The sequence below is a fragment of the Drosophila pseudoobscura genome, chromosome X, assembly GCF_009870125.1.
Source record: "Drosophila pseudoobscura strain MV-25-SWS-2005 chromosome X, UCI_Dpse_MV25, whole genome shotgun sequence".
Classification (NCBI taxonomy): Eukaryota; Metazoa; Arthropoda; class Insecta; order Diptera; family Drosophilidae; genus Drosophila; species Drosophila pseudoobscura.
In genome coordinates this window covers 43052557-43288360 of record NC_046683.1, presented here as the reverse complement: position 1 = coordinate 43288360, position 235804 = coordinate 43052557, and the positions used below count along the sequence as shown (strand labels likewise).

The 235804-nt window shown below is 45.7% G+C and overlaps 38 protein-coding genes and 3 long non-coding RNA genes across 82 annotated transcripts; 20 read left to right on the top strand and 21 right to left on the bottom strand.

The window, feature by feature from the left end:
• Positions 1 to 7403: 7403 nt before the first annotated feature.
• Positions 7404 to 8949, bottom strand: LOC117184843 (uridine and thymidine phosphorylase-like). The gene is made up of 4 exons (XM_033383870.1): positions 8784 to 8949; positions 8527 to 8720; positions 7780 to 8460; positions 7404 to 7712 (listed from the first exon to the last, which is right to left on the bottom strand). The coding sequence occupies exons 1-4, from the start codon at positions 8851 to 8853 to the stop codon at positions 7557 to 7559; spliced, it is 1101 nt and encodes a 366-aa protein (XP_033239761.1). The 5' UTR covers positions 8854 to 8949; the 3' UTR covers positions 7404 to 7556.
• Positions 8950 to 15231: 6282 nt separating this feature from the next.
• Positions 15232 to 16171, top strand: Tom (Twin of m4). The gene has a single exon (XM_001353156.3). The coding sequence runs from the start codon at positions 15344 to 15346 to the stop codon at positions 15815 to 15817; it is 474 nt and encodes a 157-aa protein (XP_001353192.1). The 5' UTR covers positions 15232 to 15343; the 3' UTR covers positions 15818 to 16171.
• A 1657-nt stretch (positions 16172 to 17828) lies between these two features.
• Brd (Bearded) lies at positions 17829 to 18384 on the top strand. The gene has a single exon (XM_001353157.4). It carries the CDS (start codon positions 17900 to 17902, stop codon positions 18182 to 18184), a length of 285 nt encoding a protein of 94 aa, XP_001353193.3. The 5' UTR covers positions 17829 to 17899; the 3' UTR covers positions 18185 to 18384.
• A 1702-nt stretch (positions 18385 to 20086) lies between these two features.
• Positions 20087 to 20983, top strand: Ocho (ocho). The gene has a single exon (XM_001353155.3). The coding sequence runs from the start codon at positions 20175 to 20177 to the stop codon at positions 20628 to 20630; it is 456 nt and encodes a 151-aa protein (XP_001353191.1). The 5' UTR covers positions 20087 to 20174; the 3' UTR covers positions 20631 to 20983.
• A 2041-nt stretch (positions 20984 to 23024) lies between these two features.
• Positions 23025 to 25594, top strand: LOC4812941 (uncharacterized). 2 transcript variants are annotated; one of them, XM_001353154.4, is made up of 2 exons: positions 23025 to 23595; positions 23651 to 25594. In XM_001353154.4, exons 1-2 carry the CDS (start codon positions 23539 to 23541, stop codon positions 25499 to 25501), a joined length of 1908 nt encoding a protein of 635 aa, XP_001353190.4. In that variant the 5' UTR covers positions 23025 to 23538; the 3' UTR covers positions 25502 to 25594. The 2 variants fall into 2 exon arrangements, with proteins under 2 accessions (XP_001353190.4, XP_015042607.2); XM_015187121.2 differs by having other exon boundaries at positions 23026 to 23595; positions 23654 to 25594.
• Positions 25595 to 26719: 1125 nt separating this feature from the next.
• Positions 26720 to 28392, top strand: LOC4813785 (angio-associated migratory cell protein). Its single transcript, XM_001353153.4, has 3 exons — positions 26720 to 27754; positions 27821 to 28028; positions 28102 to 28392. The coding sequence occupies exons 1-3, from the start codon at positions 26893 to 26895 to the stop codon at positions 28313 to 28315; spliced, it is 1284 nt and encodes a 427-aa protein (XP_001353189.1). The 5' UTR covers positions 26720 to 26892; the 3' UTR covers positions 28316 to 28392.
• A 354-nt stretch (positions 28393 to 28746) lies between these two features.
• On the bottom strand, positions 28747 to 30704 carry LOC117185195 (uncharacterized). Its single transcript, XR_004470789.1, has 2 exons — positions 29059 to 30704; positions 28747 to 28993 (listed from the first exon to the last, which is right to left on the bottom strand). It is a non-coding gene; the product is annotated as an uncharacterized lncRNA (long non-coding RNA).
• mnd (L-type amino acid transporter minidiscs) lies at positions 28817 to 34973 on the top strand. 2 transcript variants are annotated; one of them, XM_033385548.1, is made up of 5 exons: positions 28817 to 28924; positions 30965 to 31815; positions 33121 to 33339; positions 33407 to 34002; positions 34085 to 34973. In XM_033385548.1, the coding sequence occupies exons 2-5, from the start codon at positions 31500 to 31502 to the stop codon at positions 34469 to 34471; spliced, it is 1518 nt and encodes a 505-aa protein (XP_033241439.1). In that variant the 5' UTR covers positions 28817 to 28924; positions 30965 to 31499; the 3' UTR covers positions 34472 to 34973. The 2 variants fall into 2 exon arrangements, with proteins under 2 accessions (XP_033241439.1, XP_002134757.1); XM_002134721.3 differs by lacking the exon at positions 28817 to 28924 and having other exon boundaries at positions 30832 to 31815.
• Positions 34974 to 35190: 217 nt separating this feature from the next.
• Zip71B (Zinc/iron regulated transporter-related protein 71B) lies at positions 35191 to 40925 on the top strand. The gene is made up of 4 exons (XM_001353152.4): positions 35191 to 35480; positions 37408 to 37699; positions 39298 to 39609; positions 39679 to 40925. Exons 1-4 carry the CDS (start codon positions 35340 to 35342, stop codon positions 40659 to 40661), a joined length of 1728 nt encoding a protein of 575 aa, XP_001353188.3. The 5' UTR covers positions 35191 to 35339; the 3' UTR covers positions 40662 to 40925.
• Positions 40926 to 40932: 7 nt separating this feature from the next.
• On the bottom strand, positions 40933 to 42446 carry mRpL39 (mitochondrial ribosomal protein L39). Its single transcript, XM_001353151.4, has 5 exons — positions 42311 to 42446; positions 41796 to 42120; positions 41639 to 41739; positions 41141 to 41583; positions 40933 to 41084 (listed from the first exon to the last, which is right to left on the bottom strand). The coding sequence occupies exons 1-5, from the start codon at positions 42384 to 42386 to the stop codon at positions 41025 to 41027; spliced, it is 1005 nt and encodes a 334-aa protein (XP_001353187.3). The 5' UTR covers positions 42387 to 42446; the 3' UTR covers positions 40933 to 41024.
• A 729-nt stretch (positions 42447 to 43175) lies between these two features.
• Positions 43176 to 44313, top strand: Prosbeta2 (Proteasome beta2 subunit). The gene is made up of 3 exons (XM_001353150.4): positions 43176 to 43349; positions 43408 to 43587; positions 43650 to 44313. Exons 1-3 carry the CDS (start codon positions 43288 to 43290, stop codon positions 44224 to 44226), a joined length of 819 nt encoding a protein of 272 aa, XP_001353186.1. The 5' UTR covers positions 43176 to 43287; the 3' UTR covers positions 44227 to 44313.
• On the bottom strand, positions 44304 to 57222 carry Reck (Reversion-inducing-cysteine-rich protein with kazal motifs). The gene is made up of 8 exons (XM_001353149.4): positions 57040 to 57222; positions 54827 to 55440; positions 51896 to 51951; positions 49283 to 49397; positions 48997 to 49202; positions 47180 to 47321; positions 45531 to 47105; positions 44304 to 45467 (listed from the first exon to the last, which is right to left on the bottom strand). Exons 2-8 carry the CDS (start codon positions 55167 to 55169, stop codon positions 44662 to 44664), a joined length of 3243 nt encoding a protein of 1080 aa, XP_001353185.3. The 5' UTR covers positions 55170 to 55440; positions 57040 to 57222; the 3' UTR covers positions 44304 to 44661.
• LOC117184557 (uncharacterized) lies at positions 55440 to 57043 on the top strand. Its single transcript, XR_004469969.1, has 3 exons — positions 55440 to 56227; positions 56303 to 56460; positions 56548 to 57043. It is a non-coding gene; the product is annotated as an uncharacterized lncRNA (long non-coding RNA).
• A 5734-nt stretch (positions 57223 to 62956) lies between the features above and the next one.
• On the bottom strand, positions 62957 to 106970 carry Sytbeta (Synaptotagmin beta). 4 transcript variants are annotated; one of them, XM_015187118.2, is made up of 8 exons: positions 106586 to 106970; positions 93966 to 94160; positions 66610 to 66858; positions 66045 to 66537; positions 65701 to 65981; positions 65486 to 65635; positions 65253 to 65393; positions 62957 to 65095 (listed from the first exon to the last, which is right to left on the bottom strand). In XM_015187118.2, exons 2-8 carry the CDS (start codon positions 94137 to 94139, stop codon positions 64949 to 64951), a joined length of 1635 nt encoding a protein of 544 aa, XP_015042604.1. In that variant the 5' UTR covers positions 94140 to 94160; positions 106586 to 106970; the 3' UTR covers positions 62957 to 64948. The 4 variants fall into 4 exon arrangements, with proteins under 4 accessions (XP_015042604.1, XP_015042602.1, XP_015042601.1 ...); XM_015187116.2 differs by lacking the exons at positions 93966 to 94160; positions 106586 to 106970 and adding exons at positions 66939 to 67375; positions 80504 to 80945; XM_015187115.2 differs by lacking the exons at positions 93966 to 94160; positions 106586 to 106970 and adding exons at positions 66939 to 67375; positions 80659 to 80944.
• On the bottom strand, positions 87578 to 89750 carry ind (intermediate neuroblasts defective). The gene has a single exon (XM_002134720.3). The coding sequence runs from the start codon at positions 89012 to 89014 to the stop codon at positions 87815 to 87817; it is 1200 nt and encodes a 399-aa protein (XP_002134756.3). The 5' UTR covers positions 89015 to 89750; the 3' UTR covers positions 87578 to 87814.
• LOC4813700 (uncharacterized) lies at positions 94275 to 95171 on the bottom strand. Its single transcript, XM_001353146.4, has one exon. It carries the CDS (start codon positions 95140 to 95142, stop codon positions 94744 to 94746), a length of 399 nt encoding a protein of 132 aa, XP_001353182.2. The 5' UTR covers positions 95143 to 95171; the 3' UTR covers positions 94275 to 94743.
• Positions 95193 to 96053, bottom strand: LOC6900359 (probable DNA-directed RNA polymerase subunit delta). Its single transcript, XM_002134718.3, has one exon. The coding sequence runs from the start codon at positions 95669 to 95671 to the stop codon at positions 95285 to 95287; it is 387 nt and encodes a 128-aa protein (XP_002134754.2). The 5' UTR covers positions 95672 to 96053; the 3' UTR covers positions 95193 to 95284.
• On the bottom strand, positions 97663 to 98124 carry LOC117185021 (prostatic spermine-binding protein). The gene has a single exon (XM_033384469.1). It carries the CDS (start codon positions 98060 to 98062, stop codon positions 97790 to 97792), a length of 273 nt encoding a protein of 90 aa, XP_033240360.1. The 5' UTR covers positions 98063 to 98124; the 3' UTR covers positions 97663 to 97789.
• Positions 98961 to 99802, top strand: EAChm (Enhancer of Acetyltransferase Chameau). The gene has a single exon (XM_001353145.4). It carries the CDS (start codon positions 99032 to 99034, stop codon positions 99650 to 99652), a length of 621 nt encoding a protein of 206 aa, XP_001353181.3. The 5' UTR covers positions 98961 to 99031; the 3' UTR covers positions 99653 to 99802.
• LOC4812960 (uncharacterized) lies at positions 103399 to 104929 on the bottom strand. The gene has a single exon (XM_033384468.1). The coding sequence runs from the start codon at positions 104074 to 104076 to the stop codon at positions 103435 to 103437; it is 642 nt and encodes a 213-aa protein (XP_033240359.1). The 5' UTR covers positions 104077 to 104929; the 3' UTR covers positions 103399 to 103434.
• Positions 106971 to 107482: 512 nt separating the features above from the next.
• Plp (Pericentrin-like protein) lies at positions 107483 to 136000 on the bottom strand. 15 transcript variants are annotated; one of them, XM_033384466.1, is made up of 14 exons: positions 135942 to 136000; positions 124383 to 126452; positions 123404 to 124321; positions 122302 to 122445; positions 121843 to 122073; positions 117138 to 117263; positions 115887 to 117065; positions 115528 to 115695; positions 114613 to 114636; positions 113734 to 114423; positions 111057 to 111779; positions 108850 to 111002; positions 108673 to 108783; positions 107483 to 108287 (listed from the first exon to the last, which is right to left on the bottom strand). In XM_033384466.1, exons 2-14 carry the CDS (start codon positions 125943 to 125945, stop codon positions 107984 to 107986), a joined length of 8334 nt encoding a protein of 2777 aa, XP_033240357.1. In that variant the 5' UTR covers positions 125946 to 126452; positions 135942 to 136000; the 3' UTR covers positions 107483 to 107983. The 15 variants fall into 15 exon arrangements, with proteins under 15 accessions (XP_033240357.1, XP_033240350.1, XP_033240351.1 ...); XM_033384459.1 differs by lacking the exon at positions 135942 to 136000 and adding an exon at positions 131342 to 131911; XM_033384460.1 differs by lacking the exon at positions 135942 to 136000 and adding an exon at positions 131342 to 131911 and having other exon boundaries at positions 122302 to 122442.
• On the bottom strand, positions 118029 to 120185 carry Or71a (Odorant receptor 71a). The gene is made up of 3 exons (XM_015187114.2): positions 118792 to 120185; positions 118472 to 118738; positions 118029 to 118402 (listed from the first exon to the last, which is right to left on the bottom strand). The coding sequence occupies exons 1-3, from the start codon at positions 119623 to 119625 to the stop codon at positions 118349 to 118351; spliced, it is 1155 nt and encodes a 384-aa protein (XP_015042600.2). The 5' UTR covers positions 119626 to 120185; the 3' UTR covers positions 118029 to 118348.
• On the bottom strand, positions 132937 to 136141 carry sstn (stepping stone). The gene is made up of 3 exons (XM_001353142.4): positions 136070 to 136141; positions 135942 to 136006; positions 132937 to 135249 (listed from the first exon to the last, which is right to left on the bottom strand). Exon 3 carries the CDS (start codon positions 135183 to 135185, stop codon positions 133305 to 133307), a length of 1881 nt encoding a protein of 626 aa, XP_001353178.4. The 5' UTR covers positions 135186 to 135249; positions 135942 to 136006; positions 136070 to 136141; the 3' UTR covers positions 132937 to 133304.
• A 667-nt stretch (positions 136142 to 136808) lies between these two features.
• On the top strand, positions 136809 to 139449 carry GlyRS (glycine--tRNA ligase). 2 transcript variants are annotated; one of them, XM_001353141.4, is made up of 2 exons: positions 136809 to 136959; positions 137044 to 139449. In XM_001353141.4, exon 2 carries the CDS (start codon positions 137263 to 137265, stop codon positions 139300 to 139302), a length of 2040 nt encoding a protein of 679 aa, XP_001353177.4. In that variant the 5' UTR covers positions 136809 to 136959; positions 137044 to 137262; the 3' UTR covers positions 139303 to 139449. The 2 variants fall into 2 exon arrangements, with proteins under 2 accessions (XP_001353177.4, XP_033237367.1); XM_033381476.1 differs by having other exon boundaries at positions 136857 to 136959; positions 137019 to 139449.
• Positions 139450 to 139661: 212 nt separating this feature from the next.
• Positions 139662 to 141324, top strand: LOC26532649 (uncharacterized). Its single transcript, XM_033381483.1, has 6 exons — positions 139662 to 140593; positions 140645 to 140701; positions 140762 to 140794; positions 140875 to 140907; positions 140979 to 141117; positions 141185 to 141324. The coding sequence occupies exons 1-5, from the start codon at positions 140308 to 140310 to the stop codon at positions 141083 to 141085; spliced, it is 516 nt and encodes a 171-aa protein (XP_033237374.1). The 5' UTR covers positions 139662 to 140307; the 3' UTR covers positions 141086 to 141117; positions 141185 to 141324.
• Positions 141325 to 142173: 849 nt separating this feature from the next.
• On the top strand, positions 142174 to 155527 carry Ctps (CTP synthase). 8 transcript variants are annotated; one of them, XM_015187100.2, is made up of 4 exons: positions 142174 to 142450; positions 152991 to 153161; positions 153233 to 153734; positions 153822 to 155527. In XM_015187100.2, exons 1-4 carry the CDS (start codon positions 142285 to 142287, stop codon positions 154915 to 154917), a joined length of 1935 nt encoding a protein of 644 aa, XP_015042586.1. In that variant the 5' UTR covers positions 142174 to 142284; the 3' UTR covers positions 154918 to 155527. The 8 variants fall into 8 exon arrangements, with proteins under 8 accessions (XP_015042586.1, XP_033237371.1, XP_033237372.1 ...); XM_033381480.1 differs by lacking the exons at positions 152991 to 153161; positions 153233 to 153734; positions 153822 to 155527 and adding exons at positions 150996 to 151288; positions 151371 to 151520; positions 151597 to 152874 and having other exon boundaries at positions 142317 to 142450; XM_033381481.1 differs by lacking the exons at positions 142174 to 142450; positions 152991 to 153161; positions 153233 to 153734; positions 153822 to 155527 and adding exons at positions 147875 to 148031; positions 151009 to 151288; positions 151371 to 151520; positions 151597 to 152874.
• LOC26534169 (uncharacterized) lies at positions 142225 to 143565 on the bottom strand. 2 transcript variants are annotated; one of them, XR_004469706.1, is made up of 2 exons: positions 142851 to 143565; positions 142225 to 142788 (listed from the first exon to the last, which is right to left on the bottom strand). It is a non-coding gene; the product is annotated as an uncharacterized lncRNA (long non-coding RNA). The 2 variants fall into 2 exon arrangements; XR_004469707.1 differs by having other exon boundaries at positions 142952 to 143563.
• A 1973-nt stretch (positions 155528 to 157500) lies between the features above and the next one.
• Positions 157501 to 160057, top strand: LOC4812833 (uncharacterized). The gene is made up of 7 exons (XM_001353139.4): positions 157501 to 158073; positions 158135 to 158289; positions 158357 to 158501; positions 158599 to 159006; positions 159072 to 159345; positions 159415 to 159521; positions 159590 to 160057. The coding sequence occupies exons 1-7, from the start codon at positions 157608 to 157610 to the stop codon at positions 159883 to 159885; spliced, it is 1851 nt and encodes a 616-aa protein (XP_001353175.4). The 5' UTR covers positions 157501 to 157607; the 3' UTR covers positions 159886 to 160057.
• A 92-nt stretch (positions 160058 to 160149) lies between these two features.
• Positions 160150 to 170163, top strand: Cep135 (Centrosomal protein 135kDa). 5 transcript variants are annotated; one of them, XM_033381949.1, is made up of 13 exons: positions 160150 to 160294; positions 161696 to 161894; positions 161957 to 162131; positions 162187 to 162345; positions 162404 to 163808; positions 163871 to 164081; positions 164161 to 164276; positions 168522 to 168647; positions 168801 to 168954; positions 169021 to 169145; positions 169195 to 169462; positions 169636 to 169821; positions 169892 to 170163. In XM_033381949.1, exons 2-13 carry the CDS (start codon positions 161718 to 161720, stop codon positions 170051 to 170053), a joined length of 3264 nt encoding a protein of 1087 aa, XP_033237840.1. In that variant the 5' UTR covers positions 160150 to 160294; positions 161696 to 161717; the 3' UTR covers positions 170054 to 170163. The 5 variants fall into 5 exon arrangements, with proteins under 5 accessions (XP_033237840.1, XP_033237841.1, XP_033237839.1 ...); XM_033381950.1 differs by lacking the exon at positions 160150 to 160294 and having other exon boundaries at positions 161582 to 161894; positions 169039 to 169145; XM_033381948.1 differs by lacking the exon at positions 160150 to 160294 and having other exon boundaries at positions 161582 to 161894.
• LOC4813678 (uncharacterized) lies at positions 164598 to 167902 on the bottom strand. Of its 3 annotated transcripts, none has more exons than XM_033381951.1 (5): positions 167654 to 167902; positions 167490 to 167556; positions 166206 to 166643; positions 165807 to 166144; positions 164598 to 165742 (listed from the first exon to the last, which is right to left on the bottom strand). In XM_033381951.1, the coding sequence occupies exons 3-5, from the start codon at positions 166634 to 166636 to the stop codon at positions 164976 to 164978; spliced, it is 1536 nt and encodes a 511-aa protein (XP_033237842.1). In that variant the 5' UTR covers positions 166637 to 166643; positions 167490 to 167556; positions 167654 to 167902; the 3' UTR covers positions 164598 to 164975. The 3 variants fall into 3 exon arrangements, with proteins under 3 accessions (XP_033237842.1, XP_015042585.2, XP_001353174.4); XM_015187099.2 differs by having other exon boundaries at positions 164598 to 164789; positions 165049 to 165742; positions 167490 to 167901; XM_001353138.4 differs by having other exon boundaries at positions 167490 to 167902.
• LOC6900354 (uncharacterized) lies at positions 170093 to 176582 on the bottom strand. Its single transcript, XM_002134713.3, has 3 exons — positions 176439 to 176582; positions 170453 to 176380; positions 170093 to 170393 (listed from the first exon to the last, which is right to left on the bottom strand). Exons 1-3 carry the CDS (start codon positions 176458 to 176460, stop codon positions 170182 to 170184), a joined length of 6162 nt encoding a protein of 2053 aa, XP_002134749.3. The 5' UTR covers positions 176461 to 176582; the 3' UTR covers positions 170093 to 170181.
• Positions 176583 to 176650: 68 nt separating this feature from the next.
• On the bottom strand, positions 176651 to 181191 carry LOC4812774 (uncharacterized protein DDB_G0284459). 5 transcript variants are annotated; one of them, XM_015187093.2, is made up of 6 exons: positions 180704 to 181191; positions 180336 to 180617; positions 179903 to 180262; positions 179469 to 179796; positions 178244 to 179204; positions 176651 to 178173 (listed from the first exon to the last, which is right to left on the bottom strand). In XM_015187093.2, exons 1-6 carry the CDS (start codon positions 180706 to 180708, stop codon positions 176903 to 176905), a joined length of 3207 nt encoding a protein of 1068 aa, XP_015042579.2. In that variant the 5' UTR covers positions 180709 to 181191; the 3' UTR covers positions 176651 to 176902. The 5 variants fall into 5 exon arrangements, with proteins under 5 accessions (XP_015042579.2, XP_015042582.2, XP_015042581.2 ...); XM_015187096.2 differs by having other exon boundaries at positions 180711 to 181191; XM_015187095.2 differs by having other exon boundaries at positions 180744 to 181191.
• A 3320-nt stretch (positions 181192 to 184511) lies between these two features.
• Pdi (protein disulfide isomerase) lies at positions 184512 to 188439 on the bottom strand. Its single transcript, XM_001353135.4, has 2 exons — positions 188187 to 188439; positions 184512 to 186373 (listed from the first exon to the last, which is right to left on the bottom strand). The coding sequence occupies exons 1-2, from the start codon at positions 188329 to 188331 to the stop codon at positions 185037 to 185039; spliced, it is 1482 nt and encodes a 493-aa protein (XP_001353171.1). The 5' UTR covers positions 188332 to 188439; the 3' UTR covers positions 184512 to 185036.
• A 570-nt stretch (positions 188440 to 189009) lies between these two features.
• On the top strand, positions 189010 to 190155 carry LOC6900352 (uncharacterized). Its single transcript, XM_002134712.3, has one exon. It carries the CDS (start codon positions 189076 to 189078, stop codon positions 189883 to 189885), a length of 810 nt encoding a protein of 269 aa, XP_002134748.3. The 5' UTR covers positions 189010 to 189075; the 3' UTR covers positions 189886 to 190155.
• Positions 190156 to 190262: 107 nt separating this feature from the next.
• On the bottom strand, positions 190263 to 191188 carry LOC4813326 (pyroglutamyl-peptidase 1). The gene is made up of 2 exons (XM_001353134.4): positions 190876 to 191188; positions 190263 to 190810 (listed from the first exon to the last, which is right to left on the bottom strand). The coding sequence occupies exons 1-2, from the start codon at positions 191086 to 191088 to the stop codon at positions 190352 to 190354; spliced, it is 672 nt and encodes a 223-aa protein (XP_001353170.3). The 5' UTR covers positions 191089 to 191188; the 3' UTR covers positions 190263 to 190351.
• Positions 191189 to 191574: 386 nt separating this feature from the next.
• Pex3 (peroxin 3) lies at positions 191575 to 193799 on the top strand. The gene is made up of 2 exons (XM_001353133.4): positions 191575 to 191972; positions 192115 to 193799. The coding sequence occupies exon 2, from the start codon at positions 192223 to 192225 to the stop codon at positions 193381 to 193383; it is 1161 nt and encodes a 386-aa protein (XP_001353169.2). The 5' UTR covers positions 191575 to 191972; positions 192115 to 192222; the 3' UTR covers positions 193384 to 193799.
• Positions 193800 to 194316: 517 nt separating this feature from the next.
• On the top strand, positions 194317 to 199812 carry FucTA (glycoprotein 3-alpha-L-fucosyltransferase A). Of its 4 annotated transcripts, none has more exons than XM_015187090.2 (5): positions 194317 to 194627; positions 197523 to 197720; positions 197795 to 198574; positions 198664 to 198847; positions 198919 to 199812. In XM_015187090.2, exons 2-5 carry the CDS (start codon positions 197635 to 197637, stop codon positions 199432 to 199434), a joined length of 1566 nt encoding a protein of 521 aa, XP_015042576.1. In that variant the 5' UTR covers positions 194317 to 194627; positions 197523 to 197634; the 3' UTR covers positions 199435 to 199812. The 4 variants fall into 4 exon arrangements, with proteins under 4 accessions (XP_015042576.1, XP_015042577.1, XP_015042578.1 ...); XM_015187091.2 differs by lacking the exon at positions 194317 to 194627 and adding an exon at positions 195826 to 196094; XM_015187092.2 differs by lacking the exon at positions 194317 to 194627 and adding an exon at positions 196594 to 197216.
• An 838-nt stretch (positions 199813 to 200650) lies between these two features.
• Positions 200651 to 205267, bottom strand: Msh6 (DNA mismatch repair protein Msh6). Its single transcript, XM_001353131.4, has 5 exons — positions 204119 to 205267; positions 203720 to 204049; positions 202048 to 203655; positions 201479 to 201964; positions 200651 to 201412 (listed from the first exon to the last, which is right to left on the bottom strand). The coding sequence occupies exons 1-5, from the start codon at positions 205118 to 205120 to the stop codon at positions 201269 to 201271; spliced, it is 3570 nt and encodes a 1189-aa protein (XP_001353167.2). The 5' UTR covers positions 205121 to 205267; the 3' UTR covers positions 200651 to 201268.
• Positions 205268 to 205778: 511 nt separating this feature from the next.
• On the top strand, positions 205779 to 207615 carry Prp31 (pre-mRNA processing factor 31). Its single transcript, XM_001353130.4, has 3 exons — positions 205779 to 205984; positions 206041 to 207111; positions 207169 to 207615. Exons 1-3 carry the CDS (start codon positions 205886 to 205888, stop codon positions 207502 to 207504), a joined length of 1506 nt encoding a protein of 501 aa, XP_001353166.2. The 5' UTR covers positions 205779 to 205885; the 3' UTR covers positions 207505 to 207615.
• On the bottom strand, positions 207520 to 210679 carry LOC4813045 (endoplasmic reticulum-Golgi intermediate compartment protein 3). Its single transcript, XM_001353128.4, has 5 exons — positions 210462 to 210679; positions 210033 to 210384; positions 209633 to 209970; positions 207831 to 208035; positions 207520 to 207763 (listed from the first exon to the last, which is right to left on the bottom strand). The coding sequence occupies exons 1-5, from the start codon at positions 210547 to 210549 to the stop codon at positions 207628 to 207630; spliced, it is 1119 nt and encodes a 372-aa protein (XP_001353164.1). The 5' UTR covers positions 210550 to 210679; the 3' UTR covers positions 207520 to 207627.
• LOC4813527 (reactive oxygen species modulator 1) lies at positions 208909 to 209607 on the top strand. Its single transcript, XM_001353129.4, has 2 exons — positions 208909 to 209252; positions 209356 to 209607. The coding sequence occupies exons 1-2, from the start codon at positions 209122 to 209124 to the stop codon at positions 209462 to 209464; spliced, it is 240 nt and encodes a 79-aa protein (XP_001353165.1). The 5' UTR covers positions 208909 to 209121; the 3' UTR covers positions 209465 to 209607.
• Positions 210680 to 235804: the final 25125 nt, after the last annotated feature.

The window sequence follows — 235804 nt, the reverse complement described above, 5'->3', positions numbered from 1 at the left end:
ATATCTGCCGATTTCTTCAACCATAAGTCTACAGTTATGCTGCAGAAGCAGAAGTAAATAAATTTTATAAGTGATCTGGTTTAAGTGTGAAATTCTATGACCATTTGCGAAAGTAAACCTTATTAACTGTACTATATATTCGCTGTACGCTGTATCTGTATTGTGGATGCATCCCGCCATTTGATCTGGGCAAAGGAGCGCCCAATAGAGATCCGTATTCCAGGATATGGCTATTGCGATTAATGTATATATTTAATGCCCTTTTTCAGTTAATCATAGATATTAATTCAACTAAAAATGCTGCATTTTTAAATATATCCCAAGAATTGTGCGAGGAACATTTAGACGCTGGCCAACGGACAGCCCACACATACAGATGCTGTGTTTGATGTTGATCACAAATACATATGTATACACATTTTATGGTTGAAAAATTCTATTCTCTTTACAAGTACATTACACACATCGTGACTTTGACAAAACGGACCCGCACTCAGACTCCGACCCATCAAGTGCATAAGAGGGGATCTAATGAGCTCTCTGTAAATAGAAGCGTCTTGAGTAAATAGAAGTTTTCTTTGCACTTGTACGGCAAATATTGACAAAGGACAAAGCAAACGCACTTGGAACGCTCCGTGGAACTAGACAAACAATAGAAACAGCAATATTTTATATTTTCGGGACGCAGGCAAACGATAGCAAGTGTCCGCTAAGTCGATAAGAACAATATTTGATATTTGTAGTTAGTTGTTCAAACATTTTCTTCATTTTTGGCGGCTTCGTCTCGGGACAATCATTTCAGCGACGGTAGACAAGGGGATATTTATTGAAAAAATACCTATTCATGAAATTTGAGACAGGGACAGAGACAGGGTTCCATTGTTGGCCTTATCAATCGCAATAGATCTTGGACTGCTGTGAAATGAGAGGAAAATATTTTGTAAACCAAGTACGAAAACAAAGTAAATCCAGCTAGTTGAGCTGCTCTCCTTATCTGCATCTCTGCTGGCACAAAGTGCCCAGCCATAATCCCAGATCCGAGTGCTGCACATCTAGATTGCACATGACAGATAGACACTTATCCCTAGCGTTCTCGGGGAACAAGGAGCCGAGCAGAACGAATGCCAGTGATTAAGATATTTTTGGTGCACTTCCACCAGAGATAGCCACGTCGATTAGTATCTGTATCTGCTGTCAAGTAGCCAGACGTTCATATCTCTGCCAAAACCCAGACAGCCTGCTAATTGAGTGTCTCAGATAGTAATTGTAACCAAAAATTGGTAAACCAGATTCCCCTATCACCAGATCATGTGTGAACTTTAGTTACACATACTCGTAGTAGATATTATCAATCAGCAGAGCGAGATTGGATTGTTGGCGAATTTCACTCTAATGGGCTAGTCACTTCCATGGTTCAACTATTTGTGTCTTGTTCTGAGGCGAGTTTAATGAACATCTGCGATAAGAGCATTCATTCCCATATGATTCTTATGGAACAATGAAGCCCAGAGAAAGCCAATGTCATGGCCATGTGAAGGTGGATTTGCTACTGGAGATAAATACTGATGGTTTTTGCTGGATAAATAAGTTGTACAACAAATCCTCAGCCAATTAGCAACCAAAAATTTGAATCACGCAATTATGTGTATATGATTTCGAAGAAATGAAATTGAAAACAATATCAGAAAGAGTATTGACGCATTTGATGGCAGTGCACCATGGCCAAAATGCCCGATTATTTGGCAATTTTAAAGCTAGAGTTTTCAGATTTTGTATTCCTTTTTAAAGTAACTTTTGCCTTTATGTTAGAATGGCTGCATATTTATGGATTTCATATGTATAAATTGGTTTCTTTCGAAGACTGGTGAAAACCGGCACAATTGAGTCAACTTTGCATTCAATCAATCGACTTTAATATTATTTTGAATTCAGTTTCTTCTTATCTAATCGTATCTATTACCTTATGCCAAACAAATTCGAGGAATTGGCCATAGTGCAGCGGATAATAAACGAAATCGTTGAATCTTTGGAATGGCTTCCTTGCGCAACCCTAATATGAAGGGTTTTAGCGACGATGCATCGTACAAAGCTTGTACAAAGGAGGGGAGGGAAATACTTCAAAAGTTAGATCATTGCTCAATTCAGATGAAGGGGTCATGGCAAAAACAATAAAATGTGCTAGCAGTGATCCCAAACTTCCAATTAAATTCAGTCCTGAGGAAGCTTTGGCGATTAATGTATGTATTTGCGCGATTTACCAAAAATGCATACAAGCTTGTGAAATGGAAAACTATATCTTACAACGCAAATCTTTTTCCAAGCTACGATTTATCGAGAAACGCAAAAGTAAAGTGCTCAAACCCGAAAGATTTGCATGCTCTTCTCTTTAAATCTGATCCTTTAAATTCAAAGTTATCAAAATCGTCTTCAAGGCTTTCCGAAGAAAATATATTGTTGGATAAAGAAGTTCAAGATTATTATTAGATGTCAACTTTGAAGAATATAGTTCAGATATTTGCATTTTAATAAATTTAAAGTTACATACATAAGTTACTGGTAAACTATATTTGGAATGGTATTTCAAAATCTTTAAATATTTGGAAGGATCGGAACTATTGTATATATTCGATATAGTTGACTGATTCTATTGAACTTTTGTACAGTCATCCCGTAATTAGCAATCATATTAAACCACAAATTTCATATAGATATCTTTTAAATTACGCTTGTTATTAATTGATGAGACCTAGGTTTTCTAATATAATCTGGAGACCAAGCAACAGGAAAAAGAAACGTAAGTCAACGGAAACAAAATATTTAATAGTTAGTTAATAGTTAATAATGGTTTTTGGATTACAATTTTAAAAGATGGAGCCCGCAATATGAAAAGTCTGCGACTTTTTCCATTCATAATATTTCCATCTTGTTTCATGGCCCAAAACGAAACTATTTAAGTCGGTGAAGTACACATATGTATATGCGAATTCCGATTAAATCACAAGAATTCAATTCCCTATGATACTAGATTAGATGGAATCGCCAGTAAGCAGATTGAAAGATACTCTCCTTGTTTGAACTCAATTGCTACTAGAGAAGGCAAGTATCTCGTACGGACATTGTGCACTTTGAGCCCATATAGACATCAACAATGCCGTGGAGGTGGAAGACGATACCAACAAAAGAGCTAATCACCGATGGCAAGAAGCCTCCAACTCCCACACATACATGTATGCATATGTATATGCGACTGTGTCAGTCTTTGTTTACCTACATGTCGCCTCCCGAACGCCTAGAGGCCAGAACGGAAGAATTAAGAAAAGAAGAAGTCGCTCCCTCACACACATACCCAAACCCGAACCCAAACCCAAATCCGACCCGACTACCGTGGCAAGCCAACATAGCGGTTGACCATGGAAACCCAACCCACATACACACATATGCACAATGGATGGGCCTCGCATGCATTCCAATTCCATTTCCAATTCTATTCCTAGTCCTATTGATCCGCTCTTTTGTCACTGACAGTTATAGATATATGTACGAGTAGGAGTAGGAGTACGAGTATGTATGGGTTGTTTGTGTTGAGCGAGTTTCAAAGAAACAGGAAGCATAATCCTACAATAACATTTTTACGCACTGAGCTCCTTTTAAGTAATCTTTACGTATGAAATTTGTTATCAATGGCACTCCATCTAAAGGGATTGTCCGTCGTCCGCATGTGGATGTGTTTTTTTAGGCAAAATTGAAATAACACAGCCGATATGCGAGTATTCAACAAATTCCCGATAATATCCCTAGATAAGGTCCTAGGGAAGGAGTAATTTACCAAGGATTAAGCATTGTTTAGGCATGCAAAATGGCTGCGATTATCTTCGGCATATATGTAGAATCCATAGATAAGTTTAGAGGAAATATGTTTTGAAAGAAAATAACTACAGCCATAGAGATCATGCGGGGGACCATATTTCATCCATCTGTTGAAGAAAGGATCGCAAAAAGATCACAGATCGTCTGCAATAGCCAAGATCCCAAGACTCAAAGTAGTCTCCACCCTCTCAACATTCTGCCAATACATCTTCCAACATAGCTATTAAACTATGCGTATCATTCCATTCCCCCAACATCCAACAGATTCTTATACCCGGTACTCAAAATGAGTATTGGGGTATATTAGATTTGTGGTGAAAATGGATGTGTCTAACGTCCAGAAGGAATCGTTTCCGACCCCATAAAGTATATATATTCTTGATCAGCATCAATAGCCGAGTCGATTGAGCCCTGTCTGTCTGTCTGTCTGTCTGCCCGTCTGTCCGTCCGTCCGTCTGTCCGTCCCTAGCAACGAAGTTTTATATCCGGACTTCTGTGATATGTCACTGCTACAAGTATATTTCAAAACTTTGCCCCGCCCACTTCCGCCCCCACAAAGGGCGAAAATCCGTGGCATCCACAAATTAAAAGATACGAGAAAACTAAAAAAACAGAATCGTAGAGGATGACTATATCTTCTAGAGTGCAAAATCTGAACCAGATCGTATAATTATTATAGCCAGAATCAAGAACACAATTTCATTCTTTCTCGCTCTGTCTCTCTCTAACACGCAGGTTTCATGGTCGGTTTTGCCAATTGCAAAATATGAGTTCAAGGATCTCAGAACCTATAAGAGCCAGAGCAACCAAATTTGGTATCCACACTCCTGTGATATCGGACCTTGACCGTTTTGTGTCAAAATTTCGACACACCCCCTTCCGCCCCACAAAGGACGAAAGTCTGGGGCATCCACAAATCTCGGAGACTATTAACGCTAGAGTAACCAAATTTGGTATCCGCACTCCTGTTAGATCTCACTATAAAACGTATATCTCAAAATGTCGTTTAATATTCGCGGCGTCTGCCGGAGGAGAGCCATACTGACTAAGTATCGGGTATAAAGTAGCGGAGTTGCGGTGTCCGCAGCAACTCACAACGTTCCCCCTCGTTGAACTATAAACGTAAATCATTCTCATATTATAGGGTCAAATAGCATCTTCGCCCACCTGTTGAATAAAAATGCACTCCTTAGTGACATTCGACAATTTAGGTCCTGTGAAAACGACGGAAAACGAAACTATTCACCATATACTTCTGTATATATATGTATATATACATACCTATAGATTATTCTGATTTTATTTGTCAATCCGTGATAAGACATCATTGTCCTATCAGATTCACCTTAGTACTTGCCCGTTGTTGTTTTGTGGATCTAGCTCTTATGATTCCATGAGACCTAAGCGTTCATCAGGACAGACAGACGCACAAACACACAGCCAGGGCTATATATTCATATGCTTTATGGGTTCAGAAAAGCTTCCTTTTGGCTTTATAGCTCATGGGTCGAATTGGACATGGAATGAATCCTTGGAATGAAAAAGACCTAGTAACTGGCAAGGAGAAATGGGACGACACATACAATATTGTGCAAAAACAGTGATGCCCAATAATTGTATTCTTGATGAAGAAACAAATATATTTAGTGGACCAACATAAAGCCTCCTAAATAAGATTGGAAACAGTGGAGAACGAAATCGATTTCTTCTTCCCCATTTTACTTACTTCGAAGAACCCAAATAATAATGTTAATAGAGAAATATAGGAACATACCAATTTATGGATTGCGCTTACTGCTCAATCATAGAGGAAATCGACCACCAAAAAAAAAAGAACAAGAGATGCAACAAATTGACACTTTGATGGGGATATAGATACATGCAGCTATAGATTCGAAAGACAAAACATTTAAAAAAGAACAACAGCCATCCAGGGCAGCATGGGTATACATGCAGTTAGACATATGTATATATATATATATGGATATGGTTAAAAGAAAAGTCATGCAAAATACAAACAATAGGGCCAAAGAATCCCCCTAAGGCGGTCGCATTGTTTGCCCCGCTTTTGAAAATATTTGTAAACACGTTTTTGGGAAATTGGCCGTGTTTGCCAGGACTGTTCATTGTTGGGCCGGAGGAAGGTTGGAGGAAGGTTTGGCCAACATCACAGTGCCCAGTGAGACGTCATGGAGTTTCACGTGTTGTCACCAGCCACCAACCGCCAGGCTTATTAATAGCCCCGACAACAGAGCTGAATGCTGACTGCCTGGATGCTCAGCCCCTGCAGTAGAAACTGTTGAAACGTGATCTGGGCTCGGATGGGACCCAGGCGGGGGTAAGGGTAATCCGCTGTCTCGACTCTGGGTAGGGCAGGGCAGGGCAGGACAGGGCTCTGTGTCTAGCGTCTGATCCCGGGACACCGACACCGACAGAGACACAGATACTGACACACAAAAGTGTGCCTTTTAACGAGCTCTAATTTGGTGCTGGACCATTTCGAATAGACAGCGAGAGGGAGCGAACGGCGAGCAGAAAAAAAGGTTTCTATTCTTCACAACTTATTTCCAAAGAATAACAAGAAATAATGATCGGTTGTCTACTCGACCGAATCCCAATCCAAATGCGAATCCAGGACTCAGCCACAGCCCAGAGCCATGTTTACACAATGCCAGTCAAACAAAGTTCTATTTGTTCCATTTTGCGTGTCTCCCCTCCCCTCCTCTCCTCTGCGACAGACAGATCCCTAACGTGATAATCTTTTAAATTGCTCAAATTTTTCCTGTGACTCGACCTATTGCTCTCTCTCTACTCTATTATTTCGTATTTCGCTTTTGGGAAATTGGAAAATGAGATCTTGTCGCTTATGTTATTTGGTATTTTGACAAAACAAAGAGCAAATTTGAAGCATTTTATGTCTGATGTGTGTTTTGTGTGCTACCTCGAGTTGTTGGCCAGAAATGCGCGGCTTGCCAGGCCACGGCCTTTGTCCTCGCATGTCTACTGTTCTGCAAGAGAAACGATTCTCCTTTGCTCGCATCTTAACAGAACGATTTCGTTCAGCGTAGCGTAATCTTTAGGCTGATTTCATGTTCATATGAGGTTTACAGGGGCTTTTGTTTGCTACAATAGCCATTTAGGTGGGTGCTCGACAAGGATTGATTCCATATTTCAATCCTAACGAGAAACAATAAAGACATTGGCCTCTGACATTGAAGCTTTTACCCTCTGCAACTATTGTGATCCGATTTGAATCCTTCTTATCTGAGCAATACCGTATGATATAGTCATCAAGAAAATACTTGTTCAAATGTATGCAAATTCACTCGGAACTGATGGGATTTATTTGGACGTGTGGAACGTCCATATATATCCAAACATATATATTCTTTATCGGCAACAATTCGGCGAGTCGATATAGCTACATATGTCCGTTTGTCCGTCCGTCCGTTTCGATGAGAGCCTTGACCCCAAAGACTAAAGGAACTAAATAAATAAAATGTTGTATCCAACCTGTGATATCATACCATGGCAAGTGAAGGTGTGAGAAAACCGTAAGGGAAGAAGCGTAGAAAATGCCCATATAGGTTTTGTTTTTATTTTGGCAGAGAACTCAGAACTTGGATGTGCCATAGATAGCCTCGGGAGTGCCAGAGAAAGTATGTAAATAAATAATCCTTCGCCGCAATTCAGATCTCCGATTCTCCTCCCACGCAGCGGGCAGGAACGTCATTCACTTTTTTGGCTTCGTTGACTTCGTCCAGGAGTACTTTGCGAATGTATCGCGACACGAGCTCCTGAGGCCGCTTCTCCCACACACTAAGGGATTTCGGACATGCACGTATCTAATGTGAATCATCAGAGAATTAATTTTGAATGGGAGGAGTGCTAGTTGATGTCAGATTCGCTTACCTGATCACCGTTCATACGATCGATGACGCTAACGCAGACGACGGCAGAGCGTATATTGGCCCTCTTTGTGAGAGCGGCAAAGGCGGTACTCTCCATATCGAAATTGACCACTCCGTTACCCTTCAGGCCGAGAAGATAGGCGGTCTTCGAGTGACTCGTGTAGTCGCAGAAGGCACCATCGAGTCGGGACTGGCCTTCATAGAAGTCGTCGGCGCAAATGGTCTTACCAACAACTGTCTCAAAGTCAACTTCGCAAGGATTCGCCAGTGATTGGAGCTCTTGGGCCAAACACTGGTCTAGTTTGCTGCAATGCTGCACGATTTTGCCCTGAACGATTACCTCATAACAGGGATTGAGTTTGCAGTCCAGTGCCTCCGAGCTGATGACCACGGTTCCGGGCTCTATTCCGATGCCGCCGCAGGTCCCAATTCTGATGAAGACGGGATTCTGACACTTTGCATAGTGCATCATCTTGAAGAGCTCATGGAGCAGTATGGAAATCGACGGACACCCCATGCCATGACTGACACACAGCACTGGGCCCACTTTGTAGAGCGCAAAGCGATGACCATCGGCCATATTCCTAAGAGTAGTTACCGGGCTCAGCTTCAGACGGAGGTCCTTCATAATCCTGTAAGCAAATCTCTCCATGCGTCCAGGCGTACCACCCATGCAAACAAACTACGGATTCAGAGCACTCCACCGAGATGACCACCGAAGGATCATTATTGTCATAATTCGACTTACCCGCACATCGCCAAAGACCTTGGGGAAGTTCGTCGTGGCCGTGTCCATGCCCAGATGATAGAGAAAGTCAGGCTTGAAGCAAGGCAGGCAGGGATTGAGACCCTTTAGAGTGCTCTGATTTGGCGGCTTTTTGCACCCCATCTTCATGTGCCTGACCAGCCGGCCAAGCTGCTTGCCCTGTGACCTCACCGATTCTGTGGGATCTAACTGTTCGCTTACACTGCTTATTGTGATTGTATTAGTAGTGCGGTACTTGCCCTTCAACTGGCAAACGTCGCGGGTCAAGTCGCATTGCATTGCGCCTGCAGTTTTGCACTTTGCGGCCATTTTTATTTTCAAATATAAAATTTATTGCTGTATTTCCACAAATGAATTTTGAATAAACCAAATCGAATTACGTACTTCAATACTATTACTGACTCGTCAGCAAAATACTAACTTGTTTTTGGTAACGTAAGGGAGAGACGTTGAGATGTAGCGTAAAAATGGAAACAAATAAAATCGCGATTATTCATAATATTACATATGTATATATGTACTGACTCTGTGCGGGTATAAAAGTAGTAGTGCTGCGGCTCTCAGCGTTCTTGCTCATTTTTTGAGTGTCGTTGAACTACTTTTTTATCAAAATATCGATGTCCAAGCCTGAGTCCATTATGACATAGATGGATCCCTCAAGATTGTATTTTATTATTACCATCGATAAGAAATCAAAAAGGAATAATTAAATAATTGCATTCAGCAACGGCATCTCTTCGTTATTCCCAAAGTCCCGAGTCACTTCCTATCGATCGCCCGGCTCATTAGTAAATTGTTAGACTAAGAGGCTTGTTCGGAAAGATGCTCGTAAGTATACATGCTCAACACATCAAATGATGTTTTAGGACTCACTAGAAAACACTTTTTCAGCGGAACACAGGGAGAAGTATAGAGAGGAGTTTTGGCTCCGCCCTTCTATCCCTTAGCCAGGATAGTCAGGATCCAAGGGCCACCAAAGTCAGAGGGAAAACAGTGTTAACAATTTACACCAAAAAGTCTCCCATCAATCTTTTAACAATATCGGTTGTAGATGATTGTTGGGTTGCACTCCCAAAACGCCCCAGAAAAAATGCCCAACATTTTACCCGTACCCGGGCACAATGTACCAGAACGCCCCTGAAAAGCAAGAGGACCGCAGAGAGAAGATTCGAAAATCCAAAATCAATAAAATGCATCGCCACAGGGGACACAAGTAGGTCGGGGAAGGTCAGGGAAAGGGGCAGTGGCAGGGCCAGCACAGAGAAGTAAAAAAGAAACAAGAAAATAAATTAAACAAAGGCGACCCTTGCACACGTGTTCACAAAGGAAATTGACCGCCAGAACGATCGATGGAAATTATGCCGAAAATGTTCCACAGAAAGTCGGTTAAAATTTGTATCTCTCTTTTTTTAACGATGCCTGGAAGATGGACCGCTGATTGGCCGCCATCGAGTGGCTTTCGAATGGTTACGATTTTTACAAATAGGTGTCTAGGATATTTCACAAATTGTCGAGACTCGATATGGAAATCCATTAGTCTCAATTGAGTATGGATCGTAAATAATTATCTTTAGGGCACAAGCACTTGAGACTCCACAAAGCGACTTTTAGGCGGCGCAGGGATCTAGTTTCAACGAGGACCCACTGGGGTCCTGACTCTGACTCTGGCTCCGGCTCCGGCCTTGAGTCCTCGTCCGGAACGCTGTTATATTTGACAACACGAATTTCATCTGGTATTTTGCGGCGTTGTGTTTCTGAGTCTGTGTGTGTTTAATTGTCAAGTGCAGTATCTGACACGACTCCTGAAATTTAATGCCTCGACATGCAAGACGATCTCGTGTTCGAAAATGCATTTCGTCCGACACTCCACTATCGCTGATGTCCCTCCCTTAAAGATCTGCTCCTTGCGAGTCGTTTCAAGTGCCGCATCGGGAGAGGAGGCGCAAGTGTTTACCATGCCACAATAATCTCTACTAATCAGCCATGAAAACTAGCCGAATGGGATATGTTATCCGTCTCTGTAAAACGATATTTCTGATGCTTGAATTGAGCTCAACCGAAACCAAACTAACCAAACAAATGTGTGCGAGTGCATTATCTTCCATTTGGTATCTGGGGGTTGGGGTTGGCTCTGGGGCTGGGGCTGGGTTTGAGTGGTTCGTACTCCTCCTGCTCCATCTGGTAAATGATAAATAACGATGGCTAAACTGTTGACTGAGGCAGGCCGAATTTTCGACAAGATTCTGCGCACTCCTTTGATTACCTCGTGCATGTATCCTTGTATCTCTAGAAGTAATTGAAGTGGCACGCCATTTAAAATTATCAACAACCCAAAATTGTCTGCTTAGGTGACAGTTCCGTCGATCAGGTTTATTGGAAGGTACAGGTAACACTTTGGTTTTGGCTGGGTACAGGTAGGAATCTGCAAGGCGTCTACAGTCGTTAGGAGGACAATGAACGACAGGACGCCGGCGCCAGGAAAATTATCCACTGTCTGGCTCTCTTTTTTTTTGTCATTTTCCCTGACATTCTTAGAACCAGCACAACCTGACCCGAATCTATATAAATTTATCATTGACCCATAGAGCGCGATTTTTCACACTTGACAGAAAGCAGAACAGCCACGGCACGACAAAAGTTGATGTCAACCATTTTTTGGAGTTGACTATCGGCAAAGGACTGTACAGCCAAATATTACAAATACACCCATACCAAATCCATCCTATGAATTCAGAGCACACGCTTTTAGCAAATAATAAAAAACCAAAAAAATCTTATACGAAATCACCTAAAAAAAGAAGGCTTATACCTATGTCTACCAAAGAATGTTTGTTATATGAAAGATATACCCTATTTGGTGGTTCTCTTGATAGAATTACCCTGGTGGATGATCTGGGTGTTATTTTAGACCCCAAGTTTAAGTTTTCCGAAAACATTTGTACCATGGTAAATAAGGCCATGGGAGTGCTTGGGTTTATAAAGAGGTGGTCAAAGGAATTTGACGACCCCTATATAACAAAGACTATACCTCGTTTGTTCGTCCCATCTTAGAATACGGCTCCTGTGTATGGTTCCCTCAGTACAAATTACACCAGGACCGTATAGAATCAGTACAGAAAAACTTTTTACTCTTTGCACTGCGGGGCCTTAACTGGGATGAAGGTGTGAGACTCCCATCTTACTCTAGGAGAGTTAACCGTAGAAAAACCGTAGAAACCGTAGAAAGATTTTTATGCACAGCTTGATCAGGGGTGACGTAGACAGCCCCGATCTGTTGAGCCGCATAAACTTCACGATTCCTATTAGACTTACTAGAAATTGTATATCGTTGTTCCTTCCACTTTGTAGATAGAATTATTCCTTGCGTGAACCGTTTAGGGTTTTATGCTCCGATTACAATTCCCTCTACCATATTATATCCACCGCTAATTCTCTTCCTCTTATTAAATCACTAATCCTTACATACCTTTCTAGTAATTAGTAATTGTGCAGTCATTGCATGTCAACGTCCAGAATATAATACATACATATATTTAATACATTTATACAAGTTAAAGTCGATATAAACAGGCAAAAGTTGGAAAGACCTAAATGGCTGTATCGACTATCTGAGATGTCGAGTTATCAGCTTGAAGGAAACATCGGGTCCTTCCTATCTCCCTTATGTTTCGCAACTCTATTCTTAAACATTTTTCATCCATAATTTTAATCATGCAGTTTTTCCATAATTTTCAAACAACAACAAAAATAATCATTAAACTAAAATTCTTTTTAAAATGGAGAAACCTAAGCTCAGATCATATACGATTTATACGATTTTCGAAACATTTACATTTCGGGTTTCATTTTCTTTGGTTTCTTTGGGTGCAATTTGAAACCAAACTCTTACCATTTGATGTATCCCTTTTCTAATTTATCTAAGCCAAAATATAACCTTTTCTGATGTCAGGAAAAAAAAATCGATGGTGGACAATGGCATCTATAATCCCCTCTTTCCGGAAGGTCACAATTACGCTGGATTGGAGTGGAATTGGACGTCCACAGTCACGACCATTGTGCATACCCTTACCCCGTCAGGATTGTATATTGTTGCATTTTTTGTTGAAAAGGGCCCATCGCGTTGCACACGTGCAAGGGTCAAACGCACACAGCATCGGCAGGTAAAAAGCAAGAGAAAGGAACACAATAAGAAACCCCAAACACATCAAAAATGGAAGATAAAAGAGGATTAAACGAGACGAACCCTAAACTGACCCAAAACTAATGCACCTCACCCTCACGGAGGCCACGCAAACGGTCGTCGACGTCGTCAACATCCATGAAAAAGCAATCATCATCATGGAGATCGTTGAGATGGTCTGATGATGTCTGCAGATAACGCAGTAGCAGCACTGAGCTCCTTGGCAAATAAGAGACCTAATTTCTATAGAATGGAGCAGTTGAACGGTTGAACATGTCGAGACATGTCGGGTTTTTGCCAGGACCAAGAACTGCTGCACGTGCACGAGCACCAAGACTGTGGGATCGGCATTGCTTTAGCCTTCTTTCTGGCTTCGATTCTTGTTTTCGAATTTTGAATTCTGTTTTCGAATTTTTTAATAAAATATACCAAATAACAAGACCAGAGTGTGGTCTGGATTAACCAAATGCATCTACATCAAAGGTCTCTACTGGCATTACTTCCAAAAAAAAAGGACAGTTAAGAGAATCTCCATTAATTGGATTCACAATCTATTTGCTCGATTTTTTATTTTAGTGGCAATGAGGTGAAAGGGATTGCATTGATAATTATTATTATACTATATTTTTTATTAAATAATTTTAAAAAATGTTGCAATATTTTTCTACAGTAAAATTGTATAACATAGTTAATTTTTCCAATTAATACAAAAACATATATAAATACACGCAAATTTAATAATTTAACTATAAATATCCAAATATATGTATTGTATTACCAATTACACTTCGTATTTCTCTTATCCATAGCCAGTGGCATTTTTAGTTAATATATTGTTTATCTGGTAATAAAACCAGCGACAGCCATACAAGTGTTTGCTCCAGATTAGCCTCCACTCCGCTGCACAATAACCGATATTGATATGCATATTATTTTCAGCCCCAATCAAAAAAATGCAAAATTTTTGGTAAGTCAATACGGGAACCCGTACAGAGAGATGCTTCGCCTTTTTAGAGGCAAATAGATTCAAAGAAGGCTCGATTAAAGACGCTCTCACTTAATGATCATCGGGATACCCAGATAGGGATTTGACCGTTACAGGAAACTACACATTTTTGGCCGTTACAAAAATAAGAAAGTAACCTTCAGGGGGTGGGGAGAGGAGGGTAGGAAAAGGGCAAAAAACAATTAGGAAGACGACTCATACGGAGTGCCGACGAAATTCCAGTAAACCAAAACCGAACGCACAGTGCGATCCCAAGATAGAAGATATCGCTCTACGTGCTTCTGCCGCGTCGTAAATTTTTCACGCATCAACAGAGCAGGTCCCTGAACCGGGAAAGAACAACAATGACAAACAAATACGATCGGAAGGAGCCGAAAAGGACCTGCTAAGATTTCCCGAAATGCGGCATTAATGCATATTGACTAACCTTGAGTGCGACCATCACCAATCCCATCCACTGCACTGCACTGCCAAGTACCCGAAACCGAAAAAAAAACGTTACTTTTCCAAACGGACCGAAGGACCGAAGGACAGAAGGACTGAAGGACCGACGGACAGAAAGGGAGATTTCTGGGCTGCCTCAATGAAATAAAAGACAAGTCCCTTGTCTGCTCGGGTATTTCCAGCAGAGAGATTGTATCTCGACTACGAAAACTATTGTTTGTCCATATCCTCCTCCTCTGTCTTTTGGGACAGTGTGTCGAATTTTAAAATCTCTCCCGGCTCACACACTTGGAATTTTTCGAACAAGTTCAGACTTGTCCGCTCTTGGAATTTTTCGTTTGGGATTTGATATTTCTTTTTATTCTGATCCTCAGCAGGTAGTGATCCGCTGAGCGAGGGAGAGCCAGGAATAGACAGAGAGAGAGAGAGAAAGTGAGATGAATGAAGCGAGAGAGTCAGATCAGGGAGACGACAACAAATCCTCATAATGATGGAAAAAAACTTCTCGAAACGCTGATACCCAGCAAAAATTGAATATGAAAGGTTATACTTTTTTATATAGAGCTACAGATTTCGAGATTTTTTATAAAATATCTATATAATCCTTATAGTCAGCCAGTCGTGATATTTGTCTATCAAATCCCTCCCACACTTTTTAATCCACACTGAAAGTCCTCTCCTTCGGTGTCCGATCTAGAGATATTTAAATTTATTTATTACTACTATTAAAATGCGAATCTCCCTAAATCCCAATAAAAACACCCGAGATTTACGTTCAACCGATGGCAAAAGGAATTGCAGGTCCCGCCACCCCGTATATGGCTTACAAGTACGATGCTGAAATTGCACAACTGCCGAATACACCCTCCCATCTCAAGGGTCATCCATCTCTAGTGAGAGCGACTCTCTCTTGCGTTGAGCAACCACCTGCCTGCAGGCGGTCATCCCATTGGCTGCACCACGGGATCGTGAAAGAGGCAGAGAGCCGAGGGAGAGTCGACGACGACGACCCAAGCCCCGACCCCCGACTGAGCGGAGGCCGAGAGCGGAGCGTATAAAAGGAGCGGCCCGAGACCTGGGTTGGCATAACAGTCCCGACCTCCCAGCCGAGTGCAACCAACTCAAGAAATTTTTTTTATTGTTTTTTAACAAATCTCCAACACAACACAATGTCTTTCATCACACGGGAATACAAGTTTGAGAGCAGCATGGTGCAGCAGAAATCAGATCAGCACACGATGGCCATGCGGAGTCTGAAGAAACTCGTCAAACCACTGCTGCGGCTAGTGAAGAAAAAGCAGCTACTGCGGAAGACTCTGGCCGAGATCCAGAACCAGAACGACATCAACGCCTCGCTGGAGGACATGCGCAAAGATCCCGCCGTCAGCTGCGACAACATGGCCAACGAGCAACTGGAGCAGCGCCTCTACAACGATCTGAAGCAGTGCCCCAGCAACGTGGCAATGATCGTGCAGCAGGGTCAGCAGCAGCACGTCGTCCCCGTCCAGCCCGAGCAGACCTTCATCCCGGTCCACTTTGCCCGCACCAGCAGCGGCACCTTCTTCTGGACCACTGCCGAGGGTGCCCGCCAGCACCAGGAGCAACAGTTGCGCCAGCAGTTCGATCGCTGGGTTCAGGCCTAGGAATCTCACTGGAATCCACTGGCAAAGGAGACCCTATCCAATTGGACGGCAGCTTTAAATGCAAGTGTCCCATTCCCGTCCATTGCACGGATGGGAAATGGCCCAGCTTCGCAGGATCGTAATCTCAGGGTGATATTAGGTATAGATTGGATTCTTTGGTTCCTCCCAAGGAAATGCAACTCTAATTGATATTCAATTATTATCACAATCAATTGTAACTATATAAATACTTGTGATGTCTTGTGTCTTATTAGAATTAGGGTTTAGTCTTAGGAAAATCATTGTCTTCCATGTTTGTTTGTTAGGGTCATAGTATAAGTACCTAGGCTAATAATCATTGTCTTCCATGTAAAACCTTTTTTTTTTTAGATATAAGAAAACATTTTTTTTTTATTATAAAATACACATATATACACGAAAAGAAAATTTTAAAAATTGTTTACTTATTTTAAATGGGCAACAAAAGTCTTGTTGGATGGGCAATAAGAGATTTCATTTACTAAATGATTGATTCATTGAAATAAATTGATTTCAAAATCGCATTCTGCTGGTAGCCGCATTTCCCCGCATTTCAGAGAACCAATCGCCTATTGGATACCGATTGGAATCAACAAAAATTACTGCAGTCAAACGGATGCTCTGATTGGACTTAAGTACATTTTTATTTATGGCTAACATGTACATATCCCTAACGTTTCTCTAGGAACAACTGCAATCACTTTAATGCTCAAAAAATATATGAAAATATTTTTAGGAGTGGGTACCCAGATTATTAATATAATAATCGTATTTATAGGGGATAAATACATTTACATATGTGTATTGACTATGATATTAATAGATCCTAGAAAACTGCATTTAATAAATATTTGTCACCAAATGTACCACTTTTTATTTTAATATCGCATTTCATTTTCTCGAGAATCCAATTAGTCTGGAAGCCCTTACTTTACGCACATAAATTCATATTTATTAAAGTTTCATTCCGGCGCTTGAGTTTCAAGGAAATTCGACCCTAACAACAGAACTTGAGACGAGACGAACATAACAATGCACACTGTACGTATTTATACAGAATTATTCTTATGGAATTGTTAAACAAGCCAAAACCATTCGAAGCCCTTCGCTGTCCACCCCCCAAGTAGATGGAAAAGGATCTTGATCTGGTACTCTACCCTACCCAACGTCATAGCAATCTACCCGACAGGAATTTGAATGATTTCCAAAAAAAAATTGTAGTTCCTCACACCAATTATTTCATCACGGACCGAAATCTGAATACATTTGTGTGGAAAAAGACCCAAGCTGAGGAGCAAGTGTGCAGTACAGTAAAGCCTCGAACATCAAAAGGAGAATCGGGAGATTTAGAAAGGTCTTTGAGGCGTCCGCCACAGCAAACGATGGTGAGTGCTCACTGTATTGAAAGAGGGACCCTACCTGTCCTGATCAGAAATGAAATGTTGACGTGTAAATATTGCTCGTTGCCGATGCCGTTGCCGACAACATGTGTTTAACGAGGGTCTGTCACTTTTATCCTCCACTGTCTGTCTATTAACAATTAATAGCCAAAAACTAATCAAGGCATAAATTCGAAACGAAACGAAACGAGCCGAGCCGAGCCCGAATCCCGGGCCCTCGTCCACCGCACACAAACCACTCAAATTACCAATTCGTGGGCTAGGACCCATGAAAAGGGATAACAAATTCCCTGTTGATGTTGTTGTCGATCTTTCTGTATGCTTGCCGCATCCACCAATAAATATTCGACTGAAATTATACTCTCCCACGAAGAAGCCAGCGAAGAGATTTATTTAGGACCAACAATTTGAGGCAATACTTTGCACACGTGCAAGGGTCTCGGTATCGGAGCTACCTGCTCTTGCGTGGAGGAATGCGTGACTCGGCACTCGGCACTCGGCCCTCGGACTCGGGAGAAACCGAGAAACACCTGCCCCAGGACGAGCCCTGATTGGTTGATGCTTAGGGGTTGGTTGCGCCAGGTCCTATAAATACGAAGAGATTTTGCAAATAGGACATCATTCCACTGGAAGCGTTCAACAGTCAGTATCAGAATCAGCTAACATGGCCTACGAAACTCTGCTGAACAGCACGTACAGTCCTGTATACGTGAAAAAAACCTACACCCCATCGAAGGCCGTGAAGAAAATCTTAAAAATGGCCTGCAAACTACTAAAGGCCTCGTCCACCACTTCCAAGGGGCACAGGGAGCTCAAAAACACCAGCCCGCCAGCCCACGAGGAGAATTCCTTGCAAATAGAATGCCTCGTACTTAGCGAAGAAGAATTACAGAACTCCCAAAACGAAGAGTTGGAGGCAGCGGCGACAGCTCAACTTTTGCAACTGTGATCGAAGGAAGGAGATCGTCCTGGACATCTAGAAAGAGCTTTAAGACTACACCGGAATGGGTCTCTAAACATCCGAGCAGCTTTAACGCCCCACTCAACAAGTGGAAATGACTAGAGTGCATCCAACTAAGCTTTAATCATTGTCTTCCATATATTTTTAAGTGACTGAATAAATACATACCTAATATGAATATTAACCGACTTGTCTGCATTTCTGATTCCAACTTTCCCTTTGTTATTTTAATTTCCTCCAAGGTTTTCCATGAATTCGAAAAAACCGTTCTTACCCCTTCCCTTACAAAATCCCTTCCCTGAATAACAAGACACAATAATAAACAACAAAAAAACAACAACAACAGCAAAATAAAGCCCAAAAGAACCTTAAGAAGAAACCTTCGGCTACCTTTACCTGTTTCCTTTGATCAAAACCTGTTGTCGATTCGAAAAACTCGAAAAACAAAAATGAGCTGAAACCGAACCGAGAAACCTGTTACCCCAAAGGCAGTTTTCTGATTTTTGTTTTCTCCTTTTCGCTCCTTCTTAGGATTGAGGCTTGGACAAAATAAATCTCAAATTGCATTGAAACAGGTAGAGACACCAGGGACCGACCCTAAGACGATAAACAAAAACAAAAGCAAAGAGAACCCAGACCAACAGCAATACCTTAAGAATAAAGGCGAAAGGCTACACGGCACAGCTCGAACAAATGGATTTTATGCTCCTAAAGTTTTACCCGTAATATTTAAATATCTTTCATTCAATATATGTATAGAGACACGCTGATCCTTTATTGAAGCCATACGAAATAAGAAATATAATAAATAGTGGAAGGAGTTCTTTATATCGGTTCAAGTAAAATAGTTATAGTAAGTATTTATAGGAGAATTGGGTACAAGTATTTCTATAACTACACTGAGAGAAAAATTCCCTAGAAAAAGATATATTTAACATTCAATTTTGATTAAATTACATAGAACTCACTTTGATTTAAATATACCTACAAATGATGTTTAATACGTCCCACTTTTATCATAAATATCATATACAATTTGTAGAAATTTTAAATATATTCATTATACACTTTAAATATTTTTAGATAAAATACTTTCATATTAAAGCCGAAATTTAAATGAAAGCACTACCACTTCAATATTTACACTCACCGAAACCCCGATGCAAATGGCATAAATATTTAAATGTATAAAATATACAGGTAGTTTTTCTCTGGGTGTATTCAAACGTTGGCATGCCAAAACAATCAATCGGATCTCAAATGAAACGCGTTGTATTTTGATAGAGTACATATGACTATGTTGAAATCTAGGGGTGACCAAGTGAACTATCGCATATCGTGACACGAAGACCAGATACTCAAAAACCCGTGAGGTGTTCATATCAGAGTAAAGAGACAAAAAACCACCAAAGTCCCAGGATCGTGCCTGTCAGAACCTTGGCCACTGCCATCACTAGTTCCATCACAAATACGAACAATAAGATGAAACAAAATTTTAATAAATTTTGCTCACAATGCAGTCGGTTTTCGGTATTCGGTCTTCGGTCTCCGGTTTTCGGTTACAGAACCAACATATTTCTGACGAAATGGCAAAACAAAAACCAAATCCAAAACAGTCATAGAGATCGGGATTGGAGAAAAGGCCTAAAACCTACGATTCCCACGCCAAGGATCCATTAAGGGATAATTGTCTTGGAAGGAGAGCCGAGCATAAGATTCCCACGCTTCAGCAGGAGCAGAGACAGGATCATTCAGGTCCTGCAGGTCCTGCAGGACATACCTGCTGCCACTGCTGAACGTGTGAAATTCTCGATCCTTGCACCTGCCCTCGTCTCAGTCTCTGTGATTGGCTGAGATGCTGCGCCTCTCTTTCGGGCAGAAAATGTATAAATAGCGCCTCCAGTCTTAGAGAGAGCATCACACAGCATCCGACCGTCTAATCGAGAACATCTCAACACGCACACACAAAAATCTTAGAATGTCGGCCATCACCAAGCAGAAGAACTTCAACAACAACAACATGTACAAGTCGAAAGTGTCGCCCTCGCGCCGTCTCAAGAACCTCCTGAAGCCGCTCCTGGGTCACGTCTTCAATCTGAAGAAGGAGCAGCCAAAGCGCAGCTCCTACATCGCCTCGGCCGAGAAAGAGGCCGAGTTCGATTGGCTCAACAACGACATGGACAACATGGCCAACGAGCATCTGGAGAGCCGCCTCATCGAGGAGATCCGCCAGTGCGCCAAGGAGGATGCCATCATCGTCTACAACGAGAACGGCTCTGGGGAACTGCAAACAATGGACCAGGAGGACTACTATGTTCCTGTCCACTTTGCCCGCACCAATGCCGGAACCTTCTTCTGGACCTCGGTGCAGCCCAAGGCCAGCGAGCCCTATGCCATCGAATGGAACTTCCTCGACCGGTGGGCCCAAGCGTGAAGGATCGGCAAGGACCTGGGATACTTGAGCATCTCTAAGCGGGGTTTTTCAACATTTATTTGGGACAACTCTTCAGCCAACTGGAGCCTGGACTTCAGCGGGATGGGCACATCAAAGTTTGGGCACTTCGACTTTGGTTCATCGATTATGGGATTACCCAAGGGACACCGCTTTTGGCCATTTTTACTGAAAATGCCGAAAAAGCGGTGGATAGCCACTATTTTTGGGGAGGTACATAGTAACAATTTTCTTCATTTTTGCTGTGCAAAAATGAGAATCAATTGTTGAGACGAGGGTTTGAGTGAACGTTTGCTTGTAAACAAATATAAAAAATAAACATGCTGGAACACACATATTTTATTTTGTTGTTATTTCAATGGAAGATCCAGCACATGGTTCTGCACCGAAGATGGGCAATCGTGTCTGCCTGCCGACCCTTATACGATACGAGTATCTGGGATATTCCAATACAACTCACATGCTGGATACATGTGGGAGATGTGTGTTTATCTGGCTAACATATTATATTTAGTACTCCGTATGGGTGGCCTTAACACCCTTACGTTATATTCGTATGTATTAGTGTTTAAAAAATTATATATTTCGCTTTACAATACGGCGTTGTAAGGATGTCTTGGCAGTTAAAAATATTCCAGATTTCGATTCAACTGGGATGTGGGTGGTTGTACGCAAAGTGCAATCCATGGATTGTTCGTGACTTCTTGTTCGATTTGTCCCCCATTTAAAAGTAGTTCCAGTATGTTCGTCCCCCTTAGAATACCTGTTTCTCTCTATGGACTTCTAAAATATACGATCTCTGTTCGGGGTCTCCTTTTAAAAGAAAATAAAGTAACAAATAATAAAATACAAGTGTTTTTTGTTTTTTCATTTTCCCCATGAAGAATTGATTTATTTCATCACAAGAAAAACTCATTTTTGTACAGACTAATTCTCTTATCTAGAATGGAAGACGTTTGCGATCATGTTGCCATCTACACCGTATCGGACGATATGTAAAACGTAAAGGTAACGTAACAGTCAATTATTTTTTACAAGCAATAACAACTACGTAAAAAATATAACATAACAAATGCATAAAAAATAGATGCATAATTGCAGCAATCACAGCGGCACGTTCCAGGAACGTGATCTAACAACAAATTATACAATATTGCACATGAACTTGTGGGGATTTGACCTTGAGGGACGCCAAACTGCATCTGCATCGTGAGTGAGTGTGTGTGTGTGTGGGTGAGCCCCTTCAAGGCCCCATTGCACTTTCCTCCAGCCCGGTCCTGTTGTCTCTCTGCACGCCGCTCTGCTCCTCTGCTCCTCTGCTCCACTGCTCCACTGATCCGGATGAGGGCGCGGCCGAGAGCCAAACGGTGTTAAAGCTTCTGTACCAACCAATGTAACGTGACTTAACGTAACGTAACGTGGCGTAAGGCGTCACGTAGTGGGATGCGCTTTGAGCGCGTTTAAAGCTGCAACCATCTCGGCTTTCCGCAATTTCTCTTTCTCCCCCCACCCCCGCACTCCCGCCACAGGGTATTGGCTGGTGGGTACTGGGTATTGGGTGGGCGAGAGCGACGAAGTAGAAGTAGATGCTGCGTTTAACGGTTTTCTTTCGACTGACGACGAAGGCAGCGATCGCCTTGATTTTATACAAGAAGTCGCAGCGGCCTGCGCTGACGTTGACGCCGCGCCGCGTAAATGGAGATAAGCAACATGCAACATGCACACACACACACACACACACACACTGTCTCTGGTTTGTTTGTGTGTTCGTTATCATGTGGATGTATAATGCATTTATGCCGGAACGCGAGAACGAGAAGGAGAAGATGGAGGGGAAGGGGAATGCGTCCCCGAGGCCCTTTTTTGTTATCTCAAGTCACTGGGCTACCCATTTTTATGTTTATCACCTTTTTCCCCCTCTCTCTCTCTGTCTCTGTAACTGCCTCTTCTTTTCTGTTTGCTTCAGGTCATTCGTATCTCTGCCTTGGCGGGTCAACAATGTTCAAAACTCTTCCCAATAGTGTTTATTTGTGTGTGAGATTTGTTTCCATTTAATCTTCTTCTACACGCACGTACTCGTACAGCAGCAACAACAGCAGCAGCAGCAGCAACAACAGCATCTCCAGGGTCCGCCGCACCTCGCACTCCCCCCCCACTCTTGCCCTAAGACTGTGACTCGTTTTTAACGATCTCGCGGACCCCAAAACAAGAAACGTCCCTCACAGCCGCACACAAGCGCATTCTCCATTCTTATATGCATTCGCCAAGCATTGATATTTCTATATACATACCTACATACATACATATGTACATTTGTATGTACCGCCATGTATGCATGTATATGCATGTGTATGTGTATGTAGAAGACCACTTTACGCCCCTTTGGAAATGAAGTTTAATGACCGTTCGCTCATGACCAAGTCAATCAGATGCGGGACTATTTACGAATAGGACAAAATCAGTGGAAACGATTCAGAAACAAATATCGATATACACTGCACCCTGCAGTTCATAGGCGATGGGATGGGGGAACAGTTAGCAATGATAAAGGTTCTTATCAATAAGCAAACCCCTACAATTACCCTCCGCAGCAGGTAAACACTATATACGAGTATCTCCCGATCGCTTCCCCTAATCATTTCCTTCCTTACGGCGAGGACATGCTCCATGCGTACGCTGCTCACGCGCAGGACACGCACGGAAGGAACCGTGAGAACCGAACCCGAAACCGAAACCGAAATCGAAACGAAGTAACAGTCCCTAGAAGAGGGTAACAATAGAGCAGGTTCCGCTGGCACCCACCCCAAGGTACCCCGGTATTTCAAATTGAATTATAAAAGGTTGAGTTGAGTTGAGTTGAGGGGCATCTCGAGCATCAATAGACCAGAGAATGAAAGCAATCAGGTGTAAATCAAAGAAACAGGCCCAGGCATGCAGTCACGTCATGGTAAATAGGCCCCAGAAGCAGAACGCAATGAGACTTACTAAGAAACCACCTCCAGCAGGTTCGAAAAGGCTATTTGGTGCTCCTCTTGGTTTTGGTAGCCAAAGAAACCAAAGTTTCGAGCAAAAAGGTCTCCAGTCTGGAGCCCAGAAGCTTGAACCAATCACAGAAATTTGAGTACTGCGTCAAGATTCTTATGTTGTGCCACCTCATCTGGGATTCGCCGCCCGACTACGAGGATTTTGACAACGTGAACGTGGATTCAATGAAGTATGCTCACGATAACAGTCACTTCAAGGATGATTACAAGAAGGCCAAATGCATACCTCCGGGCCTCAGTAAAAAAGATCTATTAGAGTTCTGGGTAGCTGTGGCCGAGTGGGAGATGGAGGTGAGGAACCTTTTCCTGGTCGAGAAATTCCTGCCCATCATCAAGGAGTCCGACAACGCCATTACGATCAATCTGTGGGGGTTGCTCCACCTCCGAAAGTCAGTAATGTGCTATCGAAAATTGGACCCCAAAGCGACACCGACACCGACTCCAACACCAACAAGACAACCCACGACACAACTGACGACGACATCCAATGAAATTTCATCAACATTGGCTTACCCTTCGACTTCCAGCTGCAATGGGAATACCGAAATCGGAATATGGATTAATCAGCAGATCAATGGAAGTCTAGCTCTGGATAAACTAATCAAGAAAATGTTGATAATTGTGGGTAAGATCGAGCGTCACATACATAGAAAATGCTGTCCCTACGAGCCCATCCGCGATCGGGTGGAAGTAGTCCACGATGGCATCGATTTCTTGCTGCAATTAAACGGTATAGAGCCCTACAAGAGAGCGCAGTCCACGGGGTATATCGGCTCCGACTTTGATAATCTAAAGACGAGATTGGAGTACCTGAGCCTTGCGCTAGCCAAGGGAGCAGCAAAGGTTAATCGTTCCGTAGGAAAGTGCTGCCCCGCCTGGTCTGACCAATATAATACTTTCCAAGTTGAGATGGAAGAAAATTTGGAAAAGCTTGAAGCAAATAGCTCCGATCTGACGGCACAATTGACAAACTTGATCGACAAGCAAGAGGCCTTGGAGATGGATAGGTCAGATCAAGTGAAGCTTTTGCAAAGTCTAGACGCTTTGCATGGCAGTCCAGCTTCTGAGAGCACAAAAAGGTGTTGTCCGAATCAGAAAAAAGATATGGAAAATATAGCAAAGATATTGAAAGACTTGAAATTAAGTGACGGCCTGCCAGAGTCAATCGAGACAGCTGACTCTCTTCAGGATAGACTGACTAAAGCGAACGCAAATCTAATAAGTGCGAAAGGCTTGCTGAACGATGAGGAGGCAAATATCCGAAAAATGGCTTCTTTGTGCGGAGAGTTTTGTCCAAGTCAGAAGAAAGGAAATATCGACGATCAATCGGCAAAAGTAAGCCAACTAGAAAAACAAATGAAGGAAATTAATGATAAAGCTCCAGAGATAATGGAACTTTTAAAGTCACCAAATTGGCCAGAACATCTGAAAGCTATAGAAACGGTAAAGCAAAAAGTCAAAGATTTTATGACCAAGCAGAGACAGGATGATGTGAACCAGCAATTGGCCATGGTTCCTGAAGAGCCATCGGAGTCATTAAAAAATATGACCCACAGCTTGGAAGCGCTGGAGGCAAAGCTGAGTGAACTCCGTCCCAAGAACCAGACCTACGAACAGCTCCTGTTAGACAGCATCGGAGGACTGGAGCAACGTCTGCGAGACCGTCTGAGTGGCCTAAACGCAATGATCACTAAGACCGAAGCGGATGCAGATAAATGTAACTCTAAATGCGACTGGGGGAATCTGCCGACCATGGAGGAACTCCAGGAAAGGGTCAAGGAAATGCAGGCATTGGTTGTTACAAAGTAGCATCGTTCGGAAAGACGTAGATAAGAAAGCCATACCAAAAAACTGTTTGTCTGTTGTCCTACTTTGAAATAAATCTATCTTTGCTAAATCCAATTATTAGTTGTTTCAGAAAAGAATAAGCCCTTTAACAAACAACATTTTAAATATCCCGCGTACTTTTCATGTTTTCCCGCACTGTTTCCCACGTAAGCAACGACGTAACGTTACTTGAACGTTACGGCTGTAGAGTATTTAAACAAGACGAGGTTAACTTTGCAGGATGCCAATTGCACATAACAACACTTTAACAACAAATGATGTTTTTATTAATAAAATATATTCGTAATAGTATAAATTCGTCAGTAGTAAAACAGCTAAATACACATATTTAAATAACCACATTTCTTGCAAATAATTTGAATATCGCGCTCTAAAAATAGCCAGATCTAGCTATAAAATTGCTGTTTTGGCAACGGAGGTTACGTAGTTGCCGGCCCAAGTTTGAGTTGAAGGTATATTTACGGAATATGGGTATATAATACTTTTTAAAACTGATTTTGTTTAATACCCTTCACGGAAATTTATGATTTATTTACGATAAATTATTTTAATTTATTTACGGTATATTTCTGAGAGTCGGTCTGATTTTCTTGCCACCATGTCTAGCTTATACACCTTGCAAGTGCTTATACTTTTCATGGTATTTTCTTATATTTTAATGTATATTTTAAGACGCTTTATTGAATTACCCTCCTGTCCAATACACCAATGTAGAAACCGTGTATAAATGCCATTTAGACCCATGTTCCAGGCCACTTCGAATACTAATTTGTGATCAGCATTGAATTTCTGATTTTCTGCCAATAAAATTGAGATTTTTTTCAAAAATATCGGAAAAAGGCATGTCAAAAAGTGGATAACGGAGGTTTTTCACACTACCGCTTCCATGGGGATTATATGAAAAAAAGGCACGAACGAACACATTTCCCCCTCAGGTGTCGCTCTTGGTAATTACATGCAAATGTAGTTAATATGCATAAAATGTGTAGTTGTCGTTTTGAAGAAATGCATTTTGTGGAAATTGTTGTCAACCGTTTTTGTTTAAGCCTTATTTTAAAAATAATTCAATAAAGATGAGAATTTAAAATAAGCCAGTCGTGTAGGAAATTGATTTAATAATCGGATAAAATTATGAGTTTGGAGCTGACGGTCTTAGCTAGCCAGTAATATTCCACCGAATATCAAAAACGAGGAATATGATGCAACTTGACTACAAATATTTCGCCAGTATATTTACGGTATATTTTGAAATTTGTGATGCATTTTCGGTATATATCTGAGGGTCGGACTGAGCACGTGTTGTTGACATTTGTTTAAAACAATTTTGATACAATTAACAATAAAAGCCGACTATGCGCGACAATACGCCACCGCATCGTCCGGACTTTGAAGACGACGACGATGAGATACTGGAGGAGATCGAGCTAGACGCGAATGCAGCGCCGTCTCTGGACGAGGACGATGACTTGGAGGAGGTGACGCTGGAGCAGCTGGAGGCACGTCTGGGACTTCACGACGAAGACGATGAATATGAAATGGATGAGGAGTCTATCCGGGACCGAGAGCGCATTGCGAACATAATAGACGAGGCGGTACTCACGTTCCGCAACCATACAGCACCGGTCTTCGCCTGCAGCCTGCATCCGCACTACAATTGGGCGGTGACGGGCAGCGAGGACGATTTAGCCTTTGTTTGGGACACGAGCAACAGCGAGGTGCTCTACAAGATCACCGAACACAAGGACACCATCACCGAGGCGCACTTCAGCCACGATGGCGCTTACCTGGTAACGGGAGATCTTGCCGGTGAGATCAATGTCTTCAAAGTGAGCGAGCAGCGCGAGGAGCGCCCCATTCTGACCAAGGTCTGGGAATACTCCATGTCCGACATGTCGTGGCTCTTCTGGCATCGCGGTGCCCATGTGCTCCTGGCGGGCAGCGACAGCGGCGAGGTGTACGTCTGGCGCATTCCCAGCGGAGATTGCAAAATCCTTGCCGGTCAGGGGGCGCGCTGCGAGTCCGGAGAACTGAGCGGCGACGGGAAGAAACTGCTAACGGCCTATATGAATGGCGCCGTCAAGCTCTGGGACCTGAAAACCTGCCAGGTGCTCATGGAGGTGAACGAGCAGCACCCGATGGGCTTCGGTGAGGTCACCCACGCAGTGGTGGCCTGTGAACTCGACTCTCCCTTCTACATCTGCGCCGAGGGCGGAGGTAAGAAACCAATTGGATAGCGATTATGCGACTAGGCTCTCTATTCTAACCGAATCACAATTTTAGGAAAAATGCTATTCTGCACCAACAGTGGACCCGTCAGTGTTGTGCAGTCGGAGCACGGCATCGAGTGCATTGCCTTTGCTCCCGCTTCTTCGGACTTGAAGCTCTTTGCCTGCGGCTCGCTGGACGGTCACATATCCATATGGGACTACTCAAAGTATTCGCTGCGCACTGTCTGCGAGAATCCAGTGCCCAACGATGGCGTCCTTAGGTGACTTTCATGCCCTGTCCGACAGCGACCGCTAGTTGCTTAATTTTGCTAATGTTTTACGTGACCTTTTCAGAATCAAATGGCTGAACGACAGCACTATCATGGCGGCCACATCGAACGGCAATCTGAATGCTTTCGATGCCCGCACGGGCAGCCTGAAGTTTACCCTCACCGGACACTTCTGTCACATCTACGAATTGGCCTACAAGCCTCTGGACAGCCTGCTGTTGACCGTATCCGAGGACACTACAGCCAAGATATTTAAGGTTCCGCCGCTAGGCGATTAATGCAGGTGCTAGAACTGATTACGTGCTGTTCGAGTATATGTACATAAATAGACAATACATATGAGTGTAAAGGATAAGCTCTGTCTTAATGTATTAAGGGAGCAATGGCCTAAGTGCTTCTCGTGGGGGGGTCGTATATTTCAGGCGTTATCCGTTAGAACGTTATCCGTCAGAACTAAGATAGTTAGAGGCGAATACTGCACTCTCTCTTCGAACTCTTGGGGCTGTCCTCGCTCTTAAGGTGCATGAGGGGGCATGGGGCATGCGTGCATTGATAGGGAGAGCTGTGCCATAGACACTGGCACTTACACTTCCTTATGCACATATGTATGTTTTTTGTTTTTGTCCGCTATCATTCACCTCACCCACACACACACAGTGCCCCCCACACAAAGTGAAACAATTGTCCGACAAAAACAACACATTTTTGGATTTACATATTTGTGTTTATTTTGTTGTTTTATTATTTTATTAAAGCTTTTCGGTAGTGCATGCCCCGCCGATGAAAATCAGATTCAGTCCGATTCGGGTTTTGAGTGCGTCTGGTTCTCTATGGTTCTCCATAGAGCGGGATACTCGCACAAGTAAATCTCTTGGGGCGCGCAAGCAGTACGTTTTTTTTAGATACAATATTCCGGTGTTGCGTTCCACGAGAGTTGTTTCTGATTTCTGAAGGATCTTTTTACAAAAAAAAAAAATAGATTAAATTTAACAATAAAATACATACATATGGGCATACATACATATATCCAAATTTATGTTACACTATAAATGTTGATCATGAAAACACATGACTCGTGGCATAATGAAAGCGACACAGAAAATATTAACGAAAATTGCATATGGAAGTGATCCATCATATTTCTCCTTCCTTCCACATGAGCATATATTCTGTGGACTTCGATGTGTGAGTGGCGCGCAAAACTTGAAAAAAAATAACGTAAAATAAACCCGACAACAATAAAAGTCACACGAAATCACAGTTAATCAACTGCAAACGGGGGCCCGAACCCACTCTACATAAATACACACACACACACAAACATACCTATGTATGTACATATATAAATGCGGTTACGGTTGCGGACGCGAACGCGGACGCGGACACTGGACAAAATCCCGCTCTGCGTGTGTGTGTGTGTGTGTCTCTTACAATTAGATTACCAGAGGAGCACAGATACTATGTATAGCCTGCAGAGGCGCTACACTTATTTTGTTTATTAGTTGTGTTCGTTTTTTATGACGGGAGAGCTCTGATCGAGGAGCTAGCTAATCCAGATATTCGTCGGGCTACTAATAGTACACAGCCCACAATTGAATTATCACAGTTTGAAATGTCAAATGCACGCGCCTGGCTCTGTTTGGTTTGGGTCCGTTCCTCTGTTTCCCTGTGCTCCTCTAATCCAACCTTATTCATGATAATCCGCTCAAGTGTTTAACAAAAGTCCCACAAATATGTGTACTATGTGCACATGCCCACACTCATACTATGTATTGCGTGTAAAAGACTTCCGAATCTGTTGGGCTAATCAGTGACAAGCGTTTTCGGGAAAATGAGCAACACAAGATGTTTAGCGAAGCCCCATACGGGGCGATCATAGTTAGGATAGATATCGCATTAATCAAAGACCTCACTCATAAGTGAAAGCCATAAATATGGTTAATAGTCGAAATTTGATTCCTCGACTAGCCACAAAGGCGCTTACTTCCTACTTCCCTTACGTTGCTTTTTATTGGAATAATAAGATCTGACTACTATAAGACTATCTTCCTGTAAATATGAATACTTAGAGATTCTTACCTTCTTCTTTGCGGTAATAAAGCAGAAATCTGGCAATTATAGTCGATCATTCCGACTGATTATTGATTGTTGGCCGAAGCAATTGGCAAGTTTTAAAAACCCTGTTTGTCCCATAAAAGCATTCAACAAATCAATCCCGTAAAACAGCAAACAATTTTCTGGCAGATTAGACGCCAAATGCCAAAATCAACATTCCATTTATATCATATTAAAGGTCGTTGACTAACAGACACTCAAAGAGTGAATCCCGTCGTCTGAAGAGACAGCGGAGCGAAGAAACTTCTCTTCGGCCGCCGCCGCACGTGCTGCGGCCTCAAGTATTTTTGGCTTTCCAAACTTTCCTTCTCTGGCCGGGTCTGAGGCGAGGTCTATTGAAATGGTAGCTGGTTCTTGCATCATGCGGCAGAGGAGAGTCGGTAGCATAGGCCTCTGCCAGGGCGATGCGGTGCCATACACCATCCATACACACAGAGATAGGATAGCCATAATATGGAGCGGCAGGTAAAGAGAGAGAGATAGTGAGAGAGCACCTGGAGAGAGCCACGCACCGCAGCAACGCAGCGCCGCAGCTGTCGACGTCGTGAAAAAGCGCCAAATGCAAAGCCATAGTTAGGCTTGCCGCGCTCTGAGCACAGCAAAGAGCGCGGCGCGGCAGAGCAGAGGACCGACAGCCAGACAGACCCAGACCCGCTTCATAAAGGGGGCTAAAAATGAATTCCAAACTTACTTTGAACAGAGCGCGTGCATGGAGCGGTCGACGTCTACCCGGCATGACATTATCGAAGTTTATTTACAAATAAATACATTGTTCATCGAGGCCTGCACGTTGTTTTTCGTTTGTTTTTTAGTTGATATCCATAGTGACAGAGGACAGAGGCCCTCGAAGATGACTCTTCAGCGAACTCTTCCCCTTTGAAAGACACCACGTGTGTTTCCGATAAGCCACATTTCCATACGCCGGACCGCATACACCATACACCAGACATATGTACATGTGCGAGAGTGGAGTGGAGTGTAGTGTGTGTGTGCGCGCGAGTACAAAATAAAACTGAAAAACTGAATAAAAGCATGTGGAAGAGCGCGAAATAAAAAGAACTGTATTCGAATCGACGGACGAGCTCCACGCTCCACGCTGGCACAGAGCACGCTGAAACCGTGCTGATACGCAAGATCCCACTGGAAAACGATAAAAGCAATGGTCTTACAAAAGCTAACATAAAAATAAAAATAATAATAAAACAAAAACAAAAACCAATAACCATCGCTGAGAGAAACAGGAACCCCTAGAGGGATTCAAGAACCCTACCTTACCCTTAACCCTACCAGCAACCCCTAACTCAAGTCTCTGTCTTGAGAGAACCCAAAACCAAAGTTGTGTGTAAAATGGCGCGTATTCAGGCGAGCGATTCTCTTATACCCCGACAAATCTTCGAGATGCCTCCCGCCGAGCAGCCGAGCCGCGACCGGGAGAACCAGTCCTCCGCGGACAGCGACAGCCAGGGCTCCGGGGTGAAGCTCAAGAAGCAGATCGGTCTGCTCGATGGGGTGGCCATCATCGTGGGTGTCATCGTGGGCTCCGGCATCTTCGTCAGCCCCAAAGGTGTGCTCAAGCTCTCCGGCTCAATTGGACAATCGCTTATCGTCTGGGTGCTATGTGGTGTTCTCAGCATGGTCGGCGCCCTGTGCTATGCGGAACTGGGTGAGTAATGGCCCCGACCCTCCATGTAAAGGCTTTCCTTTTTGTTGTAGTTGCTGTTGTTATTTTTGATAATACTCGTGTGCTTGTAAGCCCACGCCCGGTCATCGTTTCTGCGTTGCTGGCAGTTATTGGTTCTGGCTGATGACAGCACATTATGGGTCAGCATATGGAAAGTGGAGTAGTCTGTCGTAGACGAGAGGGGGATGGGATTGTTTACATAGCTGAAATGAGTGTAAGACAAACGTGGTAGCCACCTGGGTTGAGTGAGGGTGAGGGTGAGGGTGAGGTGAGGCACGCATAACAACTGGATCAAGAACGAGCATTCATTAAAACGCTGAGGTTAACTCAAATCGGCAAATGAGGTTGAGGCTAAACAGACCTGTAACCTGTAACCTGTTACTATTCGTACAATCGAATCTTTAATGTTACACTCTACACTGTACATCGCCCCTTTTTACCCACCCCTGGTTCCAAGACTTCCAAGAGAGTAAGGAATCATCTGTACTATGAAACGATCAACGAGAGAGGGAATACTCACAGTAATATAGGTACGGGAACCCGGAGCAATTTCGCGGGAGACTCATTTTAAAAATGGAAATTAGTTCAGCTTCATCAAGATGACCTCTTCAACGGACACATCAAATCAGTTCCCCGACAAGCTGTTCTGTTGAATGAATCCGGAGGGGGGACGAATCCGGTGGGGAGAAGCAGACAAGAATAAGAGCCAGACACAACATTGAATAAGCAGCAAATTAACGTGGGTCCGGTCCCTTCTTGGTACAGTGAACACTCGCTCGGAAGATTAGACCCTGGAATTCGAACAATTCCCAAAATAAGAGAGAAATACAGCTCATATTTACTTCATTTATTCCGCCGCTTCGATTAAGAACCAGTTTCGTAAATTTTTCGTTAGATCTGCCAGACACCAGACACCAGACTTACTCGTATTTGGAGGTCTTATAATATTGATTATCAATGAACCTTATCAATAGAAGGCTAGATACCTCTTTGAATATCTTCGGCCGGACCAGGCTCCAGTCGTTTCGTTTGGCCCCCACAAATTGGGACTCGCACGTGATTCAGCAATGATTCAATCCCAATGAAAGGCATTTTAATTAAGTGGAACTATGTGATTCTCGCTGGGTTTCCGAACGTTGAACCTCCACTGTTGAAATCAGTTGCTGATTATCTTTCGAACAACCCTCGCAGCCAGATAAGAAACGAGAGCTGGCTCTCTTATACTATCTCTGATATATATGTAGTTCTCTTCATGATTTTCATTTTATCTCTTCTCTCTCGTTTTAGGCACAATGATACCAAAATCCGGAGGAGATTATGCCTACATTGGCACAGCCTTTGGTCCACTGCCTGCTTTCCTTTATCTATGGGTCGCCCTGCTGATTCTGGTGCCCACGGGCAATGCGATCACGGCCCTGACCTTTGCCCAGTACCTTCTGAAGCCCTTCTGGCCCTCCTGCGAGGCGCCCGCCGAGGCCGTACAGCTGCTGGCGGCTGCCATGATATGTAAGTTTGTGCAGAGATAAGCGAAGCCGTCCATCGTGTACTAATGGTGATTGACACTTGCCCTTAGGTGTGCTCACCGTTATCAACTGCTACAATGTCAAGTGGGTGACACGTGTGACGGACATATTCACGGGCACCAAGGTGTTGGCCCTTCTAGTTATCGTCGGCGCCGGCGTCTGGTACTTGGCCGATGGCAACACAGAGCACTGGGACAAGCCGTTCAGCGGGGGCAATCTTTCCCCGGGATACATTGCCCTAGCGTTCTACAATGGCCTCTTCTCGTACTCCGGTTGGAATTACCTCAACTTTGTCACGGAGGAGCTGAAGGATCCCTACCGCAATCTCCCCAAGGCCATTTGCATCTCCATGCCGGTAGTGACGATCATCTACTTGGTCACGAACGTTGCTTACTTCTCGGTACTGTCCACCGACGAAATACTCTCATCGGACGCGGTGGCCGTCACCTTTGGGGACAAGATGCTGGACTACATGTCCTGGGTGATGCCCTTTGCCGTGGCCTGTTCGACTTTTGGCTCTCTCAATGGCGCCATCTTTGCATCGTCCAGGTTGTTCTTCGTGGGGGCCCGCAACGGACACCTACCGGCGGCCATTTCCCTCATCAATGTCAATTGTCTTACCCCGGTGCCATCGCTGATATTTCTGGTGAGTCTGAGTCCCACTTGATCCTTCCCCGATACACAAACCGTTTTTTAACTTTTCCTAACTTTTCCTCTCCTCTCCTAAGGGCGTTCTCACCCTCTTGCTGCTGTTCATCAAGGACACCTACGTGCTGATCAACTACGTCAGCTACGTGGAGGCCCTGTTCACGCTCATCTCGGTGTCGGGTCTGCTGTGGCTGCGCTACAAGCAGCCCAAGACGGAGCGACCCATACGGGTCAATCTGGCACTGCCGATCATCTATCTGATCGTTTGCCTCTTCCTGGTGATATCCTCGTGCTCGCAGTCGCCCTACGAAGTGGGCATTGGCACAATAATCATCCTGTCCGGCATTCCGGTCTACTATCTGACCATTCACCATCCGGTCAAGTGGCTGGCGGACACCTCGCAGTCCATCAACCTGTGGTGCTCCAAGTTCTTTATCTGTATGCCCAATCAGGAGAAGTTCGATTAGAGAAGCTGGATCAGAGAGGGAGAGAAAGATGAAGAAAGGTGCCTTCCGCGAATGCATCGAATCGATCGCGGGCCCAAGTCTCAAGCTATCGCTAAGTTAGGTTAGAAATTTGGAATTTTTTATGAATTATACGCACAACATTACAAAAGTGTTATTGTAAATAACTCAAAGGCATTCTGGCAGCAGAACTTTGCGCGAATTATTATTATTACTTATTGATTAATTTTCTTTAAATATTATCTGTCTATTCTCCCCCAACAACAACTAAAAAAAAAGAAAAAACAGTTCCTCGGAATCAGCAGCGAAAAAAGACACTACACACACAATACCAATATTATACCAATTTTTACATAGCATAGTACTCGTACATTTGCGCACGTATGTATGTATGTTTGTATTTAAGCGATAATTTAGTAACTATTAATTATAACCGAAGTAACTTTTGCAAAATGTAAAAACCGAATTTCTTCTGCATAAGAATTAAATACAAAATAAACACAAACGCCAGGGAAATTTGTGAAAGAACGCGCCGCGCAGGCAGTAACGGGTCTGCTGCTCGAGTCAGAAGAAAGCTTTCCGAAAAGCTTCGCCAAAACACAGCTAAGTGGCTGGCGCGTGCGCAGAGCCATGGGGAGAGAGATAAAGAGTAAGAGAGAGAGATGGAGATGAAGCGAGCGAGAAGCACGTTCCTTTCCGTCGTATAAAAGCGTTGCGTAGGCGATACCGTCATTTCAAAAAGACCGTTGAGCGGGATAGACAGTCGTCGAAACGGAACGCACGCGTGAGTCCCGTGAAATGTCGATCGGCCCCCAGTAGGGTTCAGCTCAACGTTCAATAAAGTTTACCACACAAGTGTTCAGTTATTGATATGGCCCCAAAGCCCCTGCTAATCGTTCGCCTCCTGTGCCTCGGGGCACTCCTGGGAACGGCGCACACCTCGCTGGAGTACAACCGCTACCTGGAGCAGATATTCCAAAAGTACGGCGATGGCGGGACAATCAACTTTGAGGTAACAACAACACCAATCCATCGAACTAGCCTTGTAAACGTAAAACCACAGACCAAGAGGGCGGGGGGAAATATGAGCCCAGGTAAACAGAGCTGGACACGGACTCTGCCGCTTTTGGCTCTTGGCTTTGGCTGATGTTATGGCAAAAAATTAGTAAGTTTTTGTGGACCGGTCGGTCATCATGCACCAATGAGCAGCTAAACCAAAAAACGGGCACACGGTGACACTGGGCAAGGAAGGGCAGGTGAGGGATGGGGTGGGGAGGGGAGGGGAAATAATAAATTAGAGTAAGTCAAATATTTGCGGGTTGTGAAAGTGAGAAACATTTATGTGTGTTGCTGTGCCGTGGCTCTGTCCGAAGACAGACGCTGGACGATTCTGTTCTTGCCAAACAAATCAACAAACAAAACACTCTCAACAGTTATAATCGCTTCTCTGCATGAGACCTGCAATCTTTATGGACGCACAACACTATCACAATTACGAGTCGCCTGCCTCTCTCTTATGGAACTCATGACAGAAACGTAGAGACTTTATTGCGGGCATTATCATAAATTTAATCAAAATCCAGACACAAACACACATTGTGATATACACTCCCGCCGAGACTTGAGCATCCAGCATGGACGTCGCACGTATGTACCCCTGCTCTTCCTCGTACGCCCACACTCTATCCAAAACAAGATTAAAAGATTATTCCGATAAGAGCTAGTCTCCTAATGAGCGATGATAGCCAAACAGCTGACGAAACCCGTCCGAAGACCTAAGCCAAGTCCCTGTCCCTAGCCCGATCCTATGGAAATTTCGCAATGCGTTGGCGTTATGCTTATGGACTCCATAGTTATAGAGGCAACAGGTCCCCGGCAATTGGCATTACTCATGCGTAGCGCTACGCAATACGTTTTGTCCATTTAAATGTCAGGTTACTAAAATGCTTCTACGCACTCGGCATACTAACAGAGACGGGGACCCCCCGCACTCCGCCCACTGCCCATTTGAGAGGAGAGAGGTGTAGAGGAGCGGGTATTCTATTATCATTCCAAAATCCCAATTTCAATTGCATATTATGCCAAGTACTTGGCACACAAACAATTTTGCTGAATGAAAGTAAAAATAAGCTAGACGATGGATTGTTTGAGAGGCACGAGTACGGGTACGGGTAAGGGTACGGGTACGGGCAGGGGTACAGGCACGGGTACGGGTACGGGTAGGGGAGCCTCGTAACTTCATGTGTTCCATAATAAACAACAGACAGGTTCATTTGTTTGGTTTTTTAGGCGCTTTTATTGTACCAGCGCGTGTTTGGCTATTTTTTTATACGATACGATACGATCCTCATCTTCGAAAAGGAATCTCTCTCTCTCTCTCTGTCTCTCTTCGTAGCTAACTGCTTATTAAGTGCCTGATAGAACCGACAGACAGGCTACAGGGCAGACGCCCCATTCCCGGCGACAGACAGCTGTCAAGGCAATTAGATACTATGAATATATATTCCCCTCACAGCCCAGGCCCACTTTCGCGACAGCAAAAATGCGGCAGCAAAACCAACAAAAGTAACAATAGACCTCTAATTAATTCCGATGTAAATATAATTGCTTGGCACGGTGACAACTAAATCAAGTAATTATCTGCGATAATACTCGTAAATTCGAACCAAAACTCATGGCAAAAGTATCCCCCTCCTCCGTATAGTGAGTGCACTTTGGGAGTTTCGTGAGAAATGAAAGATGATTCACTTAATTGCGATCTTGGGAAAGTAGACTAGGTTTCGATCTACATACGAGTATGCAAATATCTGTAAAGGGAAACTGTGGCATCATTGTGTGGATCATGAATTGACTAAGATGGATAAACAGCTGACATCTGCTGTTTGGCCTTGCTTAAATTGAATTCATTAATAAATTCTTGTTAAATATTATCCCTACAGGGTCTCGAGCATTTAATGTACAGCTTGAATCTGGGCCAGATCGAGTTCGACCCCTCGCACACCATCGCCGAGCACCGACCCCAGGGCTACTCGAATGAGACGAAGGCCAGCACAAACGGGACCTACTTTGACAAGCAGATCAGCACTAATGCCAGCACCGACGAGGATGTTCTGGATGTGCAGATATCACCAGATATCAGCAAGACCTCAAAGCACTCAGAGTCGGGGCCTGCGGTCCCAGAGTTCCTGGAAATACACGACCCCAAGCATCGGCATCCGCGGGAGAGCAGCGGTGAGTCCAGTCTTTATCTTTATGGATCTGGATTATCACACAACCCGCATGGGTTTTTAGCCCGAGTACTCGTGTTTGCACTCCATAGATACTCGTACGGGCAGATCAAGTAAAGACAGAAGAGCCATAAACAATAAACAGTAGGATGGAAGTTCTGACAATAATTCTAGAATACCCAAGAGCACACAATGATCAGACATAGTACATACATGCACACACGAGTATGTACACTTAAACGACAATAATGAGCAGTGGTATTACCTGAGAGACAGTTCTAATTAAGTCGTAGAGAAATTCTTAAGCCGCAATATAAATAGAATGAACGAGGCCCGACTCTACCCGTACATATCCATATATCAATTGGCCAGTTTCCAAATGCAAGTCAGGGCGGGGCGGGGCAGGGCCAGAGGCAGGGCCAGGGGCAGCGGCATCTATGTACTCGTAATAAATTCAATTATGCTGCTATCCATCTCATTTGGATGAGAGGAAGTTCCGTCTGTAAGTGCGACCTTGCCGCATAAATTATCTGAAAACGCACGTCTATCTCTCTCTCCCCTTTTGGGCAGTGAAATGCAATCGCGAGTCGCGAATCAACAGGTACACAAAAAATCCTTGTCACCAGGGCGATGATAGCACGATAAACGACCCCTTTATGGATGCGGAAGTCGAAAACAAATTGTCGCAAAAACACAATCATGCGCATCAACAAAGAGGAACTAGCCCAAGCCGTTGCTTTACGGCTGTTGATGTTTTCGTTACTGGAACGGAGATTCACCGTTAATTGAAATGTACACAATCATTAAAACGGTTCTCCCCATAAACAGTTAGCACTAAACAGTCGGGACAATTCATGTAGTGAAATGTTCCCACATGCGAATCGGGTGTCAATTGACTGTGTGATTGACTAAACAAAAGGAGCCGGCAGAGCCACGTCTGAGTGCACTTTCGACAGCTTATTTTTATAGCCGGTACCCACTCGAAGAGTTTGGGGATATACATACATACATAATTGTTTTGTGGTCGATGTGGATGCGTTTCATACCCCATAAAAAGTATATGTATAATATAAATATAAATAGCCCTTTCTGTCTGTCCGTCTAGATCTCAGATATATGGATCATTTTCAATCCGAAACAATATTAAAGCCCGAATAAACAAATCTATTTGCTGTGGCTACGAACCCCCAACCACGCGCCTACTCGCTTTCTCTCACTCTTACTCGTGCAGTGTGCGCCCTCTGGCAGAGGGAAGCGAGATAGCAACACAGCTGGTGTTTTTGTGACAAAGATGAGAGAGGGACAGATATAGGGAATAAATGGAAACATGAAATATTTTAAATTCGAATAAAATCGATCATCTCTCAGGAAAAGTTATAGAATAATTGAGAGAGATCGCGGTCTAAGCTGTTCATTCGTCCCTTCTGGGACAGCGATACCAACAGACAGAGAGAGAGAGAGAGAGAGAGGGAGAATGCGGCAGTCGGGTCTGATACCAATTCTAGCGTTTGCTTATAGCTACGGTTTACCGGCTAGTGTAAATACTTATTAGTGATATACAAATTTAACAAAACAATATTCCACTCTCTCTTTAATGTCCAGTGGAGGGCAGACCTTGGCCTGCTGCCGCCTGTTTGTCACCGAAGCTTTTGCTATCCCTCATTGTGGACCACAATGACCTGCACAATAACAGTATTTACCGCAAGCTGATCAAGAAGGACTCCACCGTTCCGACGGAGACCAAACACAACTCTGATGAGGAGTACAACAACTTCATCAACTCGGTACGGATCACCCCGAGAGCATTCATGAAGCTATGTCCAGCTCTGTTGGCCCAAATCGACGGCGGAGTGTGTGCGCAGCCAGCTCCACGACTGCACATTATGCAGGATAAGAACCAGAGGATTTGGGATGGTAGGTGAACTCTCGCCTGTCACATGGCTGTCCCTCAAGTGGATGGGCTAACCATTTCCCCACTTTCAGCTTGGATATATGCCAGCATTTGTATGTTTGTGCTCTCTGCATGCGGTCTGCTTGGCATCCTCCTAGTGCCTTTGATGAAATCAGCAGCTTATCAGGAGGTTCTCAAGTTTCTGGTCTCCATAGCCGTGGGCACACTGGCCGGAGATGCGCTGATGCACTTGCTGCCTCATGCTCTCTTCAAAGAGGAGAAGCACGAGCAGGCCCTAGGCGCAGATGCTGCATCCATCGATGGGGTACACAACCACAGCAGTGAGCCTGCCCTGCTGTGTGGCTGTTCCTTCCTTGCCGCTCTGTTCATGTACATTCTGGAGAACGTACTTCCACTGCTGAAGGGTGACAAGCAGAGCCACGGGCACAGCCATGGACATGGGCACAGTCATGGCCACTCGCATGGCCAGCAGTTGGAGAAGGCGGCCCCAGAGACACCACGTGAGCTTAATGTGATGCTGCAGGAAACGAAGCTGGACGCAAAGTCACCAGAGCGACCACTCACCCCTGTGGCGTTCATGGTCATCATTGGCGACGGGCTGCACAATCTCACCGATGGCATGGCCATTGGAGCCGCCTTTGCCAGTGATCCTGTAACTGGTCTGGCCACAGCATTCGCCGTCCTATGCCACGAGCTGCCGCACGAGTTGGGCGACTTTGCCCTCCTTCTGCAGACGGGCGTCTCCATGAGGCGAGCCATTTACATGAACCTGGTTAGCTCGGTTCTGAGCTTTGTTGGCATGGCTGTCGGTCTGTTCATTGCCGGCATTGGAGATGGGATGACGCAGTGGATCTATGCAGCCACCGCCGGATCCTTCCTGTACATTGCCTTTGCCGATCTGGTGCCCACAATGAGTGTGGCCCACAATCCAGAGATGGCGAAGGATCCAAAGGGTATTATGATCCAGATACTCGGCATATTCCTGGGCGGACTGATCATGTTGATCATTGCCCTGAACGAACACGACCTGGAGGGACTGTTCAAGAGCTTCTAGACATTCCAGAAGACTAGTTCACAATCTCAAGCTGGCCACTGAGGAAATGCATCTGTTAATTTTGTAGATAGTAGATACTTTAAGCATCTTTGAAATCTCCTCTTGAGTGGGAGTGATCCTCTTCCCCAAGCATACCTTTTATGTAGCTTTTTAAGCCAATTACCAAATGTAAATGACTGTCGTCAGAGCAAATAGCTTAAGGATATTTTAGGGTAGTTTTAAGACGGAAAGTAAATGGAAAACGATATCCACAGTGATGATAAAGGTTCTGTTGTTGTTGTTCCGTTTTTATAACGAATAAGGCGCTCTTTAATGATTTACCTGTTAAAACTTATTGAATAGCTTTATCTGTGAAAGAACTGTTTAAGATAACTGCATTTGTTGGTGCTCCTCAAAGGGTTCATGGGGCAAGCGAGCGGGGTTCTGCAAAGATCTAATGTGAGCAAGGGGACCGACGATTCTAGTTATTGAAATCTCACCAGCTTCTGTGATCGCTCCTCCAGAAAGCCATACGCAACGTGATTCAACTTAAAGCCACAAGGCAGGGCCACGCCTTGGATGCGATAGAAGGCTCCAGCTGGCCCTTCATCGGCCACCTTGTGGGCTGCCCCGACGGTGCACTTGCCCAGGAAGTGAGTGGAGGCCACCATGGGCCCACGTGAGATGTCAATGTGGTCCCCCAGGCGGTACAGAGTCACACGGCCATTACTCTGTTGCGCAATACTGGGCAATTGTTCGCTTTTGTATTTCGAATCCTTGAACATCTCCTGGGCGAGCTCTTGTTGAACGTCCAAGCGCTCGATGCGCAAATCCTGGGCCGCCAGTTTGATCATTTCGGCCGAGATGGCACGCATTTCCGACTTCGTTGGCTGCCAGTTTTGGGTCTCTAGCACAATATCGTGGACAAAGCTACCCGACTTGACTGTGATAGAGATTCGTTAGATGAAAGATCGTCAGAATATAGACATTGCATTTACTGTTTGGTCCCGGGAAGCTGTGCAATTGGAGTTTCGCTTCCGCCTTAAATACACGTGTCAAAGCAGCGCCCAACATGAAGCTGCATGTACGCCAGAAAGCTCTGCAACAAAGAAATCGGGATGAGCATCATTTAACTCAATTGCGTCATATGCTTACTTGTTGACCACATGCGGTTCGGAGATATTGAAGTTAAGCAGCTGCAAGGTGCAAGACTCCTGCAGCGGCCTGTGCATATCCCACGGAACACTGCCATCGATCAGGGCCAGAGCCGAGCGTCTGCAATGTCCCTCACTCAAGTGCTGGGCACAGTTGAATGGCGTGGAAATGTGATTGTTCATCACCAGAGTCACATCCTCGGGCAGACCCAAATATCGAACCTCAATCTTGTCAATTCGCCCAATGGCTTCCCGTTGCCGGCGCTGCTCCTGTGTAAACAGTTCATTCCGGGAGGCAATCGATGCTGAACCAGCGGAGAAGTTGGCTGCAAATAAATTTGTATTTTATTCACCAAAACTTCACGTCTAAATTAAATAACTCTGGCTTTTTCCGCAAGGTGTAGCATGTCACCACTGAGGCTAATACCGCCTAGTTCAACGTGAGCGCCCGACACATCTGGCATACACTGGTATTCCTTTTAATCAATAAAAGTGCCAATATTTCACCTTTCTTACCTTTTGTTCTATACTGTTGGAGCTGCCTTAGGGCACACCAGCTTATTTTATGTAATTTTGTGGCCGACATCGTCATTTTATCGTAATAGGGTGCACACCAGTGAGACCGCGGATTTATTGTTAAAATATACCGTCCGACCCTTAACAAAATAATAAAATATACCGTTTAATTTTAAAAATATACCATAAATATACTGACGAGTTCAAGCTCTATTATACATATTCCGCTTTTTTGATGTTCCGAGCAAAATATAACTAACTTTAACCACTTGCTTTTATTGGATCTTGTCTGAAAAAAGGTTTTAGTTAAATTTTTATATTCCGTTGAATAATTCTGACTAACTATAAGGGTTTTACTTTGCCCACATAATTTTAGGCCGTTGATGAATAATTTTTCTTTAAGATTGGCTAGTCCTTGCTTTTATTGTATTTTAGCGAAAACAAGGCTTAAATAAAATGGTTAAACAAAAAAAAACAGTCGCAATGTTGCTGGTATTTGAAGACATCGACTGGATAAGAGAGGTGCGCGCCAAATATAAATTTTTTGAATGTGAACGACAAGGATTTAAGTGTTGTCAACCGGGCCATTACCGATTCAATATCGCAATAGGGTGTCAAAAATATATATCGATTTATCGATAGGTACCAATCATATTCATGAATATGTCTAAAACATATAAATTTGAGAAAAGGTCCTAATTAATTACGTTTTATAGTCATATCTTCATGTAATATTTACGAAATAGGGTATACAAAGGTCTACACGCGCATCATGCCTGCATGTCTTGAATTCGTCAGTATATTTTTGGTATATTTTTAAAATGAGGCAGTATATTTTGGTATATTTCTCAGGGCTGGACGGTATATTTCATCGTCCGCGGTCACACTGCCGAGTACGATTTTTGTTTGTCATTCCGCTGAGCGAAAAAATAGGAAACCTTTTCTCAATAACGGTGATATAAAAATAAAAATACGCAATGGATTTGGATTTGGCACGCAACCTTCCACACGCTGGCTTCAACTTTGACAATTGCAAGCGGTGAGTTCAAGAACAATCCTCCGGCGTTTCTGCAATGACAAGTCTTCTTCTTGCACAGCAATGCTACACTTCTGAGTGGGGGCTTCAAGCCGCCGACCACAACTAAAACGGGCACCACCATTGTGGGCATCATTTACAAAGATGGTGTTGTCCTGGGAGCCGACACGCGCGCCACCGAGGGCCCCATTGTATCTGACAAGAACTGCGCCAAGATCCATTATCTGGCCAAGAATATATAGTAAGTGGATAGCTTGTGCTGAGTTTTACAAGCAAGTGCTTTAACAAACGACTGCATTTCAGCTGTTGTGGTGCCGGAACTGCAGCCGACACCGAAAGGACCACCGATATCATTTCGTCCCAGTTGGAGCTACACCGCCTCAGCACCGAGCGCGATGTGCGCGTAGTGGCCGCTAACACCATGCTCAAGCAAATGCTTTTCCGTTACCAGGGTCACATTAGCGCTGCCCTCGTTCTGGGCGGCGTGGACAAAACTGGACCCCACATCTATTGCATTCATCCTCATGGCAGCTCCGACAAGCTGCCCTATGCCACCATGGGGTCCGGCAGTCTAGCAGCCATGTCTGTATTCGAGAGCCGCTGGAAGCCCGACATGTCCGAGAATGAAGCCAAGCTTCTCGTACGCGATGCAATCGCTGCCGGTATTTTCAACGATTTGGGCTCGGGCTCGAACGTTGATTTGTGCGTGATACGCAAGGACAGCGTGGAATATCTGCGCAACTACGAGCTGGCCAATAAGAAAGGTGAACGTCAGTTGGACTACCGCTTTGATATTGGCGCCACACGCGTTCTCCACTCTACCATCTCAGATATGAACATCACTGAACGTATCGAGGTGGTGCCCATGGAGACGTCCTAGGGGAGTTATTAGTTATCCTTACTTTCTCATACATTTTCTATAACTGTGGAGTGGTACAATAAAAAGAGGAGCAACGCTTCAATTTGATTCGCTCTTTTGTAGGCGGTGTCTGGGGGCATCCATAAGTGATTTTTTTATTGGACTAGCTGTGCTCATAGACAGACGCTGCTTTGGTCGATAACGAATGCAAAAAAATACAAAAAATTATACATAACTTCTATCCAGAAATGATCAATGGGTCCTTTTGCTTAAAGATTAATTAATGAAGCTAATATCACATGATACAGAGGGTCAATTCCTAACAGTTGAAGGCACATTCCATCTCCTTGAACTAATTGATTAATTGGCACCAAGAATTCACTTGATTGTTCACACCTTACGCTTACCACACGCTTACACGCCCTTTCTAAAGCTAATAGAACAAAAAAGCTAAAGCTATCCTACAACTAAGCTACGACCTACAAAAAAAATTAGGGGCATTAACCATAGGGTCCCAGAACCATACAAATTCGCCGCATTTGGTGTGGGTTCCAGCAGATGCGACACAGTCAGACAGGACAGGGCCAGGTTGGTGGTAATCCTTGGGGACTGGGCATTTATCAGCGACGATATCTTCTCGGCCTCGCGCGCACACGCCTCCAGTTGGAGCCGAGTTGGTCGCTTGATGCTGCTGCTTGGCACCAGAGCCACAAATATGCCCACTTCCATGGTGAGGAATCCCGTCAGCTGGCACTCGCTAACCTGCACCAGCCCGTCGAGCTGCTGGAGCACCCCATGCAGGGTGAGCAATGTGCTGCTCTGAGCTCTCAGCCCATACATGGCTCGATCGAACTGCTTCCGGGAGTAGATAATCCTGAAGGCTCCGCCCGCACAAAGTGGACAGCATGCTCCGGGCGGCACAATCAATCGACAGTTTTTGGACACTGGAGCCGGGCACTGGACTGTACGACATCGTCTGCCCATTTCGCTGGCCAGCAAACCCACCTCCCGGCAACGACCCACGTAGTCGGTCAGAACATACTCGGCCCGGGCTGCGTAAATGCTCCGATAGGTCACCCCATTGATGCCACAGACGGGTGAGGGCGACGGTGCCGATCGACTCGACTGGCAGGCCGACCAATAAGCCACCTGGCCACTGGGATTGTCTCGCAGCAGAGCGCAGGCATTAGGGTGAGTGCGTCCCTGGGTGTCACACACCTCGCCCTGATGGTAGGACGAGCAGTTCGAGGCGGTGGCGTTCACTGTAAAGGGAAAAGGAGAATTAGTCCGGACTTAGACGCAAACTGAATCTGACTTGAGCTTACCACAGACATACTGCTGGCAGGGCCGCTGCATGCTGGCCAGGCACACCTTCCGCTTGTCCAGGCACTGGGTTCCCTGGGGACAGCTGTTGGGAGCCGCCGCCTGACAAGCATTACGGGCATTGCATGCCCCGTACACATAGTTTCCCTCCGGCATGTGGCACTTGGCGACGCACGCCGAGGGATAGGTGTTCCCATTCGAGCCGCACACGGGCACATAATGCGCCGCACAATTGCACGGAAGGCTGGTGAAGCTGGAGTCCGTGAAGCCCGGCAGGCGACACTGTTTCTTGGTGCACGTGATCTCGCCGGCGAAGCAGCTGCAGAGATTGCACTCCAGGTAGAAGGATGAGCCATGCCGGAAGCTTCGCCCCCCGGGTAGAGTACAGTGGGCGTGGCTGTAGCTGGGCAGCGGCTGGCACTGCTCGAGGTGGCCCTGAAGCCCGCAGCTGCAGACAATGTGCTCGGCGGTCAGTAGCTGACCCACATCGGACTTGGTGTGGATACTGCTCTTGCTGAGGCGGACGTACGCCCCAAAGGGCACAATCAGGCTGGAGGCCTGGCCCAGACTGCAGCCGGGAATGCAGGCGTAGCCCTGGATGCCCCTCCTCTGCAGGACACACACCTCACTGGCGTTGCACGGCTTTTTGGAGCAGGGCGAGGTCAGTCCATAGTGTCCAACCGCGTCCTGGGGCTCTGCACTGCCTTTCTTCAGATACGACCGTAGCGAAATGCATGGCAGCGGTTCCTCATCCTCCTCCGCTGAGGATTGCGGTTGGAGTCGCGAGCAAATGGCCTGAGGTCGCTTCTGTTGGCGTGTCCAGTCTAGGCACTCCTCAAGCAGCTCGTTGCAGTCCTCGCTGCAGATGCCGTTGAAGAGTCCCATCCTGGTGCAGGGCTGCAGTTGCAGGGCGCACACCAGAGCCTGCCACTTGTCCGGGGCACAGCGGGTAGTGTTCTTGATGAAAAGCTCCTGGCCGAGAACCCGAACAAAGCCGCGCTGCTGCAGCATCAGGAAATCCTCCCTGGCCGCTGCATCGTGGGCTGGGGTGCAGCTGCGGAAGAGCTCCGTCGGGCGATTGTTAAAGTTCGAACAGAAGCTAAGGCCATCGCAGCCCAGCTCGCACGGGGCGTCCACGCTCTCTACGCAGCGCCGCAGCTCCCGCTCGTCGGGCTGCTCCAGGCACTCGCTGTCGAAGCTGGCCCGTGTCTCCCACCAGTCGCTGGTGAAGATCTGCGTGCACAGGCGCCGGCACCTGTGGCTGCTGGCCTGCTCGCAGCACTGCCGCTTGGCTGCATCCATGCCCAGGTGGTTTGGCCCCCCCACGGCCTCAGCTGCCTTGCCCCCCAGACGTCGCTGCGACTGAAGTCCTCCACCAGCTGGAACATACAGCTTTCGAGTCACCGTCAGAAAGCACTGCCAGAAGGGCAAGTGTGGCAGTGGCGTGCCACAGCCAGACGCCTCCAGTCGCGTGAAAATCACCTCGCTGCGCTCTATTTGGGTCACATTCTGATGGAGCAGGTTCCGACAGGTGTGGCGACAGTGCTCCTTGTTGCTGTACTCACAGCACGGCAGATCTGTGGGGGATTTTCGAAGGATGAACTCATTTTCGGTGTCGTCGGGATAGCTAGAATAACTGGATTGTTCTTACATTGTTCGGCGTTGGCCAACGGCGCCATGTCCGTGTGGTTGTGAATGCACTGTACCACATCCAAGTTGCGATCCCCGCACGAGGACTCAATGTCCACATGATCCTGGCTGGCATTGGAGGGCTCAAAGACGGCCCGGCAGGCCTGGAAAGAGAAGCGAGTACTTGTGATTATAGAACGCAACCCACAGCAGGAAGGGAATAGATCTAGATTTACTTTCTTTACAAATTACACAGATGACAGAGCGCTTTTTTGCTATCGATATCGGCATTAACGCAATAACGCAGAATAGGCGGCGTTTATACTTGCAAAAGTCAGGCTATTGCCGTATAAGAATAGCTGAATTGTATATTTTATGACACGAGGAAGGCAACCAAACTATGTAAAACGACTGGAAAATGGAAAAAAGAAAGCCCATTGTCATCCATTTCTTCTTAGATGTGTGAAGAAGTGTCCAGAAGTGTCTTTATGGCCACAGTGATCCACAAAAATATCCTATCAAATGAAACGATTGGTCTAAACTTTAAAATCTAAAGTACTTGTTTTAAGGATAATATGCAAATTTTTATCTTTTCCTCCACGCATAATTTTTACGCGCCAAAATTTTACTTTTAAATCAGCTGTTTTTTGTGCCTCGGTTCTTTTAACGATTTTAACAAAGACAAATCTAAGGTACCCCTTAGCATACTGTAATGTCATAGGACTATTAACCAACGACAATATCAATTGTAAGATGAATAAGCCCATACATTTCAATAGTCATATTCAGAGGTTTGTGGAATCGAAGATATACGCCCTGAAGATGTAGTAGGCGCTTGAATGTGTGAGTGCGCACAGAACCTGCAAGTACGTAAATGTATGAAGACTTTTTTTTCCGTGAAAATTTTAATTTTTTTTCCTAAAAACTTTAGTATAAATCATTTTTTAAAATTTTTTTTCTGAACTAATGATAGCTGTAAGTGTCCTAAATAATGGCATACCAACTTTTTAATTTTCATTGCGAAACCCCGAAATATTGGAAATTTGTTGTTGTATGTTGACTTTTTTCCTTGACTGCACATGTTGGCCGATTTCCGAGCCCGAGAAACATAGGCTTATGAAATTTATTCTTCTTCGAAAATAGTTTGGCGATTGACTGGTTGCATAATAAAATAATTATATTCTGTGTGTTGTTGGCAAATCGTTTGCTGTGTTTTCACATATGCATGTATGTATGTACATTCATCCATAATGATATCATACAAGGTGGTAGCGGACCGCTCCCGCAATGCGCTCTCTTTTCGGGCCCTTTTTTGCACAGTACAACAGCAAACTTCGTTCTTCTTTCTCTCTCTCTCATAAGACATGGCGTCAAAGCGCTCTCCGTAGTGCTGAGCGTAACAAAAGACCCGAAAGAGAGCTAGCGGAGAGTTGTACTTGAAAATCCTTTGCTTATTCATACTTGAAACGCTGAATACTCTAACGATAGCTATTCAAATGTGAAGATATGTATGAATTATATCATATTATGTATTTTTACAAATTTAAATCCACTCATTATATTTGTATATTCTATACTAAGCCATACTACCATATAAAAGATATAAAATATAAGAGTTTTTGATATTAGGGGCAAGCGCGTTCAATAGGTGTCATAGTCCCTAAAAATTCTAAAATGAAGGTTATATATTTCGGCAAACGCCTTTGCCTAAACTCTTTGAGTACCGAATATGTATAATAAATTTCATCTTTGTAGTCATCAAATCATAGACAAGTTTGTAGATGGTCTGCTTGTACCAGATTTGGCAATGAAGGTGTGCTTTTACTACCAGAATCTCACCTGAAGACACTCGGAGGTGCGCGCCTGGCCACAGCACCGATCGGCCGCATCCTGGCGCTCCAGACAGTCGTACAGCATCTGTTCATCGCTGCGCCTGCAGGTGTGGACCGGGGCTTGGTTCGCCGAGGCGCAGACATTGCGACAATGTTGCAGAACTCCAAACTGGCAGCAACGCCTGCCCGACCAGTCGGCACCGCGGGTGACCGCTGCGGAGAGGAGAGTGGAGAGAGTCCAGCAAATGAGAATTGATTGTCCGAGTGGATTTCCTGCACATTACCCCGCTTACCCTCGAACGTTTGGTTGATGCAAGTCCAGAACTCCACCTGATGCAGTTGACAATACTTCCGCAGCTCCTCACGACCGTCGCCAGCGCCGCCCGTGGCAAACTCCACCAATGATAGCTGGAAAGGTATCCATGCACAAATGGTATTAGATACTCGTTGCCGATAAATACACAATCTCAGGTTAGTCGAATCGAAGCCTAATCACCGGCTTGGCTCTCTCAACCCGCAACCTGTTGGGTATCTGCTTCAAGTGCTCACTGTAGTCCCAGCGGGACCTTAATGAGGGGATATCAGGGGTGCCGATGGGGACGGGAACGGGGAACGGGAAAGGGGACGGAGACCAAAACATGCAGGTTGCAGTTTTATTTTTTGGCGTATTATGTTACATTTCTGAATGCTGTTCTGTTCCTGACACCATCATAAATAACATTTTCTGCTTTACTTCTCTCTGCCTCTTCCTCTCTATCTCGCTCTTCCCTTCCTTTCTATCGATAAAGAAGAGGAGGCCCAGGAAACTTCAATAACACATTTTCAGGCCCAGGCCCAGGCTCGGCTCGAGGCTCTCGGCTCGCGTATCTGCCGCAGTAATCTGAGTAAAGCGATGTCTATTCAAGATACTCGTACTTGGTCTCCCTTGTCCCCAGAACTTGTCTGGATATCTTCAGCGTGGTGGCATTCCTTCCCATAAATTCAAATTAACATAAGCAGGAGCGTAGTTACGGCTTAGTGCATCGGGGACTATCTGCATTTGTAGTTCCTGCCAGCAGTTCCACAGGCACAAGTTTTATTTACCCCCTTGGACCACACCCCTGCGGAATACGCACATCCAGGGCTGTTGCAGTTCTGTTAATGAAGTGTCCATGGCCGTGTCACGCACTCCCACACTCAAGCAAGGCAGAGACTTGTTCACTTGTTCTGGCCAGGATGGCCTGCCCACCTTGCCAGCTCCATCAAGATAGACGCAGACACAGACCTTCCTGACAATTGTTCCCCTCGGGCCACAAAAAACCATTTTGTCAATAATAAAATGGGCGTAAATTTGCACTTATCGGCAGAAGAGAGGAGAGGAGATCTGATCTGATCTGATCTCCCATCTCGGCTCGACTTTTCACACGTTTTGCAACAGCTTGTTCTGTGTGTGTGGGGGGGGGGATTCGGATATCAATTGGGTCTCCTATTTCCCGACGCCCACTTGAAAGATCTCGTCTCTCTATAGTCTCTTCCACACAAAAAAAGCAATTCAAAAGTAAATGGGAAATACCCGCCTAGGCCACTGCCTGTGCCTGTGCCTGGGCCTGGGCCAATGGGGGAACCAGTTTGCTTTGTCTTACTTCGGCATTATCCTGTTTTGTGGATGTCACTTTGTCAGTTTCAATTTGGGCAAAAGATTTAATGCCTTAATTTGCATTTCTAAGTGAAAATGGAAAATGGAAAACAAAAATGGAGAAACCCCGGCACGGCGCCCACTTTCAATTGAGAAAACTAATTGGTTTTGGGGGGAAAATTGTTATGATTACAAAGTTAAATGATGCCATTGATTTGATTGCGGGCTTTTGTCGGGGCTAGGAGCAGGCTACCGAGACACACGCAGACCCAGACCCAGACTCAGACACAGAGACCCGTTGGGGGGCATGGAGTATTGGCTCACACAGACAACAAATTGATTTTTGCCCGGGCCCGGGCTCAAGTTTTATGAATGACTTTGAGTGGCAAACTGGTTGTTCTGGCTCTGGCTCTGGCTGTGGCTCTGGATCTGGCTCTTGTCTGGGCTTGGTCTTTGAGCTGCAATTACCTGTTTGCCAGTTTATGCTAATTAACAATGCAATTTGTGTGTGTGGATTTTGTCGAGCTCTACTATGGCCTGCGATGGTAGCCTGAATTTTCCTTTTTGGCACAAGGCTCTCATTCACCGAACGCCAAACACCGAATACCGAACACCGAACACCAAACACCGAACAACGCACGGCGGATATGGCATTCAAAGTTCTTTTGAACAGTCGTTAAACCTGTCATAATAATTCTCGTCGACTGACTGAGCCACCATCACGCTTATGGAATTCTAAATTCATATTGTTTAGTATGCACCTCTCGCAGAAGCAGCCACAGAGAGCGAGCGAGAGAGGAGTGTGGAGTGTGGCACATACCAGGAAATGTGCCGAGCAGTAGTTTTCCCTCTTATCGGATGGTTCAATCTGAATCTGAACGGCTGTCCACTGTGCTCGTTCTTAGATCGCAAGTTACCTGGATGGCGTTTAATATTTATGACGGACATATCGTTTCCCTTTGGGTAGATTTTCCATTGGGTTTGGTTTGGCCAAGACCACGTTTGGCGCCGCAATGGGGTGTACAGAAAAAAGAATATAATCTGATATGCATATTTACAATATATGTTCATATATTCATAATTTTCTTGTTCCTTAAAAAAGCAATACAGCTTTATCTATATATCGATATCCCAATCTACGAATTAAGTCTGTACGATATGTATGTACGATGTGTACGGATATCCCGGACAACAAAACCAGAAACAGCATTCATAAGTATTTATGATATATGTATGTATGATTAACTTCGAGATACGAGCATCTTCCCGTCGCGATGCTTCCCATACTTACATTTTCGCAAGCTGTGCGACATGAGCCAAAGACCTGATTGCAACATGTGAAGATATCTGGAGGGGGCAAAAAGAGAGAGATATTAAAAAAGAGGGGCAGGAAAACAAGCAGTTAAGTAAGCAAAGTGCAGCATATCAAGGTTTAATGGCTTGGCTCACGCATTTTGACACCACTCAGTAAATTTAAATTTAAGTAAATGCCACAGAAAAGCAGCAAGAGCTCTGCTTGATGTGCGATTCCCGATGGCCACATGTGAATCTGTTGCCCGCAGACACTCGTACACAATTCCTTGAGCGAAAGTCCCACAACAACACTGCAATGGAGGGGTCTCTGGGACAGGGTGATTCTGCTCCTCCCTAATTAGGTGGATCGTATCCAGCTAATCTATGCTCTCCATGCACGGTGACTGATCACTTGTTAAGCACTTATTGCCTTTCTCTGCCCGTCTCCGCATCCTCCTCTGCGGTTTATTTTGAGGATTGTTCATTGGCTGCTGAACTTTTCTTGGCAATACAAAGGTGGCGAATGGTGAATGGGCAGATATGGACAGCAGATATGGCAGCGTGACACGCAGATACTCGGCGATACTCGCAGATAAAAGCTGATCTGACCTAGCCTCTGATGATTTCTAATTACTTCCTTTACATTTCCAGATTTCCCTACAGAATTGGGAGACTGTTCTGATAGCACTTGCTTTATTAATTCATCGTGAGACTATCGAATGCGTGGTGATTGGGCCAAGTAAGGATGATCTGTTACAGATTCGCTCTTTTAGAAGGCAAACATAGTCAAAAAAAAAACATTATCAAGGTCTAATGATTGTGATAACCTGGGATCATGTGGGGATCGCACTCTCGTTCTGATCTCGTTCTGATTCCTCCCATCCCTAGTTGTTACCGCTTGGCATACCCAACATGTGCGACACATGTCCCATGTCCCCGGAGCGAGGCGAGTGACAGTTGGCGTTGGCTGGCCGAAGGGCGGGTTCAAAGAGTTCTGTTGAGTGCGTGAAAAATTTCGTTTTTGTCACTTGGAGCAGGAACTGAACTGGAGGGGTAGTGGAAGGGGCGAAGGGCTGGGGAGGGGGCTACTGAACTTCAGAGAAGATCAAAAGCAATGCTCATTAATTAAGTGTGCAATTGCGAAGGGAGCACGAGGAGGCCTAGACGAGGAGGTGGAGAGGCGGAGGCGGAGGAGGCGAGAAAATGTTAAGATTTCCTCATCTCTTGCCTGAGAACTCACCTATTTTTGGCCCAGTCATTTCTTTTCGGCCCAGCAAAGCAAGTCGGAATATTCTCTTTTGGGTTTTCTGTGACTAATTTTAGCGGAAATTTACTTTGATGTCTGCCGAAATAAATTTGGCTGTGGGGACGGACCTATGAACATTGATTTGGGGAATCAAATGCAAATTTTCTGCTGGCCAACTGTGACAAATGTCTTGGAAAATGTCTTCTTGATTTGCCGGGCGGGCGTCTTGCCGTCTTTCCGTCTTGCCTCTTAATTCTTTTTTTTTTGTTTGCACACATTTTATATAGTGTTTATTTATAAAACTGTTAATGTTTTCATTTATGTTTGGCTACTCTCCGAATAATGTGTCGTAGTGAGTAGTGAGTGCTATTTATACGATTTTAGTTGCAAAGTTGCGCAGTCTTCTGGCTCCGACTCTGCCTCGATTGTGGCCAATGATCTAAGTTGCCTGCCAACCCACCGCCAGGGAGGGGGGGAATGGGGTGGGCATCTGCGGTGTATCTATAAATACAGAAGTCGTCTCAATAGCACTCGGTTTCCGAGAGTCTACAAGTCAAATGTCACAGCTGATTTGTCTTGGACAGAGTGCTTTGGCATTTTCTAGCAGTGCTACCACTGTTGGGCCGCATCAAAGGAGTGACCACCCATCCTGGGTGGTACTGGCTACGCACTCTCGTAGCTTATTGTTTTACGAGTATCTACAACTTTTTATGAGTGCCTCGATCGAATCCAAATAAACCATCAAAGTGAATTGCCTTCATTACTTGGTATTTGTATGCAAAGCATTTGAAATCGCACCGCACAGTCATTTCGGATGCAAGGCACAGCCCCATCACTGGCGGCGAAAGAATTTCCTTTTCGCAAAAGGCGACAATCGGCTCGGCCCCAAGTAGCGACGCGCATGCATCCACATATGAGAGACCATTAAATTTCATTGGAAATCTAACACATTTATCATCCGCTGACACCCACAGACAGCTCTCCCGAAGATACACACATATGTGTAGTATTTGCCATAATTCACTCCGGCTTGGAGTTAATGAAACAGCCAGGGCAGGATGGGGGCAGGATGGGGCAGCTCCAGAATCTGAAGTATCTGTTTGGCTTGGACGTGGACCGTATGCTGGCGCCACCAGACTCGCAGCTTGGCAGCAATTTATACAAATTTTGAGCACAGTTTCAATTTAGATATTCGTTCGTTCAAGCACGCACTCATGCCGATTCATGCTCTCGTACCCAGATGCACAGATCCAGTAGTGCGAGTAGCATCATCATCATCACTTTCAATTAAAACATTTCGTTCGCGCTCAAAAGAAATTATTGCTGTTGATTAAGTGTCGGGCCTGCAGAGGATGTCGATGTCGATGTGGACATGGGCTGTGGGCTGTGGGCTGTGTGGTGTGGGGGGAGTGTGGTGCGGAGTGTGTTTCCATTTGCATGCAAATCAAAGTGGGAGGGGCAGTGTGTGCATTTATCTAGATAGATGACCATCCCTAAACGAGTATACGCTGGTTCGCATGAGAGTAGAACCCGCTATGTACGTACATATATTTTAATCCCCAAACCCATTTGTCAATTCACACAATTTGCAGTCTGATTATAAGCGGCTGCTTTTGATCTGCCCCGAAAGGTCACTGGGCTGTGACTCAGGCCGGACTCAGAGCCCGCCGTGATAAGACTTACCATGTGCCTCTCCATCGCCATGGGCTCGCACTGCGTGCACGGCCACCGTCTCCGAGCTGTCGAGTGCCTCGCTGGTGCCCGCATCCGCATCCGCGTCCAGATCCAGCCAGTCGTAGTCCTCCGAGTCCGTGCTGGCCTTCTTTTTGGTGCTTCCGGTTGCCAGGAGTCTTTGCTGGTCGACTGAGGCGTTGCTCTTGTTGCGTCGCCGCACTTGCCGCTCTGAGGCGTGCGGGTGATCTTTCTTGGCGCTCTGGTTCTCCTCCAGCTGGCGCACGGCGCTGGCCAGACTGAGGGACAACAGGAGGAGGAGCGGCACCAGCCACTGCCAGCCACTCGGGCGCATCTTTATCGTTTTCGTTTTTCCTTCAGTTCACTGATTTATGTTGTTTTTTTATAAGTATTTTTCTTGTTGTGGATTATGTGGAGTGCATTTTGTGCGCTGGCACCACTTCTGATAAGTCGATCAGTCGAAGAGAAATGAGTGTGTCCGTCCACCAATACATACATATGTACATATGTGTTTTTCTTGGCTCATCTACATGTCCGAATGGCATGGCATCCGTGCGATAAGAAAATTCCTATGCCCTCGTATTATCCAGGAGACAGCACAAGGACTTTAAATTTAAATATACACACACATATGCGTTTTAATCTTTGGAAATGGCTTAGTTTTTTGACCTCCACTGTTCACACACACACACATGCACATACTCGTTTAGACATGCCTGTATGTGTGCACAGTGGGGATCAGCTCTAGAGATAGTGAATCAAATACTCGTAAAAACGAAAAAATGAAAACCAAAACCGATTAAATTTAATGCTTTTTCCGCCACAAGGGACTCTATTGATTGGGAGTTCCAACTACAGATCGGCCGGAATATACATATAATTGCTGGTGTCTGTGCAAGTATTTTGAGCACGCCTTCGCCTCCGCCACCGCCACCGCCACTGCCACTTGTCCACACGCTGTCACACAGTAATTAAGCCAATTGACCTCGCCAGGCTCTGTCCGTCCGTCAGTCCCTCTACCGTTTGGCCAAGTCTTTCAGCGGCAGCGACAACATTTTATTAAAAGTGAAAAATATAAATAAATAATATCAAAAGCAGTGGCAGTGGCAGAGGCAGAGGCGGCGGTTCACAAAGTGCCGCAAACGGAGGGGAACACTAATGATGGGACTCGGTCGGGGATACTTGAAGCCCTCTTGCCTCTCGCCTCTCGCCCCCGCCTCTCTGACACTCTTCTGTGTGCTTGTGTCAAAGCGCATAGCTAAGCAAGGAAGGAAGGTACAGAGGCAGCGTCAGATGCAGAGACAGTAAGCGTAAGCGGGCACAGCTGCGGTCAAGATAATAGCCACCTTCAGCCTACATTTTAGCCGCTTAGTGGATCACTGGCATCGCTTTGTGAGTTTTCTTAATAGCCCACAGAATGCGCGGATATGGTAAACTAAAGAATATTTTTATATATTATCCAAGCAGAATGTTTTGATTGAAGTAATACCAAAATTGCGCAAGGATCATCAGAACACACAGCCAAGTCGGTTTCGGTTCATTGTCATCTGATTGGGTAATTGAAAGGAACGTGTTGGGAGGAGATTTGAAGCTTGACTGAAAGTACTATTATTTTGGCCGCAACTGTAAGTAATAGTCTGAGGGTGGTGGGCGGTCTATCAGCGTTGAGCGGTAGCTCCGCTTTGATGTCTTTCTAATTGCATATTTTACAGAGCAAAGGAGTCGAGCGCACACTCACACACAGATGCACATCAAGAGAACAAGGGGGGCCGGCACACACAGAGCAGTTATCCTGCGAAAGGAAAGTGGAGCTATTTGATGTGATGTGGAGTCTCAGTCAAGCCTCCCCCTCACACGTCCTCTCAGAGCCTTGCCGCAAAGACGTTGTCTGCTAAAGTGGACTAGGACCTAGGCACGTCACTCCCACCGCCAACGCTCTGTCGTCAGACGAAACACAAAAGCGGCGGCTTGTTCAAAAACTAGACAAATATTAACTCATATGCAGCTTGAGGTTGAGTGCCGCCTTTGTCGCTCCCAGCATGACAGTGTGTGATTCCGTTTTGATTGCAGTTTGAGCACAATGCATTTGCAGAACACCACAAATGGCGCTACTTTTGTTATCATCCAGAGGAATCATCCAAGGAGCCGAACCAATGCACAAGTTTAATACCACAAATTATTATTTATTCACTTATTTTGTTTACCGAATTCACTGAGCCTCCGCTCGACTTATATCCACAGTAATTAGACTGGTCTGATCGTCACTAATTTGAAAAGTTTCCATATATAAAATTTGTGTTTTGAAAAAAAAAAACGCCCGCCGCCTTCAGCTGCTTCCGCACGAGTCAACCGTTAAAATCAGAATCGAGTCCGGTGTGGCCACGAAATAATGGATAAGAGATACGGTCTGACCCTCAGAAATATACCGAAACATACCGTCACGTTTTCAAAGTATACCGTAAATATACCAATGAAAATCAGATTCCTCAATTTTTATATTCAGTCTAATGTTACTAGTTAACTAGGACCTTTAGTGCTAAATATATACTTTTATCCGATTGATGGACCAATTTTCTACAAGAGTGGTCCATTTTTAGGACTCCTTTTATTGGATTGCCTATTAAATGAGCTTTAAACAAAGAAGGTCAACAAAAATGTAACTTTATTTTACATGGAAACTACACGGTAATTACACACTTGCTACATATTATAACAAATTTATGGAGTATCTACCTTCGTATACCCTATTTCGTTTAATTAATGTTCGAATTCTGTTTTCCAAGCTACTTTGAAACTTAAGTGACATTGTTTTTATATATTCACGAATTTTATTAGATGCCTCTATATATATCTCGAATCCTCATACATATTCTTGGTATTAGTAAACTATAAAAATCGGTCATTCATTGGACCTTGGATGACATACAAATGATGAAATCATAAATCCCCTGGAAGGAAGTTTATAAAATTTCCCCTCTGGGAAATTGCTTTGGAAAAAGGAGGTATGGACAACAGGCAAAACGACACAAAAAATGAAATACAGGCCAGGTAACAAATTTTGTAAAATAATCACGTAGCGTACATAGTAAAATGTAAAATGTTGCGCGACCTTTCGAAATTTCCGAAAATGTTGCGAAGCGCCACTGTGCCATGTTGCTACAACACTACCACACAGTAAATAGATATGTGCAAGTTTAAAAAAGGAAGACGTGCTAAAAGAATTTCTTGCGTACGCTCCCAGGTCTTCGACTCTGGTACTCTCGCGCCATGAAACCGTTTTCGATTTTCTGTTTTGTCTGGAGCGCACACGTATTTTCACGTATTTTGCGACTATAGATATAAGGTCACAAAATAATAAATATTACAATAATAAAATTGCACATTTATATGCATATTTTGTACAGGTTCATTTCAAATAATATAAACATGCAAACGTCGTCGCGTGGCGGCAAAATTAATTTCCTTAGTGAGTGCCTGGAATAATTTGAATATATTGATCCGATTGAAAATTTTACAAGGCTGTCCAACATGGAAATTTTGAGAAAATTTTTTTTTTACTTTAGGAGATATGAGCTTAAAAGTTAACCATTTTATTCGTAAGTAGCAATTCACTTAACTTTTATTCACATGCTGTATCTTTCAGGTCGAACAAAAAGTAAATTATTTGATGTATTTATGTTTTCGGCTCTATTTTTAGATTTAGATATTGTTAATATTTTTCAATGAAATCAATAGGCTTGTTGGAAAAATTATAATTGTCAAACTATCAAAAATTTGGTGTTTTTTCAATTTTGATTTGATCGAAAAAAGTACCCCACCGCAAAATATTTTTTGTATGTTTTAAATGTTCTTTAAATATTTTTGATCCTATGAATACATTCCCTACCTGTGCAGCTTTGCGAACCAGAGCCGTATGGAGCGATATGTATCAGAACCTTGTAAAAAAATACAGCCAAATAGTGCTGTAGAATTTAGAACACAATAATTTTAATTAATTTTTTAATTTCTGTAATATCCATTTAAGTTAAAAATTAAATATAAAATGATCATCTTTAATAAAATTTACCATTCTGAAAATTTTATTGAGCAAAAAAAATTATTAAAATAGATCAACATTTTTCTTTCAACAAAGTTCAACTTTGAGAATTTTTTTTAAAAATTCTAAGCACTCATGCATTCGTTATTTTGGATAATGTTCCTTTCAAATGCTGTTTATTTCATGAAGATGTTGTCATTCGTCCATCAGTTAATAATTATTAATTTTAATTTAGCTGAAAGCTGAAATGCCAAATTCCTCACTGTGCGTCGTTTTTCGGCTTTTTGGCTGCATTATTTGACACTGGATACGAAACTGACAATACAAATATTTTTTATTCGCTGTGGTCAAAAATCAATCGGAAAGTCATTTTTAAAGGACGAAGAATCGAAAATAAAAGCATTGAATTAAGAAGGGGTATCTTTAATGAAAATATGTGAGACAATTTGGTAAAACTAGGTGTTGCTTGATTGATTTCATAAAAAACGAGTTAAACTAAGGGTAAACATAAAAACCGAACAAAAACTGATATAACCGAGAACGCTTTTCGATCTATTTTGCGAGCCGCATCAAAATCGCACGACTCAAGACGACTAAGAGACTGTAATTAATAAATTATATAAAAAGCATCAGCTTCCGGACGAAAACTTCATATACTCTTTGACTGTTAGAAAATTGAATTTTGAAGGGACATAAGGGTTTTTTATACCCGTTACTCTAAATGAGTATAGGAGTATATTAGATTTTTAGGGAAAATGAATGTGTGTAACGCCCCCCCGCTCCCAAGAGTGTGTGAGAGCTCTTGGTAATACAATGTGTGCGCCCTCTGGAGAAGAGCCATACTGACTGAGTATTGGATATAAATGTAGACTTCCCCCTTGTTTTTGTGGTGAAAATGGATATGTGAAACGTCCAGAAGGAATCGTTTCCGACCACATAAAGTCTATATATTCTCGATCAGCATCAATAGCCAAGTCGATTGAGCCTTGTCTGTCTGTCAAGGACTATAACAGCTAGAGCAGCGACATTTTATATCCATACTTCTGTGATATGTCATTGTTACAAGAATATTTCAAAACTTTGCACCGCCCACTTCCGCCCCCACAAATGGCGAAAATCTTTGGCATCCACAAGGACGAAAATCTGGGGCATCCACAAATCTCAGAGACTATTAAGGCTAGAGTAACCAAATTTGGTATCCACACTCCTGTTAGATCTCACTATTAAGCGTATATTTCAAAATTTCGTTCCCCTCTTTTTTTTTTAATTTTCGAGTTTTATTTCAAGCAAAAACAATAAAAATCAAAAGTAATAAATATATTATAAATATTTTGATCCAAAAATAATAAATATTCAATAAAAATCAAGAATAATAATTATAATAATAATTATTCATTAAAAATCAAGAATAATAATTATACAATAAAAATCAAAAATAATAATTATTAAATAAAAATCAGAAATAATAATTATTCAATAAAAATCAAGAATAATAATTATAATAATCATTATTTAATAAAAGTCAAAAATAATAATTACACAATAAAGATCAAAATTATTATTTTCGATTTTTATTGTATAATTATTATTATACCCAATACTCAAAATGAGTTTAGGGGTATATTCGATTTTTGGTGAAAATGGATGTGTGTAACGTCCAGAAGTAAGCGTTTCCGACCCTTGAAGGATATATATTCTTGATCAACATCAATAGCCGAGTCGATTGAGGCCTGTCTGTCTGTCCGTCCGTCCGTCAGTCCGTCTCTATGAGCGCCTAGTGCTCAATGACTATAAGAGCTAGAGCAACGACATTTTGTATCCAAACTTCTGTAATATGTCACTATTACACGTATTTTTCAAATTTTCGCCCCACCTCCTTCCGCCCCGCAAATGACGAAAATCTGTGGCAACAATATTGAAGATACGAGAAAATTAAAAACGCACAATCATAGAAAATTACCATATATATCAGATTGCCGAATCTGGATCGGATCGAATTATTATTATAGCCAAAAGTGAGAAATCAGTCGCTACGCATCGCCCGACGACACGCTCAGACTGATTTTCTGTATCTCTCGCACGCACTCTTTGTCGTGTCGTGCAATGTTAGCGCCGACTGGTGGAGGAGAGCCATATTGACTAAGTATCGGGTATAAATGTAAAGTTGCGGTCGCCGCAGCAACTCACAACGTTTCCCCTCGCTATTAATTACAGTTCCTTAAAGTCTTCGGAAAACACGTTTTATTATTTAAGCACTAGTTTACCGTAGAACTTTATATTTTGAGTCGTGCGTTTTATATGTGGCTTGCAAAGTAGATCTCACAGCGGTCTCGGTTGTATCAGTTTTGGTTCGGCTTTTCATGTTTTCCTTTGATTTAACTGGTTTTTTTTATGATATCTCTTAAGAAACACCTAGTTTTACCAATTTTGTTCACTTATTTTCCATTTTCAAAGGATTACCGATTAATTTTTGAGGATTAATTGTCGGCTTGCAAAGTCGTATTCATGTGTCGCCCTTTTCAAGAACAGAAATGTAAGTTATTTCAATTAACTCTTTTCCTAGTCTATTTTAATGAATATTGCTATTAGTTTTTCTTAAATTTATGCTAAATTGAATGAAGATTTGATACGGGTTCAAATACACTGTTTTCTTTTGATTGTGCTGTAAATATGAGTGCTTTTATGTAAATTTTTGGTGTTTCGTATTCAAGAGTCGGGGAATTTTTATACAGATTGAGTATCGGGTATATTTATGGAGCCGCGGGTAGGGCCGGCTCACAACGTTCCCGCTCCTTTATTTTGAATTCTTTCCTATTCTATTCTTTCGAATTTTTATAGTCAAATTACATATTTTGAGAAGCTATTCACCAAACTGTTATTTTGAATACCCTTATAGAATAAACGAATGAAATAAACGGATATATTTATGTAAATATGTATATATCGTAGGTAGAAAGATGTTAAATATGTTAAGAAGTCTTAAACTTATAGCTTTTTCTGAAGAAGAAGGAGCGACCCGAAGAGGGCCGAATTCCTCTGGGATCTCTCGCTAAGAATTCTGTTACGGTGTTTATGTTGCATGAAATGCCACATCACTATACGATAGTGCCGATAGTTTAATTTATGACATATAGATGGCTCTGCTACTATTGCTAAAATCAACAATAGGTGTCCATGAAGTCATTAAAGTCTTTAAGCATAAATTTGGTTCCCATTAGTTTTTTGGGGCCAAATTCTGGGTTGCATTGCGGCGGTGATAGTCTGTGATCTTAATATTTAATTAATTAATAATTATTTCATATTAATAACAAGTGCTCCCTCACATGTTGTGATAAGTAGCTTCTACATTCTACATACGAATTATACATTACATGTAGATAGCAAGCAGTGTAACAAGCAGCTCCTTAGCAACATTTTGGAGACATTTTCAAATTAACGGAGTTCCGTTTTTCTGGTGTCTGAATTGTACTTACACTTTTTTAATGTGCGTTTTGATGTGCGTTCATTGGTTCTTTCCTTATTTGGAGATAAAGAGAGAGAGCGCTGTACCTTTAAAAAAGGCAATCTCTGACACCCCTATAGAGTTTGCAGATAAATTGATTGGACATAAAAGTAACTGTGACATCAACAGACACCAGTCTAGCCTCGGGCCTTGCTGGTTCCACATTGAAGTATCTGGTCATTTCAGGTTAATCACTTTGCGGCCCCTCAATTTGCTCCAATAGCCGTGACTCTACTGAGTCAGTTTATATGTAAATATTTAGCTCTGAGCGCATCAAACAGAGAGAGAGAGATAGAGTAGATTTCGCGACTTATTGACGGAATATTCCATATTCCATAGGTATTTTTGTAGGTACATACAGACATACTTGGATGTCCGTTCCCCCTCACCTCCTATTGCGGGCCTTCTTATCACGGTTGCCTGGGGAAGAGTGTCTGTGAGAGAGAGAAAGAGCTTTCTTCTGGCTGTTACACTCATCTACACAAAAATAGTATTTCCCTTCCTATAGTCTCTTCGAGTACCGGGTAAAAAATATTAAAGTCAACCTTATTTTCCATTTACCCTTAAATAAAAGCCATTGCAATTCTCTGTAGTTATTTATTTACCGAATAATTTAAATTCACATTTATATAATATAACATGTACATTTTCATAATTTATATATATAGAATATACTCGTACTTAGGTTGTTGTGTAGTTTTCATGTGTATTTATATTTATACGTTGTTTGGTGTTACTCCCCAGTAACCCAGTAGTTTCTTCGGTTACAATAAGCCCATACACACCCAACATATTGAAGCCTGTGTACTAAATACACGTGTGTACATACTCGTATATAGGAAATATTGGAGGTGTATGCAGTTTCGTATATTTCAATTTGTTGTCTTCTTTTGATTTCATGTGTAAGTTCATGTTGTTCGGAGAGTTTCGTTTAAGTCGGAGGTACTTCAGCATTTCTTTTGATTTTGATTTTGATTTGGGTTTATTCATTTTTGAAAAGGATTTTAAAGCAGGATTTCGTGTGTGTATAAATTTATATACTGGCTTCTTAGAGTATGTCTTTTCTTGTATAGTTAACACGTGCTGTGTCCTTTTTCAAGTCTTTGTTGAAAATTGTTAAATTAGATACATTATGTTATAATTAGTAGTCGGATTATTTGTATATTTATGTAGTATGTATATAGCATGTTTTACACATGCATTAGTATCTTAAGGACATACATATTTCCCAACAACACCAAAAACACACGCATATGTATCATTATTAAAAAAAAAAACATCAGCAGTCCCTTCTTCCTCCTATCGCTCTTAGAAATAAGAAATAAGAAATAAGATGGCACGCCGAGTGGAGTGGTTGAATGCCTCGTTGTAAGTAGATGCATATAAAGCAAGTCGGAGTGGTTGAGAAATGCCTGTGGATTACCCCTTTTCGGGGCACCCCCTAGATAAACTCGTACTGAGATGGAAGGAATATTTAAGTTAACAATTAGCATAAGTTTTATGCCCTCTCTCTTGCGGAGCTGCGGAGAAGCTGTCGCTGTCGCTGTCGTTGACGAGAAACACACATGGCACAGCACACACCCATTCAAGTACACCTAGGATCGCATTGCAAAAGGACAACAGCAGGATGGCAATTTGTCAACTGTCGCCGGCACAAAAGAGACTCCACTCTCCACTCTCCACTCTACTCCTTTGGATGGTTTTTGTCGTCTGAGCCAATTTGAGGGAGGTTTCTTTCCTACATGATTGACGACCACTCACCTATGCGACCTACACGACCTACACGATACGGAAAGTATGGCCCGCTCCTTATGCGGTGCGGTATATGAATGTGTATAGTATTCATAATTATTTAAGAAATGCACACTTGAATGCCTCTCAGAAGAAGAGAAAGAAGGCTCCCTCCGCTCCTCAAGTCCTCAAACTGTTGACGTCGATTGAGATGTCAACGAGTCTGGTTGACATGTGTAAGTATTATGTATGTGCGATTACCATTTCTTTCATTTATTGTTTCTGTGCTTTTTGTCAGGATTTCACTCATAACCGTTGCACAAAATGCACAACAGAAACGTTTAACAAATTGCCCTTTCTTTACTGGAAATCTGTCAGTTTTCTTTCCGGTGTAGGAACTTTTGATTTGAGCTTAATGGAGGGTAAGTTCCCGCTTCGCTTGGTTGAAGCCTATAAACGAGCATAGCCGACAAATATACAAATATGTAGATTTGATTTTGATTTTTCCAGTTGAGATTTCAAACATTTAGTGGCTCAAACTGTGCAGCTAGGACTCCGCTTATATATTCTGGTTCTCGTTTAAGGTTCAATGGAATATTCTTTCACGGGTACGGATACGGATACGGATACAGGTACGGATACGGGTACGGATACGGGTACGGATACGGATACGATTACAGTTACAGACACACAGATACACAGTATACAGTTACAGATTTAGATACAGACACGATGCTGCTGCAATTACATATTTGAAAATCATAATTATTTAATGGGTGTCCCCCAGCATACTGTGATATTGTACGGATAGGATAATGTTTGATTCCAGCGGATGCCTGGACGCCTAGCGGATATAGTGCCACATGGCCGTGGGCTTGCGGGCATTGTTAATCATGTCGTGCCAGTGCTGGCAGCCGGTGCCGCTCTCCTGGGGGCCAAGGCCGCAACAGCCAATTTCCGCTGCCTCGCTACCGGCTCCAACCACATAGATCTGCGGAGGGAGATGAGAGGTGGAGAGGAATTTTCAATTAAAACAGGGCCGACATAAAATGACGACATAAAATTGGCTCGAATTAGCGGTTAAAGCCGTTAAAAAAAGGAGACGGCCTCTTCCTTCAGTTGACTGCCGCCGAAAGGTCAAAGGTTACCTCAATGGCCGCACTGTGCAGATAATTTGATTGCAGATTAAACGTGAACGCCTCGTTCCAGATGGGATTGGTGGGATCGTCCGACTTGGTAATGCTGGTCTTCTTCTTCTTGATGCGCTTGCCATTTTGAATCAGATAAATCTGTGAAGTATCCAGATCCAACAGATGAAAGAGGGCTCAAGCACTTACAGTCCTCTTCCCCATAGGGTGAGGGAACGACGAACCCAACCCACCTTGACATACGGCTCCTGTACAGTGTCCAGATTTCGGGCCTTCATTATAACAATCGTCAGACGTTCCGCCTGGGGTAAGTAGTTCAACGAGCACAGCAGCTCCGGTCGATCCTCCTTGGGCTTCTTAGTCCGCAGCAAATCTCCCCAGATCTAGGGGTACAATCGTATGATTAGTAGGCATTCTACTTCCCTCTACACTCTACTCTACTACTCACCTCAACCGACTTGGACAGGTCCAAGCCGTCAACGGAGAGGCGAACCTCCCCAATGATGTCGTTATGGGAATAGCGATCGTAGTCGAGCACCTGGAGGATCAGTTCCTTGCCCTGCAGCTGATCTCGCGAAACCGGAAACTTGAAGTGCTGGTCGAAGTACGGATTCGATTCGCCGCGATGGATGTGCGTCTGTCGCTTCCGGCTGTCCACTTCTGGCTGGAGCATCAGACGGACGTAGGGGTCGCGGAAGCCACCCTCCTCGATGGGGCTAAGATTGTGAGCTGGTGGGGGGCGGAGCGGAGCGTTAGGGTTTACATATTTACTTATTAACGCTCCGTACAAACCTTCAATCAGATGCACTGTCAGATCAAACAGATGGTAGTCGTATTTCACACGCAGGTGAAGCCGACCGACGGCGTGACTCGACTCCGGCGCTGTTAGGTAGACGGGTCCGTCCGGCAATCGATATAGGTCCGGCTGGAGCGCCCCCAAGGGAGACGCTGGACCCATGGCGGGATCCATGCCGGGCTGCGATCTTGGCGGTATCAGCAGCGGCGACAGGCAGCGACCCCCGGCCACGCCCACAACACGACTAGAGCCGCCCACAACAGCAGTGGCTCCGGCCAGAGAGGCGAGGCTGCTCTGCGAGGGACTGGGCGTGCGCAAGTCCCCCGGATCGGCGGCGTGAGCGGGACTGCCGCACCTGGCGTCCAGCGAGATGGTGCGCATCGGACTGGGCGATCGAGCCAGGTGGTGTGGGAAAGCCGGCTCGCTCGGCAGAGAGCTACGTCCGTCCGGTCCGAAGGTCCGTATTTGGGGGGAGGAGCCGCGATGACCCTGCGTTTCGAACATTCGATGATGAGCACGAAATGGTGGGCCACCGGGAGGGACACAAAGAAGGGCACTCACCGAATGCCGGGACGGGGCACTGTCCACGCTGCTCTGGCTGGATATGGACGGTGTGCGCTGCAGACGCGGCGGAAACGATCGGCTCTGGTGGTGCAAGTGCAAGGGGCTGTGAAAGACTTCGACGGGGCCGCGCAAGATGTCCGATCCGGCCACCGTTCCCGGTCCCATGTGATGGTTGACACCCATGGCCAGGCCATGCATCTGAGTGGGCGGCTGGATGGGTTGCGATTCCTTGGCTATGTTGACTTCCTGCGGGAACACAATCAAACATACAGACATTGAGGGGTTAATGCACTTCTCGAAGGGACTCCGCCTAATATAATAAGAACCTCCGAGTCCGTGGTCAAATCACAGCTATCGCTGCCACTACCGGCCGAAACGCTTCCTATTCCACTGGTGGTGGATGTCACGGACGAGGCCGACGGCGGCGGTGTCATCGGTTGTGGCGGCGGTGTTGTCGAGGGGCCCGAGCTGGGGGCTGCGGCTGCTGCTGCTGCAGCGGCAGGGGCTGTCTCGCCAGTGGGCAGGGTCTGTATGGTGCTACTGCCCGCAGTACTGCTCCCACTGGCACTGCTCTCGTCCCCGGAGTTTCGATCGATGGTAACACGCCGAACCGCACCCACGCGCTCCTTGGCCATCCGGGACCAGGACTCGATACGTTTGTGCGCCAGCCAACAGGCTGCCGGACCCAGGCCGCTCATCGCTTCGAATTAACAAGGACAATGGCTATCTCTATCCAACAGTGGTCCTTGGCTCTGTGCTTGTTCTGAGAAATGAGAAGGTACTGTTGCTGTGCTACATGGAACTGTTCGGCCAAGCTGGCAAGTTGGCTGCTCCAATGCTCCCCTGTCTACGTAGGCTCCCCCCTCCCACACAAATGGCAGGATTCACTTCCAGCGTAAATCCGATTAGGGAAATACACTCACACATTATTACACGAGACCAGGCCACAGGACACAGGACACAAGGCAAGGATGTGTAAGCGGATGAGAGAGAGTGCGGTTTCGGTCGGTTGTCAGCCTGGAAAGGGCGTTAATTCCGAGTATGCTCATGTAAGGACCATCAGATGTGGTCCACAAATGCGATGATCACTAGCCATGACAACCAACGAACCAGAGAGCACTCGAGGATGGTCAAGGGGGAGCCTGAGCTAATCAGTCGTGCACCTACTTTTTATTCTTTGCCTAATTATCCAGCAAGATGAAATCAATCACAAAAATCCCATTAAACCTCTTAAATCTCTGCAAAATGCCCCCATGCAAAACATGTCCGACCCGTTGTAACAATCCTTACAGTTCTGAAAAATCATTCACACTCGGAAAGGAAAGGAAAGCAAAGTAGGCATTCCTTGCCTCAACAATTCCCAAGCGAGCGATTTGTCTTACGCTCGAGATTTCGCTTTCGCTGCTGCTTTTGCATTCCTCTCCTCTCCTCTCGTCTCCTGTTCGCTCCACTCCTCTACCGTTTCCATTCCGTTGCCCGTTACGCAGCGTGGCGAAAGGCGAAATTCGAATTCATTGGCAGTTGTACACGCCCAAGTGCCGCCGTTTAATCGAAGGACCGAGTGTGTGCAACGTATCAGTGGACAAGGAGCCGGAGAGGAGGGGTTGTACTCGCACAATACAAAAGTGAACAAAAACGTATTTTTCAAGTATTAAATAAATTAAATGAAATTAAGCACGTGTAGCGAATGACATCAAAACATGGCAACAACCCAGAGAAGAAAGAATACTTCCAGAGAGGGCTCCCTCTCGCTCTCGTGCTCGCGCTCACTCTCGTTCTCCTTCTCCCTCTCCCTCTCCGGAAGGGAGTGGTGACATAGAGAGCGGTAAATGAAACGAACCGAAATCCAGGACCAACCCTCAAATTAGTTTGGATAATAAAACTGTGCTCTGCTCGGTCAATGATAAATATTGTCCAGGTCGCCTGTGCCGCACTCACACGCACACACGGAGGATGATAGCTCCGCTCCCAACGTGTCTGTGGCATGTCGCAGATCTGGTAAAAGGATTTTTATTGATTTCGTAGCGTTTCATAGCCGTAACTCGGGTAATACATCACTCTCTATGTTTTTTGGCTGTCATCGGTTTAACGGATGGCACAGAACACGCCGTAACCCGTAAAGTGGCTCTAAAATCGATTGATTAAGAAAACTGAACATCAAGTTTAGGATTAAAGCTACTCGTATACGGAACAAAAAGAGAAGAGTAGAATGGGAACAAATTGTTAACTTCAAAGCTTTAATAGGAAGGAGGAATACGGAAAGTTCTGTCCCTTAAAATGGAGAAATGGAGTCTTATTAAATGAACTTAATAAAAAGGAATACGAACGCTGTGAGAAGAGCCTTTTACACCCTATACTCAGTCAGTATATATGTGACCCATGATTTATGTAACTTGTACAATATATTTGATACGTAAGTACAAAATTTCGCGCAATTTTGCTCAATTCGGGATGGGGGAAATATCTTCGCGATCTCTCTCAACTTTGCTCTCATTTGTTATGAGAGGTGGGAGAAAGATAGAGAAAAAGAGAGGAACCATGTCGGCTAGTAAATTTTAAGTCTTGCAATCCGTTTAAGCTCTTACCACCTAATGACCTAAAGTCGAACTTCTCTATTATGTTCTTCCGTACAACGAAGGCGCTCACTCTCTTTCTCTCTGTCTACTCACACCTACACCAGCCGTTATATCTTGCTCTCCTCGTCCAGAGGGCGCACACTGCACGAGCAAGAGTGTGTGTGTAAGAGAACCGGCTATAATACTGATCCGATCTGATCCAGATTCGATAATCTATTAGATATGATAATTCATGTCATGTGGGGAAGGAAGTGATATACTTGAAACAGTGTGAGTCCAGGAGTCTGGATACGAAATTTGGTCTCTCCAGCTCTTATAGTCTCTGAGATCTGGGTGGATCGACTTTTAATGCTGATCAAGAATATATATAGTACTTTGTGGGGTCGAAAACGCTTTCTTCTGGGTGTTACACATATCCAAATCCACCCAAACTCTTAGAGTAACGGGTATGAAAATGTATCCTCTCAAATTACAAATTTTGATTTCAACTTGCAATATCAATCACATGTGGCACTCAAACTTAGTAATAACTAAGGATTATAATCGGTAACTTAAATTAAAAATTAAATTAAACTGGCAAAACAATTACTATGGGGTAATGTTGAGTAATATTTTCGTGGCCGGGTATCATACTCAGGATTCTGAAGTGCGAACACTAATCCCTTCTCGATCCCTTCGGCTATCAGCCAAGTGTGCATCAAGAGAGGACCCTCCCGTCCTGTCCCGTCCCGTAACATCCCACAGGAGTGGAGAGCACGAGAACTGCGAAAACATCAACGATAATTCCATTAAGATTCAGCCAACCGCACCGTTGCTAATTGACACCTATGTAAACTGCATTCAAAGCGATAAACAGCCAAGCCCACAATTTTCACAATTTTCACATTTTTCACCCCAAAATGATTGAAAAAATCCCTGCAAAAGTACCCCAAACAAAGGACAAAAGAGAGACGAGAGTGAGCTAGCCGCACCCTGTGGAAAGCATGTGGCATATGGAAAGGTGTTGCATGTGGCATCAACTGCAACCTATCATCACCAGCCGCCAAGGCCAAGCCAACCCCTAGGCCTCATCTCGAGTGCCCAAATATCAAATTGAAATTTTCCACTTTGTTTGATATTGTTAGGGATTGCCAAATGGGATTTTCATGGTTCGAGCAGTAATTTGTCAGAGTAGAGCGCATCTGAGCTTCGGTTTGCAACTCTTAACGTTCAACGTTCAACGTTCCTCTTTTTTGTTCTTTGCTTTTTCCTTTTCTACTTCCTTGCCTTATGAGCTTTCCCCCAGATTGAGTGCTAAACCATTGGCCGTGATGTGTTTGTATGCAGTAACACGATAAAGCTCTCAGGCTGACTTCAGACTGACACTTCCCTGACGTACTCTCGTACTTCAAACGCCTTCCCTAACTGAGAACGACAGATACTCGTGGATTTATGTGTGCAGCAGTCACCAGAAATGGTGGCTGCTCCGGCTCTGACGCAACTTTTTCGATTAAAGTGTTGTGCATCCGGCATTTTCTAATTAGTTCTCCAAAGTCATTTCAAACTTGTGGCCCCAGCACCAGCTTCAGCTCGTGGAAACTTTTATGAAATCCGCCGGGAGGGCCAAGACAACCTTCGGTTGATCGTTAACCTACATACGAGTATATTCAAAAACAATACTACGAGTCGAACCGAACTGGACTCGATTCAGTAGTAATCCCTTGGTTTCATCATGAGAGGACCTGATAGAGCCCGACCCACTAAATCGAAGCACAATAAGGCGGAGTGGATAGGGGATCCTTGCAAGGACAAGCTGTGTGGGTCGGACAAAGAGTAGCCTCCACGTATCCCACGGCATCCGGGTCCCATAGTTAATTTCCGCTCGAAGAAGAGAAGCCCGAATCTGATTAGCCACAAAGTTGCAACATTTTGTATGCGCCACGGCAAGCAAATTGCACTTACTTTGCCCCGGTATCCGTGGGTTGTCCCATTTGCGTGCGTCGAAACCGCAAAAGAATATGTGTACGGGCATGTGTTCAGACGTGAGTTTGTCCAGTGGAAAATGGTCAGCATCTGTTGACAGACACCTATGGGAGCCATAGGAGCTGTCCCTCTCTGTCCCCGCTCCCGGCCATTGCGGCTGTCGGTGGCAGACAGTTTTCCTCTCACCCCCGTTATGGCTGTCATTGTGCTGCATACATTTTAATCCTATTAGCACAATAGTTACTGTTATTTCATATTGCAGTAATTTTTCTAGATTGCTCTCCCTGCCACAGACACGACGCAGCAGCAGCAGCACCAGCGGCAGCGGCAGGAACCACATAGACTGTCATTCCTGTCTGCGGTGGCCTTGAGCTTGAGCTTAGTCAGCGCCAGCTCCAGCTCCACTCCCACTCCCACTCCCACTCCCACCGGCTGCACTCCAGCTGAAGGCCACACCAACACCCCTCCCCCCACGGCACTTTCAGCTGAGAATGGAAATGGAAATGGAAATTGTCATCGCTGTTGTGGCTGTTCTTCCTGTGGTCTGTTGTTTGTGTTTCTGCTTGTGTTTGTATACCCTTCAGGTGCGACCCCATAAATTCTCGATGAGAGTCCGCAGTCAATTCGATACATCCCATCACGAGCCGATGCAAGGATCTGGCCAGGGTATCGGCCGATTCGGTCCACGAAGGTGGCCTTTCAATGTTTGCTTTTTATTGTACATACACACTCGGACACACGTACATATGTATGCATAAATATCCTGTGGTATTGGTGGTTTCAATGGATGGCCGGTTGGTCAGGGCACTCAAGGTGTGGCTTTGCAGTCGTCAAATGGCTGAAAGCCTTTCTGCGTGCTATGGCCAGGTACCCGGGGCTTCGACATCTTTAGAGAGAGAACAATGCGGCTGTAGAAAGGTAGGGAAATAGCAAAGTAGAGCTGGTCAAGGCTTTGCCAGAAACAGAAACGTTTTGCATTCTATAAAAGAGGAGCCACAGGCCTACATTTCAATTTCAACTCCAAAGATGGGGATTTATTGCAGAAATTTGTACTTTGGCTTAACCAAAGTCATTAGAACTCTAAGAGCTCCTCTGATACTGATACTGATACTCCTCTGATAAGGAATATACCATATTCCTTAGGCCTTGGACAGCTGTCGGTGAGTGGGGAGAAACGACTGGACAACTCATTAAAGGCCCGAACCGAACCCAACCTCTGCACCCACCTAAGGATAATCCAAACTACTGCAAAAAAAAAAACAATTAGGAGTCAACTTTATTGTTGTTTTGACAAAGCCAAACAATTGGCCGGCTAACTTTTGACACACGTCTGCTAAGCCGTAATGTGAGCCGGGCTAAAACGGAACAGGGCACAGAACAGGAACACGGCTCAAATGAACAGCGCACATACTCGCACAATGAGATTTCCGCTGCATAAGTCCCTTGTAATCTTATTTAAATAATTGCGGCAGACAACGGAGGAGCAAAGACACATACACGGACCCGTGCATATGGAACCAGGAGAAGACAAAAACCAAATCCGCAAATCTCTGCTGCTGTCCATCGGACCATCGGGCGGGACGGAACGGAACGGAACGCTCTCGGACAGTTATCTGAACGTGGCCGGAAATTAAAATGTAAAAGAACGGCAGCTCATTATACGCTTACCTACACACACACAAAAGCTGGGACAGAGCGGAAAAGATGGGCAGGAGCTCGGACCGGGTGGAGAGAACGAGATGGGAAAGAGATTGCCCCAAGACTGCAAAAATGTAATTCATCTTGCACTTTTTAGTGGCCTATAGGATAAATTGTGCTGCGTTGCCGTTACCGTTGCCATTGCCCGCTGGCTTTTTATGATCCTGCCACACAATTTCTCTAGCTGGTATTGCCCTACATTTATGATGGAACGGCAACCGGAACTAACATCCCCACTTTGTTGCACGTCAGCGTCAGTCGAATCCGCCCACTGTGGTGCACTTTATTGGCTACAAAACTAGAGTTGATTGCGGCACCTAAACGGGGAGAGCTTGGTGCCAACTTGCTCGGAAACGCATCCCAGCAGGGGGAGCCATGAATGCTTCCAATGGATTTGGTTTATTGGGGAGGCAGCTGGGGTATTAGGTCGATGCTTCAACTCACTTGGCACAAACCATTGAGATAGCTTGGACTGAGCTCTTTTAAATCACATTATGATTTGTTTATTTGTATACCTTTTACCTTACACCTTATAGATGTGCTTTAAAGTTGGGGATTTTTCTATAGGATTGGTTCTTGTTCAATGATTTAAGGGGCAGGCTGGGGAAACCGAAATACTCAGAGTCATAATCCGATGTGAAAACCCATATTCAATCAGTTTTTCGAAGCTGAAGAAAAGCAGTGGAAAATGGCGCAGTTATTGTGTATTGTGCGGTGAGAAAACCCCGATCCAACACTTGTTTGGGTAGGGGCAACACTTCGCATCCAGCTCCAGCTGATAATCCGCTCATCAAACGTCAATACAGTTCGTATCGCGACTGCGGGAAGGATGGAGAGGGGCAGAGGGCGACCGGGACCAGGACCAGGACCAGTATCGAGTCCGGGTCCGCGTTCGCGTCCGGGTCCGGATGCCTGTCTGTCAACTTGTTTACAAAGGCGACGGTTGATGCGAGCGAGCGAGCTGCAGTTGTGGTGGGGATAACCTCAGACAGACAGACAGGACATCATCATCTGTAGCCACCCGGAGGCTAGAAATTAATCACCAATACAATGGAAATTGTGCGGCTGCAGTGCATCGATTGCATTCGGCGGTGGCAGCTTTTCCTGGGTGCCTCTGTTGCTGCTTCCATTTCAATCTGGTAAATGCTCGTCGCCCGAGGGCCACACACATGAGGCTACAAAGGGTTCGAGGGAATGTGTTTAATGCTATTTGCTCCATTCTGTTAGGGGTTTTTGTCCGTGTTTTTCTTTCGGCGAGAAGGGAGCCGCACTTAGAAGATCATATCCACAAAATGTTTTCTTATCTCTATAAGTATAAGTTGTTTAAGGCCATGGGGCGGGGGGAGCAATTGAGCAACCACTTGTGGGACCGTTCTGCTTCTATTATATTTGGTTGTTTCTTAAACTTGGAATAATTTATTTAAATCTTTTAAGCTCTTTAAATGTTTTCGGAACAAATGAGTGCAATAAATTTAGCAAATAGCAAGGTAAAAACAGGACTACATTTCCTGTTCCTGTTCATTCCTTTCCACTCAAGTTTAGAAGGAAAGGGTGGAGTTTAGAATGATTCCGAACATCTAAAAAATATATATAATATATTTATTCAGTTCTGTCTGCCCCTATGGGTAATGCTGCCATTTTTATCACTCCAGTTACTTGTCAAAATCTGTTAGCAAATTTTCTCTACTGACAACTCTGTCTGGCTTTGTCTACCGCTCCGACAAAGGCTCCTCCATTGTGGTTTTAATCGAAACAAAATCAAACTCAATATGGCCATAAACAAATAGTACAATCCGAGAAATGTTTCGAGAACACTTTTTGCAAATCGCTGTGCGAAAGGAGGCCGTCCAAAAGGATCAAAGGGAGCGCACCAGCGTTTCGGCAATTTGGCCATTTAACCCTTCGCAAATCAAAGGCCCATTGTCTGGGGGCCCGGCAACGAAAATTGCACTGCAATGCATTGACATGATCCGATTTGGTTCCCTTTCATAAAGACTGGGCTGGGGAAGGATACACACATAGATGGAGATGGAGATGGAGAAGGAGAAGGTGATGCTGATGGCGATACGCGTCCAAATGCATGTTGCGTGCATCCAAATCCAACCTTTCAGGGCCTGCCATCAATCTCGTTAGCAGTGAGAGAGGACTAAGGCTTGGGACAACTAGGAGACATTCAACGTCTTGAATTTATCCCCAGCCCTTGGCAACTTGGGTAAAACTTTCCAATTCCCTCAAGTGCCAGTGCTCTGACGTCAATGGCCTCTGTGTCTGTTCAGCTGCTTGTTTGTTGACTTTGCCCCAAAGAGTTTCAATTAGGCGCAACATTTTCTGTATTCAAAGTTTTAAATATAAACAGAGGTCATCCGAGTTGTACGTGTATACTCGTATTTATTTGAGATAGCCCAACATTGCGATGATTTCATTTGGCTGGACCAACCTGTAATTTGCGGAACAGTTGACCCATGAGGATGAGGATGAGCTTTATTTGAGTTTGAATTGCAGCTTAATTATAGTAGAAACAATTAAGAAAAACTACCAGCTAACGAAGTATTTTAGAATACATATTTTATCCGTGTTTATTTTTCTGCTAAATCTGTCGGCATCTCTCGCTTCTCACACCAACATCGTCCGTTACATGTTGCCAAAAAGGGTTCATGAGAAGGGTTTTATTATACGTTGAAAATGTAAAAAATAAACCAATAAAGAATCAAATAAGTCTGCCGAAACCAATCTAAAATCACACTAATTAGTTGTCAGTAAATGTTTTGTTTTCATCGGAACACAAGCTTGCAATCAGTTTTCCATTGCCCCGGCACCTGAAGGCCATTCCCATTGTCTCTTTTTTGATGGACAATTTAATTATTGGCTCAAATTTGATTGCCGTTTTTACTCCGGGACAAGAGCGCCAACTTTTTGCCACCCTGCCCCAGCCATCTCCCATCACCCATCTACCCATTCCATTTCCTTTTCCCGTGCAAAAAGGTTTTGACAAATCGATGAGTCGGGTTTTGGTATATGTCTGTCTGTGTGGCCGCATTATCAGGGCAACATTTTTGGCTTTCATCTCGTCGGGATGTCGGGACCTGTCCTCGTCCTCCTGCCTCCTGCCTCCTCCCTCCTCCCACTTTGCACCTCCACATCTGTATCCCTGCTGGCTGCTGTCAACTGGCTATAAAAATAAGGCTTTGGAAAACTGCTTGCATAAGCCTGAGTGCTTGAGTTATGTATGCGGCTGTTGGATTCTGCCTGCGGGCTTTGGCTCAAACTCTGACTCCGACTTGGAGGCTGGTTCCAATCTCTCCCTTGAATGTCACTGCAAATTGCCTGCGAAAATCTATTGAACATTTTACGTGATTTTTCATGGGAGAGTCAAGGAAAGCGTGATATTAAAATCGATTGAGACGAACTTGATATGAAAATTTGTAGAGAAGAAAAGATGAAAATAACTTGGTTTGGTTCCAATGAACAGCATGAATGGGGGAAAGCCCTAAATGTTTAAGCATTTCTCTTGTAGAAAAGTTAAAGTATTAAATTTCGAAATTCTCGGAAGGAAAGGATTTGTAATAAATCAAATTCTCTGTACTGTACATGGAGAAGTATGTATGAACTCATTTGATTTCCGCACATCATAGCTCCTCCCTTTGTGGGCTTTACGTGATGCCATTTACACTTTTGTGGACGTAAGGCTGGGGCCGGCTGTGCAGCATCCACTCCGCGCCACTTGCTTCTTAATTGCATTTGCATATTGCACTGACCATAAATGCATTAAGCCTGGCCCGCTCCAAGACAGGATCAGGCCCGGCCCTCACCCGCACAGCCCATCATTCGCTTCGTCATGCACGTTGTTTATTGTTTATTTATTGCGGTTTTAATTAACTGCAGACTGTATCTGCGCCATTCTGCATATTTATGCAGTGACCCGAGAAAATCTTTGAAGGACAATTAATTGAATCAGTTTTTCGACCAACCCAAACAGGCATCACAGTGGTTGTGTGGCTGGAAAATATATCGCAATTTCGACTAGTTTTCACAGAATTTTCCACAATTCTTAGAATTAAGACTAGATTAAAACGAATTTCCATATAATTCTGTGAAGATATTATAACAAATTTAGCCAACTGAAAACCAATTAAAACTAACTCTTTTACGAGTAGGATTAAGTATTTTTGGCACTGAAGTCATATATTCCTTTACTATTATCTCCGACAAGAGCCCTAAGCAAATCCTTTTTCCTTTTTGGAAACGTAAGTACAGGAAAGGTTTTTACATTTAATAACTTTGAAAATGAAAGCTCAATACTTAATTTATTGGCACAAAAAATGTTACACAGATCTTTACAATTTTCTACCCCTATCTCAAAAACAACTCTGGGTTTTTTAACGTAACGTCAGGTCCTATTTTTTGGCTTGTATCTTTAAAGCAGTACAAATGAATTGTAATGCCAGGATGGAAATGCCCATAACCGAACAGTGAAGAAAAAACAAACCTTCTTTTGTAAAACTCTTTCACTTTTTTGTATTATTAATGCCTAATATCGGTGTAGTATGTTTTCAAATTTCTTATGTAATCATCGAAATCAAAATTATACTAAACCTTTAGTTAAGATTTAATACGTAATACTACTAGAACGTCCACTGTGTTCTGTGGTTGATGAAAAAAAGTATATAATGAAATTGTGACCACATTTTAGGTTCAACATTCGTACTGGATATTGAAAACAGCTTTTTTTAAATACGTGGAAATTTGGTAAATTTTATACATTTTCCTTTCAAATTGTATCGCTGTCCCTGTGGATTGGTAAGTGCTGCATTGCAGAGTAGCTTCTGGAAGCCTTCATTTACTATGCGAATATCTGGCAGCCTGCATTTACCATGCACATTTGCCCCTCAATATATTCCATATTTTTCCATATTTTTCAATCAATTCGACATCCGGCAATCGAGTCAAATCCGACCAACCAAATGTCCAGCGGAAATCAAGTAAACTAATTTAACTGCACACACATACATGGGCACACGGACACACGGACACACGCTCCGACACACACACTAAAATACACAGCAACATTATTCATTTGAATAAATCATATTTTGAGCTCCTCCGCTCTCCGCTCTCCGCTCTCCGCCCTCCGCTCACCGCCCTGCCATATGCCCACCCCAACCCTTCGTTAGTTAGGGCCAGCTGAGCTTTTGGACGGAAATGCATTGGCTAACCAAGAGGGAATCGAGAGTAAGCGCAGGGAAGTGGTGTCGGTTGGGCCGGGAGAGGGGGGAGTGGGGACAGGATAACGCAATCAAGTCATACATATGCACTTTGTATGCATGAGCACTCTTATCTATGGCGGGGAAGGGTGTGTGTCGGTGTTTATATACTATCTAAGTAATTGCTGGGAGCTGACAGATGAAAGTACAGTGTCAGCTCTCCATGGCGGACAGCCTAAAGGACTAATGAGTGAGTGTTCAAGCGATACCATTCGGTGAAAAACAATCCACCACTAGCCCAATCCATGTGATAGGGCCGGGTGAAAGTATTTAATTTATTAAAAATTCATGACTTTCTAATTGGCCGTTTTGCGACATTGCACGGTAATGTAATTTTAGCCGGTTGTTTGCAACGCAATGAGGAAATCTTAACGGCAGAATCGATATGGCCATATTGAACCGGATCTCGTATGTAGAACGAAATCGTGTCGTAAGTACATACATATATGCAGATATATGCAGTTTGGAAAACAATTGGATTGGGGGTGTATAATAGAAAATTGGCTATTCCAAATTGGCTGGTACTAAGGAGAGAGATACAATTTGTGCTAAAATTGCAAGCTAAAAAACAAAACACAGGTTGGCCCTTTTTGCTTTGTTTAAAAATGAGAAAAACATGCTTGTTGAAGGTAGTAGATGTGTAGTGTGACGCCACAGTATGTGTCCCCTGAGGAGACAGGTTGCAAGGAATGTTTTTACTGTACATACATAGATTCAAATTAGATGCAGCCCGAGAGGAGTCCTGAAGAGTCTCCACTTCTCTTCCTTTGTATATATAGTACATGTATCGTACACTCGTACACTCATAAACATAATTGAGATTTACGACTTGCATGCGAGCATTCAACCAGAAAGAGAAGGAGAAAGGGAAAGGGAAGGGGAACGAGAGAGGGAATAAGAGGGAAAAGCAAATGCATCTGGTGCAAGGAGATCCCTCCACATGGAGGGACCATGAACGTCTTCTCTTTCGTCCTATTCTTGGCCCGTGACGTTGCAGCCATTTTCCCAATTTCTTTAATTGTGACAAATTGTGTGGCACATGCAACATGCTGAACGTGTAGGTGAAGCCAGCGCGTGGCCTGCTCTCTCCACCATTCTCGAACGCACACGCACACGCACTCGCCTCGCCCCGCCTCGCCTGCCTCGCCCCTGTCTTGAATCTGACTGCCACTTATTGTTATCCCCAGAATGCTGACATATTTTTCTATTATATGCTCCCCCCTCATTGATATAATTTATGGACTCGACTCCCGTCTAGGCAACCATAGTACTTACATATGTATACGTACACTCGTACCAGTCCCAGAAGCCTTTCGTGTGCCATTTTAATAGGAGATGAAAGGGAATGCAAACGGGAAAGGAAACGGGACTGGGGTCTGTACTCAAGGCTAGAGCAGCCGAGCAACAATGGCCCCTAATATGGTGGGAGGCCAAGAGATGACAGGCCAAACATATTCAGACTTGATTCCCGATTCGAGGGACGTGCGCCATCATCTCTGGTTAACGGCAGCCAGTATCCCCCTGCCACACCGTCAGGCGCTCCATTAACACTCATTTCTGCCAAGGGGAGGCTGTCGTCTGGCCGCCCTGGCGTGTACCCCCCCCAAACAAATTTGTGCACTCGCCTGATTCGTTATCTATAAATAATTATATTAACTTTGCTTTTTGGTCTGCGCCCCTGACTAGGCCTGAAATGGTAGGTTAAAGATGGGACAATGACTACATAGGGGACTCATCAGCTGCAGTGGGGACTGGAACGGGGTCTGGAGCTTGGGGCCTTGTGGCAGAGGACAAGGCTCATACAAATTTGTTGTGGCTGAGAGACGCAGGGACAGCCGCAGCATCTTTCTCTCTTTTTTTTTTGGTCTAGGACAGAATTTTCAAGTTCCGCTTTTTCCGCTCTGACGTTTGGAATTTAATCGAAATTCCAAACATTTTCAAATTGAAATTTGGCCAAGATATATGTACACATCCCAACCCTCATCATACCTTCTATCTAGAGTGAGATCTAGCTACGAGTACACCAATAGTAGAACACTAACTTATTAAAGTACAAATTCTTAAATTAAATTTCGAGTTAACTTAAAGCCAACAAGTTGCAGGAGCAATCCTGCCTATTGCTTGGACCCCATGAATATTTATTTATCTACATACATATGTATGTACGTATATGGATGTATGCTCGCATATAAATAGGGTATTCATAGGTACACATTGTGGATGCTTCTCATTAGGATACGGCTGCCGACACATTTGATTTGCTATGAAAATGAACGAGTAAATAATAGATGGGCAGAGATAAGGTTTCCACTTCAGTGGAAGGGAGACGACGAGACGGAGCACAGAAAGAGCCACAGCCAGCCGAGCAACAGTTTCAACGGTACTTTTACCTACTTGGAGTTCGTTCTCTTTAAGTTAAAGACACACACACACACACACACACGCACACGCACAGCAGACTGGGTCGGGGGATTAGAGAGCGCTCGGCTTAAACTTCGTTAACATTTTTCAACAAAAAAAAAACACTTGGCCATATTGCAGGAACACACCACCACAGGCACAGTTACAGGCACGGGAACGCACAAAAGCACACGAATAACAGCAACAGCGCAAAACTCAATTGAAAGTTTTCTCTTGGCTTCCATTAATTTGTGTTCAGCGATTTTTGTTGGTAGCCATGCCACAGAGATGTCCTGGGAGAGACGACGAGACCGAGAGAGATGTGTTCCTCACATTGGAGCTGTACGCGGGGTACTGATTCTCGATTCGAGCAACAGACGAGCTACGGAGCTACGGAGCCACCGACTACAGTAGCGTACAACAAGTTGCAAAAAAAACACAGTTGTTCGAATATTCGCTGGTCCTGTCGGCCTTGCCCAAAGCGTGCGTCGTAAAGGAAACGACGACGACAGGCGAAGGAAATTGGGGAAAGCTCATCCAATTTGGCATTGAATTCTTTCAGTTCGAAGTTCGAAAGCTTTTTCGCAACTTGTTGCCTTGTTTGTGCGTTTGAAGGACCCAAACAGCTGTTGAACGCTCCCTCACGAACGCTTCTTTCCGAGAGTTTAAATCGTTTGTTTTTCAAGGGTTTGAGCACCCTTTACCTTGAGCAGGTAATATCTTTCCAGTATCTACATCTAGGGTCTAGGATATGTACTTATTTATTAAACCCAACACAGGAAAACTGCAAACTCCAGGCTGTAATCAAATAACGCATACAGCAGAGTTCGAAAAAGAGAAAGCTTTCAAAAGTGAAAGCGACTTCACCTTGAAAGCTCTCTGAAAGAGATAAGAATTGTGTGTATGTGTACATATGTACGTATAGATATGTATGTACGGGTGTGTGTTGCCTTGGCAAAGCCCGTGATTCAATTTGTTGAATACTTTTTGGCGTTTTTCGTCATCTAATGACCGTCCGTAACTGCGACTCGAGTTACCATAAACGACCTTAATTGACGCCAGCTCCGCTTCTGTTGTTCTGCTCCTGCTGCCATTGCATACCCATGCACATACATACATACAGCTACATATACGTATACTTCAGGGCCTGTGTTTACCTGTTGTCATGTTTGCCCCTGAAAAAAACACACACAGCGAGAGCAGCGCACCGAAGCTGACATTGAGCAAGCTCCAAAGGCACTTTACCCATGGCAATGGCAGAAGCTTTGACTCCTCCTCCCCTCCATCTCACTCTTTTCTGTCTTGTGTCTCGCTCCTTCTTCGCTATGCTCTGCTCTGCTTTTTTGCATTCTGTTTGCAACAGGCAAACACACCGAATAGTGTAGGGTGTTTGTACATATATTTTTGTGTAAGTCAGTGGGTTTGTGGATACTTTTTGTGGCGAGAAAACTTTCCAGGCAGACAGACTACTTGAAGTGGAGCGCATCAGACAAAGCAAAGATACTCGCACTAGCCACATACATCCACAGAGGCAGAGGCTTAGCAATAGGCGCCAGAGGGTGATCTAAGTTGGTTTTTAATCAGTTTTGATGTGTTTATGTTTTATAGATTTGTAAACTATTCATTTACTTTGTTGGCGATTAAAGCATAGTATAGTATGCCAAACATTCCATTTGCAATTCAATCCCCTTTATGGGGGCACCACAGCCCCTGTCCTTACACACGCATGTAGGCCAATGGCACTTGCAATACGCACACAGCACAGCACGGGCAGAAAGTTCCAGCTCCAGCTCCAGCCATTGCCAGACAGACGGGACAGCTTAGCTGCACGTTGCTCTCTCTGTCTCTGACTGTGTCTCCATCTCTCTCTCCCTGCCTGGCTCTTGTATCTTTGTTTCCTTCGTTCTGTGTCAGTTTCTGTGTCTGTTTCAGCAACAAGTTGCCTCATCTATAAGCCCGCAGCCAGGCCACCTGTGCCGACGACAAAGTTTAACGCACTTGGCGAAGGCGTTGGTGGGGGAGGGTGGGAAGATTTGGTGAGAGATGGTGAGAGATGGGCCTTTGGCATTGGCGAAAATTGTCAACGTTCCTGTCGTTGTCGTTGTCGTTTCGCCCTGAAGGCACGAGTACTCGTATGCTGGCACACTCGTATTTATTCTTGTGCTCCGCCAGTTCCGGTCCCCGTTTAAGACTTGATTTCGTTTCATCTCTTTATTCCATCTTCTCTTTTTTAATAACAACTAAGCTTTTTGTTGCTTTCGTGTTCTTATTATCGCTTTATTTTGTCTCGTTTTGTTTTTAGTCTGAATTTGGGCATTTTGTTGTGTATTTGCAGATGTTTTTCTCCAAGGCTATCGCTTTTGTTTTGCCCCCATCGAGGGTAACTTTAATCTTAAAGATTAGCCAAGAAGTGTGCATGCTTTTCTTTGGAGTTACCGTAGGAATCTTCGCGGCATTCCATCTCGTCCCATCCCGTTCCATCATTTAATCAAAAAGTTCATTCACTCATAGGCCCGACTGCGTGTCGGCGTAAACTTTTTCTACTTTTTCTGTTTTTTTCTTTTCATTCGGGACCAAATGGAATACACAGCATAGCTCAAATTTGAACTGCTTTAATGCAGATACTCGTAGCAGATTGTGTGCGGTGTGTTTTTAAGCTCTTTATATAATTGGAATCCGGCCACGTGCCCCACTCGATGTGTATTATGTCAATGAATTCCGTTCCAAACCCGTATTCATACTCATCTGCATACGATACACACACAAAAATGTTATGCATATATTTCAGATGATTTGTATTCTAGGATACGTACATACATATATGTCCAGTCCCATGGGTGGACAGGAAACCATCACCACCCAGTCATAATTATATTCGTAAATCGTGAGTTGAAAATATAGATTATTTCGGCTAGCTCTCCTTATTTTACTATTGTACGACTAGTTTATTCTGTCACCAGTTGCATAACGAAGCGACAAAACTCATTTTAAACAGGCGCCACTCGACGTCTGTGGGGCGCCACAGAAATGGCTCCATCATTCCGCACCCCTCCAGAACCAGCCCCAGATCCCAGCCAAGTCAATGTGCGGATGAGCCAAGAAGCCGGTTAACAAAAAGTTCATTAAATTCAATACGCAGAGTGGTCCAAGGACGATGACGTGCTGTTTTAGCTTTCAAGGGAGCCCATTAGATGGAGGTGAGAATGTCTAGGCGTTGTGGAGGGGGCAGTGACAGCGGGATTCGAACTAAATTGAAATCTTAGATAGACGGATAATTGCTGAAAGAAAAAGTCCCATCGCAAAGACTTGGGGAGCCCAGAAAATTACCTTGCGAGAACGCTAAAACATTTTCGACCCAAAATGAGGGCAGTTTCGATGGTATATGTGTGTTTTGGGGCTCTTTAATGGGTCAATTAGGTGGGGTTTGCCACATATCCCTAATGGGCAGTCCCTGATTGCGTGACCAAAAGCATGTAGTGCGGTTTTCCACCAAGATTGTAACAAAAGAATTCCATAAATACATATACGTGTGTATAATATAGGTCAGCCTAAGAATTAAACAAGCCCACTTCCTTCGAGCTAAAACAGTGGAAAAATAAAATCATATTATTATTTCACTAGATGAAAAATATAAAGGGGAAAACTCATTTTCCTGATGTTTACCTTGGGTTGACCAGCCACAAAAGCCCACCGACATAAAATACATTTACAGTTAATTTATTCATTTCAAAAGCTTAAAGGATTTGAAGACTTTGTGCTCAGATTTACCTCAGACTTGATTCCCGTTATTGCCATACGCCCACAACACAATTCAACCAGCCGCGAGGATGACGAAAACAATAGCTTTAAAGCTTCGCAACATGTGCTTTAACGGCTTAAAGCTTTGTCTATGCACGAGCTTTATAGAATGAACAACCAGGAACAACTTTCAAAGCTTAACCAAACTTGCTCTTGTGCGCCACTTTAGTACACGCCACAAACGGAGGTAGAACACAAATACTCGTACACTTGATACCACAACCGTTGCACCACAGGCAGCCAGGGATTTCCTCTGCTACGGCGACAGGCTGTCTAGACGAGCATCGCATCCAGAAGTGAGCACCTGACGAATTTCTCTATCCATTCAGTCCAATTTTCAACGGAATTTCCTTCTTCTTAATGATCTTTTAACAGAGCCGAGAGGTAGAAAGGAATTTCTCAGCCTTGACGAAGGCATCGCTGCGCATTCATTCATAAGGAGTGTCCCGATCCCGATGGGCGCATACACTTTAAACTGAAGAGTTTCTGCACTTGAGTCTCTATTCATTCATAAATTGTCTGTTAGCACAGTATGGCTTCAAAAAAAAAAAAACAGCGGGACATGGAAAGTACTCAAGAATTATCTGAGACATCTGGCCAAAGGTGCTTCAAAGAGTGGGATGTAGCTGATGTACAATATGCAAATTCATTTGGAGATAGTTTCGTGGTAGAAATAGAAAACGGAGTGGACTTTAAGAGTGACCTTATTTCGAGATTTCCTTTGGATTTATTGCATATGGTAAAAGATAAAATTAACCTTTCTATCCCCAAGATTTACTTGGCCTGTAGGGAAAAAGATCATACTATGTATGTATATCGAAATTTCGATATTAGTATTTCATAATCTGTGCTCAATTTGAGTAGTGATTTCCAGGCACCCAGTTCACGTGACCAACTCCTTCATATTGCCTCCAATTTCGAAGCAATCAAATCAAATCCTCCCGATAAGGATCGGCAGCCTACGCAACAAATTAAACACAAAAAAAAACAAAAAACATTTTCGCAACACTCCTGGAAACAGTTTGCAAGCGAAAATCCTCAAGAGTGGAGTCAAGGAGTCCTCCTACCTGCTGTTGCAGTACTTGAGACTCAAGAGGCAGGGAAGCTGAGAGCTCTTCAGCTCAAGTGGAAGAGGCGCACACTTGAGGACACAAACTAAGAACTCCAGTAGATAACGATCCAGGAGAGGGATCAGGTACGAGCAGGAGGGCAATTTTCAAGGAGTGCAAAGAGAATAGAATACCGAAATTCCGCCTAAAACCGCCGACTGGGCTATTTTTGTGCCATTCCCATTCCCATTCTCAGTTTCATTCTCGTTTCCAACGATGGCCCAGAGGGGCGTAGGTGCAATTGCGTTTATTAGCACCGCACCCCTTGGGATGGCACAATGAGAGTTAGTCCCAGTTCCAGGTCCTTGCAGTTGTTCGCATTCATTGAATAATTGTCCAGTGTTGAATGAATTCTGAATGAGAGTTCTTTGAGCAGGTTTCTGATGCGCTTGATTCGTTTTGGGTTTGTCACCACACTCGGTGCTGGATGGTATTGCCTGCACTATCCGAAATGATAAGAATCGTCCGGAGTCCGGAGTCCGGACAGCAGAGCTGAGTTGGCATCATTAATTTGTGCAATTTGAAGTGTCGTGGGAAATGCCTAGGACCAGCTCTATTGGCGCACTCGCACCTCACCCCACCACAAATGATGTCCATGATTAATTAAAAATTCCAATGATTTGGCAAAAAATGTCCTTTTTGTCAAAATTGCGGCTTGGAATCAGCAGACCACACAATCCGTTTCGAGATCTTTTATGTTCTGCGGAACGAATGCATAGAATCGGTCTAAAATATGTATTATTTATACTCAAGAAAATAAATTGGAATTATTTCTATTACTTATCAAAAGGACCGCTTATCGTGGTAGAAACAAATCACTAAACAATCCGAAGTATTGGCCGCATAGAAAATACTGCAGTTATGAACTTATGACCATCAGAGAATTTCTTACAAGCCACGATTGTAAAACCATTCTATCCCGTTTGTACATATATTTGAAATCTTTATATCCAGAATAAGCAAGGCAATTTCTCTACCTTTGTGTGTGTTAGTCTCCCTCTCACAGAGAAGCTTAGCACCGCCACTCTTTCTCTCTCTTTCTCCTTCTATGCCCTCCCCTCCCTTTTTCAGCTTTTTTCATAAAGATACCTTAATATCAAGTCCCGGGTATCTTAGTGTCGAGGAACGTGTGCCTGGACTCAAAAAATATCGACTTCAATGATTTGAAATCAGCAGACAGAATCATGAAAGTGGTGGGAAATTTTCCAAATTTCGTACATTGGACTGTGCATTGACTGCTAGTCATCAGTCATTGGTCAATTAGTCAGGACAAACATTTATATAGCGTATGTACTGAATATACAAAATTGAATAAGTGTTTTCGAAAAAAAGATCCTAAGAACGATTTTATAAGAAGCGTTAACGATCTCCGAGCTGATTCAATTCATTCCAAGCGGTGCAGTGGATCTGTCTTTCACATCCTTCCAGTCATTTATGTTTCACATACTCTAACAACCATCCTATAACACTCACTAAGCCCTGCTAACAACCATCCTATGACAGATTTTCAAATGAGATTTCCCCAAAAGACACGACTTGTCCAGCGATTTGTCAGGCCTGTCGACTTAACGAGCATCAAAGCAACTCAATTTTGCACATTTTATTTGCCAAAAAAAAATTACAACGTTGAGAAGTGTGCAAAATTAAATCTGACAAATTTCCGGTTCTGTATATTTTGAAAATTATTTTCTGAATGAGTGGATTAACGGCAAGCAAATAAAGGAACATGCCAAAAAATTTGTCAAACCTAATGGCTGGGGAGCAGCATAGCCGATGGAAATCTCTCCAGGGCACTGTGGAAGTCGGCAGTGCGATGGGTAGTCAGTAGGTTTAGCTCATAGACGGCTAGAACTCGTGCTTGATGGAGATGCTCTGCTCCACAGCAACCACTATCTAATCGGTTCATCCTTGTGATCGCAGGTTTGAGGCGTCCAAAGTGGTCATGAAGATATACTCTGGCATGGATAGATTTTTGCTTCAGAAATTTGAATTTCTGAATGTAAATTTCTGGGCCATGCTTATAATATGCTTCTAATACTTTTGACATTTGGGAACAAACTTCGGTATTACCCCAAAGGTCTGTATTTTTCAACGAGTATCTTCGGTTTTCTGGTTTGAATAACCTTTTCAAGATCTATTTTGAATCAATTAAGACAATATATGTATGTGCAATTATTTCATTTATTTGATTTAGGGTATTTATTTTGTATAATAGTAGGTTTTACTGGGAACTTTCTATTCCCGTTAATTTTAATTATAAATAACTAACATTACTTATTGTAAATAAAAAAAAAATTTAAAAAAGAAGAAAAAAAAGTTATTTAAGGCTAGCTACCTGCGCAAAAAAAAATTATATCTACTATACAATCAGGAAGAGGATCTCGACTCAGTCCCAAGATTACGCTTCCGCCTTCAGTTCGCACACTTTGGGGGCGTGGGGCGAGGTCTGGGGACTGCAACCAGAGTTGGTGGAGAGATTGAATGTGGGACTCTCGGAGCCGCCTTTCTTCTGCTTCACGCGACGATTCTGGAACCAAATCTTGACCTGCTTCTCGGAGAGCCGCAGGCGATTGGCGATCTCGATGCGCCGCAGCCGGGACAGATAGGCATTGTGGGAGAACTCCCTTTCCAGCTCCAATAGCTGGGTGCTGGTGAAGGCGGTACGAATCCGTTTGCTCGAATCGGCATAGTCACTGATGAGTGGAGTGATGTCCGATGGCACGGCCGAGGACTTCAGTGGGGAACTGTTGGGGGAGCAGGAGGACTCGTGCTTGAAGCGCTTCGCTTGTGGCTGATCATCGAAGTTGTTGGTGTAATCCAGGGAAGCCGACGAGGACGCCGAGGGCGATGTGCAGAAGCTGCCTGGTTCGGTGAGGGGCAGAGGGCAGGCCGCTCCCGGAGCTCCTCCATACAACGAGTGAAGAGGCATCTGCTGGGAGCTGCTGCTAGGGTTGGCTGAGAGCGGTGGCGACGGATAGCAGTTCTCGTACTGGCTGAACCCGCTGGACTTCCTCTTGGTGGCGAAGAGCTGGGCGTAAGGATGATAGAGCGAGCCGGAACTGGTCCCGGCATGGGCGTGGGCATGGGGATGCTGCTGGAGGGCAGCTGCTGCTGCCATGGCCGCCTGATGTTGTTGCTGCTGCTGCTGGATGCCCAGGGAGAAGAGGTAGCTGCCCACATAGCTGGCCGGATATGGCAGAATGGGGATGGTGGGCAACATGGCTGCTGCGGCCACCGCGGCGGCTGCTGCACTGGCTCCTTGGCTAGCGGAGCTGGAAGGTTCCTTTGGCTTGCTTAGGGGCGGCATATCGCTGAGCAGGGAATCCATCAGGAAAGAGCGCGACATTTTCTGTTTATTGAGCTTGGCCTGGACTGAGGTAGTGAACACGATCGCTGGCTGAACGAGACTGTCTGGCTGCTGGACCGCTATCCGTATCTTATATAGGCAACGACCCTGTGTCTTCGGGGGTTGTTTTCCACACGCACTCACACTCGCACTGACACTCACCCCTGAAGACCAATTCGAGGGTGGTTTGTGTGTCTCTTCAGCCATTAAGTCACCATTTAGCGGCAACTGTTGCCATTTACGCTCCGCCATTGGCTCGTCGTGCCCCGTCTCCAGTCAGATCATTCCCAATGGAAGGCATAGTTCTGGCTGGCCTGCCTGTATCTGCATCTGCACATGTATCCGTATCTGTATGCGTACCCTTTGTGCCTGTGAGTGTGCCTCGCCTCTGGCTGGAACGAATCTTCATCTGCGTTTTCGTATTATGACTCGAGTTTAATTGAAAGTTGAGACTGCCAAAGAGCTTTTTAAACGACACTGAATTTGTTCAGGCTAAGTTAGATCAAATTACGCCTAGTACTGTACCAGTACATGGAATCTAAATAATACTCGATTTTTTGTATCTCTGGGAGGTATTTCATTTCTCGTATTTGTGGGAATTGAGAATAATGTAGATGGGTTGGAAAATACTTAGTTTTAGTTTTCCAATTCTACATTTTCACATATATTTATGATTTTCTTTGTTGAAGAACACATTGTTCCAGGGTTGCATTCAGAGTAGAGCTTCAGGGCTTCGTGCTTCTGTTAGTGGTAATTCGAATTTCATCCTTTTTCGATTTTGATATTCTCAAAATTTCTGTGAAAATGTTCCCGAATAGCATCCACGATCGGCACTGATCGATTCAGACACATTTGAGGGTTTTTCTAATACCGCAATATCCCCAAATATTCTTCCGCATAAAAGTTTATTTTATAAGTTTCTACTTAAATTTCAGCCGTCAACGAAGAGCATTGTTTTTAGAAATACTCGTAGCTCTAATATGTATAAAGCCCCACAGTTTATACCACATGTACGTGTAATATGTATTACCAATCGATTTGTTTTAAATGCATAGAAGAAGACAAGCCCTCGACCGTTTAATGCCAATTTCATGGCAACTTATGACCCAAGTGGCTGCCACTGTCGAGTGCTATAACTCTGCAGCCACTACTGTCAGTCCCCTGCTCCTACTCCCTCTCCTACTCCCGCTCCTAGCGTATTGTCAACCAACCCAACTCTCCTTTGAGTCCTCGCCTTGGCGTAATTTTATTGATTCATTCTTCTGCTTGTGCAAGGTCGAACAATGCCAGGATCATGCATCAACCAGGACCAGGACCAGGTCCATTCAGTTCTGTTTCATTCATTGATGCAGTCCTGTCCTGCAGCAAAGCAAATCCGAGACTCGACGCACGTCGAGCCTTTGTCTCGGCAGCAGTGTGTTTGGGCCAGGTCAGGCCATGATGCCAGACAGAGCGACGCCGCTGCCGACGGCATTCGGGCCATAGAAGAAATCGTGTTGTTTTTGGGTTACATTACATAGAATTATGGCGGCAGTTTTATCATTTGTTAACTGACTTTAAGGATTTACCTATAATTGTCCTTTTCATTGCATTGTCTGGAAGGTGCTACATTGTCATTGGCCTGGCAGCAGTTGATCGTATGTTAAGTGGCTATAAAACCGATCACAATTGCTGACGTTAATTGTTGTCCGACTTCTTTGGACCCGGCCGGGTCGGGAGAGCTATCAGTCCTCCACGTAGGCGATCCGAATTTTTGCCTACTTTTTAACAGTTGTTGGCTTCTGCTTAATTGGCGGGCCGTGCAAAAAAGGACCACGAGCAGGATCAGACCTAATATATGGAGCACCAGCAGCAGCTGCTGTTGTGTTCATATTTTTGCCGAAATTCCTTGGACTGGACTGGCCTTTCTATCTGGTTTTTGTTTTTTTGGCGTTGCGTTGGTCTCGTGCGCAGGAAAAGAACAAGAGCCAGTAGTTTCTAACCGCCTTTTAACAATTGTTTGAGCCCTTGAGATTTTCTTTATTGACCACTTCCGTTTGTTGTCCATTTCACGCTCGATTGGGTCAGAAATTTCTTTTCAATTTTCCAGTTTTCCATTTGTATTTTCTTTCTAGAATTGGATCGTGCTATTGACTTAGTTATTGTTTAGGACTCTCTGGGATATATGCATGATCTGCCAGATCATATCAATATACATATGTAAATAACAAGTTTAGGATCTACGCATAAGCAGAATTTTCTTTAAACTCGTATCGGGAGCAGTGACTGGGACTGGGACTGGGACTGGGCTGAGGGAGAAATTCCATTTTAATTGTGAACAAAACTCGCGTAAACGCTGAACAAATGAAAGCATAACAAAATGTTTATCCCCTCCGAGGAAGAGGAATACTCCCAACCGGATTTCTCCATCAGAAGGGTGGTGTGGTGCTTCAGGGAGTCAGCGAAACCACCACCGCCGTCAAGGGGAGATCGACCAGAGCCGTGCCGAGCCGAGCTGAGCCGAGCCATGCCGGGTTGAAATGGCCAGAGATTGGGTTAATCATTTATTGACATTAATTGGTTGTGACATTTGCATTTTGACTGATTGTTGTAGTTGCCATTGTTGCTACTTAAGCTTATGGTGTGCAGTCGAGGGTTTGTTTATCCAAGCATTTTTTGTTGATACAACAAATATGACTTCATTATATTATATCTGAAGTAGTTCCACATTCATATGTACATATACGAGTACGAGTACATTCATATTTACCCATGAATAATGTACGAATGAGCTTTGAGGTGGTTTCTGGTTTTGAGTCTGCGTGTTGCTGAATAAATAGACCCCAGGGTCTGTTTCTCCTGACCGGAGAAAGTACTGTTCTATCGGGATACAAGATTTGGGTGTATAGAAAAACTATATCAAAGTACTTTACCGCAAAATGCTCAAAAAATATCAACCAAAAACAATGGGAACTTTTTCTTTCTTGTATTTTTTTGTAGAGTCTTGTGTTCATGAATGAAAAGTCAGTGTTAAAGGACAAAGGACAAGGGACGGCTAACAAAGGACCCACACACGATCCGCACTTGCAGTGATATGCAGTTTTGTTTGTTTGTCCTGCGACGGAGAAACTCAGGTACTCCTCTTTCTTAGAGAGACAAATTCAATGCATATACCCGTAAATGGATGTTTATAGGTTTCTTTTTTATATATCTACGGTATATGGTCAAGGCCGCGCTGGACCCAGGGACAATGCTATTAATCAGGACACTCGAAGAGTTTTGTTTGTTGTGGTCAATATTGTGGCTATGTCGAGGGGCCTGCTGGGGTGTGGATGTACACTCTGATGAGGGCGGAGAAGAGTCTAACGACTGGAATATCAGAAACCGCTCCTGCACATCCCAAAAAAAAAAGAGAGAAACACTTAAACACTTAACGTCTAATCAAATTATATAATAAACAACAAACAAAACCAGAAACGCTTCGCACCCTTATGGCCGCCACTTACCCTTACCCTTGCCCCTACCCTTACCCCGCTGTCAACGGCCAAAGCCAGTTAATAAAAACAGAATTTACAATCATAAAACGCTTCACTGACCCTCTCTCTCCTCGCCAGCACGCGTTGGCCTAGGTCTAAGCGTTCAACCCCCAGCTGCATAATTATTCATAATGAAACCGATTTTGCTACGGCTTCAATGATATGGTTGGGCTATTCGTTCAGTTATACCAGCTCCCAGCAGCAGCATCAAAGATACATTAGTATCTTTTGTGGTTGTTTTGATTTTCGAGAATTCAAAATGGCAGCGCAGAACAGAAATAGCAGGCTCGGATGACGATAATTTACATTTAATCGAAATTTTTACTATTTATGGCTTGAAATACGTATTACATTGCATTGTAGTGCAATGTTGCAAAACTTCCTTTAGTTTTTGTACTTTTATGATTTCCAACAAACTTAATGCACATATATGATGTACATATATCTTTTCTGGAAAATTCGTATAATATCGAATCTATCTATCTATGTATCTACATATATCTATCTATTATGAATCTACTGTTTCTCTGCTATTCTGCTGGTTTTGATTTATTCAATCTTAATTAGAGTATATATTTTTGTATTAATTAACTATGTCTTAAGATAACCAAATATTTAATTAACGAAAAATACAGGTGAGGAAAGGGCAAGTAGATCGATCCGTCAATCTGTCCCAAAAAGTGTTTGGGACATTGTTGCGAAGAGAGAGATAGCATGAGAGATAAAACACAAAATTAGTTCTCTTAGCCGTCTTCAGACTTCGGCACAAAATAATGTTTTCCAACACACAAAGCCAGCCAGCCAGCAAAAATGGATCTGAAAAGTGTAACAATCGATAATTTCTGCTGGCCGAAAGCCACACACTGCTCCCACTGCTTTTCCCAAACGGCTATCTCTGTTTTTGCAGCTAGTCAGTTAGCAAAGTATAATTATAATGTCATGGGGCTATAATAGCCCTTTCCCATCGAACCATGTTACCAGCGAACAAGATTTTACATTTGACATCAGAAGATCATGATGGATTCATGAATATTCTACATTTGAAATGCTGACATGTAAAAATCTTCTGTTTTCTATGTATTTTACTTGTACTTTTACGTGTATGTTGTTAGTTCCAAAATTACACGCAATACGGCGAAGTCGCTTTGTAAGCCCACTCAAAAAAAAAAACATAAATTAACAGAATCAAATAATAAACATCATATTTTCCAGAAACGTGTATCCGGATGTAATTGTTTCAGAAAATGTGGCAATTCTAAAAAGTCGAGCTTACAAAATTTTGTCAAAATACTGAAACATCCGGCTACAAACGAACTTGTTCAAAGAATTATTCATACACTATGAACCTTCCCTACCAAATAAAGTGATGGAAATTGTATTTAAGTATCAAATTACACCTTTACAATGAGGAAAATCAACTTCTGAATTATACAGCTTGATTATGCAGCATTCGGCTGCCGACAATTAAGAGAGATAGGGTTCAAGGACGATACTACACCCAAAACCAATCGACATGGACACTAAGCACTGGAACATTAATATTTCTAACTGCATAACATTTCTTTAAGTGGTCTGCTTCTGGCATGTTAAAGTCAGAGCTGCTGGCATAATCCGTGGGACCCACCCAGCCAGTCCACCCGCTGTCCCGAGCACAACGCAGGCATATCAATGTCAAACACTACGCTTACCTTCATCTGCAGCTTTCGCATGATACGGGTCTCTTCCCAACGATCCAGCTCCTCCCACTCCTTGCCGCGCCTACGCAGCAGGTAATAGCGATACATAACGATGGTTACGGCGAGGAGGAGAGCGAGGCCGGTGCCGGCGGCAGCGCCCAGGACCGCAGAACTAACCATAACCATTTTGATGGCGTGTCCTTGTCACTGCAATAGTTGAGAGATAAACAAAACAATTGCGGTTTTAATTGTGAGCGCTACATATCTTCTATGCATTCATTTCTTGTATACATTTATCCAACCAATAAAAGTGCATTCAAATCGTGAGTTTCGGGTTTTATTAAGAGAAATTTAATTGAATTCCGGAAAAAAAAACTTTTTACAAGGACTGCCAGCTCTTTTTAAATGGCAAATCGAAAAGTCTTCCTTTTCGTGGGTTTCTCCTTGCAGCTGTAGTTCTCCAAGATCGCCACACTCTCACATGAGGCCGACTGAGAAGCGGTGGTGACCCCGATCCACAACATTAGGGTCACCAGAGCAAGCATAGCAATGGCAAGACGCATCTTGTACAGTCCAATGAAAACTACTCCGAGCGAGCTAAAGAACACTAATATGATGAAAAACAGAAAAACACATTTAAAAGCTGAAACCGCACTAAGCTATTTTTATTATCATTGTTATTGGCCACAGCTGTGTAAACTTAGCTTTGGGAATTTTCCAACTGGAATGAATCTCTAATTGTGTTGAGAACACGTCGTTCTGTCTGTTATTTTTGTATTGATTGCGTCTGTTAAAAGTCTAGGTTCACATGATTCACGAATCCATTTTTAAGGATGGCAAAGCGGGGATATGGCTTGTGGTCGGTTTCGTGTTCTGGGTATTTAAGAAAATTAATTGGTTCCTCCTCTATGGGCTTATCGACAGTTGAATCATCATTTTCATCGTCCTCCACTTCTATATAGTAGGCTTTTCCTTCACCACCAGCTTTATCGTCGTCACCGGTAGCTTCTCCGAGTTCTTCTTCCTCATCGCGAGCATCCTCAGCAGTGGGATCGATCGTTAAATAAGTGTGTTCATATGCCTTCTCACTGTCTTCCTGAGCGATATCGCCTGCTTCCTCCAAGGGTTTCGAAGAGATCAAAGCAATCCCCAAGCATCCGATTAACGATAGAACACACCACGCACGCATTTCATGAGCGTTCTAGTTAAAACTGTTTCGCTTCAAAGTAGAAACAAGTGTTTTTAAAGTAATTTTACTTTAGGAACAAAACGTTTTATTCAGAGAACTCTTTCAGTGAAAGATATCGTTGTGCATTGATCGAATACACAATTTAAGCAACGCTGAGGAAGCGAGGTCTGGCGTGGATTACAACTGGACCATGACCTCCGAACCTGGGCCAAAATGGAGTAATTTTTTTGTTGGGAGCCGAAACTGTGGGGGCCTCTTCGTTGTCGTCGTCGTCCCTCTCATCATCATCTCCGGTACTTTCTTCGTCTTCGGCATCGTTTGCACTGGGCTCTTCATCATCACTGTCCTGGCTGTCTTCTTCAACTTCTCCATTGCTCACTGTATCTGTATCCTCGTCATCGACGGGCTCATCCTCCTCCTCCTGGGCCTCGTTAGCAAGATCAGCTGCTTCCTCGTCCTCAGCTGGACGGGCAGCCACAAAGCTTACGGCCAGGAAGGCCAACAGAGCAAAAACCATCAGAGCACGCATTTTGGACTTTGAGTTAAGAAGCTGAATCAAAACTGCTTTCCACTGTTACTTGGCCACCGGCTCTTTATAGGAAAACCCTCGAGAATTTTGCCAGAATGAGACTGGGGGGACTGTTACCAAAATCGGGTTTTACGCAAATTTGTATTTGAACAATTGTTTGACTGGAAAGTTTTACAAACGTATTTTTCGATGACGTGTTGTTTATTGCCTATTGGGTTTCGAAAAAACTGGTGGTGATTCACAATCCAGCTTCAGGACGCCAAAAATATCTATATCTTGGTGGGACGTGGACGAATTAGAGATGGTCCAATGCCAGGCCATCTAAACCCGCACCAAGGAGAGTCAGAAGAGCCACCAAGCCGACAAATATCACAGCTGGCATCTTTTCCCTTAACTGTCGGATAGAAACTGAATCCGAATGCCAATGCAACTGCCCTTTTTTCTTTACATTTCGTTGCCACATTTGCTCATTGAGCAAGTTATAAATTGCAAGCTGTGCAATCGTTGCATTAACTAATCAATAATGTGAGATAATCAATCGACTGATCTGAAGTAATCTACAAATATTCGTGCGCTGAGCGAAGCAGCAATGAAGAGAAACTCTTTTACTTTTTCAACGATGACCAAACCAAAATTATTTACTCATAAACTCAATCTTGAAAATAGGAATGAAAAGCAATATACAAAAATCAGTAAGGAAGTTCATATACCAGGGGTCGGCACGCAGCACTCACATGTTTTTTGTGTGTTTGTGTGCGCAGACGACAGCCCCGAAGCCCTACGAAGGCAAAACCGTTGCTTTCCTAACACTGAAAAAAATAAAGCAAAAAGAAAAAATATTCAAACGGAACATTCAAACACCATTGAATAGTATTCATGTTCAATTCATTCTATGTGCAAGTTAGTTTTTAATTCCAATAATTTCGAAGCAAGCTCAACCCCTATAAGTTCCTTGCACCGGGAATGATTAATATTGTAGTTCTATACGAGGCGGTCCGCTCCAGCAACGTGCTCTCTTCACGGGTCTTCTTTTCCTATGTTCGACTCGTTTTCTGGCTTCTTAGTTCGGACGTTTGGAAAAATGCCACAAATTGTGTTGTAATACAGAAAAATACTCGTTGCAAGAAAACAAAGCCGAGAAGGGTATAAAAAACAACACAAAACATCAACGCAATCACATCAAAAATGGCGTCAAAGCGCTCTCCTGAGAGAGAGTTGCGGACCACTTTGTATTATTTGCACCCAGGCATCTATCCATACGATAATCGGTCTTCCATATTATGTCAAACGTTGTTTTTTTCAGTGTGAAGTTTAATTTGCGCAGAATTATTAAAAACTGATTCATGCTCCCTGCCGTTTGTGCATAGTCCCGAAGCCACACGATGTTTTTAATAAAATTAATAAAAGTTTAAATACCAACATATCCCTACACAAATTTCACCCTTGGGTGGTACAATATGTTCATAAACAAAAATATTGTCTCTAGATCAGAGCCCGGCGGCGTCCTATGCACATTGCATTGGAGAGAGTTCTGCTGCTGCGCTGCCACTCACGTACCCGTGTGTAGCAGTGGTTGACACCATGAGTATTGCAATACTCTATTCCGTTTTGCACTAGAAACATTTGATAATATGCGTGCAGGGGTCGGCTAGATTGATTGGCAATAGGCGATGATGATCAAGGATTTAAAAATATAGTGGAACATCCATGTAACAAATCTCAAGGGGAATTTGTAATAAAGTGTTCTGGAATCTGTTTCCCCGTTATATAGAAAACTTCGTTGCACGGAAGTTCGTGTGTTCTATATTTTTGGAGTGTCGGAGTCGGAGTGGCCGTTTCAGTGCGTTGCAAACTTTTGTTCAATTTAAGGATACCCTTCAAGGGATACTGGTAATCGAAAACAAAAGTAATTATTCCCATTTAACCAGAATTTTATTTGTATTTAATTTGGACAACACAACCTTTGCTTGGCTTATTGTCTGGATGTGCGAGTGTGTGTGCGTGTGTCTGTATCTGTGTGAACAGTTGTTCAAACTGTTAATGAAATATACACGTAGAAAGTAAAACAATTAGATAATGTAGCTGTGTGTGGCTGAGCAACGTGAATTTCCATTCAAGTTATTCTTGATCTGCGTTGCTTTGTCCGCTCTTATCGCTACTCTCATCATCATCATCATTATCGTCATCTTCACCATCGTTCTGGCCCTCTGCATCATCTTGCTCTTCCTGATCTTGGGACTCCTGGTCATCCTCATTTTGGCCATCATCGGCATTGTCGTCGAGCTGCTCTGCGTTCTGGTCTTCCTCGATGTCGTCAATATCGACTGGCTGGGCCGACACTGTGGCCAGCAGCACAAATCCGAAGAGGGCTAGAAGCAAAGTGGTACGCATTGTCTGGCTTTCGTTAGTCTCTGACTAATTTGCAGTCCTCGATTTAATTGCCTTTTTATAGCGAATCGCAAATTGGCACGAGACAAGCGCAGACTGGGCCGTGAGTGGCGGTGTTTGCACTGGAGCAGCTGTTGCCTTGGATTGAAGCCAAAAATTCAAACAAAATTCAAGCTGTGCGTAAATATTTGGGTGCTAGAACTCTAGATCACGCCTAGATCAGATAGCCACAGTACAACTCTGCTAAGTAGAATCAATGATTGGTGACAACAATGGAGCAAAAAGCAACCCTGCACACCCCAGGCATTTTGAAGGACCAACGACAAATCTACATTGATGCATAATTTCTTTAGCAGAAACCTTACCGAAGTAGCTGTCAATCTTCAGTTAGTTGGTCTTTTTTATAGAGTTATGTTCTCAATGGATGAGCGCTAGTGGTGCAGTGAGATTCTCCGTTTAAGGTTGCCTTTTGTCTTCCAAAGTCTCGTAGTAAAATCACAGGAGACAGCACTCATAAGCCGGTTTCTCTGGCTCCTTTAGTATCTCAGATCAAGGGGCTCATTGGGACCAACTCCCACAGACTATATACATATATACCGGGTAAAGTTCTCATAGAGTTGTATGCGTATCCACCATAAAGACCTTTTACTGTACATGATTCATAGATATGTATGTTTATTATTATTACATTACGCTTGGTTCCGTTCCTCGAATTTTGGTTATATATTTGTACAATTGATCTTACGCTGGGTTTTATGCTTTTGGGGGTACAAAAAAACAACTACATTTCTTCAGCCCAAGCTGGAAGTGTTCTAGAAACAGTTGAACCTTGATGGCTGTTTGCGTATTGTAATCGTTTGCCCAATCAACCGGACTACTTTTAACACTCATTAAAGGTATAAAACCCGGGTTGAGCGTCTTTGGAATTACAGTTTCTGTTGCACTCAGTAATCGATCCATCAATCAGTAATCATGCGCTCCCTAGCACTCGCAGTTGTAATCTTCGCCGGCATCCTGGCCTACAGCAGTGCAGCTCCTCAGATAACTCGCGGCGATCTGACCTGGCTGGAGAACATTCTGAGAGGCTTGGGATCTCAGAATTCCACCATCCGGTTCGGCAACAATACCCTGATCGTGTCGGGAGTGTCCACGGCCAGCGCCAACGTCAATCCATCTCCAGCAGAGCCCCATCGTCCCCATCATCCCAATCAGTCATGGGGTAACTGGGGTCCTGGCTACGGTGGCTACTGGCGCATGGTTCCATCTGAGAATGGCGAAATCGTTGAGGAGCTAGAGAACAACAACTCTTATGACTCAAATGATTTTGCCTTTGATCTGGCTGAGGATGAATCTGTTGAGGACATCATCGAAGAGGACCAATCTGACGAGGATCAATCTATTAGCGATGCTAGCTCAGAGGCCGAGGATGAGCTCGATGAGGAAGCAGATGAAGATGAAGATGATCTTGAGGAAGGATCTGACCAGGAGGACGTGAATGAATCTCAGGATGAAGAGGTCGACCCCGAAGAAGATGCCGCTGACAAAGAGCTAGATGAGATCGAAAGCGAATTGCCCGCCGAGAAAACCAATTAACTGTGGGGTATACCAGCTCTTCAGCTGGGGATCAACAACCCAGACAATAGTTAATTCAACTATACCCACACCAATTTTAGTAAAACCATTTTTGAGTTTATCATTCCATATTTTTGGGATGGTTGACAAATAAAGATCTTATATGTACAATATACTGTAAAGCCAAGACGCTATTGCTGTTTAGTAAAGCATAATTTTTAGATCAAAGCCATCTAAAGCAGGCCTCTATGTAAGAGAGTGGGCCCTGCCACATTGCGGTTGCATGGATAAATGGGATCAGTTGATAGTCTCCCGTTTCTTCAGTTAGGCGTCTGGAATGGAGGTTCCCCGTCAGTCAGCCCTCAGGCGAGGACAGCCAAAGGAAGAGAAAAGCCACTGACAAGTTGTGTACAAATTAAGTACTTAGATGAAAAGGAAAAGGAAGTGAAAGAGAAAAGCTGCCGGCGAAAAGTGTCAACAGTTGGAGGCGGAGGGACGACAACAATCAGGGTTGTCAGGATTGTCGAACAAAGGCGATTGCATTATAATGCGGCGCGTGTTGGTAATTTTCAATGCTGAGAATGGGAATGAGATTAGTTGGTCGCAGGTGGCAGGTCGGACCTGGACCTGGACATGGACCTGTCTGACTGGCCTCGCCTAAACGGCACCGCATCCACATGCGCTCAACTCGATTGCTGTCCCCATTTGCCTATGCCACCCACAGCTCAATGCCAATCAATGTCACACACACACACTGTCGTGGAGATATTCACGCACGCATTCCCCTGACAGGCGTCCGTAAGGACTTAATCATAATTTGATTCAACTTCGCCTCGTGCCACAGAAGCAGCTGAAATTGTAGCACACAGCGCGCTATAAATAAGTTGTCATTGAAGGCTGCTGTCTCCCCCTTGCCCTTGCCCCAGTCCCCGTCCCCGCCCCTCGAGGAGCTTGGGAAATGTATGGCCAACCTGGCCTAATTGGCCTTATTTTTTCAACCATGTTGCCTAATTGTTTGTTTCTGCTCTCAAATGTCAGCCCCAGAATGCGCTGAATGATGAACCTGCCTCCATCGAAGTATCGAAGTACAGATAATAGAGAATAATAATAGAGAATAGTAGAATGGCACATAATCTAAAAGAATTGCATTCATTTGGACGCTTGTCTGCAAATGGAATCCTTCTAGGGATCCACAGCAGACGAAGAGGGCAAGAAAGCAATAGGAAGCTGCCATTTCCGTCGTTTGCTTAGTCCCAAAGACAGTCTGTGTATATGGTAAACAGACGGACCACCATTACATGTTCTTGTCCATTACACTTGACCCCACTGGACTGTGACATTTTTGCAGTCTGAAGCATTTGGGTTCATACCAATTTGGCTGGCTGATTGTGATTGTGTGACTGTGATTGCTATCGATTTTGGCCCACTTAATGTGTACTCCGCTCTACTGACCCCGATTGACTGGCTCTGCCTGGTCTGGTCTGGACCGGCCAAAGTTGATGCCAATTAAAGTAATTCCCTCGATGGCCCCACAATTTAATGCAATTATCGAATGGGACAATCGCAGCAGAAGAACTATGGCATGGAATGAATATACCAATCAAGCCGCCTCCAGCTGGAGTTCCTTGGATGTGGCAAAAGAGCGCAATTCCTATAATTATTGTTGACTGAATGGACAGACATGTTTTGTTAGATTTTGCCGAGTCTAGTCTGGGACCCCCATGTCCGTTGATTTGCATACTCGTACAACAAAACATTACAAAACTTTGTCTCGTCCCCCCCGCCCCGGGGGAGCTAGACGACGATGCCCGGGCCGTGGAGGCCCGGCCCCCCTCCAGTGGGAATGTGTTGGCTTTAAAATATTATTTGTTGATTTTGCGGGCTCTCTGTTGGAACAGTGGGGCAGAGAGAAAGCGTGTTTGCGGACGGTCAGCGCCAGTGGCGTGGGGGAAAGGGGTCACTGGTTTAAGTGTCGTGGACAGACCGCGGATAGCCGCGGAAAGACTTCTGTTGTGGGTTAATTTTTCGGGCTTTAAACATGCGTCTTTGAGCCCTGGAGCCAGGCCTGCCCCCTAAGTACACCGTAAATCTCATCCATTTCCTGTGCGACCCCTCTCCCAGCAGATCTCCTGGCAAGACTCCTCTGCTGGACAAGCATTTTATTCGGTGGACGATGGACGCTAATTTTTGTTTGCTCTCAGCCCACATTGCCCTGGATCCTTCAGGGATATACACAAACGCACACAAGCAAATACTCACCGTCTGTGGCCGTTCATGTGGAAACGGAAGTGCTGGCAATTGTTATGTCAATGGTGATGATGATGGCTGAGCTTGAGCTTGAGCTCTCATCAAGTCATGTGAGTGTCAAGACGTCACCGACAGTGCAACTGAATCCTTACCCACCCAGCCATTTCTCTCAGTGTGTGTGTACGCTGTCATGTGCAAAGGAATTATGGGGGGCAACAACGCGTTTCGAGCTACTTATCGCCTCTGATGTTTGTTCATTACATTCAGCTTATTAGGCCGGCCATTACGAAAATAACAAACAAATAAACAAACAAGTCGCGGAACTATTGACGCGGGCATGGAGTGAGTGGGAAATGTGTCTCTTAGTGAATGTGAAAACATTCGCATGTCGAATTGATGCAATTATCCCAACGGGCACAAGCTGTTTTCCTTCGCATTTCCGGGAAACTTTCGTCGTCAACATTCATTTGCATAGACCAAAGCTTTTGCTGCGAAAGCGCGCGTGTGGCGTGGGAGTGGTCCGATGGCGCCAGATCCAAGCTATGCCAAAACCCTAAAAATAACCAAGCGGCAGAAAGCACGGCCCGCCACCAGCCCTCCCTCCGAGTCAGCCCAGCATAGATTGTCTCTCAATATGCTCCACTTACATACAATACATAAACAAAAATACACGAAAACTGGGGAGGACACCCGCTTGCTCGTAAATGGCAACCTTTTCTGTTATCAGGTCTCATCGGACGGGTATTAAATGAATCAACAAGTGCCGAAAGGGTCTCCGAAACCATCTCTCACGCTATAAATACCCTATAAATTTGCATAAATTCCCACTCAATTTCGCTGAAAATTGGACCTGTGATTCGTGATTCGATTGATTAAAACTGGAACGATTCGAGGAATATTTGAACAATGCCAATACCGTTAAGTGAACGAAAAAATGCTCCCTGATTTTTATTTTTCGCTCTCTCTACCCTCGAATTAACATTTTGATTGGATATTTCAATATTGCGCCATATGGAAGATTGTGTGCTGGCCGCACTGGTTGGGTTCTGTTCGGGGTCGGGGTCGGAGTCGGAGTCGGGGTCGGGTTGGAGTTGTTGTTGGTTCTGGTGCTGGTGCTGGTGCTGGTCAGAGCATGCTGGCCGTTAATTTAGCACCTTTAACGCCCGACTGAGCTCCGTGTTTGCACTCTACTCAATACCACAAATAGCAAGCCTCGATAAGATACCACATTCGTCGTTCTGCTCTGTGGCTGGGGGGGAACCATAAAGGAAATTTAATACTGAAATTCCAAATTGATAATTATAAAAGACAAGTATTTGTATATATAATATTGTATATGGAACACCAACACGTTCGTGCACCAACCCCCGGCTCACTCGCTCGATAATGATGATAAGGAAAGCTTTTCAAAGATCATCTGGAATCGCTTTTTTGGAACAATTAATTATTTTTGAAGGTTTCGAAAAATTATGCTACAGAATACTATCGAGCTGCCCCTCCCCATTGATTTCCTCTTCGACTACCTTTGCTTTATATAATATTTATTTAAAAAAAATTTAGCTGATCACCTGGGCAGACACTACGGGATCGGCCAGCTCCTCAGGAAGAACAGCGACATCAGGAATGGCGGGCTCCTCTGGAATGACGGCAACTTCGGGAACGGGAACGGGAACAGGCTCTACATCGGAAACGATGGAATCATCGACGTCCACATCGGCATTGTCTTCAGCTTCAGGGATGCTGTTAGCCACGGGCTTGACCAGCCTGCGCCTGGGCCAATAGGAAGACGAGCGAGGGTAGCCCATCCAGCTGCGAGGACCTGAGTTCCAGTAGCGAGGAGCTGAGTTCCAGCCGTACCAGTTGTCAGCAGGTGCACCGTAGTCGGGCCAGTAGCCTGAATAGTCTCCGAAGGGCAGGACGCGACGCTTGCCAGCCGATGCCTGGGGCAGGAAGTCGTTGGGGCCCGCTACGGGCAGTACTGCTGGTACAATGCGGGGATCTTTGATGTACAGAGCAGGCTCAACTGCCAACTGTGGCTCCACCGCCAGCTGGGGCCCAAACTCCAGCGGCACCAGCGGCTCCAGCGGCTGCACCGCCAGCTTGATTTGAGCGGAACGGGCTTTTCTTCCCCTCACAGAGCCTTGGCCAGAGGCCGATGCCACCAAGACGGCACACAACAGGGCGACGAAAAAACGCATTTTGTCAACGAGTAAGTTCTTTCAACTGGTACTCACGACTGGTCCAGACTGCCGCTTTTATAGCGGCTCCAAATTCAAACTTCCAATCAGCTCAAATATTCAAGCAAATAAGTTAATTGAAGTTTTGTCTTTTCGGCAGGCCAGGCAGGCCAGGGCCTTGAGAATCCGTGCGAAAATGTTTAAGCCCGTTTGCGTAGTTTCATATTTGCGTAGTTGGATCGAAGGGAGAGCACGGCGCAGGGGACTGGAGACAGATTTTCTTGAATAGTTGTCATTAGCGGCTATATTCCGTATGTATGTAAATATGTATGCATCTATTGTTGTTTTGGTGTTCCCAACTGTTCTATTGTTCGATAGAATTTGACAATAAAAAATACCTACAATTTGCATGAGTATTCCCAGCTTTCGTTTCGCTGAAAATCGAGAGAAGAACGGGATGCGAGTGGGTATATTCATTTGGTCGGAATTTCGTAACGCACTGGCAAGGGAAGAGCCCACTACGACGACGCACAATATTTTTAGACAATACCTTACACGGCTTTTATCATCTCCATTCGCTAAGATCTACATAGATGGCAATACATTTGTAATTAATTTTCTCTAATATATCCACAGCATAGTAGTGTCGCTTAGCCGTAGTAATCCATTTCTGATGTATCCAACGGGGTCTCAAAGTAATCAGATTCCCCTCCAATGTCACTGGAGTCATTTCCAGTGGGAAGGTTCATTGCACGCAGCATTTCCTCTACATAGAAGTCCCCCGGCACACTCCTGACAGCAACAGAACGCATAAAAACTACACCAAAAACGCCCAATATCAGCAGAAAGTGCATTGCGATCAAGATCCAACTAATTAGCAAAGTGGTCGTTGCAGGCTTTTATAGAAAACAGTGAGGTGCAGTTATGGGTCGTTCAGGTGGAGATTTTATGGGCTGGAACAGCTGGTCATAAGTTGATAGTTGGGCTAGTTAAAAGGTTACGAACAGCGGACTATTTGTGGGGGTAGGCGATTTGTGCCATATGCTGATTTCGAAGCGCAGCTCCAATTAAGCCAAAAGAGCTTCGGTGCAGTCAAAGTGCAGACAGCTGCAGACAAAGAAAAATGCGCAAAATACGAGTACGAGTACGGGTACGGGTATGTATGTATACTCGAGGATGAGCGAGTGCTGCGGAAAGGAAAAACAAGCTTTATAAAAGGCAGAACTCAAGAGTACCTGTCAAAGGCGTCCAAACAAATGCCCCACCAGACAGACAGGCTGCTCGCCGGTCCAGACCGAGCCACAAGTAAATCAAAACTTTCCATTCCCCATCCCGCAGGCAGCACACAGCAGATAGCAGATAGCATATAGCATATAGCATATAGCAGCATGTATGGCACCAACTTTTAAACGGATTACGGAAAGCACAATTAAAAAACTCAAAGTGCGAGCTCCGGCAGAAGACAGCAGGAGACGGCAATAATAAACCTGTTGGGTAAAGGATGAAACTTTAGCCCTGGACATGACCCATTCCACGGGCGATGACAGTGACAGGCTGTCTCGCCATGGTCCGGTCCGGTCGGGTGCTCCTCCACTCCCACTCCCACTTCACCCACTTCCCAGCCATCAACAATAAAAGTTAGTCGCCGTGGTCGAGTTTTGGCAACTGTGTAAGCCATCAATTAGAAACTTATAAACTCGAAAATTGTCACACCAACTTTAACCAATTTGTTGCCTTTACTGCGAGCGTCCGTACCATTATTTTTTATCTTTAAATTGCTCCGATTGGTGGACAAATAACGCCCAAATGCGTATGTTTGACGTCACTAGATCGTTGCGGACACCAAAAAAAAAGGGAACAGACAACAATTAGGATTACAACTCTTTGTAACGCCCACCAAAATGGTAAATCTGCAGAGGCGTAACGAATATAGACAGACAGATATGTATAGGATGGTGCTGATAAGGTATAGCTATCTTATCGACACGCATAGATACATATAGCCCAGAAGTGGTGCAGAAAGGGATACAAATACAATCCCAGACACACGCAGATTTTCGACGGCTCTCAGGAAATGCAGGCAGCCTGCTACGAGAACCAAAATCAACGGTTTCTTGAACTACTTTGGCCTTTGACCTGTCCAAACCAACCAATAAAAACCACAAAAGAAAATACTTCAGCCAAATGGCACACATTCAACAGGCATTAAGACTGAGGCTTTCCCCAGCCATAACAAATTCTGTCTGTACTTGGATCCTTTGGTGTTTAAATGTCTGGGATTAGGCTACAGCTCGAAGACGCCTAAATGGGGAAATTTCAAGGATTTGGCTGATGCGATTACTTATCAAATTGGATTTCATCCGCCTCCAGGCCTCTCCACCCTTGTGGCTGTGACTTCTGTTCAAGACTTTAAATTTAAGCGACAGATTTTCAAATTTATTTTCGTTAAAAAGAGAGGAACGTTGCTGTAAGTTCTTAAGCTCGCAAAGAAGTCCTTAAAATTAGAATGTTTTACCGAAATATAAATTACCTTTTTCGTCACTGTCTTCTGGTCGAATAATCTCACTAAATTTCTTGTTTGTTTTCAATTGATTCCAATTGTTTGTTTTTATTTACTTTTGTAAGTCTCTACTATCGAACATATCGTCGCGCACAGCACAGGTAAGACACAACTTGACATCGATATCGAAATGAGTGGGTTTTTGGATATAATATATCTCGAATCAATACAGTATATATTTCAAAACGAATCCTATTTGGGTTTGCTGCACCAAAACAAAAACAGGGAATCAGAATCAGCGAGCCGCTCGCCGTCGCAGTAGCGCAGATACAGAGGTCGCCAGCAGAACTGCTTGCCACAACGACAGGATAGCCAATGCTAGACGATGCGCCATTCAATGCTACCATATGTTAGCAATTCCACGGCGGCCACGGGCACCGAAAGCTCCGCTCTTTCGGCGCTAGCCTTCGGGTTGGTTCGGCTCGCTTCGGCTCTGTCCTCTTATCAGTGGGTGGGCGACGGCTGATAACGAGCTGGGCAGTAATTAGCAGGGTACGCCGAAGGATGCATTGGCTGCAGCCACAGCTTGGTCTCTTTTTCGAAGGAAGGTTGAAGCTTGAGGGCACAAATCAAAGAGACTTCTCGGGAAAGTGTATCCCTGCCTAGCATCGTGGGGAGGCGCGGGACTCCTAAGCTTTGAAAGTTCATTTCTCCTTAAGCTGCCCTGAGGTGCAGACAATTCTGTTAGCCCCGGCACAAGAACCGCTCTGGCATTTGATATTTGCGCCTCAACCTGTTCCACCCGTGGCTGCAGCTGCCGCAGCTGCAGCCAATTGCATGCCCCTTGGCATTTTCTGCCCTGTCCTTGTGGGGCTTTTAGCTAATTTAGTGAGATAACTCCGATATTTTGAAGAACACACAATCACGCTCCATGTCAACTTGTATTTTATTTTATTTTACGAATTAAATTCGGAGCTGTCCACTGACATCACTCCTATAAGGCACATTCCTCAGCATATATGTACGGATGGATGTGTAGAACATTCTCAATAAATCAACAGAAAAGCCTTCAAGTAGAAATAGGTCTGGTTTAATAAAAAAAATTAAGGATTGGTTTAAAAGAAAATACTGGGACACGGATTAGGGCTACGCTTACGGCTACTGTTTTGGTACATCTACGAATAAAATTTACAGACGTGATTACATTCCTAAGTAGGGGCATGGACAAAGGGGACATGGCATCCTTAAAGTAGGGTTCAACAGCTTACGACTTACAATAGTTTCGGAAAATGGTACAGGCGATAAAACAAACTACAAACAAATAAAAAAAATGATTCAGTGTCTTATGATATGGCTGCGCTTAAAACCTAAGGCTTCCGGTTGAGCATGGTTGACAGTATTCGGCTCGGATTGGCTCAGATCGGGCCTCTAGTGATGCCGCGCATGCGCGCGCTTTGGCTTCTGCATGGTCGGCCACTCCAGCCTGGCCAGCGATGGTAGACTGGCCTCGTTGTTATGGTTCTTGGACAATGACGAGGCTGGCTCCTGGAGATTGTAGTCCGGAGACAGCACTATTGGTTGCAGGGTGCTGAAGTTGGCCAGAGGGGGAGAGATGGGCGCATAGCCGAGGCGTCCCGAAATGTTGTTATTGGTGGGTAGATTCGAGTTGGGCACAGGCAGTACGGTGTGGGGAGGCGCTACATTCAGATTCAGGCCGGGCACGTTTCCGTTTCTGAAATTAAAGCTGTGATTAGTTGTCGTTCAGTTGGAGTTTGCGAATCTTAAGGATGGGTGAGTTCGAGCCAATTGAAAGTGGAATTGAGTCTAACTACATTGGTGACGAGGTCAAGTTCTAGGTAAGAATTTCTGTATTTTGTTTTGCAATAGTAGATACATAAATATGCAGGTGAATCAGAGTAAAGTGCTTCGTTAAAGGAGCAGACCTTGTGGCAACCTATTTCTTGGCTGAATCGCCCTTGCTTAGCTTTACTTTCATATTGACCGTCACTAGGGGCATCTTAGAGCTTAGGGGAACGAGAGAATGTAATCAATGTTGGTTACGATCAGGCTTTTTTATATACAGCGGATTAGCTTGGGTATTTCTCGGCGGGTCTCACCTCTGCTGGGTGATGGTGAACACGGATTTGCTCACGATTCGCTTGCCCGTGTGCCAGATGCGTCCAATGTATTTGATGCGTTGTATGGCAATAATGGCTAGGGCAACAGTCCTGTTAAATGAGAAGTGCTCAAGTTAGAAGGGGATCGAAAAGGGGTTAATATCTGACATGACATACTTGAACTTCTTTTTGGACTTTCGCTGGGGTGCTCCCCCGGCCATGGCCTGCAGGGCGAGCTGTTCACTGGCCTGGTATCCCTCCAGGGTGAGCTTCAGGTATCGCTTCTGATAGACCAACGCCTTACGATGCGACTCTACGCGGAGGTAGCGACCGAGCAGCTGTCGGCAGCGCTCCTCAAGCTCTCCAACGTTGCCACTGCTCGATCCGCCCAGCTCCTCGCACTTCTTCTGCAGGGCAATCCGCTCACCCACCAGGTACTGCACCGTCTCGGCCATCTGCCGGTTCTCCTGGGTGTTCTCCGCCAGCAGTGTATTGATATCCTTCATCTTTTGGAGGAACTGCGCCGGTACGGTGTCGTCCGTGCTGTGAGCCAGCCGATCGTTGGCTTGTGCCAGGGCCTCGGCTAGCTTAGCCTCGCGATGACCAGATCGACTCACGTCGAAGCGCAGGTGGGTGACCTTCTGGTCAAGGCAGTCCCGCTCGGACTCGGCGGCCAACAGTTTTGCCTTCAGCTCGTGAATTTCCGCATGCAGGTTGACGCTTTCCTGGTGCTGGCGTGTGCGGGTGTTGGCCCTGCGGGTCTCCGCCTCCTGCAACGTGACCAGCCTCGCCTCGAGGCTCTGGATCTCGCTAGCTTGCAGCGTAAGGCGCTCGTTGAAGTGCTCTAGCTCCACTTCGGCGGACTCCTTGTCGCGGGCCAGCTTCTCCATCTCTTGCTTCAGACGCTCGCAGTAGGCCACGCGTTCCTGCAACTCCTTCTCGTAGCGCTGTCGCTCACGCTCGCTGCTGCGCTGGGCATCCGCGGATCGCTCCCTCTCCCGCTCGTTCTGAGCCGCCAAGAGCTTGATCTCGCTGCGCAGGCGCTCGCCCAGCTCCGACTCGAAGTCGGCACGTGGCGATTTGCGGGGCGAGTCGCCGGGCGACTTCAAGAGCAGGGAGCTGTTGCGACGACTCTCGGCTCGCTGGAGGGAGGTCAGTTGCGTCTGGAGACGCTCACAGCGCTCGCGCTCCTGGTCCAACTGCTTGTGCAGCTCGTCCTCGGCATCGAGGGCCGTCTCCAAGCGCTTTCGCATGGCCTCGATGATGACGACGTCCTGCTCTTGAATGTCTTGCGAGTGCTGCTTCTCGCCCAGTAGCTCCTTGCTTAAGGCCTCACATTGGTCGCGTTCCACAGCCAACTGGGCCTTGAAGGCCTCCAGCTGGTTGAGCAATTCCCGTTCGCCGGTGAAGTTTTCGTCGTCCGTTCCATTGCCCGCAGTGCCCGGGGAGGTTTCCTCCTCCGTTTGAACCTCCTTTTGCTGCTGCTTCTTGTCGAGATTGTTCTCCTCCTCGCTCTCGATGGCCTTGAGGATGTTTGAGTCCAGCTGGGCCGAATAGTTCAGCTCCTTCTCCACCTGCTGTGCAATCTCATCCACGGAGTACTGCTTTGAGCTGTTTTCGCTATTCTTCAGTCGCTCCAGGTCCCGTTCTAGCGTCTGAACTTGGAGCTCCAGTTCCGCACACCGCCTGAGAGCAGCCTGCAGCTGCTCCGCCTTCTTCTTGACCTCGACATTGAGCGCCTCAAGCTCTCGCTTGCGAGCAGCTGCCGCATTTTCGCACTGGTGATGCGCCGCGCTCACACAGTTGAGCTCCATGCGCAGGTTCTGCCTCTCGGCAGCCTCCTGGGCAGCCGTCTCCAAAATCCTTGACTCAAGCGACTCAATGCGCAGTCGGTACTTTTGCTCGCTGTCCTCATGACCTCGCAGAGTCGCTTCGTGCCGGCTCAACTGCTCCTTTTCCTGCTGGAGCTGCTTCTGCAGATCAGCCAGCTTCTCTTCCATGTCGCTCTGCTGCTGCTCCTTCTGGCGCTCCAGTTCCGCTAGCTTCTGTCGCAGCAGTTGCACATCCGCTGGGGTAGTGGGCATCGGCATTTCCGGGGTCTGCATCAGCAGGCTGGGCGTCTTCAGCTTTGAGTCCTCTGTCAGATTGGAAAAGTTGATCTGTCTCGGCACCAGACCAGGGGTAAGGCCGTCGCTACTCTGGGCCGTGATGCCCATGGCCTGGAAGTAGTGGGGATGCTCGAACGTGTTGATCGGATAAGGGGCCGCAAAGCCACTGAGATCATCGGTGCGCTTGTACGTGAGATTGGCCACCGCATCCTTGGATGTTTCCTGCAAGAAAGCACGTGTCTTAGAGAGGGTAAGAGGTAAGGGTAGGGCACTCACCATTGTCTGGTGCAGGAAGCCGCCCGCACCGTCGCTCAACTGCAGCGGAGCGTTGTGACTGAGCTGAATGGCTGCTCGACGATCCACATCCGGCTCGGGGAACTCGGTAATCGATCCGATGTCGCTGAGGGTGCGTGCACTCAGCTTGGCACTGGCATCCTGCTTCTCGGACGGGCCCGCTCCCGCTGCTGGCGAGGACATCTGACTGGCATCCTCATGGGCTACTCGCAGTTCGTTTTCCTTGGCCTCCAGCTGGTCGCGCAGGTGATCGATCTCATCGTTCTTGTCCGCCAGCATGGTCTCCATCAGATCCGGCACCGCCAATCGATTGATCATCTCCGTGCGTATCTTCTCCTTCAGCTTGCTGATCTCCCCACTCTTCCTTTGCAGCTCGGCCTCCGAGGCTCGGAGCCGTTCCATCACAGTGCGATCCGGCTTGGTGCGCACCATCAGCTCTGCCTCCAGGCGCGTGATCTCCTCCTTGCTGCGCTGCAGTTGCTGTCGCATGGTGGCCATCTGCTTGTCCTTGGCCGCCAGCTGCTCGTTGTGGTTCTTGACCTCTCCCTGGAGCTCATGGACGCGAGTGTTGAGGTCCGTGGTGCCAGCGCGATGCAGTTGCTCGGCCCTTTGTCGCTGCTCCTCCAGTCGCGTCTGCAGTGTGGATATCTTCTGGGTCTGCTCATCGATGCGGCCCTGCAGCGAGTCCCGCTCATGTTGGAGTTCCTATGCATTTGGACGAGAGTGATCAATTGGTTAGATGCGGTTGTGTATCTCCCTTTGAGTGGGTGAATGGACGGGTGTCAATGACCGACCGACCGTTTGACCGTTCCCTTAATCTGCATTTAACCCTCTCCATCATCAATTACAATGTATATATGTATCTTTGCTATGCACAGTGGTTTGTATCTTGGCAAAAACTTTAACAGTTTGACGGATTCTTCTCATTTTCAAATAGATCATAGACGAGTACATTTCATTTTCTAACAGAAGTTCTTTAAGAAGTTGGAACCGTTCATCTAATACGCCTAATGGTATCATAATACCACAATTATAGTTCTAAGTTATAGAGGAGCTATGGAGGCATTTTACTTGAACTGTAAGTTCCTATATACAGTAGTCCTATATGAATCGGTCCACTGTGTGTTGTATCTGTGTATCTTTTGCCTTTGCACTTGTTGTATCTTGTGGCTGCTGCTGTTGTTTACTCGCTTTGCTTATGCGGGTTCTTACGCAGAAGCTTCCTCCAAACAGACCCCAACCCCGCCCCCTATCTATCTCACTCATTCTCTGTTTCTGTCTCTCTCTGTCTCGTGGTCTACTCAGCGGGGGATGATAGCCGTAGCATAAATAAATTTATGGAAGAATTACCGCATATTAGACATTCAATTGCGCTCAGTGCGGTGCAACGCTCCGTGGATAATGGAGATGTGGCAGGTGCAACGGGTGCCAAATGATTTGTTTTACATGCCACTCAAATCTGGGAATGGTCCGGAAAGGGGAACCATATTGGGAGGAACGGGAATGGCGTCTATTTCTGAAGTGGAACAGCCCGGGCATGGGAGGCAAAGGAGCCAGGAGGCGGCTATTTCTGACACAGCGTGTTCCAAATTGCGACCACATCTGCCATAAATCACAGAGGAATCACACTATGCGGATAGTACAGTGCGAGAATGTGCGAAATGGGCAAAACATTATGATAACTTTGTGGCACAACAAATTAAATTAGTTATATTTTATTGTCATGGTTTGCATTCAAACCAGTGCAAGCAGGAAACGTCAATGAACCATGAACCATGTCAGAATTCATCAAATAAATAATACAAATATGCATATGTACATACTATACTATACATACATATGTACAATATGTATAAACATTCTTGAAAACACATCAATTGTCGGCGCGGCCACTTGTCGCACACAGACACACAGCCACAGGGTGAGGGAGGGGGTACTCTGACAGCCCGAGGAACCTTGGTCGGATATTAAAAGTCCGCAGACTCAAAAACTCACTCGCAACGGACCAAAGATGGGAGGCGTTTTTGGGCCGTGAAACATTTCAGGAACCAGCAGCACAGCACACGATTTCTTGGATTAAATTAAGAGACTAACGTTCATTCAACGATTCAAAATGATGAGCATGAATGCCGCCTACATTTCGCGGAGTGATATTTATCTGCGATAAAAACACTAAACACTTTTCCCGCATGTTCAATTAATTCTCCCTTTCATTATTTGCTGCAATTATTTAATATTTCCTATCAAATATATTCGCGAAAGACATACGAAACACATAAAAAGAGAAATACGGAAAGACACGACCGATCCGTTCAAAACAGTTTCACGATTGCGCCACGACTTTCGTTCGAGTCGAGAGGCTGGGCAGTCAATGTTACTGTTAAATAGGCTGTTAGTGTTAATGTTAAACAGGGCTCTGTTACGATATTTTTGTAAAACGAACGCCAGGTGGCGCACCACACTCATGTTAAGCGCTCTCTGTTAAACAGAGAGAGAGCACAGCATCATTGCATCTATTTATAGCCTCGTGCCGTTAAATTTGAATGAAATGAAATAGGTTAGCCCCAAAGACAAATGGTTCGCTTCGAATCGTTGCCCGTTGGGTGGCAGCCACTCCGCCCCTCACACAATGAAATCAATCAAATCAACTTTTACTCACCACACAGCCGGAACGCATCTGCTGGAGTTGCATCTCCAGATCACGTATACGCTTAATTGCGGCCTCTTCGACGCGCGTGTGCTTATCCAGCTTTTCGGTGACCCGCTGTACACCCTCAACGGTGAGAGAGGGATGCGAGGGCGAGGGCGAGCCGGAGCCCGAGCCCGCCGCGGTCTGTGGCCTACTCCCGCCGCCATGGACGGAGACGTCTTCGGTGACACTAAGGCTGGCCGAGTTGGAGGCGGTGTTGGAGTTGTGCAGCGATTCCAGGACCTTGGTCTTCTGCTCCAGCGTGGTTTCAATGTCCCGCAGCTTCTCAGCCACCTGGACGAGGAAAAGGCTCTGTTCTGCAGACGGCCTGCCCTGCTGCAGCTTCTCCTCCAGCAGACGAATCCGCGACTGATAGCCCTCGCCGATATCCGTCTTGAGGCTGTGCACCTCCTGCTGCAGGGCATCGTTGGCCCGCATCTGGAGGTTGACATAGTCCTCCAGCTGCTTGGTCTTCTCGTCCAGCACGTGCTCGTTGAGTGCCTTGGTCTGGACTTGGGTCTCCAGCTCCGAGATGATCTCGCGCAGCACAAAGATTTTGTCAATGGACGCCTTCAGCTCCACCTCGAACTTGTCCCGCTTGGCGTTCGACTGGCTCAGCTGTTGGTTGACCGCCCGCAGTTGGGCCTCCAGTTGGGCGTACTGTGTAGACGAAGGGGGGTTTGGGGGTGTAGGGGAAAGAAAGAAGCCCACGATTAGTACAGATTCGGATAAAAACTACTCGTATTTTTGGTGTGGTGAAATGGGATGAAGTGTGATGAGGAGCAGTGTCCGGTGTCCGGTGTCTGGTGTCTGGTGTCTGGGTGCTTTTCCATATTAGTGACAACTTACATGCTTTTTCTTTTTGAACCTCAACTATTTATTGCCGGTGGGGTGCGGAGTGGGGTAGTGGAGTAGTGGAGCAGTGGGGAAAGGGTGTGCAATTAGTTTAAATAGGAATTGGGAGGGAAATTTGCTAGATTAGATGCATGCAGATAGAGAAATCACACAAACAGAGGAAACATTTAACAAAACTTCCAATAAAAAGCAATCAATGCTTCTTCTAATAAACTCCCCATACAAATTCAATGGAATTGACTAGCACATGGAAATGGCATGGAAATATACATATACAATATATTCCTCTAAAGGTAAAATCTGTGTGAATGGATCCGCACACACTTGAATATATTGAATATATAGACCTCGGGAGGTCTATAAATACGTCGGCACACGCTTACGAAAATCTCTGTTTTGTATACACACTCGTATGTGTACGTTAGACGGTGCCCTTGATTTTATTTCAATGCCCCCCGAGGGACTCGCACAAGGCATGTGGAGGAGCACGGAGCCCGAGCACGTTGGAGTATTTTTTCTGTAAAATGTTCCATGGAATTTGTATGTGATTTTGTTGTTGTTAATGTTTCTTTGCATAATTGATTCAGTTAATAAAAATGTTCTTGGGTAAGGCATGCTAGTGGAACTTAAACATACATATTTCTATATCTAAGCTTGTATCCAAAAAACTTAAACTAAAGGAAAATCCGAACATGAAGAAATACAATGTAAAAAGATAAATAGAATACAATCAAATAGATAAAGATAGACTGAAGGAAATGGACTGTGTAAACCAAGGCAAAACCATGTATACGAGTATTAAACGTAAACGAAAACCAAAACGGAAACGGAAAAGACTTTAAAGTTTAAACCAAGCCCAAAATCAATCAATTGAGATCTTAGCGATCGTAGATAGTGGACAGGACTCACCTCCTCGGAGGCATTGGCATAGGAGCTATATTCCTTCTCCTTATCGCGCAACTGCGACTTCAGTCGCTCGATTTCGCGCTGGAACTCGTCGCGTTCCTGCTCGCGCTCAGCGGCCTGATCCTCCAGGAATCGGCGCGTGTCCTTCAGCTGCTTGTCAGCGGTATCGATCTGTTTGTGTGTCAGTGGAGTGGAGTGGAGGAGGGGTTGTAACAAGGGCTCTCACTGGGCAATAACCTAGCTTACAAACTAATCGACTTCTTCAAGTGTACTTTTCATGCGTTAGCGCTCTCACAAAAACGGGTAATATGTAAGGGAAAACGAGGTCTGATGGATTAGTAGACCCCGACCCGTAGACTCACCTGGGACTGGAGGTCTTCTCGATCCTTCTTGCCGCACTCCACCACCTTGTCGCCCTCTCGGCAAAAGTCCTCGATCATCTGCAGCAGCATGACGGTGGCATTCCCCGAATCGCGCGTCTCCTCCAGTTGCTGCTGTTGGCTGCCGGGCGCGGCGGAGAGCAGGTGACGGGCCCGCTCCTGCAAGGCTGTAAAGCTGGCCGACGACTGGTCCAGGCCCTGCTCCTGGAGGCTCTTCATCGGCCCCAGGCCGTAGCCCTCGTTGTAGTCCGTGTGGTTCAGCGAGTTCAGCTGCGAAAGCTGATCCCGCAGGGCCTGCAGCTCATGGCCCAGCTCTGCATTGCGATCGATGGTGTTGGTCAACTGCTGCTGCAGCTTCTGGCGGTCCGTTTCGGACTTGATCAGGCGGTTCTTAAGCTCCACCAGTTGGAAGGAGAGCTCTGAGGCGCTGCCCGCATGCTGCTGCAGATCGGGCGGCAGGGAGGTGTGCGTCTTTCCAGCCTCCGAGCTGCTGTTCTTGCGCCGACTGGCCACGCCCAGCTGCTGATCGTTGAGGGAGTTGGTGCGCACGAACTTGGAGAGCAACTGCTGCTGCACGGCAGCCGTCGTCTTGAGGCCATCCTCCGCCTCGCAGCACAGCTCGTGCTCCTGCTTCTCGGGCTCGTCCACGGAGACGTTGTGCTCCCGTTGCTTGTGCAGGTCCTCGGAGAGATGCAGCAGATAGGCGGCCTCTGATTTGAGCCGCTCCAGACAGTCGGTCAGGTCGAAGTCCTCGCTGTTGTCCTCGTTGCTCTTGCTGTTAATGAACTGCACCAGACTGGGATCATCCACCACCTCCAGCAGACTGTGGACATCCGGCACCAGACGCAGCGGCCGCGTATTGTTCAGGGAGCTGCTCAGCGTCTGCTCCAAGTCTTCGCCGGCATCCTGACTGCGACTGTGATTGTGGCTGTGGAGCAGCAGGCGTTGCACTTCCTCAGACAGCGTGGCATTCAGATCCTCCTCGCAGTTGGCCACGCACTTGGCCAGACGGCAGAGCACGCTCCGGAAGCTCTTCGACAGCTCCCGCAGGCCATCGCGCTCGCATATCACCTGGTCTAGGTTACGGGACGAGTCAAAGGTCAAGTGGCGTTTGGTCTTGCGATTCAGCTGTTTCTCGTACTCCAGTTTCAGGCGCGACATCTGCAAGGGGAACCCCCCATCGAAAATCAATTAGTACGCAAGTCTTATAGAAGAATAACTGCCTCGACTCACCTCATCGGCATGTTTGATATTCAGCTGAGTGATCTCCAGTTGACTCTTGGCCGTAAATTTCTCCCGCAGCAAGATCAGCTCCTTGGGCCAATGCTGATCGTCTACAGCGTTCTCGGACAGCAGGTTCTGTAAGGGCAGCAATTTGTGTATGGAATTGTTGAGATTTTGTTGGATTTGTTTATGATTCGCTGGAAAATGTGTGCAACAGTCGGTTGCACATGTCAAGAACGCTGAAAAGACCAGGGTAGCTTTCAAGGAAACTTTTTCTGGCTTTCACCAAAGCATAAATATTTATGGCTTTCGTCCAAAATATTTACATTTTTATTTCCCTTTCTGGACATCGACACATCACATCGGCAGAGTGTCTGTCGATTGAGGGTGGAGACAGAAACAGAGCCGCCGCCACCACCGCCACCGCCACCACAGACAAACACATACATAAATCTTAATAAAAATCTTCCCCATCCTACAGTCAGAAGAAGAGAAGCGAGGGAGGGTGTAGGATGGAGGGTGTGGAGAGGATGGATTATTTTTAGATGGTGTTACTCCCTCTGAGCCCTCTAAGCCCTCTGAGCCCTCTGTTTCCCTCCAATGAATCAGCCATTAAAAGCCGCATTGAATACAATTAAATAGTGCTCAGAGATAACGACTCAAAAGCGATTGAATAAATTCTCTCTTTCTCTGTCTGTCTCTCTCCCTCTCTCGTAGAGGTCGCGAACTCAGCAGATAACGAGTTTTCTTTGTTTTCAATATTTTCCAATACATACTTGTGTTTGAAACACAGTGCGTTTCACAGCCACAATCGCATAGGATAATTAAGAGGTTTCCTTCGCTTTGATATCAATATTTTTTGGCATAAATATCTGAAACGCACTGCCTGCTTGTTTCTCTAAAATTCCTCCCAAAATAAGGGCAGTGGGAGGGATGGGGAAAATGGGGGGTTCACAAATTTTCTGCACTGGGAAATACAATTTTCATTTTATTTTCGTCACTTGCATTTCAGCGTTTTATGTGCTGGCGTACATACGTAAATAGGTGCACATAAATACTAGTATATATGTGTTTGGTGCAATGCTAGAATATATTTTTAGATTTTTGCACAACAAGAATTGACGAAACAAATCTCCAAACGAGCGGAGAAGTCCCGTGGCTAATCCAAAACCGAGGAAACAGAAAACATCAAGTATTTGTTCAGGGAGGAACTCGTCTCTCTAATTGTTCATATTGAACAGCAAGGCCAGCATACTATAGGCCTGATTCATGACCTGGAATGGAATGGGAAATCAAAGTATTGCAGAAACTAAACCCTACACCCTCTAGGAGGCTTGGGGTACCTTAGTGAACATCGGCAGCCCCATGTAAAAGAAGCCACCGGCCCTCAGGGACAGGGGCCTGTTCAGATAGATCATGAACATCAAGATCAGGCGTCGCAGACGCGGCGAAAGGTCTGGCCAGTCGGAGCTGTAGAGGGCTTCAGGCAACTTGTCGGCGGACTGGGTGACCTCGTTGCCATAGATGCTGGGCGAAAGGATTTCCAGGACCATTGAGAGACAGTATTGAATGAGGCCCGCAAACTTTCCCATGTCCTGAATGACTGGAGTCTGAAACGTGGGTGAGTGTCACTGCGGGATCATTCGGATCCGGGCTGACTCACCATCTTCAGGCTGTAGACGGTGCAACAGATGACCAGGGAACTGACCAATATCTGAAAAAACGTGCTCTTCGAAATGACGGTCTCAATGTCGAGCGCCTGCTGTTTGATCCGACGGTGGAGGCTGACCAGCTCCAAGAACTCGGCGCAGAGCTGCTCCTCATCCTGCTGGAGGCCACTGCGATGCAGGGCACTCAGCCGCTGACCCAGCATGCGCAGGCAGAGCGACAGATGGAGCATTAGATACCAATTAACCAGATTTAGGGTTATGTCGCACAGACAGGCAAAGGGAATCGCCACCGCCTGATACGAAAAGGCAGTCCAGAACCCCAGGGGCTGCTGCAAGTCTAGGGGTGTCCACATCGAAAACGGCAGCTTGTTGGGTACAGCGAACACGCACGGGGTGACGAGCACTGGGATGACGCCCACACTGCACATCATGTAAACGCCGACAACGCGGTTGAAACGCAGGTGCCCTATGCGCCACATGTCCACCTCCTGCAACGTCTTCAGTCGGAAGCGGTCCGCGCTGCTCCACTCGGTGAGTAGGCGCTGCGCCACGTGAGCGTAGCGCCAGCTGTTCAGGACCTTCACGCACATGGACGTCATGGTAAGAGTGAAGAACAGGACATCCACCGTGTGCTCCACATCGGGGCTCAATATGGCCTCCACCCACAGCAGCACCACGAAGATTAAGGTTAAGCTGCTATGCAGAAGATAGCCCTCCCAGTTGGTCCAACCACGCTGCGGTGCCGTTCCTCCAGAGGCGGGCCAGACCCGGGTCCAACGGAGTATGCGGAGCAGGAACCGCACTGGACGAATTCGGTCGAGATCCATGGGCAGAATAGCCTGAAGGGCAGCTTTGATTGATCCATCGAATGCCGTATCAGCCCTTATATACGCACGTTCTAATTGATTTGGATAATTGCTTAATCTAAGGGGCGGTCCTGGTTCTTTGATTCCCAGACTTTTTCAATTAAAATTCACTTAGCAAATTCTCGACTAATATGAAAATCGATACTAGCCATTACTCGGTCGTATCTTGTGTCTTTGGTCCTAAATATAAACCACAAAGACTCCGTAGGAAATCAAATTTGCGCCTTAAACAAAAATAAACTCCAAGGCAGGGGCCTGGAATGGAATGGACCACTTCTTCTTGGTTCTTATATTCTTTTTCTGTCGAAAGGGCAACGACTTCTCTGATCTTTTGGGGAAGACATATCGTATCTTTGACAACGTGAAGTCACAAGCTGTGTGTGTGTGTTTTTTTTTTGTTTCCGTTTAAACAGGATTTAATTTTGAATGGGTTTGAGTGATGGTATGTTTAGACTGGGGAATCTCAAGTGGTTCGCCCTTTCACGCTTGTTTATTTATGCCCGTTTCCCCTTCACCTTGTATCCTTACCTTGCCTATTTTTGTGTACGTACACGTGTATGTATGTATGCTTTAAAGTTCTGCAATCGCCAAAACACCGTTAGCTTTTGAATTTGCAAACACTCGCACAAATTTCCAATGGAAATTCACCATAAAATAAAACTTAATTAGGATGTTTGTGTATGTTTTCAGCAATGATTTGCCAATTTTCTTTCCGCAAAACCACTTGAAGATCTCTTTCATTTACGCCGCGAATAATATGATTTTTTTTCCCGCAAAGTCTTTCAATATATGCACATATATGTATGTATGTAAATTCCAATGAATCCAAGAACCGACAATTACGGACACGCACGCACGCGTTGAAATAACGGAATAAAATGAGCGGGCACCCAGGCAGGCCACCCATTTTAAAGCAGAAAGAGAGAAGGCCCGAGAGAGCGTCGTCGTTCTCCGATCGTTCTCTCCCTGGTGTACAAGTATGTGTGCTTACATGTATGGGTGTGTTGCTGTGAGCGTGTGGAAGCAAATTCAAATTTATGAGCGTTAATTTCAAACGGGGTTTAAGCATCGAAAAGAACAACTGCATGCACTCTTCCTTTGCGGGGTGTGTGCTTTGCACCACTCTCCGCTCTCCACTCTCCTCTCCCTTTTCGATTGCTGATCCATCAATTGATTCATTTTGAGGGGAGCTAGCATTTTACACACTTCCGGCTGTGACGATATTAGCTCCGTTTCCAGCCCTGATTAAAGTAGTGTGAAGTGTATGATGTGACAGTGGGCCAGGAACAGCCGAGCACATGTTTGTGCTTCGATAATAATTTGGCGCGCTCTTATTAAACTATACATATGCATGTATATGCATGTGCATATGTGTGTGTTGTGTTGGTTTAAACAATTGTCAACGAAGAATAGCTGCGAAATGTTGTTGGCAAACAGACAGAAAGATATCCACAGCCCCCATCTTTTGACAGCATAAGTGGGGCAGGAAATATTTTTGAACAAAAACGGTTCTGTATGGAGTGGTGTGGGGTCGGATCTGGTATGCTTGTCTGTACACTCGTATGTATCCCTCTGCCTAAGCAGTCTTTGACCTTCGCCTATGTTATTTTCGTCCAGAACAAGAACAACAGCCAAAATGTCTGTGACAATCGCCATCCATTGGAAGCTCTCTTCTCGTTAAGTAAGTCGACATGTGGCCGCCATATTTGGCGAGAACAATGAGTGGGAAAAGGGAGGAGATGGGCTGTTGGGGATCGGATCAGCTGGAAGGATTGCCGTACATGTCAACGTTCCGGTTGGGATCATTGACTGACGACTGACTGGGCCTTAAAATAGAAAACAGCCCAGGTATGAAAGTGCAGTCGGATTTAATGCTACATAATGATGCAAAAGTGATGCCACAGCCACAGATCCCAAGTGGAAATCCAAAGTTCGTTTGGCAACCGCTTGTTGCAGCATGATGCTGCTTTCATGCTGCTTTGCTTCTTGTTTTGGCTGCTTGACAAGATTTCGCACGTTTCTTCTTTTGGGATCGCGCGCGCATTTGTTAAAAATAAAGCCGCACATTTTGCACAGGGAAAGTGAGATGTGAATCACACACACAGAGCAGAGTCTTCAGTTAGGTGCCGGGGAAACGCAGTCCGTGCCATGCGATGCCATGCCATGCCATGCACTTACCTGAATCTGCTGCTCCAGTTCGTTGGCTATATCCTGGCGGGCTAGCGCCAATTGCTCCTGCAATCGCCGTTCGTACTCCTCGATAATGCGCTGAATCACCTGGGACTCGTTGTTGAAATTCAGCTCATCCTCGTCAATGATGATGAGCGAGACGTTGGGTACCGCTGTCGGCGAACCCTCCTCCTCCCCGGCTGCATCTGGGCAGGTACGAGGCGGAGATTCGGGGGCAGGCTGCGCATCGGCGGGTCGGGTTAGTTGTTGTTGTTTCCACGGTGGGTCGTGTGGATGCAGGTAGTTACAGTAGGTGTGGTGTTTAGTGGTTTGTTTTATTGGATTATAAACGACAGAGAAACGGCAAGAATGGACATGCAGTTAGCGGAGTTAGTCAAAAATCAGAATTAGAGCGAACACACTGCTTGAATACTGCTTGAATACTTCTGTGCGAAAGAGGATCATTACCTTGTAGTCATCGTCTCCTTGCCGGCGCTCGTAAAACTTAATGCGATCGCTCAGCTTTCGCACCTGCTGTTCGTGGGCGCGCTTCATCTCCTGCATGTGCGTCTGGTAGAAGATCTTCAGCTCGGCTATGTCCTGAGAGTGCTGCTGTAACAGGAACAATAGTTGGGGAAATCTCTTAAAGATTCTAGATACAGCTTATTCAAATCGTAAATATGTCTACACCAATCAACCAGTATTGCTATTGATAATTGTATGCTCCCTTTTAAAAAACGGAAAATCGTTGCTTTCTAAGAATGTACGTTTGATAAATACATGGATAAATACAGGGAAGGCATTCAGGCAAGAGCCCTGCATGAACACGCAACCGAATCGATTCGAAATTCGCTTTCTTCGGGCAGAAACGAAGCAAGTATCGTCATGTTTACTGTGCCAGATCCGAAATTTCGGGTTTTTTTCGCGCTCACTCTGAATTTGGTTTTCTGGTAGAGAGAATGAGCAGACAACACAATAACTTGCTGGTTTTTTGCTTTGCGTTGCACTCTGCTTTTAGAGATTCGAAGTGAGCCGAATCTGACTCGAAAGAAGGATTCCTAATGATCGAAAGCATTAAAGAGGCATGAGTATAGCTGTGTTTTTCTTAATACTGTGGATTTATGCAGGTCTCCAATTCAGACCTCCGGTACTTCGATACATTTGCACGATTCTGCGATTGTTAAGCCACGTCGGTTACAATGTGGAAATACGAACCATCGCAAGGATCGATTCGATTTTAGGGGAAATATTAAATGTGATCCTCTCTGGCGGGGCGGAGAAGCACTATTGAAAGACGAGAAAATCATCATTGGATCACTTTTCTTTAAAATGGGAGAAACTGTCGGATGAAAGATATCTGACGAAATTAAGCGAGTATTTTCAACAACAGGGGAAGCTGTGTGGGGTGTTGGGAAAGCCTTCGGCTATCAGAGTTATTCAATATTGAAATACCAAGCGTCCAGGTCTAGACTCTAAGAGTAGATGCATCGTCTTGGGGTTTGAAAATGTAATCCGCTTAATCCACGTAATCAATAACTACGACGGATCGGATAGAATGGTAGCCACTTACCTCCTTGTTAGGCTTTCCTGGACTCGTTGACTCGCCCAGGGAATCCAGTCCGCATGGAGTCATTTGCCTGTGACTGGGACTCAGCAAGAGCTCGGCCCGTTTGCGCTTGCGAGGTGACGTCTCCTTGGAGGAGGCAGCCACAGCCGCGGAGGAGGCCACGACCTCCTCTGGCAATTGATCCACCTCGGAGCACTCCGAAGAGCTGTCGCCAGCCAGGTGTTGGGATTTGTGTGAGAAGACATCGTCGGAGAACTGTTTCTCGAGGTCGGCACACTTGTGCTCGAAGTACTTGCGCAGCTCCTCCACCTCCTTTGCGTGTGTGGCCTGCTGGGACTGCTGATTTCTCTGCTTCTCGCTCTCCCACTGATCGCGGGCAATCTTCAACTCCTGAGAGCACTGCTCGCGGACTAGAGCCAACTGCTGGCCGAGGTAGTCGTCGAATTTGCGCTGGACCATTAGGAAGAGCCGCTGCTCTTGCGGCAGGAGGTAGGTCTGGAATTGCTCGATCTGCTTGGTGAACGCCGGCGTCCACTCAGGCAGAAGGGGCTGGATGCCAAGGTCTTCGATGGTCTGAGTTTGAAGTGGAAGCTGTCGCTCCTTAGAGCTGCGAGATCCTCGCTCCTCGTTGTCGGTAAGAAAGTGACGATCTAGGTCATCGTCGCTCTCGCTGATCAGATCCATGGATATCTCCGAAATGCGCTGGCCGGGATTGCACTCCTGATCTTGCCACACGACACTCGAGCGCTTCACTGCATCAATGGCCTCGTGAAGCTGCCGGCGCAGATTCTGCACCTCGCCTCCCAGACGATCTGCGTCCGCCTGGAGCTCTCCGCGAACGTTCATCGAGTGCTGCAGGGATTCGGTCAGCTTGGCAATCATCTCGTCTCTGCGGGACACCTCCAGATACATGTCCAGCGTCTGTGGGAATTACGGGATAGCTTTATTAGTATAGGTCTATTAATTTGAAAGGATCACTTACCGGGCCACCAAAATCCTCCTGCAGTGTTCGGTACTCCGTGGAGTTGGTCATCAGCGAGCTGGAGTCCCGGGCCGAGGCTGGCCCCGCACTGCTTTCCCGGCGAACCGCCTCCAGCTGCAGGTTCAGCGAGGCCAGGCAGTTGTCCTTCGTCTCGAGCTGGGTGTGCAGCTCCTGGACCTTGGCCTCCAGCTGCCTGAGCATGTTCAAGCTCACCAAGCTGGAGTGGCTGCCTTGCGATGCCTTGGCCGCCTGCTGCAGCAGTGTTTTTGACTCGTCGAGGGATACGGATAGGGATGGTGGGTCCTGCTCCTGCTCCTCCTCGATGGTGGTACTGAGGGAGAGCAGTCGTTCGCTCTCCTCGGTTATGTCCTCAAGCACATCTTTGCTGAACTCTGACAGGGGCACGCGCTCCATTTGCTTGAGCTCCGCATTGCTGCTGGCGCTGCTATTTGTTTGTCCATCCGCTTCCGCTGTGGGTGAAAGCTTGACTCCATTGTCGCTGAGGATCTGCTGATTCATGGCCATCAAGCGCAGTTTCATCAGCTGCAGGGAACTTTCCTCATCATCGTCATCGTCATCATCCTCGCAGTCAACATTCAGCATGGTCAGCTCGAGTGGCTCTGGTTGAAGGTACATCGTGGTCAAGGCTTTGGCTGCTTTGTTCTCAATAACCCGAGACTCCTGGAGCAAGGGCAGCATGAGCGTTTCCACCTTGGATGTGGTTCTGACCGCATCCTGTTCCATCTCGTCCTGCAGCTCTGACGCTTCCTGCTCGTGCTCCTGCTCGTGCTCCTCATCTAAATCTGTTATCTGATCCAGTTTCTGTGATGTGTTGGCCGTCTCCTCGGCTTCGTAGGTCACCTCGATGGACTCGTTGGTGGCCACGATTTCCTCCATTGAATGATCCTGCTCCTCGGTTAGCTGGGCCTCCTCTTCCACCTGTGTCTCTGGTGCAGCACTTACACTCAGACTGGCCTCGGTTCTCTCCTCGTCTCTGGTCAGGACCGGCTCCTCGGCTAGTTCTGAGACATCATCAGTGGTGCTTTGGTTGCTCAGGCTCTCGTCCACGACTTCTTGTTCCTCTTCATCTTCGTCTTCATGGCGGGAGTGCACTAGTTTCGGCTGCTCCATCGGCAGACTTATATCGAAATCATCATCATTGGAGGAGGATGGACTAACCTCAACCTTGGAACCATCGTCTGCTTCGCTCTCATCGTCCAGCGTAAGGAAATGCTGAGCCAACTTTCCCCCCGAGAGCTGGGAATCATCTATGCGAAACTCTTCCGCATCCTTCTCGTCATCATCATTGTTGCTGCTCAAACTTTTGGCACTTGGTTGCTCCTGCTTCTTGGGCCTGCCGTACGCAGCCGCCTCTGACAGGGATTCGACGTGGGAGCTGAGTTGCTCCTCCACCTCACTGATCTCGATGGCCTCTTCGATGTCCTCCTCAATGCTGCTGCTTGTGGTGGTCGTCGTTGTTGTACCTGCCACCTCTGCACTACTTGTTGCTGTGGCTGTCGTTGTAGTTGTCGTCGTCTGTTGCTCGGCCATCTCAATGGTCATGGAACTGGTGGGCGGCTCAATACTAAACGTGGACACGGTCTGATCTTCCTCCGTGAGACTGAGATTGTTCTGCCGCCTCAATAGTTCCGCAGTGTCCGTGGATGTAACGGCGTATGGGGTGCTGCTGGAGCTGCTAGAGCTGCTGAGGGCCGGCGTCAAGCTGCTCCTCGAGATTATGTATGTGTGCGTGGAGTCGTTATCGTTATCAGCCTCGTTATCAGCCTCGCTGGCAGCATGTTGCAATTCCTCTGTGGATTGCGATTGGGCCTCGTCGGCCGCCGGCCTCTTCGGTTGCTTCTCGAACAGAAAATTTAGCGTGGGTATGAACTCAACTTCCACATTTGTGGATGCTTCGCCTCGCTTTTGTGGCTGCTGCTTCCCAGTCACGCGTGATGTTGCCCCAGATGTTGCTGGGGATGTTGCTGGAGATGTGGCTGGCAACTCTTCGGCTGCCTCGATTGCCTTGTAGCTGACGCTGCCGCTGTGCGTGCGGAGCAATGATGTGATCTGTAATCATCATGAAAATTTAGTCATGGAAACTGAAAAGTAAGGAAGGCTGCGCTTTGGGGGTCGATTCTCGAAATACCCTTGCGGATCGATCGTTTCTATGCCAGCCAGCTATAAGTATGAGCTGGCTGATTTATCCGTCTTCATTTAAGACTAAATTAATGGTTTCGATTATTTCTACATATAGTATACATCGAATCGATTCGGTATTCAGTTAGAAACGGACTGCACGGAGAAGATATCGTAATTATACCCGATACTCAAAATGAGTATTGGGGTATATTAGATTTGTGGTGAAAATGGATGTGTGTAACGTCCAGAAGGAATCGTTTCCGACCCCATAAAGTATACTGACTTAGTATCGGGTATAACTGTAGAGTTGCGGTCTCTGCAGCAACTCACAACGTTCCCCCTCGTTTTTACTGTGTTTGATCCGAAAATGTCGGTTTTTCTTTCGCGCTCACTCTCGTTGAGTAAACCACACAATAACTTGCTGGTTTTCTGCTTTGCACTCTGCTGGAAAACACATATTTGTCTGGGTACGGCCGTTTTCCGATCCGAATCTGACTGAAGGCAGGGTTCGTAATGATCGAAAGACATTAAGAGGCATGAGGATTGTGCTGTGATTTTCTGAATACTGTGGATTCAGACAGGACTCTAGTATGTGTGTACACCTGGAAGACTAGATGGCGTTGACCGGGACAAGTGCACAGCCTTTTCAGTTTATAGAACCAGAAGCTATTCCCCGTATTATTGTCTTGGCTAATGAAAAATAAAAAAATAACAAATGGCTTTGTGCTGGCATAGAGCGTGCCACAAGTTTGAGGCAAGCACGCTTCTGTTGCCATCTATTTCATGTTCATTTTTTCTTGATTTTAATTCCACTTAATGATGTCACCCAGTTGTCGACGTCCGAGACGCATTGTCAGGATTTTTGTCGGTTTCGGGGTCTGCCATCACGTCTGTGTCTGTGGCACACTAAACTTGGGTGAATGGCACTAGCCAACCGCATCTACTCGGCAAAATATGCGAGCAAACATTGGGAATATGATATACAGACGATACAACGATCTCGAGCCCCTGCCAATCTCCACTTGACCCGTATCTCAAGTGTGTATCAGCCAGCCATGGAGGTGGAGGTGGAGGTGGAGGCTGCCCACGCATCTTTTGGTTTGATGGATTGCAGCTGTGCTCTGCTCTGTTGCTGGGATCTATCTCCCTTAATATTATAATTAGAAACATTCGAAACATTTTTATGTTTGGTAATAGAGTTGCAATAGAGCAGCTCCCTGCGAGAAGTTGCATATGGTTGAATTAGTTATATTTAGACCTGCCCGCAATACTTAATTAAAAAATAAGAATCTGTCCACTTGAGTGATCTATGGCGGCAGGGGCAGGGAAGGTGTTTGTTCGAAACGTGTGCCACACATGGGTTGGCATCCGTTCTCGAATGGTGTGTGGAAACATTTAGGCGTTTTCCAATTACATTTTACAGCTGGATATCTTATGAGATCGTTTGTTTAGAATACCCGTATCTATGTACAATATACACACATGTATATGTATCAATGGGGCATGCACCAAGGCAATGCAAATGCATTTGAAGCAATATTTTCAACATTACGCATACGCTATGTGGGTCAGAGCGTAACGCTTGACAAACTTTTGCGACTTGGGAGTATCTGCTAACCCACAAAACAAACCAATTTGAACGTCCTTGAACTTGTCGGAACAAAGACAAGTCAGGCAGGAAGTTCCAGCCCAAAACTTCTATCCCACCATAGCGCACATCAGGATAACAATGTGCCCTTATAGTCATGGCAACGGGTTCGCCGTGCGACAGGGAAAAACTCTCGCTTTCCTGCTCGCAAATTTCAATTTGTTGCTATAGTTTGGTCCTTCTTTTTGGGCTGTTGTTTGGGTGTGACACACATTCCAGGCTTCAGACTTCAGACTTCAGGCTTCAGGATCCAGGTGGAGGAGCGTCTGAGCATTTTGCACTTTGCCAACAAATAACAACACACACCCTTTATTGAGGCGAATGAGGACCTAGCCCAACTTTCCTGCTAATGGTGCTTCTTGCTTTGATTTTTCTGTAAGATATTTTTTATGGACATTCTATATTGGCACGCATATTACGCAAATAATGATTAAATTAACGATTCGCGACGCGTAAAGGTGACAATGAAATAGGGTTTCGGAGGTTCGGGAAAGGAGAAGAGGCATTATTCAGGCAAGGAACCCCAAGGAAGAAATTATATAAATTCCAGATAAGAAACTGCAAAACAGGACTCTAATCATTGGGAATATCTGGAAATAGTATTCGAATTTCGGCTTTTCATTTATTAATAATTAAATCATCAACATTTCCACACTCTGCCAGCACTGTAGGTGGCCCTAATATAGGATATAGGGGGTTTCGTGTGCACAGATGCTAAAGATCACTTATCCACAAACACTCACATGCAGTTTGCCCATTTTGATGTTCGCCTCTCATTCAATTCGATTCAATGATGAAGTTATCTCAATTAAATACAATTTACAGTCACTTCAAAAAGTCCATGCACCATTGCAATGCTCTTATGTGTCACATTGTGCAAAAGTTCGCTATGAAAATATATTCATACTCATTTTTACATATAGTATTTTTACAACTCTACACTGGCACTGGTACTGGCCCTGGCACTGGCACTGGTACTGCCACTGGCACTGGCACCGCACTTTTATCTTTTTCTCGGAGAAGCGACGGAAACGTCGCGACCGCCTGCAGTGCAAGTTCTTTTATAAATAAAGCGCCGCCGTGCGCTCTGCCCGAAGAGGCATTCAATTGAAATTCGTCAGTCAATCCGTAAGAAATCAAAAGGAAAAAAAACTATAAAAGAGAGGCGAGGCCCCAGAGAGAGCAACAGCGACAGAGAGAGAGAGAGAGAGAGACCATTTTTGCAACGCGGTTCCAAGCGGTTCCGTGCACCGTAGGCGCGCTCCCATTTTTTATTTATAAACAACATTTATATGTGGAGTATAGGCGCTGGCATTTGTCGTGTTTTTGGGCAACATTTGTTGCCATCATGTAGATGGCGTGGAGTTGATAATGCGAAGAATTAGTATTATACCTATGCAACTGATAACGATAGAACGGAACTACATCGACCGTGGTGGATCCATAAAGATGAACATTTTCCAACTGTTTTTAGGCACCTTGTAGTTTAGCAAACGTATGTATGCAGTGTTGTATATTGCCGAAAATGTCCACGTGAGCGAAAGTTACAAGAAAATACAATACAAATGCATGCAACGAGCGTTAGCGATCGGCAAGGCGCCATCTTATGTGCATAGGAACGTGCGCCGCCGCTCACGTACACGTGCACCAATACAACTTTCCGTGCTGCCTGCTGTCTACGCACACAAACGCATCGCAAAACATGTGAATGTTCGTGCCGATCCGATCACTGGTTTCGGAGGACCACCAGTACTTCCCGGACAAACCCTAAGCAAAGTTTTTCCCCATTTCCATTTTTGCCCGCAATAACCTAGGACGTGGGACCATGGGGACACCTCATAGTTTACCGAGAACTAGTGATCTGGGTACTCCTCTAGTGGTTGACGACATGGGTACCCATCAAACTTGCTTGCTGGGTGGTATTCGCTTACCATAGAGTTCCTAGAGTTCATAGAGTATGTTAGGTAGTTCGGGCATGGCGAATCGCCACCACCAGTACTACAGGGTTATATCAGGGGTCGTCAAGGCCCTATCTTATGTGAATAGGAAAGTGCGCTGCCGCTCACGTGTATAACATTGGTTGGCCCTAAACAATGATCCGTTTGGCCTGCGTGCGTGCCGATCTGATCACTGGTTTATATGTATAACACACGATGAAGGATTTTTGTAAAGCTCTTGTGTATCCGATCCATTATTCTATTACAAATAGTCTTTACATTTGGTAAAAATAAAACAAATTTCGATTCAGAGCTTCGATTCGATATCCGCCGATTCGGAGTCTAATTCAAACTCAGAAAATGTAAATATGATTTGTATTATCGTTTTAAACTGAATATTTTTTATAATTTCTACTTTTTTTGATTTATACAGGTTAGACAAGCTTCCAATACATGCACATTTTTTTTTCATTTTAATTTAAAAAAAAATAAAATTGTATTTTAGAAACAATATACATTTATCGAAAATACGAAGATGCGAATTAACTGTCAAATCACAAAAGAGCGTGCTCCAATTTTCGCAAATCGTAGGATTCTTGTGATTTAAAACCGGTTGCTAATGAGCTTGCCATTTCAAAAAGGAATTAAACATAGCAGATAAATATACATTTATGCTTAAAGTTTTTATTTATACAATATGAAATAGGAAAATTTATTTTCGCATCACTTCACCCAAATAAACCAAAAGAACAGCAAATTATGAATACACGTTGAGAGATTATATATCGATATCAAAAGTGGGCATGGGCTATAGATGTCGTTTGTGCTTTCATTTACACTTTCGATGTCTTTCGTATAAATTTACGAACCCGGAGGATGGTTGTATATTATTTCAGACCGTACTGTAGGCTTTCCATACTTAACCCATTAATGTATTTTAGAAATTAGTAATTTTCTTCCGTTATAAAAGCCTTTTCGACCCCCTGTACGCCTGTTCGAAAGTTCAAAGGCGCATTCAATTTCGATCTCTTCTGTAAACAGACGGACCAAGACGCCACCACGCTGTGCTCGTGCTCGTGCTTGTTCTTGTTCTTGTGCTTGTGGACTGTATGTAATGTGAAGTGGAACCCATTCGGCAGCGAGAATGATGGATGCGTTTGGGTCTTCATCGGGGTCATGCCCGTACTCAAAGGCTTTCCATACTTGTACAATACGGACATGTGTGGTCTTACCCAGTCATAAAGAGTATATAGATTCATTGTGATCTGCCTTGAACCAAATATTTGACAGCCTATTCCTCGTGTTCCCGGGCCCACATGGGCAAACTTGGCCGCTCCGCTCTTATTGGGTCTGGGTTGACACTTGCGACTGTCAGTTAGGCATATTTCGGTACCCTCTAGGAGGTGTGGCGAGTGTGATGCATTTTGTTGTTGATCGTTTCGTTGGCTCTGCTTTCTTCGGATTAATTTCTGTTTGATTTACTTCTAAACACACTACACGGGGACTCGGGGGCACACGTACACTAACTATGTTGCAGGTTATGTTGTACAAATTTTTACGTAAAAATTCAAATTATTTCAGGTTTGATTCGTTTAAACTAAAACACAACACACTTAGGGGGACTAGCTACGGTATTTGGTTTCCTTTAAATTAGACAAACATTTCCTGGTTCTGAGTGAAGTAATTCACAAATTCCGGAGACCGGAATTGAAAAGAGGACAGTGCACCCGATCAGCACAGTTGCACGTAATCGCTCGCGGGTCCAATGCAACTGACGAGCCGATCCACCAAAAAAGACTCTTTTATTTTTGGTTCTTGTGGGAGAGAGCTCTGGGGCGGTGCAGCTCACTGAAGCGCACCATGAAATTGTTTAAAAATAATCAATCGTAAACAAAAGCAGAACACTTTGCGGAGAACTATGGGCTGCTGAGATTCGAAAGAGAACTTCTACTAAAGAGAGTCACAGGGCAAGAGGAAGAACCACCGCAGTACATTTAGAGACGAGGAAAGAGATGTGGTAGAAAGAGAAAATGAGACAAGTTTTATCGCCTGTTCTAAAAATAGGTTTCAAGCAGAGGTTTGGGATCCATGGAAACAATCTATAAGGAATCAGATACTTAAGTGTGAGTCGATCTTTGAGAACGACATTGGTAGGCCAAGAAACTGAGAATGTGGCAAAGATTATTCTTAAGGGATGACCAAAGATCATCCCTATTCCCTATGCGGAAGCAAGCCAAAAGTGAGTCCAGTACAATGTATAACAACTCGAGGATATTATCAACAGATATGTACCATTATTATTATCAAACCTGCTGTTGCCGATCAAGGATATACATATATACGGAATACGCTTCCTTCTATACGTTAAAAACAGTTGATGTTCCCCACAAATCTAATATACCCCTATGCTCTTCGAGTATCTTGTATGATTACGATATCTGCTTCGTTCAGTCCGCTTAGGGCGAGCGTTTTAGTGCAATGAGAAAGCTGAGACGCCAATTCTAACAGAGCGAACATCGAATCGATTCGGTTGCCTGTTCATGCAGGGCTCTAATGCATATGCAAATATAGTACAATATATCATATTTTAAGATTATACATCATATAACAGGCAACACAATTTTTCTTTAGTTTTAATATAAAATATTTATTTATATTTCTTAATTGCGTGTCATTAGTCGGATTAGTCTTAAACAAGCTCATCCATATAAATATATATGTATATTCATATAAAAAATATCTTCAGATTAGTGTATGTGCGCGAGTATCTGGTGCGATACACTCTTTAACAATGGCTAATCGGAATATCTTTCCTTTATGGTTAGGGTTTTGTAAATGCTATGTTTTCAAGGCAACAACAGCGTTAAGGCAAATGTCTGTTCCCCTTGGGGATAATATTGTCCTGGTTTTTTGTATATATCTTCTAAATGTATAAAAAAAAAAGCTTTAGATATGTCAATGGTAAATTTGGCGAATTTCAATGAGCATTCATTAAATGTAATGTAAATTTTCAGCTAGTCCTAAATAGTTGCATAAATATTATTTTTGAACAACGGGGTGCAACAAATTGTATTTTTGTTGAGCTCTTGTGCGGTTTTTGCTTTGTAGTTTCGTCTACAAATTTGTTTGTTTTGTTAATCACATGAAAAGGGTCAAAATTGCGGCTATTCCATAGATTCCGACTATCCTTGTAGGTCATTCGGGTCTTCCGACCTCCTTCTGTTTGAATTTGGTGGAATACTTGTAGAAGTCGGACATCTCGAAGGGTTTTGTCACCTCCTTGTAGGGCTGAAAAGTGGCCTGCTGCACCACGGTCATGTTCTTTGGCGACTCTATACGTATATCCGGCGACAGACTGGCCGTAGCAACGGCCAACGGAGGGGACACCAGCGCTGTCTGTATAGCACTTCCAATCCCACTCGCACTCCCAGTCCCACCTCCATTGTTGTGACTCTGCTGAACTGGCGGCGGCCTGGGAGGCGGTGTTGGCTGCATCTGATTGGGTTTGGGGGGTAGCTGGCGGAATGGCGGTATCTCCAGGGGTTCCAGGGGATACGAAACCGATATGCCCATCGTCTGTTCCATGGCATTCAGATACGATGTGGACTGACTGAGCAGCGCCTTTGAGCTGGTGGTCACCGCATAGCTGGCACTCGGGTAGTTTTGCACTGGCCGCTGATTAGACATGGAATAGTGACGACCCACACCGGCCCCCGATACCGACATGGACTGGGAGGAGAGCTTGGCCCGTGGTTTGGTGGCTGCCGCTGCCTGACTGCAGCTCCCATTACTGCTGCTCCCGGCTGGACTGTGTGGCTGAGAGTCTAGCTGGCGAATCACAGCGGGTCCATCCAGTGAGGACTCGAGCCACTGTTTCGGCTTGGCCTTCTTCTCGATGGTGGTCGAGGAGGACGACAGCGAGATCTCATCGTGCGGCGGATAGCGACTTGGCAAAGGAGCTGCTAGCATGTCGCTAGAATGCGACTTCACCTCAATGATCCCTAGCTGTGGAGGCGTCAAAGGGGCGATATGGGACTGGGAACGCCAGCGATACTGTTGCTGCTGCTGCTGCTGTTGCGCATCCATGTCCACCGATGCATAGCTGGGGGCCAGGGAGATAGCATCTAGCTGACGGTGCTGTGGATGCTTGTGCTGCGCATGCTGCGCCTGCTGCTCGTAGCTGTGGTTGCCTGGCGACGCCAGCGGGGACACGTACTTCTTGATATTCTGACTGGACTTAATGAAGCCACAGTCATTGTAGATCTGATGCGTGGGCGACAAGTAGTACTTGTCGCACTGCACTATGATGGGCTGCTGCTGCGGCGACACCTGCGGCGGCTGCCTCAGCGTGGCCACGTTCGAGGAGTTGGCCGAGTACATGGATATAACATCCGGCTGGGATCTCTGATACGGCATCATCAGGTGATGGGACTGCTGTTGCCTCATGTACTGCATTTGGCTTGGCGTTGGCGTAGGCCGCTTCTTGAGGGCGCTCTTCACCATCGGATGCTGCTGCTGAGCCTGCTGCTGTGCCACGCCTATCACCAGCATGTCACCCACGCCCCCAGCTGGCTGATAGTTGTCGTACTCGGAGCTGCGATTCGACATCGTCTCCGACTGGCGATTGTTGTTGATGTTGTTGATGCTGTTGCTGCTGGTCTGCTGGCTCTCGCGACTCTCCCGACTGGTGGTGCTCTGCTTGCGCCTCAGGATTGAGCTACTTTCCTTGGTCAGGGCCTGGAGCTGCTGCTCGTGCTTGTACTGCTGTGCCAGCTGGGAGAAGAACTCGTTGATGGTCATCTGCTCGTAGTTGCCGTTGATGATGGCCGACTCCTGCTTCTGCATCTGCTGCAACAGCCAACTCTTCTCGCTGAGGCGCTGCTCCAGGGCCTGCTTACGCGCCTCCAGAGACTCCCGCTTCACTTTCAACTCATCCTCATTCTGGCTGTTGCTGTTGTTGTGGTTATTGTTTATGTTATTTGTGTTGTTGTTGTTGTTGTTGCTGCTTGTGGTCGCCGCCTGCTCCTCATCTTTAAGACTGGCCATGTTTCTTGTCTTGGGCGGTTTCAATTGCATCGCCAGGCCAGCGAGCGCTTCTTTTGGTTGGTTTGCGTTGCGTTGCGGTGCGTGTTTTGTGATCCTAAAAGGAACATAAGCAGTCTTTGATCAGTCGCCTTTTGGCCTGGTTTATTATGTTTCTTATATTGTTGCATATTTTGTTGTATTTTTTAGTTCAGAGTTAGCTTTTTGTATTAGAGACGTGCACTAGTTTAGACATTTTTGATGTATGTACAGACGTAAGTTTCGTTTGCTCTTTGCCAGTTTTATCACGCACCACAACCACTGTAAACCATGAAGCGTAGCCTCGACAGATTGCCGAAAATAAGACTATGATATATGAGCCTCTCCCATCACCAGTCCCAGTCACATCACATATGTATGTAGTAGTTATTTTTTACACTATTCCGGCGATGACTTAATAACAAACGTGCGAAATTCGACAAAAATGCCAATACAGTGGCTGCTCGCCCAAAGGGATCAGATCACATTCAAATTTTTTTCTGTTTCCCTTCCGTTATTTCATTCAGACGCCAAGCCCTGTGGGGGTTGGTTTCTAATTAGTGAGCCTTCTCTGTTGAAACTGTAAATAGTGTAACAAGAGAGTGGGACACGCACAGACACACACACACACTATGGAAACGGAACAACTACTCTTACGACTAATAAATGAAAGATTATGCATAATTTACATAGATCGATTAAAACAAAGCCCACGCATGAAGTAATGAATAAGAAACGGGTCAAGCAGTAATAAAAAAACTTCAGACTCACGCTAAAAAGACCTTGATTGTAGTTTGTAGTTGTTTTTCGCCAGCGTTTGTTTGAGGAAGGCCTGCCTGCCGACGACGGAATAGAAAGAAATGAGAATTTCTGCCGCAAAGCATCACAGAAGCACTTACCTAGGTGGGAAGCACACCTTGCGTCTTTTGTTGCTGCGGCTGCTCCTCTTTCTCCTCAGTAATGCAGCATAGCGTCACTGTCACTGCAACGCGGCGTCCTCTCACTCACTTTAATGCACATATGCTGTATCTCCTCGTTTGATACCAGGGTCTATTCGTGCAAGCGTTACAACTTTCCGCGCAGCAATATCAAAGTTTTGTTTAACTAAATTAAAAATTGAGCAAATTATACGTAAAAACGCGCAAGAAAAAAACAAAACACACCAGTGTGACCGCGGACTTATCGATACGTCCGACCATCAGGAATATACCGAAACATACCATATCATTTTAAAATATACCGTAAAAATACTGACGAAGGCAAGTTCTGTTATACATATTACTCGTTTTCATATTCCGCCGAATATTACCAGCTATATAGAATATTTAGCCATGCCCACATAATTTTAGAACAAAGATGAATAAATTTTCTACACAGTTGGTTAGTTTTTAGTCCTTGCTTTTATTGTATTTTGGCTAAAACAAGAACAAAATAGTTCAACAAAAAATCAGTCGCAGTGTTGCTGGTATTTAAAGACATGATGCGTGTATAGCCTTTGTACACCCTATTTCTATAATTTTATATGTAGATCAAACGCAATTTATTAAGACCTTTTCTCAAATTGACATGTTTTTGACTTATTCATGTGTATTATTAGTATCTTGTATATATTTATCTCGATCCTGATACCTACTGAGCCTTGGAAGACAAACGTATTCACAACTCTATAACATTCATTTCCCCCAGGGTATGTGGCCTTACATAGGCTAAAATGGCAACACTGTGCGCATAGGCCAGTGTTGCACGCCGCCACAGAAACAAAAGTTAAAAATTGCAGCCGCAAGTGAAGGTATTTCAACAGTCATTTTCAAGTTTATTATGTAAATTCGCGTGCCATTGATGCAAAAGTAAATTCGTCTTTATGTCATTGCAGTTGTTAAAAGCGCTCTTCTATCAGCGCAGCGCCAGAGGCCTTATTTACCAGCTAACCAAAGCAACGTGGAGCGAGCACATTGCCAGCAGGGCACACGCGAAATTATTTTTCTGCACAACCTCCTCCCACGCCGCCGCCTCTCCGACCCAGCCAAAGACTTGGGGCTCTAAGAAGCAGAACCGCAGCGTGAAACTACGAGCGAAGGCAGCAGATTTCATCATGTCGAATCCAGAGATTGAAGCACAACTGGCGCCGCTGCGTGAGCGGGTGCAGGAGCAGGGAAACCTGGTGCGATCGCTCAAAGAAGCCGGTGCCGCCGAGCTGGACGTCAAAAAGGCAGTGGCGGAGCTGAAGGCGAGAAAGAAGTTGCTCGAGGATAAAGAGCTGGCCCTGACCCCCAGCGTGGTTAGCTTCGACCGAGCCAAAATGGAAGATCTGCTGAAGCGTCGCTTCTTCTACGACCAGAGCTTTGCCATATACGGCGGCATCACCGGCCAGTACGACTTCGGACCCATGGGCTGTGCCCTCAAGTCGAATATTTTGTCACTGTGGCGTCAGTACTTTGCCCTGGAAGAACAGATGCTGGAGGTTGACTGCTCAATCCTCACCCCGGAGCCAGTTCTGAAAGCGTCTGGGCATGTGGAGCGCTTTGCTGATCTGATGGTGAAGGACGTCAAGACCGGTGAATGCTTCCGACTAGATCATCTCATCAAGCAGGCCCTGGAGAAGCTATCGAAGGCCAAGGAGGCCACCCCAGCGCTGCAGGCAGAGTGCGAGGACATCATCATCAAGCTGGATGGTCTCAACAAGCAAGAGCTGGCCGATGTCCTGGCCAAGTACAGCATTAAGTCGCCCCTCACTGGCAACGACCTGACCGAACCCATCGAGTTCAACCTGATGTTTGCAACCCAGATCGGACCCACTGGCCTGGTGAAGGGCTTCCTCCGTCCTGAGACGGCCCAGGGTATTTTTGTGAACTTCAAGCGCCTGCTGGAATTCAACCAGGGCAAGCTGCCCTTCGCCGTGGCCCAGATTGGCAACTCCTTCCGCAACGAAATCTCCCCCAGGTCGGGTTTGATACGTGTGCGGGAATTTACCATGGCGGAAATCGAGCACTTCTGTGATCCCACACAGAAGGACCATCCCAAGTTCGGCAACGTGAAGGACGAGAAGATGACTCTGTACTCGGCCTGCAACCAAATGGACGGCAAGTCGGCTACGCAGCTTGCCATTGGCGAAGCCGTCTCCGCCAAGCTGGTGGCCAACGAGACGTTGGGCTACTACATGGCCCGCATCCAACAGTTCCTGCTGGCCATTGGCATCAAGCCGGAATGCCTGCGCTTCCGGCAGCACATGAGCAACGAGATGGCCCACTATGCCTGCGACTGTTGGGACGCCGAGATCCTCACTTCATACGGCTGGGTGGAGTGTGTGGGCTGTGCGGACAGGAGTGCATACGACCTGGGCCAGCATACAGCTGCCACCGGTGTCCGGCTGGTGGCCGAGAAGCGTTTGCCGGCGCCCAAGACGGTGGAGGTCAGTGAGATCGTCCCCAACAAGCAAGCGCTGGGCAAGACCTTTAAGAAGGAGGCCAAAACAATAACAGAGGCCCTGGCCAAGTTGTCATTGGAGGAGATCAGCAGGGCGGAGCAAGAGCTCAACGCGAACGGACAGTACAAGCTGATCCTGGCCGATGGAAACACTCACGAGCTGGCCAAAGATACCATCAGCGTGAAGCATTCTTCGAAAACGGTCCACGTGGAGGAGTTCATCCCGAGTGTGGTAGAGCCGTCTTTCGGTATCGGTCGGATTATGTATGCTCTTTTGGAGCACAGCTTCCAGTGCCGCGAAGGCGATGATCAGCGCTGCTACTTCACCCTGCCACCGCTGGTGGCCCCTCTCAAGTGCTCGATCCTGCCCTTGTCTAACAATGCAGAATTCCAGCCCTACACACAGAAGCTCTCCTCGAGCCTCACCAAGGCCGAGCTGTCGCACAAGGTGGACGACTCGAGTGGCTCGATCGGTCGGCGATATGCCCGCACAGACGAGATTGCCATACCCTACGGCATCACCGTGGACTTTGATACGCTGAAGGAACCCCACACGGTCACTCTTCGTGACCGCAACACTATGAAGCAAGTGCGCGTGGGCCTGGAGCAGGTGGTCGGTGTTGTCAAGGACCTGGCCACGGCACGTACCAGCTGGGAGCAGGTTGTTGCGCAGTACCCAGTCTTCGAGCAGCAGGAGGCCACAAAGTAAATCGGCGTCGCGAGATTTCAATGCCATGCTTGACATGCATTTACATTTACAGAATAATCCATTTTCTAATTATTTTATACGTACGATTATCGCAACACACTCCAAAGTGGGCTATCAACCAACAATAAAATGCTTTGCACGCTACAATGGGTATTTTTTACATTTATTCGGCACCCAACATCGTTCTTGCCGTGATTTGAATCTAACGACCTGTCGGTCGTTTACCAACATTTAAGTCCTTGTCGCTCATTCACTTTCAAACCATTTCAATTTGGCGCTCAAGTTTGGTGGGATTTGCTCTCTTTTTTTTTTGATTTTGTCTCTATTTTGTGGTGGGATATCCTCTCTTCGTGGAGGGATTTTTCGTCGGAACAAATTCCCCGCAACAATGAGACACCCCTGTAGAACCAAAGGGGTCAATTTACCCCTATCGAACTAGTTCCGCGCCGTTTACCGCGCAACTAGTTACCCGGGATTCGAACGCGGACCAGGTCTTCGTCGACTACAATGTACTAGTTCTGCAACTAGCTACGCGGGAAGCGAACGCGGACCAGTTGAAAAAGAACCGAAAAACGAAGCCGCCTTCGTTTTGTTTTCGAAGTCGACAACTAACCCCTATCCCATGGAATTATGAAGAAAACCCGAACAAGAGTAACAATACAGTGCTCACTCAATTAGTTGCAACCGATGCCACGCCATGCAATATGCATCAAAATGGTAATATAATCGTGATATTTTACTGTACTTGCGCTCGTGGAACGCAAGAGACAAGACACAAACTAAATGTATTTGTTCTCCGCGCGTTTGCTTTTTGCGTTGATTTTTGTTCACTCCTGTTCGTGATCTTTTGCTGGAAGAGTTATTCTTGTTTAAATCGGATTAATATCAATTATAAAGTATAAAATATAAAGTATTATAAAGAAAACTAAAAGTACAAATTTCAAATTAATAAATAAACTAATAAAGAAGTACGTTCAGATATACATATTATATATTTGAAACAAAATGATAAGCAATAGGCATTTGCGTAGACTTCGAAAGAGGGAAAGGGAAGCTAACCTTGAAAAGTTAGCGCTTTGCAGGGAAGGAAAAGTGATAGGAAAATTGGAAGAAAAAGAATTGGCTGAAACAGAAATTCAGATAGAAGGGAAGGAATTAGCTTATGAAAATACCGAGATTCAGCCAAACAAATCGCCATTAAATGATGAACTTGGTCAGTGCTTTATAAAGCAAAGTCCAAAGCGTGCATGTGTATCACCAAAAGTTATGGGCTTTTCCATGCCAAGCAATGGTAATTATATTTTATTTCATAATAAAAAAAAAGCTAATACGATTTTTCCAGAAAATGAGGAAGGTAAAACCTGCTCGGACGTTTTAGATGAGCTCAAAAAAACAACCGGTAAATATAAACTTTGTTTGCAATGAATAGTGGAATAATTAAATATTTATATACTTTTAGAAACTCTGCAATTGGAGAATGCAGCTATTCGTGGTAAGACTTATAAAGATTAATAGAAAAAAATATTTGTTTCCAATGAATAGTGGAATAATTAAATATTTATATACTTTTAGAAACTCTGCAATTGGAGAAAGCAGCTATTCGTGGTAAGACTTATAAAGATTAATAGAAAAATATTTGTATAATCAAATTAATTAACAAAATTGTTTTTATGTAGATCAATTAAAAAAAGTGCTCAAAATTTTGGCGGATCAAACTGTTTTGATCAAACAGCTGGTCAAGGAGAAAGGGGAAATGAATCCCATTCGGGAACAAGGCACTTAGGTCCCACAAGGAATTTTTTGCAGCTTTGCTAGGTAAAATACCATTTACACTTTTAGAATTTAAAATTGTTCAAATTAGAAAATAAAAAAATAATTACAGAATGTATTACGCCTGGAGAGAACCCCGAAGGCATTTTACGGAAAGCAATGCAGAGGATGGAAAAGAAGTTTTTCAAAAAGATATGTATGGAAATGGACTAGTCTAAGCTACATACAATTTAATATTATACGTTTATATTGAAAGACATTCTATTTTTATTTTTGTATAATTCACTGGTAACTAGGTCAGGGCTAACTACGGGTAATCGAGTGGGGAACTAGTTGCTGGCTTTCTACTGGTAACTAGCTCGGAACTACATCTTGAGCAATCGAGTAGTCGGGTAATCGAACGTGAACCAGGGTGGCGTGCACCTATGCATTAAAATATGTATGCTGGAGGCACACATAACAAGAAACCTAAAACCATGCGAAATTCTCATACTTGTAAGATATGAATATTAGTCTATAAGATTTGAATATTAGTTTAAGATTTACTCATCGATAGTATTATAAGAAATATTAATGTACTCGATATATCGATACTTGTCGAGGACAACGCACATTCATTCGAATACGACGATCTAGAAAGAAGAACATATAATCAAACCGTGCTATTAAAAGTTTACATACTCATATACTAACACATTTAAAGCGCCGCTGCGCTGGCTGGCTAGTACCGTACCCTAAAGCCAGAGCTGAAGTCCCTGGGACCTCCTTTTGAGAAATCGACGTGTGGCGCTTTCTTGGTATGAACTGGCACATCTATATACTGTATATTTCGGTATATTTATGATGGTCAGACCGTATATAATATCGACTTTAAAAAAGATTATGGACAACAGGCAAAAACAGTCAAGACAAATTACAAGGTTCGTTCGAAACCTCATCTCGCGTGTGCCTTGCAGACAAAATCGGCAAAGTACATTGGCAGTTGGGGTAGACTTCGCCTTGCATGCGCTGCATTTTCTGGTCCGTTTTGCCTGATGTCCACACCCTCTTTTTCCTTCCATTATGTAGCAAATGTGTAGGAACCATGTAGAATGGTAATGTAAAATGTAAAAATTCGATAAACCCGTGCAAAAAAAAAACTAACGCGCCACGTGCAGGAGAGATTGTATATTTGTCTACATCTGTGAATCTGAGAAGTAAACGTGCGCAAATATGAAATACATCCTGGTCACTGGCGGCGTCATAAGCGGTGTGGGCAAGGGCGTCATTGCTTCCTCGTTTGGAACTCTGCTCAAGTCGTGCCAACTTGATGTGACATCCATCAAAATTGATCCGTACATCAATATAGATGCTGGAACGTTTTCTCCTTACGAGCATGGTGAGTTAATGGGGCCCAGTAACAATGAAGATACATAAATATAAATATACATTTGCTTAAGAGTATCGTGCAGTATCAGGAAAATATCCATACATATGTATGTATGTATGTGCATAGATTTTTCTTGGCAATTTTTCAATACATCTTATCTGTATTTGAGGGCATCTGTGTGGGTGTATACATATATGCAGAAGGTGCCTCCTCTCTCTTTGTTGTTGTTGTTGTCGAAGGTCACGCGGCTCGGCTTGTTGCAACTTTGCCAGCGCCGCCGCCACATGGTGGTGTGAGGGAGTGTCTTGCTGTAGTATTTTTGTTTGTATTTATCAAGATTTCACTGACTGAAAGCAACAATTTTGATTGATCGTATACATTACAAGTTGGAACAAGAAGCAAAACCTACAAACTGTAAGTACTTATGTATAGTAAAACAACTGCGTCGCGGCTTTTTGCAAGCACGCGGAAGACGACAAAATTATATACATACATATCTAAAGCGCTTACTCTCTGTTTATGTCTCTCTCTTTCGAAAAGTCGCCCTCAGCCGGCATCCGGCTGCTTGCCGTTTCGTTGCTGTTGTTGCTCTCTTTTTCTTGCACTTGACATTGAAAATGAAAGTTTTTCTTTACTCTTTCCTTTTCTGTTTTAGCCTCTCTGCTTTGTTTGCTTGCTTATTTTCGTTGCTTGTATTTACTGTTGACGCAGGTTGTGTGATTAAAGGAATGTGCTGGGGGGTTGGCAGTATTGGCGGGCGAAATATGTACGCTCGCGGGCAAATCGATTTGTTTGATAATAAATAAAACGAAACAAAAAAAAAACCGAAAGTTCATAAATTGGTATTTTCTCATGCAGTCCTAGGAGAGGCTGCTATCTGTTAAATTGAATGTTAATTATATTTTCTGCGAGGTTACAGGTAACTTAACACATCTGCGGTTCTGCTGCACTCTAAACAGACACACAAAACAGACACTCACAGAAGAAAGCTCCTACACGGCACGGCAGCAACAACTGCAACGCAACTGAAATGTGCCTATGCAACGTGCCAATTCGAGTGTGTGTTCGCATGTGTGTGGTTGTGTTCCCATGGCGAATACGTACATGGGTACCTCCTGGAAATTAAGGGCCCATCTACACGTGTCAACAACTCAACGTACATATGCATACACATACGTATTGTGCATACGAGGGCTGTTCCAAAGGTTCCGTAGACTTGGCTGTTTTTAATATGAAGAGGTAAAAATCGACACTTCCATTTATAAGTTTGGCATTTCTTGACCACATCGTGCTTAGCACTTTTTATTCTACGTTTTATGTACATTTTTTAACGATAAACGAAGCATGCCTCTTGGATAAAAATGAAATCAACACATGCAAATTTTCGTGTCATGATTTTCGATCTACTTAGTTCAAGTTTTGGTAATGAAGCACCATGCATTGCCACTGCGAAAAACTGGTAGAACAATTTCAGAAGTATTGCGTCCTTCGCTAAAGAACGAATCTCCGTTCTCTGTTGCACCGGAAAAATGTGTGCTGTGCGGTATTGGCTATTGCAATTATGTCATATAAAATACCATGAGATAGAGGCATCTTTCGGCATTAAAGGGACACTGATACATTCAGCATAACATGTACAGTTGGCCGGCAAGAAGAATTTCGCTCGTGAGATACAGCATAATTTGACACTGAAAAATGTGCTTTGGAGAATGGTTTTAGCGGATGCTAACGTGCATACATTATCATGGATAATATTTTGAAGAGCAATAAAATCATTTTCAATGATATTTCGTCGTTCTTTCACTTTTAGGCTACGGACTTAAAGAGTAGCCTTCGTATGCATTGAAGTTGAACACATTTTCCGCATATCCTTTTCCCTTCGCCTTACTTGCTTTACCAGCATAATAGGGTGCCCCACACAAACTTTTGTTTGAAGAGAGTGACAGCCGCACTGACGTTTTACTCACATTTAAATATTTATAAGTTGCTAGAGAAAGTCTTAGTTGCATGCCCTTAAAATACAAGGATTCTATGGTTTCTACAAACAATCTGCCTATTCACGAAATAAGACTATGTCCAATAATATAAGATATTTTTAGAACTTAAAGAATACCTTACATCAGAGGTCGGCACGAATTTTTTTTTGCAAGCAAAACGTAAATGAGGTCAGCGCACCTATGCACATAATGCCGACCGCTGGCTTACATAGAAAGAGATGGACAAACGATCATCGCTAAATCGACTCGACTTATTAAGAATATACATATGTAAGCACTAATAATTCTTTGCGAAGTTGGAGATGTTGTCGTTATGTGCGCTACAAACATCTGACCAATTTCAAACATCAAGTCTAAGGATATACAAATTGATCAGCATTTATTAGGTCCCTTATATATACTCGGTAAGTATTACCTTGTCTATTTGCATGTTTGGACAGAATTTCCTGTAAATTGAGACACACTGCTCCCCTTCACCCCGTTGCGACGCCACCACACCAGATTACTGGCTGCCGGCTTCCTGTCATTTGCATTTTTCGCTTGCTCTCTCCGTTTTTGGGGGTCGAATTGCATTCTCTGCAGCTCTGCTCATTTGTTTTATTGTTGTTGTTGCTGTACGGCGAAAATATTGGTGCGGTTAGGTGTGCTGGGTGTTGGGTGCAGAGGGTGTGGTGTGGTGTGAGTGGGGCGAGAGGCCAGAGGAAGTTTGAGAGCGGTGTCGACGTAGGCGTAGGCGTAGGCGTCAGCGCCAACTGCGGCACATGCGTGCGCGTGTGCTTCATTTGTTTTACGTTAATTTCTGCAGTGTGTTCTGTGGGTGCGTGTGTGTGTGTGTGTGTGTGTGCCTGGGTGGGTGTGATGAGAATGGAGATGGAAATGGCATGGGTTGCCATATTGGCCGCTGGCCCCCGAGCTTCGTTCCGTCTGCCGTCCATCTTTATGAGCGAGTTGTGCCTCCACGAGGGTGCCTTCTACATGGCTTGTGTGTTTTTGTGCCTCGGCCATCATCTGTCGCTGTCGTTGACGCTGCTTCTTCTCCTGCCTCTAATTCTTCCTCTTTGGTCTGCTCCTGCTGAGGCTTTTGCGTGTTCTGCTCTCTGTCATTCCCATCTCCCCCGCAGCAGCATGGTCGCCATCACATTAGCGTTTTTAGCCATAAAAGAGGCAACGCAACCGAACCGTCTGCTGTTGCTGCTGCTGCTGCTGCTGGTGGTGCTGCTTCGTTCTTCCATCCGTTCCGTCCGTCTGACCGTCTGGTTTTGTGTGAATGTGTGCGTTTGTGTGTGTTTCGCTGGGCCGTCATCGGCGTCAACATCGTTAGCAGCTGTTGCTCTTTGCGCTCTGCCATTAACTGCCGCCTCTCGCCTATCCCCTGCCACTGTCCCATCCCGTCGTTTTGGCCTGCATTTGCTTTGTTGCTTTCGCAGTTGTGTTGTTGCTCGCTCTTCTGCTTGCGCTTTCGTTACGCTCACGTTTCGCGACGACAATAAAGCTTCTGCCTGCGCCTGTTTCTGCTCCCACTCCACTCCACTTTACTCCACTCCACTTTACTCCACTCCTCTCTTGACGCTGCCCTGTGCGTGTGCTTCGACTTCGTATGTGTGTGGGTGCGTGTGTGTGCAAAAATTAAATGGAAAATACCATTTCGTTGCTACTCTTCAGGATGTGGCCCGTTGCTACGCGCTGGCTGGCGTCTGAGGTTGAGTGGCTCCTCCGGGTCCCTCTGCCTCCCATTCCCCTGTTACACGCACAACAGCTGTCAACATAGGCACAAATACACTCCTACCGTACTCTCACTGATATGTTTCCGTGTGTGCGTGTGTTCTATGGCTTCACAAGCTTCCATCCTGCGTTTCATTAGAAATGGTTCTCTTTCGCGAAATTTGTATCTGTATGAATTTCTTTTGAAGCGATACAGTTCAGCCATCACTTCGCTTCGTGACCCGTTATTGCCGTTGGTTATTTGGTTTTGATAGCTTTATAAGTAGACTCTCGATCGCAGGACATCTCAATATGGCGGCAATATGCGGATATGGAAGCAAAGGTTCCATCTTCACGTACATATTTTGTCGTATTCGGTAGATATCAATCTTAGCCAAAACTACAAAATAGATATAAATCCATATGTAGATATTTATGCACATATAAATAGAATTTTGAAAAATTATGTTACGCTTACATAAGGATACTGAATTTCTTGAGCATTAAACTGTTATTTAATTACATAAGAAATGAAATTTGGATCACAGACTGGACTTGGCCTCTCACATACATATATCCCAGCCACCCTCCAGTAATGTTACAACCTCCTACCGAACTACCCCCTCCCCGCCCCCAACCCCGTCTCACTTGTCCATGTCGGGGCGTGTGGGACGAGCAGGCGCCATCTACAGCCAAATTCACATCGATTCGCTTTAGCAGCGTTGCACCGCCCCCGCCACCCGGCACCCGCACCTGCCGCGGCCTAGCTGCTGGTTCGGCTTCTGCTTCTGCTTGGCCTCTGCCTCTCTGTCTGCCCATGACTCCTCTCCCTCCTCCTGTCGCGTGATTTTAACGAGCCTCCCCACCTACCTCCTGCCACCTCTTCATGGTTTATGCTTTTCGCTCGCTTCCGCGCGTTGATTGTCGTTGGCGCAGTTGTTGCTGCTGCTGCTACTGCTGCTGCTGCTGTTGTTGTTTTTGTTGTTGCTGTTGTTGTTGCCGCTGCTGCTGCTCCACCGGCTCCACCTCACACAGACAGCTGGTCTCTCTCTGCTCCAGTGTGTGTGCGTGCTGGATAGCCGGCAAACGTCGCCATCGCGCAATAATATGCCCAAAAGCAGCAGAAACAGCAGCAGCAGCAACAGCAGCAGCGAGCAGAGCAGAGCAAAGCAAAGCAAAGCAGGCTGGATGGCGATGGCTGGCTGGCTGGCAGTCAACGATGGCGGCGGCCGTTTTTAGCGTTTGTGCGCGCTGGCTGGCCTGGCGGCCCCCTTGGCCACCCAACCCCACACACATGCACAGCTACATTATATGTATAGTACATTATATGTATATGTATGTAGGTATGTAGCATGTTTTTGTGTGTGTCCGTGTGTCGCCGGCAAGAGCTTGTGGCGTGGCTTTGGCTTTGGCTCTCCTGGCCCCGGCATGGGCCTGGGCCTCGCTGGCGTTTTTGCGTTTGAGTGTGTTTTTTTTGTTGTTTTTTTTTCGTTGTCGTCGTTTCAGCTGCCGCCGCTAGTTGGCACGTTTTGTTGGCTCTCGCTTGGCTTTTGGGGGGCTTGGACTTGGGCTGGCTGCAGCCTGTCGTGGCAGCAGTGGCGGTGGCAGCGGCAACAGCCGCGTCAACGGCAGCGGCAGCGGCGCTTCGCACTTTGCTCTGCTGAATTTTCAATTTCAGTTGTAAGCTGACTGCAATCAGCAGTGGTTCGTGGTTCGTTTTGGTTCGAATTGGGTCTCGGTGTCGGTGTCGGTCTCGGTTGGCGCCTCCTGTCGTTTCTCGCTTTCATCGGCCGGCACACACACGCTCTCTGACGAACGGGACAGCGCCGAATACACGGGCCAAACGGACAGTGGCCCGCGCATCAACTTTTTGATTATTATAAACTTTAACGGTAACCCGCGCACACGCCTACCCACCCACAGCCGCCTGGGCCGACTGGGCCAGCCACCCACACCGCAGCACATCACCGTTAGCTGCTTTCTGCTCCTCGCGCGCAAATTTCGCACATGTATGGACACACTTGTATGTATGTATGTGTGTGTGTGTTCATGTGTGTGTGTGTGCGCGTTTTATCGATTTCATAGAGCAACAAAAACAGCCGCAACTTTCCGAGCAGTAGTTTTGATGGGGAAGAGGGGGAGTGCGGGAGGGGGAGCGGGGAGGGAGGGGTAACTAACTCCTTCCATCAGCGTGGTCCTATCCGATGCCCTCTCTCTACCCCTGGGCTAATTTCAGCGGCAGTTGCCAGCGATTAAGTTGAATTTGAACGGCGTGGGGAAGAAGTGGGAGGGTAGGGGCAGAGCACTTTGCTGATGCTGATTGTGGGTATGGCAGGGGGGGGGGGATTCACTTGTAGAAGTTTAACGGATTTGTTGGCGCCTCTGCCAGATCAATACTTTGTGCAGTTCAAGATCTGACCTATAAATGTTCGCGTAGAATTGAGGATGTTCTTATCTCAGTGGCACTCTTCGGAAAGGCTTCCGGCACGGTACAGGGGAGGCCTCCTACAGTAGATCCCCTAAAGAAAGATCCAATGAAAATGTTTCAGGTTGTGATCGCCATCTTTTAGAGTTTCCACTGTTGCTCGTTCGATTCGCTGCCAATTTCCATTTCCCAGCAGCTCCTCAATTCGGTTCAGTTTGCGTGTTTTTGTGTGCGTGTGTATTTGTGTGCGTGTGTGTGTGTGTGTGTGCAAGGCTTCACAACTTTCCTCAGCGGCCGCCAAACTTACGAAATTCTTGGCTACCAGCAGCACAAAAGCACACGCTCAAGCACCTCATCCGCAGCCGCAGCCACAGCCGCAGCTGGGCCTGCTCTTAAGCCCCCTCTAGCCATATTCCCCCCCAACGCTTGGCCCCTGCCCGTGCCCTCACCCAACACACACTGTCGCCGGCAGTTTTGCACATAAAAACGGCAACGGCAACAGCAACGGCAACGACGAAAACGAAAATTTAACGACTGCGCAACGTGACGCATTATTTGTCTGGCTTGGTCTGTACGGCCGGCCTGGCCTGGCCTCCGTCTGCAGCAAAAGCTAGCTGCCGCCAGAAATTGCTTTTGCTCGCTGGAATACATATAGCCAGCCAGCCGCCGCCGCCGCCGCCTGGCCTGGCCTGGCCTGCCCTCCGCAACCGCACTCTCTGCCACCTCACGGTCCCAGTCCCATTCCCATTCCCATTCCCGGTCTCAGTCTCTCCATCAACCCCTCTCCTCTCTACTCTCTACTCTCCACTCTCCACTCTTCACTCCCTGCTGCTGCCATTTTAGTATTTCGCACTCTGTGCACGGTGACGGCGACGGCGACGGCGAGGCAATGGAAACGGCAACGGCGGCGGCTGCAAACATTTTTGCATGACTGACTGAAAGCCGCCTGCGCCTGAGTCACTTACACAAGCACACACAAATGCACAGGCCAGACCAGACGCTGACGCTGGCCGCACCGTGGAGTGATGGTGCTGGAGTGTGAGGATGGGGAGGGGGAGGTGGGGCGGGAGGGAGTGATGGTTGTAGATGTGGATGTAGATGGGGATGGGGAGGAGTAGAGTAACTGTTGGCTGGTCTTGGTCGTCGTCTCGGTCTCGGTCTCCGTCTGTCGCTGTCTCTGGTCTGGCGTGTTTATAATTTGATTTTGCTGCTTCTCTCCTTCGTTTGCTCGCTTGCTTGCTCTCTGCCTGGCTTTTGCGATGCGATGGATGGCAATGGAGAGCAGAGCAGAGCAGAGCAGCATTTCCTGTCGCTGTCGGTGCCGCTGGTCGCGCTCTGCTCGATTTGGCTAGGCCTACGAAGGAATCTTAATGAAGTCATTGTGTTGTGTCCTCTGTCCTCACAGAACGTACGAGTATGTTCAAATGTATCCCAGTGAATGGCTTCACCGGCACCCGATTATATTACACCGGTGGTATCCATGCAGTTCGCTTGGAAAAACTCCCATTAACTGCCCTCAAAGTATTCTAGGCAAAAGCTAGGCATTTGGACAAATGCCAAGCGGCTGGCTGAAAGAAAATAGCATGCAAATCTCATACATAACACCTAAAGACTTGTCGCCCAAACTACTCGGAACCTTCGAGAGTTGGGAACATCTCTAGGGCACCGCAAGTGTACGTCAATCCTCGTAAGCTGCACACTCTATTCAGCAGTCCCAGCGACAGGAACTTACGGGCGGTCCTTCTTGATATGCCAGTCGCCTTCAACAATGTCGTCCCCGAAGTCTAGCCACTCATCGTTTGCCCTCCCCGGTCAACATACAGAAGGCTGTGAGGAGCACTATAGACGAAATCGGATCCGAAGTTTGTTCCAAAAGCTTCGAAGAAACTAACGCACTGTACCGTTGCAACTGCTGCACGTTGCAACTGTGTCTGGTATTTACCACGAATATTTCGTTGCTATGCCAGCTGCGAGTACATATGTGCATATTCGCAAAGTAATACCATTTGTTCTTTATTTTAAAATGTGCTTTTGGTTAGCTCCGCTTCCGGCTAAACCATTCTGCCATTCTAAACAGGGCCGTAATCATCTTTTTTTATGGAAAGCATTACTGTTTGGGAACATTTCTGACTAGGCTTTAGGTCAGGGATCCAGAAATATCTTAACAAATATCTTGCCGACAAGGCGTTGGTAGTTGGTAGAGTGGAGGTGCACTGATGGTGGGTCTGAGTGGGCGCGTAGCTCCCAGATCGCATCCCAATAGCCATCCGAGAGAGCCAGTGCTAGAGGTGATGTGTGTGAGGGCGGAGAGAGTGAGAGCTCTCAGCGTAGCTGTTGTTGTTGCTCTTGCTGTTGCTTTGATGCTGTTGATGGTGGTAGTGCTCGTGTGTGTGTGTGTGTGTGTGGCCTATTGTAATAAACATGCATTTAGTATTCGCCGTTAGCCGGGAGACAAGTGAAACCAATAAACATAGAACAAAAAACCAAAAAAAACCAAAAAAACCAAAAGACAAAAAGTGCATTGAAAGAGAGAGTGGAAGTGGGAGACATTCGACGGAGAACGCGCCAAGATGGCGCCAAAAAAATCAACAATTGTGCTTAATGTGGAGCAATTCATCCACGATATCGAGGAGCGACCGGCCATATGGAATCGCAATTTCCACTGCAACAAGGCGTTCCTCGAGCAGATGTGGGACGAGCTGAGCGGAGCGCACAAGTTGCCGAGTAAGTAACGCTTCGAAGGAACAAAAAGCCGGGGCCACCCCAACACAAATCTCTATCTGTCGCTCTGCTCTCTATTTGCCAGAGATTGTGCTCAAGGCCAAGTGGAAGGGGCTGCGCGACAACTTCCGGGTGGAGTACAAGCGAATACCGCGTGCCGACAACGGCGATTTCCTGCTGGATCCCGCCACCTTCGAGTCCAAGTGGCTGCACTACTACGCCCTGCTCTTCCTAAGTGAGTCATCGTCATGCCAACAGCCAACCATTTCCATGTCCCTGTTCATGTTCATGTCCTCCACTCCACTCCCCAGCCGATCACATGCGCCATCGCCTGCCCAAGAACGAGCAGGATCAGTCCTTCTACTTCAACCAGCAGAGCGAGGACTGCGAGAAGACTGTGGTGGAGCCAGACCTGACGAACGGCCTCATACGACGACTGCAGGACAGCGACGAGGACTATGACGAGGATGAAATGGATGGCGAGGCGGACGGCGATGACAGTGAGGGCACCCTAGAGGATGCCATGCCCACGCCTCCGGCCGCCCATCAGACAAACCAAGTGAGCACCACGCCGCTGGCCACGGGAGTCCTGAGGGCGCAGGAGGAGGCCCACCAACAGGCCCTGCTCAAGGCAGGATTGCTGCGCGCCCAGCTGATGGAGCTGGAGAAGGAGGCGCAGGACCTGAGCAAGAAGCCGCACCCTGCCCCGTCCCAGGCGACGTTGGTGCAGACACTATTGGATCCACCGGCCGCCCACTGCTCCCCGCCGCCGATGGTGACCACAACCTCGGCCCAAGTGGCGCAGTGCGGATCAGCCGCAGTCCTGGCGCCGGCCACGACCACGTCCACGTCCGCCTCCTCGGTCTCCAGCAATATGGGGCCACTGGGCGCCAAGCGCTCGGTATCCCCGCCCCCGCTGTACAACAAGGCCCACCATCCGCTAGCCACACTCGCTGCCGGGCATCACACGGCCAAAGAGCGCAGCGATGACTTTGCGACTGCCACCGCCTCCGGTGGCGGGGGGGCGAGTGGCGAACACCTCAGCTTCACCCAGCACTCCTATGCCAATGGGCTGATACCCGCACTAAAGCTAAAGCGACCCCGGCTCTCCGAGGACAGCAACTTCAATGGCTCCTCGACGATGGATACACCCCTGGTGCCAGAGGACGACGACTACCACTACTTGCTCAGCCTGCATCCGTACATGAAGCAACTGACGGCGGCCCAGAAGCTGCGCATACGCACCAAGATACAAAAACTCATCTTCAAGGAGCTCTACAAGGAGGATCTCGAGGAGTCAAAGTAGTGGTTCTCCTCCTTAGCTCCTCCTCCTGCTCCTCCTGCACCTCCTTAAATTCCCATTATAAGAACGCCCGCCATAAGACTGTACATACAAATCCCTCCCCTTCCCCGTAGTGTAGCGTAGCCGTAAGCACATAGTCCTAGACCGTATTTGTCCATATGCCATGCTACTTGATTGACTTCTAGTTGAGCGCCACTCTCCGGGGGATGCCGTCCTGGGGATGCGCCATTTACGCCTAAGCTCAAAAATACCTTGAAAATAAACCGTAAACATTACAAACCGTAAACATACAAATGGCTCGAGATCTTTGGGAGGAACGGCATGGTCTACGGATCACGGATCGATGAATGATGGCATTTGCTAATTCTCATTTCACAAACATTTTCAAATATCTTCCCCCAGGTGAGGTGTACGTATTAGATGATGGCGCCGAGGTGGATCTCGACTTGGGCAACTATGAGCGCTTCCTGGACATCACACTGCATCGGGACAACAACATAACCACAGGCAAGATCTACAAGCTGGTCATCGAGAAGGAGCGCACTGGGGAATACCTTGGAAAAACTGTTCAGGGTAAGTGGATGAATGCCTGAGATGAGTAAAGCTGGAAAAACTGATCCCCCACCATCCTCCATCCCCTTCAGTTGTGCCCCACATCACGGATGCCATACAGGAGTGGGTGGAGCGCGTAGCACAGACGCCTGTGCAGGGCTCCTCCAAGCCGCAGGTTTGCATCATAGAGCTGGGCGGAACCATTGGCGACATCGAGGGCATGCCCTTCGTCGAGGCCTTCAGGCAGTTCCAGTTCCGCGTGAAGCGCGAGAACTTCTGTGTGGCCCATGTGTCGCTGGTGCCGCTGCCAAAGGCCACCGGAGAGCCCAAGACGAAGCCCACACAGAGCTCGGTGCGGGAGCTGCGCGGCTGTGGCCTCAGTCCCGACCTGATTGTCTGCCGATCGGAGAAACCCATTGGACTGGAGGTCAAGGAGAAGATCAGCAACTTCTGCCACGTGGGGCCAGATCAGGTGATCTGCATCCATGATCTGAACTCCATATACCATGTCCCGCTGCTGATGGAGCAGAATGGAGTCATCGAGTATCTCAACGAGCGGCTCCAGCTGAACATCGACATGAGCAAGCGCACCAAGTGAGTCGGAGTGGGCAGACCAAGGGAGTGGGATGCTCCACAGACAGGATTCGATATCAAATTAAACCTCTATCGTTTTGGTTTTAGGTGTCTGCAGCACTGGCGGGATTTGGCCCGACGCACGGAGACGGTGCGGCGTGAGGTGAGCATCGCCATCGTTGGCAAGTACACCAAGTTCGCGGACTCGTACGCCTCTGTGGTGAAGGCCCTGCAGCACGCTGCACTGGCGGCCAACCGCAAGCTGGTGCTAGTGTTCATCGAGTCGTGCCAGCTGGAGCAGGAGACGCTGGTGAGCGAGCCGTCGAAGTACCACAAGGAATGGCAGAGACTGTGCGATAGCGACGGCATCCTGGTGCCTGGTGGCTTTGGATCGCGTGGCATGGAGGGCAAGATACGGGCTTGCAGGTGGGCGCGGGAGAACCAGAAGCCAATGCTGGGCATCTGCCTGGGCCTGCAGGCAGCCGTGATTGAGTTTGCGCGCAACAAGCTTGGCCTGAAGGACGCCAACACCACGGAGATCGATCCACAAACGGGCAATGCCCTGGTCATCGACATGCCGGAGCATCACACCGGCCAGCTGGGCGGCACCATGCGCCTGGGCAAGCGGACGACAGTCTTTTCCGAGGGCTGCACCAGCATCATCCGACAGCTGTATGGCAACCCAAAGTCCATTGAGGAGCGGCACCGGCATCGGTACGAGGTGAATCCCAAGTATGTGCCGCAGCTGGAGGAGCACGGGATGCGGTTTGTGGCCACCGACGTGGACAAAACACGCATGGAGATCATTGAGCTGCGCGACCATCCATATTTTGTGGCCACCCAATACCATCCAGAGTACTTGTCGCGTCCCCTTAAGCCGTCGCCACCCTTCCTGGGCCTGATCCTGGCCTCCGTGGACAGGCTTCCGCAGTATATCCAGCGCGGCTGCCGCCTGTCGCCCCGCCAGCTCTCAGACGCCTCTTCGGACGAGGAAGAGACTTACGTTGGAGCGACAAAATTGATGAAGTCCCTCCAAATAACTGGAACGACGACGCCGACCAATGGAATTTCGCGAAATGCCTGCAGAAGCAGCAACAGTAGCACCATCAGCACCGTGTCGTCGGACATTGAAGGCGCATGTGGGGGCGTTGGCGTTGGGCCGACCACCACCAATGGCCACGGAGAAGATATCGGAAAAGAGTAAACCATAAACCCTTAACCGCTTTTTAGCACCGCTTCTACATCGTATAGTCAGCCGCTTAGCCTCGCCTATCTTTTTAATGAAAATTCAAAAAGAATCCCATTAGTCACTAATCTCGTTTAATGCCAAGTTGAATGCTAAATATCTGAGGTCCTAGGGTGATTCCGATAAACGGAAGCTCTTGGCGCAGTTTTTCAAATTGAAAAGTTTATGTAAAACTTAACAATAATATAAATCTGATCTTCTGCATAAATGTATGTCAACACAGTGATTATACGAAAGACATTTTGTGTGAAAATGTGTGGAAGATAATTCATGCACTTTTCTTGAAAGAAGCAAAGCTAATTTACTTTTCCTTATCGTTTTGAAAATCTTCCTATACCGGGTATTGGAATTCGAATATTTTCTGACAACAAACTTTGATAGAAACGATTACCGCTATTTTTGTATTAGTGATTTATTTACATTTTAAGAACTATTGTTTTTGGTTATTTTCGGCGCAGAATTTCAAAGTAAATCGTTCCGCAAAATCTTTGTAAAATTACATTATTATATCTTAATTATGGAGATAATTATATTAAAAAAGGTTGAAAGCTTGACCGTACAGCAATAATCCGTGCAGCCTGCCTTTCCGACCAGTCGGCGTCAAAACGAAAGAGAAAGCATCAAACTTTAAAAAAAAGGAGGGGGAACGTTGTGAGTTGCTGCTGAGACCGAAACTCTACATTTATACCCGATACTTAGTCAGTATGGCTCTCCTTCACCAGACGGCGCTAACATTGCACGACACGACAAAGAGTGCGTGCGAGAGAGACAAAATCAGTCTGAGCGTGACGTCAGGCGCTGCATAGCCACTGCAAATAGATTTGTTCCTTTTGGCTATACAAATTATCCGATCTGATCCAGATTCAGCAACCGGATAGATATGGTCATTCTCTATCACGGTGCGTTTTTAGATTTTCGTCATTTGTGGACGCGAAATTTTGAGATATACGTTTTATAGTGAGATCTAACAGGAGTGCGGATACCAAATTTGGTGGCTCTAGTCTTAATAGTTTTTGAGATTTCTATACGCCCCAGATTTTCGTCCTTTGCGGGGGCAGAAGGGGGTGTGGCGAAATTTTGACACAAAACGGTCAAGGTCCTATATCACTGGAGTGTGGGTACCAAATTAGGCTGCTCTAGCTCTTATAGTCTCTGAGATCCTTGAACTCATATTTTGAAATTGGCAAAACCGGCCATGAAACGTGTGTGTTAGAAAGGGACAGAGCGAGAGAGAATGAAATTGTTTTCTTGATTCTGGCTATAATAATTATACCATCTGATTTTACACTCTAGAAGATATAGTCATCCTCAACGATTCTGCGTTTTCTTTTTTCTCGTATCTTTGAAATTGTGGATGCCACAGATTTCGCCTTTTGTAGAGGCGGAAGTGGGCGGGGCAAAGTTTTGAAATATTCTTGAAACAGTGACATATCACAGAAGTGCGGATATAAAATTTCGTTGCTCTAGCTCTTATAGTCTTTGAACACTAGCCGCTAATAGGGACGGACAGACGGACGGACGGACAGACAGACAGGGCTCAATCGACTCGGCTATTGATGCTGATCAGGAATATATATACTTTATGGGGTCGGAAACGATTCCTTCTGGACGTTACACACATCCACTTTTACCACAAATCTAATATACCCCAATACTCATTTTGAGTATCGGGTATAAAAAGAGGAGCCACGAACTCTAGTTATGTTCGAATGTTATTTCTTGCCGGCTTATCCTCTTTCCACCTAATGACCTATTTTATCAGTTTTTTGTTCCTCTACTTTTGTCTCTCTCACTCCCTATGTTATCCCACCAACAAGAGCCCAGCTGTGTTGCTATCTCGCTTCCCTCCGCCAGGGACATGAGAGAGAGGGAGAGCGAAAAAGCGCATGGAAGGCATTCTGGTAGATATAGTCATTCTCTATAATCCTGCGTTTTCGGGTTTCTCATATCTTAAAAAAAGTGAATGCCACAGATGTTCGTCCTTTGTAGGAGCGGGGCGAAATTTTGAAATACACTTGCAACAGTGTTATATTACAGCATACAAAATTTGGTTGCTCCAGCTCTTATAGTCTCTGAGAAGCAGGCGTCAATCAAGACAGACAGTCGCGCAGACATGGCTATATCGAGTCGGCTATTGATGCTGAGCAAGAATATGTATACTTTATGGGGTCGGAAACGCTTCCTTCTGGGTGTTACACACAACCACTTCCGCCGCAAAACTAATATGCCCCTATACTCTTCGAGTATCGGGTATAAATATCACATGGAATGAGCTCTTTCCTACCTTTTGGGAGGTTCACGGTTGCGGTTGTGACCATACTCGTACGAGCAGAGCACTAGTCCAACGCCTCTTGGACATAATAAATGCTAACCCATGCCCATGCCGGCTGCTGCTGTCTGTACTCGATGCGGCGGAGGCCCGTGCTCAACAAAAATAGCCAGGGCAGGGCGTACATTTGTACATTTGGGCCCACTTGCGGTGGAGATGGCTGCTGGCCAATTGAGTTCGGGCAGAGCGTACAGCAGCCCAAGAACAATGCTCATTCTTCATTGTCGTTCAATTGAGTTACGTACGCAAGCAGGCAGGCAAATTTAGAACCCAGAACAGAACAGAACAGAACTGAGCAAAACTGATCTGAAAATTAGCCATGCAGCAGACAGGCGTGCAAAAGAAAAAGCCAAGGCATCGCAATCGTCCGAGGAACAAGTGCAATCAGGTGCAGTCTGACCAGACGGACAGTGCAGGGGCAGAAGAAAAACCCTCTTCAGTGGTCACAACCCAGGAGGCGGAAGCGGGGCCAGGGCCAGACAGCGATCCCATCAAGCTGATACAGCAGCTATTGCGTAGGAAGCTGCTGGCCAAGAGCGCGGTTCCTGCTTCCAAGAAACACGAGCCTACTGGAGCCCCACCAGAACCAGCGACAGCGAAGCCATCAAAGCAAGCCAAAGAGGATGAGAGGAAGCCGAGGACTCCAGCAGTGCTTCCCACTTCGAGTGCCCCAGAGCCAGTAGTGCCGAAGCCAGTAGCAGGAAATCCTGCCAAGCAATCGAAGGATGTCAGGGGCCACGAAGTGAACGAGCTGCTGAAGTGCTTGGGCAGCAGATTGCAGATGGGTTAGAGACTGTTCCCTTAAATTAGAGCTCGTGTATAACGTTGCATTTGCATCCTATTTAGGCGGTGGGGAATCGCCTACAGCGGCGATGTTCAGCAATCTGGGCAAGCTGTTCAGCCAGGCGCCTCCCAGCGATGTGGAGTCCTCCGACGATGAGGCCGAGTACATTGAATACATATATAAGCCGCGGAAATATTTTATGGCCTCACTGTGCAACGTGAGTGACAGTTGCACCACACAATCAGAAACGCATCCACTTTACCCCCGAATTCACTGATTTACAGCTCTGTAAAGCGGATCTCTGCGGCCGGAGTTCGCTGCCTTGTGCCCGCTGCGGATTGAGCTACTACTGCAGTCCCAGCCATATGAGGGAGGATCAGGACCATCGCCAGCTGTGCTATGCCCTGCGCCAGGCAGTGGACCTCAGCGGTGAGCGGTGCCGGCCGCCGGCCGCCGGCCGTCGGCGGCCACGAACCATAAATCAAGCTAATTGCCAATTATCCGCCTGTTGCTCGAATCTATGTAGGTCACGAGATGTTCTACAAGTGCGGTGCGTTCAGTGCCGAGCAATTTCGTTCGTATCGGATTGTGTGCATACGGCAGGTAGAGAAGGAAATGAATCGTCCGCTCTCGCCCACGGAGCAAGAGGTGCTACTCTTTCCCCTCATCTGCGGGGACCAAAAGTGCCGCGAGCATCGCTTTAAGCGTCTTCAACTCTGTGGCGGCTGTGGGGAGTTCGCCTCCTGCAGGGACAAGCCAGACCATCGGAGTCCTGAGCATGCCAAGTGGTGCGGGGCCTACAGACTGTTTAAGGCCTTTGTCATGTTCCAGGCCAAATTTGGACGGCTGGAGCCGTCGCTACCCAACAGGGTTCTCCGGGAGCTGCCCATGGCCTGCTGCAATTCGAGGCAAATGATGAAAAAACTTAGTTTTAGTGAGTATCCTTCAAGAATGAAAAGCGCCTGGACCGCCATGAACACCTCCCACTTCCACTGACAGATGTCGTTGATGAGTGTGAGTATGCTGCCCTTACCCAGGTCTCCACCGGACCCCTGACGGCCTGGTTTGCCCTGAAGCTCTGCGAGCGCTTGAGAAACAGCGAGCTGACGCTTCATCTAATAGGAGCTGAGATCGAATTCGAGGTCGATGTGCTGCAGAAATGGGAGCTCTTCCTTCTGCACATAATGCCAGCTCTGAAATGCCTGAATGTGGTCTTCGTAGGACCAGAACTGAATCCCAATAACATCTCCTTTGAGCAACTGAAGAAGATCAAGTGAGCGAATGCGAGGTCTTCGAATATTTCGAGTACTTGGATCCAACTGATAATTGCATTTTATTTAAGATGCTGTCGCTTGTGTCGTAAGGCTCAGAGGACAGTGAACTATCACTTTGAAAATAATCTCTATCACGACTACTGCCGAGAGCCGCAGTTTCTCCAACCAGATTTGGGTATAACCGTGTGGCAGAACTCGCATTTAGACCAGCGTCTTTTAATCAGTTTCGTTTCTAATCAACAGTGTGCTTTTACAATTCGGGACTGTATCGGTCGACGGGATATGCCTTGGAGGACACCTGGCCTGACACCATACAGGCCTCTCTTAATCTTAAATGCCCCATTGTGGTCACCTCTTATACCAAATACGAAGCTCCTTTGGACATGGCACAGTTCGTCGGTCAATCGAATCGTCATTTGAATATTGTGTTGCCTCCGACCACGAATCCTTTCTCATCTGAGAAGCCAGAGCGTAATTTCATATCGGACAACGAAGCTCCCTTTATGTTTAAGAACTTTTATTGTTTTGTTGTCGAGTAAGTTTGAATTTGAATTTAAATGCAATTTCCGTTGAACGACGAAATGTGGCGCCCCTACCGGCGAGTGGATTTGTCAATGACTTTATTCCGTTTACCCACACTTCCTCTCGTTCAGTGCAGTAAAGTACAACATTAAGTTTGAAATAAAAAGGGCGCTTACGCTGAGTATAATACTTCACTATATAAAATAATTTTTGACAACTACAAAATTGTTCAAAATCTAGTCTTTAACAACTTTTGTGCTATTTCATTATTTAATTTAAAGCGTTTTTCCAATAGCACTATAAATATTCATTACACGAAAGCGAGGTGGAATACGAAAAGCTGGAGGATATCGCTTTCATTGGTTTTGCTCAGCGTTGGAGGATCTTGGAGGAGTACACTTCCTCACAGTAGTCAAATATTCGCATGTATGTATTTTGCGATTCAGAAGGGCTGTCAGCTATTAATTGCACATTCTTGACCGTTCATTTAAATTATTAAAATGTGTGCGAATAAGTCACGAAATCTCTCTTAAATCGTACTTCCGCTCATGGCTTATTCCACTAAATTGTATTCACTTGTGACTCATTCACTTACAAATAAATTGACGTGCAGTTCTAGGTATTATCCGGTCGGTAATCTAAAACTTTTTTTTTTTTAACCTATTTCGGTAAAACCTTTACGCAAAATGCAATAAAAGCAATTATATAAAGTAAGCCAGTCAAGTTGAGAATAGTTTAATTAATCGGATTAAATTATGTGGGCATGGCTAAATGTTCTATATAGCTGGTATTATTCGACGGAAGATCAAAATTGAGGGAATCGTCGTATTTGTTGAATCGGTAATGGCCCGGTTGACAACTTTTAAATCCTTGTCGCTCACATTCAAAAAAGTTCGATTTGGCGCGCTCCACTCGGTATATTTTTCAAATGAGACCGTATATTTCGGTGCTGTTCTGAGGGTCATACTGTAGAAATACTGGTTTTCGCCGCGCTCCCATGGTATTTTTGTCAATTTCATCAATCTATTAATTTAATTTTCAATGTTTTATAGAAATCCAATAAAAGCAAGTATTTCAAATAGGCCAATCATGTATAGAATTGATTCATCAATCGTACAAAATTGAGTGGGCATGGCAATATGTTCCATATAGATAGTATTATTCAACGGAACAAAGAATATGAGGAATTCGAATTCGCCGCAGTTCGCCCCAGTTCGCTTTAGCAACAATGAGTCTCGTTCCATACACAAACATGTTGCTTATTCCATGCACACATACCCTGGGGGTAATGGATGCTATAGAATTGTGAATACGTTTGTCTTCCAAGGCTCAGTAGGTATCAGGATCGAGATAAATATATACAAGATACTAATAATACGCATGAATAAGTCAAAAACATGTCAATTTGAGAAAAGGTCTTAATAAATTGCGTTTGATCTACATATAAAATTAATGAAATAGGGTGTACAAAGGCCTATACACGCATCATGTCCTTAAATACCAGCAACATTGCGACTGATTTTTTGTTGAACTATTTTGTTCAAACCTTGTTTTAGCCAAAATACAAAAAAAGCAAGGACTAAAAACTAACCAATTGTGTAGAAAATTTATTCATCTTTGTTCGAAAATTATGTGGGCATGGCTAAATGTTCTATATAGCTAGTAATATTCCACGGAAAATAAAAAACGAGGAATATGTATAACAGAACTTGACTTCGTCAAGTATATTTCTACGGTCACACTGCTAGCGTACCTTTTTAACTCTTGGCGCATTATTTTTGTTTATTGTTTGTTTTATTTATTGCAATAATTGAGTACATCCAATAGAAAGTTAAGCCATCAGTTATCCATGAATGGTTTTAACGATGGCGACTTCAAGGATTTGCGGTCCAAACTGGATGTTATGGGCTTCAACCAGACGCTGCCCGTTCTGGCCATTCCATTGGTGCAAGCAATTTTCGGTGACCTGGTCAAGACGACGGAATGTCTTAGGGACACAAAGAAGCAAGTTGCCGATCTGCTAGAGGTACCCACATATGAATATGTTCCCAGTAGCCAGTAGCTAATCCTACTAAGATTACTATTAAGGAAATGGGTCAAGCGGTTGCTAAGCTACGATTTGTTGTGTCTTTAAAGGAGAAAACCTGTTGGGAGCTGGGCGTTGAACCCTACAAGTGCGACAACTCCCGCCTGCTAGCTGAATGCAATGAGCTCCACTTGCAGTTTCTTAGGGATCGCGAGGACTACGAGCTGCGCTTGTGTGGTATGTGATCTTGAACCTTATCTTGGGAAAAACTTTTAAAAATGTTTATCGCCAGAGGCCGAACGACGGATGAGGAGTCTGGAGACGGACAAGGAACACTTGCAAAGCCATAACGTGGGGTTACAGAACCAGTTAGATGCCTTGCTAAACAAACAACTGGCTGGCACGTCTTCGACGGCTGGCAAACGAACGCATGTGTCGTCCACCCGCCAGAGTATGTTTGAATTTTCCTCCACTGCTAGATGCTGTATAATGCTGGAGATTCTTTTCAGCTAAGAAACCTTTCATAACCACAGTACGCGCTGGAAACATTCTGCCCTGCGTTCTTGGCACTGCACTCAAATGTACGAAATGCAATGCGGGAGTATTTCAGAAGACCACGACAACCACCCAGGATGGGGTGACAGTCACACAGACCAGCGGCCAGGAGGAGCTCGACAAGCTGCAAAATGATCTAGCCACATCCAGCGAACAATTGGAGTTCTACAAGCGGAAAGTTGAGTCGCGCAATCGGGAGATTCGTCGACTGAATGATATGCTATCTGGGGGACGGCCGCCCGCTGCTTTGGCCAAGGACTGTTGCTACAGGGAAGTGGGTGCCTTATCGGAGGACATTGACCTGCTGCAGCGCGAGAAGGCTGAACTGATGATGCAGGTGCGCGAGTACCAAGACAAAATGCACGATGCCATGCAGAGAGCCCTAAGCTCAGACGAGGACAAGCGGCAGCTTCAAATGAACCTAGATGAGCTCAAGCAGGCAGCCCTACAGGTCGAAGAGCAGGCCAATTTGGAAATCGATGCCCGGGAACTGGAGGTGAAGCATCTCCAGGTCGAGCTGAAGCAACTGCAGCAGCGAAACGAACAAAGGTTCAAAGATGTGCGTCTGACAGGAGGAGCATCTCCTATTGCTATTCCCTGTGACAAGCGTAATCTGAACGAACGTCTTAATCTGCTAACCCGTCGCGAGGAGGAATTAAATACCATCATTGATAAGCAGAAGAAAAAGCTTGGAAAAATGCATGCCAAGATAATGGAGCTGCAAAAGGAGGCGAAGGACCATAACGAAAACAACTCCGTCACCCTCAACGAAGAGAAGATACGGCTGACGTCCGAGCGGGACTTCTTCCAGAAGGAATATCTCCGGATAATGGCCAGATCCGGCTCAGAGTCAGAGGTAGCCTTCCTGCGTGCTCAATTGAAGTCCAAGGACGAGGAGCTGCGGACACTGCGGGATGAGCTGTGCTCCAACAAACTTCAATACTCGCCCCAGAAGAACACCCACTACGAGACCCTGCCGCCGTCCACCGCCAGTAGCTCTGGGAACAACAGCAATCGAAGCGACTGCGTACAGGCTGCCATCGGGCGGGTCGAAAGGGAGCGCGATTGTGCCAGGTCGGAGCTGGAGAGAGTGCGCTGCGAGCGGGACATGATTAGGGAGAAGCAGCTGTGCTCTGTTCAATTGCATGCCGAGGAGCTGCTGGTCCTGCGGCAGCGCAACGAGGATCTCAATGATCGCTTGCGGCAGCTGGAACGCGACAACAGGGAACTGAACTCAGCTCGGCTTCCAGCGGAAACGAATATAGCCCTGCTCAAGGAGGACATAGCCCAGTTGAGGCATCGCGTGGCCTCGCTTCAAGCCGAAAGCGAGCAGCTAAAGACCGAGATCGGTCAGATAACGTAAGTTGATTTGACTATTAATCAAGATGAGTAAATTTCGTAATGCATCAACCTTCTGGCAGCATGCTCAATGAACAGAATGAGCGAATTATAGCCGACTTCCAAGGTAAACTTATGATATCCGAGCGTCAGCGACAGTCGGCAGATGTCCGGGCCAGCACACTGGACTCCAGTCGCGAATCCAACAGGAATGAGGTCACCCAACTGCGCGCCGAGATCGGAGCCCTGCGCCAGACCTACATTAGCCTGGAGACTGAAAAAGACACTCTTCTGGTAAAAGGCCAGAGCTCTGCTCCCCTTTCATTCTATTTACTTTTTGTCGATCTTCTTTAATGCTTCTCGTCAACATTAGCATCAGTTGGATGGCAAAACCGAGCGAGCATATAAATTGGAATACGAGCTCAAGGACTGCAAGGAGAAGCGGAATTGTCTGGAACAAAGCGTCAAGGAACTGGAGGAGCAAGTGCGGTGAGTCCTTAGTCCTGAATAGAATCGCTGAACGTCTGTCCGGTCCGTGTGTTGCCCCATTGGATCGACTAAAAACTTTAAAGTGTGTTTCCTGCCTTATCGCATTGCTTAGGGTCTGGTCTTCTGCTCGGATTATAATTCCAAGCACCACCTTATACCCGAATATTACTCGAACATCTTTATTTCCTGTTTGCACGCGACTCGTTTGAGGCGGAAGCGCGATCCACGCGTAACCGGCATCGGTTTGGTGTCGCTTGGGCCACTTGATAGCGCAGACATCTCGGGTCAACGTCCTCTCGTCCTTAGGGCTGAATAGAATCGTTGAACGTCTGTCCTTGCAAGGAACAGTAGTATTTTTGTTTATTTTGCACATTTCTTTATTTTATTTGTCTTATTGAGAGTTATCTTAAATACAACTCGTATATTAGTCGCTGTAATACATTCATGGCACAATCCTATCCCCCGTGGCTGCGAAACCATCGAAAAGGTTACCCGAATATTTCTAAAAACCACCTAAAACAACAAGAACAAAATGGTTAATGGAATAACAAATGGATCACTGCGATCAAAAAACACTTGGCATGCATCACAAAAGATCATAGAGAAGGATGAAGATAGTAGGCATGCGGGGACTCAAAACCAGACCCAGACAAAGACCCAGAGACTACAAAGGATAGTTTGAAAGGCTCGTATTAACATTTAGTTTAGGGAGGGAGAACCGGAGTGTAGATCATTGAGGAACTTTGAGTTGTGTCGCTCGATCGTTAAATACCTCGCCAGGCTCACGCTTGGAGCACTGCAGTTGCTTAGGCCCCTCTGGTCCGCCTCCGTGGCCGTGTAGCCGGGGCGGCAGACGCACTTGGCTCGACTGCCGAAGGCCAAGATCGATGTATTCGTCTGGGAGTGACTCTTGAGTGGCTCTAGCCACTGGCCAGCCCCACAGGGACCTCGGGTGTACAGCTTGTGACACTGGCCGTTGATCTCGACCATGCCAGGCGTCGACTCGCAGATGTTCTGCTCCACGTCGGCGCCCGAGCCGGAGCCAGATCCGGAGCCCGGGCCGGAACACTGTTGGTCCAAGTTAGTGAGTACTCCCGCACAGCCGCACATTCCATTGTAGGAGATGCCGTCGAGCGAGGGGCGCGCGGTGAAATCGAAGATCACCACTTGATGGAGCGAGCACGGGCCCTGGGAGCCTATTCGATAGCAAGAGTCCTCGGCCGGGAAGTACAGGCGATTCTTGCCGCAAAAGTTGCGCACACAGGAGGTGGCATTCACCAGGAACTCGTTGGCACCGCACGGTCCCCGTGTGTACAGGCGATAGCAGATGCCATCGGTCCAGGGCACGTAGCCTTCCTTGCACAGACACCTGGCCCGAGGCAGCAGTTGCAAAGAGCCATCACTCGTCGCCTCAGCATTGTCGGGTATGCGAAATATGTGTCCAGGAGGACAGGGTCCCGGAGTATCTGAAATCAGGAGAGAACTTGGAATAAGGAGGGGGGACTACTGTACTGTCAAATGGAATCCTACCGAGCTCGAAGCACATCTGCTGAGGGGCATGATATTGGGGCAGATGCTGCTGGCAATCGCACCGACCACCCGGCATGAAAATGTGACCCGGCGTGGAGCAAGGTCCTTTGGTATAGTGCTCATAACACGAGTCCTCCGACGGAGAGTAGTACAATGCCAGTTCGCCTGCATCCTCGCACCTGCACTCGGCCAGCCCGTCCTCGTTGCGCACCAGCAACTTTCCCCGGCTGCAGGGTCCACGACTACGTCGCGTATAGCACTTGTTGTCTCTCGGCCAGAAGATCATTCCATCGGGGCACTGCAACGGACGCTTGCAGGTGCCCCACCGGTTGCCAGTCCTAGGATGAGGAGGAAATTGTGAATGAATGGTGAATGAGCCAGATCCCTCCATGGGCTCACCTCTTGGCCTGATCTGGTAGGGGCTGAAAGTATTCTGTGCTCTGACACGGACCCCGCTCGTAAAGCTTGTGGCACACAGAGCTGGTCAGAGGACTGAGAGCAGTTCCCGGCGGACAGCGGCACTCGGCCGCAGGAAGATCCTTCCGCTTGGCACTAACTGGTGTGGGACTCAGCTCCATGGTGTCTGGACAGGGATAGCCCAGAGTGAAGATCTTGAAGCACTTCTTTAGCGGCGTCCAGTAGAGCAGCTGCCAGCCCCCGGACATGCTGGCGCAGGGGTTCGTGGCCGGATCACTCCAGGGTGGCGGCACAATGCCGGCCGCCACCTGATAGCTGTGCTGTGAGCTGGTCAGCAGCAACAGCAGGCAGGTAATCATGGTTGAGCCCGCCTGGAGGGCTGCCCAGCAGATGAGCAGCTTGCGACGTCTCATGGTGGACCTGGAAGAGCAAGAGGACCAATAGTTTGGCATCAGCTGGGAAGGCAACTAATGGATTTTCACTTTTGTTTGGCAGAGTGGGGCTAGGGTAGGAGGAGGAGGAGGCTCGGCTTGGCTCGGCTCGCCTCTCATTATACCGGATGATTGATGATTTTTCTATTGTCGGGGGCAGCTGTTTATAAATCAATTCACTTTTGCGGACGCGGACGCAGACGCAGGCACAGGCCCCGAAGCGAGTCCAATTTGAATTAGCCAACCCTCTGGGGCATCTGATTATCGCAGTGCTTGGACTCGAACTAGCCCCGGTCAGAGCCGCAGCCAGAGACGAAACGAACCAAAAACCACAACAGAAAAACCAGTAAACGGTTCGTGCGCTGTTAACCATGACCCAAATACCCATTTATCTTGACTTCTGTTCGCCTTGCGTCTGCTTGGCCAGAAATCTTCTGCTGCTCATAATCGAAACGCCATTTTATGTAAGAGCAAATGACGAAACCTGCAACAGTGGCAGGCAACACATCGGCCACAACAGCCCCAGCAGCAGCCGCAGCAGCAGCCGCAGCCGCCGCCGCAGAAGCCAGCCAAGCGGTGGACACGAGAGGTGCCACACTCTGCACCAGTTCCCCATATACATGTATCCGATCCATGCTGGCGGATAGTTGCGTGATTTCTGGCCAGTCTTAGGTTGCGTTGTTAGCTGCTGTAATAGCAACAGGTTTGGGGTTTGGCTTTGGGTTTGGTTTGGGCTCTTGGTTTTGCTTTTGTTTTACATCCAATCAAAATCTTCCCTCTCCTGTGATTCTTGCCTCGACACACAACAATGATTAGTGATTATTTGCTTAGGCACCTTTTGCAACTCCTTCGTGAATTTCCAAAAACAAGTTGGAGTGCGCTCAATTTGGATTTTGATTTGGCTGTAGCGTCCTCCCCGCAACGAAACGATAACACAATAACAAAACAAAACATATAAAAAAGAAACACATCAAAAACGCGATCATCCAAAAGACATACAATTCAATTCCCTAAGGCAGAACCGACGCGACTCGACCGATACCGACCAATCGACCGACCAACCAACCAACCAACTAACCGACCGACCGACTGAGCCGACCGTTCGCTCAGGCAGGTAACAAACATCTGAGCCCGGCCAACACTCTGCTGGCCTGCCCGACTCGCTCTTAGCGTCCAGCGCGCTCTTGCATGGAAACTACAAGCTGCAGAGCATAGTTTATGTCAAAGATTTAGTAGCCATGTGTTAACCACTTTGGCCGTAAAGCCAACAGCCAACAGCCGACAGCCAACAGCGGGCGTCGAAATGTCAGTCATCGAGCATACACATGTCATGCCCATACCCGTACATATGTATGTACTTGCGAGTATATCCCTCGCTATTCTCTTTCTCTTAGCCTTTTGGGTTCTGCGTCAGCCCCCGACGGGTATTTGAACTTTGTTTAGCCTTAATGACTGACAGACAAAGACGTTGATGGCGATGGCGATGGCGACTTCACTGCTCTGTGAGCTGTGTGTTCTTGAGCTTCAATCCGAATTGCGGATGTGTGCCTGCTACGTGCCTGGCATTCACATATATCTACATATATCTAGACACACATGTATATTTGTGTCTGGTTGCTTTTGGGGCGCCCGAGAGAGGGTCAGGCTCCTCGAGTCTTTAGCATTGGTTGAGCTCTGCAGCCAGACGGGGTCTTGCCTTGTCCGAACCTTAATGATAATTCAATATTCGGGCGCAATACAGGGGAGAAAAGATGTATGTGATCGAGGGTCTAGGAAAACAATGATTAGCCTAGGATTGGTGTGTCAAGATTGTAGAACAGTGAATAGTTCTAATCGATTTCCTATGTGTACACTCTCTCCAAAACAGCAAACTGACCAACCAAATTCGACAGCACGACTCGGAGCTGAATGAGACTTCAACGGAAAGTAAAACGCTGCGGCAGCAGATTGTGGCACTCAAAGCCAGCCGCGATGAGGCCATAGCAGAGAATGGGTGAGCAAAAAAGACATTACCGCAGCGATCGTAGAACTGCTTCCGCGCTCAGCCAAAGTTTTTTCCTCGCACAGTGACCATTAATATGTACTTTTTTATGGCAATTTTTTTATAATACTATGTACATGTGTACACATTTTGTAATCGCTGTAGCCGCCTGATGGACAAACTGACCGATGCCCAGGTGGAGGCCAGGACGCTGCAGAAGAAGCTCAGGGAGTCGGAGCTGAAGGTTGCGAACATGAAGGAGCAGCTGCACAACTACGTCCAGGAGGTTAAGAAGGCCGAGGACCTGCTCATGCAAAAGGTCAGTCTAGTTATTTAAGTTGTGGATAAGAGACAAGTACTCGAGCCGCCAAACTAATGCCGACAGGTATGCTCTAACTTTAAGGAAAAGGAGCGGGACGAGCTTCTGGACAACTTCCACAGCCTCACCACCGAACAGGTGGCGCTCGAGGGCAACAATTACAGCCTGGAGTGTGAGGCAGCCGAATCAAAGTAAGTAAACATTGCTTTTGCGGCTTGGGCTAAAGTCTAATCGTTTCAGGCGTCAGATCTGCGAGCTGGAGTGCGAGGTGCGCAACCTCAAGGATCATCTGCAGTGCTGCCAATGCAAACTGAAGGAGATGGAAGTACAACTTACCGCCGCCCGGGCGAAGGCCCGCTGCCTGAAGCAGGAACTGGAGAATGCCCGCGACGATCTGCGCATCCAGAAGGTCGATCTTGACGCTCGTAGAGAGCTGTGCGACAAGCTGGATGTGGAGAAGGAGAAGCTTAATGCGGAGCTGAATGAAGTCAATGAAACTAGAAAGAAGGTGAGCTTTAGCTCGTCCCCCAATGCGTACCACTATCCTTGCTAAGGCCCTAGTCTTAGTTTGCCTCGTCGCATGCTAATCCAAGCTTACTAACTGTCAGAGTTAGTGAGTGCGTAGTGGTAGTCCAACTAGCGGTATAACTACAACCACAATAACTAGAATCAACTTCGCAGTTGGACAAGCAATGCAAGCAGCTGCGCGACGAACTCCAACAGACGGCGGCCGTCAACCAAGTGGCCACAGCGACCACGGACGAGTTGCTGGAGAACCTGCACCAAGATCAACAGCGTCAGGATGACGACGGCATCAGGACCAACAACGAGATGGAACGACTACGACATCTGTACCAACAGACCATGGTAAGCAAACGTGAATCAATCTTGATAGACGACACACTTTAGGCCCTTCCCTTTCCCCCTTTGAAATAAGGAAAAGCTGCAGGAGGAGCGTCTTCGCTGCACTCAACAGAAGCAACTGGCCACCAAGTACGAGGAGCAGGCCCGTGAACTGCGCAAGAACCTCGAGCAGGATCGTTTCTGTAGGGCCCGTACGCGTGAAGTCAGTCCAAGGGTGCCCTCGGAAACGTTGTAGACATGTTCGATCCTTTTATTCATTAATTTTGTTCGTTAGTTTCATTTTAACTCAAATTTTATGTTCTTAGAGGCTCTCGAAGTTGTATAATAAAAATTGTAAAAACGAAATTAAAATTTGTGCTAACGTTACTCCTTCTGCTCCTCGTCCTCCTGCAGAATGGATCGGCTGTCGTTCGTGCAGATGGAGGCCAGGCTGACGTAGGTTCTGAGCAAGCAGGGGCAGTGTGCGAATTGCGGCAACCCGAAATCATCCTCGTTGTTGCTGAAGTCTTCCCCGTATACAGTCTGGTATTCTGACCCCATGCAGGTAATCTCGGTGGCGGCAGAATTGCTGGATCCTGGGAAGATACGATTAATGAGGTAGGAAAAGTGGAAATAAATATATCTTTTCGCTTACGGCAAGAGTATCCGCCGTTGTTGTCTTCGGTGGAATACATTCTTCCGAAGGCAGCGTTCGACTGACTGGTGCTGTCGGTATCGCAATCCGACTGGCTCATACGTGTCTTTACGATCCGCTCCCAGTCAATTCTGCTTCGAATATTGTCCGCAATATTGCGCATCGCCCGCACTTTCCCGCACTCATCCTCGAAGGTGACAGAGCGTGTACGCTTCTCGCAGACATAAATCGGCACCACTTGCTTACACGCATCATTATCGGCTGTGGCACAGTTGAAGGCGCCAGACAACTGACACAGTGCTGGGAGTCTTGGAACTAGAGATTGGTTGGGCGGATTATATGTGCTGCCATTTGAGTACTGATAATTTATACGACGCGAGGACGTTGCCTGTGGCCCAAGGTAGCTGTCTATGGAGATGTTGCATCCGGAGAGACTACGCCCACTGCAATCAGTGTCACAGCCATGTGCCTGAACATGCTTCTTGTTGAGAACCTTAGACGGTTCATTATCCATATTATTACTGGTGGTACCAGTACCACTGCTGTCTACATTTTCTGCATCCTCAGAGCGCCCGTAGCTGTACTGATACGTGGACTCGTATTGTTGATACTGCTTGGTATTGTCGGGCCCTTTCTGTTGGGATTTGTTATTCGTGGGCGACGACTTCCTAGATCGCTCTGTATGCTTGACTCTACCGGAAGTTTTTGGCTTCTCGACCTTTGGTTGGTTGGTGTCACAGTAACATCCCGCTGGATGAAGGTCACACTTAGCCGCCGGAGGCAATGGATCACAGAATGGCGACGACTTTTTTAAGGGACACGCTGTACCAACTGGAATGTCTTCGTCGTCAACTAGGTACTGTTGCTCTTTGGGTTCCTCGAGGACCTGCGTTTGTTGGCTGGGGCCGGAGGACACTGGCTTACACTGGCACTGCTTAGCCGGATAGCGGCGACTGTTGCTACGGTGTTCTGCATCTGCATCTTGTTCAGATTGCTCTGTTAGGGATCCTCGACTAATATATTTCATATATTTTTGCGAAGAAGGGGATTGAGCACTATAAATTTTCCTTGATAAAGCTGATGGTGAGTCTTGACGCTGATTTTGCTTCTTCTCTTTCTGCGATGCAGTTTGGACATCTTGGACATCTTTGTCATCATTTGGCGACCATGTCGAAAATTGTTCCGCTTTACTGACGGCCACGCCCGATATAGCCGATTTACCGCTGCCGATTTCATGGTTGATTTCCGGCTCTGTTTGGACGAGTCCTTCGTATTGGTTTTCCTGGAGGTCGTTTTGGTCGAGCCTCTCGTGTTGGCTCCCCTGGAGATCGGCTTGGGTAATTCCGTCGTGTTGACTTCCCTGGACATCGGTTTGGGGGACTGTCTCTTGTTGACTCCCCTGCGGGTCAGTTTGCGTAACTTGTTCCTCTAGCGCTTTCAGATCCGTTTGAGTCAACCTCGTCACTTTCTTGGATAATTCTTCATCATTTTGGACTTCCTGGGCACGGCAATCGCATTTCAGGTTGCGACGCACCCTGTCCTTCTCAACTCTTTTATTAGAGGTGGAAATTTGATCCCTTTCGTCATATGCTGATTGCAGGGGCTTACAAGTCCCTGCTGGACAAGAGTCAACACAGACTCTCTTTTGTCCAGCTCTCGGATCACGTCCATCATCCTGTGCGGGGCGTTGGTATGTGTTTTCTCCATCCGGTTGAAATTCCTGAGCAGCGGAAGTGCATTTTTTGTTGTGGCACACGGCTTTGCTCCTCTCAACTCTTTTATCAGAGGTGGATATTGAAACTTGATCGTCATATGCTGATTGCAAAGGCTTTCCAGTCACTCCTGGACAAGAGTCAACACAGACTCTCTTTTGTCCAGCTCTCGGATCACGTCCATCATCCAGTGCGGGGCGTTGGTATGTGTATTCTCCATCCGGTTGAAATTCCTGAGCAGCGGAAGTGCATTTTTTGTTGTGGCACACGGCTTTGCTCCTCTCAACTCTTTTATCAGAGGTGGATATTGAAACTTGATCGTCATATGCTGATTGCGAAGGCTTTCCAGTCACTCCTGGACAAGAGTCAACACAGACTCTCTTTTGTCCAGCTCTCGGATCACGTCCATCATCCTGTGCGGGGCGTTGGTATGTGTATTCTCCATCCGGTTGAAATTCCTGAGCAGCGGAAGTGCATTTTTTGTTGTGGTACACGGCTTTGCTCCTCTCAACTCTTTTATCAGAGGTGGATATTGAAACTTGATCGTCATATGCTGATTGCGAAGGCTTTCCAGTCACTCCTGGACAAGAGTCAACACAAACTCTCTTTTGTCCAGCTCTCGGATCACGTCCATCATCCTGTGCGGGGCGTTGGTATGTGTACTCTCCATCCGGTTGAAATTCCTGAGCAGCGGAAGTGCATTTTTTGTTGCGGCACACGACTTTGCTCCTCTCAACTCTTTTATCAGAGGTGGAAATTAAAACTTCATCGTCATATGCTGATTGCGAAGGCATTCCCGTCACTCCTGGACAAGAGTCAACACAGACTCTCTTTTGTCCAGCTCTCGGATCACGTCCATCATCCTGTGCGGGGCGTTGGTATGTGTATTCTCCATCCGGTTGAAATTCCTGAGCAGCGGAAGTGCATTTTTTGTTGTGGCACACGGCTTTGCTCCTCTCAACTCTTTTATCAGAGGTGGATATTGAAACTTGATCGTCATATGCTGATTGCGAAGGCTTTCCAGTCACTCCTGGACAAGAGTCAACACAGACTCTCTTTTGTCCAGCTCTCGGATCACGTCCATCATCCTGTGCGGGGCGTTGGTATGTGTATTCTCCATCCGGTTGAAATTCCTGAGCAGCGGAAGTGCATTTTTTGTTGCGGCACACGACTTTGCTCCTCTCAACTCTTTTATCAGAGGTGGAAATTGAAACTTCATCATCATATGCTGATTGCGGGGACTTTCCAGTCACTCTTGGACAAGAGTCAAGAAAGACTCCCTTTTGTTCAGCCCTCGGGTCACGCCCATTATCCTGTGCAGGGCGTTGGTTAGTGTATTCTCCGTCTGTTTGAAATTCCTGGGCAACGCAACCGCATTTCTTCTTCTGGCACACAGCTCTGTCCCTCTCAACTGTTTTATCAGGTGTGAAAATTGAAACTTGATCGTCATATGCTGATTGCGGGGGTTTTCCAGTCACTCCTGGAACTCCTCCCTTTTGTCCAGATCTCGATTCACTTCTATCTTCCTGAGCGGGGAGTTGGCCTGTGAATTTTCCATCACCTAGTACTTCCTTGAGAAGGCAAGCGCATTTTTTGTTGCTGCACACGGCTTTGCCCCTCTCAGCTCTTTTATCAGAGGTGGACATTTGATCCCTTTCATCATATGCTGATTCCGGGGGCTTTCCAGTCACTCCTGGACAAGAGTCAGCACAGACTCCCTTTTGTCCAGCTCTCGGGTCACGTCCATCGTCCTGTGCGGGGCGTTGGTATGTGTACTCTCCATCCGGTTGAAATTCCTGAGCAGCGGAAGTGCATTTTTTGTTGCGGCACACGGCTTTGCTCCTCTCAACTCTTTTATCAGAGGTGGAAATTGAAACTTCATCGTCATATGCTGATTGTGGGGTCTTTCCAGTCACTCGTGGACAAGAGTCAAGAAGTCCCTTTTGTTCAGCTCTCGGGTCACGCCCATCATCCTGTACGGGGCGTTCGTTGGTGTATTCTCCATCCGTTTGGGCTTCCTGGGAAACGCAAGCGCATTTTTCCTTCTGGCACACTGCTCTGCCCCTCTCACCTGTTTCATCAGGTGTGGAAATTGGAACGCTCTCTTGTTGACTTCCCTGGAGATCGTTTTTGGTGAGCATATCGAGGCGACTGCCGCCCATGTCGGTCTGCGCAGGTCCCTCGTGTTGACTCCCTTGGGGGTCAGTTTGGGTGAGTTGCTCCTCTTGCAACTTCAGATCCGTTTGAGTCAGCCTCGTCTCTTTCTTGACGAATTCATCATCAGTTTGGACTTCCTGGGTAACGCAAGGGCATTTTTCCTTGTGGGAAACGGCTTCGCCCCTCTCAGCTATTTTATCAGTTGTGGAAATTGGAACCCCTTCGTCATATGCGGATTTCGGGGGCTTAAAAGTCCCTCCTGGACAAGAGTCAAGACAGACTAACTCTTCTCCCGATTTCGGTTCGCGTCCATCATCCTGTGCGGGGTGTTGGTATTTGTATTCTGCTTCCGTTTTGTCTTTCTGGCCAGCGCAAACGCATTTTTCCTTGTCGCAGACGCCTCTCTCCTCATATGCTGATTGCGGGGGCTTACAATTCACTGCTGGACAAGAGTCAAGACAGGCCGTCTCCTTATTTTTATCAGGGGTGAAAGCGATTTCGTTATACTTTGATTCCCCGGGCTCCCGCTTTATATGTGGGATTCTAGTGTAGGTGGGATTCGATTCCAGCTGGGATCCCTCGCCTGCTTTTCCCTGTTCACTTCCGGCCTCGCCGTTTTCGTTTTCGTTCTCGTACTTGTCCATGTATTCGAAGAACTTTTGGCCCTTGGTGGTGTTATCCGCTTGCTCGTCTATTTCCTTCCCTTCTGTTTTGAGTTTTCCCACTACTGCCTGGGACTTGGATCCCCGCCTGCGTGTGGATGATTTTGACTTGGATTCCTTCCGCATTGTGACCTTCAGAAGCTTCTCGTGACTCTCGACATTGTACTGGTCCAGCGAGGAGGTGTCGATTGCGGCTCCGCTCTTCTTCAGCTTACTGCGTATCTTTTCATCCACCGCTCTGCTACCTTTTGAGGAGCTCCGGCTCTTCGACCGGGATGGGTCCTCCGAAGCTCGGTGGCTCCTATGCTTTAGTTTTTGAGCACGGTCGGGCATGACGCAGGCACACCAACTGCGACAGAAGTCCTCAGTGTTCAAGTCGGTCGTCGTTCGCGGATTGAACGGAGCCGGTAAGACACACGCCCAGCTCGGCTGATACTGACAGCACGGACTGGGCACTACAGGTATGGGTACACTTGGCCGCAGCCTGCAGCATGCGTAGTTGCTATCGTCTTGAAACTGTTGCTGCGCATCGGCAAAATAGGCGATACATCTTGAGCTGTTTCCATAATCACACTGATATACAGACCGCGGCTCCAGGTCGCGGCACTTGTTCCTCTGCCGGGGTATGTAATTGCAGCCACCTTCAGCTCGTTTGTACCTCTTGTTTGTGTGGGACACGGTTGTACAGCTCAGGGTCTGTATTATTCGCTGGTCACCAGTGTCACAGGATTGGCTCTCATCCGACGACTCTTCCGCGGAGAATTCCTTATCGTGCAGCTCCATATACGACTCTACACTTGGCTGCAGCGTGCAGCATGCGTCGTTGTTATCGTCTTGAAAATGTTGCTGCGCACCGGCAAAACAGGCGACACATCCTGAGCTGTTTCCATAATCACACTGATGTACAGATCGCGGCTCCAGGTCGCGACACTTGTTCCTCTGCCGGGGTATGTAATTGCAGCCACCTTCAGCACGTTTGCACCTCTTGTTTGTGTGTAACACGGTTGTACAGCTCAGGGTCTGTATTATTCGCTGGTCACCAGTGTCACAGGATTGGCCCTCATCCGACGACTCTTCCGCGGAGAACTCCTTATCGTGCAGCTCCATATACGACTCTGAAGCTTTGTACTCGACGGGGTTTTGTATAATATTGCGGCGTAAGAACTTAAGCTGGTCTATTTCATACTTGATCCGCCTGTTCAGCTGGGTCATGTGCTGGCGCTCTCGAGCCTGGGTCTCTCTGTCTGGGACCTTGATGAGGGATCCTCGATCCACTCCCAAATTGTCCGCTGTGCGAAATAAGACCTCACGCACCTGGGTCTGCGTGTTTCTAATGTAGAAGCAATTTCCGTTCTGCATCGATAAGCGTTGCTGTCGCTCGACCAGAATGCGGCCGCCTGGGGGGATTGAGATATTGATATATAGACACATGTTTATAGTCAGTGGTTAACCTACCCTTCTTGTGATTTCTCTCCATTTATATATACTTTTCTTGAAGTAGCTTGAGAGAAACGAGAACGATTTTTACAAAAATATATGATTTTCGTTTTTTTTTTTAGGGCGACCCCTATGTCTACTTTGGCATGCTGACTCGAACTAAAGAGTCAACTGTGTGGCTTCGGTTATAGTTGAATTTATTCATTCTATATTCTATTTAATTTCATTGCTTTAAATTGACAATATTTTGGTTCGTGTTCGTGTTTATTTTAAGGGGAAATATTGCAAGGGAAGATGTAAAAAAAATACAAAATAATAATAATAACTTTCAACAATTCGTAATTCGTAATTTTCTAGAAACTGCATTAAGACAATATACCTAGACTGTACAACAGTTTTACAGGATAGGGATACTCTCTAAATATCAACAAAACACTAAAATACTATCCAGGCTAGGGGAAAGGAAAGGAAAGGACGAAGACCTAATCTTTTCTCGATGGGACAAAGGTATCATTAGCTGCTGCCGGCTCAGTGGATCCGCTGCTACTGAATTGGCTGGATAGAGGGGTGCTCACATCGCGACTCTCCCCGTTGAGCAGGTAAACCGGCACATTGCTGGTCACCAATTCGATGTTGTGGGCGGGGGAGGGCACGGCGTTGCTGTCATCCGCCCCCAGGCCGTCTTCCTGAATTTCTAGCTCCATGCCAACCTCTGGAAGGGATTTTGGTTCCTGAGGAGCTGCCGCTCCCCCTGGCATTGACTCTGGATCTTTTGAATCTGGCTCGGTCACAGATTCAACATCTGACTCTGGCGATGGTTTCGGATTTGGAACTTCAACTGGCACTGTGTCCGAAACAACTTCTGGAGAGGACAACGAAAGCTTCTTTTTTTTCTTGATATGCTTCCAAACGCTGTGGCCCCTTCGACGTCGTTGCTTGGCTTGACTCTGCTCCAACTCCTCCTCTTTCTCTTTCTTTATCTGCTGATTGTCCTCAGACGGCTCCTTACCCGATTCACCGCCATTCACTGGTTCATTTAACGAGGTGGATAATCGATGCGAATTCTCGATAGCTCCCGCCCAGACATTGAGCTTGAAACGTTTCAGTCTTACAATGGGCTTGCCCCGTATGGCATAATTCCTTATGGTCGTCAGGTGTTTTTGCAGCTGCTCCGCCTCGCTTCGCTTCTTGGCATTAAGAGCGCGTAGCTGCTGGCACCGCTTCCTGGCCTTATTTATAAGCTCCTCCTGCCTCGGATCTACAGGATTACTCTTTTTGGTGCTGTTGGCCAATCTCCGCTGCCGGAGATTCTTCCGCTGCACGCTCAACAGCTGGTTGTAGAAACTCACATGCTCGTTAGCTGCCTTGGAGAACAGGCGTCGATTGAAGCTGTACACTCTAGCATTCCCCTCGAGTTTCTCCATGTCGATAGAGCTCAGGGTATCGGTGGACGCTCTTAGTATCTGATATGGACTGGCCGAGCTGTGCGTAGACGCTGGAGGCGTAGGCAATTCCCCTCGCCCTCGGGGTGTCCCTCTCATGCGTGTGGGCGTGCAGCTGGAGGCATGGCTCGTAGTCGGTGTCAGCTGGGAGGCGGTGATTTGGGCAGCTCTGGGCGCACTTCTGACCGGCGAGGCCATGCTCCCCGGAATCTCGGTAATCTCTTTGTAACCACTGGATCTTCCTTTACTATCACAATTGTTACTACTTGCGTTCAGTTTGGCGAACATCTTGGCGCTGGCCTGAATGTGCTCTGCAACAGATATCGAAATAAAAATCTTAAGTACATGAACACATTGTAAGTAATCTCTTTTAACTCTTACCTTTGAGAGCCATCCACTTCAGATTGTCAATGCGGTCCGCTTTTAAGGCTGGCGATGTCTCGAACCGTTTTATATCTGCTTTCTTGGATGCGACTGTGCTGGCTCTCGAGGCAGTTTTACCCAGGTGCAGGGGACTAAAGGTAACCTGTTTTTTCTGCATCGAACTCTCGCTGCAGTTGCTATTCTGACTAGATGGCTGGCGGCAGTGATGTACGTGCTGGTGCTGGTGGGTGCTGGCATCGCTGCTACTTGCGCTGCTGCTCCTGGGAAAGCGACTGTCGGCGTTTCTATGGACTGAGTAGAGCAGGTCGGTGGTTTTAGTTGTGGTTGTGCCCGGTAGCCGATTGTCCGAGTAGAGGTGGCACGGGGGCAGTGCATCCTCTTCCTGTATTTGTTCCTCGAGCTCTTCTTCATCCACGGTCGTTTGAACCGACTGATCCACGAGATGCGGGGCTGTTGTGGACACCAGATGGAGGCTGTCCCTTCGACAGCTATAGCTATTGACTATTCGGGGCACTATGTACGTGGTGGGTGGTGGTGGTTCGGAGACAGAGATGGCAGCAGCACTTGGACCTCGCTCATAGGTCCTCAGGTTGCTCGGATATATCCGCGTGACGGGCACAGAGTCATCTTCCGCAAGTGACTGACTGGCTGAATCATTTGAATTTGAGTTTGAATTTGAATTTGAGTTCGAGTTGTTGCCATCCACATTGGCTGGCACATTGAAGTCCAGAGAGAACATTTCTACATCATCATCGGAATCGCGGAGATCCACAATCTCAACGGTGTTATCGATGCCTTTAAACAAAGCCGAGGCTCTCTTACAGGGCTCCAGCTGGCGGGCATTTTTGCAGAGATTCTGGAGAAAGACAGGGGGATGCTGGCTGGACGAAGGCGTTGGCGTCCTCGACCTAACGCTGCTCCAGAGTGGGCAGCTGTCCTCATCATCCGAACTGATTACCTGCAGTATTCATAGAAATATAAACATTTGTGTTAAACTGATGAAAACTAGAGCCATCTCTAGTGGGGGCCATTTTCGTTACTCAGCTGAGATTGTAGTCACTTTGGGATAGCCGAGTGGAGCCAGCCTCCGCCTGTCACGCGACTAACTGCGTCGGCGGAGCCTTTTGCTCCATCTGCTTGTCCGAATCAGACCTTTTACTGGGACATCATTGTTAAACCGAAGAGAATGAAAGTAATGGGAAGCTAAATAAACACAACTCACCACTTCGCTGGAGTGCGGCGGCCGATTCTCAACTTTGATGGCCGCATGCAGGCTTGTGCAGCTATTCTGGCGCAGCTGATTCAATATAGAGCGCGTGGCCGTGGCTCGGACACTGTAAGTACAGTACTCTGCGTATTTACTGGTCGTGGCCAGTGTTTTTGAGGGCCGCATAAACTTGTCGGCGAACTCGACAATCCGCTCCTTGACTGCCTCATCGGGCTCGAGTCGTTGCCAGTAATAAAATATTAAAATATATTCGATGTAAAGTTTGTCCGGCAGCTCCGCTTGAATCATAATGCTAGGCATAGACCAATGAGGAAAGAGGCGGCTGTACAGAAAATAAATACAAGTTGAAAAGGAAGGGTAGGAAAGGAAAGGAATAAATACACAAATTTAGAGAAATAACAGCGCTATGTGTATCTAACGACCTTTACCTGTACAACACCGATAGAATGCTAGCCCGATTAAACAACTTTGGTGCGGCCAGAAGAGTGCGGAGAACATGCTCCTTGTGGACGCCAGCGCCGCCCTCGCCGTATTCCACATACAGCTTGAGGCAACTACTGATTCGATTGATGATGAGCTCTTCCTTTTCGACTGGCTCTTGGGCAGAGCACAGTTCACAGGATATGTAGAAGGCCACAATATTGCACATGCGTTGGCGATAGGCATTATCCTGTCGGACCGACCTGCCTATGGTGTGGATGACATCGGTGAGTCCGGTGAGAGTGCGGGCCAATTTCCTACATCTCTGCGGCGAGTACTGGGCAATTTCAAACTCCTCCCGAATGGCCCTATCCAATTAAGTATACAGTAAATAATCAAAATAAGCGCGGTCCCCTTCCCCCGTCTCCCAGCCCCACTCACCCTTCGTACTGCGAGAGAAGACGAGCGATGCGTTTGTCGAAACTGTCATCGTTCAGTGCGGCTATAGCATCATGAATCGTTCGCTTAGTTTCAGTCAAATGGGCAAATTCCGGCTCCGGATTCACCTGGGGTTCCGGGGTGGCCGGCGATATGTACTCATTGTCATCGGCATGGGCAACGATGCTGGCCTTATCAAAGTCGTCCAACATGCTGCTACTGCTCTTTCTGTTCCTGTTCCTGCTCCTTGGCTCGCAGAGGCAGCTTTGTGTTAAGCTCATAATTCTGCGAATGCAAATTGGGCGAAAAAAATCGCAGGTTAAACCCGTTATTGCAGTGAAAGTCCCCACAGTTGTCATTGGGAGACATACCCCATACCCAGATCTGAATAGGACCGAAGAATCGACGCACTTGCTAAGTACGCCTTATACTGGAAATTTCGACACCCTGAGGCAAGACACTAACTCAGCACACATTGGATTGTGTTTAAGCATATTACTTTTGTAATATGCTACTTTTATATATACTTTTTATACTTTGAGCAAAAGCAGTGCCACCGATTAAGAGCTTCGTCGACCGAATGTTGCGTTCATGCGGCACGCGCTTGTGATTGAGAAAACATCGCAAACTGCTTACTCCAGGTATCATTCTATATGGTTTTCAAGACTGAAAACACGACGGCGCTCAACGAATAAAGAGCGCGTTGATCTGATATTATTTTCTTCTTTTAATGTGCTCCGTAAATACGCTATTTAGTGAAATTAACATTTTAATCGTGAAATTTAGTTCGCGTTTTCAAAACACCGTCAGACAGATTCGAGAATTTACGCGTATATACAAATTATACATGGTTGCTACACATTGGCTACATAATGTGAGGAAAAAGAGGTATGGAGGACAGGCAACACGGCCCAGAAATTGACGCGCATGCAAGGCGAAGTGTACCCCATTTACCCAATGTACCTTGTCGATTTTGTCTGCAAGATATGTTGTCCTCACACGCGAGGTGAGGGTTCGCAGGAACCTTGCAATTTGTCTTGACTGTTTTTGCCTGTTTTCCATACCCTTTATATATACGGCCTGACCCTCAGAAATATACGGTAAATATACTGATGAATTATTTCATCATATTCCTCAAGTTTGATATTCTGCTTAATATTACAAGCTCGCTAAGCTCTCCAGCCATAAACACATACTTTTATCCGTTTTATGAATCAATTTTGTACAAGAACGGTAGATTTAAAGACTCCTTTTTATTTAATTGTGTCTACAAGAAGGTATAAACAAAAAACAAAAATGTCCAAGTTAATTACATGATAATATATTGCTGCTATGTATCCCGTCTGAACCTCAGAATATACCAAAATAATTCGTCTCATTTTCAAAATAAAGCGTATATATTATGATTAAGACTTGGCCCATTCCACCCCCCTCTATTTATCCGCGGAAAATAATACTGTATGTAAATTATTCTTGTAGAGTCATCCTTTGTCTGTACTTAAAAACGTTCACCTGAACTGCGCTAAAACTCTTCAAGCTCATTTTCGTTGAGTGTATTAAAATACCTAATGGTCGACAATGTCTTTTCTGTACATGATCATGAATTTTAATTCCTGCTTTTAAGACACCGTATAAACCCAACAAGTAGATATGGCAGGATCTATCGATATGATGGAAGCTACATATATCGATGGTGATATTTTACCTTATTTAAGACATAATATTCTTTTTCACTCCGTAATTTAAAATAAACTAGTGGTCTTTTGCGCTGGGATGTTAGAATAGATCTTGTCAGAGCGGAAAAATATTGCTACCATTGTAACAAGAAAATATTCAAAATCCACTTCGATACTAATCGGTGTTGGTGAACGAATCATGTATGGTACGTGTAATGTATAATATATTACATACATTATTTTATGTAGACTCTGTGTACATGTACATATGTACTTAGTTGCGCTGTAGACATTTTTGTATAACAGTTTAAGGGATATGTATATTATATGTATGACTGATATAGGGGTATATAATATGGCTTGTCGTGACTTATCCCTTTGTGGTAATGATAGTTATATGTACAGTGGCGACGAAAAAAATAGCACCAGTAGGGACGACCGTCTTTATTCCTTCAAAACAAGACCACTGTCCAACATTTTCTGGACTTTACTGCAATATAATGTAGCTTTATATGTCTCCTCTCTGAGAGGATTGTGCTTACTCTCTCAATTCTAACGGTTCTTATAACATTAGGCAATTTTGCGAAAGGGGAGCGAAATAGAGCACCAACAAAAATAGCACCAGTAACTGTTTTAAGTAAAAGCTTCTACTTTTCGGAGCTTCTTAATATTTTAAGTTCTTGATTGAATTAAAAATCGGTGGCTTTAGGTGATTGTGACAAGAAATTTACAAAATTTAAGTAGTTATGGGTCTTGGAAAGCACTAAAGTGAAAAAAAAAGCCAAAGGATCAAAACTTTCATTTCAGAAGGCAGGACCTATGCTAAGGTGGGGCAAATGGTCGATTGTTCAAAAAAAATGATTAGCAATGCTTAAAAATATGTTTCCAACAAGAAACACGTGGAAGAAAGGCCGCGATATCCCCATTTCTGCTAAAACTACTGGTTCGTGAGAGCAAGGAGGACCCATTTAAATCGGCCACAGAGCTAAAGCAAGGATCTTAAAAAATCGTCAAGTACCAGGAAAGTTAGATCTTGTTTACAAGAACGTAAAATGGGTACTCGTAGTACGGGGAAAATTCCACTTTTCACGGAAAGGCATGGGGCAAAAAAAGTTTGGTGTGCAAAATAGCACTAAAGTTGGGCCAAAGAAAATGGAAAAACATCCTGTGGTCCGACTAAAGCCAAAATTTATTTTTTGGTGTAAAAGGGTCTTGTTCTTGTGTGAAACGACTACCGAATGCAGAATGCAACCCCCTGACTCACATGTAAATTCATTAGACATAGAAAAGCAAGCAAAATCGTATGGGCATGATTTTCGTACTAGGCAGGCGATCCAGTACATGGCACAACCCCATTATGGATCAACATGTCTATGTCAATATCAAAGAAACAGTGATTCTGCTTTATGCAGAATACGAAATAGAGTTGTTTTGTAACTTCCATCAGGAAAATCACCCAAAACGATCTAGAAAGAGAGCTCGAAAGTGGTTCGAGCACAATTCACTTAGTGCAATAGATTGGCCTGTTCAGTCTCCAGACTTGAACCCCATTGCTAATGTTTTGGGTCAAGCTAAAAAATATGTTTCTAATGCGGAATTAAAGAACATTAAACATGTTTGGGGTATTCTGCATGGTTCGTGGATCAATATCCCAAGGAAAAGATGCGAAAATGAGGTGAGCTTTAATGCCAATATGCTGAGCTGCTGTTGTTGCTGTCAAAGGTTTTACAACAAAACGCCAACCTTTAAATACAACTAAAGTAACATATTTTACAAAAAAATTTGGAAAGTTTCCTTGTATTTTATAGTTTTTCGATTTCCTTGTAAATTGGTGCTATTTTTGTTGGTGCCCAAATTTCTGATAAAATTCTTCTCTTTTCAAATTTTTTCATTTGGAGCTTGCAAATCATACCAGTGCTCTGGGATACGATAAATTATACCTTAAAGTTTACATATTAGTCTTAACAACGTTCATTAGAACCATTGCTTGAGCAAAATCCGTCAATATAGACACATTAGTCCACTGGTGCTATTTTTTTCGGCGCAGCTGTATGTTTGATAGTTAGGACTAGATTTTAAATGGGTGCAGACCCTTTCCATCGTTTTTATGTTAATTCTCTTTCGTTCAGAATTTAATTTTTATTTCTCTAATGAATTGTCACGAGATGATAATGCCATCTAAAGAGACGAAAGAAAAGATGCGATCCCTTTAAAGATTTTTTAGTCTGCGGAGTTTTCTCTCAGTGTGTATGCAATGTGGATCGTAGGACATGTGCGGATAAATATACTTCTGACCTGACCCCTCATTAAGCGTGTATGATCACCATCAATAACCGAGAGGACATAGCCATTTCGTTTTGGTCCTGCAGGCTACTATGCAGACAGGCTTTTTAAATCAGTAGAGAACTCCATATGGAAATGCTGTTCCAGGCCAAATTTTTACAAAATCAGATGAGACACTCTAGCAACGTTCGATCTGCAAGGGCATCAGACAAGGGCTTGGTTTTTTCTGGTTTTAATGTTGTTACCAACTTTATTTGTTAAGTTCTTAATCAGTTCTTTCAATGATTCTAAAAATTCCAAAAAAAAAGAAAACTTAAAGAATTACATATTAAAATTTATCGCTTTTGCTTCATTCTTCAATAAAACTGAATTTTAAGTTTACGCAATCGACAGGAACATCTGAAGAGAGCGTTGAAAGTTGCGTTGCAAGTACAGATACAAACAACAAAATTGTAAAATTGATAACGCGAAGATAAAATTGAGTGGCAAATGCTGGGATGGCGGACGGGCGGGCGACCAGCTGACCTGACCCAACAGCCAAATGATAAAAACTCATTTGCTGGATGAGGAGATTCTGGCCGAGCCTGTGCGGACAACCCCATAAAAATAGAATATAGAAATAAACTACAGAATGTACGTTGCTATTTGTTGTTGCTGTTGTTTGTTTTAGGGATGTTGCTGTTCATTGTTGTTGGATTTTCATGTTTGCTTTTGTTGTTTATGTTATTTGTTATTGTTGTTGGATTTACAACTCGTCCTTCTTGGGCGCCTCCTCCTCCTCCTCGGTCTCCTCTGCGGGCTCGGCATCGGCCACCTCACCGTTGGCATCGAGGAACTTGATGAAATCGTCCAGAGTTCTATCCAAGTTGTAGTCGATGACCTTGTTGTCATCCTTACGGAAGTACTTGATTGTGGGGAAGGATGAGATTTTAATGTTCTCCAGCTCGTTGGCAGTAGAGTCCATCTTGGCAATCACAATGTCGGTGTTGTCCTTGTACTTCTCGGCCAGCTGGTCATAGATGGGTGCCAGCTGCTTGCAGTGGCCGCACCATGGAGCATAGAACTCAACCAGGACGGACTTGCTCTTGTCGAGGGCGACGCTCTCGAAGTTGCTGGAGACAAGGACCTTGACGGGCTGTTTATCCCAATCCTCGGGCAGATCCTGGGACAGCAAGTGCTGCTTCAGTTTTCCGTCGAGGAACTTCTTCAGGAAAGCTTCAATGGTCTCGGCAGACAGATCGTTCGACTCTGGCTTGTACTTGGCCATGTCCTCCTCCAGTTTGATCAGACGGATGGTTGGCACCTCCTCTTTGTTCATACCGAAGAACTCAAAGATGCGGGTATGGTCCTCCTCATCAGACGAGATCGTAACGAACAGAATATCATCGCGGTACTTCTTAGCAATCTCCTTAAGGGGATCGACATGGGCCTCAATGTGTCCGGCCTCCTTGGAGACGAAGAACAACAGGTGGGATTTGATGGAGCCTCCGAAGATCTTTGAAGCCGACTCGTGGTTGAAGTCCACAATCAGGGGCAGAGACTGTACTTGAGCGAACTTCTTCAGAGTCTCCTCGGTGAGCTCGCCTTCGAACACAGATTTCTTGTCATCGAAGGGCTTGAACAGGATCACGCCATTGTCCTTGGCCTCGTACTTGGCAATAATATCGGCATTGCTGCTCACTCCAAAGACAAACGAGTCCAGGGCGTTGGCGGCCTTGGTGAAGGTCTTGGCCTCCTCAGAGTCGGTATCCTTGAAGAAACCAATGATGGCAATTTCGTTGTCCTTGAGGAACTGCTCAGCATCGGCCACGCTGGTCAGATCCTTGGCAGGTGGTCCAGTCTTCTTGGTTACCCAAGAGATGATGTCGGCGGCCTGACGACCCCCGCTGTACTCCACTGGAGCACCGCTCCGGAAGAACTTGAGTGTGGGATAACCACGCACCTGGTACTGCTCAGCTAGCTCACCTTCGACGGTGGCGTCGACCTTGGCCAGCTTGATTGGCGAGTCCTTCTCGGCCAGCTGCTGAGCAGCCTTGGCATACTCGGGAGCGAGGGCCTTGCAGTGTCCGCACCAGGGAGCATCTGGAAGGATTAAGAAAGAGGGGGAAGAGTGCAATTAGAAAACGGAATTCTGTTCTCTTTATCTCATTCTGGCAGGGTCGTTATTCAATATTAATAGTAATGGTAATAGTAATACTAACAGACATTTGCAATTGGCATCCAAACGGAAAATTCTAATTTTGGACTGTTAATTGTAATCGCATTCGCTACATTGGACACGGATCTGGAGCAGGGCCCGTTCGCATTGTTCTACTTCGACCAGCTGTTTGGCATTATGCAAATTCCACGTGGTGTATTCCCATTGCCTGCCTGCAGCCCCAGCTGCAATTTAACACGCATCCACGCACACAGCTACCACGGCGAGATGACATAATTCCGACTTGACAACGTCTTAAGAGGCCCTGCTTATCACCGGCTTGACTTAGCTTCGGCTTCGGCTGACGTGGCCGGGCCATTCGCCTTGGCATTGCCATTGGCACAGGGCACAGGCACACACAGCAAGAAAATATTCGAAGATAAGATTTCTGATGCGGATGACCCGCAGCACCAATAAGTAACTTAGCTGACGTTGTCATTCACACTCCGAAAGCGTAAACGCTGGCATAAACAAACCATGCGTCGTCGCCATATTGGCGAAACCAGAGATGCCGGCCAAACATATCTGGCTTTTAAAGGTTGAAGTAATACAGGGACGGGACTTTTTTTATATCACTGATTTTTGTTTATCTCTGAAGTGTGTTCATTTGCGGGAAGATAAGGAGCGAATGGATTCTCGATTTCTTTGCTGTCGGATACAGTACTTTGAAAACATCTTTGAGGCCATTCATTATACATTTTTTTGTTAGCTAAATCTGTTCCTCTTCACATGCGCCAGCACTGGCAGCCACAGCACCGTTAGGCATGCGCAATGATAGAGTTGAATGAACTTTCCATTGCGTGGCCGCGCCGACGTAGAAAAGGGCACAGAGCGGAAACCAAAACCAGAATAGAAAGCATACAGCGAAAAGATTGTACACATAAAGAATATCTTGCTTGTCTAACCTAGATTCGAATGAAGAGTTGCCCGACAACTTTTATTTACTTTTGTTTCTTTCTAACGCAAGATTGATGAAGCGGATGCGAATGCGTGGGCACGATTTGGCCACGCCCAGGGCAGCGAGCAGTGGGCAGGCAGCATTAATATTGCTGATAAAAGTGAAACATACGGGACGGGAACAATAAACTCTATCTTGATGTCCAAGGACCTGAAGCAGAGGGAGCAGTTAGCAAAAGTGTGCTTCCTGAAGGTAATACTGCGCATAAGCATTGTCTCGACATTTAACATTTAGAATTTATGGCACTTTTATGGGAACAACAGGAACAATAACAACACAGCGTTCGCTTGCTCGCTCTCACACCCATCCCCGAGCACACACACACAGGTGCAAGATGTGCGCGTTGAAAAGAGATGACAGTTGCACCAAACGAAGAGAGAGGGGAAAACTGTGAGAGAGCGCAACTCTCAGCTCTCTCGTTGGTGTGAAAGATAAAAACGTTTAAAAAAGCGATAAAAGTGCAGGAAAAGCAACTAAAGAGTTTTCACTTGTTATGGTAAACTCCAATTCTTTTCCTTGAATTCCCACAGGCGTCGCATACTCGCATCAAGCAACAATTTTTTTGGGCTACCAACTGCCACGCAGACATATTTTTCGATGCTTCGTTCTCGTTCCACTTGCTCCCGGTCAAAAGACCACGTAGCCGCGAAATCGCATGAATCAGCCAGCGGAAAGCGGAAAGCGTCAGCCGGCGCGCAAATATAATATTTACTTAAGATTTGTAATACAAAAATACTTACAGAACTCAACTAGCACAAATTCATTGTCGGCAACCAATTGCTTAAAGTTGTCCACTGTCGCAATGAGAACCCCCTCCTCAACTTTGACTTCGGCAGCGGCCACGTAGAAAGCCGCGGCGAGTAGTGTACAGATTAGGAATTTCATCGCGGCCACTTTTATATGCTAAGTAATATGTTGGGGTATATCACACACTTCTGTTGCAACTGGTGCTGTTCTGTTCTCTGTTTGTCGGTTTTGTCGGTTTGACGGGACGCGAGAGGGTGAGTGACAGCGCCACGTCTATATACCGTCTGACGCTCAGAATATACCGTATCATTTTCAAAATATACCGTGAACATACCGACGAATTATTTCAATCGTGTTTTTCGATTTTAGCACTGAAAATATTTCATATCCGACAATCTAATCAGTATGATAAAAAAATGGTTATTTTTAAAAACTTGTCATTATTGGATTGTTATAAAATTATAAAATGGGGCTTAGGCAAAAGAGATCAACAATTGAACATGATAACTACACACTCGCTACATACACCTTCTGACCATCAGAATATACTGAAATATACTGTCAGATTAGCAAAATATACCGTAAATATACCGATATTATATATACCATTCTATTTCCTTACAAGAAAAGTTACCAAGATATCTTTCACCTGAACTGCGCTAAAATTGTCTAAGTCTAGTCCAGTGGATATATGTATGAAAATTTGGGTGGGAAAAGACACAATACCCTATGTTCTTAAGTATAAAATTAAAAAAGAAATTAAATGGATTTATGGTACATACCATTATATACCGATACAAAAAAATTATATAGTATACCGCTGTCTTAGCTGTCAATGAAAAGTCATCGATATCATTTGATTTTTTAAACACGGCTGTTTCAATGATTTTGTACACTATAAATTTTCTAATATTTTATACCGCCTCTGCGCATAATTTAGAGGTTCCCAATTACCAGAACCCGGCAAAAAAAATCGTCCAAGACCTCATAGACAGCTGGCAATCCCCGATTGGTTACTTGGAGAGTCGCGGGTACCTCCCAAAGGATATCCAGTATGTTCCGGACCTGAATTTTGCGCAAAAAAACTCACTCCAAGACTGGCCACAAAACGATGTATCACAAAAACAATACCAAGAATCTCCAGCTAAAGCCAACGCGGAAAATTCAATTCGGGAAATGGACCCCGCTCTGGCGGAAACCGATCGACTAGACTCTCGCTCCTTTGACGAACAGGATTCAGACGAATTGAAGAAAATGTTTGGCAGGCTTTTCTCATCAAAAAATGACGATACCATATCCGATGAAATCAAGTCCAAGCTAGACGTTTCCTGGGACATGAATCAGATAAAGACCTCGGCCTTAAGGGAAGCCAATAAACGCTATGAGAAATTCTGCATCAAACGCACACAGAATGCGCCCCTTTCCACTGACACAGACGAGCAGTTTGATTCCGATATCGACGCAGAGATAGCAGAGCTGTATCCCTCTGTTCTTTCCAAAAAAGAGGATATTAAAAATAACGATATGATAGTTGCTTCACCAGACACGAAACTATACCACCTGATCAAAGGATATGGCAAGATTCTGGGCAACCGAGAACTAGGAGATAAGGCGATATACAAGCAAATTCATCTAGCTCAAAACAAGACCAGAAGGTCGCGCAGGAGACCCAGTGACATCTTTAATATGTAATAAATTGTTCAATTAATGTTCAAATTGCTTTCCAAGCTCCTTTGAAATCCATTTAGCCTTTTGAGCTGTTCAATTTAACTCTTTCTTGAGATCAACATGTTTTTGCCTATTCATGCATTCGATTCCCAAACACTTGGAATGTTGCCAACGGTAAAAGAAAGGAAATGCGCGGATTTTTTTGTTTGTATATTTAATATATTTTGTGGTATAACGGATTGCCGGATAAAACTCATCTCTGTTTTAAAAATAATAAATTATTGTTGAATCAATGTAATGGGAACATATGGATTTATTTTCGGAGTTGTATTGTCTGCATATCGTTAAACTTCCCGGTTCGTCACATGATCCTAAAGAGATAAGGCATTAAAAAAGAGTAATTCGTAAAAGTCTCCTTTAATGTATGCATGAATGTTGTATATTGGATCTTTTCTATAGAAAGTTAATGGTAATTATCATTGACTGGAACTTAATTTGTGCATTCAGAAGCGGCCACCTGTTGCACACATTGTTCGATGATTTTCAAAACAATATCTGCCGTTTGCTCGGTACTAAATGGTTTATTTACAGGGGGGACATGCACGAATAAACTCCGCTTGGAGTCCACGTCGAGAGATTTCAGATATATGTAACCGCAGAGAAAATCGCCCACATTTTTGGAAGCCCTCGTGGCACCTAAAGACTTATGACTGTTGTTCGGAATTGCGGGGGCCACACACGCCTCGCATGTTGCATTTACAGCCTCTACAATCTTATCAACGTCAAGGCCGCAACGCAGTACATTTGCCTTGCCATTGTGCGGGAGGACACAACTGCCGTTGGACAAATACTGTCCGGAATTGTCTGGCCGTCGGAACTTGTGGTTATAGGCCAGCTTCTCCACATAAACGCATTGAGCTATACCCGATACTCCTACATGTATGACCATCTGTGTTGAATAAATGACGTCAATATCGCAGGTGAAAGATCTAGGGTTTAAAAAAATATATTTGCCTCTGGCTGGCGGCTCCATATCTCTGCGCACGCCTCATCCACTGCTTCGTACTCGACGGAGACCAGACGCTTCTCCAGGTCATATTCAATGCCATTGTGGGTGAGCAGCTCCGGCAGCAGCTTTACAGCCTCCCAACTGGCATTGATTTCCTCATGTCCAATAAATGGTCCGAAACCAGACACAATAATTAGTTTTCGTTCCGACGACGACATCGTATGTACAATAATTTAAATACATAAATATTCTTCTTCTGTTGATATGTAAACAATAGAAAATCGTGAGTGAACATTCATGATGTCATGAAAGATAAAAGTGTTAGAAATTTCGTTCCCTCTCTACGTCATACACCTTGCAATTTTCTTTGATATTGAAAAAATACTAAAAATGAGACGCGCAATGGACTCACCTCACTGTGCGGTGCACATGTGTAGTTACTATGTAAAAATGATGACCTTTTTTGGTTAACTTGATTTTATAAACAATCCAATAATATGAGGATTTAAAACTAGCCAGACTTATATAAAATTTATTCATTAATCGAATAAAAGTATGTATTCAGGGCGGAGGGTTATAGCTAGCAAGTAATATTAAGTCGAATATCAAAATCGAGAAATATGATTTCCGATCACGGATAGAGAACGATTAAGCCGGTATATTTGTAAGGGTAAGACGGTATATTTTATCGAATCCGCGGTCACAACAAATATATTTACGTACATTCCAAGTTTTGATTTTTTGTTTGAACCTTACTTTATAAACAATCAAATAAAAGGAAGCACTTAAAACTGTCCAATTTTGCAGAAAATTGATTGATTAATCGGTTAAAATTATATGTTCATGGCTGAGGGTCCAAGCTAGCTAGTAACACTAAACCGAATATAAAAAACGACAAATATAATTTCTGGATGGTGAACAGAAAATAACGATTACAACGATTAACCCAACACCACAAACCAAACACTTTAACATCAACAATTTATTTACGTACATTCCAAATAAAAATCCGTGCTAATGCACCAACAACGAAACTCACAATCGAATCAATAGAAAGCGGGCAAGAGCCAGCAACCAGGGCACAGCGATCTAGCAGAATTTTGTAAGTAATTCGGCTAATCTAATCTGTGCGACTAATAACGGCACCACGGCAGCGCCGTCGTCAGGGCTTAACTAACTCACACAAATGAACTTTGTACATTAAACATTTATTAATTTCGAACATGTCTCTTTTGGAGCTGCAGCCGGCGGACGAAAAAGTAGTACGAGCAGTTGGCGCTTTTCACACGCACTAGCTAGGTCGGAGAAGACGCAATCGAACAGTTAACAAAAGCCCAATTCCAATCACAAACATGCTGTCACGCCTGCAGGACTTCTTGTCACGCCACCGCCGGAAGTTTATCGTGACCGGAGTGCTGGTGGGTGGCGCCTACTGTGCGGCACGGTACGCCCAACGGAAGCTTGTGGAGATTCACGAGAAACAGGCGCGTGAGATGTTCGAGCGGACGCGGCGCACGCATCACTTCGAGTCGACGGAAAAGACTTGCAACCAAGTGATCCTGGGCCTGGGCGAGGAGATGTGTGACGCTGTGTTGAGGGAGTGCAGCACGGACGAGCTGCTCGAGCAACTGCGACAGAATCCAAAAAACAAAGTAGAACTGTGGGAAGAGATGAAGGTCGTGGCGTTCACCCGCCTGGCCACGTTCGTCTACGCCTCGTCTATGTTGGTGATTGCCCTCAGAGTGCAACTGAATCTCTTAGGTGGATACATTTACCGCGACATCACGACGGAGCAGACACGAATCACTGACGAGCTTAAGCAGCAGTATCTCTCGCTGATCCGTCACTTCATCACAGAGGACGGTATCAGAGATCTCGTTCGGTATATTCGGACTCAGGTAATCGCAGTGGTAAAGTCGTCGATGCCCCTCTCACGCCAGCTCTCCCTCAACGACCTGGAGCAGCTGTTTTGGTCTCTGCAAATGGCCATAAATGCGGACACTCGCCGAGATCCAAACTCCAAGATGACGAAGTACCTGCTGCCCTCTCAAAGTTCCAGCTTCTCGCCGTTGCTCCAGCAGATGTACAATGAGACGCTGGATCTCCTGGAGAGTGAGGATGCCATTAGCGTGTGTACGCATAATGTAACCCGAGGCTTTGTGCTTGCCTGCGATGTCATTGCCGAGTCCCTTGGCGAGACTCTGCACCATCTGCCCACCGCAGAAGTGCAGAAGCAAGCGGAGACGCAGCAGTCCCAGCAGTTCAATCAGGGCTCCAGCAGTACCTCCCTTCCCAGCAGCCAAGTGGTCGATAATAACAACTTGCTGAACATCAACACGGTTTTGATGGCCATGGCCAAGCTGATACCAATCATCAGTGGGATTACTTCGGGGGGCTATGACAGTTCGGCGCGGTCTACCAACTTACCCACGCAGCTGCTTTCATTTTACTTGGTGGCGGAGAAGTCCAAGACGTTGGGGGCTAATGTCTACGAGACCTTCAGTTCTGCCTAAGCTGCGACATTCACACATAGACAAACACCCATATGTATGGATCTGTTCTGAGCATGGCCATAAGACAATTGTAACCCTATGTACATAAGAGTATAGTAAGGTTACCTATATTCATGCATACATATATGTATGTACGAGTATACCTGTTTAATTTTAACATGAGCATTAACATACTTTCAGAAGCCTGTTTGTAAGAGTATGCTGTCGTCCCAAATTCCGTATTTAGTCTAACTCTTAAGAATATTTAATCAGAACCTTGTGTGTAAGGTAGCGATAAGAAGTTCCCGAATTGTGGAATCCTTTGATAAAGTTGACGTGGAAACGGGGACCCACGAAGCGAGCAACTGAAAGGCCTTTTAAAATAAACGGAAATTGTAATAATGTATCCAACAATAAAAGGGGAAAGTGAGATCTGACTGGGGATCTTTGGCATTTCAAATGAATGGAAAAATTGAAAGAAAATTAAGAAGCAAAACAAAAAACATAAGTGAGAGATGGAACTATTGCCGGTACGAGAACCACAGATAGGACATTTCTCATGCACCACCAAAGGGGGTGGGTGGTGCTGAAAGAAACCCGCCCTGGGAATGTTGATAAGAAGCCCGGTGCCCCGGACAGGACAGCTGTGAAATGGTAATAGAGCGGAGCCTGCGCAGAATGCAATACGTACAAAAATACTTGTCAATTTGGTAAGGGAATAAACTTTTGAAGCATCTTTTAGGCGCAGTTCCCGAGTATTAAACAAATATAAATTAGCAGAATAATTTGACGCACAACTAGATGTTTAAACAGCTTCATGATAACTGCATGCGAAAACTATGACTCTCTCGCTCTTACTCTCGTACTCTCTCTCGCTCTCTCTCCCCGGGTGCCAGCTGTCTGGTGAAAAGCAACGGTAGCGTAGCTCAGCCGATGCCGATGCCGATGCCAGCGCCGCAGCTACACTTTGGGTGGGCAGGCAGCGCAGTTGCAAAAGTTACGTGAAAAGGCAAAGGACAGCCCTCTGCGCCTCATAGATACTATTTACATATGTATGTATGGACATACAATACACTCGTATGTGTGGAAAAAAGATTTAACAAAATCCTGAAACAACAATTTGGGGAGCCTAAATTTCGAAAGTGCAAATATGACAAAGACTGAAAAATGTGTTCGAATTAGCAAAGCCATCGGAAGAGCAGGAGTTTAAGGCAGCAGCAGTGGAGCAGTGGCGATACCAGGAACAACAACTTCGATTCAATTGTGTAAGTGCACTCGCCAACTGCGTTCCAAGAAAGACACACGATACACGGCACGCAGACCAAACACACACACACACATCACATGTACATACATACATGCATGGAGAGCGGGACAGACATAACGCACAGGGCAGACAGTCAGGCAGCCAGACAGACAGACAGGCTGCGTGCGTAAAGCGCGGCATGGCCTGGCGCGGGGTGGAAACACGACCGGATGGGCCCTGCTTCGCAGGACTCCCCGCCCGCTCCTCATTCTGCTCCTGTGACGGTGCGACAGTATAAATATAAACATTTTATGAGTAGAGGCGACCGCAAAGAAATAGTGGGGCTCGCCAGGAGCTCCACCAATCTATGACCTCCTTCAAAAGGGCCGCCGGTTTAACCCAATCTAACCTCGACTAAGAGCTCTTGGTGGGGCAAAACGTGTAGAGTGAAGACAACAATGAAATGACATTTCCCGGGTAACGTCTGCGGGATATGATATCCATGGACAACAATGCATGCAAGTCAAGTGCTGGGCATGGGTCCTCCCCCTATGCTGAGAGCCTTCCCTTATAGCAGCCACTGTTTGTGTGCTCCTATATATACATAACATAGGCGTATTGGCACACTAAAGTCATAGATCAAGTGCCTTGACAGTAGGCACAGTCACGCCTCCCGCACCCTACTAGATGTGAGCATTTTAATTAGGAACGTAGCCCGAAAGCAGGAAGGGTTGTCAAAGTTGCGTCTAGAAAAGTTTAGGTATAGAAATCGTTTAATTGGCTGGGTTGCGCAATGTCTTTGAAAGACTGACTATTAACTGTAGACCGCAAGTGTTTTCCTTTGGGTACCAAGATCTCAGAAATACTCATATAAGAGCCAAAGAAAATTTGGTGTAGTATATAATTTTTGTTACTAGTTGCAAAAAGAAGAATAGAGGAGAGCAGTGCACGAATACATATATTGTATAAGTTACACAAATAATAATATTCCTTATAAACGGACTGAGTACCGGGAAAAATAGTGTTGGTATTTTATCATGTATTTTCAGCTTATCGACTTCCAATTTCAGGTTCTCCCCCAACTGAATTCCTAAAAATTTCTTGCCTGTCTTCGCTACTGATAGGGAAAACGTATTCAAAACGTATCCCACATGTTGGTTGAGAATTAGCCTGAATGCAATAAATAGACCAGAGCTGTACAAAAATTGGTTAGTTTCGTCTGAGTCTTTGCTTAGGAACATGAACACTAGTATTACTGGTACGATGTCGTACGATATGTATTATAATAATTAAAAATACTGTGATCTCGAAGTGATTATGTGAAAAGCGGTGAAACATCGTGGACAGCTGCATTTGAATTTCTGGTAAAGAATACCATACCGAAGAGGCCACATTAGCCACAGTCAATCCCATCAGTCCATAGATATCTTTTTCCGTGTCTCTGTGCTCTATTGGAGTCCTACTTTTGCAAAAAGACTGACTGAGTGTAAGTATGTATATTTTTCATGCAAACTGCTTCCTCTATTTCGTCTGTCTGTCTGTTTCTACTCTGTTTGCCTGTCAAAAACGTCAAAATGCGATAGTCAAGACCCAAATGAAGTAGGGGGTGGGGCTAAACTGCGGAATGGGGAAGTCAACTTAAGTGCAGTGCCAACCCCAATATTTCGCCCCTAGCTTATTTGCATAGCTACCAAAGTAGCGCACCGTCCAACCCGGAACCTCAATCCTTAAATGATGTTGCAACCGCAGGCAGAAGAACACACACACACACATACACACACACACACACACACACACACACACACTACACAAGCATACGGATAGAGCAAGAGGCAAAAACACACACACACAGAGACAGAGACAGAGCCGACTCGTACATGATGCAAAATAGTGCCATAAATGATATGTGATAGACGGATGGACACTTAGTGGGGCTGCCTGGGATAAGACCCTGTTTGTGTCCACAAATGAAGCTGCATCTATCCCGGTCCTACTTCTTCCCACACCCGTAATTAGCCGCCCTTTACAACCAAACTCATAAAAGCTGCTGTAAGTAGCCTGCTTTGACTTCATTCATTGCCGTACTCTGCCTTCCGGCATCCACCCAAGCACCCATCCAACAATCACAGCTGGTTCCGCCTCTTCTTTCGTTTTTATTACGTATACGCCCCGCTGCTCGATGTGGCACAGCTCTCGAGGCGAGACAACTCGAATGAGTGGAAAACAAACGATTCACACACAGTCTCTCGATCCACCAGCCAGTCAGATAGCCATCTGTTTCGATATTTAGGCAGGGCAAATATGAAGTACAAAATTCAGTTTAAAGAATTCTGAATACCGAGCACTTATTGATTGCGTTTGACAGACTCAGACTCTCAGACGTGGGACAGAAAGGGCTGACCGGAATATGCCACGCGAAATGGAACTAATGGCGACCATTTGAATCGAATGGATTCGTTAGGCTGCGCTTTAACGACAGATCGTATCAGATTGCATCAGATCGTATCAGACTAAACGGCTCGAACTATCAAATAAATCCACATCCCCTGGAGAATTGTGTCCGCATACGAGTATCACAATATAATTGCACAGGCCAGTTTATGGACGCGTAAGTACTCGTACTGCCGCACGATCGCTGGGTCGAAACAGTTTTCGGTGCGAGTCTAAGCAAGCAAACATCACGGATGGGACTCTATGTAGAGAGTAATGGAGTAGAACCAGAGTCAGAGCCAGAGCCAGAGCCCCAACTAGAGCAGAGTGGAACGAGTCTGAGATAATTAACATGAGTAATTAGTACCACATTGTTGTCGTTGTTATTGTTATTGTTATTGCTGTTGTTGTGCAGAGGGGCTGGAGGATTGGATAAAGAGTCGAAGAGTGTTTAATTCAATATTTGCTTTTCCTTTTCGCACAGCGAAATGACAAAGGTAGCTGAAGGTGGAAGACGCAACTGACGTCGGTTCATCGGCCTCCAACCTGCGGTCCGAGCCCATTCCAAGGAGAAGTAGAAGTGTACATAATTCACCATGCGACGACCAAAAATATCACTGAAAAAGTATTTTTATTTCACACTGATCTGCGCTCTCCTGCTCATATTTGGTTTCAATCTCAAGTGAGTAATGGATACGATACCCATCGTTAGCCCCAATCTAAACACGAATCGCAATAACACAATCTATCCCCCAGGGAAAACGAGATATGGAAGACCCGCAATCCCCGAACAGCCCCGCTGACCACTCAGCAACACCAGCAGAAGGTGCAACAATTCCCCTCACCGGACGCGGACCTCGCCGGATCCGAGGAGCTCAGCAAACGGCCTGAGACATCTAGCTCCACTCCAGCCGATAGGCCTATAGTCGCCACTTCGCCCTCGAAAGCAGCAGGAGCAGAGGCTTTAGCGTTGGAGGGTCAGCAGACGGAGGATATAGAGGAGGAGGATATAGACGCCGACCAACATCTGGAGCCGGAGCTGGAGCCGGAGCCGGAGCCGACCACAGCCAAGCTCTGGTTCTTCCGCAATGGTGAATACCATCCACGCCCGGCCAAGACCTACAGCAATCGGCGGGCACGCAAGCGGTACGCACCCAAGCTGCTGCCGCATCAGGATTCGCACAGCGACCGCATTGTCAACCAGCTGATGTACGTGCCGCACAACTACGAGCAAATCAAGGCCAGTGGCAAGCTGAAAACCATCCTCCTCTACAACGGCCTGGGTCCGTGGAATGTGAAGAAGGGGCGCGATGTCTTCCTGAGAGCCAAGTGTCCGGTGGATACATGCGAGCTGACTGCCAATCGGGAGTTTGCCAGTACGGCCGACATGATCCTATACAAAGACCACTACATTCCCACGGCAATACGCCGTCCCAGCAATGCCAAGCAGGTCAGCATGCTCTACTATCTGGAGTGCCCCTATCACACGCAGAATGTCAAGGCACCCGATGCCATCAACTGGACGGCCACCTACAGGTGACACCTACCTACTCTTTAGCCACTGTTTCTGTTCTTTCTGAGACTTATACGCTTCTTGGTTTGTTTCTTTTTTCCTTTACGAGCAGACGTGACAGCACCATCGTGGCGCCCTATGAGAAGTGGCAGTACTACGACACCAAAGTCCAGCAGCAGGAGCAGGATCACAACTACGCCGTCAACAAAACGAAGAAAGTGGCCTGGTTCGTTTCCAATTGTGGCGCCAGGAATGGGCGACTCCAGTATGCCCACGAGCTGCAAAAACACATCGAGGTAGATATGGGATTCGATAGGATCTCGTGAAGATACTTACTATCCTTGTCCTTTGTGGCTTGTCCCAACAGGTTGACATATATGGAGCCTGCGGCAACTTCAAGTGCTCGCGTAGCACGGCAGACAAATGCTTCGAGATACTCGACAACGATTACAAGTTCTACCTGGCATTCGAAAACTCCAACTGCAAGGACTACATCACGGAGAAATTCTTTGTGAATGCCCTCAACCGGCGGGTGCTGCCAATCGTGATGGGTGCCCGCCCGGAGGATTACGAGGTGAGTGCCCCGCGTCGCTCATACATACACGTGGATGAGTTTGCCTCGCCCAAGGAGTTGGCCGAATACCTGCGTATTCTCGACGGGGACGACGAACTCTACAACTCGTACTTCAAGTGGAAGGGCACGGGTGAGTTTATCAACACGTACTACTGGTGCCGGGTCTGCGCCACGCTCCACAACGAGGAGCAGCTGCGCAGGCCGCGCTGGTACGGCGACCTCAACGACTGGTGGCGTGGCGCGGGCGTTTGCACCAACGGCTCATGGAGGAACTTCAAGGCGCGCAAGGACGTGATCAGCGACGATTGAGTGCTTGAGTCGGTCCAGATAGTGGGCCTTGGCATTGCGTAGATCCAACTTCTATTTTAATATCAGTGTGTAGCTTTGATTTGTTGTTGTTTTGTAGTTATCACTACCCACTATCACTATAACTATCACTATCCACTAAAGAATGTGTAAAGAATTGCTTCCTTTTTGTCGGCGTTTTAGGTGAATGTTTTTTTGTAGCTAGCCGTAAGTGAACGAGACCTCGAAACTAGCACTAGCGTTGCATGAGGAAATCAAAAAGCGTAGCAGCGGAGCAGCAGAGCAGCAGAGCAGAGTATTCAAACTAGCCCATAGACTAAAAGATCCCCCGGCAGATCGGTGTAACATATACAATACAACAAACAACAAAAACAAAAAAAACAAAAACATAAGAGAACCTAGAAACTTAGACTAGTTATACGTGGATATACCACCAGTACATACATAGATTATATATTATATAGTTGTTTAAACTACCAGCAAGTCCAATATAGAGCATAACGAGATGAAAGACGAAGGGCGAAAGACGGGAGACAAAGGGATACAAGCGCGTTAAATGAAGTTTTTATCCGTAGATTGACCCACACATGTATGTACGAGTATTTACTAGCTTAACTGCAGTGGGAATGGGAAAGAGCCATCAGCTAAATAGCTTTGTAAGTGTAGTAGATCTTTTTGTAAGCATTTTTGGCTAGCAAACAACTGGTGGATGGACGGATGGATAGCCCTAAAATACGAGTACGTTGCGTGTGAAGTGAGAGCACTTCTTGAATTTACATATATGTTCTATGAGTTTGCAGCTTACATATTAGATTGTCTAGATTGGCTCTTGGTTGGACCGTTAGTCGCAGTGGAGCTACTCGGCGAGGTTTCCCAGCCTGTTAGCTAACCAATTAACTATTTTAGGACCGATTCGCACAAGCAAGTCCTTGGCCAAAAGCCATATCTGAACTAATACAAATACAAATACAAATACAATCACCATTCCTATTTTTCACACAATATCAATTTACATATTGTATATGATTTCTGTTCTGTATACAAGCGATTTTTTTTTGTTTTTCTACACTTTTAGCAATATTTATATTTATTGTATAACATTTAATTTATAAGTATGGAATAATATCATCTGTCTGTGTGTATTTTGATTGTGAACTTATTAAATTTTTAATTTTTACTGTGATACAAAAATTAATAATAAATAAAAAAAAATTACAAATTAACAATGAACATTGTATTTAACAATCACAAAAGATTGTGGTAGACAACTTTATTATTTCAAGCTTCAATTTGGAACAAGGAATATCTTGGGACGGATATAATAAACAACTGATGGTAGGACAAATTATAACATTTAGTGGAATTTCCCCCTCACATGGAACACATATTTCAAACGATTCAAGTTCCTCTTAGATTATAAAATACTGGAAAAATATATTTAAAAGCAACACAGCCCACAAAAGCAACATAGCCTTCAATGGCATTTTGGGGACAAGTCGAAACGATATTGGGTTATACGAAAAGTAATTGAAGCCAAATAAAAAAAAAAAAAAATTAGAACATTTTCAAACTGAATAAATTCGAGCAAGCCTAAGGAGTTCAGAATAGTACTCGTACTCGAACGATTCACATTTTCCTTAGATTATAAAATACTGAACAAATGGATTCAAAAGCAACGCATAGCCTTCAATGGCTTTTTGGGAATATATACGAGAAGTAATTGAAGCCAAATACAAAAAAAAAAATATCAGTTGTAACAGTTTTAAACGAAATCAATACGAACAAATTTAAGGAGTTCCGCATATAACTCGTTCTCCTGCTATGATCCAAATGTTACTTAGACATGGCACATTTTCAACTGCTGTAGTAGGTCCTTCAACGCATGTAGTTTCTGCTGCTTGACTTCCTTTTCTCCCGACGAGGCTACTATCTTTGCCGTAATCTTGCGTTGCAGGGCAATGGCCTCCACTTTCTTGGAGAGCTGCGAATAAAAGGACACAAAGGATTAGATGCATTTTCATGTGAGAGGACAAACAGTACTACCCACCTCAAAGGCCCGCTTTATAATGCCCTGGGGCATGCCAGCCAATTTGGCCGCATTGAAGCCGTACGACTTGGGACAAGCACCGGCCGTGTACTTGTAGAGGAACGTAACCGTTTCCTGAGTGGGATCTGTGGTATCCTCATTTTCCACCATGCAAGCCATGTGACCGAGGGTGACCCTCTGGTCGTTGTGGAAGTAATCGATTAGATTGTGGTAGTGGGTGGAAAAGAGGGTGCGACACTTGAGATTGGCTAGGAAATTGACCACAGAAGCGGCAATGGCTGTGCCATCGTATGTGGCCGTGCCCCTGCCCAACTCATCGAGCAGCACCAGGGAATGGCATGTGGCATGCTTCAGTATGAGAGAAGTCTCGTTCAGCTCCACCAAGAACGTACTGTGCCCGGCCAAAATATCATCTTGAGCGCCCAGCCGCGTGAAAATTCTATCCACCAAGGAAAGACGACAGCTAGCTGCTGGTATGTGAGCGCCCTGAAAGGAGAAATACACGTAATCACAATCAATTGTTATTAGATGCGGCTCCCATCCCATCCGAAAGGCTGAGAGACACTTACAATCTGTGCCATGATCACCAGTAGACCCAGTTCCCTCATCAAGGTGCTCTTGCCTCCCATATTGGGTCCAGTGAGCAGGGATAGGGGGGCTTCCGTTTTGGTACCCAATTCCAGGCCATTAGGAATATAGGTTAAGGTATTCACACAGGGATGATAGCCCTCCTGCAGTTCGATGAACGGCTGATCTACTCCAGAGACCAGCTCTGGTACGCAGATGACCATCTGTTGCCTGGCGTACTCTGCCAGGGAGCCCAACACATCCAGATTGGCGACACAGTCGATGCACTGCTTCCACTGCTCATAATGGTTGGAGAACTTCTCGAAGAGGCGACGGGCCAGGTCCTTAAGCACGGCGTTCTTGGCATCTTCTGCTTGCTGCATGTCCTTGAGCAGTCCCTTGGTCTCTGCGGTGGTGTAGCGACGCGAGGGCTTCTTTCCCTTGGTCTGACCTTCTAGGGCGTACGATTTGTTGGCCTTGTGGGCATGCGACTCGGGAACATCCAACTGGTACCGCTTCTTATCGGAGCCAAAGTAGGTAACACGGCAGCCAAAGTGACGCTCCTGCTCCACGAGGTAGGTCTTGAGCCGTTTCTCAATCTCTTCTATCCGATCCATGACTACATCATACTCTGCATCCATTCCGGGCTGAGGCGCAATTACTCCCGTCTTGGCAGCTGCATCGTGGTCGAAGGCAGTGGAAAAGTATCTCAGCTCTTCGCTGAGGTCGGGAAATGATCCTCCCGAAGTAGTCAGCTGAGTTATTCTCTTAATCAGTGGGGTCTCACATTGCTGGAACATCAGAGGTAGCTTGGTCAGAGCATTGAATCCCTTGAGAACTGCCATAAAGCCCACTAGCTTCTGTTTGTTGTAAATCTTCTCCTCGAAGAGTATGGCCCGGGAGTCTGGGTGACCGGTCTGTTTGACCTGCTTGTTGCCGAAGAGATGGATTTGCGCCAAATTACGCTCAAAGTCAGGCATGGGAGCCAGCAATGCCCGCATCTCCTGCAGCTCACTGGGCAGCCGCAAAAGCTCTCCAATAGCTGCCTGTCGCTCTTTTAGTATCTCTATATCGCAGCTGGGGGCACAGAGCCAGTGGTGCAGCAGCCGCTTCCCGAACTTGGTGCAGCAATGGTCCAAGGTGGACTGCAGGGTGTGTTCTTCGCCGATGATCCTTAAGTTTGACAGAGTTGTTGCATCGAGGACCATGTGAGAGCGTCTCAGGGCGGAGACCACTGCTGGCTTGGCCTCTGCCAGCTGATCGGGCGGCACATACATCTGGTAGCGAGCCATGGGCAGTACTTTCGGCTCCAGCAAACACTTGTTGATGAAATAGACGCACTGACCCAGAGCCTTCAATGCCAGCTTGTAGTTGTCGGAGGGCGTGAGACCCAAGTGATCCGAATCGGACTGCATAGTGCGTAGGACCAACGGCCAGTTGTCCTCGGATCCGTTTCCGGCATAGTATCGCTCGGCCAAGAGCTTCAGAGTCTTCTCAGCGTTGCAGACATGAGCTCCATTGCTAGGCAGTTGCTCCCTCAGTATTCCTCCGAGCACGGTGCGTACGACCTGTTGAGTGCGCAAGCTGAGGGCTGACTTCTCGCTGAGAAGCTAAAATGGTAGGATTCGATGTTATTTCAGATGATCGAATGGTAGGCGTCTGTGCAGGACTTACGAGCACAGGCATGTGATGGGAGAGCAGCGTGAGCAATCGAGAGCAGTTCTTATCGTCTTCGAACTCGCCCAGGTGAAAGTCCCCGATGGATGTGTCTATAAAGCAAATGCCAAACCTGCTCCAAGTCCCCTCGTCTTGCTCCACCAGGGCCAACATGTAGTTGGGCTGATGATTGGGACCGATTTTACACTGCGACCCGAAAACCTGAGTTCCCCGATTCGTGATCTGACAGATCTCACGGGCCACGACCTTGTCGAACTTGGTGGACTTAATGCGCTTGCACCTTTCTGTCACCATGTCGGGCGTTTCCGTTTGCTCCACTCGAGCCACCTGCGGATGGCAGAAGATTACATAAAAATGATACCAATTTGGATCCAAGGATCCACCAAAGATGCTTACCTTGTAGCCCCTATCTATCAGGATTGTGGACATTTTATCAAAGGATATCTCCGGGAAACCAGAGTGAGCAAACTCGCCACGCATATAGGTAAATCCCAGCTCATTGACACCCACATCGGCATCCCCATGGTACAGCTCATAGAATTTTCCCACTTTAAAGAACAGAACGCAGTCAAAGTTGTTTGACTTCAGAACCCACCACTGTCGCACGCCAGGCGACAGGTTGTTGAGGAACTTTTCGGGCACATGCAGGGTGCTCTTATCGTAGTCCGGATGGTCTGGGCGCCTGCCCTCCTTGTCCTTAATCTTGTCCGGCTGCAAGAACTCGAGCTTCTGATGAGGCCACACCACAGGCTCATCGAGGCTCGATGAAGTGGTCACTATCTCATCGTAGGCCGCATCCTGTTTCACATTGCTCTGGATGTTTTTTAGCTTCTCCTGGAATGTGGAGCCTTCAGCCAGTTTAACCTTTTGGCCCACCGGCTCATTGTTGTTATTATTGTGGTTTTTGTCCTTGTTGCGAGATTTTTTGGGCGTGGGATCGTCTTCCGATTCTTCGTCATCCATAGGCTCTCCGCCCTCATCGTCGCCACTCTCACTTTCCTCACTGGCAGCATCATCCTTTCCGTCCGGTTCATAGTCAGACTCATCGCCGGAAAAGTCGTCTTCGGATTTGGTCTCCTCCATCTCATCTTCGCTCTCCGACTCGGGTAGAACGATGCGTTTTCTTTTGCGCCGACCACCAAGCTCCTCCTCATCCGACGGAGTCGAAATTGGCAGCTTCCTCTTTGCCGAAGGCTTGGTCTCGGTCTCCTTCTTCACTTCCAGGTTCTTGCCATTGTTGAGATTCTCCTTTTCTGAGTCCGTTCTGTCAGTAGGCGTTGACTCCGCCTTTACGCTGGGCACAAGCTTTTTTTTGTCGACGGCTGGTGACTTGGTGAAATAGTTAAACAAGGTGTTTGTGGGCGTTCCGCCCACACTCGTATTCAGCTTCTTAGACATCCTGCTGCCAGCTTCGAAATGATAGATCCCAGTTCCCGGTAAAATCAAGAAGATTCGCAGACGCCAAGAATATGCGCCAAAATCTGCGTGGCGTTACCAGATGGACACACAAATGTGCGAATGTGGATCCAGCCAGTGCTGCCGATTTCGCTGTTTTCTCGTAAGATCTGGCTTTTTTCAGACACATTGCCGGAAATATTTGAGGGAAGCGGGAGTTCTTGATTTTGTAGACATTTTTTGGACTTTTTTCAGCCTTTTTAATACTGCCACCGGTTACATAAAAAGTGTGAAAGTATGGCCGGCTCATCAATACCACCTCTAGTTTACCAAATAATTTCTAAACTCTAAAAAGGGGCTAACATTTTTGCCGTTTTCACTACGAAGTGCCACATACATACCTACGTATTATTGGTACGACCATGTTGTACGAATGCAAATCAGAAGATATCTCCACAGAGCTGGATGAGTTTATGAAAATTCTATAAAATACACATTAAATATCTCTTTAATTCAAATTTGTTAACACCATTATTTCCCATTGTTTTGGATAATGTTCAGCTTTTTTTTTTTTTCGTATTCTTCATGTTAGAAATTGCTTTTTTCCTGATAACAAGTTGGCAGCACTGGATCCAGATGGCAGGAAAGCGTTGCCACACTGCGCAAAAAACAGCTGACTGGTAACATTACTATTTTTGCCGTGTAGGACGCAAAATAAATAAAGTTTCACGAATTCAACTAATTTTGTAAGAAAAGTAAGAAAATAAAATGTCGCTAGCTGACGAACTACTGGCTGACCTCGAGGAGGACAACGACAATGATCAGGATGAGGATGATACTGAAATGGGGAATGCCGACGATGAAAATGTAGGGATAAGTAAAATGCCCCAAACGTGCATGTTTTAAATTTGTATCTCCCACAGGAATTGGCGGAAAAACTTTTGAAGCCGGTTCCAAATTTGATGGACGTGGATGTCACAGTGCAGTCGGTGCGCGAGCTGTGCAAGTTACGCGACTCGAAACGTTTGCAGGACACACTCCAGCAGATCGAGCACTACGCCAGTCGCCAACGGACCGCCGCCGAAATGTTGGGCAGCGTGGAGTCCGACCCGGAATACTGTCTGATTGTGGAGGCTAATGCCATTGCCGTGGACATCGATAATGAGATCTCCATCGTGCACAAATTCACCAAAGAGAAGTATCAGAAACGCTTCCCAGAACTAGACTCGCTGATCGTCGGCGAAATCGAGTATTTGCTTGCGGTCAAGGAGCTGGGCAATGACCTGGACCAGGTGAAAAGCAACGAGATGCTGCAGGTCATACTCACGCAAGCCACGATTATGATTGTGTCTGTAACAGCATCCACGACACAAGGAACCATGCTCACGCCGGCGGAGAAGGCCAAAATTGATGAGGCCTGTGAGATGGCCATTGAGCTAAACAACTTCAAGTCCAAAATTTATGAATACGTTGAGAGTCGCATGACCTTCATAGCCCCAAATCTTTCCATGATAATCGGTGCCTCCACGGCAGCCAAACTGTTGGGAATCGCTGGCGGGCTCACCAAGATCTCCAAGATGCCGGCCTGCAATGTTCAGGTCCTTGGCTCTCAAAGGAAAACCCTTTCGGGCTTCTCACAGACGCAGATGCTGCCGCATACTGGGTATGTTTATTACTCGCAGATTGTCCAGGACACGGCTCCGGATTTACGACGCAAGGCGGCTAGGTTGGTGGCTGCCAAAGCCGTGCTGGCCGCTCGTGTTGACGCCTGTCACGAGAGCGTCCATGGCGAGATTGGCTTGCGGTTCAAAGAGGAAATTGAAAAGAAGCTCGACAAGTTGCAGGAGCCACCGCCGGTGAAGTTCATCAAGCCGCTGCCGAAGCCCATCGAGGGAAGCAAGAAGAAGCGTGGAGGAAAACGCGTGCGCAAGATGAAGGAGCGGTATGCCCTGACTGAGTTCCGGAAGCAGGCGAACCGCATGAATTTTGGTGATGTAGGTGGATTCCGAGAATCATTTGGAGTTGATGTAACCTTTATTTTCATATTACAGATCGAAGAGGATGCCTACCAGGGCGACTTGGGCTACTCCCGTGGCACAATTGGAAAGACTGGAACTGGCCGTATACGCCTGCCCCAGGTGGATGAAAAGACTAAGGTGCGCATCAGCAAAACCCTGCACAAAAACCTGCAGAAGCAGCAGGTCTATGGCGGCAACACAACAGTCAAGCGTCAAATCTCTGGCACGGCCTCTAGTGTGGCATTTACGCCGCTGCAGGGTCTGGAGATTGTGAACCCGCAGGCGGCCGAACGATCACAAACGGAGGCCAACGCCAAATACTTTTCGAATACCTCCGGTTTTCTATCTGTTGGAAATCGAACAACTTAAAAGAATAACATCTTATTTGTCTTTCTATCAAATGAAGCACTTTTAATTATAGATTTGTCGGGCTTAAAATGAGATAGGCGTTGTAAAGCTGCAATAAAGCTGTAAAGGAGATTCTAGTTGTTGTTAGCTCAGTTTGCCCACGTCCAGCTTGCGTTGTATTGCTTCCCAGGAGTTGTTCAGCAGGACAGCCAAAATGCCGGCCACGGTGAAGACGCCGCCAATAATGGAGCAACAGTTTGTCGCAAAGTGGCCAAAGGAGCTGGAAATAGAAATTCACCAAATGAATATTTGACGCTTTAAGATCAATGCTATGCTAGTTGACTGACTTGTGTTTTTCTGCATATTTGACCATCAACGGCGACAGTTCATAGCTGAAGAATATGCCCGGCATTCCCCGTTCGCGGTCTGTTAGATCCTTGCGATATCGCGTGACGGAGAACTGATTTGTGTATATCGGCTGGCCATCGCTCTGGCGCATATATAGAGTAGGTACAATTTTTAGGTAATAATTGAACATTTCGCTTTTGGTTTCTGGAAAAAATAGAGTAGGTACTCAGTTAGTCGTTTCGGAGCTGTACAGCGCTCTCATATTAGCATATTTCAGGCCATATCTATCTTCGATTAACCCCATCCCACCTAATGACCTATTTGATTAGAATTTTGAAATTTGTTCTGTTTCCGTTTTTCCGCTACATCTGTCTCTTTCTCACAACAACGGCACCTGTGTTGCTATCTCGCTTCCCTCCGCTAGGGTCGCACACTGCACGAAGAAGAGCAAGAGAGAGAGAATAGAAGGGGGCGGCGTAGCCACGGAAAATTGATATTTCATTCTGGCTATATAATGATCTGATCTGATCCAGATCGGCAATCTGGTAGATGCGGTCATTCTGTGATTCTGCGATTTCTTTTTATTCATACTTTATGGAGTCGGAAACGCTTCCTTCTACTCTTTGAGTATCGGGCATATAAATAGAAAAATTAAAGAGATTTTGCAAGGGGTAAAAAAACTTCTAATTCGGCTCGATATAAACAATTTTCAAATCGGCACCGCAAAAAAGACTTTGGGGATATATTCCAAGTTATAAGTTTGATTCTACTCATACAGACCATCCAGTATATTCAAAAGTTTTCGTCTTGTCGCACAGTGTAATTTCAAAAAAATTGGTACCATGTTTTAAATTTTATAGATATTGCTTGCGTAGAAATGACAAATGTTGCCAAAACTACAATTTGCCATCAAAAAATGTACATCTAATTTAAAAAAATTTGACGACTTTTTTCAGTTATCGCTCATTTCTTTCAAATCTAGCTTGTATTGACTCTGAAATTCTGGCAGCACTGGAACTGTACGAGAGATGTTTCAGTGGCAGCGCTAGTAAACATCGTGGCAACCCTTGCCCCATTTGACAGCTCACACGCACACACATACGGACGTTCACAGTCACACCAGTCAGTTCAGTTCATCACTTCGAATCCGAATAAATAAAAATATAACGAAAATATACGGATTGTTGAGAAATTCAGCGCGTTTTTAAAATAATAATCGAAGAAGCGACGCTCGCGGCTTTGATTTCCTCGCAAACAAAACGCAAATACGGACAATAAACAGAACACGGCATGCCGTTGCCCTCGAGCTCCTTCTCCCAGAAGGGACCCACATGCTTTGATAAGATGAAGAGTGGCTTTATCATTGGCTTCTGCGTCGGCATGGCCAGTGGAGCACTGTTCGGTGGCTTCTCGGCCCTCCGGTAAGTTGGCTTTTGAACGATCCACCGTGGAAAGTGACGCAAGCTCAGATACTTTGTTATGTAATTATGCCGGCTAACTAACGACTGAAACTCGCTTTTGCAGATACGGACTGCGTGGACGTGAGCTTATCAACAATGTGGGCAAAGTGATGATACAGGGCGGCGGAACTTTTGGCACTTTCATGGCCATTGGTACAGGAATACGCTGTTGAGCCCACAGCAGCCCCTTGGGAGCAGCAGCCTCTGCTTCTGCTGGCATTTTTGGCAAAGTTTTAGACTATTAACACATAAACTAATCATTATTGAAGCCTTGTTTAAATTACGTTAAGTTATTGCAATAGAGATTTAAAATTAACCCTCCCGATGTGTACTCAACTCACCTGCAACGTCCACCCGCAGACCATCCAGGGGATGCGTCTTGGCAAACTCAATCTTTTCGCCAAAGGACAAATGGTTGATTGTGTGGGAGAGCTTAACATTGCTAAATTGGAAGTCATGTATGTGGAACTGGCGTATAGAGAAGCTCTTGCCGGGCGCAAAATGGAAGCTTCCCGCCATTCGATTCACCTCAAGGTGTCCCTGTATGCGGCAGCCCTCTTTGAAGGCGTCCTCATCGGTGCGTTTGTACTTGCCCTTGCACTGTTCGATCTTGTCTACTTGGACGTTCCACTTGTGCAGGCGGTAGGCATCCAGAACATCCTCGCATGTGTTGCAGCAGCTAGCAAAAATTCGTTTGAAATTAGTTCCGCAGTGAGTCATTTTGGTGATTTCTTTACTTACTGCGTAGCGTTGTGCTCGGCCCCGTAGCAGCTACCGCAGGTGACATTCTTATTCGGCGGCGAAACGGCCACAATTTCCTTAATTGGCGTCTCCTTGAGCGGCTCACCCTTTAGGTCGAGCCTATGCTTGAAAATATCGTGGTCCACCCGCAAGTGTGTGTCACCAGACGAGTCCATCGCATCCAGGGATATATAATTGCAGGCCAAGTTGTGCAGGGTGACGTCCAAATTGATGCGCAACTTGTGCCCTCTTGTGGTGTCCACAAACAGTTCCTCGTTCAAGGCGGGCTGCATGTAGCTTAGAAACTCGAGGAAGATCAGCAGGCTTATGATGCTGGTACTTATGATAGTCACTAAACGGAAAAACACCGTGCCGGTCGGTTGTGTTATGCTTCTTCCGACACCAAGTTGATGTTTGAAAAACACTTACCAGCGGCGCCGCCCACTGTCCGCACGCTGAAATCGTCCAAAGTGCGGGGGTACGCGTCTAGGCGACGCAATACGTCAGCGAACTTCATTTTGTGCACAAAAACGAATGTTAAAACGATCTAAAAGGTAAACAAAGGGATTTACATGATTTTGTGGCGGCGGTGGTGTTCGTTTGTGGGGCCGCAGGGGAAACGCGGGTGAGTGACAGCGCCACGTCTATTTAGTGACGGCGGATTTATATACCGACTGGCCCTCAGAATATACCGAAATATACCGAAGAAGAAAACGTACTTATCCCACTAAACGTCCTCTATTTAAACAGCTGAGTATCTGGAGTAAGACCGCGGAAATTAAAACTGGTCGTAAATGTTCCATGTATATTCATCATTTTCGTTACCTCAAAAAACAAATTAACAAGATATCTTTCACCTAAGCTCCGCTAATATTCTAATATGCAACGGTCGTCAATGGGTTACCCGCTCTCCGTTAATGATCGGAAATCATATTCCACGATTTTGATATTTGGTTGAATATTACTAGCTAATGGGGAGTCTCAGTTCTTAACACATAGTTTTAGCCTATAATTTAATCAATTTCCTACAAGATATGCTAATTTTAAGAACTCTCTTTTATTGAATTGTGTCTAAAACACGGTTTAAACAAAAAAGATATTGTTGCGATGAAAATTACTTCCACGAAGAGAGACTCTGCAGTGCTGCCAGATCGTTGAAAACAGTTCAGCACATTGTGAATGGCAAAAAGTGTTTGAATTTCCCGCTTTTCTGAATAATGAGAAATAATGTAATTCAATCAATTTCAATCAATCAATTTACTGGAATTATACAAAAGTTACATTATTTAGCTACTATATATTTATATATAAAACTAACTATTACTCTCCTAATAGTACAAGAGTTACGTTTCTTAAGACTCAAAAACAATACAAATTTATTTATAAAAGAAACACTAGTGATAGTTTTATTATCAATATTATATACATAGGCTGGAACTATCTGTACAACATTTTTTCATACTAATAAATTAAATATTTTAGTGTTTATTTTCCAAGTGAATAAATGTAAAAACATATCCTTATACTTTGTTATAAATCCACGTACACTACTGGCATTACGTTCCCGGCTTAATAATATACCGTTAACCGAGATTGGGCTAATTTTGTATGATTTTTTTTTGTTGTTCAATACGCAAGAGCGACTTTGAGGAAAAACTTTTATCAAGAACTATCTTTTTTATTGGAGACAACAGTAAAGAAAAAAATGACTTAGCAAAAATAAAACACAAAAATATTGAAAATCTAAGTTAATGAATGTATGTGTAAATTAGTAAAATTAGTCAACACTTTCTATAAATTTATAAACTATTACCTTGACAAAAGTATACGGAAATCGGTGTTTATTGATTTTGAATGTTTTTTAGCATGGTGGACATTTTCGGCGAAAACCAAGTAATTGTTCATTAGATTTGTTTCCGTAAAATATATGAAGTTAAAGACTTTTCAAGCACTGCTTTGTGTCTGGCTGTTTTCGTTTGGTCGTTAAGCATACGCTGTGGTGGCTCGGAAATAATCAACAGAGCTAGCGGCCTTCGTTTCGCCAACGCCCCCTCCACGCCCACCCCCGTTCCGCTACCAAGAACAATGTCATGTCTTGAGGCTGCGGTTTTGCATACATTAGGGCCAGACCAACCCCAAACCCCCCAAATTTTCGCTCTAATCCTTCTACGAGCATTGCTGCTCCTGCTGCTGTGGTCCAAGAGAGCGCGTCTAATTTTATAATGCATGTTAAATAGATGAAAGGTTAATTGAAAGAAACCACAAGTTTCGACAGCCCACGCAGCTAATGCTTAGCTTTTAGGGGTTGTGCGCCGCAGCCAACATAACCTAACCAACGCTAGGCAACAACACAAATGGGAGTCCGTCGGGATGGCCAAGGGGATTTTGGTTAGAGTTAAAAGTTTTCGCTTAAATATAAATCACCGAATGGCTTGCCGCTTGACTGACTGGAGCCAAGCCAAGCCCAAAGCCGAAAGCCGAAAACCCAAAGCCCAAAACCCATCCAAAAGATAGATGTAGAACATACCGCGAGGTTGTGTAATTGCTAATTAGCGTTGCGTCCATGTGGCTGCCACGCTCACTCGCTCTCCCAATCGGTTGCTCTCTCTTTGACACAAAAGCTCTCGCCTGAACAGGTAATCACAAATCAGGCACGCCGGCAGATGACAAAGATTAGCAGTAGTAATTTCTTTTTAACTTTGCAGATTGATTGGGTTGGGTTGGGCTGGGGTCGCGTGGGGTCACCAGTCGAATAAGAGTATCCATAGGTAAACGAATCCGGAGTGGATAATGTTCTCTGTCATTCATGGAACCCAATATGTTGGGATCCTTTCATATTTTTCTTGGTTTTCTTTGTGAAAAGTTCATAACCTTAGAGTCGTTTTAAATGTGACTGTCTCATGGCATGGCATGGCCATAGGGCATTCGGGCTTTTGTCATACTATCATTTGATCCATTTTCCCCGTCGACTCTCCCCGCCCGCGCATATCCTGCTGTCGTACTGCCCTCCACACTAATTTGCATTCCTAACCATTTCGCTCTAACCAATTCGAGTCATTTCTTATTTGAAACAATGAACCCAGCAACAACACGAACAAACAATGGAGAGAACGAGAAAAGGAGTCATTGTGCCCTGGCTTTGCAGGCAATAAAAGACTTCACAGACAAAAGAGAGTGCGCGGGCGGCTGGGAAAGAGGGGGAGGAGTGGGGAGTGAGAGAGAACAGAGCGTGTCAAGAAACTTGGGCCAGAGAAAGAAAATCAGCAAAGAAGTTGGCGTAAAGCAGCTTAAACAATCAGGACTGCCTAATGGATATTGACACTTTAATGCCCTGGCCACCGACGACTCTGACTCCAAGCTGGAGTTCTCGCTCTCCCGAGAGAGGCTGAGCGGAGAAGCCTCCTCGCACTCGCACTCGCAGGACCAAGCCGTGCAGATGTCTTGCTCTAATTTGGTTCAGCTTTGTCCAGTTCATTTTTCTTGTGCCGCATTCTTTGCCTTAAAGAAAATTGCAGTGCCGAAATTAATTATAGAGCCGGACCCGGGACCAGGCACGGCACGGGACTGGGACCGGGCCCGGGCCATATTTAATTAAACGTGGACATTTTAAACTTGTCCACCCAATGAGCCGCCACCAAGCCTCAGCGGCAAATGTAGCAACTAGGACCGGAGTGCCGTCAGGAGCCCAGAACGTGGAACCAAAAGGCGTAATTAATTAGTGGAGACGTGCCATATAATTGCGGCAGAAGTAACTTTTTCCCCATTTGGAGACTCTTTTATTATTTTGTTGGTCAAGGAATGTTTCAATTACGTGTATTGCCGATTGAGAGGCGGATGGGACGGAGGACGGTGGACGGTGGACGGGGGCCACGGCAGGTGGAAATTAATTAAATTAGCAGGCGTCACTTTGGAAAAACGTATCGTGCCAGGACTTGAAATATTTCGTGCTACACACCCCCAACACATTCACACACCTCATGCCCATTCCTCATCCTAAAATCGTCCAAAAATTCGCATAGATAACCTCACTTCCGTTCTCTATAACCGAAAACGTCATTTCCGGCAAATTAGTCCAGTCAACTGTGCTATGACATTTTGTGTTAGCATGTGCTGGCATGTGTGTGTGTGTGTGTGTGTGTGCAGGACGATTTGAAATCACTGGCCACGTTTTAAGCATATTTCCTGGCTTTGGGATGCAAAGCAATTTCGTGCAGGTCCACGGCCGACAAAAGTTTCGACTACGCTTTGACGGCGAGGATGCTGGATGCACTGCCCACAACTGGCCCACAACTGGCCCACAACTGGCCCACACTCCCTGCTGCCGTATTCTTTCAATTTGTGGATGGCTTATAGTTTATGGACACTTATCGCATATATAATTAGTTCTCCTGCTCGTTACTTTTAATTGTGTAGCCGCCTAATTGCATTTGTAATGTGTTATAATTAGTGGGCATTATGGGCACGACCACTCCCCCCCTAATATTCGCCTCGATTGGGGAGTCCGAAGGTGTTTCGTTTCTTATAGACATGTATTTCGGGTCGTTCGATCTGCTGTATCCGCAGTGAATTCTGAACAGCAGCTTTCCCGAAATCCATGCATTTTGCACTTAAGCCTTTTTGTTGGCTGGACAATGGCAATGGGCTCTGCTCTCTGGCCTCAGTGGGGGGGCTGATAAGTTCCTGGGGGTGGGAAATAGATGGATGGGTGCAGGCGTTTACCCTTTTGTGTGGGCGTCTTTTTCACTTATTTGCGTTTATAATCTGGTTTCTTTTTTCGTGTGTCCGGGTCACGTCAACAGAAGTGCACACTTTTGTTGTCGCTCGCTCGGTCGCTGGGTCGGTCGCTCGGTCGGTCGCTCGGTGACTGCCTGCAGCCCAGCTACATGAAAAATTATTTACATAAATATCCGCGCTGTCAATTGTGTGTTGTGGCATGTAAAGTGACAGTAGCAGAGCAGAGCAGAGCAGAGTACAAAATGGCGTTGCCGCCGCTGTCCTTGTCAGCGTCGCCTCCGCCTCCGCCACCGCGGCCGCCGTCGCCCCGTACGTGACTGCACATTTTTTTCGCCACTCGCCTCTTCAGCCCGAAAATGTTGGTGGGACTATCAAATGCAAATGCATTGTATATGCCACTGTGCGGGCGTGCAACTCCGTGCGGAGGCGTGTCAGGGGCGACGTCAGACGTCAACGTTATGGCTGCCAAAGTTTTCAATTTTCCACTTAATTGCTTTCAATTAAGCAAAGAGTCCTCTTTAGTCCCCAACACGATGCCCCAAAACGAACTCGACTCTCAACTCGGCTGAAGCATTGCCCCAGCCCCATTCAGACCCTTTCCCATTGTCTACATACACACACACACACACAGACACACACATACATATGTATGTATAGGTATAGGTATATGTTGTAGCAGTGTGTCCCGTTATGTCCGTTCAATTAAATTACACACTAGAGCCGCATCAGCAGAGCAGAGCAGAGCAGAGCAGTGCAGAGCCTGAAGATTCCTGCCAGTCCTGGCAGGTTCATCCATACTGCGTCCAGACCCCGGGCAGCACTTGCCCGCACCGCATTGTTATCACTGTCAAGAAGCCGAGGCAGGAGCTGGCAGAGCCCCACAGTGGCGGATGGCATTTGAAAAATACTCCTTGAGGGAGGACTTTGGCATCCCACGCAGAACCGAGCCGTTTCGACCAAGTCCCCGATAATAAACAGTGAAATGAAACATTCCAAATTTGTTGACTTTCTTTTTTTGAACCACTGTGCACCCGCACACTGTTTGGCGCTATGTTTGTTTGTTTGTTTGCCCGCTGCGCTGTTGTGCGTGTTTTTGACCGAGGCAGAGGCAGAGACAGGGGCAGAGTCAGAGTCAGAGTCAGAGTCAGAGTCAGCGGCTTGTGCGCCTTGATTGCTGCACTTGCCAGTCCACGGACAGTCCCCGGACAGCCCCCGGCCGGGCCAAGGGTCACACGAGAGTAAGCGGGCAACGAGGCAAGCAAATGAACAAATAAACAAACAAACAGAGTCCAACGCAGGCCTGGCCCAAAGCGGACGACGCGACACGGCCAACTGCTTTGAACCATCGCATCGGCCCCTCTCATTGCACAATATGCAAAAGAGCGTGTAATGCGTCTGTCTGAGTTCCCCCCCCCTCCTTAATTTATCTAATGCCAGGGAAAGTCACACTTGCCACAGACATCCACTCTTGCCACACACGCGCACACAGTAGTAGCACTCCCTCACAGTCACAGGTTAAGCTTTCGGCAAGGCAAGAGGATATTTTAATTACATTTACGCAAAATTGCAAAATTGAATAAGGCTTTGCTCAAGAGCTGGGGGCGGGACGGGGACTGGAGGGTGTCTGTGTGTTGCGGTGGAGGCGGAGTGCAGTGGATGTGGCCTGAATCCTTTAAGCTGCAATGTAAACAAGTGAAAAGCATTACTAAGACAGGCCCGAAATCTGTTTACGGTTATTAAGCAACCATAAATGCCCGTTCCCCTCCCCCTCACCCAATATAATTACAGTCCAATGAAGCATCTCCAGTATATTTCTGCTTGCTGGAAGGGAGGGGCCCAAGTAGCAAATGTCAAATGTGGCCACGATGTGAAATTGTGGGCAGTTCTCCCCAGGACTCTCCAAGCTGGTCTGTTCTCTATGACAGAAGTCGTACCTTTAATTTATTTCATTATTTTATGGAAGAATTATGAAACTCATTCCCCCAATCGAGGAAACAACAAATAGCTTTAAACCCTAACATAATCAAACAATTTCTTAGCAGATACATACTCTTACATACATATGTATGTACACTGGTAGGTACTATAAATCCGTTGGCAAATTCAATTCCAGCCCATTCCCATTCCAGCTCGCGTAGGTAGGACACATTTCAGCACTTACGCTGGCCAGAGGGGGGTCCTGCTAGAGCCCACGTCCTACCGCCACCACCTACTCGCGGGCACAGCGGTTGGCCGGGCAGTCCGCAAAGCCAAACCCAACCCAACAGAAGACCCAACAGAGGACCCAACGGAACCGGGCCGAGCCGAACTGAAGCCTAATCGAACACGTTTCATATGACTGCGGCGCTAAAGATTACATTTTAATCTCTCTCTCTACTGGCAACTGCCATCTGCCATCTGCCGGCCCGCTCTGCCATCTTTCTCTGTTTTCTCCGCGGCTCCATCGATGGCTGTCCCCTCCGGTTTGGCACTGGTTGGTCATGCAACTAATCAATGCCTCGTACTTGATTTTAACTTGCTTGTAATTGGGCAGCGATGAAGATTGGAGGAGCGGCGCGATGCGATGCGATGCGACGACAGCCGTCGCGACGGTGGAGCCCTGGCGATAAATGTCCGAAAAATTCTAAGCGCGTACGCGACTGAGCCAGTCTTCCCTCCCTGTCGCCCCTGTCGCCCCTGCCGCCTCTGCGCTCCTTGGCTCCTTGCCTCCTGGCTCGGCGGTGTGAAATTACCGTTTAATGAAAAAAGCTCCAGCAGCTTCCCCCAACCGAAAGATACACCCGAAAAGATACAGATACAGATACAGATACAGCTAGACCCGTACGAGTGTGTACCAGGTGCGTAGTCGGAAAAGTTGCTCTGGGTAAGGATCCTGGGCTCCAGCACTGGCTATCTCTGAATGCTGCATCCATCTGCTGACTAGCCCGATAAAGTTATCCAGCATTCTGTGGCCCCTACGCCCCTGGCTACAGCTGTAGTCACAGATACAGAGCGCCGCGTAGGTAGTCAGATATATTTTTTGCTGATGTGCTGGAAATTGCCACACTCTCACACACACACACACAGAAACAGCACGTGACAAGGTGAAATAAAATGAGAAGCTATCAGCGGACAGCAGCAGTTGCGAATTGCTGTAGATGCCTGAGGTTCAGTTCTGGCCATGGCCAATGCAGTCGCAGTTGCAGTCGCAGATACGGATAACCAAGGAGCAGATACATACATGACGATACAACATCTTATTAGTTTTTAGTGCGAGGAAGGTGACTTGTAGATGGCCGTTGCAGTAGCAGTTAGAAAATTTGCATACTCGTACCAGTCGGCGGGGCGGGGCGGGGGGCGAAATATTTAGCGGGCTACTGGGTACATCCAATGGCATTCCTCAGTGTCACTGCCACTCGCATTGGAATCGGTTTGGGGTTCTTTAAGGGTCCATTCAGGGTCCATTCTGTCATTATCGGTCCTTAGTGGGCTGGTGCCCCATCTCATATTCATATCAATTCATATCCTGATCAGATATTGGTTAAAAGGTAAGATTCTTGCCATTGTATGGGCATTTCCGGGGCCATAAAAACTTTAACAATCAATAAAAACAGATTTCCATATACTGATGTCCAGTCATTAGTCTCTAAATTTATTGACAGACAACTAAATTAACCAATTTACATATGATTTCATCAACTTGGATGGGAACGCGTTTTAAAGTACAAAATTCGGATTAAAACTTACATTTTTCGGTATTTTTTGGTATTTTTATAGTCATGTTTTCTTTTACTGTTATTTCCTATAAGAAAGATGATTTTTCCCTCAAAGTCTCTATTGAAAATCTAAAAAATACCCAGAATATTGGCCCAATCTTGGCTGACGGGATAATTTTTTACCCGGGAATTTGGTAACGTAACGCCAGAACGTCAACTGCCTGAGCGGATTTACATATAAGAAACCAACAGGAAAGGTTTTGACATTTTATCATTTGGAAAATGAACAATAAATAATTCATTTATTGGCAAGAAAAAATGTGTTACAGATAGTCCCAGCCAATTCGCAGAGTTATGCACTTTCGTAACCCAACCTTAAGAACCAGTTCCTTTTTTGGCAGGTCATATTTCTGCTTATATCTCGAAATCCAATCGTTCTGTATTTTTCAGGTTTTTTCGGTAAATTAAGGGCTATTCAAATGAAAAAGCTATCTTCCAAAGTTGGGCTTTTTCATTATTTGTTTGTTAACATTTTGTGGTAGGAATGAAACGCCCAAATACTGTAGTGCCGTTGCTGATGACTAATAGCACAGTGCAACAGTAGACCTGACCAGGTCTTGGAACTGGTACCACCTTTACCCGGATGACTCCTCGCTGATTTACAACATTGATTGCTCACTTCCATTAGCCGGCTACTGGTCCGTCCGCAATGACAGTTAACCCAGTGCAATTGCACTACTGACACCGACGCGTCGGCCAAAAAAAACCCTATTAACCTTTCAAATTTCCAATGTTAACTAGAAACAGCGGGGGGGCACACTTCCCTTCCCAGTGCGAGTGGCACTGCGGGCCACTGCGGCTCCTTGGCTGCTCGGGGCCTCTGCCCGACTGCCTTCAACCCGAAGCTTCCGTCGCACTTTGCACAATTTACGTGCACATAAATTACCATTAATTAAATATTTCTACGCTAATGCGGTTCGAGCGTCGCTTCTCGGTAATCACTGCGACTTTTGGCCATCGGTGTCCCAGGGCCTGGACACAGGGCCCTGCAGTGGCCAGAACAGGCCAGAACGCTAAACCGACAAGTGACAGAGACACCAGCCACGGCACCAGCCTCAGCACCAGCCCGTCCCTGTCCACCATCCACCATCTTCCATCTTCCATCTTCAATCCACCATCCACCAATACAGCCGAACACGTTCATTAAGCTTAATGTAGCGGAGCAGGCGTACAAAGAGGAGCGCTGGTCCAAGGGTCTCCGTGTCCGTGTCCGTCTCCCCCGTCCTGCCCGTCCTGCCCGTCCCTTTTGCATATGACAAACGCGCAGGCGCGTGGCCCGAACAGGGGCTACCATTTCTGCGGCTACTGCTCACTGCCACTCGCTCTCCTCCTTGGGGCCTTTAAATTTATGGAATTATGAATAATATTTTAAGGCCCCGAGGGCGGCCACCGGGCAGAGTCGAGTCGAGTCAAGTCGAGTCGAGTCGAGTCGGATCTGTTGGGTTAGTTCTGCTGGCTGATTGCCTGGGACGGTGACGAATCGATTGATGTCTTGCTGTGAGTTATCACGTCGCTTGTCTTCAAAAAGTTTTAACAAGGCCGTATCCCGTATAGATCCCTATCCATACACACATAGACGCTATACGCTATACGCTATACGCTATACGCTATATCTGTTCTTGTCGTGCGCTGCATTTTTGATGAAAATCACTTATAATCCCATCAACATTCCCCATCTCACTCCCCAATTGAGAGTTAATGTCTTGTCTGTGAGCCGTGGGAGGAATGGCGGATGGTGGAGGGCGGGGGGATGGATATGGGAGGAGAGCGGCCCTCGAACCAAAACCAAAACTTCGTTTCGTTTATTTGATGGGTTTTGGAGTGCAGGGCTTGCCGGATTGCCGGCTTGCCGGCTTGTGTGTTCGTATTGGGCCTTCTTCAACTGCTTTTTATTGATGATGTCTTTGTTTATTTGTTGTTTGTTGTTTGTTGTTCCCATGTTGTCGCATGGTGTGTTCTGCTGTGCTGTGATGTGTTGTTCTTATTGGACGCGCTTCAGTAATATGTTATTATATATATCAGAGAGGCAAATCCAACCGAAGCACATCAAACGCCCGAGCAGCAGAAGCGAGAACTAAATAATTACCAAACAACATCCGGTGCTCCAGCACCACCAGGAGGACACCAGGCGGCATCCCCAATAGCTACAGCAGAAGCAACAGTCTGCCCCCCCCCCCCCCCCCCATACTGATTCATCCTCCCCTCCCCGGTCGTTGAGAGTTGACAAAGTGTTTCACTTAATATCACATGACGCGTCCCAATGACGGCATTGGAAGAGATCTCTCGCTTTCTCTTTCTCTTGGAATGATTCTTCACTGGGAATTAGAAAGACATACAACACATATAGAGATATGGCCGAAGGGATTAGGAGAATGTTTAGTGGTACCATATGGGCGCCAAGTTATTTGGTTTTATATCAAATTATATCTACATATACTTATGGGCATAGCAATAGTATGGATAGTATAGATGAACCCTTCCTTACTGGGCTCAGCCACCGCCTTACCGAGATATGGAGGTACCATTTCATATTGATCTTACCGTTTTCGATCGCTTCGATCGGTTATATCAGATATTAATCTGAAGAGATGAGAGGAGCAGAAATAATTTTAATTATTTTTGATTTGTATTTGATTTTTAAATACAAAAATATAGGAAAATTAAATAGAATTTCATTCCTTTTCATTTACTTGCATTTAAATGTATTTAAAAGTTTAAGTTGAATGCGGTCCATATTTAATATATAAATAAATATATATAATATAAATTATATATAAATATAAAACTCCTAAAATAAATATATTTTACTCAATTTGCAGGAAATATATTTAATTCAAATATGAAATATATGTAGATCAGATATTTTTCTATTAATATCAAAATTTAGGTGAAAGTATTAGAGTCTAAATGTAACTATTCCGAGTTCGGGGCTTTCTTCTCTACTTTTTGTTATTATTTTTATGTATATTCCCGCCTTCCCTCCTCTTAAGTGTAAAGGCTTCCTTTAAAGGCTAACTGAACAGTTTTTTAAACCGATTACTCCATCCATAAATATGTACCGAGTATTTCTTTTGGGTTTCGGTTTTAGGATGTTTTTCTTTTTGGTGACATTTCGCCATATGATTTCCATAAGCTGCCACAGCGGCTGCCATAGACAAGTATTGCCCACTGCTCCATCCCCGTCCCCGTCCCCATCTGCGCCCCTCTGCCCCGCTCACGAGCACATGTTGCTGCTTATTTTAGGATGCGATGTGCAGCCAAACAAATCCCCAACACCGCAACGCACTTAGTTAACGACGGTGACGGCGACTGAGACGGCGACAGAGACTGCGACAGCGACTGCGACTGCGACTGCGACAGCACCAGCACCAGCGACGATGCGTCGTCACAGCCGCCAGCTTGCAGTGACAATTGTCAATGAAGTTTCCGTAATAAATTTTCGTCTTTTGGTTGTCTGTGCGTCCCTCCTCCTGCTCGCCGTCCATCCTCCCTGTGTCCACAGACACTCCCCTTTTGGAGCGAGCGGACTAACTTGACACGTTTCTTATGTGTGTGTGTGTGTGTGTGTGTTGCATGCAACATGGAAAAAGAGAGACCACGGGACCACGGCTCGTTTGCCACGCCACGAGGATTTGGTGTCGCGGCTTTTTATGAGGATCAGCTGCAGTTGTGGCCATATAAAATAAACAAGACGGGTGAAAATCCACGTCCGAACTCCATATACTCTCTACGGCGCTCCAATGGGAGATCTTGGATCTCGATCTTTCGCAGATTGACATGTTTATGATGTTGTAAATCATGTGACAAATTTCTTTTCTACTTGTATTGGCTAAACCAAGTGGAAACTAGGTTTTGGGTCTCTACTTAGGAATACTTTAACTATTCGTATTTATTATTTTGCTGGTGCTTATATTTTGTTGTTATATCTACTTTTATTTACCTTCTGGGTACCAATTGATTGCTTTTTACAAGCCTTGCCACCTAGTGATCGTACCTCTGTCCGCAAAGAGGATCCTCGATACGCTTGGCGGCTGAATGATGGCAGAAGTTGGTCTTTAAATATGCAAAATTCACAGCATTAATTACACTTGCCGCGAGTCGTTCGCGTTGTCTTTGAAGCAGCTAACAACATGGCTGCGACACATCTCTCGGCTCCTCCATTCCTCGTTGCCTCCATTTCTCAATCCCTTCACTCTTCCAACCGAAACTGAGAAAAGTCCAGCCAACATTTCCCACTCAATTACCTTGACGGTGCGCCCGCTGGTGGCATAAATCATTTACCATAAAAACGTCGCCTTGTCTACACTTTTCCTTTTCATACGCCAAAAATAAGCAAACGCTTACGAAACACTCGAAACCCGATAGGACGCGGGGGAGGGGGTGGGGGGCTCTACAATTTTGAGAGGGGGAGGGACCCCATTCAATAATCGCCAGCACAGATACAGATACGGAGTGGCAGTGCCCCCTCCTCCGGTTGGGTGCCTGCGAAGCATGTTTTCGATGTCTATTTTTGGGCGTCGCACGTTTGTATTTCACTCTTTTTGGGATAAATGTCTGAGCCAGAGACTGCTTGGTGGCTCGCTCTTTGCTCCTCGCTCTCCGCTCCCCGCTCCCCGTCTCGGGCTGTGGCATTCATAAATATTCCCAGGCGAGTGTTGAAAACTTGGTGCGAGCCGGGCCGCAACCAGAGTTGGCCACAAATTGTTTTCGATGTTGTCTCTGGCTCTGTATGCCCGTCCGTTTGTCCGTTTGTCCGTGTGTCGCCCCCCGGCGGTGATTTTGCGCAACTCGGTGTACGCTCCATAATTCAATCAATTAGTATCATTATTATTATTGACTGACCATTATTTGCCTGGCCCTGGCTCTGGGGTAATTAATTATAATAATTAGAATTTAACAAGCCTTGTTTCCATTCTCCACCTCCAGACTGCAGCATCCACCCATTCCATTCCGTTCCATTCCATCCCATCCACCTCTGGAACAGCTGTTATCTGTCTTCGAAGGGCATTCGTAGGCTTCCCCGTTCCCATCTGATTTTTTAGTGAAACATTTGCCTCAGCTGCCGCTGCCTCTTCCGCTGCTGCCACAGGGGTCACAAATTTGTTTAGTGAGGCAGGCGTTCAATTTGTTTGTTTATTTGTATTTTTATTTTTTGGTGGATCTTTTTGGGGGACGAAATCAAGCGTTGAATAGTAGCTCTCGCTGACAATTTATGGTGGGAAATTAGTTGGACTCGTTTCTCTGTTTATATGCTAGGGGCTTTGAAACAAATCAAGTGCTGAGGAGATCGGAAAAATGTGTTTCTAATAATCCAGCTAATAGTAGGAAAAACCACAAAAGAAAGGGGTCCGATCGTATCATTTACATGGGTGGATAGCTTGGGTTTCTCTTTCGGAGTTCTGGTTGCAATTATAGCTCGTAAGAAGTAGAGGGAGAAAAGTTATTGGAAATTCTAGTCTCAATAGACTCTATAGAGTCCGAAATCTCTAAATTCAAATCTATTCAGAATCAGGTACCTAAAAACTTACAACTCAAAGATTACTGGTATCCTCTGAAAAGAATATCTTCAATTGTTTCACAGGCTATAAAACAATTGAATGGCTTCCACACTTTACTAGGAACTCATCTAACACTCGAGTATTTACGATCATTCCAGCATCAATGGAAAACCATGTAATTCTTCTTATAAGGATTCTATTAAGATAAAGATCTTTCATCAAAAGGCCATTAAACAGATTCAAAACCGTTTTCTAACCAGTTAATCCAGTGATCGATAAGAATTTTATGGTTGGATTGGTCGGGTCGAAAGGGTCGAAAGGGAGAGACTTGAGCTTCACTTTTACCCAATCGATCCCCAGTCAATCCCCAGTCTGTCCAGAAGCTATAAACTGTTTTGAGAAGGGACAATTGGTCGAACAGATGGTGGGTATTGCCTTAATGACTTGGGATCACTTTCGAAGAACCCGTTACGCCCTAGCACGATCCTTAATAGTAATACAGTCACTTTGGCCTGAAAAATATGTAGATATGGGTATGTTTGTATAACGTATAAACTTGAGTGCCTTTAACATGTTCCACTGTCGCCGTGGACTTCCGCTCAAACGTCCAACTGGGGCGACACCTTATAGACGAGGATGCGGCTTGGGCCCTCATGTTTGGCTTTGTGCTGCCCCGCCCCTCTGCCTCTGCCTCCGCCTCTGCCCCTGTCTCCGCCTCGCTTTCTCCCTGTTTCTTCTAGTGGTTCTTCTGGTAACAAAATTCAAGCCATATGTTCGGGTGAAAACGACAAGACTTCTCTCTCTCTCTCTCTCGTAAAAACTTAAAAAACAGGCCGCGCTAAAAGCAAAATTCGATTCTTTGCCATTTCCATTTGCACTGAGTAACAAACAACCGTTGCAAGATGGAACTGGGAACTGGGAATTGGAATGGGAATGAGACCAGGGCCCAGACTCGGACTCGAGCTCAAACCCAGGGACAGAGTCGAAAACCATGACCAAAGACCAAAGATCCAAATGGCCAGAGTCGTTGCATGTTTCTTACTTGATTTTCTGCTATAAATTAAAGGACTTTAATGACACTTTGGACGACGGTTTCGAGACGATCGCCAAGCGAATTGTTTGGCCTGGGCCTGGGACTGGGCCTCAGCCAGCAGCCAACAGCCACAGCCAGACACAACGCGAGATGCGATGCAAAGTCATTCTCCATGGGTGCGAAAATGCCACGCAATGTCCAATAACAACAACAACAGAAACAACAACAACACCAACACCAAGACCAACAAAAGCAACAGCAGGAACATCCCGCCATTGTATGACCAATAGAATGTGGATTTTAGACTGAGACTGAGGCTGAGGCTGAGACGGAGGACTGAGGACTGAGGTCTGAAACCCAGTTCGGAACGCGGCCTTCCTCCATCCGAGTGCAGGAAATTCATTAAGTGTATTTATTGCTTCGATTAAGATGGACACTTCTCACCTGCGAAAGAGGCCCTGTCGCTGTCGCGAGCCCCCTTCCAGCGCTGCTCTGCTCTGCTCTGCTCCGATCTGGTCCGAGACTGCACTGGAGTCGACGAGTCGTACGGTTCGGCTTCGTTCGTTCTCCATTCGGTTCGGCTTGTACATAAATTTTAGGTCTCTCACAATGTTTACACAATGTCGACGTCGTTTTTGTTAAGATTGGCATTGCGGTTCTCTCTCTTCCTCCTCCTCCTCCTCCTCCTCCTCCTCCTCCTCCTCCTCCTCCTTCCCCTCCTCTTTTTCGCCGTCCTTTGGCTAAAGAATATGCAGATGAAATCAACCAAAAACATTATGCGTTGATAATTAAGCCAAGGAATCTCAATTCTTAGTGTCAGGCTTGTCTTGTCGCCTTTTAAGTATTTGAGACAGAGAAAATGATGCAAAGGAGACGGCAAGGGCAGGCCAGCGGCGGCGGCAGCGATAAGTACTCGTATTCCGACAGAGGATGGACACTGAGAATCCAATTCACTCATTTTAATTTTATTGTTATTCCCCCCTCTACCCCTGCCCTCTTTTATGGCCTTGCTACAGTCCAAATTGGTTAATGTGGAGGAATTTATGACAGTTACTCTTTACGAGATTAGCCAACGAGTCGAATTTCAGCTAGCCGAAATACTATCCCAATTTCATACAAATATGCACTCATTTTGTTGAGCCTTTTCAGTAGCGTAGTTTGCGATATCCTTAATAAGTTTATTGTGGTGTTTTATGGATAATAGATAAAGAGGTGGAAAAATTGCGAAGGGTGGGCGTTCACGACGAGTCAGTTGATTGATTCAAGGCATGGTCGGCTCAAGAGAGTGTCAGATTAAAGATCAATTGTGCGATGTGTGAGAAGTGAGTGCTGAATGGCACGTGCCCTAATGCAAGATGCTCTCTTTCGAGGACCATCCGTTTGTCGTATGCATACAAACGTGCAGAACGTGAATCGTTTTCTGTCCCTTTCTAGCACATATGTACCTCTCTGAGCGCCGAGTGAGGGTGGATGGTCTTCACCACAGCGGACGACGTCACCTTATTATTAAATTCCACTTGCCCTAGTGCAAGCGAATCTTAACCAAAAAGCGACAGATCGAGAGAGAGAGAGCGATAGCGAATAAGAATATATATTGACAACATGGGACAGTGGGCAGAGCTTACTTAACTGCTGGCCAACTGGCTAATATTCTATCGATTAATGGCTGTGTGCTTTGCCAATAGCTTTAAAGGATGCCTTTAAAATGTCCTTCTAGCCATATCGCCCTCGCAGCAGGTTAGATCATGTTTAGCTTCGAGAATCGTTAAATGGAATATAGTAAGTAGTTTTCGAAATGTGCTTCATGAGATTTTATCACTCCTGCTGCCCTGTGCCCGCGCAGGGAAGCCCGTTTCAGCTTCAGTTCCTGGACAGCCGGTCAACCACCCACCCACCTCAGTGGTGCACAATTTAATGGTCATCTTGTTGGTTTTATGAGTCAGCAGAGCAGAGCCCCGGCTGAGGTTGCAGTAAATTTTAACTTGCAATTGTTTTAATTGCCCGGGCCCGTCGTGCTCGCATATTTATGGCATAACGGAAATGAGTTAATAACAAAGTACAAGCCAAACAAGCAAACAACAGAACGCCACCGAGACAGAGCCAGAGACAGAGACAGAGCCAGCGCCAAAGACAGAGAGACAGAGAGAGAGAGAGCGAGAGACAGAGATTTAATACCTGACAGGGATAAACGTTTGTGTCCAACTGCGATTCCATCTGCTTGGCCATCTCCTTGCCTGGAAGTGGGTGGAGTGGATTCGGATCAGGAAATGGCAGATGGGGGATGGGGGATGGGGGACGGGGTGTGGGTGTGGGTGCGGGGTGGAGGCGTGTGGCGTTGTCATTTAAATGAAATTACTGTCAGATTTTAGAGAAATAAAATTTCGAAATTACCATTTTATATTACAGTTTTATGTACTCTCCAGTCTCCAGTCCATTGCCAAAAATCTGTGCTCCAAGATTTCCGTATGCCAAAAAGACCGGTGCTTCGATTTATTACCATACACTGAACAACATAATTCTCTGAGGATCTTTCAGAGATCTTTTTGGCCGGGCTGTGCTCCATGGCTGAACAGCAAAAAGCGATGGGAACTGACTTTAAAGTTTAAACTAAAAAAAAGGAAGGGTTTTTTTTGGATTTTAGGTATTGACCTCAAGGGTTCGCCATTTTGGGGGACTGAAATGCCTATTTTATTAGAAAATCCCTAATGGTCGATGAATTAAATTTCATATCTTGTATTGAATGTATTAAATATCCCTGCCGTTTTATTTAAATTCTAACATTCGTTTTCAACAAAATGACTTCACTTTCGATGTTCTAGGTCTTCCGTTTGACAATGGCCAACATTTTTTACAACATATGCACATACCTGGGATTTATTTACGATTCTTTTATAGCCATTCGCAACGGCTTGGCTTCTCCGGCGGAACATCAAAGCGATGGCCCAAAAAGCCATCAAGTGCTTACCAGGATTACAGCGATTGAATGCCTCCCCGACAGCAATCGATTCACGTTTCATATTGAGCAGTCCAATTCGGTCCCGGCTTTGTTCCGAGAAGCATTAAACAAATGCATTGACCGACAGACCGGTAGCAGCAACAGCAACAGAAACAGCAACAGAAACACACGCAAATCTTGATTGAATCAACTTAATTTAGATCAGAGCACAGTGATTCGTGTGTGGTCGTAAAATGCGCGACATATTGGACCCTCGGACTTATCGCACGTCTCGCTCTCTCCCGCTCGCTCTCTGGGTGGGGACTGGCGTGTCCTGCACCCGTGCGTCTGTAAACTTTTATGACACGTGGTGTACTTGCCGCAACAAATAATACCGAAAACCACAAACACCAGCAGCAGCAGCAGCAGCAGCAACAGCAGCCAGCGGGAACAACAAGAAATGTATAATAATAATAAAAACAAATGAAACGAGGGGGAACGTTGTGAGTTGCTGCGGACACCGCAACTCTAAGGTTATACCCGATACTAAGTCAGTATGGCTCTCCTCCGGCAGACGCCGCTAATATTAAACGACACGACAAAGAGTGCGTGCGAGAGAGACAGAAAATCAGTCTGAGCGTGACGTCGGGCGCTGCGTAGCCACTGCAAATTGATTTGTTCCTTTTGGCTAAAAAAAATGGTCTGATCTGATCCAGATTCAGCAATCTAATAGATATGGTCATTATCTATGATTCTGCGTTTTTAGTTTTCTCAAATCTGCAATATTGTGGATGCAACAGATTTTCGTCCTTTGTGGGGGCGGATGGGGGTGGGGCGAAATTCTGAGATATACGTTTTATAGTGACATCTTAAAGGAGTGTGTGCACCAAATTTGGTTACTCTAGCCTTAATAGTCTCTGAGATTTGTGGTTGCCTCAGATTTTCGTCCTTTGCGGGGGCGGAAGGGGGTGTGGCGAAATTTGGACAGGAAACGGTCAAGGTCCGATATCACAGGAGTGTGGATACCAAATTTGGTTGCTCTGGCTTTTATAGGTTCTGAGATCCTTGAACTCATATTTTGCAATTGGCAAAACCGACAATGAAACCTGTGTGTTAGAGTGAGACAGAGCGAGAAAGAGTGAAATTGTTTTCGTGATTCTGGCTGTAATAATTATACGATCTGGTTCAGATTTTGCACTCTAGAAGATATAGGCATCTTCTACGATTCTGCGTTTTTAGTTTTCTCGTATCGTCGAAATTGTGGATGCCACAGATTTTCGCCCTTTGTGGGGGCGGAAGTGGGCGGGGCAAAGTTTTGAAATATTTTTGGAGCAGTGACATATTACAGAAGTCTGGATCCAAAACATCGTTGCTCTAGCTCTTATAGTCTTTGAGCATTAGGCGCTGAAGGGGACGGACAGACGGACAGACGGACAGACGGACGGACGGACAGACAGACAGGGCTCAATCGACTCGGCTATTGATGCTGATCAAGAATATATATACTTTATGGGGTCGGAAACGATTCCTTCTGGACGTTACACACATCCACTTTTACCACAAATCTAATATACCCCAATACTCATTTTGAGTATCGGGTATAAAAATCACGTAGTTTGTGGCCAGCACATCAGAGAGACAAAAGGTGCCTGGGGTCAGAGGGGGCTGGGCTGGGCTGGGGTGGGGGTGGGGTGGGGTGGTGCCATGTGATAGGAATGCCATTTTGCATGTTGCCTTCGTGTGACAAAGCAGCAGCCAATTACCAAACACCAAAAACCAAACACCAAAGGAGTCGACAGTGCGGCTACCGAATACGAGTGCCCGCCATTCAGATTCAGATTTCTTTGTTGTAAAAAATAATCTATTAAAAATAGTTCCATTTTGTACCTGGTAAGGCCTTAAATTTAAAGATATTTTAGAGAGAGTTTAAAGCCTATAAGCTCTACACAAATATGCCCTGATATTGGTTAAAGGAGTATGAGATACCCTTGTACTCCACTAGTACCTGATATTAAAATGACAACTTTCAGCAGAAAATAAAAATGTACAAAGAAGAAACACCCAGAGAGAGAGAGAGAGAAAGGGAAAGAGCAGAGGACGAGTGGGTGGTTGGGTGCAGGCAGCAAACAGCAAGCAATCTTCCACTAACCGCAGCTCAAAACATTATCCTGTGCTGTGCCACCAATTTGATTTGATAGTTTGCACAGCCTTCTTCTGTTCTCCTCGCACCCCTTGCCTCTTGCCTCCTGCCTCTTGCCACATCGACACCTCTAGTCGGCCCCTGCACCGCCGGCCCCTCTGACAATTGACACGTTAGCTTGGAAGCTTTGGCAGCAGCCGGCACAACAACTGAATATCCACTTTGGCCAGGAGCAGCCCCACCTCCACGTGCACCGCCACTCTGGCTGGCCAGCCTTGTTCGTTGTGTTTGTGTTACGACCATGTTGCACCTACGGACTGAACCTATGCCGGCTAACCAGGGCTAGAGGTGGAAGCGTGAGTTGATCGTGCCTTAGTTGAGAAGTTTTCGATATCCGCCCAAAGACTGGCACCTCGGTTGGAGAGGCTATAAGGTTAAGTGATCCTAAATGTCTTTATCTATTAATGTTAGAAAAACCCCAAACACTCACGAAGGACCAGGACTACGACTCTGTTCTCATCACGCTCCCATCCCATCCGATCTCATCCCATTCATTGCCATACAAATTTGTTCGGCCCAGCCAAAGTCGTTTGTACGTGATTTCATCAAACATAAAAAGAAAATACTATACCAAAATAAACAAGAGCCAAATAAACCAACACCGAAAATAGATAGGAGGAGTCGCCTCCTCGAGGCCGAAAAGAATTTTCAAATCGAATGCAAAAATGGTGCAAACTCTTGAATACAAAATGCTTTGGAGCGACAACAGTAGGAGACGACAAAACTACAACCAAAACTACAAAAAAAAAACACAAAACCGAAAAAAAAAAATATTGTACGAGTATTTGGTGTTCCCCGAGAGACGCGCGGGGCCTTTATCAGTAGAAAGTCGAAATGAAATCACAGAGAGAATGCACAGAAGCCATCGAGATGGTATGGGGATGGGGATGGGCATGGGGATGGGCATGGGGATGGTCTGGTGATGGGCACTGGCGGAATGGGAATGGGAGTCGTCTGGTTTCTGGTTCTGGTTTTTGGTCTGACGACCAATTTCTGGTCAGTGGCAAACTGAATTATATTTTGAGTGGTTGCCACTGCATCTCCTTTTCATCTCATCCCACGGCCCCCATCTGCTCCACAGCTACGAGTGCATTCACTGCTACTCCAGCAGAAAGTCCTGTGTTTTTATGTGTTTTGATGTTGTCAAGCAATTAAAAATTTTGTGCCAATGCCTTTAATAGACATTTTTGTTTTGTATTTGCTAGTTTTTACTGGCGACATTTATGCGAATTTCATGTGTTCTCCGGGGGTAGAAAACAAAAAAAAAAAAACATAGACGGACACGGAGACGGAGACGGACAAACTCGTAGGATGGAAAATGGCAAAATGGGGACTGAGAATCAGAATATGTGTGGCATTTATTAGTTTTTGTTCAGGCTGTTAACTGATGAATGCTTCCCAGGGAGGAGGCTAAATAATTGAAAGAGCTGCAAAATGTGATTCCAATAGAAAAAGAGAACAAAAGTGAAAGATCAAAAACGGAAACAAACGAAATGTTTACTCTAAGCTTCTATTCTATTTTGTGGTACATTCCCCAATGATTTAAGATCCCTTAATGAGTGGCAGATAATGTATGAGTTCTCCAGATGGTAATTGTAATTTATACAGGGGGTATTCCCTTTATATTGGCAATAAGCCCGATCATTAATATAGCTCGATCATCAAAAAGAGGTAATTATCTTTAAAGAATGCCATTCGTTTTAATGTCTAGAAATCGTTTAGAGCCGCCACAGCAACATCAGCTATCAGCTATCGGCTATTGGCTATCGACTATCAACAATAACCATATAAACGTGAAATTTCCCAAATAGAAACGCATAATTTCCAGTCAATCCAATATTTAGCAATCATTGCCGGCTACCTACAAGATCATTTATGTATCTATGCATACGTATGCATGTGTGTGTGTGTGTGTGTAGTATGCCCCCCCATGGATATTGGGTTGTTGGGGTTTCGGTGTTGATGCCAAAGATGCGAAACCCAGCATTACGATGCCGCTGGCAGAGTCGTTACACTTTTAACGATTTCCCCCCCCTCTCTCTCTCTCTCGCCCTCTCTCTCTCTCTCTTTCGATGCATCGTAACCAAGCAAAATCGCATTAGTTAATCCGACAGAAACATATGCAAAAAGAGAGAGGAAGAGAAGCAGAGAAGCTCTAAATTGAGTGAATGAAAGAAGTTGCCCCATAAGCTCTATACATATATGCATATGTATCTGCGTATCTGTGTATCTGTGCAAGTATGGAAGTATGATAATTTCATTGAATTGAATATACAGTAGTAGTGCATTCCCGTAGGTAGGTAGCGCTGGCCCCACTCGCGCTGCTTATTTAACTATTACCACTTCCTTCGCCTCCATAGTGGGGGCACGCTGATGGTTCTGGGTGATTTATTGTTTGTCATACGCTTTGAAATTGCGCTTTAAATTTTGCACCGCTTCCAACTTGCAACAATTACATGGCCATGGCCATGGCCATGAGCCAGGCCACTTGCATTGTTATCTTTTTGCATGGTTAGAGTCGAGTCCCTGTCCTACCTACTAGCTGCTAGCTGCTAGCTGCTGGCTTCTCTCCCAATCCGCAATCCACAATCCCCAATCCCCACCATCGCTATTGACTATTTTTTTTCGCGCTTAAGTTGTCGTCGTCGTTATATTCCTTCCTGTCTGTGCCGCAGTCGTCAGCGTCGAATTCCTGAGCCGGTCTCCGTCGTCGCTTGTCGTTCGTCGTTCTGTGATTTATAAAAGCACAGACGACGACTTTAGACTGAGGCAGAATGAGTCTTCGACGCTGGGCCCCAAAGAATTTGCAGCTCCACACACACACACACACATGCACACGTACTCACATGTACATATGTACATATGTATGTGGGCACACTGAGCGAGCGAGAAAGAGGGACGGACGGACTGGCGCAGGCAGGCACAGAAAGCAAGAAACATGAAGAAGCTTTTAACGAACTCTTTTCATTTGTACTTTGGTGCATAGTACGATGACAGAGTTTTTTCCCGACTCGTACTCCACTTCTCTGATACCCTGTGCATCGAGCAGACCACCTGAAAACTCGTATCAGTTGTTAAGCCAGAAATATGTATACACCAGGGGGCAATCGTCCTGCGTAATCGCTTCGCACGTGCGCCAACCCCCGGCTCACTCGCTTCGGCTGACTTCGGCTCACTTCGGCTCACCTGCTCTGCTTTGGTCGCGCCAATATGAGTAAAAATCTATATAAAATCAAGGAAGGTTCGTCCCCCCCTCCGCCCCTTCCCCTTTGTGGTTATGCATATGTATCGCTCCTTTGGATCGTACGCGTATAAGCGGATTCTTTAGGTATTTCTTTTCGTTACCTTTTGATTTCCTTCCAGGTTGGTTGTATTAAAATTTTGCTAACAAAAATTTGTACGTGTAGAGCAGGGTCTCTGGATCTTGAGATGTCTTTTGCTACTACTAGTGTGTACTGCCAAGAGCCGAAACATCTGACGAGAGGTTCCTGAGTCTCTTCTGGCATCGACAGCGACATCGACTCGGGACTCGACTTGGCATCGGCATCGGCATCGGCATCAGCATCAGCATCGAGCTGGATGCATCGTTGAGTTGAAGAAGTGATGACAACACCGACGTATGAGCAACCGAGTTTGTGCCGCATTTAAATTTCAAATTGGTTCGTTAACATGAAGTTAACATATCTGCTAATTGCTGATTGCCAAAGACGCTTGCAGAGCAGAGCAACAGAGGAAGAGTCGAGCCGAACAGAACGGAACGGAACGAAACGGAGCAGCCCGAAACCCCAGGAGTGTGGAAGCTAAGGGGGAGATACTCGCACTCAGATACAGATACTCGTATTCGGTTAGTAGCTACCAATGTAGTCTGGGGCCAGTATCTTGATGCCTCTGTGCAGGCAGGCAGCCAGCCAGCCAGCCAGCCAGCCAGTCAGCCAGCCAGCCAGCATCGAGCCAAGGCAGGCAACGGCAGTCAACGGCAGCATCCACAACAGTAACAAGAACAGAAATAACTACAAGAAGAGTGTCAGGTATATTGCAGTTTGTTGCATCGTCGTCCTCTTTGCAATGAGCGTATCTAATAGATACTTGCACACGCAGCAGCAGCAGCAGCACTAGCACCAGCAGCAGCCACTACTCGCAAAACAACATCCAGCATCCCCGGAAGCTTTTACTTTTGGCCTTTCATATGGAAATTTGATGTTGTTGGAAAGTTAAGTTCATTAAGTGTTAGTATTTGAACCTCTGCCAGACAGCCTTGCCATCGATACCAATCTCTGCAGCTCCTCATCCTCTGGCTCTGGCTCTGCCCCAGCCTCTGCCTCGCCTCTTTGCGCCTCCTGTCTTCTGTACGCTGCTCTTGATGAACAAATTCAAGTGGTGGGCTTGGCCCGTTCCCGCTCCCGCTCCCGCTCCCCCCCCCCCCCCCCCCCCCCCCCCCCCCCCCCGTCCAGCATTGGGGAACACACGCACGCATAGCAGACACCTTTGATAAGTAACCAATTGATGTACACACGCCCATGGGTGGGTTGGCACATGGAAAATTGTATTGGAAATTAACTGACAGAACTGCCGCGGGGAGGAGAGATCAATATTTTCAGAGTCCCGAGAGTTCTTGAGGTGTGTGGGTATTGTGGGAAATTGCGAGTCAGTCCAGTTGGACTGGGCCCCAGCCCCAGTTCTAGGCTTGCTAGGCATGAGATCCCTAATGAATGTAATAAATAATGATCTATTTTTATTTACCAAATATTATTACGCATATCTCAGCAGCCAGCAGTGCATTTTGACTGGTGTTTGCCCAATCTAGTTCCTGATTTCCCAAGAACCAATGCGATTCTCCCATCTGTCAGGCATCCCCGGCACTGGTGCCTTCCCACGGATTGCCTTCCGCCTTCCCAAGGCCACAAATAAAAATATATAAAAAAAAAACATTCGCGATGCTGAGCGAATATCGAATTCACCCGCAAAACGAAAGCGGCGAAAAAGCCAACAAACAAGCCAGTGAGCCAGAGAGCCAGAGAGCCACCAAGGACTGCGAAAAAATTATGAAATATGCAAAGCAATAAACAATGTTAAATCAAATAAAAAGACAACTTCATATGCAGCTCGGCTCCAAAAATCGAATTCGATTGCAGCTTAAACTTGGCTGCGACGATTGAAAAAAAAACAACAACAACAAAAAGAGGACAAATAAACGAAAATAAACGAAAATAAAAACGGAAAAAAATATCAATATTTTATGCTTTAAGCATTTGTTTGCTTAGAACGAGAGCCCCGAAAAAAACTGAAACGAAACGAAACGAAACGCAAGGAAATCCACCAGACGATGCAGAACGGAGATCAGAGTTGGACGCGAGAGTCATAGTTGGAACACATGGCACTCTTGGAGCCAGCTCCTCGCCAGCCAGGCGGATTGGGTTCTCTCGGGCCCCGACCCCCTTCGCCCCTTCGCCCCCCTGCGCTCCGCTCCGAAGCCGTGCCTACTACTGTTGCGGCTGCCGGTTCGTTGTTGTCTAAATTTATGATTATTGCCCTGCCAAGCATCTTACGAGCAACGGCAGAAAAAAAGAGAAAAAAAAATACAGCGGCGGACTCAATTCGCCTTGACTCAACCGAAAAA

Bases quoted from the DNA above. Each gene is read 5' to 3' on its own strand.
- LOC117184843 (XM_033383870.1), bottom strand. From the start codon at position 8,853: ATGGCCGCAAAGTGCAAAACTGCAGGCGCAATGCAATGCGACTTGACC. The intron at 8,721-8,783 runs GCAAGTACCGCA...TAGATCCCACAG, and splicing joins CGACGTTTGCCAGTTGAAGG to AATCGGTGAGGTCACAGGGC. The intron at 7,713-7,779 runs GTAAGCGAATCT...GATTCACATTAG, and splicing joins ATCGTATGAACGGTGATCAG to ATACGTGCATGTCCGAAATC.
- Tom (XM_001353156.3), top strand. From the start codon at position 15,344: ATGTCTTTCATCACACGGGAATACAAGTTTGAGAGCAGCATGGTGCAG.
- Brd (XM_001353157.4), top strand. From the start codon at position 17,900: ATGGCCTACGAAACTCTGCTGAACAGCACGTACAGTCCTGTATACGTG.
- Ocho (XM_001353155.3), top strand. From the start codon at position 20,175: ATGTCGGCCATCACCAAGCAGAAGAACTTCAACAACAACAACATGTAC.
- LOC4812941 (XM_001353154.4), top strand. From the start codon at position 23,539: ATGAAAGCAATCAGGTGTAAATCAAAGAAACAGGCCCAGGCATGCAGT. The intron at 23,596-23,650 runs GTAAATAGGCCC...AACCACCTCCAG, and splicing joins AGGCATGCAGTCACGTCATG to CAGGTTCGAAAAGGCTATTT.
- LOC4813785 (XM_001353153.4), top strand. From the start codon at position 26,893: ATGCGCGACAATACGCCACCGCATCGTCCGGACTTTGAAGACGACGAC. The intron at 27,755-27,820 runs GTAAGAAACCAA...TCACAATTTTAG, and splicing joins CATCTGCGCCGAGGGCGGAG to GAAAAATGCTATTCTGCACC. The intron at 28,029-28,101 runs GTGACTTTCATG...TGACCTTTTCAG, and splicing joins CCCAACGATGGCGTCCTTAG to AATCAAATGGCTGAACGACA.
- mnd (XM_033385548.1), top strand. From the start codon at position 31,500: ATGGCGCGTATTCAGGCGAGCGATTCTCTTATACCCCGACAAATCTTC. The intron at 31,816-33,120 runs GTGAGTAATGGC...CTCTCGTTTTAG, and splicing joins CCTGTGCTATGCGGAACTGG to GCACAATGATACCAAAATCC. The intron at 34,003-34,084 runs GTGAGTCTGAGT...TCCTCTCCTAAG, and splicing joins TGCCATCGCTGATATTTCTG to GGCGTTCTCACCCTCTTGCT.
- Zip71B (XM_001353152.4), top strand. From the start codon at position 35,340: ATGGCCCCAAAGCCCCTGCTAATCGTTCGCCTCCTGTGCCTCGGGGCA. The intron at 35,481-37,407 runs GTAACAACAACA...TTATCCCTACAG, and splicing joins GCGGGACAATCAACTTTGAG to GGTCTCGAGCATTTAATGTA. The intron at 39,610-39,678 runs GTAGGTGAACTC...CCCCACTTTCAG, and splicing joins GAACCAGAGGATTTGGGATG to CTTGGATATATGCCAGCATT.
- mRpL39 (XM_001353151.4), bottom strand. From the start codon at position 42,386: ATGACGATGTCGGCCACAAAATTACATAAAATAAGCTGGTGTGCCCTA. The intron at 42,121-42,310 runs GTAAGAAAGGTG...ATTTATTTGCAG, and splicing joins CCAACAGTATAGAACAAAAG to CCAACTTCTCCGCTGGTTCA. The intron at 41,085-41,140 runs GTGAGATTTCAA...AGATCTTTGCAG, and splicing joins AGGAGCGATCACAGAAGCTG to AACCCCGCTCGCTTGCCCCA.
- Prosbeta2 (XM_001353150.4), top strand. From the start codon at position 43,288: ATGGATTTGGATTTGGCACGCAACCTTCCACACGCTGGCTTCAACTTT. The intron at 43,350-43,407 runs GTGAGTTCAAGA...CTTCTTGCACAG, and splicing joins AACTTTGACAATTGCAAGCG to CAATGCTACACTTCTGAGTG. The intron at 43,588-43,649 runs GTAAGTGGATAG...ACTGCATTTCAG, and splicing joins TATCTGGCCAAGAATATATA to CTGTTGTGGTGCCGGAACTG.
- Reck (XM_001353149.4), bottom strand. From the start codon at position 55,169: ATGCGCCCGAGTGGCTGGCAGTGGCTGGTGCCGCTCCTCCTCCTGTTG. The intron at 49,203-49,282 runs GTAAGCGGGGTA...TCCTCTCCGCAG, and splicing joins CATCAACCAAACGTTCGAGG to CGGTCACCCGCGGTGCCGAC. The intron at 47,106-47,179 runs GTAAGAACAATC...AATCCCCCACAG, and splicing joins GTTGGCCAACGCCGAACAAT to ATCTGCCGTGCTGTGAGTAC.
- Sytbeta (XM_015187116.2), bottom strand. From the start codon at position 67,310: ATGAGCGGCCTGGGTCCGGCAGCCTGTTGGCTGGCGCACAAACGTATC. The intron at 66,859-66,938 runs GTTCTTATTATA...GTGTTCCCGCAG, and splicing joins ATTTGACCACGGACTCGGAG to GAAGTCAACATAGCCAAGGA. The intron at 65,982-66,044 runs GTTTGTACGGAG...GCCCCCCACCAG, and splicing joins GACAGTGCATCTGATTGAAG to CTCACAATCTTAGCCCCATC.
- ind (XM_002134720.3), bottom strand. From the start codon at position 89,014: ATGGCGGAGCGTAAATGGCAACAGTTGCCGCTAAATGGTGACTTAATG.
- LOC4813700 (XM_001353146.4), bottom strand. From the start codon at position 95,142: ATGCGTGCGTGGTGTGTTCTATCGTTAATCGGATGCTTGGGGATTGCT.
- LOC6900359 (XM_002134718.3), bottom strand. From the start codon at position 95,671: ATGCGTGCTCTGATGGTTTTTGCTCTGTTGGCCTTCCTGGCCGTAAGC.
- LOC117185021 (XM_033384469.1), bottom strand. From the start codon at position 98,062: ATGCGTACCACTTTGCTTCTAGCCCTCTTCGGATTTGTGCTGCTGGCC.
- EAChm (XM_001353145.4), top strand. From the start codon at position 99,032: ATGCGCTCCCTAGCACTCGCAGTTGTAATCTTCGCCGGCATCCTGGCC.
- LOC4812960 (XM_033384468.1), bottom strand. From the start codon at position 104,076: ATGCGTTTTTTCGTCGCCCTGTTGTGTGCCGTCTTGGTGGCATCGGCC.
- Or71a (XM_015187114.2), bottom strand. From the start codon at position 119,625: ATGGATCTCGACCGAATTCGTCCAGTGCGGTTCCTGCTCCGCATACTC. The intron at 118,739-118,791 runs GTGAGTCAGCCC...CCCACGTTTCAG, and splicing joins CCGTCTACAGCCTGAAGATG to ACTCCAGTCATTCAGGACAT. The intron at 118,403-118,471 runs GTACCCCAAGCC...ATTCCATTCCAG, and splicing joins GGCTGCCGATGTTCACTAAG to GTCATGAATCAGGCCTATAG.
- Plp (XM_033384459.1), bottom strand. From the start codon at position 131,368: ATGAATCTATATACTCTTTATGACTGG. The intron at 122,446-123,403 runs GTAAGTGGCTAC...TTCCTGTTACAG, and splicing joins CAGGAAAGCCTAACAAGGAG to CAGCACTCTCAGGACATAGC. The intron at 122,074-122,301 runs GTAATGATCCTC...GCCGATGCGCAG, and splicing joins AAGGAGACGATGACTACAAG to CCTGCCCCCGAATCTCCGCC.
- sstn (XM_001353142.4), bottom strand. From the start codon at position 135,185: ATGCAATTGAAACCGCCCAAGACAAGAAACATGGCCAGTCTTAAAGAT.
- GlyRS (XM_033381476.1), top strand. From the start codon at position 137,032: ATGTCATTGCAGTTGTTAAAAGCGCTCTTCTATCAGCGCAGCGCCAGA.
- LOC26532649 (XM_033381483.1), top strand. From the start codon at position 140,308: ATGATAAGCAATAGGCATTTGCGTAGACTTCGAAAGAGGGAAAGGGAA. The intron at 140,702-140,761 runs GTAAATATAAAC...ATATACTTTTAG, and splicing joins TGAGCTCAAAAAAACAACCG to AAACTCTGCAATTGGAGAAT. The intron at 140,908-140,978 runs GTAAGACTTATA...GTTTTTATGTAG, and splicing joins GGAGAAAGCAGCTATTCGTG to ATCAATTAAAAAAAGTGCTC.
- Ctps (XM_015187100.2), top strand. From the start codon at position 142,285: ATGAAATACATCCTGGTCACTGGCGGCGTCATAAGCGGTGTGGGCAAG. The intron at 153,162-153,232 runs GTAAGTGGATGA...CATCCCCTTCAG, and splicing joins CCTTGGAAAAACTGTTCAGG to TTGTGCCCCACATCACGGAT. The intron at 153,735-153,821 runs GTGAGTCGGAGT...TTTTGGTTTTAG, and splicing joins GACATGAGCAAGCGCACCAA to GTGTCTGCAGCACTGGCGGG.
- LOC4812833 (XM_001353139.4), top strand. From the start codon at position 157,608: ATGCAGCAGACAGGCGTGCAAAAGAAAAAGCCAAGGCATCGCAATCGT. The intron at 159,007-159,071 runs GTGAGTATCCTT...TTCCACTGACAG, and splicing joins GATGAAAAAACTTAGTTTTA to ATGTCGTTGATGAGTGTGAG. The intron at 159,346-159,414 runs GTGAGCGAATGC...ATTTTATTTAAG, and splicing joins GAGCAACTGAAGAAGATCAA to ATGCTGTCGCTTGTGTCGTA.
- Cep135 (XM_033381949.1), top strand. From the start codon at position 161,718: ATGAATGGTTTTAACGATGGCGACTTCAAGGATTTGCGGTCCAAACTG. The intron at 161,895-161,956 runs GTACCCACATAT...ATTACTATTAAG, and splicing joins AAGTTGCCGATCTGCTAGAG to GAAATGGGTCAAGCGGTTGC. The intron at 164,082-164,160 runs GTAAAAGGCCAG...CGTCAACATTAG, and splicing joins CTGAAAAAGACACTCTTCTG to CATCAGTTGGATGGCAAAAC.
- LOC4813678 (XM_001353138.4), bottom strand. From the start codon at position 167,608: ATGTTTTGTTTTGTTATTGTGTTATCGTTTCGTTGCGGGGAGGACGCT. The intron at 166,644-167,489 runs GTGCCTAAGCAA...TTGCTCTTCCAG, and splicing joins TCACGAAGGAGTTGCAAAAG to GTCCACCATGAGACGTCGCA. The intron at 166,145-166,205 runs GTGAGCCCATGG...TCCTCATCCTAG, and splicing joins CTACCAGATCAGGCCAAGAG to GACTGGCAACCGGTGGGGCA.
- LOC6900354 (XM_002134713.3), bottom strand. From the start codon at position 176,460: ATGGAGAGAAATCACAAGAAGG. The intron at 176,381-176,438 runs GTAGGTTAACCA...CAATCCCCCCAG, and splicing joins GGAGAGAAATCACAAGAAGG to GCGGCCGCATTCTGGTCGAG. The intron at 170,394-170,452 runs GTAAGCGAAAAG...GTATCTTCCCAG, and splicing joins CAACGGCGGATACTCTTGCC to GATCCAGCAATTCTGCCGCC.
- LOC4812774 (XM_015187093.2), bottom strand. The intron at 180,263-180,335 runs GTGAGTGGGGCT...TTAATTGGATAG, and splicing joins CTTCTCTCGCAGTACGAAGG to GGCCATTCGGGAGGAGTTTG. The intron at 178,174-178,243 runs GTAAGAGTTAAA...TATCTGTTGCAG, and splicing joins GAAGTGGATGGCTCTCAAAG to AGCACATTCAGGCCAGCGCC.
- Pdi (XM_001353135.4), bottom strand. From the start codon at position 188,331: ATGAAATTCCTAATCTGTACACTACTCGCCGCGGCTTTCTACGTGGCC. The intron at 186,374-188,186 runs GTAAGTATTTTT...TAATCCTTCCAG, and splicing joins ATTTGTGCTAGTTGAGTTCT to ATGCTCCCTGGTGCGGACAC.
- LOC6900352 (XM_002134712.3), top strand. From the start codon at position 189,076: ATGATTTTGTACACTATAAATTTTCTAATATTTTATACCGCCTCTGCG.
- LOC4813326 (XM_001353134.4), bottom strand. From the start codon at position 191,088: ATGTCGTCGTCGGAACGAAAACTAATTATTGTGTCTGGTTTCGGACCA. The intron at 190,811-190,875 runs GCAAATATATTT...TATTCAACACAG, and splicing joins TATGGAGCCGCCAGCCAGAG to ATGGTCATACATGTAGGAGT.
- Pex3 (XM_001353133.4), top strand. From the start codon at position 192,223: ATGCTGTCACGCCTGCAGGACTTCTTGTCACGCCACCGCCGGAAGTTT.
- FucTA (XM_015187090.2), top strand. From the start codon at position 197,635: ATGCGACGACCAAAAATATCACTGAAAAAGTATTTTTATTTCACACTG. The intron at 197,721-197,794 runs GTGAGTAATGGA...TCTATCCCCCAG, and splicing joins ATATTTGGTTTCAATCTCAA to GGAAAACGAGATATGGAAGA. The intron at 198,848-198,918 runs GTAGATATGGGA...TTGTCCCAACAG, and splicing joins AGCTGCAAAAACACATCGAG to GTTGACATATATGGAGCCTG.
- Msh6 (XM_001353131.4), bottom strand. From the start codon at position 205,120: ATGTCTAAGAAGCTGAATACGAGTGTGGGCGGAACGCCCACAAACACC. The intron at 203,656-203,719 runs GTAAGTCCTGCA...CTACCATTTTAG, and splicing joins CCCATCACATGCCTGTGCTC to CTTCTCAGCGAGAAGTCAGC. The intron at 201,413-201,478 runs GTGGGTAGTACT...TTTTATTCGCAG, and splicing joins TTATAAAGCGGGCCTTTGAG to CTCTCCAAGAAAGTGGAGGC.
- Prp31 (XM_001353130.4), top strand. From the start codon at position 205,886: ATGTCGCTAGCTGACGAACTACTGGCTGACCTCGAGGAGGACAACGAC. The intron at 205,985-206,040 runs GTAGGGATAAGT...TATCTCCCACAG, and splicing joins GGAATGCCGACGATGAAAAT to GAATTGGCGGAAAAACTTTT. The intron at 207,112-207,168 runs GTAGGTGGATTC...TTCATATTACAG, and splicing joins ACCGCATGAATTTTGGTGAT to ATCGAAGAGGATGCCTACCA.
- LOC4813527 (XM_001353129.4), top strand. From the start codon at position 209,122: ATGCCGTTGCCCTCGAGCTCCTTCTCCCAGAAGGGACCCACATGCTTT. The intron at 209,253-209,355 runs GTAAGTTGGCTT...TCGCTTTTGCAG, and splicing joins GGTGGCTTCTCGGCCCTCCG to ATACGGACTGCGTGGACGTG.
- LOC4813045 (XM_001353128.4), bottom strand. From the start codon at position 210,549: ATGAAGTTCGCTGACGTATTGCGTCGCCTAGACGCGTACCCCCGCACT. The intron at 208,036-209,632 runs GTGAGTTGAGTA...TATTTTTTCCAG, and splicing joins TCTGCGGGTGGACGTTGCAG to AAACCAAAAGCGAAATGTTC. The intron at 207,764-207,830 runs GTCAGTCAACTA...TTCTATTTCCAG, and splicing joins AAATATGCAGAAAAACACAA to CTCCTTTGGCCACTTTGCGA.